This window comes from Passer domesticus, chromosome 3, assembly GCF_036417665.1.
Source record: "Passer domesticus isolate bPasDom1 chromosome 3, bPasDom1.hap1, whole genome shotgun sequence".
In the NCBI taxonomy this organism is placed as follows: Eukaryota; Metazoa; Chordata; class Aves; order Passeriformes; family Passeridae; genus Passer; species Passer domesticus.
The window spans coordinates 70298666-70546844 of NC_087476.1; the positions used below are offsets into that span (position 1 = coordinate 70298666).

At 40.7% G+C, this 248179-nt stretch overlaps 3 protein-coding genes and 2 long non-coding RNA genes across 9 annotated transcripts; 2 read left to right on the top strand and 3 right to left on the bottom strand.

The window, feature by feature from the left end:
• The first annotated feature begins 5097 nt into the window (after positions 1–5097).
• TARBP1 (TAR (HIV-1) RNA binding protein 1) lies at positions 5098–37369 on the top strand. 3 transcript variants are annotated; one of them, XM_064413818.1, is made up of 30 exons: positions 5098–5952; positions 6039–6136; positions 6930–6999; positions 7810–7958; positions 8686–8738; positions 9657–9754; positions 10869–11004; positions 12011–12107; positions 12992–13081; positions 13799–13937; positions 15465–15561; positions 15853–16028; positions 19044–19141; positions 19802–19963; positions 21584–21777; positions 22465–22720; positions 22805–22993; positions 26249–26448; positions 26595–26666; positions 27831–27951; positions 28790–28900; positions 29467–29616; positions 30758–30844; positions 31400–31596; positions 32107–32188; positions 33562–33733; positions 33991–34182; positions 35127–35251; positions 35713–35849; positions 36993–37369. In XM_064413818.1, exons 1-30 carry the CDS (start codon positions 5124–5126, stop codon positions 37156–37158), a joined length of 4743 nt encoding a protein of 1580 aa, XP_064269888.1. In that variant the 5' UTR covers positions 5098–5123; the 3' UTR covers positions 37159–37369. The 3 variants fall into 3 exon arrangements, with proteins under 3 accessions (XP_064269888.1, XP_064269886.1, XP_064269887.1); XM_064413816.1 differs by lacking the exons at positions 32107–32188; positions 33562–33733; positions 33991–34182; ... (1 more) ...; positions 35713–35849; positions 36993–37369 and having other exon boundaries at positions 30758–30960; positions 31380–31590; XM_064413817.1 differs by lacking the exons at positions 32107–32188; positions 33562–33733; positions 33991–34182; ... (1 more) ...; positions 35713–35849; positions 36993–37369 and having other exon boundaries at positions 30758–30960; positions 31383–31590.
• Positions 37370–37898: 529 nt separating this feature from the next.
• Positions 37899–40332, bottom strand: LOC135296887 (cytochrome c oxidase assembly factor 6 homolog). 2 transcript variants are annotated; one of them, XM_064413820.1, is made up of 3 exons: positions 39856–40332; positions 39478–39634; positions 37899–38419 (listed from the first exon to the last, which is right to left on the bottom strand). In XM_064413820.1, the coding sequence occupies exons 2-3, from the start codon at positions 39619–39621 to the stop codon at positions 38324–38326; spliced, it is 240 nt and encodes a 79-aa protein (XP_064269890.1). In that variant the 5' UTR covers positions 39622–39634; positions 39856–40332; the 3' UTR covers positions 37899–38323. The 2 variants fall into 2 exon arrangements, with proteins under 2 accessions (XP_064269890.1, XP_064269889.1); XM_064413819.1 differs by lacking the exon at positions 39856–40332 and having other exon boundaries at positions 39478–39763.
• Positions 40333–48981: 8649 nt separating this feature from the next.
• SLC35F3 (solute carrier family 35 member F3) lies at positions 48982–219341 on the bottom strand. 2 transcript variants are annotated; one of them, XM_064413821.1, is made up of 8 exons: positions 219045–219341; positions 218539–218768; positions 94328–94652; positions 61424–61643; positions 55637–55762; positions 53358–53550; positions 51707–51796; positions 48982–50661 (listed from the first exon to the last, which is right to left on the bottom strand). In XM_064413821.1, exons 1-8 carry the CDS (start codon positions 219095–219097, stop codon positions 50417–50419), a joined length of 1482 nt encoding a protein of 493 aa, XP_064269891.1. In that variant the 5' UTR covers positions 219098–219341; the 3' UTR covers positions 48982–50416. The 2 variants fall into 2 exon arrangements, with proteins under 2 accessions (XP_064269891.1, XP_064269892.1); XM_064413822.1 differs by lacking the exons at positions 218539–218768; positions 219045–219341 and adding an exon at positions 109729–110220.
• Positions 79442–90072, top strand: LOC135296889 (uncharacterized). The gene is made up of 3 exons (XR_010358911.1): positions 79442–79801; positions 81351–81649; positions 88389–90072. It is a non-coding gene; the product is annotated as an uncharacterized LOC135296889 (long non-coding RNA).
• LOC135296890 (uncharacterized) lies at positions 212046–214611 on the bottom strand. Its single transcript, XR_010358912.1, has 3 exons — positions 214232–214611; positions 214052–214144; positions 212046–213086 (listed from the first exon to the last, which is right to left on the bottom strand). It is a non-coding gene; the product is annotated as an uncharacterized LOC135296890 (long non-coding RNA).
• Positions 219342–248179: the final 28838 nt, after the last annotated feature.

Consider the following 248179-nt stretch of genomic DNA (forward strand, 5'->3'; position numbering starts at 1 on the left):
TGCTATCACTTGCTTTCTTTTCACCAGACAAACCCGAGAGGCACATGTCAGTGACAACAGCACCATCTTCTGTTCTGCAGAGATCATGAAGCCTTCACTCTTGTCTGAGTGCTTCAGACATGAGTCTGATTGAAAAATCTTGAGCTACTGCTGGATCTGAACTAACTCTTCACAAGTTTTAATGTCTGAACAACTCTGAATGTATATGGGGCATCATGCATAAAAGGCAACAAGGAGTTCCCATAGCATTTCTCTCTGTGAGACACCTTTACATTTGTGTTTTATTCCTCTCTTCACAAAAGTCCAGTTGCAAACATTAGGCTCCTTCCCTGCAGCTTGACACATTGACGGTTTCTGGGTTTGTTAATTTATTTATCTATCACAATTAGTGTTACCCTTACTCTCTACCAATAGTACTGTACTAATTGTCACCAGGGAAAATATGCAGCACCAATAAATGACATGATGCACACAGAGAGGGGTTCAGCTTATCAGTCCACATAGAAGGCCACAGATCACAGAAGGTCACAGAACATGTGCTGCCTCAAATTTGTGTCACTGTGACAACAAAAGGTTGGTTGGGGTTTAATAAAGGAAAACGAGGTGGGAGTTAGCACAAGATAAACACTAAGTCTTACTTGAAAGACTAATACATGGACAACTCAGACTGGCAGCCTGGGTAGGTCAGTGTGAAGTCAGTGTCTTGGAATTAGATGAGAGGATGAGGAAGGATAGACTAATGGGTCTGGAAATGGAAAGGGAAAAGAAACAACTTGTGTTTGATGTAGCACAGGAGAGGGAAGCAGCAGAGGGACATAAAGGGAGAGGTGGCAAGGTCAAAACGGCAGGTTAAGAAACAGATCTTCACAACTGCAAGATCTAATTAGGGTAGGACTGCTTTTGTTAAGCCAGGAAAGGGGATGTGGATGTGATATACCAACAGATCAGATAGTAATTTTGAAGTATGTGAGTAGATAGGAATGTGCCTGTTTTGGGGAAATTCTGCATACAGACTTTGCAATATAAAGGGTTTATTCATCTTTCATAAAGCAGTTTGGGAATAGGAATGTGGAGCTAATAACTCAACAGGTATGTTGCTTGTGAGCAATCATAGCTGATACACTGCAATAACAGCAGACAGGATAGGCAGATTGGGATATACGAATCAGACTGGGATGCCACAGAAGATAAACTCCAGACTCACTGGATGTGGGTAGTAAGTTCAGAAATGAAAGGGAGGAGGGAGAGAAGGTGATGGCTGAAGGGACTAGCTGGAGAGACAAGCTGAATGTCGTTTTGAAATGATGCAGATTAATACATGTTTGCATTGTGATGTGAAAGAGCTGGAAGAATCATTTGTGGGGCTGGGGAGGCAAATGAAACAAGAGGATGAGAAGATAACAGCACAACCACCTTGTGGAAATTATTGTGACCAGCTTTCCTGCTGCCTATCAATGGTTTCCTCTTTCAGTTAAAACACTTCTGCCTATGTCTTTGCAAAAAGACTTTCCCTAAAGTCCTTGAACTTTAGGGAAAACTTACAAAAATTAGGCAATTTTCTTCTTTCCCTTTCTCACCTCCTGCAAATTTCTTTTTTTCTTTCCTCCTAGCAGAGAGGGGAAGTGCTGTCTCAGAGTGAGGGTCATATAAAAGCTATGTATGCTGCTGTTTTTTGCACAACAGCACTGAGGAAATCTAGAAGAGAACATGAATATATGTAACCATAATAACTGGTAGGATTTATTGCATGGAGCACATCTGGGCTTTTAATGCCATTATTGTGTGGGAGAGATGTGGTGGGAAATTTTCTGCATAACTTTCAGAAATTTCCCATTTCCTTCTGCAGGCAGTGGGAGAGGGAAGAAAAGGCTGTGTTACATACCTGGTCCCCGTAGAGACCTTACATTGTGCAAACACACTCCCACAGAGTCCTGTAAGTAAAAAAATAATTAATGGTGCAGGATTAGCTGAGCCCTCCTCCTTATGAACTGTGCAGAATTACCTGTAAATGTGCAGGTGGTAGTATGGGAGTTTCATGGGAACAAGCGTATGCGGCATGATCTAAAACCATCATTGAAACAAAACTTTTTAAAGACATAGGCTTGGCCTGGGTTCTAATAATCTGTGATGCCTCAGCACCTTAGCAGTGGCTTTATGGCAACAGCATCACATATCCTTCCAAAACTGTAAGTGGGGATTTCCAAGACTTGCAATTTTCTGTAGTTTCTACTGTGGTTTTGTCCATAATGTTTTTCTAAGGTAACCAACCACTAGAATGATAATCTAGAAGTTTTTCCTAGCACAGAATTGCTTCTTTGTGTGATCACAGGGGAAAGCAATTACATAAGAAGAAGTATACATTTGTCCAAAATAATATGCAGGTAACTAAGGGCACTGAGTTTTTAACTATGAGTCTAAGGAAGGAACCTCAGTCCTCTTGTATTGCTAAATTGGTGTAGAATTATGGGTCCTGATGAAAACCAATAAACTACTACTGTAAAGCCTTTAAATTATAAAATCAACCCAAATGTGGTCAACTTGTTATCATGTGCTGGAAACCCACACCATCAGCAAAGGTACTGTTACAAAGTTCAGATAAAAATCAACAATAATATATTTCCCATCATTGTCCTGCCTCTCATTGGCTCAGTAAATGACAGAGGGAGACCCCGGTTAAGGAAGCAGAGTGTGAAGTGAGCTCTACATCTTACAAGGAGCTGAGAAGTATTTTGTGGCCTATAGATAGGAGTGGCCCATGAAAGGGACATGTTCAGACCAGCCATTTATTTCAGGGCTGCCTGCAATTGTAGTGGACTGCTTTTGAGGTTTCAGGCAATTCCTCTTTTTAAGATAGACTAATCTGATTGAGGGAAAATACCTGGCAGGACAGAAATAAATAAATAAAGCATCTACAAGGTGTCCTCAAAAAAAAAAAAAAAAAAAAAATCAAGGTATTTCAGCCTTTGGTCTAGGCCATGTGCTGAGTTTGGAGGGGGCCTGGTCAGGGAATACAGGATACCTTATAAATAGGAATGCAGAGTACATTGGCAGGTGTGGGGTGCTCTGAGTGCTGAGGCACTCTGGTGCAGCAAACCTAGGCTGAAAGGGCTTTGGGTCCCTAGAGGTGCCTGCAGCTGGCAGGCTGGGGGCCCGAGAGCAGGGCTGGCTCAGGAAGAAGGCAGGAAGTGGTTGGGATTAGAGCAGGACACGGTCTTGGGTGATGCAGGGGTATGTGTTGGAACTGTAGAGTTGGAAAGCACAAATTTAGGGTGCTACCATCAAGGTGGCAATTAACAACTATGGTATGAGGTGTGGTTCTTGACACCTGAAAATTATAAAACGCTGCTGAAAATTACAATATGCTTGCTCATTTTCTCTCTCTTGACTCCATATCCATATTTCTGACTTGTTTTTGTTGTTTGTTTTGTTTTGTTGTCACTCAGAAGCTCCCCAAGCCCAACCTCCCTTCTTGTCTGATAAGACAATCTACAGTGGAACAGTCCAAATTTAAATGCTCAAATTTAAATTATGTTTAAATTGGTGTAATAAGATTTCAGCATTCCGCTGTGATAAAACTAAAGGCAGAGAAGAATTCAGACAATAATGAAGAAACAGCACAACACATGGTATATTTGATTCTGTTTTGATTACTTAATTTTTGTGCAGACCATTAACTCTTTATTTAGAAACAGATGCCAGGAAGTGAAGAGTAAACCCATAGTAAGAAGGGCTCCCCTGCTTAGGACTGTTTCCAGCCTGGTAAAAGAAACTCCCATGATTCATCAGACTGCATGCTACAAGTGGAAATTAAAAAATTACTAGAGAGCAAATAGAAAAACAAAATATATTATGGGATGTAAGAGATTTCAACTGCAAGCATCCTATTTACTAAACCACATTGTAACAATTCCTCCTATGAAACATGTTTCTGTGTGTGTGAAACAAAGTACCAAGTTTTACTTTACATTTGAGTAAAATGTATAATTTGAAGTGTTTTCTTGAGCTTTTACTAGATTCTATAATTTATGTGTAACAGAACACACACAGAGTGGTAAGGCACATGGAAACCATTTTAGCCGGAGGGTTTAAAGGAATTAATTTCCGCCTTCTCTTTCCAGAATATATTGCATATATAGTCACACTACAGGCTCAAATCTAGTAAGAAAATTCAGTGACTTTGCAATCAGTAGAATCTCAAAGATAAAAAAAAAAATTTAAAAATGTTTGGAGAAAATGGATAGCCAGGAAAAGGAGAGACTACTCATGTCATTTGGAGAGGAGTGATTAAGTGGAACCTCACTTGGAAAACTTGCAATAAGCCTTTCTTGTTCATTAGGCTCTAAGCAGCTACATCTTGGCCAAAGTAATGCCCACACCCATTAGAAAGCACATTGTGCTGTGCCAGGAATTTGCTATCCATTGCTTTCACAGAAGGTTCCAGGTTTGCCTTTTTCTGTGACCACATCTTCTAGGAGAGTGGTCCAGCACCATTTTTGACGTGCAGATCTCTAAGTTTCTTTTTCACGGGAATTGTAATCTGCCGTGCTGAATTTACACTTACTGGAAATCAGCTTGATTTTCTGAGTTAGGCTTTGGCAACACCAGTGCACTGAACTGCACAGGAGTTGTTCTCTGGCCTCAGTGCTGGTGACTTGTCCCCTTCCAGCATCCAGGAATGCCTCTGACCTGAGGCAGACACAAGGCACTCAGGCAAAGCTATGGTACGCTCTGATGAGAACAGTGAACTGTTCAGCAACTTATTTTGGCATAAATGGTTAGAACAAATATGACAGGTGGGAAAACTGGGCATTTTGTGTACCACTGCTGCCTGATCTTGCGTTGTAATGCGTATGAAGAGTAGAGAGAGAGGAACTTCTCCCCCTCAAGCACCTGGGATATATCTATTATGCCTCCCGTGCTGGGCCAGGATGTGCTTAGCAGCCACCCCGGCTGGGAACGCTCAGGAAGGCGGGTTATGACCTAAAGATGTAGAATATGTGAAAGGCACACGCACACAGCCAAAGCAGTCAATCACACGGTGTTTTCGCCTCCCGCCGCCCCTCGAGGGCCCCGCCCGCCCCCGCCTGCGCAGCCGCCGCTCCTCCTGCGCCTGTCCCCGCGCGATGGAGGTGGTGCTGGCGGACACGCTGCTGTCCCGCTGCGGGGACCGCGCCGCGCTGCTGCGGGCGCTCAGCGCGCCGCTCTCCGCCGAGCGGGCGGAGGCGCTGCGCCTGCTGCTGCAGCGCCTGGCGGCGGGCGGCCCGGCGGCGGCGGCCGAGGCGGAGGCGCTGCGGCGGGCGGCCTGGGAGGTGGCGCTGGAGCGGTGCCGGCCGCTGCTGCGGGGCGGGGAGGGCGCGGCGGGGAGCGGGGAGCGGGCGCGGGCGGCGCGGGGCGCGCTGCGGCACTGCGTGCAGCTCTGCGGGGCGCCGCTGGCAGCGCGCCTCGCCCGCGACGCGCTGGCCGAGCTGGCGGCGGGCGGCGGGGCGGCCGCGGAGGAGGCGGCGGTGGAGGCGCTGGTGGCGGCGGCGCCGCGGCTGGAGGAGCCGGAGCTGCTGTCGCGCTGCGCGGCGGCGGCGCTGGCGCTGCTGCGGGAGGAGGGCGAGGGCGAGGCGGCGGCGGCGCTGGTGGCCGGGCGGCTGCTGCCGGCGCTGGGCGCGAACGGCGCGGCGCTGCCGCGCGTCTGGGAGGGGCTGCTGGGCGCGGGCGCGGCGCCGCGGGCCGGGCGGGCGCTGCTGGCGCTGAGCGCCTTGGCGGACGCGCTGCTGCCGCGGGGCCCCGCGGCGCCGGGGCTGGACGCGCGGCTGTGCCCGCGGTTCTGGCGGCTGGTGCAGGAGGGCCTGACGGAGCGGGACGGGCTGTGCCGCAAGCGGGCCCGCTACCTGCTGAAGCGAGCGCTGGACCTGAGCGGCGCGCAGCGCGCCGAGCTGCGCTGCCCCCCGGACGGCGCGCACGGTACGGCGGGGCCGGGCGGGAGGGAGGCGGGAGAGGCACGGCGTGCGGGGCCGCGAGAAACCCGTGTGCTTGTCTTTTTTCCTCAGAATCGAGTCTGTTTTGGTGGTCTGCTGAGAAGAACGAGCAACTCCTGCAGTTTTGGGAAACTTACATTTTGATAATGGAAACTTTGGAAGGAAACCAGGTAGGAGCGCTGTAAAATCTGTACCCACTCTAGGCAGACGTGCTGCCTCTCTTGTGGCATGTGTGAAGGTTTGTGTAGGGCACAGCATTTCTAGTTTTGATGATTGAGAATGTCTAAGTTAGCATTAGCTGGACTACTTCTGTTTCAACTCTTAAATACTTAAAGGACAGTATGTGTCGTTCATTGGGAGTAAATTCAGAGCTGTTCTCTGTCATTGGAATGCATCTGGATAATGCAGTGACAGAAACCTGGAGTGCAGGTAATTGCAAGACCAGGGTAACCAGCTTAGTGAAAAATCTGGTGACTGCACTTAGTTAGTACCTCTTTGGCAGAGCAGACTCTGTATGGTAAAGTACCTTGGGTTAAAAACGTTCTGTGAGTCCAGTGTACTTGGCAGAAAGATTCCTGATGACTTGAGGCTTCCATAATTGTACAGTATTGTGGTGTTAACTGTTAGTAGTGTGCCCAACTCCATGTAGTTATTTTATGTTGTTTGTACATGATTATGTCCTGTAACTGAGATACTGTTAAATTAAATGTTTAATTTTAGATGTGCTGTTTTAATTCTGAGGAATAAAGTGGTTATTAGTAAGTATTTTTTTAAAAAATATGGTATCATTGAAGTTTTTCTCAGTGCTAAACTGTGACTGCGTACCATAGGCTTTGCAGGTTTTTTTAATGTACTTTTATTGTCAATTGCTATTTTAATACTATTGATTGTAAATTCTAGTCCGAGTAACTGACAGCTCCTGGGTTTGAGATAAAAACTATTTATACCTTATTTGCATTTCAGATCCACGTCATAAAGCCAGTATTACCAAAACTAAACAGTTTATATGAGCTTGCCATATCAGTGGATAAAGGTAAGATGGAACTTTTTCTACTTAACTTCTTAAATATTAGTCAGTTAAGTTATCACACTTCTCTGTTTTCTTCTTCTGTTTCAGTAGCAGCTTTCTGTAATGTTTTGTTTCTCAAATTAGGTGTTTTCTGGGTGGCTGTTCCAGTTTTTGTGGGTTTACTTTATATACAGGTTGATTGGCAAACATGCATAGGCAGTGGCCACTCTGCTCTGAGAAGAAATCCTAGCATATATTTATTGCTTTCTATATTGTCTTGAAATACTATTTTTCTGTCAGGAAATCCAAATAAATGGTCATTTCCCACTGACTTAAGATAATGTGAAAATAAAGCCAGGGATTTTTGGGGTTGTAGGAGACAATTCACCTGCACAACTTTTTAAAATGGGAAAAATCCCCCAACTTAATTTGTTAGAAGTGGGGAGAGGATAAATTAAGTGAGTGCTGAGACAGTGTGTCTAGGGCATATGAGCACATGTAATTAGGTAGTGCAAGGTGTTAGAGATTTGTAAAGTGGAAATTAATGTGATATTTTTTGTGGGTAAATACATTGGTATAAATAGAGTTGCAGGAAGAAGGATGTGGCACTTTTTAGTAATTTAATTTGTAACAGATAAAGTAGAGAGTAACTTTGGAAAACTGTGATAATTTGTAAGTTAGATTTAGCAGGGTGTTTTTATAAAACTAATAGCTGTAGTCACTTTTCTGAAATGTGAATAGACTATAACATTGTCCAGAATGTCAGTATGTTATGTGTTAGTGTGTCACTGTCATTTTTGTGTCAGTTTAGAAGAATTTCTTTTTTGTGAACAGGTTGTTGGCTGTTTCACCCCTCGTGGCATGTGTGCATTTACAGACGAATGTTTGAGAGTGAGAATAAAACATTGACAAAAGAAGGAATTCTTCATTTTCTGGAGCTTTATGAAACAAAGCGTCTTCCGAATTCGCTTGGTTTCTCAGAGGTAAGGGTGTTACTGTTACTTGCCACAGGAAACAAATGTTCTGATTTGTAACAGTCTTGACTCTAATTGCTTCAGTAGTTGGAAATTGACAAATTCTGGCTCTGTAGCATAATCAGTGTATTACTGTATCCATAAATATAAATAAATACCCACACTTTAAAATATTATCTGTGTGGGAAGAAATGTTAAAGCTTAAAGGTTTTTTTTTTGGTTACTGTTATATGTGTATTGTCTGTCCAACCAGCCTACACTTTAGTAAGGGATGATGTACATTATACTATTTAAACTTCATAGGAGCATTCCCCTCAGAGGTTAATATTCCTGATTTATTCAAATTAAGTCAGCCTCTTGATGGGTAACTTGAAATAGTCAAACTTACTATGCACCCTAAGTCTTTTTAGCTGTGCTGGCTCTTTGTCATTCTTCTATTTCATGTTTAAATCTATTTTCTCTGTCTGTTTCCCAAAAGGATTTCTTATTTGCCTGCATCTTTCACAATACTCTGTAAAATGTATTTAGTGGAAAAATCTCTTTTCTTGTTTACTCTCCTGGTCCCCCTTCTCTTTAGTTTCTTCCTCTTTTTGTTTCTACTATTTGCCACTAACAAGACTATTCTTGAATTTCTGGCTCTGTGCTGTAAAATGTGGTGAAATAAGTCTGGTTAACTTCTATGTAACAGTGCCTTGGAACTGTACATTTCACCGTTGTTCTTGTTTCTTTTTTTCAGTTTGTTATTGGACCACTGATGGATGCCCTCTCAGAAAGTTCCCTCTACAGCAGGTAAACCACTGGCTTAATTAATCAGTTATTTATTTAATTTATTGATTGCTGCAAATGTGTTCTAATAATGCTGGCTTAAGTATGTTGGTGAAATCCTAGCCAAAGGAAAACACATTAATAAAAAATGGTGCTGCTAAACTTAGTGGCAGGGAGAGTTTTTCAGGAAAGATGGGTGGCTGTGAACAAATGAAGTATGGATCTAGTGACAAGACTTGATTTTTGCAATTTTCAATGCTCCTTGGTCAAATTGATGGTCGCAGTCTTGATCTGGTGGGGGAAGCCCATGAAACAAAGAGTTCAGTGGATTAATAAGTTCATTGTTGGGGGGATAAAACTGACTCTCACTGGTGATAGTTTGGATTAGGTGATTATGGATAAAGTGTAGTCAAAATAGGCTGTTTCAACTAAACATGGCAGGACAAATGTGAGCTTTGCAGCTTAAGCATTTCTCTTCTCAGTCTGCAGTACTTTTCCATGGACATGTACAGATGGGAATTCAGAAGGTGAAGCAAATGCCAGATGTTTCAGTATGTTAGAGCTGTGTTGAATCAATACTTCATAATCTTAGTCTTCTCTCTTAGCTCTGTATTTCTGGTGGAATATGTTGGCATGTGTAGAGGAGGATGCATGTTTGAGTATACCAAGAATATACAAAGTTGCTGCAGTTAATATCAAGCTGAGGGAAAGCCACAGAATCTCTTGACTGATGCTCATCCTTAATAGCCAGGATCCTGAGACTTCTCATGAGGCATAGGTTGTCTCTTGTGGTCTCATGAAGTGTCACTGAATGACATTTGTTTTTGTTTAGAGGCAATTCTAAACATTTGAAATCTGTTAGATTTTAGATTAAATCTGTTACATCTAATCCTGAAGCTGTTAACATGCCAGTTGTGTAATTAATGTTTTAAAACCCAACAGGACACCGGGTCAATCAATAGGAGCCTGTCCTCCTTTGGGAATGAGGTTACAGAAGTTTTTGGCTACTTATCTCACACTTCTTCCAGAAGAAGAAAAAGGTATGTTTCACCTTTATCTTTTTTAAATAAGGACACCAAATAAAAACTATGGAGCTGCTTTTGGCATGTTATGTGAGTGTTTACTCACATAAGAGTAAAGGAATTAAGGGAAAGTAATTAAAGTAAAGGTCTTAAAAGAAAAAATGAATAATTGTCTTAACAGTGGAGTTTTCAGAGAAAAGGTCCTCAGGAACTTTAAGGTATCTTGCAGTACAAAGCTACAGAATTGTTCTAGTGGCAAAATGAAACAGATTTGTTTTTTGTTAATGGAAAAATAAAAAGTCCAAACAAGCTCCTAAGATCTGAAGTGAACAGTACAGTACTTGGAGATTCTTTTTTCTTTATCTGCCAGACTTTTTTAGTCATGACTTGTGTAGTGACACATCCAAAAGGGCTAGAGCAAGAGCTAAAACACAGTAAGGATTCTTTCATTATGAGGTTGGGCGGAGGAAGATTTCTGGGGCTGTTCCAAATTTTGATGCTAGTGTATGCTAAAATGAAGGTGACCAGAAGTTAATACCTGGTCTAGTTGGGTCAAATCAGGGTGGAATCAGCTCTCTGCAGCACCCTATGTGTACAGAGATATCCTGGTGTATATTTGTGATGCCATAGATGCCCTGTTTCTCTGCCCTGTCCCAAGGCATGTATTTTTCACTAAACAGGGGGCTATGGTGGGGAATCCTAAAATGGGTAGCCTGCTTCCATAAACTGTGAATGTGGTGGCTTGTTGAGATTGCTCTGCCCATCCAGCATCCATTTAACTGGTTGAATCACTATGGTCAGTCATATCACAAACTCAATAGCAACTTAAAAAAGGTATTGTTTATTACTCAGAACAATAGAGTTAAAATTCCATTCCTGAACATGGTGATCAGTGCAGATGAGCAAAGTCAAAATTAGGTTTATTTCTGTTTGTCTCTGAATCTTGTCACCTTACTGACAGACTTCTTTGGAATGTAATTTTTTAAAATTGAAATAATTAGGAAATTACTCTGTTACCTTTCATTTAATTGTCAGAAATTACAATAACACTCTTCTGCTGCAGTTCATGTTATTTAAAAGCATTGGAGAGCACAAAATCACTCAGGGTTCTTTTCTTTACTTTTATTTTAAGGTAGCTTCCTGTTAAAATTTATTCAGAAGATGACAAGTAGGCATTGGTGTGCTGTTCCTATTTTGTTTCTTTCTATGGCTTTGGCATCTATCCCCGCATGTAAAGTACTTGGTGCTGAAGGACTTCATGCTTTAAGGTAAAATATATGCTGCATTGTGTTCTTACAGCCTTCTTCCAAGGAAATGTGCTGACAGTCTGGAGAGCCAGAATTAGATTCATGTTTGTTACTTCTGAAGGGATGGTTATGCCTGGGAATATAAGGTTCTGTCTCCTTCATGTCTGATTTGCAGAGGAAAGCAATTCAAGAACCAGTGTATTTGTATCTCTGTATGAAGTTAAATAACCCTGAGATTTTGTAGTTTAGATCTTCATAGTTTCTCCTTTCTTAGAATAATTTTTCCCTGGTCTCCCTGGTTGATATATATCAGAATTTTTTTCTAGTTACATTACAGCCTGGTTTAATAGCAATTGAGGCTATATCAGGGGACAGCCCACAATGCTGGAAAGGGAAAGATTTTTAAATAAAAGTCTAGGTAAAAGTTCTTGGCCTCACTATGGACCTTAATCACACTGATATTTCCTAAGTGTCTGCTTTCACCTCCTAGAGCCACTAAAAATCAGTTGTCATTCCAATTTAATCCAATTGGAGCATTTAAATAAAATCTTACTGGTGGTTGAAGGAATATTGAATAGAAGCAGTTCACAGAGAGAAAAAAAAGATGTTGGGCATGCCTTTGATGATGAAGAGATCAGTGAAAGTTTCTTTCAGTTTTTTGAGTGAGATTTTGATGGCAAACATTGTAACTTGTTACAGATAGAAATGCTGATATTAAATTACCAGTCTGAACTGGTGTGATCATGGGGATTGTTCCTTTAGTTTTTGTTTTCTCCTCCCCCTTTTTGGTTTTTTTAGCTTTATGCTTATCCAATTTTTATTATCAGTTTTTGAAAGTACATTTGACAGTAATCTTGGTTCTGGATTGTTTGTGGTCTGATCAGGCAGTATTTGTGCCACACTTAATAGAATATGTCCGTTACATGCAATCTAATGTTTTTAAAATGGTTAATAATTAGAAAATACATGAAAACATTTACAATTTTAAGTGTGTGATTTACACAGTGTGTATTTTTCCTCTTTGCAGAGATGTCCTCCAGTGCACTATGATTACACATCAGATTTTGTTGCGTGGAGCTGCTCAGTGCTATCTTCTTCAAACAACTATGCATTTGACAGATGTGGTCAGTTTGGGGCTTTGTGTTTTATTTTTTGCTTTTTCTTTTTCCTTGATGTTCTAGAAACACAGCGACACTTTTCCAGGGCCAACAGTATTCAAAAATTGCTAAATACAGTATTTATACTGATATTGCTGGATTTGGAAATTTTTTTAGTGACTGTTTAAATTGTGCTATATAAGTATGGTATGCTTCTGTTACCTTTGTTTTTCCATCAGAAATATTCTTTTTCATTAGTTTTTATTAGTTGATGTTTTATTGTAGGGTTTTCACGTGGTAGTTAGTGTAACAGGATATTATTCCATATCCACTTATCCAGTTTATCCATATATAAACTCAGGTTTTAACAGATAGAAACTAAATAGACTTTCCTGTGGTTCCTAATAATAAAAGTATTCGTGATACCAGAATGATAAAACAACTGTTAGTGCTGAAATAGCAGGGCTGTACTTATTCAGTAGTCAAAGTATTCATGTTTTGTTTGGTTTGTAGCTAGCTTTGTAAATAAGTAGTCTTCCATCTTCCATGTTGTCTGCTATGGCTATAAACCTGTCTGAATTTCTCTCTAGAAATGCAGAAGTAGTACTTATGAGTGACTCTTAATCATTTACCTACATTTATTTAAAAAGTGTCATCAGTGAATAGCACTGTTCTTACAGTCATTCATTTATTTTCAGATAGACTTTAATACTTGGGAAAATTAAGTTTTGTTCCTTGGTACTGATAAGTTGGTCCCAAAGAGGCAGAAATGAGTCTGAATCACGAAAAGGAAAAAGTAAATTTCTTCTACTGAAACTTGCCAGATAAAAGCAAACTTCTTGAGTTGTCATATAGGTATTATATGTTGTATATCTTGTTGGCAGCTATTGTGTCTTGATTAATTTCTTCAGGAGAAGGTGTCCTTCCCAGAAGTTTCAAGCTTTCTTCTGTCCCTTAGACCAGAGGAGTCCCTAAGGAGAGATACTTTGTTATGGACAGAGGTGAGAACTGAAAGTGGTTTTCTGTTCATCAAAGCCATCAATGGTAGAAATAATAATATCACTGGCAGGATAATCTCAAAGGAAAAAATGTGCATACCATGTAGAGTGATATTGTAAATTGTAAATATTCACAGGATATGTATTTTGTGTCTTTGCAAGATGTAAAATACTGTGAATGAAAGTTCAAAGATGAAATAATTTTTTATGTAGTATATACTAGAGCCAGCTGATCATGTAGCCACAACTTTTGGTTACTTGTACAGCCATATATAATGATAAAGTGATTTTTGCATGGTGACTTCTTGTCATGTATATTGTACATTTCATCTGCTCCATTCATTTTTGGCATACAAGTTAAAAAAAAGAGTTGGTCTCGCTAGATAACACTTGGTTGGAAGAAACCCTTTTGACATAGGGGAATTTTTACCAGTGTTACCTAATTTTAAGAGTTGTTGTTTTTCCTATATTGGTATCACTGACTTTTGGGGGGTGCTCTGAGCTAGCCTCTGGAAGAGCACTTTTCTGTGTGTAGTGAGAAGGGAATAGTCTGCTAAGGCTCGAGGTAGCTCTGGTGGGCGCCTCTTGCAGTGTGTGGGTTTGCTGATGTGAGAGTTTGTGTTTAGCAGTGCTCTGGTGTGCTGCTGTTAAATCAGTGGTGTCAGTGCACAAGGACATCAGCAGATATGCTCAAGGAGTAACACACTGTTCTTCATTCAGCTTTGCAGTTGGTTGCAAGTGAATGACAGGTGCTTCAGGAAGTCTGTAACCTCTGATTTTGAACGTCAGGAGACATCATCATTATGTCAATATGTGCACAGTCTTGTGGGAGAGTACCTTAAGACACCTGCATCTGAAAGTAAGTTAAATGTGTATTAATAAAAACCACTATTTTAAAGAGAATTTTGAAAAAATTTACAACATTCCCTTGGATTTTAGAAAAAAATATTTTTTTAATATTGCACCTGTTCAAGTTCTACCCTACCTGTGTATTCACAATTCTTAAGTTTGAACCTTATTTTTTAATTCCATAAATAAAATTTATATTTGTTTCCTTTTCTCCATAAGTTAAAGTCCTGCAGTATTAACTGAACATTAAGTCTTAATATTCAGTTTTAATGCTGCCCTGATGCTTATCCATTAGATTTATTTTGTCACTCTTTTGATGGTGTCTGAAAATTCTTGAATGCAGGGGGCAGAGCAAAGCACAAGGGAGTGTGAGCCCACACAGATTCTGTCACCTTTCTTAGCAGAGCTTTGTAAAATGATCAGGAATTTTATAGAGGGAAAAGGGCCTTCCTTGTTCACTGCTCCATTTTGAATTATTTACAGTGTCAGCTTAGTGTCTTTCAGACACATTGAAAAGAATGGCAAATTGATTTTTCAAAACACTTTTTGTGTGGCATTCACGGTCACGGTGAATTTTATATAGCTTTATATTGTCAAGAAGCCAAAACTAAACACTTTTAAGTACTATACATGGAGGAGATAAGAAAGCTAGGTCAGAATTTGCTGATCATAAATAGCTTCAGAAACTTCCTGCAAACCAGGAAACTTGACTGGATTGTCTTAGTCTTAGAGAAGTAATAAGCAAATTCTCTCGATGCTTCAGGGTAAATTTGCTAAAAATTTTGGCAGACCTCCTTCCTGACATGTTTGTTTAGTCCTTGGTCTGTATTATCTGCAATTCCATGGCACGCATCTGCGTTTCACTTGTAAAAAGTGATGTTTGTAATTTGGGTTTTATATGAATCTTAACTAATAGGAAGCTCTTTAGAGGGGGCGAAAAAAAAAGAATCACATCCAGCTGCTTGGATTGGACCTCCCAAGTGTGTTTTGTTTTCTAAATTCCCAAAATCAGAAACATACCAGTTAAAAAACCCTGAAACCAACTTACATACTGCTATTTAAGAATCATTGTATAAGTATGATGATGTTCAGTATAAAAGATTGATAAAAAGATAAACTTAGTTTTTTTATTATTTCCTCTTTACTGAATGGTTCTGGTTCTTTATGTGGTTAGTTCTGTGGTCAAAATCACAGCTGATGTTTCAGATGAAGTATAGTGGAATTATTTTCTTCATTAAATTAATTTGAATATGCTAATATATTTTTAAAGTAACAGAAAAGTCTTCTGTGAACTGCTACATAATATATCATACTACATAACATATTGCCTAAAATTTATTTGGGCATAAAGGTCAATAGTGTTAGAGTTTAATTTATATCTAGATAAAGAATACAAAAAAATTGTAGTAATATTAAGTTAGCATTATTTGTTTTTGTGCTATTAATTTATTTTTATAAGTTACAAACCCAGAATTTTAGAAATTAAAGCAAAGGTATTTTTTAGTTACTGTGGAAACCTTAAAATATCTTTAATCAGGAGAAAATTGCTTTATGCCTGACTGGTTTGAAGCTAAGCTTGTCTCAACAATGATTCTGTTGGCTGCTGACGTGGAGCAGATGAAGAATAAATACAGGTAAGTATGAAATACCTTATTTTACATTTCTGTCTTTTTCAACCCCCTCACTCCTGAAGGATCCAGTGAAGCCTGATGAAGCTGGGAAGCTGTCCTCTTTTCTCTGTAGACTTTCCATCAGCCTGATCATTCCTTAGGCCTTGTCCAGCTGTTGCTGCAGACATACTGGGTAACATTCTAAAGATACTTAAGTGTCTTGGAAACGTGTCCTATTTATTTCCATAAGTAACTTCAGCACTTAAGGCAGATACTCAGAAGAAGACTTTCTTTTTAATTTTTGTTTTTGTGTAGTGGAAAAAGCAACATAGAGTGGATTGAACTAGAGGCTTTCTTGAACCCTCTTCTGGATGTCTTGATGAAACTTGGCAGTAATGCTTACATACCAACACTGAAAACAGATAAAAGCCTTCAGCTTCTCTTGAAGTTATTGCAGACCCGTTGGTTAAAATGTTCCAATACGCAAGATGGTTAGTGACATCTTCAGTCTACTGTGTCTTCTGTTCATTACAGTCTGAACTGCAGCTAAGCTACTTCACTGTTTCATGCCTATAGTGTCAAGATAATACTAGCCTAGAAGTGGTAAATGTAAATGTTGGCAATCTGGCATGTCTGTTATAAAACTTGAGCTATGGGTCCAATCTTACAGGTATCCTAAGGCCTGGGAATTGAGAATGTGAAAGCCTTCTGAGAAAGCAATTGTCCATATCAGTTATAATTTGAAGAGTGGGACTGTATTGCAAATATTTATAGGCCTATTCTTTGCAAATGAATGGATTCCGTAAATCATTTAGACACTTCAGAAGGAAGTAACTACAGAAACCCAGCCTAACCTGCTCAGATGCCACAGGTTCAGCCAGAGTCTTCCCTGAGTGCATAAAGTGATCCTGCTGGACATCCTGGTTTCTGAGTTGACTTAGCCAAGAGGTGCTTCCTGAAATACAAGCCTGGTGATCTGTCTCTCTGGGAGTGTTGTCCCCCACAGATGGAGCGCTTTAACTTTTAGACCTTTCAGGGGATTTTGAACAAAAACTATGGAATCCTTACTACTCCTTTTGAGAGAAGTTGGTCAGTTTGTAACCAGAATAGACCTGAATGCTTTTCCTGAGAGCAAATGAAAAATTGCAGTATTATTTTCATTGAGTTTGGATGCTGAATGGGAATAGGAGGGATCTTGGTGTTTGGTTTCTGCTCCCCCAGATTATTTTTGGATTTTTTTTCAGGGTGTTTATAACATGGAATAGAAGAGTAGTTTTGGAGTCAGGAGGTTCCATATCTAGACTCTTATTTGTAACAAAAATAGTTTCAGGTTGTATGTTCAGGTTTCATATACATGTCTAAGTGCAGTCCCAAAATAAATGCCCACCCTCATTTTAACAAGTGCTGGATGCAGCCCCTGCCCCCTTAAATTTTAGCTGTTTGTGTGAAATACTGAGCACTAATGATGCAGGCTGTTAAAGCTCATGTTGGGGCATGGTCTCTGACTGGTGAAGTGGGTTCCTTGAAATGAACTAAACTGGAAGAGGTGTCCACTGAGCTACCAGTGTGCATTTAGCCTACAGCATAAGGATAGAACAAGCCTGAAACAGAACCCTACAAAACATGTGCAAGCACATGCTTGTTTTTTAGTATCAATAATAAATTTCGTGTGCCTCGTTTCTTGTGCTTGCTAATGTGCCTGCAATGGATTGCTCCTGCTGTGGGAATTTTGAGACCTGACATGGCATGTTGAGCTCTGCTAACAGAGTTCCAAAGGTATGGCAAGGCTGGGCACTGAAGTGTCCCCATCCTTTTGAAGGTCCCTAGAAGTGCTCCAGTACAGCTCACCATCAGTCTTTTGAGAGGCTTTCTGCATTGCATTGTAGTTTTATGTTAAACAAGGATTACGTTTCTTAAAATTATTTTCTACAGTGTTTTTGTGCTTCTTCCTTCTGCACAGGAGAATCAAGTAATAAATATTTTTTTCTGCAGCTGTGAATTGACTGAGGTGTGGGGTGGGAAGATTTGCTGTGTAATACTGGAGTTATGTTTCTATGTTGATTAAATGGGAGGTGAAAAGTCCTGTTTGTCAAATGGAAAGCAGTAAAATGGTAGGGAGTAATAAAGGAATTTAACCTTGTAAAACAGAAATAATAACAAGTGGGAAGTGTTTTATTTAGGAATATTTTGATGGAGATAGACATGCCTGAAAGGCATGCTGAAATCATCAGCATTCTTCTACAGTCCTTGCTGTCTAAACTGTTGTTAGAGTTCATTATTTTAAACAGTAAGATTTTGGTAATTATTATCTTTTGCTAGTGTCACAGAGACTCTGGTAATGAATTGGGTTTTATGTCCAACATGCTTATCTTAAGTTTTTGTGTATATAAATTGCAGAAGATGTTGTAGTGATTTGAGACTCATGATGAAACATGATGATAATCTGACATAATTGAACTGTTGTTTCTAAATAATTTAAGCATTAGAAGTGTAGTCCAATGAGCCATTTTAGTAGGGAATGTTGAAAGTAAGTACAATATGGATTTGGAACTTCTGGGAATATTTCCCTTTATATTTTTAATTTCTGAAGGCCTTCCATTTAATAATAGTTTTGCTACATGAAGTGTTAGGGTCAACTCCAGAAAGAAACAGCAGCTGTAGCTGCTGGGTAATTCTCCTGAACACTGAAACTAATGACTGGTATTTTTAAAACAAGGTGGCTATGCAGAATATTTTACTCTGTTTTCATACTGAGATGTTATTTCCTTGGCTTTCAGCTAGTCCTTACCCTTGAAACACAGACTGCAGTGTTTGTGGTTAAATATGTTTTAAAGGGTGACCTACCTCCCTTGTGTATAAGCTTGTGTCTTTGTTTGTGAAATGCTATGTACATGTGGTATACTTGGTAGCCTAGCCTTTTCTTGTGGACAATATCACATTTTGTCATGATTTTGTATTTTCACTTACAATGTTAAGCCTGGAAGCTACTGGGCTAAAATCTTGTAAGATTACAGTATTTCCAAAGTTGATTTTTTCCTAACCATCAGAAAACCAGACCAACAATCAACAAGCCCCCAAAACCAGTTTTCAAGTCTATAAATATTAGGAATGAAAAAGTATATTTTTCTCACATAAAGTTAATTGCTGGATATGAAAGCTTTTGGTATTTATTAAAGACTAAGTTAAATAATAAGCTGTTTGTGCAGAGGGTTAGGAGTAGGACAAAAGCGTGTATTAAAAATTGGAAAGTTGGACTGTGGTTTTCTGGTCTTGTGTGGGTTTTGGATCATTAATACATTGTGAATATCAGGAAATAATATAATCTGGTTTGATTCTTTCAGCCTTATGGCTTACAATGTGAAAGAGTACAGAGGTGTTTCAAGTTATTTTTAGGTATTTGAGTACTGTTACTGTATAACTGTGTAACATTAGTAAATCTGCATGATAGAATAAAATTCTTAAGGGAATTGTATTTCTGTATATATACTTTTTTTTCCTCCACACAGATGAAGTACTGTTCTTTATCTGGAAATCACTTGTGACACCTGTGGAGAGTATTCTTGAATTTGTTCTGCGACGGCTTACTGCCAATGAGTTAAGCACTGTAAGTAATGATTATGAGGCTTATTTTGGTGTGGTTTTGCTTGTTAGTTTGATTTACCAGTGTTCCTAAAGTTCTTGTAAAATCTTTGAACACCTAGAAAGTCAATTTGCATAGAAACACTTGTTAACTTTTTTGAACGGGCACAGTAAGAAGGAAAAAAGAAGTGTCTTCAGAAGTAGTGTTTAGTGTCTGTAGCCTGTGTTTCTTGTTTCTTATTAAATCTAAAGAAATCATATAGTAAGAAATCCTGAGTATCATATACTGCTTAATACATGACTAGTTTAGCTGTGGAGGTAAGTTGTTAGTTTTTTGGGGGGCTTTTAGTACTCAGCCTGATTATCATCTTACTTGACTATCTTACACTGTTTGCTCATTGCTGTGCCCAGTGCTTTCTAAGTTTCTACCCCAAAGAAACCTGTGACTTTTTAAGCAAAGCAAAAGTTAGAGTTGCATCAGGAGAATGGCATCTGAAAGTCAGTTTTAAAGATTTAGAAGTTAATAACCTCCCCCAAACAAACCCCAAAATTAAAAGTTGTTCAATTGCAATGACAGTTGTAGTTTTCCTTCTGCTATCATTGTTACCAGTAGTTTTCTTTCTGATTTTGAGTTTAACTTTCCTCCTCTCACTGATTGGGATTGTGGTTGTTTCCTCACTTTTAGGTTGGCGACTTGGATCGTTGTGATCTGTACTTGGCTTTAATTCCAGAGACAGTGAATTTGTGCTTGAAAGTCAACTGGAAGAAAATGTCATCTGTCAAGAATTTCCTTTCATCCCTGATAAATGCATCTATTCGTAATCTTCAGGAGAGAAATTCTGAAAAGGTAATTTAGCATTATTTACAACAATAAATATTAACATAAAACAAGCCAATAAGTAGTAATTAAAACATACGCTAATAATTCCACTAATATGCAGAATTTTCATTCTGCATTAATAATTGTATAGACCTACTATAAAAATAAATTAACATACAGTTACTTATTTCTATTGTGATGTTTATAACGCATAATATATATAATGTGAAATTAAATAATAGTTTGGGTGAATGAGTATGTGCATATATATTTCCTAACACACATTTGGCAGTGTAATATGAATGTATAATATTTATAGCTAAGGTTTTTAGTACTTTGGGTTTTTTTATATTGCATTATTTGGAAGTCTGTATAGCTAAAGTAAAATTTTTACTCTAATCTTGAACCATGTACTCAAAGACTTTTTTCCTCAAATATGAACGAATCTTACTGATTGAGTAACTATTAAATGAAAATATATTTTGTGTTTGTTGACTTCAAACCTGGAACATAGAAGGAAAAAGAAACTCCAAAACCCAGCATTGCTTTGGCATTTTCATACAGTTATGTTGATTGTCCCATAGTCCTATGTGGTAGGCTATCTATAGCCTATATCTGAAATAAATTTTCAAAAAAAATTTCAGTTTTTAATAACTTCCATGAAAATGGAGATTTAAATTAAGATTTGTTGGGCAATATAAAGTTTGGTCTTATTATTTGGTACAGTTTTGTTCAAGAACAGTTAACAGCTTAAAAGAGAGTAAGTATTTGATTAAGTAGGTTTGTGTTTTAAGGGAACAGTACTAAAGAACAATACTTAATTTTATTTCTTTCCATCATTTATGTCAATTATATACATTTTCCAGTAGTTTAAAAGTAAACATTTTCTGGTTCTAGCATTTACTGTGTGCACTTACCAACTTATTTGGAATTTGGGGGAGTTATATTTTCATGGTGGTTTCCTCAGCTGCACATAAAGTACCTCTTCAGTTTCAGAAGAAAGAAGAAAATGCTGAGTAACTGCAGATGAGAAAAGTCTTCCCTGTGCTCTAGATAGCCAAATGTAACTTGGAGATATTTAAATAACATCAAGGTTTTCTTACTATACAGGCATTATATGCTTCTTGGCTTTTTTTTTTTAATGAGACTTTTAATTTCATGCTTGTTATGAATATATGTGTTTATCACACAAAATAACCATGGCATGGTTGTGATCTTTTGGGTGCTTGGAGCAGCTAGTGTGTGGTATTCCAAATTTCAGCCACTGTGTTGGGTTTCTGATTAACTGGACCCACATCTTTTCTTCTACTTTCTCTCCAGCAGTGTGTGTGAATGTTACCTGGCAAGACAGGAGAGTTCCATCACAGCCATGCTGCCTGCACTTAATGGACAAGGGACTGTAATTTGGAATGTTTATGTTTCTGTCAGTGCTTGTAACTGGTGAGCGTTTGTGCTGGCCCAGCCCAAGCCAAGCTGAGTTAGGCTCAGGGGAAGAAAACGCAGAAGTAGAAGGATGCAGAATTGCTACCTTATGGTGCCTGTGGTGATGCCAAGAGGAGGGTTATTAGAAGCACGTTATTAGTAGGTTATTTATATTGCATGAGAAGTTGGTGTGTGTTTGTTCACGTATGGTTTGGTTTTGCTTAGGAGCCGAAGGTTAAGGAACAAATTAGAAGAGTAGCTAGCATGGCTTCACTGGCAGCTGTGTGTGAGGTAATGGATGGAGAGCTAAAAGCACACCTGGAATCTCTGCCTGCTGTGGATGCTCTGAAGAAATTTGTTTCCTTTTCTCAATTCAATGAAGTATTAAAGAAGCCATCTTATATTGAAGAAAAAAATAGGTATGTCTGCTAAAGCCTCAGAAATTCTCTAGAACAAACTTGATTAATGTGAAGCAGTGGTTAAGATGTTGGCTTTTCCGGTTCTTTGACAACTTCTTGCTAAGATAAAGAGGAAGAATTCTGTACACAAACTGTTCACTGAGTTGCTTTTTTGTCTTAACATCCAGGTTTTGGAACATTAAAGCAGCCGTAATTGATCAGATCAAAGGTTCTTTTGTTAAGCTCTCTAGTTCTGTGAAGCCAGAGCTATCTGTGAACACTGCTTACCCTTAGGCCAGATTAAATAGATACATACACTGCAGAAAGCCATGACATGTACACAAGCAAGTTTAAATGTAAATTATTTACTGTTTGGAAGGGAAACCCAGAGAAAGCCAGAGAGCCAAAACCCAGATACTTGGGTAACAAAAAAACCACAGCCAGCACATAGTGATGTTTCCACTGAATATTCTCACAGGGATTTGACTGATGAGACTGACTAAGCCAATAATTGATTTTTCTCTTTTAAAAAACATAATTTTTAGATTTCTTTTCTATGTACTTGTCCCCTCTTGCCTTGAATTGTATAAATCTTAGCATCTTAAAGCAGTGCAGTGAGTTTGTACAGTTAAGCACTCCCTGGTGGAGTAGGAATGTGCAGGATAAACTTAGCACGATATTTATTTAAGAAAAGTATTTTTTTCTCAGCTTATGTGAAGAAACAACATCTCAAGGATGGGGGAAGATTGTTGCACGCTACGTTCGTGACCAGTGGATTTGCCTCCGTTTTGTTTTACATTCATTTGCAACACTGGCTCCAGGAAATGAAGAAACTTCAGTAATGTCACTGTCTACAGCTGAAAGGTCAAAAGAAATTCTACAGTCTGCATTAGAAGCCCTATCTATTCTTCCTTCAGACCAAGTTTCACCTGTGTTTGACTGCATGAAAATCCTTGTTCCCAAGGTAAACTATTGACCTGCACAGTGTTAAATGTTTTTGGTTGGTTTTTTTGTTAAATGTAACCCTTCCTTATATCTTTATTTACAGCTTCTGGACTCATCAGAGGCTCTCTGCATAGAAGCATTTGATTTGGCTTGGAAAATTATATCCTCTTTGAGCAACACACAGCTAATATTTTGGGCCAATCTAAAAGCTTTTGTTCAGTTCATCTTTGATACTGAGGTTCTAGCTGTTGCTGCAAGTGCAAAAGGTCAAGCATATACCAAAATAAAAGAGGTCAGTTTCAAGAATTCTTCTCTTTTTTTTTTTTTTTTTTTTTTTTTGAGAAGGGAACATAAATTTTGTTTGGATGTGGAAATGTATTTTATGGTTTATTTTCCCTTCAGCTATTGTTGTGAATTTTTCATTTCTGCAAAGGCCCAGGTTTGAGAGTGTTAAGATAAAAGACCTGAGCATAAGATTGAAGATAAACAAATACACTGTTTCATCTTGTGGCACAGAAAATGAAAAGTACTGCATCTTTGTTCTTTTAGACTGTTCAGGATCTTCTGCATGCAGTAAAATTAGGTTTTTTTCATTTATTTTATTTTTACATAAAAATAGAACTCCTCTTCCTCTTGACTATTTTGTTTAGGATTTGACACCTGAACTCTGATAAGCTTTTAATAGTCTGGAAAAATTATGCCTTTTTCTAATAGTTTACTCTTTATGAAAACACTGTCTTAGATGAAAAGTTAGAACAGTTGAAAATTTTGTAGATGCTATTGAATAAAGCATTTTTACTGCTTCTTTAAAGGCTTCTTTTCCTCTGATGGTCCAGGTGTAGAAAACAAAAAACACACAGTCACCCTAGAGTTCAGTTTAATACTGCATGGTAGGCCTGCTTCATGATTTAAGAAGAAAAATGCAATTTTTATTCTTCTTTTGTAAGATTTATGCAGCTGCCAGAACTGCAAGAGTTGTTGCCTGTGTCGTGGTGTTCTTTTTTTGGTTAAGTCCAGAAAACTGTGTGCAGTACTGGAATGTTGGTTCCTATTGGTTTTATACACTGCAAAGTTGTTAGCTGTTTCTTTTTACATAATCTTTCTTGGGGATTTTTTTCTTTTTATTCCCCTCTAAGCATTAATTAAATATTTGTGCAGAACAGTCCACAGTGAATGCAGGACTTGAACTAGGGCAGTAATACATTGTGAATTTTCTACCAGTATATTTGTCTGCTTAGATTCAGTACCACATGTGCTGCTTTCCCCTTAGCACAAAAATCACACTAGGAGGGGTTGCACTTTTCCTTTGAAGTCACCATAAGTAGCTCTGTCCTGGTGTCACACTCATAATTGTAAGTAATAGCAAATGTCTCAAATTTATTTTCAGCTCAGACACACCAAAATGGTTTTTAATAAAATACAGAAAAATAGACACTTCCTATCTATTTAAAACTGCTGTGATATGTCCATATTAGCCTTAATTACCTTGAAATGTAGCCCCATTTATTTTCTCTTTGTTTTTTTTTTTTTAAACTTGCTTCAAATGGATGTTGCCATTCTCTATTTTAAACACTTTGCATTTGTAGTCTCCCTGTGGACCCAAGTCAAAATAAGATATGTATGTAAAGATGGTAAATTCTCTTCTGTTGTAGAAGTTGGTTCGCTTTTACTTTTAATGAGTATCTGTAACAGCTAATTGTATGCTCAGTGTTGCAATAACTAATGAGCTATAGTTAATATTTTATTTTTCTTGATCTTAAAACTTGGTTAAATTCCTATAATTACTACCTTAACTTCAGCATTAGTAGTTCAAGCATTATGTAAGGTTTGTTTTGCCAATGTTGAGAGTGTTGAGTCTGTGTGACAGCTATCCCATTGTCTGCAGTGGGACATACCATGACAGCAGGCATCAAGGAGCTAATGAAGGTCTCCTATACTCAACAAAGGGCATCTGGTCGAGCCACCTTCTGCCCCTTCATAAGAAAATGAAGATAAAGTTCCCAAGCAAGTGCCTACTTATGTATATTCTTATTCCAGTCCTCAGCAGTCCCTGTTGCCATTGCCCCGCTGTGCAATGGCTGTGTAGTTGTAGCTAAAGAGAACAAAATATGGACCTGCCTGATGCTCATTTGTCACAGAAGCACAATTTAAATTTTGTCTACCACAGTGCACTCGGTCTTTTTGATAGTTGGAAGGGGTGGAACAAAGGGGTATTTTTGAGTCAAAAAAGGGCTAGTGCTATGGTAATACTGAGAAGGGCTTCCACAGAAGGTGCCCAGAGCACTGTGTTCTTTAGCTTAATTTCTTCTGCTGCACTCTTCTTTTTTCTTTGTGATTATTCTTATGTTAATTATGCCAGAACTTAAATATCTTGAATTTCTTTTGTGTGTGCTGAACTTTTACTGTATTAGTGAAACAGTTGAAAAAAATTTCAGGATTGAGAAATGCATAGTAAACGCTGTGCTGCTTCCCTACAGGTGAAACAATAACTTAATTTTGGAATTACTAGGAAAGTTACAATGCCTATCACTGGAAAATAGGTTTGAATTCTTGGTAAAGACCCCACATGCTTCTAGTGTAGAGCTTTCTTTCCAGCAAGTGTTTCTTCAGACTGCATTGCAGTATTTCAGTTTTAAGTTCTTCATGAGCTTCTTGGTGCTTTAATGCTTAGCAATTCAGAACAACTTTCTCTGAAAAACCAGCATAACTGTCAAAGAATTGTCACATTATCAAAACTGTCATTTCAATGCAGGGAAGCAAAGCAGCTTTGTCTATTAGGAGCTATTACACCTTCTGAAAAACAATTTTCATGGACAGCTCTAACTGATGTCTGAAAAGGAATTCTTAGAAAGCCTTACCTGTTCATTCTGCATCTCCACCCTCTCCCAGATGCTTGTAATTTCTTAGGAAAAATAAATTACTTTGTAAATGAAATTTACTCTTGCACTTACCCTAGGAAGGGAAAGAAATATTTTGGAGTAATTTTTCTTGTTTTGTTTTGTTTCTCTTTTTGCAGAAGCTTTAGATAGCAGTTTCAAATATGGTAAATGTCCCCTCCTTTAAAATAAAAAATAAATGGTACAAAGACACTTTTGCACTTTAACTTAAATATGAACTTTGACATGAATGTAATCCTCCTTAAAGAACAGAACTAGTGATATGGCAACTTATGTAAGAAATTTTGCTTCATGTTTAATTTTTTTTTCTTAAATTGGTAAGGATTGATTAAAACACTAGGTTTGTGCTCATGAAGTAAACCCTGGCTCATTTATTCCACTTACTAGGGGATTTGTTTAAAGCATCTGGCATTTTATCTGTTTAAACGAAGATCAGTTCTGGTTTACAAGTATATACTGGGCCAATTGTTGCCCATTCACCTGCTATTATATCAGGGAATTATAAATAGATTGAAGACAGCATTAACCTGGGCAGAGATAGGATGCAAAAGACCGTGAGACCTATTAAAACAGATATCACTGCAATTTTATTCTAATGGATCTGGCGCTTCTGAAAACTAGATTTTGAATCTTTTATTTCTTATTTTCAGATAATTTTCAAGCTCATAGATCTGTCCACTACAAAGACTGGAGTCTTCAATGTAGTCCTTAGTCATTGTTGTCAGTCTTGGATATTTTCCACTGTTGATGAGAGAAGTGCCTTGACAAATGCTTTCTTAAATGCTGGAAATTACAGTGAACTTATCACTGAGGCTTGTGTCTTTGGAACTGTATTTAGGAAAGATCAAAGGTATATAAAAAATATTTGTGATTTCTATTTTAAAATTTTGTGGGTTTTTTTTCTTTTAAACTTTAAGATGACTAGTGAAAAACTGAAAACTGATTTTGTATGTTACTCTGCTAATTTTGTTGCTTTGTCTTCTTTCATCTCTGAAGACACATACAGGATGTGCATGCCTTCATAGAAAATCTTGGAGAAAAATGTGCAGCAAATGTTGTTACAGAAAGGTAATGCTTTTAAGTATACATCTTACAGAATTTGGTGTGAATTGTGTCTTTGTCCTGGTTGATGCTCTGAGAGGAAAGATGCTGATTTTGAAGTCAGCTGCTTATCATACCATCATAGGATATCATGAGTTGGAAGGGACCCACAAGGAATATATTCATAACCTTTTAAAATACTGGTAAAAGGGTTGTACATCACATTATATTCGTAATTCAAATACAAACTGTAGAAAAGTGGATTTTCAGGAAAATACATCTCACTTGTTAATCTGACCGTGGCTGAAATAACTACTTCCTCATTGTCTCACCTCAATAAAGTAATGCTGTTTAGGATGCTGAGCTAATACATACCTTGTCATTGTGAGAAAGACAATTAAGAAACTCAGGTTTTAATGCAGCCAGATTTTGAGCTTGGCTTGTTAACATTGGTTGCAAGCCCTTCTCTTGTGTCTACTACCCAAAGGCTCTACCTCCTGCCTTTGAAATGAGGATGTTTGCTACTGGATTGTTGAATTTTCTTATAGTTTCACTCCCATTTTTATTCAGTGGAAGAAAGTCAGAGAAAAAGTTCTGTCACCTTGTATTCAGAAATGTTAGTAGTTTATAAAACCTGAACTTCTAAAAAAAATCTACTGCAAAAGTTCACTACTCCTGTATTCAAGAGCTGTTTGGTAATCATATATTTTTTTTTTGTGATGCTCTGCAGCTGTCACAGCCTATAATGTCATGACTTTTACACTTGCCATTAATTATGCTGGATGTCTGTACTTAACTAACAGGAATGACGTGTTGTTTGGGATTAGATACTTGACCAAATCATAAGCATAGATTAGTTGTTAAAAAGTTTACAGTTTACAGGCACAAAATTTCAAAAATTTTCTGATGCAGCTTTTTCTATAGAAAAGTTTTTTAAACACCTAGATGTTACTGAAGAACTCTAGATACATGTTATAAAGAATTCTAGATAGACTCAGGGTCAGGTTGTGAACTCATTTTTTTCATCACCAATGACAAACAGTTTTTAAAATTCCAGTTCTGGGTATTTGCATATTGTCTCAACTTGATGGCTGTATGTTCCAGATTATATCTGGTGCTTTTTTATAATTTAGGAATTATCTTTGTCTAAACAAGTAGAGTTTGATTTTTATTTTTATTAATATTTTACAGCACAAATCGAGATGATCACTACGTTCGCATTTGTGCTGTTAAATTTCTGTGCTGGTTGGATGGATCAAATACCTTGCATAAGACGTTTATGGAAGACATTTTCATCAAATTACTTGATAAGGTAAAATTAATTTCTCTTGGTATATAAATGCACTGTTAGTACAATTAGTAACATGCAAAATATTTACAGCTAACAGGATGCATTTATGTTTGTGTAGCCTCTCTAGATTTGCTGAGTAATACGGCTTTCTTCATTGTGAGACAGAAGTTAATTCAACCAGAATAGTAAAAATTGCCTTTTGGATTTATTTATCTCTTTTTAGTGGATATTTTGGCTTCCTGGAACATTATCCAGATTGTAACCATTGTTCCATTAAGAATATTCCTTTAGGCTGCATTCTGAAGCACTGCATTTCACTTCAGCTCTTGCAGACTACCTCTTATATTGAGAGGGCTGTTGTCTCCTCAGAATACCTTTACAGATAGAAATAATGGTGAAGGTTGGGGTCCAATTTTTGTTTATATCATAGCTGTTTATGCATTGTCAGGAGTCTAAAGTCAGTGGTAAATGACTGCAGCTGCTATTACAACATCACCCATACGTTCTGGCACTGTTGAATCCTTCTTTTCTGAAGAACTAGGAATGGGTGGGCCCCTCATTCCTCTCAATTAAGTACTGCAGAGAAGTGATTAATATTTGTGTTGTGAGATCGACCAAGAAGGGAAATGTAGCTTTAGTAGATATTAGTTACTTTATTATTTAATTATATTATATTATTATTATTATAAGCTTCAAAATTTAATTCTAAATAAATTAAGTAAATATATTTTCCTAAGCTTATGTTCAATGCTGATCCTAGCTGTGTAGTAGATGCTGCTTTCTTAGTACAGAAAAGTGTATTTACATGTATTCAAATTTAAAGGAAGAATACACAGTAAACCTTTTAATTTTCTTTCAGGATGAACTGGTATCCAGATCTAGAACACGCTATTATGCAAACTCTTTGCAGCATAGAATTAAAAACCGGGTATGGCAGACACTCTTAGTTCTTCTCCCAAAGCTTAACCAGGTATTGCTCTTTACTATTAATTTTTAAATAAATAAATAAGTACCTACTTTCAAGACCTAATTTGGTGTCATGCAAGCTGCATATATTAGATTACAGCAGGGTATAGAAGGCATGTAACCTGTGGCTGATGTGGAAGTTCCATGTGTAGAAGTTTTGTGTCGTTTAATTCTTTGTCTGAAGTCATGGATTTATCATGCATTTCTAGAGGACACTGCAAACTGATTCTTAGATTTGTGAATTTTAGGAGGCCACATTGTTCCTGTTAAAGCTAACTAAAAGTTTGTGCTGACTGTCTGATTGAAAGCTTTTCATTTAGTAAAAACGTTGCTAGTTTATGAACAGTCAAGAAATTGACAAGTGTTACTTTCATCAAATGCTGCTTCATAAGAAAATATTTGAGAAGTATAATGAAGAAATTAGATGGTTTTAAAATGTTTTCATTTGCATCTTGAAAAATATATCTAATCCTATGATAAAGGTGAGAATGTTATTTTATTTAATTTTTTTTGCTTCATGAAAATAACTCTAATGATATACTAAAGGATTGCCTGATTTTGTTTTCTCAGAATTTTTTGCATGGAACTCTTGACAGAGTTTTTCAGGCTGGATTCAGTAATAATCAGGCATCTGTGAAGTACTTCATAGAATGGATTGTTATCTTGACTCTACATAAGTATCCCCAATTCCTTGATAAATTTTGGGATTGCTTTTGCTATGTAAGTAAGACCTTTGGCATTCATTTGAAGAGTAATTTGAACAAAGAGGGTACAGTTTGTCACCCCATACCTTATTTTTTGTGTGTTCCAGTCTTCCTTTGAAAGCAGTGGGCTGCTGAGCAGTTTAGCTTGTGAGTCTGAGCAATAATCTGAGACACTTAGAAATTTGCGACCGAAAAATGGCCAGAAAAGTCAATTCCTGCTGTTAAGAGATTTCCTTTTATGATGTTTTATTCTGGGCAGAGTGGAGCTGGCAAAGTGAGTTCAAGAGTAGTCCAATATAAGAGCCTTCAGGACCACATGGATGCCCTAGATCCTGGTCTGAAGGTCCAAGTTACTTGTGGTTTCCACAGCTCACCTTTGTCTTTTTTGTCCCATCCTCTTTGTCAGCGAGAACATGACTGGCATAATACGTATTCAATTTGCAGCTTTTAGTACAGGCTTCTCTCACGCTGGAGTCCTGTAATGAGATTTTAGAACTGAAGCAGGGTTTGAGTGATGATACCCTAAAGTTGTGAAAGGGTTGACTGAGGAGAGCTCGAGCTGTTGGAATTTACTGTCCTTTTAGCAGATGATAATTTGTTGGATCAAAGTGATTTCATGCTGATAACAAATGTACTAAATCACAGTGAGCCCATTCAAACCATCAGAGCAAGCAGCAAACACGTAGATTTATGAGAAAGGAATACAGATTGCATTTTCAGAGGCTCTCCTGGTGTTGAGGAATACATTTAGTGCAGGTGGCTCAGTGTGCAACTGCAGTGTGAGCTGCAGATTGAGCTCTGGGAAGCAGGAGCCCCAGGCAAGAGGCTGTGGAGTGGTGCTGACCTTTTGCATTCCTGGGGGAATACAGTGAACTTGGCTGAATTTTAGCTGACTTATACCACTATATACTTCATACTGATTGATGTGTTAGTAAAAAGCAAACAACGTGTTAGGAAGAATGAAATCCTAATAATATCAACCTTGTATTTTCAGAAACTTGGCTGTGGAAACACATAGATTTTAATAGTGTTATTATTATTGCATGTACAGAACATGGCATGAAAATGCATAAAGTATAAAATCATTTTATATATGCATATTTCTTGTTATATTCTTTTTTACTTACTACATACTTTTACTACTGTTTTTACTTTAGGATGAAGAAAAGCTTAAAAAAAGCATCTGCACATTTTTATCAGTGTTGGCCCACTTTGACATCATTCTTCAAAATACCTCAGAGAAGGTACATCTCTCAAGAATGTTCATTCTTTATTCACTTCCAGTGCATATACAGAGTTCTGAATTGAAAACACTGCCAAAATGGTTTAATTATCTCTTTAATACCTACTTCCTACTAAGGTATCCTTTGTTATGCAAAACACTAATTCTTCCTGTCACCTCTGTAAAATATTTGACTTAGGAAAATTAGCTAACTTAGCAGGTGTTCTGGATACATAGAGCCTGATTACCTGTGAAATTTTCTAGAATAGCTACCTTGGTTTTAAGTAAACATGTGGATGCACCTGGGTTTGTTTTTCTTGCTGCTCTTTTAATCAGAAATAAGTAGACGTTTCCTTATAGGCAGAATAATGATTTCTGAAACAAATAAATACATTTTCAAAGAGCAAGTGAGGCTGCAGGTTTTGTCCTCAGTAGATGGAAAGAAGGAAATTATTATCATTTTAAAGCTTCGTGATTTCCAAAGGGGTATCTTTTGAGGAGCTTGTTCTTGGTCCACTCATAACTTCTGAATTGTACATTAAAACTTAACATGAAAGAAGCTTCTTTGTTTCTTTAGAAGCCAGCTTTGAAGAAAGCCCTCATAGTTGTTCTACAGTGGTGTTTCAGCCATAATTTCAGCGTTCGGCTTTATGCATTAATTGCCCTTAAAAAAATCTGGGGCATGTGCAGAATGCTGCATGTGGAAGAATTTGAAGCTCTGACACCAGTTATTGAATCTAGCCTGCAACAGGTGGAAAACATGCACGGCACAGGGTTAGTAACATTCTTTACAGCTTAACATTGTTCTTCTGAGCCTTTTGCAGCAAGTTATATTTTCTAAAATGGCACTTGATAATTTTTATGGGGTTTTATGGGGGTTTTTATCTCTATTTAAAAAGAAGTTGGTGTGGGGAGACAGGGTACAGAAAAAAAGCAGCAAAGGGAAGTCTTGACTTAGTTTTTTTTTTTTTATTTTAACAACTAAAAGCTGACATTGAATCATAGGCTAGTATCCTGTTTCCATAGGATACTTCCTGCCAAACTCACTCCTTTTGATAATAGAATTTGGAGTTGTTTGTTTCTTTTGGGTCTTTCTTGAAACATAAGTAAAACTTACTTTCTGAATGCTGTTAATTTTTTAAAAATACTTGTTGAAGTATTTTCTTTCCTATACAAGATACAGTAAGTAAATTAGGTTGCCTTATTCCAATCTTACAATTGAATTTTAAAATTTAATTTATGTTGCTTTTTAAATTTATCTTACATTACTTTCTGCACTTGCAGGAATGCCAAAAGGAACTGGCAGCGAATCCAGGATCACTTCTTCTTTGCAACATTTCATCCAGTTGAGGATTATAGCCTAGAGGCAAGACCATGCTATTTGTCTAGTTTTGCAATTTTATTTTTATCGTTTTTGGTATCTTCTAATGTGGGATGACATTATCAACTATTACTCATTTAAACCCCCCAAAAATTACTTCACCCAGATTGTGATGGGCTTTAGACTGAGATTGCATCTTAGTTTTTCTACTTGATACTGTGTTAAAAACCCAGGTCAGTTAGGAAGAGCTATGTGTATAAATGTGCCTATCTGTGGGAATTAATCAGGTTTTACATTTGTGATTGGAAAGGCTCATTCTAGTAACTGAAGAGCATCTACTTAGTTGAGGTAGTTTATTAGGATAATAAAGGCATTTGTTTTTTAAGGCATCTGTTCCCAGAAGTAAGTTGAGGTTGCTTAGTTGGACTGTTTGATGTGAATGGGATAGAGATACATCACTTCCAGAGCACCTTTTTCAGCCACCTTTTTTGATACATCTCAACTAACAGCTGAATAAACATTTTCAACATTGAAAGTGGAAGGAAGGCAAAAATAAGGGTGCAGATAAATAGAAGAGACAGAAGAACTAAGTTCAAAATACAGGATATTCATGGATATGAATGGGATGTATGTTTTTACACAAACAGTGCCATCTTTGACAGAAGAATTTTTTTCTTCTTTTAACTGTTGTTCTGTGAAATATTTTTGTGAACACAAATATGCTAAACAGTGGAAAGTACAAGTCCTTAACAGGAGGAAAAAACCCAACAAAGCAAGACTAATATTTGTGAAGCATTTAAATGTATTCAGGGTGCATCTTCACCTTTGTCTTGAAGGGTGGATTGGGATAAACAAAAAGTCTGAGTTTTAAACTCTTTGACTTACTTAGCCTTTCCCTTGGGATGTGTGTTTTTTCCTCCTTGGTAAATCATGGTTAGCTAGGTGTATTGGTTGTGCTGAGCTACATTTTACCACTAGATCTTAATGCTTTCAGCAGTTTTTCTTTTGACTTTTCTTTTGATTAAATCAAGCCACATCCATTATTAGAAAGTTCTAAGAGTATTTGACAACTCTTCAGTGTTACACATAGAAGATTTTCTCTAGACCCTTGTGCTGAGAAGCATAGTGTTAATTCTTTGGTATTCTAGAATTTCAGTACAGTAATCAGTGCAGATCCTCAGGAAAAGTTTAATTAGAGAATAAGTCTCAATTTATGGAAGTTTTGGATAGCACTATAAAGTTATGAATATTGAGAGACATACTGGTAAGCTGTGTTAAGTACCAAGAAAAAACAAGTATTAAAAGCATAGGAGGCTAGATAGTAGACATGTTCCATTTAATTACCAGGGATTAAAAATACATTATCTATTTTTGCTTGCTTTGTGACTCTCTGCTGACAACACTGTGTTCCATTGCAGACGATATTTTACATCCTTCCCCGCCTTTCAGAACTGGCCGAGGATGAATGGATCTCCCTCTCTAAATTTGACAGATTCACTGACATTCCTTTGCCAGCAGCATTTCAGCAGTGCCATTCCCGGAGGGAGCTTCATGATCTGAAACCAAGTGACTGGTCTCAGCAAGACATGGGTAAAATATAACCAATCTGTAGTAATTATTTGTGTAGTAATTATTTGTGTGGGGTAGCTGTGTACATCTGTATTCAGTCTGACCTCTGGTTTTCAGCTGAAGTAAACTTGCATCTATGTGAGCAGAACATGTCCCATAAAATAACAGATGATGATGAATGGTATCTCCAGTATTACCATTTGGATTATCTTCTTTATTGAAGCCCTAGTTTCACTCCCACTTGCATGTCCATATGAGCATACAATTTGTTGTGACAGGTTCACATTTGGCTGAAGCAGACAGCCAGACAGAGTGGACTGATGTTCAGAAGAAGATTATACCCTGGAAGAACAGTACTCCTGGTTTAGACTTGGAAATGGCATTTCAGGATCGTGCTGCTAAACTTGGCAAATCAAACAGCAGATTGATTGTGGTGGCTTCACTTATTGATAAACCTACCAATTTAGGAGGTAAGGTTGATTGCACATAGTCAAACTTTTATTTTAGACCTTGGAGCACACTTAGAGAAGAGAAGTTAATTTCATTTTATGTTGATAATTAGAAAATTATTTAAGTACTGCTCAGAAGAATAGATCATTATCCTGAAAGAAACTGGTAGCCAAAGAAAATCCTACCCACTTCAGAGAAAGGGGTCTTCTGCAGTTACATTTCAGGGAAAAAAAAAAAGAAGTGCTTACATATAGCTTGCATTAACTAAGTAGAATTTTGCTGTAAATCAAGCTCAGTTTCTTGCTAATTCTGCATTTGCTACAGTAGTTTTTCAACTGTGTAAGCAATTAAAGGAAATTACTTGGGTTTTCATTTTTCTCTGTAACAATTAAACCAAATCTTGTAAACCTACAAGATTCTCATGTCTGTTGGACAGCAGAGTCCCATTTCCCCATTAAGACTGCCTTCACGATGTGTCAGCTGTGAATAACAAATCCTGCAAATACTTTACTGCCATTTGTGTTTGATGTTAGCTGTTTCAGTAACTGCAATGAGTAATGAAAAGCCCACAAGCTAGTGCTGTCTGCACTGTAATGCTGTTATGTGTCATCCTCTGTCATTTAACAGGTCCTGGATTTAAAGCTTAAGCTTGTGTGTGGATGTGTCAAACCACCCATCCCTGCTAAGGCTTGGACATTTAACTCCTTACTTTTTCTAATTAGTATTGTAAAAGCATGTTGTCAAGACACAGTGCTTTTCTAATTTTTATCTTTCTGCTAAATTACAAAACACTTTTTTCCTGTAATTTGTATGGAACAAGGTGTGGCTTGGAAGACCTGAAACTAATTAAAAATACATAACTAAAGTAGCCATTTCTCTTTTGCATTCTTTGTCATTTTCCCTTGGTGTTCTGGCTCGGTGTTTATTTTCTACACAAAAATCACTTTATTTCTTGTTTTTGTAGGTTTATGTCGTACTAGTGAAATATTTGGGGCATCTGCACTAGTTGTTGGCAGTCTTCATTATATACAGGATAAGCAGTTTCAGCATCTGAGTGTTTCTGCAGAGCAGTGGCTCCCCCTTGTTGAGGTGAATGGAAACATTTTAATAGCTAAAAATATACTCAGAATCTTCAGTTTGTCAGATGCATAGTTCAGAGCCTTACATTTTTTATCTTGAAAAAATTATCTTTTTGTTTAATGGAAGCTCCTGCTGTTACCTCTGACACGTCAATCTTATAAAAAATAATTCAGAAAATACTTGCAATTTTTTATTGCTGTGATAAATTGATTATGTCAGCTGTCATTGTTACATCTTTCTTCATGGTAGTGGTGGGGATATTTTGTGCCACTAACTTTTTGTGCTACAGCTGAAGAGCTTTTAAAATGTTAAGCTCTATATGTGGACAGAGTCTTTGGGGATGAAAGTCATTCATCTTAACAAATGTCCAAGTAAATTGTTTGGTTTATTCTTTTTTTACAGTAATTTCAGAAGTTTACAAAAGGTGATATTTATATATTTCCATATTTCTCTCTACTTTTAATGCACAGGTGAAACCATCTCAGCTTGTTGATTATTTAGAGCAGAAGAAAACAGAAGGCTACACTATTATTGGTGTGGAGCAAACAGCTAAAAGCTTTGATCTTACAGAATATTGCTTCCCAGAGAAATCACTATTATTGCTGGGGTAAGAGCACACACAGTTTTGTAAACCTACATCTTGCAGTCCATCCCTTTCTCTAGTCAGAGTATGGTCACATGAAAACCAAGTGACGTCGGTAAAGATGATTCTGGAATGGGAAAGGATCATGGCAGCCCTTGGCTTTGTGGGCTAAAGACCACGAAGTATCTACTGAATGACCCTTCTCACATTTAATAACCTATCCATACACTGTAACACCTTTTAATAAGGGGTGAAGGCAGCAATAGCACGGGCTGTATTTTTCTGGGAGTGCTGAAGACACCATTTGTTCAGCTCAGTTGTTGGGGCCCTGTCTGTGGGGAGCTCAGCCAGGAGGAGGCTGCGTTTGCCCTGCTGAGCTTGGTGAGGAGGGCTGGAGCAGATTGAGTTTGCACGGCTGGGAGGTGATTTAAAGGTTCAGGATGAGAGGCACAAGATGAAGTAGCAAGTTTTGGCAGTACAAGCAGAGCACAGGACAACTTCAGAGAAGAGCAGTTATCAGTTTCTGTAAGCAGACAAGCCTCAGGTGTGATACAAAGGGAGGGAGGCTACTTAAAGAAATCTGCAGTAAAGCACATAAGAGTGAGAAAGCTCCTTGGCATTGCAGGGCTACTGAGTGAGACCAGGAAGAAGGGCCTGGCTATCCTCTTAGGACAAAGATTTTTTTTTTTCCATCTTTTTTACACGTAGCTTGTCACCAGAACTGAGTGCTCATAATCACTTTGTTCCCTTCTAATTAAAAACAATAGTTTTGATTGACAGTAAACATCAATATCCTTTGGTATACTCAGTTTTTGACATTCCTTGCCAAGATCCGAATGTGAAGTGGGCATTTGAGCTTTCCTGCTGTGCCATGTGATTTCACCATGAGTCTCTATGCTGGATGCTCAGCTACTGCTGGACCAGTGAACTGAAAACTTGACTCTTCCAGCAGGTTTTTTACATCAAAACTTAAGTCAGCTTTCTCCATGTTTTCTTTGCAATGTATTACTGTTTTTAAACAATTTATTTCTTGTCATCAGTTATCCCATAGGCAGACGTGCCATTTGTCAAGAGGTGCTTGGATGCTGTTTTGACATTTTGTATTTCTTGCTTTCTGGAACACACATGCCCTCTCTCAGATACAAGTTACTGTTTCTTCTTTACTAGAAATGAACATGAAGGAATCCCAGCCAACCTGATTCACCACCTGGATGTCTGTGTGGAAATTCCTCAGCAGGGCATTATTCGGTCACTCAATGTTCATGTGAGTGGAGCTCTGCTCATCTGGGAGTACACAAGACAACAAGTGATCAAGCAAAAACAGCAGCAATAACTGCCCAGAGTCTCGTGCCTTACTGTACAGCTGGACGGCTTCCTACGGTGCTACGATGTGAAGTTCTGGAGATGAGATACAAACTCAGGGTGAACGAGGATTCTTAACTTTGCATGTTCTGTTCTCTGTAGTGTTCAGAGTGACTTTTAAATGCCTTAATATTTTACCTCCTTAAATTGTTGCATTGGAAATAAATACTATTTATATTGCAGATTGTGTGTGTTTTTTCTGCTGAATGTCAGCACAGTACTGTGAACAATCTCAAATTTAAAAACTGGGATTTTTACTGCTGGAACTTCAGTTGTGGTGACTGTGCTTGAAATCGAAGTTGTGCCTTCAACCACACTATTAAATGATTCCAGCACCTAAATATACTAGGTTATATGATTTTTGGAAGGTAACTCCACTTACATAATTACATTCAATGCTGCTCCTTGTTTAAATGCCTTCTACAGCCACATTTATTAATCCTGCTGTAAACAGTCTATACCTTTAAATAAAGCTGCATCACTAAGGTAATCCAATCATACAGAAGGCCATAATTTGTCATAAATAACTGGACATACTACTAGGAGAGATACTGACTGAAAACCTATCACCAATTTAAAATTCCTGTTGCTTAAAAAAAATGAGCACACTCCAAACCCAGACTTACATATCATACGCAGCGGATGCTTTAGCTCTTCTAATGACCACTGTTGTATAAGTTAATATCTGACTTCAACTTTTGAAATACCTGGTAAATGACAAATATAAATTTTATTATACAACCCACTACTTTCAACAAGAAAGGCAAGTTGGAATGGACTTTTTTAATTTAGGAAAAAGGTGGTTCACTTACTGAAAAACAGTTTCATTTTCTCTTTAGAATATGTACATAGCAGTATTAAATAATCATTTATTCCTGTGAAACAATTTTACTAATTACACATTCAAACCCTTAAATTTGTGAACAGCCCTGCACCATATTTCTTTGACTTAAACTCATCAAAAAGCTGCCCATGACTCCTTTTTTTTAGCAGACATGTGAGACCTGGCAACAAGAAGAGCAGTCTGCATTTCAGGGAGACTGCTACATTACCAGCTCTTGCACTCAAGCAGCTTTGTTGCTTTCTCTGGCTTCTTCCTTCTGTAGTTACTCTGACTTGATTTGAGAGCAGATGTCCTAAGACTTTCCAGCAGTTTCTGGCGGATGATACCCTTCTGTTTCAAGCTTCTTTTTATATTTTAAAAAGTCTCTTCGTTTGTCAAAGTGTTTAACCTGTTTAAAAAGAGAAACTGTGTTCACTATAAGAAATTAGCAAGAGGAAGGCGCTTTATGTAAACAGTCTTTGCTCACTGCAGTGAAGGAGTATTTAATGCACTAGTTACGAGTTTCTTCTGTTGAAGACTAAAGAGTGGCCTGTTTAGTTTTTGGGGGTTCTTTACCATTTTGAAATTGAACTTAAAACTAAAGTTCACCACACTGTTATTTCATGAAGATTTTATATGCTTTTCTCTTTTCACTGCTCTGAACAAAAATTATTTGTCATGCAAAGGTAAGTCCAGCAGCTTTTCTATGGTACCACAGCCTACATAACCTCTGTGTTCAGAGTCTAGAACTGCTGATGTGCACGGTGCAAAGCCCTGCAGATGAGACCATCATCCCTAGAGATAACAAACAGCAGAACTGCACTGTTCAAAGTGCCAGTCAGTGCAGCAGCTGTGAGGATATTCAGGCTTTTCAACTGACTTCAGTCTACTACCTGCAGCAGGAACTCTTCAGACCCTCCAATACCACTGCTACCAAAGGGCAGTGCCTATTAAAAAAGAATTACAGCTTGAGCTCAGGCAACTAAAAAACACAACATGAATGGATTACATTGCAGGCAGGTGCCTTACTGTGAAATTACACTGCAGGAAAAAAAGGTATTTTTATGCACAAGGCATCAGATGCCAGTCTTAAAATGCCAGGCACTGCACGGCCTGTATGGCAGTTCCCTTCTGTTCTGGCCTTTAAATAGGAATTTCTGGGTACTTCTACAAGCTTCTCAAACGTTTTGGTTTAATTACAACAATAACCCTGTGTGTTCATCTGGAAGTTTGAGACACGATTTTCCCCCTTTGGACTATACGCTTAACACTGCTTTTCCTAGCTCCCGGGCCATCAGGGGTGCGCTCAGGAGCCGTCCTTTCCCAGGCAGCAGAAGTGTGCGAACCAGGCTACCCCTGGCAGTAGGGCGAGCTCCAGGCTGCCCAGGCAGGCAAATACCGGGGGAGCGGAGCAGCCGTGCCCAGGCTGGAGCCGCATCCCGCCGGCGCTGCGCGCTCGGTGCTCACCCACTGCTGCGGGCAGCGCGACTCGAAGGCCCGGCGCAGCTTCTCGCACTTGGCGGCGTCATCCCCGTGGCTGTCCAGGCACTGCCAGAACTCGTCCCGGGCCCCCCAGCACGCCTTCCTCTCCTCCATCGTCGGCGCGGCCATCCCGGCTGCCGCCCTGGACACAAGGAGGCCGCAGTCGGAGCGCTCCCGGCCTGCCCGCCGTGCCGGGAGCTGACTGACAGGCTGGCCGCCCCTCACGGCGCCGCTGTCGCGCACCCACCGCCCTCCCGCCCGCCAAGGTCGCGCTCCGGAAGCGATCCCGGCCCTTTCCCGGGGCGGGCCGCCCCGCCGCGTCCCGCCCCGCCGCCTGTCCCGCCCCGCGGTGCCGGCACGGACCTGCCCGCGTCCTTCTGTCCGCGGGGATCCCGCGATCCCGTCAGGGCTGCCGCAGCCTCTCGGTGCAGAAGGTGTTTGGAAGTGTCGGTTGCCTGATGTGCTTTTCTGTACTTAATTTCTTTCCCGTGTCGTCCTCTGTTGTCCGGCGCACGGTGAAGAGCTGTTCTTCTCGTGAGTTCCGTGCAGTGCCGTAGTGGATTGTCTGCTCAAAGAAACGAAGTGTCTCTGCTTTCCTTTTTGGGGCGTCGGAAAAACAGCTGGATAAAATCACGGTGTAAAATGTCTGGGGCCAGGACCACTTTCCGTGTGGTGTTCGTAAAGCCAGCTCATAGGAGCTGGAAGCCAGGTTCAGTAATGCTGAGCAATGGCACGTGCTCTGAGCTGCTTCAGGCTTTGTTAATTTAATGAATTAGGGGGGAAAAAATCTGAGAGCACTTACAGCGCTGGAGATTTGCCGCGCTTTAAATAGCATGACAGTAAGGTAGTGACTGGGTGGAAGGCTGATAAAGATAGCGTATACATGTAATGCATTTTTGACAGTTTTCCTTGCAGCAGGGTTCCTCCTGAGAGCTGGTCCATTGATTTCATTTAGTATGCACAAACCACTCTAGAAAGGTTTCTTGGAAGGGACTCTCTCACGGAAGCAAGTGAAAGAAAGTGAAAGAAAAACATACCCGTAGTCAAGGTGGTAAAAGAGCAGGAGAAGCCTGGGGGCAGCCAGGTGGTGACCGAAGTCTGCAGCGCTGGTAGAGAGCATCCAGAGGCACGCTCTGTTTCATTATTTCATTTGGGACTCGGTGGCATTTCCTGCACGCCAAAGAATTGGCTGTGTCCTTTCACGCATCAATTCCACCGGTAATGTGGACCAGTTTTGCAGTTTTGAAAGCTACGGCGCATGTTCCCATAGTAACACACTGCAGTTTTGGGAAAGGTGACATTTTTGCAGCTCGGAAGAGCCTAACTCTGCCAGCTGCTGAGCCCTTGGCAGCTCCCAGAATGTCCGGCAGCTTTCCTGGGAGTTTGCTGTAGCCGGTGCTCTGCCTGGTGCGTGAGGCTGCCCAGCAGCCTGTTCAGGGGTGGCTGTGGCTGTCAGCCCACCTTGAGCTGCCTTTTTTCCTCAGCCCGTGGTAATGATTCTGGCTGGCAGTGCTGAGCATCCTCGCCTGGTTCTTGCAGGTGTCTCGCTCATCGTGGTACCTGAAAGCTATTTTAGGAGAGGGCTAAAGATTTGCACTTCTTCAGCAGAGCCCCCTCGTAATCCAGCCAGATCTGGAGGGGATTTTGTTTGTTGGAATGCCCAACCCTCCCTTTGGAAGGGACACTCTTTCGGAGCAACGTGAATGTGACTGCTGCTGTACACTTTGGGGTGTATAACACTTGTCCATGCTCTCTGCCCTGCCTATTTGTCTTCTGTTTGCTACACTAAGATAGGTAAGAGATAGAAATATATCAGTCATATAGTTTTTCTAATAATAGAACAAGGGGTTTAAGGTGAGTTAAAGTTACTGCAAAAATAGAATTTCAGTTGTTTTTATGTTGCAAAGAATGAACGTAGATTATTGTAGCTCACTTAGGACCCTTTTGCACTCAGGCTTTTGCAAAGCAAGGTTTCACAGGCATGAATATTGAAAAGAAAATTAATGTTAAGTCTCAAGACCAGAACACGTGATAATGGAATGTAATAATAGAAAATGCCAGTTGTGTTTTAGATTTCAAAATTTATGATGTGTGTAAAGTTGTTTAGTTACTGCATTTATGAAACAGAGGGGATAATGTGATTATATATAATTAATCACAAAGCCCAGATAGCACATCTGGGATATTTGTTATAAATAGTTTATTCTTTAATGACCTGTAACCTGAAAAGTAGTCACTGGAGACAATTGTAAATAACTCTGTGTAATGGATATTAAGGAAATTTAGTGATATGGTTTTAGAAAGTGCATGGAAAAAAAATACACAGATTCAGATAATAAATTTTTAATGGCAATATTTCCATTTGGTTAAACTGCTGTCTATAAGCGGGTGGAGGTTTTTTGTTGTTAGTTGGCCGATTCTAAGTATTTATCTTTAGTATTTTATTTTGGGAAATGTGCCCAGGGAGTAATGAATGAGATATTTATGGTAATCGGCGGAGGCTAATGTTCTAAAAAGATGGGAGGAAAAATTCCAGATTTGTTAGGTGTGCTGGTTTGCCACAGTTGAAGCCTTTGAGTTACATTTCCATTTAGCAGTTAGTGAGATAGATGTTAAAGAAGTAGGTGCCAGTTTCCCACTGAAACTCTTGCCAGCAGTGTGTTAGAGTGAATCCTGTGGTGTTTATGCAGTGGTCCAGCTCTCAAGCTCTTTTGTGCCTGTTCTTGCTAATTGGGATAGGGCATTGTGTGTGCTTTGCCTTCCAGTTAATGCCCAACTGCTCACTCCTCACCTACAGCCTTACTAACCCCGCATTTAATTGAAATTTGCCCAGCAGATTCTTCATTTGTGACGATAATGATTTCTCCTTTTACTTTGGAAGCAATTAGCATGTTATTGGTGTCCCTACAGCCAATAATAGAAGCAATCCTTGATGTTCTGTAGCTGTGTGCTTATACAAGGAGTTCAGTTAATTTGTTTTTCTTTCATTGAAATATTCCGATGTATGATCCTTATCCATGACAGATTTTCAGGGAACTGAATTTAAAAATGACTTCTTTAAGCAATATAGCCCTTTGTCTAACTAATTATTTTGCTGGAAATGATAAAGAAATCTTACCGGAGGTAGCCTGGGGCATTTTCTTCTATTGTGGAATAACAATAAATTTTTTTATAAAATAAAAAAAAATGTAGTTCAGTCTTAATATAAAATTCTTTCTCTCCATCCCACCTTCCTTCTTAAATGTCAGTTAAAGATGTAACTCTGACTTCTTTGGCTATACAGTGTTCTTTGCTATGCTTGGTGAAAGAAAATAATTATAAAAAAGCAAAGTTGTTACAATGATTTGCTGGTACTGTACCAGCTTTTATTATTAATAAAATCTACCTGGTTTTATTATTAAAAGGAGTAAATTAAGCAAAGAAGCCTTATGAACTGCATACACTAATCTTAGATTGGAAACATTTAAGAGGTGTATACTGTACTTTCTATGGCCTTATGCAAAGCACTTCTCTTCATTATTTCATAAAGACTTCACTCTGTGTTTTACTTTTGTGAGTTTCTTTTTAACAATAGCATGCCTAAACTTCAGACGAGTTAGCAAAAATTTAGGCTTATGTATGACTAAAGAAGGAGGAGTGTATGAGGAGAAGGAAAACAGTAGGTTTTGTTGGGTAATCTTAGCAGATCAGTTCTCCAGATCCCTAAGAAGATGTGAATTAGCATGTGGGTTGGTTGGTTGGTTGGTTTTGTAGCTGTGTGTTGGGATTCTTAACTCCATTTCTTCAGAAGACTCTCTTTGCTGGGTGTTGTGGTGGGTATCCCTGCACTAGGGAGTGCCAGTGTGATGTGAACCTGGAGGATGCAGCACACCAGGGGTTGGGACACCATGAGGGACAGAGGCAGAGACAGTGCCCCAGCTTTCTGTGCAGCTCCCTGTGTACCAGAGGCTGGCTGCGTGCATTCATCAGGTAGCGCTGGAGGGGATTTGGCTGGGAAAGATGAGCCATCTGTGCAGGCTGATATGGAGACAGAGGGGAAAGAATAGACAGAATGGTTGTTCTTCACCTTCTCCAGGCCTGTGTTTAGTGATTTGAAGCCTGCTGAGCAAAGGCTTGTCTTATCTTCGTGGCCTCTCATGGACATCAGTGGGGTTCCTTGTGGAGTATGGTCTGAAAATAACTAGGTACCTTGTGGCGTGGTGATTGTGGTGAAGAAAAAGCCCAAAAACTGCAGGTTTTGGATTCTTTTAGGTGATGAAGTAATTTACATTATTTGTAGGCACTTGTTTTTAATGCCAGAATTCCATTTTTCTTCAGTTGTTAGAAAGGAAGAAAACAGAAAAAGGAGTATTTTGGGAAAAGCAGGCAATGGTGGGAAGACTGACTAATTCTCACTCTTCTGTTGGCTGCTGCTTAGCTCCTGCTTAGCTCCTGGTTAGCAAGCCAACCAAGGATAAGTTTGCTTTGCAGCAATGTTGATGCTCAGCTTTTTTCAAGAAAGTTAGATAGGAAATTGGAAATCTGCGTGTTCTACAAGCAGACTTCAGTTTTCAAAGCCATGTAGCTAGAAGAGGAAAACTTATCTTTTGAGTTTAACTGGATGTCTTCAAATTTCTGAGACATGTTATGTGCTAGAGAAAGGAAGTGGTTCGTAGTTCTCTCTAAGACTGAAACACATCCTAACATTTTTTATAAAATACCCATTTGCATTCTTGCATTCAGGTATTGTATTTATTAACTCATCAGCTGCACCAATTACCTTATGTGCACTATAGACATTGTCTGCAGTGTAGGTGTACTGTACCAGATGGGATTGCTTACACATGCACAAAGGCAGCATCGTTCTCAAACATGGTATTTGCTGCCAAGATCAATATCAATTTTCTTAGTAGCCAAGGTAGCAAGTGAGATGCCTTTGACCAAATCCAAAATCACACAATGAAAGAGTGATGCTTGTTGTACAAGTCAGGAAGGCATTTTAAATGTATAATTGGCCAAAAATCACCTGGAGACCATTATGCAGCTTGCTCTGCCTTCTATGCTGCAGTCATTAAAAACTTGGCAGCTTCAGAAGCCAAAGGGGCAGTGAGACCTATTGCTGGGAGCCTGGAAAGCTACATCCACTGCTACATCCATAATATATGCTTATAGCCAGGAAAGACAAGTTCACATTTTTGAAGTATTTACAAATCCTGCTGCTTGGATCTCACAGGAATCCAGGTCTTCATTCAAGAATCTTCTAAGTGTCTGGGTCAGTCGTGGGCATGTGCAAAAGCTGCTGTTTGGTGTAAATATTCTGTGGAATGTAGGCAAGAAACCCCTTCCTTAAGGAAAGGCAAAATGTTGCTGAAGTCTCAGTCTCTCAGTTGTCTTGTCCCTTCATGTTAAAAAGAGTCTGAAGAATGGATGACTTTCTGCAGACTTATTTTGGCTCCCTTTTTTTGAGATAATCGGAAACACTACGCTTAGATTTTTGAAGTGTTTTTAATGATGCTTCTTAAAAAAGAAATGAAACTACTGTGGATAAAAGGACATTTTCTTGTGGCTTAATAACTGAGTAGTGAGGCAGGAAATAGCAGGAAAAAATTGCTGTTCAAAAGGAGAGAGATTACCAAAGGAGCTGTGCTGAGGTCAGTCTTCTTGGTCACTGATTGGTCAAATGATTGGTCAAAAATCCCTTTACTGATAATCTTTTTTACTGATTCAAGAGACTAACACTGAAAGGGAATCTGTCACTGTCATGTAGCCAAACAGCAAAATAGCTCTTTGCTGTTGTTCCCAATCAATGTACTGATGGCTATTGTGAGGTGTTAGGGGGACTGAATCTAGAAGAGGAGGGAAGCCTGTGATAAAGAGCTGGAAAATTCTCTTCTGAAGGGATCATCTGCTTCAGCAGTAGGATTAAAGAACTGTCTCTAGGTCGTTGTAGAAAAACTGCATATGACAGGCTCCTAAGTACATTGCTAATGTGACCCCCACAACCTCCCTTGTTTAAGCCTTTTCCAGAATTGTAACTCTGCTTAAAAGTTCCACTCTTCTCTCTGAGAGGTTGTTTGCTTCCTAGTATATCTGTAAAGTACATGGATAAATACTAATTGCCACCTTCTTTAAAATGATCTTGTGCATATCTGAAGACCCTCCTAACAGAGTTTCAGGTAGAAAAGAAAAGTATAAGGTTTATTATTTTCAGAAACAATAGTTTGATACTGGTCCTGTCCTTAAGACTTTGATTTCCCCTTAGAAGATTTTTAGGCTACAGTTCATAAGATCTTTATGCTCTTTCTTTTTCTTGCTTCCTTTTTAATGTTCAGGACTCTGCATAAGGTTCAGATTATTATGGAAATGCCCTAGAACATGTCAGCTAAAGAAGGGAATCTGATTGTTTCTCTTTTAGTAATTATGAGGTAATTAAATTCATCCAATCAAACTCCATTTCTACAGGCAGAGTTTCTGCAGAGAGAGTTTGCATGAGGACTGGATTGTGAAATAAGCTTGGCCTTCACCAAGGAATAGCTCAGGTTTGGAGGCCTTGAAGGCTCAATCCTTTCTGCAGTACAAGCAGGGGACCTGGAGCTGAACTCGCTGTAGTTTGTGGCTGTACAGCATGAACACAGACTCTCATTTCTTCAAACTGGAGTCATTGCAATGGACAGGGGGGCATTTTGCCCAGGAAGGTGTTTCACAAAAGGCATTTATTTCTGATTCTATCATCAGCTCTCCTGTGCTTCTGCTTCACATGAGCTGCATTGTTTCTGGCTGCTTTCTTTCCCTCTTCCTTGAAGAGATGCCCAGTCCCAGGCTGCTGCCTGAGCCCACACAGCCAAGGCAAGGTGGCTGGTGCTATTCCTAGGGCTTGTGAAGGGCTGGAGAATCGATACCCTTTTCAGTGAAGAGGAGGGTTGTTTCCATTTATTTCAGTTGTGCCCATTTGTGAGTTTATTTGGAATATGATCCAGAGCTATGCAAATCCATCTAGGCTTTCATGTTCACTCACTGCACAGGGAAACCTTCACTTCTCTGTTTGTTTTTGGGCCTGCAGACACCATAGCAGGCAGCTTTTTGACCAGAAATGGTGTCAGCCTGGTCATGTTGCCTTCTCTGTAAGTTGAAGATACAGTGTCCTTAGCAACTCTGACCAGCTCAATATTGCACTCTTTGACCACTATGGAGAGCTGGGGATGGGAGATTTGTTCCCAAGCTCATAGTTCCAAAGGGAGATTTGTTCCCAAGCTCACAGGAAACATCAAGCCCCAGAACCTGGTGATCTACAGGTCCTGCTAGTCTAGCCTCAGCTCCCAAAACAGTTAAGCTACATACTGGTTTCAGTGTCTTTTGTTCATCTGTTGCTTACTGTGGTTGGATTTCTGCTCTTCATGGCTGTTTTCTGAAGACTGCTGATATGAATACAGCCATTCTAGACAGAGGAAAAGCTTTTTGAAATAAGCCCGTCTCTGACCCATATGCTGATAAATGACTCATGCAGTGTCTGTGGAGAGTTGCAATAAAAAATTGTTATAAAGATAGCAGCAGGAGACAGCTGGACAAGAACAAAGGCACACAAGGCAGGAGGAGGACTGCTGTGCCTCTTCACTGCTGTATTCTGCAGCAGTGAAAGCCAGCAGCTGCAATGAGGTCTGGTGATGCTATTTGCTTTTCTGAGATTTTTTTTCTCAGTTTGCTGTTATAACAAGCCCACTGGACACTTGTTACTGGACACTTAGAGCCCTAAATTGGGCCAGACAATTGCCAGTCCAGGTCAGCCCTTGAACAAGGGTGCACACTTGTGGCTGGCAGTGCTCTGTCAGGGCAGGAGATGCACAATGATGATGCAGGAGACCAGCTTCAGAGACACCTGAAGAAGCCTCATGATGGAAGGACCTGCAGTTCTGCCGAAGGAGGAGGCTCAAGGTGGCCAATGGTGGGCTAAAAGTGCTAATTCCAGGCTTGTGTGGCTCTGCTGCACAGCAGGTATGGCCCTGCAGGGCAGTGTGGGGGCTGACCCACAGACTGCTGCAGAGATTGCACACACTGCTTTGGCCTCTGAGGGCAAGCAGGAGAGTCTGCCACAGCTCAGCCCTCCTCTCCAGGGCACTGAATTTGTCCTGGGCATCCTTTCACAGTCTGAGATCAGGAGTTCACCTGAAGGGTGGCCCAGTTACATCTAATGCCTTCTCAGAGGGGTTTGCTCTGGCTTGTCCTTCTGTGCCAACAACTCCAGTTTTTTCATTCCTCACCTTCAGACCTGTGATGCTTTGGCACTTAGAGATGTGCACACATACCATGTGGACATACTGTGGTTTTGTTCTCCTAATCACATCCTGGACTTCACTGTCTGGAAGGCTTTTCTACGCAGTGGCTTACTGTCAAGTCAAGGTGTTTATGCTTAGGGCAAGGTGTTGCCTGAAGAAATGTAGGTCCTTTCATCTGGTTAACATGGCTAGCTCAGAATTGTTTCACATGGGGAAATCTAGTTTGCACAGTTCCCACTCAGAAGGGAGATGGTTCTTGAAGTGGTGTTTGAAGTCCCAGCCCTTGCATGTGTTTAGCCTGTTCTCAGGAAGGACAAGCCAACAGAAGCAATTACTTAGTTGCAGACTGTGGTAAATCAGTTTTACTAATGCTGCTGTCCATTCTGGTGCATAAATTCCCTCACAATCCATACTGAAGGCAAAAAAACCTGCTTTCCTTTTGTTTTAAACCACACGTATTAGTTGCAGTTTTTAAAAGGGCATTTGGAGCCTTTGAATACTTAGAGACTGCATCAAACATACAACAAAATGAAGTGTGGAGATCACAGTAGATGCCACTTTCTGGGACTATGGAAATGGAAGGACTGTTTATATATTCTTCTCTGGCCTTGCTCAGAGAGGAGGCCTGGGGACAATGACATCCTCAAGGATGACAAAATTATTTGTCTGAAGATGGAATAAACTTAAATCTGGGAGTTTTGAGGTCAAGTCTCTATGTGTGCCCTTCAATGCAGTTATTGGAGTTGTACCTGGGCTCCTGTCTTGTGCCTTTACCCTCCTCTTCCCAAAGAAATAGATATAAAAATTCAGGGGTGTAATCTCTGCTAGCAAGTCTTTAATGTCTGGTCATCAAGCAAAATGGTGGGGACAAGCATACAGCCTGGACTAGGGCCTGGTTATTAATGTACAAATTCATGTCCCACACACTGCCCTAAGCACCTGTTAGCCTATGCACGTATGGCTGCTCACTGATGCATTCAAAGATCAGTTTTTCCTTTGGTCTACTTCTGCTGGATGTCTGTTTCCTCACTGATGCCTACAGCATCCCTCTGGATGGCTTTGTCCAGGTAGTGTAGAGCAGACTGTGCTGTCTTGGACAGACGGGCTGGCAGTGCTGTGAGATGCAGCCTCTGTTGCTTTGATGATCGTGTCTCTCCCTTTTGGTCTCTTTGGCCAAATACTACCCACAGGAGAACTTCAACAAAGTTTCAATCAAGAGAAGGAAAAGGATAGCATTGACTGAGGCTGAGTTTAAAATCTTTTATTATTTAGCTTTGCCAAACAGATAATGGAATCTGAAGTTGATTTGCTAAAATGTTTTGAAGTGGAAGCCACCCCTGCCTGAGACAAAGAGGACCTCAGTGGCAGCAGGGACCTTAGGCTATGGCAGCAGTTCAAAAGAACACTTTTAATTTTGTATGCAACAATGTAAACTTCAAAAATAGTAAACTATAACCTTTTTCCCCCCCTTTTTTACATAGCATGTGATCTATCACAGATAGAAATTTAATGGCGAACCAAAATCGCATAAGTAAACATCCTGGTGCTTACAAGTTTCATAAAAAGTGTTACATTTGATGTAAATATCTTACATTTTTAACTCTTAACACTCACAATTATGGAGTAAAAGCAACTGGCGATTCACCCCCTTAGTCCATGCTCTCAGACTGTACATCAGCAACCACGCTCTTGCCAGCCCCTTTGATCATTTCCGTCGGATTGTCCCACGCACGGCCAAGATTTCCCCTTCCTCACATTGGCATTAATCAAGCGCAGCTCCCACAGGGGTAAAACCTGTGAAGTGAGAAGAGAACCAGGTCTCCTGCGCTTGACCTTGCAGTCCCCCGGGCCCCACGCTCCCACAGAACCACGGCGTGCGTGGGAGGCACGTCCTGATGTCGGTGGGAATTTGGGGTCCTTTGGGGCCACAAACCTGAGCCCTGCCTTTGCAAGTGCCTCGCAGCAGGACCTGGTTCTGCGTGGATAAAGAGAAGAGTTCTGTAGAAGGCACTGGATTTCTCTTGCATGATTTTAAACGTGGACTACAGTCATTTGCAGAATAAGGAGATTTGGGCTGTAGACTGCTTTCTCTCTATGCTTTAGTGCAAGCATTTTTTGCGCTTGAATTTTCCCTGTTTGCAGCGCAACACGCGCTCATCTATGTAGAGTGATTTCTAAATCTTCCTTCCACTCTTCTCCCCCATCTTCCCGCCCCCAAAAAGATTCCCTTTTTTTTTTGCTCCTTGAAAACTTTCAAAGTACAGCTCTGGTCAAAAATAAACATGTGATGTAGCATAGCATTTGTTTCTTTTAAATCACAGTGTGCAATGCATCATTCAGTACCTAATGTTCAAAATGTCTGCCCTGCTTTTCATGAAAGTCATTCTTTAAAATAACCTATGCAAATATATTTTGACTATATATTACATTCATTTAAAAAGAGAAGAGAGGTTCTTGGTTTGCAGTTTTTTTTCAGTGTACTACTTAAGTGAAAGGTCAGATGTGAAAAAAGTACAAGCAAACTGGACATGCCAAGACTTGATGCTTTAGATGGTGATCATATCAAAACTGTACAGGTATGTACACCATGTTGGACAGGTGTGCTTCTTCCCAAGAAAAAGACCTTTGCATCATCATATATAACGTTAACCACAAAGTTTTGGTAAAAAGACCATTTAATGAGCAAAGGATGACATGGAAGGGCGAGTTCTCCGGCTTTTATTAGGCAGTCCTGAAGCAATGTCTCCATTCCCTTCAGGAATTTCTTCCTTCTTCCGGACTTTGAGACGTGTGAGGAGCTTTATTACCCAGACATCCCATTCCTCTGGCAAGAGCAACAGGAGGAAGCCCAGGCCAATAATGATGATGGCGATTACTCGGACACTATTGAAGACAATTTCACTCGTGTAGTGATCAACAACTGTGTGGGACATTGAACGGGTGTTATTACCTGGGAAAAGGCATTAGGACAGTATCCCCTTCCCTCCCGCACACCTCCCCAGCTCTGAGGGCTGTCTGTGGCAGGAGAACATGGCCATGGAGGCAGTGATGGCAAGGGCACTATTTCCTGCAGGTTGAGCACAGCAGGGTATGTCCACCAACAGCACAGGAACTCCTGCTGAGGCACAGGGACACAGAGAAAGGGGCATTTCCCTTCCCTGCACAGCAGCTCCTGATTGCAAATATTTCTTGTCACCCTGAGTGCCCTGTGAAGTAAGAAACCCTGCCCAAGCTGAGCCATCCACACACTCTGGAGGGACCGCACCTTTTGGTAGCCAGATCTGCCAGAGCAGTGCCCAGCTCTGTGTGCACTTAGTCAGCATGAAGCTGGGAGCTGCCACCTGCACCGTGGCACCAGCTGAGCATGCTGGGTTTTAGGAGCTGCTTTAGGTTGGGATTGTGTCTGCACTCCCCTGCCCAGACCTCTCAGACTCTGCAGTCTCTTGGCTTTCAATAAATTTCAGAAAAACTGTCAGAGAAATGTACCAGGCCATGTCCAGAATTGAACTGGCCAGTGTTCTTGATAAACACCCACAGTGCTGTTTACCAAGGCAAGCAGAGTTACTATTTACATATCTGCTCTGAAATGTAAGCAATTATATTTGTTTGAATTTAGTGTTAAGGCGGCCTTGAAGACATCATTAAGAACTGATTTCTGCTTTATCCATGGGTTTTTATTTCAGCCCAGAGATGAATGTCTTCAAATCTACTTTGTTTTTCAGTATGCAGGCTTCTTCGGACAGTAATTTAAAAGCCAGTTTCAGGGATTGTGAATATTCATGGAATATTACACAACACGTATTTAACGCATAAAGAATGAATTTTTAATCAGTGTCATCTCTGTAAGTCTTCAAGAGAAGGTGCAAAACATGTTTAATAAATCTATTTTCTTTCATCCCTGCTGTGTATTTGAAAGGCCACAGATTTAATATATTAATTAAGATGCAAAAGACAGAAAATCTTACCTGCGTTCACTGGGACACTCAGTACAATTCCAAGAGAAATCAAGGTGGGGTAGGTAATAGCAATCCCAAAATTTAGTAGAATATTGAATGCTGATGAAGGAAAGAAAAATGGCTTTTAGTACAGTGAAATTAGGCAGAAGGAATGTCACTTGAAACACTTATGCTTTATTATTCCATTTGTTCTTAAAATAAAGGGTACATCAGCTTCTCTTGTTTTTCCTGAAGATACCAGAGGACAAAGCTCTGTCTGCTGCAAGGCCACCTGCCTGAGACATTGCTGTTTCTGGGGAGCTCTGTGTCCCTCTGGAGTCCAGTGGCAGGACCAGGGTGGGTTTTGGGTACAGCCTGTCTCTCAGCATCATGTGCAGTAATTCCCACTCTTTATACTGATCCAGTGATCCCCTTGGCCCTGCTGAAAGACAACACTCTTCATCTGGGAGATTTCAGCTGAACAGGAGCTTCTGTCTGGGTACTTTTTGGTAGAAAAGCTGCCTCCAGTTGCAGGTGGAAGATGCTGTAAATCTAACCCTCTTCCAGGCAGGAACTTGCTAAATATAATGTCATACAATGAAATTATACTATCACTACTATGGAATGATTATAATAGCACTCCATTGTAATACCATACACAGTTTGTGGGGTGTTTCATGACAAATTAATAATTGCCTTGGATCAAATTCACCCTTGTTTTAAGGTGATCGCTTTAGCAGAGTCAGGAGAGCCTTGCCAATACTGAGCTTGTTGGGAGCTGGAGCTTTGACTGTCTTCCAGTAGTACCCATGTACTGCACATGCCAGGGATTGCTTGCCAAGTTCTGCACCACTTTCTTACAGACAACTTCCTCTGAGTCCACTGATAAGTAACCTGGAGGTACGTCTGGAGTTGTGATTGTTCAAGGTAAAAGGAGCTGGGACTCAAGACAGGGGTAGAGAAGAGCTATTTCCAGTGGAAATTAATGTTTTAGGAGAGGGGATTCCATCATCCAGTGTAGGGACCAACTGTGGCAGCAAGTCAACACATCTAATTTAACAATGGACAGCATCATGTTTCTGGTAACCTTTAAAATTTAGATTGGCATCCCTCCCCTCTGGGCTCCTTTGGTGACACAGCAGTGGCAGCAGAAGAGAGGATTTCCACCTATCAAAATTTCCATCACTGTGCAACACTACATTTTCAAAAGTTGACTCCTCTTTAGGAGTAGCAATTACCTCTCTTTAGGAGTAGCAAGTAGCTACTACTGCAGGCAGCAGAGGATTGGAGTCTGGCCTTGACAGCCCTGGCCTAACCTTGCTGTGGGGATGCTGATGAACCCCAGACAATGCCCTCCCAGCAAGGCTGCTTCCATCACAGCCTGGGCAAGTGTTACCTGTCTCTGTCACACAGAGTTCATGAGTAGGAGTTAGGACAAGTTTACAGTTTAGTTACACAGTCTCTTCTAAGGAGAGCCACTGTGTTTTGGTGTGGTAATAATAGCAGAAGCGAGGTCTACATTGGCCCTAGGAATGGACCCTCTCATAATATCTCAAGTTACTAATTAAGTTGAGAAGGGAAAACAGCTCCAGTATGGGAGAGGCTTGCAGTTTCCACCAGTGGCCAGTTTCTGGCACCCTCCTCCAACCCGAGCAGTATGAGAGTTCCCCCATCTACTCACTCAATAAGAGAATTGAAAATCCGCAGAGGTTCCCCCAAGGAATGATGTCAAAAGAGCTCCAGTACTCCACTTTGGTAAAATAAAGGATGACAGGAATACAGGTAACGAAGAGGACATTGAAGACAGCTAACACAGACAGGAATAAGGCAGCTTCTCCAAATTTAGCACTGCCCAAAAGAAGTTTGAATAAAACCTAAAAGAGGAAAATACATGGGTTTAACTCTCTTGCACCACCATCCCTGGAAGGCTGGCATTCTATTCTGGCACGTGTGCAGTGATGCTTGCCGGACACTTGGGATGGCTGCTCATGGAACTGTGGTGAGCAGCTTGTGTGGCCCAGCCTTCACCCTTCTGGCACCCCCTGGAACACAGGCAGGGGCAGCTGCCGAGTCCACGCAGAAAGGGCATTCAGCACCTTTGTCTGTACCTGTCCTGAACAGAAAGGTCGCTAACCCTAACTTAGACCTTTCAACTCTTGGTTAGACCCTTCAGTCTTTTTTCTGCACCTCCAGATAATTTGACATTAAGAAGACTGTGGAGCATGGCAGGGGGAGGAGACGAAGTAATCTAGATGAAGAATGCCCCTGCATGAGACATCACTGGTCCAGGCCTTTGGCTGCCACTTGAGCAGTGCTGTGGGGGTGGGCAAGCACAGTCCATGCTGACTGGCTGTCCTTCCACCTTCTTCCTGGGAACTCATCTCCAGGAGGCAGAGCAGAGCAGCAGCCCCACAGCCCAGAGCACAGATGCAGCCTGGGCAATGAGACTACAGGGAGGGATTTAAAACTTTGGCTTGTTAGTGGGAAAAGAAAAAAAAAAAAGTAGAAATAAAGGCTGTGAGCAGGCCATCTGTGGCTGGGGACTGCCTGTGGACAGGTCTTGTCTGAAGTCTGCATTGGTTTTCACCACAGAGCTGCAGAGATTCTGTTGGATACCATGGTCTGGGAACAGTTTTCCTCTGCCACTGGCTGCAGACCAGGCCAGCCAATGGACTGTGACTTAGTGGTTTGTGCTGTGCTGGCAGTCCCCCTCACCAGTGTCACTTCTCTCCTTTGCCTACACAGAGCCGGCAAGTCTGCAGGGCTGCCGTGCTAGCAGGGCTCTGCCCACTCCCACCATCCCATCACTGGCCAGTGCAGCTGTGGTGCTGCTCTGCAATATGGAGCAAAATGTCCCAAAAACCACTTACATTTGCCTCCTGAGGACAGCGTGTTGTGTTGCCCCCAGCAGGGCCTGTCCTCCTACCCCAGATAGGCAGTGGCTCTGCTGCACTTGGTGAGATCTGCCTGGCCCTAGATCTGCCTGCCCCTTTGGCACACACAGCTCATGGGAACTGAGCCAGAGAGAGCAAGAGCAGGGTGGCAGCAGCAGTGGCAGCAGCATGTGTTGCACAACAGCTGCAGGGCTTCATCTGTCCTGGCATGCAGAGCACACTGCAGAGTAACACCCTGCTGGCACTGCCACCACCACCCTCCTGTGCACGGGCTCTGGGGGAGCAGCCCTGAGACTCCCATTCCCAGAAAGAGTGGCAGTGTCATGGGAAAGGGAACATAGCTAGGCTCTAGCCTTTAATTTTCTCTGGTTTGGTGGGCCATGTCTCTGGTCCTGCAAGGAAATGCTCTCTTAGAGGAATGAGCTGTATGAAACTTCCTGACCTTCCTAGTGTAAGAGATTGTCTGATCTGAATAAGTGAGCAAAAAGCATCGCAGCACTGTGCTGAGAGGCACAGGCAGATGCTTCTCAGTTTGGCAAGTTTCCCTGGACTGCAGGGCTCTCCTGGCCAGTTCCTCTTGGATGACTGGTACAGTGCAATTCATTAGACCAGATGAAGTTGTCTACACCTCCTGATCTACGCATCTGAGTCAGGGTGGGCAAACCACACTCTACAAATGCTTATTCCTCACTGTGGACTGTGACTCTGAGCACTGTGAGCAGCACAGAGGCAAGTGCCCAGAAATGTCCCAGGCTGAGTGAAATAGCTCTGCTCAGCAGAGAAGGCTGCATCCTACACATAGTGCAGCTTATCCAGCTGCTCAGGATGAGGTCTTGATTCATAGGCACGTGCTCTGCATTTTAAGGATATGATTGCTTCCATGATAAGCAGTGCTTTAAGCCCCACACAAGCTACATATGTTACTGAAGGAGGACTGGCAAGTGGAGCTAGCCAAGTGACTTAAGCTAAATCTCTGCAGGGTGCTTCCTGAACTGCACAGAGGTTTTAAAGTGAGTGATGAGGGTGACAGGCATCTCTGTGGGGGAAAAGAGCCAGGTGTGCTTACCTTGTAGAGAGCAGACATTGAGGCAGAGCCCACCACCAGGGCTATCCCAATAACGGAGTGGCTGTGAAACCCATCGGCATACGTCATCATAACTATCCCTGCAATAGCAAATATAGCAGCCACAATCTGGTTGGAGACAAAGAAAGCAAGAGAGTGTTACTAGACAGCCCTCACGATGGAGAAACAGGCAATGCAGATTTACATTCGAGTGCAGTACTTCTGCATCATCTGCCTATGTAGAAAATAGTAGGAAGCCTGGGCCAATACCCAGGGAGCAGATGCTGCCTGCCCTCGTGGATTCCCTGGCTGCAGGGGAGCTGCAGGCAGAGCTGCAAAGGAGTGGCTGCTCCGGGCGTGTGTGACAGGCCAGACTGCAGGGCTCAGTGCCTCCGACTGAGCTGAAGTGGGGATTTAATCTCTGCCACTGAGCTTCCCCATCAGTGGGTCCCTGCAGCCTGTGCATGACAAAAATACACAAGTAATAATTCCCTGCAGCTTGCAGAAAAGGCTTCGAGTCCTGTTGAAGTTTTGGAGGAAAAAGGTTATAGAACTAAACAGGGGAATAAAATTCACACAACTACTTCCCAGTCTAGACGAGTCATTTCAGAGAGTAGGAGGAGGTTTTCTCCAGCCAGCTATGCACACTGCAATGCCGGAGGGGTGCCTCCCAAACAGAAGAAACATTCACAAAGGCTGGGGACACGCTGTCCCGATTTACCAGGCTGTGCAAGAAATCCCTGGCTTCTCTGGGATTGTCCTGCCAGATGCCTTCAGCCTCTCAGGGTGTTAATTCTGGGGTTAATGGGGCTTTCTCTATGCTCATGCTTCCTGGCTCTGCAGGGCTGTGAGGGATGCCCTGCTTACAACACATGACTTTTGGCTGCACACTCAAGGTGATGCCTCCAAGATGACTGAGGTATTAATTTATTTTGATCCACAGATGGGTAAGTGCCAGCCAGCTCTCCCCTCTTGCAGGACCAGACTAGGATTTTAAGCCCCATCCACAGGCTGCAGCTGCCTACACATCCATGAACCTCCTCTCATCTTTCCTGCTTCCCACCAGAAATACTGGGGCTGCTGTGAAGATGCAGGGGGAAAGTCTGTGTGCCAGGCTCTGCTGCTGCCTGATCAACAAGATGTGCTGAGGTAGCCTCTTTACTAGCTGCAGGTCCCAACCCCAGCAGCACCAGCTCTTCCCTGGGCTGAGCTGGGGCTGGTGCCAGGGGACACCCATACACCAGACAATCATCCAGCAGATCCTTCCTGCACACTCACATCAACACCTTCAATTTCCCCTAACACAAAAATGCCCCTTTTTGCAAACCAAACTCAATTTCTCCACAGGGGTTGCTGTATAATGGTAGGGTGGCACAAGGCAGAATTCTGATTTATGACTTGATCAGGGTGGAGCCCAAGTACCAACTGCAAAGGCTGGGTATACACGCTGCAGATTTGGAGAGGTTCAGGTACAGCATCTTGGCTTGCAGCCCTGTTGGCATCTGGTCTCTCCATGCACAGGTGTGGGACATAATTTCTGAAGTGAAGTTTTGTGGTGGTGTGACTGGGCCCTATGGTCCAGCACAGCCTTTTTTTTAAGGCAAGGAGAGACCCTCCCCTGCATAGCTCTATAGCAGTGTGGGGCAATTCTCTCACCAGTGCACTGGTGCTTGTCAAATAAAAATTCAGACACTCTCTGTGGCTTCAGAAGCACAAGAAAAAAGGTAAGTGCATGAGACTAGCATGAGGCAGGTGCAGAACAAGGAAAAAGAGATTTGCCTTCACCCAACACATAATTAAGTGAAGGAAAGCTTTGCTGTTGCACCTTGTGGATGTGAAAAGTTTAGAAGAATAAACTCATGGAAGGAAAAAATCCCATCAACGACTGTTAGCTATAGAAACACTGCTTCCATCTCAGGAAGTCCTTGAGCCTCAAATTGTTGGAGGATGGAAAGTCTCATGAGGAAATATCATTACAGGCTTTTCCTATTTAGACAGATTTTTCTTTCTTCTACTAAGGCAGCTGCTGCAGGCAGGCTTCTGAGGCAGAGGCACCTTTGCTCTGACTCACTGTGGCTCTGGGGAGAGCTGCAAGGTACATGGCTCAGGCTCAGCTGAAAGATGGCAACTCTGTACATTCCTTCAACATCAGCTGAGCTACAGATGAGTTGACAAAGGGCGGAAGATGCAGCATTTCTTGCAGCATCTGCTCACGGCATGGCTGTCCTCCTCTGAGCTGTATGGGGCTTGTCCAGCCTTCACTGGAGGGCTGAGGAGAACCACAACCACACTGCAGGCTGTGGCACCCAGCTGGGTGGAGGTCCCTAAGGGAGCTGTAATGCCTCTGCACTGGAAACTTGGGGGGTGCATGCATGAACTGCAGAATGAAAAGTCTCCAGCATTGCTTTTAACATCAGGAGCTGATCAGCTTCAGAGCACCTTCCAAGAGAGCGTGTCTCTACAGTTTGAGATTTGCTAGGATATGTATTTCCAAGTCCCACAGACAGATGTGCTTGTCTATATGTTATGTACACAGGAGGCACTTGCAGGTGATGGCTGTCTCGGATCCTCAGCTGTTTTATTCACCATAGCATGGAGGGAAACACCAAAGATCAAAGCAAATGAATGCAGTCTGCAAAGAGTTGTGCTGAGGCAGAGGTCCTTGCCTCTTCCATCAAGCATGTCACAGGTGTCAGATGAGCCTTGGCCTCACTTTTCAGTGTCCTGTTGAGCTGCCAGGGGTGCCACAGACACCTTCTCTGAAAGCCTTTCAGCCTTTCTATCCAGCCCATTGTTAGTGGCAGGGACAGGCTGCTCACACACCACAGTGCCACAGGTGTCACAGCACTGCAGGGTTTGCAGAGGCACTGCTCCAGGCACTCACAGCTTCATTATCTGTGTGGCTTTGACAGCTTTCAGCCCAGCCAGTTGTTCTCTGGGCACAGTGAAGGGCAAGGGGGAAAAGCTCAACTTAATTAGGGAGATGAAGGCACTTAAAAGTACCTGAATGGCAAGGATGGGAACTTGCAATTGCTCTTACACTTATATTCCAGCTAAATTGTGATTTATGTGCTTAGAGAGCTAGTAGTTGCACTTCTGAGGGCCAAGTAGGATAATTGTACTTGCTTTAACCCCACTGAGCAGCTGCCTTTCTCACCTTGCCTCTGTCAGTGGGCATGAACAGGGACACCCAAATGTGCAGTCAGAGCTTTGCTGTGGCACATCCATCCTGCTGCACTGGTGTGGGGATGGAGCAGGAGCGTGGGAAGGCACTCTCACCCTTGCAGCCTTGTCTGCCAAATACCCTCTCAATGGGTGCTTCTAAGAGGGTCAGCAGCTCTGACACCGTTTGGCCCCGAGGCACCATGTGCTTTGGGGCCGGGCTGTGTGGTGCCTGCAGCCCCTAAGTCACTCCCAGGGAAGCCCTAGCAGCTGTCTTTGCTCCTGGTTGCCAGTCCCAGGAAGAAGGCAGTGTATTGGGGTCATCCTGAGGCTATCCCCCAGCAGTGACACTCTTTCTGCCTGTTGCTTTTCACATGGGCTGTACAGAAAAGGAGAGGAATGAGGGAAGAAAATTATTCTCTGCAAAGACATTATGCTATGTCCCTCTGCAGTGCCCCAGCACTCCCACTGTGCCACAAAAAGCTGGGGTGTAGAACTGCTGTGCTGCCACATGGCCTTCCAATCTCCAAGGACAAGTGCCTCCTCACTCTCATATTGCCACAGGTCAGGATGCCACAACTGCTTAAGAGCAAATAGCCCAGTTTGTCTGCAAACCCCTTCTCCCTGCAGCCAGGTTGCTTGCTGGCCTGTCACCTGGGAAGGAGACAGCTTGTTCCCTCTTAGACTCAGGAGACAGCTGGGTTCCTTCTCAGGAAGCTCCCCTGCCACAATCTCACCAACGCCAGGTTGCATAGGGAGGGGCTGGAACACATGGCAGGAGTATCACACAGCCACCACTGCTCTGTCCCCTGCTTTGCTTCTCTGCTCCATTGCTGCTTTCCCAAAGTAGTGCAGATAGGAAACAAAAGGCAGCTGGACACGGCTGGGACCAGCACTTGGCTCTGCTTCTCTGCTCCTTCCACTCCTTCTGCCCCTTTGAGAAGGGAGGCATACAGAGCAGGATTCATCCCCCAGAGCGTGTCCCCTGCCATGGCACAAGACAACCTTCCCAAGAAGCTGCTGGGAAATCCCTGACCATCCTGGCTTTTCCATCATGCCAGAAACTCAGGCAAGCCCAAGAAGCACCTCTGTTCCAGCATGTATGTGCCCATGTGGGTATCCCAGCACACACAGGTTCTTTCCCTCCACACCACAGCCATACCCCACGGTGGGAGATGGCACATTCAGAGTGAGGATCAAGCTGCAGGTGCAGATTGCAGCGGTCACCCCTGCATACACCATCTCTCCTGGTGTCCCACCAGTGCTACAGCTGATAGTGCCACAAGAGAGGAAGGCACAAAAATACCTTTTAAAATTATCATTTATCAAAATGGCCAGCACATCCAGCTTTGATAACAATGAGACTTCCCTAGCTCCAGGATAATTTCAGGATACCATTGCTTCTGCACTCAAAACTCACAGTTAATTTGTTTTTAGGGTAGGGCAACTTGGGCAGAGGGGTGGGCAGACACCAGCTGGCCACACTGAGCTTTTGGCAGGTACATTTTGCAACCATCCCCTGAGCAGCCTCTTGGCTGCCACCACTGAAAGGCTGGCCAAGGTCTCCTGCCAAATTCTCCTGAAAAGTTAACTCTCAGCTACTCCATGCAACAACCTCTTCTTAGCACCACCAGCCTAGGTGGGTGAGAAGGGAGTTCCTCGAGTAGTGGGCAGGAGACAGGAATAATTACAATTATTGCTGTTGATCTTGATTATTAATTACGATTAATTGGTGAAGCAAGGAAACAGGGACCCACTGGTGCCTTTTCCTTGCAGTTGCTCCTGGCCCTGGCAGGAGCTCCTTGGCCCCAGGGTGGTGGGTTACCCACCCACCCACTCTGCTGCCAAAGGACGTGATGTGCTGAGGGCTGCTAGGATGGCAGCAGGGTCAGCAGGGAGCTGAGGGGTTCCTGATAAACCCTCTGCACGTGGCTCTGCTGCTGCTGCTGCAGAGGCATTTGGTGGGGTGCAGAACTAAAGGTGCATGCAAACATTTGGGGTGCCATCAGAAGAGCAGCCTACAGCTGCTGGCCAAATGCAAATCCCTGTGGACACCAGTCTTCCATCAGTGACACGAGCAGACCTTTAGGCCACAGGTGGGTGAGGGCAGCCCAGCTCTCCTTTCCTGTCTGCAGTTGCTGCTACCTGACACAGAAGATGCAGAAGAGAACTATCCCACCATGCAAGCCTGCTGTCACACACACACAGGAAGGTGAGGGACCAGAAGTGCCTTGTGTGTAGCCAGGGCTTGTGAGAACGTGCAGTTAGAAACAACCAAGTCTGGTGGCAGCCTGGGGATGGTCATTTGGAAGGCACTGGCAAGGGCTGGCACACATCCACAGCAGCATGGAGACAGCACATGTCCTTTGCGACCCACTCTGGAGCAAGTCACCTCTTTCCTGAAGAAATACGCACAAAGGCATTGGGCTGGGGGAGCCAGGGGCTCCAGGAGCTCACAGGCACCTGGGAGGGCTGCAGGGAAGGATGCATCCCTGCTCCACAAGGACTTCTGTGCCCACAGAGCTGAATGCATGGGTGCTGCTTGACTCAGCTGGCAGGAGGCAAGGAGTAAAGGAAAGACACAAGGGTGAGGGGGAAGAGGGGAGACAGAGATAAGGAGTCACTTACCCTCACTCCCATGAACCTGTCCCTCAGAACGATCCATGAAAGCAAGAACACAAAAGCTTTGTTGCAGCAGAACAACACGGAGACATCCGTAGTGTTTATTTTCTTTATTGCATGTAAGTAAAGGTAGTTTGTGAGTGTCCAAAGAACACCAAAAGGTGCTGCCTTGGTAAAAAACACCTTCAAAGTCAAGCCATTGTCTCCAAAAAATCGGCAGCACTCCCTAAAACAAGGAGAGAAAGGCAGTGTTATTACATAAGCCAGTCACAGTCTGCAGCAAATATATGGCTTTTTTTGCTCCTCTTCTTTTCCTTTGGGGAAAGAGAGACACACACCTTAAAGAGGAGAAAAAAAAGTTTCAGCTTCTGCTGCAACAGCCAGCACCTGCACAGGATACAAACAGGCAAGGGCTGCAAACAAGGGAGGGGGCTGCAAAGAAAGCAAAGGGAGAGGTGACGACAGGAGGTGAAATCTCACTCTTCCCACCAGCCCCTTCACAGTGAACATCTTGAAGCAGTGTGGGGCCATCCTCCTCCCTCCAGCCCTGTGGGCACCAGGATGCTGAGGGCCCAGGGTTGGCAGCAAAGCCCCCAGCTCCCCGCTCCTGCTGAAGCCATGGGAAGCTGGTGCCCATCTGATCTGCTATGTGGGGCTTGGAAGAAGCCTTGCAGGAGCCCGGGCTGGGGTTTTTCCACCCCAGGGGAAGGACCTGGCTCAAATCTCCAGCAGCATCAGGGCAGGAGCAGGAGGGGCCAGCAGGCAGCTGCCTGCTCCCCCTGAGGTGAGAACATGGCATGGTAGCACCTGGGGACACGCTGGAGCAGCAGTGGGGAGTCAGGAGCTCATGTGTGCAGTCCAGGCTGGGGATGCTGTGAATCCCTGAGCGGGTTCAGCCCTGGCACAAAGAGCAGAAGCACCAGCAGTCTGTCTGTGTCCCGAATGTAGCAACGGGACACAGGAGGTGATGGGGTGCAGCTTGGCCCTGCTGGCAGGGCTGGCATGGGGCTGCAGGGCTGGGGGGAAACCTGCCTGCAGCCTGTGCCCGCCTGGCAGCAGAGCTGCACGGAAATTCAGTACCACAGAGAAGGAATGAATCAGCCTTCTGGGGCTGGGGCTGGGGCTGTGGCCAGCAGCCTGCAAGGTGTGTGTGGGGCAGCCAGCACAGTGCCCTGGCCTTCACTGCCATTGCTCACTTTCAAACCTGCAAACTCCCCGGGGCCCTGAAGTTCTTTAGTGGGGTGTTCTGACAAAACCTGACCAGAATTAAATTTCCTGCTGACAATGATGGACGAATAGTTTTTCACTGCTGTCATGAATTTCAAGCTGTTTGTTTCCTGAGACTGGGCATGTAAAGATCATTATTTGGATACTGATGAAAGCATTGTTTTGATCTACTTTCCCAGAAGACAGGGCTGTACCAGATGAATACCTAAAAAACCCCCATCCATTCTTTCAGCCTCATCAGATCTCTGCATCCACAAGTCATCCACATCATCAGCCTACAGTCCCTCTGCTACAGCAGGTACAAGACTGCAAGGTAGAGGAGACACATTTTTTGTGTTTATTGGGTTTGTTGCCTGCCAGTCCTTTGTATCAAATCATAGCTACGAACTTGCCTATCTCTGGATGTGATGACCCTGTACTTTGGCTGCTGTACATGGACTCTTTCATTTGAGCTGCTGGTTCTGCATTGTGTCCCTCAGTGTCCCTTGTCCTCTGCAAGTCTGCCTGCTGGCAGCAGCCTATTCCCTGCCAAACCTGTTAACTGCCTCTCAGAATCAGTAGAAGAGTTGCCCATCTGCGCTGCAAACCACAGCCCGACTTCCCACCTGCTGGAGCTGTGCTGGGCTGTTCAGGGATGCTCACGACCCTGACAGATGCTGCCTGTGCTCAGCAGGATCCATTCTCCCCTTCCACAAACACTACACCCACTTCAGGTCTGGCCTCAGTCCTGCACAGCACTGACTGTACCAGACACCTGCCACAGGGGACACAGGACATGCAAAAGGAAGCAGAGACACACTGAAAAACTGGTCCCAAACTTCATTAGAGGCCTTAACCTGCTTCCTAAGACACCATGTAGGGTTTCACTGCCAGGGTGTCATAGGCAGCCAGCCTCATGCTCTGAAAACAAAAAACCACAGGCACAGTTACAATTAAATGACATGAAGCAAGATTAGTATGAGAGGAATAGGAAGGCTGTACTCAAATGAAAGGACAAAAATGGAATTTATGTTGGGATTCATCCTGGGGGAAAAAAGTTCCTCCTGCCAAAAATCTGTTCCCCACATATAGAATTGGCTATCACTATTTCATATACAGTAGAAGCATGTGCTTTTACTGTCTTGTGGGCTGAGTCTTGTTTAGTGAATACCACTGGATTCCTATGGTATCACAGCCTGGATTCCTGAAGCACTCAGTGTAGTGCCATGCTGCCCCAAAGGACAGCCTTGCCCTGACATGGACCATGACCCTGAGCTGCAGTGCCCACTTCAGGAGGCTCTCTTTGCCCTATACAATAATAATGTACAGCTTCCTTTTAGCTGTTCTGGCTGGCTTCACCAAGCATGAATTACTTTCCACAGACTGGTTCCAGCTTTCAAAGGAGACCTCCTTATGGCAGAGATTTCCTCACCCAGCACAAAGCTGTAGGGAAGCTTCTCCCTGAGGACTCCTAGGGCTGTGGAGAGTGCTGCCAGCCATGCACCCACATCCACAGTGAGCCCTGTTGTTCCAAACAGGGCACTCCTGCACTTAGATGGGTTAGATGGCTGCCTTGGACCTGGCATCTTCAGTGAAGTATGAGGAGCATCAGGAAGAATGTGGCATATTTTGTGCACCAGAATGACTATGTGCCATACAATAAACATCTCAGAATTAATTGTCTCCCCAGGTTTGCCAGTGCTTACTGGGAAAACTGATTTTTCCTTGGTGCTATAGCACAGCTTGTGAAGCCATACCAGGAAGCATTTGATGAAGAGAGTTTTCAGTGAGTAGTGGTAGATAAATGGTTATGGGAAGCAAGGCAGGACTGTGGTATAACCTATGCTGTAAGCTCAAAACAGTCAGGGATGACTCCAGAAAAAGCAACCTTCAGCTTAAATATTTGGACAGACCATTTGAACACAGCTGTTCCTGCTGTCCACTGATTTCTGGGCCCAGCACAGACACAGGCACATCCACCCTGTTAACCCCCACATTGTGTTAAAAGAGAAATTGTCATCTTAGACTGACCAAACCTATTCCTGATCACATTACCTAAAATCCTATTCCTGCTGCTCTCTCTTCCTCCTCAACCCAAAAGCTGCTTTGGCACTCTCTTGATGATACAGTTTTGCTTGCTGGGAACACCCGACTTTGCCCATGGAACAGTGGGACTTGGGGTGTGAACAACTGCCAGAAAGGCTAAAGGTGTGCCCTGGCCCTCTGAATCCCCAGGTCATGCTGAGCAGAGAAGCTGCCCCTCTGCTGAGATGATCTCCCCTCTAATCTTTAATCCTCTGTGTGAGGAGTAAATTCCTGCAAGTGCTGGGCTGTGTGCAGGTAAGGTGGCAGCACACAGCAAGGAGCTGTGGCATTGCAGGGTGTAATGCTGCGTTTTTGAGATAAATTATCTTCCTGCATTATTTTCCTCAATTCTGCCATCATGAGCTGGCACTCCATTGTAATCACAGCAATTGGTTTACAATATAAATGCAAGGCATTAACAAAGGCAACAGCCTTTGCTAAGGTCTGTGTAAGACTGGAATGGAATGTCAGAGGAAGGAGACTGGAAGGGAAATGTGCTGGCTTAATTGCCACAGCAGCAATACAGAAAAGTTTGCTTCCACCTAGAAGTGTCACATCCGTGTTCAGACAACCTGAAGGCTGCTAGAGTACTACAGGAACTGGGGTAAAAGATACTACAGAGAAGCCTAAGGCACAGCAATCTTTTGTTTGTGTCTTAACTCTAAATTGTTTGTTGGTTTCTTTAGCTTTCATGTACTAGGTCTTGTTTTTCACACTCTTTTTAGTGTGTATCTTCATTAACCCAGCAAATGGCAAATTAGCTCTACTCCATTAGGCAAGTCTCCAGCACAATATCTCCGTCACTGGAATCAAGCATCCCCAGTGAAGTAAATCAGAAGTCATCAGTGCCAAAATTCTATGCTAAGTAAGAGTTAATTATATTGAAAGCAGGTGTTGCATTGAAATAAAACTTGCAAATGAAATATGACAGTAAAGCTCCACTTTTTCCCCACTGAGTTAACAATTATGTATTTAACACTATTCACCTTCCACTGCCTGTTTTGTCTTTAACCATTGCTAGGCAGTCGTTATGTTTCCCCACTTCTCTGCACCTCGTGCAAATGAATTGATAAAATCTTGCCAACACTGAGACAAATGCTTTTTCCCCTATTCTGAAAAAAGAAAATTCTACCTATGAGGAGAAAAGGTAGACAAGAACGAGAAAAAGTACAACACAGTGTGTTGCCCTAGGGCAGGGGTTTGGTCTCCTGATACTCCCTGCAGAACAAACCTATGCCAAAAAGGTTTGTAAGCCATTGAAACTGCCATTACATCTTTGGAAAATCTGCAGTAAAGTAGAAAATTTCTGGGAGTAATACACATCCTAAGGGCATACTTTGCACAAGCCAGTTATTTCTCCTTTCCAGACTGTTAACTTTTGCTAGAATTTTTTCATTTTCTCAGTGCTTATACTGAAGCCTCTTCCTCCAAACCAGATTTGGATCTGCTGTTGCTCTTAGAAGGTAATATTATTTCTTTGTAGACTGTGCTTCTCACTTTGACCTTGCAAGGTCTGTACCTGCAAATTGAATTTGGCTAAATTGATTCTGATTTTCAGCAGAGTGAGCATCACCTCCCTGGAGCACAGCAGAGCCACCACTGTGCCAGTGAATCTGTCTTCTTGATTAGAGATTGGCAGGCAAAACATGTTTTGCTAATCCCTGCACCAATTAGGCCTGCATGGATAAATAATCTGCAGATGTGCAACAGTCCTACATTTTCTGCTCAATGTACAAAAAAAAAAGACAGGGACTAAAATGTCATGCCATGTCTTCTGGGAAGACTTGCAAGCCACTTGTAGGAAGCAAAAGAAAAGCAGACAGACAAGACGTTTTGACAGTAATAGGAAAGAAGGAAACTAGACTCAAGTTTAATTTCTCCCAGTGAAAAAACCCCACAAGGATGTTTTTTGTAATTCATCCTGTTAGGACCACAACATCTCTCATGCATTAAGCTCACAAGTGGAGGTAAGTATGACTGCTGTACAGATGAAATGCAAGTTATCTCAATATATTCTTCCACAAAGAAAGTTGTGTTCTTTTCTCTCCAAGAAAGTAAAGATGTGTTTTGCAGAAAAAAAGATCATGCCTCCAGCTTTGCTTCTTTCCCCTTTGAGCCAGCAGTGACCCAAAGGGTAGCCATGACAAAATAAGCCTCTGAGGTGGGTGGATTTCAAAGCAGTGTACGAAAAGGGTGAGCTATGAAACCCATTTTACAGATGTGCAAGCTGGGGCACAGAGAAACAAAGTCCCTGGGTGCTTTAAAGTGGCAGGATGAGTGCTGCCTGTTGATTGCACCTTCAGAGAGATGGGGATTTTCTTTTCCTGCATGTTTCTTTTATAGCCAGCTCCTGTTTCTTATCAAGACAGTCCCTGAGCGCCTTTTTCCTGAGTCACTACAGGTTCACATGCCAGCAGAACAGTTGCACGGAGGCTCCTGTGGTGTGTCCCAGATCATAAATGCTGTGAATAAACCTGCTAGCCTCAGCACTTTGCGCAGAGATGCCCGGGACTCCTGCCATGGCTTTTCTTGCCCCGCTGCTCTGCGGCTCCTGCAACAAAACCTGTGTACCCCTGCCTGCAGCTTTGCTCAGGAAAACTGCTTCCAGGTGCTGGGAGGGCACAAGTTTCTCCTGAGCTTCCCTGTGGCAGAGAGAGACCGGTCCTGGGTGTGCTGGTGTGCCTTGCCTGCTGTGCTGCCTGCAGCGCCCACTGAGGAATGCTGCAGCCAATGACCTGTTGCTCCTCAGAGATGTCTGTACTTTTCCAGTCTGTCTGTCCATGCTGGGGACTGAACTAGGGCTGCAAACCCTGGCTCTTCAGTCTTGTTATACTCCTCCTAATGGGAATGGCAGCACTGCAGCCCTGGAGGTAACATCAGCCCCCAAGACAGCACTGGTTTCTGGAGACGGATACAAAGGGTGGCTTATCTAAAATACTCTAATGGCTTTTTAATGCCCATCATCCCATGCATATTTTTCTGTAAGCACATTATTAAATGCAAGATATTACCACAGAAGCAAATCAAGCATCCAGCTGCCACTTTTAAATGTCTGTGCCTGTGACTGACTTGATTACTTGTTTCTACACTCAGTTTAGGGCTGGTGTTTTGCCTTTAAAGTTTTATCTGTTCTGGGAGTTTCCAGCTCATTTGCAGAAAATATATTCTGATAGGCAATGGAATGAGAAAATTGTCTTCTCTTAAATTAAAGAAAAAATAAATGAAATAAAAAATCCACAGACTGACCTCTGAACTAGAGAGACAGAAGCAATTGGCTTTGCCCAGCACTGCACACATGCCATACTAGACATTTGTACAATAAATGGTCCCAGGAAATGCTTAGCTATGGATTTACATAATAGACCAGAATGGCTCCAAAAGAAGCAAATAATACAAATCTTACAAACCACCTGAATACACATTTTGAAGACAAGTCTTAGAACAGACTCAGAAACCTTAATGAAAGACTGTTTAAACTAACATTTAAATAAAAAGCTTTAAAAGAACAAGACCAAACCACATTTCAGAAAATGCAGCAAGTATTCCTTGCAAGAAGAAGCTTTTAATGTGACAAGATACCTTCAGCAGTCAGGCAGCTGAAATTATCATGAATTATCCAACATTTTCTGCCTTTAGACCCCAGAGATACCCAGAGCCTGAAGTACTTTATGCTCGTCTAGACAACCAGCATTATACAAATAAAATGTAAGACTGTTGCTATGTGCAAGCTCCAAACACCCACAGACCAGGCAGGCATCACACTTGAACATAGAAATGAGCTTTTTAGTCACATTCAAAGATTGATTTTTTTTTCTGAGCCCATGAGAATTGCAACACTTGACTTGATCTGGTGAAGCACTCAGTTGGCCTCAAATCTTTGTTAGAGCCCACCAGAGCAGTGGCCAGGAGGTACTCACACTGCACCTTCCCCTCCACAGCAGCAGTGCCTGAAGCTGAAAGGGGCAGGAGGGGAATGAAAGCCTCAAAGGTTCCTGGAGGTTGCTGGCATGCCCACAGTGCAAGCAGAGGGATAGCTCCTGCTGGTGTTTGAGACGGGGCTGGAAGATGAGCTGGAGGGAACTGACCCATTTGCACAGTGGGGTGTGATGAAGAGTATGCAGGGACCCAAACAGACCACCACTCCCAAATGGAGTACAGGAAAAGGACTGTCTGCTCCAGCAGCACCACGTACAGCCAGGCACAGGCAGCCAGGGCAGGGTGTGAGGAGCAGTTAATGATCTGTATGGAAGCTAATGACAATCCTTAGGGAGCTGCAGAGCAAGCTGAGAAAATGAGCAGCACCACATCATCACACAGCATTTACTCAGGAGTTCAAAAAACTCAAGAATGAAACAGGGAATTCATAACAGGGCTCTGTAATTCCCTTAAAACAGCCTTCTTGCCCAAAGCAAATCCCACATTGATCCTTTAAATCCAATTTGTGCAGTGACTATGGTTGGCCATAAAATTTGAAGATGGCCATTGATTGCTAGGTAAATTCTGCACCTCTTTCCCCTCCTGGGTTCATCAAGGAGCAACAAGGACATGGAATGCCCAGTTCAAGGAGCATGCTGGCACAGCCAGATGTTGCAGGCACTTGCAGGTATTTTCATCCCAGGAGATTGGTGAGCAGATGTCCTTAATGCCTAAGCCCAGCAGGAATGCTCCTGCTGGTACCATGCACCTAATGACTGCTGCCATCCTCCAAAGCAGGATGCTGACTGCTTGCAGCAACTGAGTGCTGATGAATTCAGACCATCCTGAGGATCACCTGCTGCACCAGTCACATGGAAGTGGTCTGGGGCTGCTGGGTCTCCAGAGGGACATTCCCCTAAAGGCTCTTGCTCCTCACTTTTATCCTCTGCAGCTGCAACGAGAAAAACCCCTGGGGCTCTGCCTGCTTGAAGGGAAGGCCTCTCACCCCTGCAGGTGCAGCTTCTGGACAGGGAGCAGCCCAGCACCACAGCTCCTCAGCATCACCAGCCTCCTCAGCTGCCTGGGCCCAGCTGGGGGAGCACACCCCAGCCCTGGGGAAGGGCATCCCAGCTGCCAGAAGATCTGCTTCAGGGCCTTTTTCCTTGCCCACTGCGGGTGGCTGTTGCACTAAGGAGCAGGGGCTGTGTTTTGGGTGGCATGGGAGGTGCACTGGCACCAAAGCCACAACTAAACTGTGTCCTGCATGGCCCACTATGGGTTTGCTAATGTTCGCCTTTAAAAGGTTAGTTAATCCAACTGGTTTTTGGAAGGAAATCTGAACCACAAACCCACATTATTTTTAATGTAACCCAAGTGGTTTAGGCAATTCCCTGCAGATCCCAGCAGTTTGGAGAGGCACTCTATGCAATGCTCCAGTATTTCATTTACTGAAAAGATGAAAAGCATGGAAAGCCTTCCATGGAAAGCTCTTGGAAAGGGTACCAGGAGGCTGAATTTGTGGTCCATAGTGATGGTTTATCACAAATTTTCAGCGAGAGCTTGGACAGTCCCCCAGCCAGCCTGTCCCCCCTTGGCAGTGGGGTATGAGGGTACAGGCCCGCTGTTATTTCCCAGGGTTGTGTTGAGGTAAATGCAGCCAAGCATTTGTGCTGCATTCAGCGGGTGGTGAGGGACAGCATACACAAACTGAGGCAGAGAAAACCTAAACATTAGACTCTCAAGGCTTTGACTGCCGGAGTCAACATCATCACTGCTCTCCATCATCATCCAAAATTTCCATTGACGTCAGTGGATGTTCTGGGTGTGAAAGGCCTGCAGACTCTGAAACTGTGCAGCAATTGCTTGTGGATATCTTAAGCATGGCCTGATGTGATTTAAATCCAGCTTGTCCTCTTCAGCTGTGACCTGAACCACTTAGTACTTTTTGGAACAGTCAGAATGAAACTTTTAGGAGAAACTGGCCATCTGGCCTTCTGAAAATTAGCTTTTTGTAGTGGTTGGCATAGACAGACAAAAAAAGTATGCAAGAACAAAATGCTTTTCTAGTATTTGCTGTCTTGGCTTCTGTGCTCTGCTGATACAGAAGTACGGTGCCGATAGGAGTGGGAGCAGTGCTGCTGTGTCTTGGGAGAAGGAACAAGAAGCAAAACAAGAGGAGAGAAATACCTCAGTGATAAAATTGGCTATGCAAGCACCCTGAGACAGCTGTTACTGAGATACATATATATATACCCTTAAAATTTCAGAATGCATCCTAGAAAGCAAAGTCTAATAATGACCTTAAAAACTCTTCTATGTGACTGCATTTAATTTGCACCTTTATGCCTGTGGATTGTAAGAGAGACTTTGTGTGGAGATAAGGCTCCAGCTGGGCAAAGCCCTGTTAGCCCTTGCTGCTGGCACTGTCAGCCTTGGGCCAAGGGCATAAACTAATCAACTTCATAGCCTATGCAGCAATTGTTCAGCACCATGATTGGATACTGGGGATACAGGAAAGCACGTGACTCAGGAGATACCAAAAGACACACCATTAATTAGGCAGCTAGTCTATGAAAATAAAGAAAGTTACACAAAGAAGAAAGCTGAGAGTTTGCTGGCATAACAGAGAAGCTGACACTTACAATGTACAATCTGCCCCTAGATGCATTAAGTAAACGGGATATAGAAAGGAAATAATCTTTCCTAAATACTTGTATTTGTGGTCATTTTTAGAGTACCTCCTCTCAAGAACAGGTGAATCTTTTCTGTTTGAAGTTTGTTTGCCTTTTTAGTTGCACTGCTGATGTCCATTTAACGCAAACCCTGAGCACTCTCTGCCCTGTACTCCCTTACTTTTTGTCCTTCAGCAAAGTCATCCCAATCTTGCACGCAGCAGCAGAGCAAGGAGGAGACCATGGAAGTGGAGTGAGGAGGTCTCAAGACTCTGTGATGGTATCTACCCTCATCTGAGAGCCTGACTGAACAGCACCTTTCAGAGCACAGCAATCTTTGAAAAGCAGCCTCTGAAAGATTGAGAATTTCGGCAGTCACATGAGGTGAATGAGTGCAGATAATGAGTTTGGAGCCAAAAGGGAGGGGTGTTAGAAAATATGATGTCCATTACTTCTGAGATTGAGATTTCTAAGCAGCTTTACTTGTTTTGACCTTTCTCCCAATAGGCTAATCCTTAAAAAACATTGATGTTGCTAGTTGCATTAAATTTGTGTGACGCCTTAGTATAAGTGGCAAAACCAGAGCAATATGTAACAGAAATTGAATGGCTTTCATCTCTGCTACTGGAACATTAAGGTCTCTCAAGTGGCATACAATAACTGAGAATTGCTTGAAATCAATTTCCTGCTGTCCAAGGGAAACATGAAATTTTCCACTCCCCATATAAGCACTTTGTTGCTTGAAAGTAAACATGCAAATTAAAAAATACTGAAACTGACTGTATTTTTAAAGGACCAGAAAGCACAGAAATGGAGCCATAGTAGCTGAAATGCCAAGAGAATGTACTCATGAAGGATTAGTCAGCGATAACTCCAGTGAAGACCTGCAGGAAGTTGTGTGGTTTGTATTTTTGAGGGTAACATTTCCTCTACAATATTGTTCTACAAATGTTGGTTGACAAGTTGTACATGTTTATTTTCATTCAATTTACAGTGAAATAAAATGCCCATTCACTGAATCAGAAGCTTCTGAAGAAGGGTACAAGCTAACAAAAAAACTTACAAAAATTCTAAAATAAGTTTGGAAATTTTTTGATTTAAGCGATTTAGGTGAAATTTGGTTTTTTAATTCCTAATGAATATCAACTAAGTCTATAGTGGAAAATAATGGAAGTGAACAAAATCAGCAGAAAATTGTAGCAAAAATTATCCCAGATTGTATTGTACTTGAAAGGTGGTTTTATTTTCATTTCTCACCTCTGTGTGCTCTTGGATTTTGCCTGTCATCCATTTAGAACAAGATTTCTTTTAAAATTTCAGAATGTATCCTAGAAAGCAAAGTCTAATAATGACCCTGTATATTATCCCTTAACAGCTCTTCTCTGTGACTGTATAAAAGGCACGGCTGACCCAAGCTTCACAGCCAAGAAGGTACTTTCTTGAAGAGAGGGAGGGGAATTTTACCCTCCACAGACTTACAATATAGTTTATAGTTATCTTCATAATAAGACCTGAGGAGGAAATATTAAAAATAAATTATAAACCTGATGATGCTCATGCCAGTTCAGAAGCCTTTTCTCCAAGGAATTTTCTTCCCCCTACTTTTCAGAGTTATAAAGGAATCTGTAAAATTACATGCAGTATTACATGAGGATCCTATACAAAAGCAAAATGTTCTCTGAAGACTCTTCTCAAGACACAAGTGTACAGAGCATCAACTTCATTTTCTTTCTGAGCATGAGAGGCAGGTCTTAAGGATAAATACAAGATACAGTTGTCTTTCAATCTTCTTGCACTCTTAGGTGTCAGCGTCTTCATAATCCTCTCAAGCTCTTTTTATGCTTATGGATTGATGGGACACTCATTCTTACATGGTTCAGAAGCTGAATCAGTTTCCTGATCCATAAATCTGCAGGTTGTGAACTTTTTTCCTTTGTACACTCCAAAAAAGTGAGCAGGGTACTGAGTTTTGTGATAGATCCTCCCTCTAGAGAGGAAACGGAGCTACTGCAGAACAGTTCTAAGAACATGATTTGCGCCTACTTTTGCATCTCAGAAAATTTCCAGCTCCTTCCATCAGCTCTTTGAAACTCCTCAGACACCCCAGATGAAAAGCCCTTGATGTTTCAGAGTTGTGGAAGGAGGTAACCCTCCTCTGCTCAAGCCAGCAGCCTCCAATTCCAAAGAAACTACAACTGGTTCTCTCCTTGAGAAATGTGGCATTTGCATGGGAGAAAGGGCTACCTGTGGGCTGGGAAAACACAGGGTAGAAAAGGAATCTCCCGACGTCTGCCATGAGCAGCCACATGCCAATCCGCATCTTCTCGGCACGTGGCCACTGACACAGGAGAACTATGAAGCACTCCACAGGCAGCGACAGATGCAGATGTCCTCCAGCAGTGTCAGCAATGACAAACTCCATCAGAGCTTTGCCTGATGATGCTGGTGTGAACTTGGGGTCCAGAAGCAGGAGAAACAGTAAACACACACCACAGATCCAAAGAGCTGCAATGCCCCTGTTGCACGTGTTGCTGCACCGGTCGGGTCAGGACGTTAAAGCAGATTTCAGCTGCTATGGCTATTTAGTCTCAAGCTCATTTGAATTCCTGAATGGTGTAGCTTTATTTACCTCCCTGGTTTCTACTGGATGTGTGGAGTGGCACATGTGTGGGTCACCCTTGTGCCTCAGCTGTGGGCTATTAGAGCAGCCACCTTAGGTGCTGACTTTTCTTCCAGTTGCTGTCAATGTCCCACTCTGGAGTTTACAGCCAACATCCTCCTTAGACCGAAAATAGTAACATAAATACCTAATGGGGTTATTAGCCTTCAATTGCTTCATTCAGAATGGAGGAAAGCAAGGATGATATTAAAAAGAACAGAGAAGAAATATAGGAAAAGAGAGAGATCAGATAGAAATGAATTCATTCTACAAGTAAGCAAAAGGATTATGGCACTGAGGCCATTACACTGCTTAGAGGTTATAAGAAAATGAGATCTATTTGAAGTCACTGAAAAAACAGAAATGAGAACTGTGGTTGGGGATACTTAAGGTAGTTTCAGATTTGCCATATTTAAAAAAATAGACTTGAATTTGTGACTAAAAATTGCTGGAAGCCAGGAGAGTCCCTCTGAATAGGATGCTAACCATTATTATTTATGTGTTTGGATGGAATACACAGCTGTTCTTCAGAGGCCACGCAGAAATTTGTTTAGAGTCTGAGCCCCTCAACAAACACAATGCTTCAGAGTGCTCATCTGTGTGTTTTAAAATGTTATATTATTTATATGAAATATTTTATATATTAAAGGTTTTCCTCTTACGTGATAAGAGGTTATGAAGCACCTCTTTGGCCAGAGTCTGGTTCCACAGAATTAGGAAAACACAAAGCAGTTGCATCTTGTCATTGCTCTGCATGTGTGGGGGGAATGTCAGTGTGGTTTGGATAAGGCTGTTACAGCACACACTGCTCTCCTTCCTAGTGACATTTTTTATGTACTTGTTCTTTTTATTTTATATTTTTATTGCCTACTAAATGGTTTCTTTTGGCTCTGCTTTGTGTGAACCTCAGCGCAAAGAAAACAGTTCTGTTCAGAGAAGCACTTTGCAAACTGCCCTGAGGAGGAGTGAGCTCATGCCTTGCTAGCATATAATGGCTAGTACCATCCTGATCTTGGCTGTGGATCCACAAACGAGGATTTCAACCCTGTAACTGCTGAACACACCCATTTACTTCGTGAAAGGCTGAAAACCAGAAAGGCTGAAAACCATTGTCATGGCAATAACATAGGAACTTTTTGGCACACGACGCAGAACTGCTGAGGTAATAAACTGGAAAACCCATCTGCTGGTCCAAATGACATACTTGTCTTTTTGGGAACAAAATTACTGAAAGACTAATACAGCATCAACTGTCCCTTCCTTCCCTGCCCAATCTGTGTCAGTGAGGCATTCACTCAGAGGTGCCTCTGATGAAATGGACCTGGACCCCACAAGAATTACCAGCCTGTGTCCAGCTGTTGATGGCAGAGGCACCAGGGACATGGCACACGTGAAGAAACCTGTCCCCCAGGACAAGCTGCCACTTTCTTGTCTTGCTCTTCCTGCTCTCCTGCTTAACCCACCTTGGATGCATTAGCCATGTACCTTCTCTCAGCCTGTAACACAAGTGCAGCTCCCAGCAGTTCAGGAGCAGTGAAAATTAATTAAAGTTTCATTAGTTAAAGCAGTCTGGACCACTCAGGTATAAGTACAAAGTGCTTCTCTATTGCCTTTATGAATCATTGTCGTAAGCTCCTGATTATCTGCACAGATCAGCCAGGACTTTGCCACCCTCTAGGCATACACTGCATGTGCTTGGTCTAAAAAATATGGGACTTCTTCCTGTGACAAGAAACGATCCATACTGCGTGTTGGTGCAGGGTGATTGGGATTCACTAAGACTCTATCTCTGGAGAGAAAACAGTATCATCACCTGTTGGGAATTACCAGAGCAGATAGAGGAAGAATGCAGATTATTCAGGGTGAAGGTACACTGTCTAGCAAGAGCTCCTGGAAGACTTGCAAAGACAGCCCTTGCTTTCAAGTGGCAGAGACTGACTGATGACAGTAAACTTGAGGTGACTCAGAAACATGGTATCTGGATTTGTCTCAGAAATATGACTGTGACATTTGAAAGTGTCAAATGGAAATGACAACTTTTAACATGGATTTCCCTTAATCGGAATAGATCATGCATTTCATGCTGGAAATGTTCTGGCTGTTATCTGCTTCTGTGCTATTACATTTTGATGTGCCTCTGGTAATGGCTTTAATAAAATGTCTGGAATAGAGCCTGTTGAAGAGTTTCCTTAGATTTAGATGCTCTGATACCATGGGATTGACTGTAGCACAGATTAACATATTCATTTTATTACAGAAGATTTCTAAAATAAGACATAAGAATATTAGGGAAAACCCCCATGTACTACAACCTGATTTAAAGTCACAAAAGTAATTTCTGTTTTTGACTATTTATAACTAGAGGAGTAAAGCTCCTTCTAGTCTACATCAGTTAAGCATGCAGCATATCCATTCTTAGAGCACTCACTTTTGGCTACAATGAAATACCTTTGTGGCACACAGCTGCAGTTTATGGCATCTTCTTGGATTTCATGGGTAGAGAACAGGGACTGTGATTTTCTGAGCGAGTCTGGAAGGGCTGTGCAAGTGGCCTCCCTCCTGCTTGTTGGTTCTGAGAGCTGAGCTGCAGTGAGGAAAGCCAAGTAATTGCCAAATATGAAATTACCGGGCTCATTTGTCTTCTACCTTCTACTCCTGTGACATGCTTATTCCTTCCTTCATTTTGGAAAATGACCTTGTGATCCTTGCTTCCAGCATCACACTATTTCCAGAGCAGCTGCACAGAGAGCAGTGAAAAATCTGCTCCCTGCTATTACAGAGTAAAAGCACTATGAGGGAAGGAAGCACAGGGTGTCCTTGCAGCAGGAGCCAGCTCCTGCTGAAACATTGCAGCTTGCCACCTAGGAGAGAACTGGACCTTATCTAGCCATGATTAATGCCTGCCCTGTGGGTGTGCCTGCTCTGTCTTCATTTTAATAACAAATTGTTAAGGTCTGTGACACACTATAATTATAAAATGGCTTTTCTGGCCCTCTCCCAGATCTGTGGCTCCAGAGGCCAACATCAGAACGTGCTACATAATTTGGATCAGATACCCTTTGGTTGCAGTTATGGTTAGTGCAATTGCAGCCATGTGCAGTGGATTGCCAGGGAAATGAAAATGGTTGGGTTTATAGCAGAGAGCATGAGAGGAGGAGGCACAGGGCTGTTCTGAGAGTGGTTAAAAACAGGGGAGACAAGCACAGTTAGCCAGCCTGTTTCAGTGTGCCTGTGAATCCTTACACATGCATAGCAGGGGGTGTTGAAAAATTTAACAGAATTACTGCTGGGGATTTATCACAGCCTACATACCCTGTAAGCACTTACCTCAGTTTAAGTTCAGACACAGATTAATTTAACCAAATAACTTGTTGGCTTTATCTGGAAAAACACGTTTACATCTTTATAAGACTCTGAGATTTCTTTCAACCTTTTATTTCATAAACTACTTTTGGTTAAGCCAGCCCAGCCAGTCTGAGCTCAGTGTTGTAAGCTTTCTGGGGGAGCTTTGCAGTGAGACTTGTCATTTGCCTGTTTCTCACATTGGGCTTCCTCTGTCACTGTCATTAGTAAGATCTGGACGCCTTATGTCACATTCTGACACAAAATGGGGGAGATTGAGGCATTATGTTGGCAGAAAGCAGATCTCAGGCAGAAGAAGAACTGGGCCTTTTGAAAATCCTGAGGTTATTTGCATCTACAAGGATGTTTGTAATTATTTCCCTTCCTGTTCACCTGCCAGGTTCTGCTACTGCATCACATGTTATGTTACGTAGGTTCATGGTGAGCTCCATGAAGAGATGAGAAAAGCATCTCTCTGATGTCCCCATCCTTCTGTCCAGCCTTAGAGTCAAAGAATCATAGAATCACCAAGGTCAAAAAAGGCCTCTAAGATTACCAAGTCCAACCATCAACTTAGCACCATTGCCATGTTCACAAATAAACCACGTTCTCAAGTGCCACAGCCACATATTTTTTGAATATATCCAGGAATGGTGACTCCACCACTTCTCTGGGCATCCTGTTCCAATGTTTGACAACCCTTTCCGTGAAAAAATTTTTCCTAATACCTGATCTAAACCTCCCTTGGCACAACTTGAGGCCATTCATTTCCTTCTATCACTTGTTAGCTGGGAGAAGGGTCTGACATCACCTCACTACCACCTTTCACGTACTTTTAGAGAGTGATAAGGTCTTCCCCCAAACATCCTTTTCTCCAGGCTAAATGACCCCAGCTCCCTCAGGTGCTCCTTATGAGACCTGTGCTCCAGACTCTTCCCCAGCTTTGCTGCTCTTCCCTGGACATGGCCTTCCCTTGGCAAGTACTGTGGGACCAAAGCCCCTCCACAGGTTGCTGAGCAGCAACTGAAGAAGTCAGCCCTCACCAGTTCAATGAAAAATGGCAGGTTTCAGCAGGTATGTGCCTCAGCCTTGATGGCAAACTCTGTGGCACAGGTGCTGTGGTTTTTTCCCTGCTGAAAAAGCACCTAGCACAAGCTGGTCCAGATCAGGATTTCCTGAATGCTAATTTCATACAAATGTTAAACAATAGTAATACTTGCATGACTGTGTGAGCTAGAAAAAGCAGACACGGGCTTAGATAATGGAGATTTAATATAGCATGTTTCTAGGAGAGGAAGGGAATTAGAAGTCAATAAATAGAGAACAAAAATACATGAATGAACTGTTCAGCAGGGAAAATGTGTATGGCTTGAGTTAAGCCATAGAGCCCTGAGCCTGGGAGAAAAAGTGAAACATCAAAGATTAAGGCTAAGTCTCCTTATGGCTCGTGGCATCTGAAGGACATGTAAGATGACGGATGCGTTAATTAGCTCACTGCATCTCAGGAGCTGAAATAGTTGGTAGGTGGGCTGAGCCATAAACTAAAATAATCCCAGCATGTGAGAGAGGATGAGCAGGCAGCTTCAAGATTATAGAGGAGATGGAAGCAAACAATGTCAACTGTCCAAAAAGAAAACATGGAATAATGTCTTCAAAATACATAGTAAAACACTAATCTATCTACTAATGGTTGCTCTTTGATTTGAATATTATTGCTATGCTTGGTCAGTAAAAATATATTTAGCCTTTTCTCTTCATTATCAATAGCATATGTAACAGGGATGAATGTACCACTTTAGGTACATTCATAAGTAAGTTTAGGGTATGTGGTCTATGCATTCTTAGAAGGCAGTTTTCATAAATGTGATTTGTGAAATAACAAATAAACTATGATTTTAGTAACTCCCCATATCCATTTTTACTCATGTTCACTGCCAGAGTGAGGTAATTGTATTTTATATGAGGCTGATATTGAAACTTAGAGCATCCCCAGAGATCTTTGACAATTGAGGTTTGCATGTGTTAGGAAATGGCTCGCAATCACAGTTAAGGTATGCATAAATCATCCTAAAAAGTACACCAACAGACACAAATGATTTGGTGTTGGTGAGGTTGATTAAATTTCTCATAAAGATAATACAAAAAGAATTTGACAAATAATCCATAGAAAGCACAAATGAGCAAACAGCAAGAAATGACTAGATTATGCCACCTTCACACTGAAATCCTAGGAGGATCATACCAAATTAAAAACATCAATTCATATTCAGGTACTAATGCACTGACTTTTCCAGTGGGCTGAAGATTGTCACTACCCATAGACTTCAAAAGGAATTATGGATGATCAATTTGGATCTTAAAATAGATGTAGGAAGGTTAAGTACAGTGTCTCTCACACAGGGCATCAGCCATGGTGGGATTTCAGTCCTGGAGAAAGTCAAAAATAGAAGGAGAAGGAGAAGGAGAAGGAGAAGGAGGAGTTTTCTCTGGAAGGTTTGTAGGCAGGTGAGTGCTGGGGGTGCCTTGTCCTCTTCCTGGGGCTTCAGCTCTGCCTGCAGGCAGGGAGGAAGGGGCTTTGGGTGCAGCACCAGGCAGTGCTTTGCAGACAGATGCTTGAGAATGAGAAGCTTTCTTCCTGCTGCAGGAAGGCAGGTGCCAGCTCCCTCAGCAAACAAACTCCAGCCTGATCCTGGAGACTGTGCTTTTCTATCCAGACCCCCAGGGCAAGGTACTTGATGCACAAGGGAATTTTTCCACCCCATTCAACAGCATGACTCCGCATTGATCCTAGAGTTAGAAAGCACAAAATCTGTGGCTTCACTTTCCTTTCAACACTTTGCAGTTTACAGGAGAGCTCCTGATCTGCAGGATGTTCTATGAAGACTGTCAAAAGTAAAACAGCCTGTTACCTCCACAGGAATCCCTGTTCTTGCAGGATAAGGGGGCTCAGGGTGTAGCTGATACCAAATGGTGCCTGTATACACATGTATATAACACACACGTGTGTACAACACCACAAGGAGACATTTCCAACAGCTTTTACTACTGGTTCACCACTCCTTCCAAATGAATCTTTACAGTTCTACCACATCCTTCAGCAGGAATGGAAAACCCAGCAGCAGAACCTCAAAAATGCTACCCAAAATATCCTGACGCCTCACTAAATCTCAGCAACAGAGTCATTCAGAGTCACAGTGCCCTGTGATATCCTTATCTGTCATTCCCTCTCCCCCCAAGGTACCTAACACAAAATCTGGCTCATTTTACTGTAAATGTGCACTAGGGAATCTGCTAAATTTGGCTCTATCAATACTGCACCTACACAACTTGAATAAAGAGCTTCAGTGTTTGAACTCAGCCCTTTCTCAAAACTTAATGCGCTGTGATGAAACTGAAAGGGAGGTTACTCAATAAGCCTAAGCCCTTGAGAGACAGAAAAATGTACTGAACAGTAGTTCATATTGTTACTAATTTTAGCCTGACTTTCTTTACAGATTGTTTCCCAGCAAGAGTGACAAAAGTAGCAATGTGGTTTCAGCTATCTGTTCAGAAACCTGGTGGAGGCAATGTCTGTTTTGCTACCCTAGTCTCTGCTGGATCCCTAGGAGCGAGGGTGCTGCTCCTCTGGCAGGCCCCTGCTACTGCAGGGAAGGGATCCAAAGCACTTCATTATGGCAGCTGGGTAAAGCACTCTGAGAGGCACAGGGCTCCAAGTTGCTGGGAACACCAGCTTAGTTATCTCCTAGGGTAGCTGGCTACCTTCCCAGGGCTGGAGAGCTGGTCAGCTTTGCCATAGCCATGTCGGGGTTACCCAGGAGGTACAGCCTGCTGAAATCTCACTGCGACACTACGGATGAGCTGAAGAGCTGCACAGCTGCCTGGTCATGGGGGAGGCAGGTGGCTGTTTTATTGAAGGGATCCCCAGCAGGAATGACAGCTCCTGTTCAAGCAGAAAGACCAGTGGCATGCAGTGGCAGAAACCAGGGGAACCTGGCATTCAGCTGGACACATTTTCCATCTCACTGCAAATCACCTGCTCTTGTTTGTTGTGCAGTGGTGGTCTGGAATGAACAGCTCAGTGTGAGCAGGGGAGAGGCACGAGATGTGTTGTGAAGACTGTGACACAGCTATCGGGAATCACTCAGGCACACCGAGGACTACGGGGACACCAGCGTGATTTGTACCAAGTCTAATGGAAAAATCAATTCATTCATTCTTGAAGAAGAAACAAAACTGCATTAACAAACCTTCTCTGGTCAGTGCTATTTAAATCTTTAATTAGCAGAAAAGGGGAGAACATCAGAACAAGGAGGCGGCTATAAAATGATTCCCTGTGGAGGAGGGATTGACCAGGTAAGCATGCACTTAAACCAGGACATGTCTTTCAGCTGTCTGCACTTTGTCAAGCATGGAGGGACAGTGTTCAAAGGCTTGGGTGAGTTGAGTGTGTGCTAAGGTGCTTATCTGCTGGAGTAGGTTAGATCAGCCATGAGAAGCCAAATTAGATGGCTTGCATCTCACCTGCCAGTGCCACTGTATCTTCAGCCTGTCTGTGCTTGTGGGGATGGATCTGCTTACTTCTTACCTCTGGCAGAGAAGAGAGGATCCTGAGGAGGGGGAAATGTCTGCTGGAAGCCACACATAGATGTTTAGGGCTGTTTGCAGGATGGGACACATGTCTTACCCTTTTTGTGGCTCTGACCCTCTAACAAACTTTGCTCCTCAGGAAGGAGTGCCATTCAGCATCTCTGAAAATCAGCACTGGCACTCCTAAATTTTAGTAATTAGTCAAATTAATTATTAAAGATACAGAAAATAACACTAGCAAGGAATCACCAGGGTTTGCTGATTATTCTCTTTCCATTTGGTTCCTAAATGTTGCTGGGGAGCTGGAAGTCAGTTTCAGGTAACTTACACTAGTCCAGATTCTCATCTTCACCAGAGCTGTGCCAACGTGAGATATTTTTGGTTTGAAAAGAGTATAAATGAACTGAGAGTTTGGCTCACGGGTGAGGATTGGATAACATGATGACAGAAGGGCTTTATAAACATTTATTATTCACAATCTCTTCTGCAAATGTGAACACGCCTAGGCAATTATCTTGCTTTAGCTGCAGATGGGCAATTTTGATGCAATTATTATGCACCTTCAGTACTACAAAGCTTTCAGTGCCATTCCTTTTGAAAATGTCTGAATTAAAGGGAATGAAAAAACTAATGAACTATTGCATCTTTTTCCTGTCAGCTGCACAACATCTACTAGATGCCATTAGCATGCTTCATGTGGAAGAACTGCATGGTCATGGCTGTTAGCCCAAAGGCTTGTAGAAGCTGAAGACAAACCCATCTGTAGCCTTCAGTAGCTGAGTTGCTTGAGGAAGGATAATTTGTTGTTGCACACTCAGATCACGATGTGAGATTGACTTTGTCATGTCTCAGATATCCCTAATGAGATGTTTCTACATGTCCCCAAAACCTGTGGTTATTTACTGTTCTGAGCTAGACAAAAGCTTTTTGAGACTCCAGATACCAGCAGCATAATAGTGGAAAGTGTCTGAGGCCACACTGACAAAGAGAACAGTTTGTTTTTAGCACAATTGCTATGGAGGAAACACACTTGTCTCCAGTTTCTCAAAACCACTTGTGTCTGGTTTCTTGCAGCAAACACATCCGGAAAGCCAGCTGTTTTTTGTTTTGTTTTGTTTTAATCCTTAAAACAAAGCAAAGCTCAAGAAAATAAAGCAGCAGACAAGTTAGTTTGCAACTTGCCAGCCCAAAGTAAAGTCCTCAATTAACTATACATATAACTGGTGCAATTTTCAAGAGCAATTTCCTCATTATGACTCCTGTTCACCTCAAAATAAAGCCAATTCACTGCTTACTTTTGAAAAGACTGCAAGAAGATATCTTTAGCAGTTTGGCAAACTTTAGCTGCGCATTCATTCTTTTTAAGAAACAAATCTGTTAACACATGAAGTAACTCTTGGTGGTATGATTATATCTTCCCTAGGTGGTTCTGAGTGACTTACTTGGACCCCTGTACCTTAGATGGCTGCTGAGCCCAACCAAGCCTAACCTGGTATATCCCAGGCTAAGAGCCAGCAGCCAGCCACAGGACCCTCTACATGAGCAATGCTACCAGAAGCAAACTGAAATGACACAGGATTTACTGAGCCCTCTTAGCTCATAGAGCAGCTATAAGTACTACCACTCATGCAAATGTTACGCTTTAGCAGAGCTCATGCACTCTGCTTCCCCAACACAGAACATGTGGCCCACCATCTCTGATTCCTAAGCACGCACTCACCACTCTTTGAGGTTCTTCTTGTTTTTCAGACTCCTGACAGCTCACTAGCATACTGAGAGAAACCACTTTCCTTGTTTCAAATACCCCCTTATTGAGCTTGATGTCACTTAGCTCTTACCTCACATTCCTCAATCCATGGTTTAGCTCATCTTTATCATACACTCATACAGTTATCTGTCTTACATGATCAAGAGTACAACTCTGCTAAAAGAATAGATATAGAACTTGGTAAAGCAGAAAATAATGGGAGAGGATCTATCTGGAACTACAGAAGAGCATTGTTTTGCAAATTGACTGGAAAACCTATGAAATCAATAGAGTTCTTTGATAAATGCTGTAAGACTTTCAGATGGTTGGCCTTAATTGTTAAAAATTCCATGAGCAAGGGCAGGTCTGCATACATATGAACAGAAAGCAGCTGATCATGGGTCAGTGTGTCACTATATCCTCTTCTGGCACACTGTTTTTTAACACTAAGTTTTTCTATTTCACTTCTCCAGAATCAAAAGACATTTAAAAAAAAAATAATGTGGAGGTGAATTTCAGGGTGAATTTCAGGCTGGTCAAAACCTGAGCTCCCCTCTGCAAGACAAAATACGTCTAAATAGTTATTAACTTGATATTTTTAATATTCACTGAGCCAGACACTTTCTGATAGAAATTAGGAAGAAGTTAGTTGCTGTGAGGGTGGTTAGGCACTAGAACAGGGTGTCCAGAGAAGCTGTGATGCCACATCCCTGCAAGTGTTTAGGGTCAGGCTGGATGGGGCTTTGAGCAATCTGGTCTAGTAGGAGGTGTCCCTGCCCAAGGTGGGAGAGTTGGAACTAGATGATCTTTAAGATCTCTGCCACTCTGTGACAAAATCAGCATTCTGTCATGGGGCTCAGTAGAATTATTCTAGATAGGGCAAGTGCTGCATGTACCCATCACATTTAATATAGAGAACTTCATTAAAAACTGAAAATGCTAGATGAAAATTTATTTGATTATTAAAAATAAGTTAAGCTCTTATTTTAGTGGCTTAATACAATTTCTTTTGAAATTTCATGGTTAATAAAAAATAAATCAAATGCTCATTTGAGTCAACATCTCCTTGCCTGAGGATAGAAAAACCTTTAAGAAGCCTCTGGTAAAAAGGGGCAAGCAGAAGCAGAATGGGTATATTCATGGCAATATGTTCTGGTATGTGTAATTTTGGGATATCCTAGAGACAGCACAATAAAAGATGCAATAAAGCATACCTAAATTTAATAACAGTTATGCCTCTATGTCTGCAGACCACTAATCATTACCAAAATTAAAAGGTAGATCTGATGTGGCTCTGCACTGAGCAGGTTGGACTAGAGCTGCCTCCCTAGGTACCCAGCAGCTGGAATTACACCATGATTCTATGACCTGATATTCAGGGATCATGGTGAGATGGTCTAACAAGAACACCACTTGTTAGATAGAAAAAATATTACAGACAACATTACAGAGCTGTGGTTTCATTTTTCCTCCAGTCACTCTTCAGAGGTACTGAAAGTAGAGGTGAGATTCCTGCTATTTTCTAGTGTCCTATTGAATACGAGGTTTTCATATTGGAAGAATTGTCCTTCTGTACTTGGAAATCTATATGTACTCCAGACTAGTGAAGAAAGCTGCAGTTCCAGTGCAGAAAAGGAAAAATAAAATTTTCAGTTGGCCTTGGCTAGCCTCTGTAGTAGATACAGTGAAGAGAATAACATTTAAAAATGCAGTATTTTGGTGAAGCAAAACATTTTTTCAGATGCAATGCAAGGCCAAATGCCAGATGATGTAGAGGAAAAATACATAGAGTCCTCCTCTAGCAAATGGACCTGGATTAATACCATCCAAGGTGCCTCATCTTAGCAATGTAAACATGAGGGTTAATAATACTGTGTCACTGAAGGGGCACTCGGGTGCTTGAAGGGACTTGAGATCCCTGAGGCTTAACAGTTGAGGAGGCTGAAAGAGATGGGGGATGTCATCCTTCACATAAGGCTTCCAGTGGCCCACTCCCCCATTGGGAATCTAGATGTTTCACTCAGGCAGTGGAAGGTTTTTGAAGATATGAAGGGAACACTGCAGCAGTCTCCAACTGCTTGTGAAACAAACAGCTTCAGTAAATGAGTAAGCAGCTCCCAGCTCCAAAGAGAAGGGACACAATTAATAAATTAAAAAAACAAAAGCAACCAACATGAGCTCTAGGTGGGGAAGAGCTCAGTTGGAGATATGAGGAACAGGGAACAGATGAGGCAGCCACAGAAGACTTAGTGTAGGCTTGCTTAGCCAAGAAACTCAAATTATATGGCAATGACCATGAAGCCATAAAGTAAATGAGGCTCTTTTCTTTAAACTCACTGAGGTGCACCCCTGACCCCAAGGACTGGCAAACAAAGCAACAGGAGGGTTTTTTCCTTTTCTACAGCCAGGATGAAGAGAATCAGTCTTCACTAACTGTAACCCAAAGCAGGTGAACAAGGTAACAAAACCATATCTTGTTTGCCTTCCCCATTTTTAAATAGGATTCTTGGGCAAAAAGCTATTATTTGGAAAGGTGTTTTAGCACTGGAAAACACAAAATGGTTGTATATGAGTGTGTGAACACATATATGAACCTGTGTGCCCATCAGCTCATACCTTAACATTATTTCCCTCAAAAAGCCCTCATGGAGGTTCACAGACAACACTATGTAGCTGTAGGGTTTTTCAGTTTATGACACCCTGTTCATATACCCCTGTTGCCAGCCTCCTTTGGCTATTTGTCCCTTTTTACCACTTACAGCTTTGTCTAGCAAGCAAGGGTGGCCAGCTCTGGAGACCTGGACTGAACAGGATCCTCAGCCAGGTACATGTGCATTTATATGAGGCTGCCTTTTCATACAAACACAAACTATCCTGGGAAATCTGGACACAGTCCATAACCACTAGGCAGCTGGACAAATAGGTTTTTTCCACTTCTGTAGTACTGTCAGCCTCCAACACTTCTCACTGTATCATCCGTCTTTATTGAGAGCTGTTAATTATAGCTACAAAGTCTGCTGCCATACATGCACTTTCCTTTTTTAAAGCAGCTTTAAAGGTAGATGCCTTCAAGGTATTTTGACACAGAACTGGGCTGGAAAAAAACAAAAGCAGAATTCCTTATCACTCCTTCTTGGGTTTTGTAGTTATTTTGGTTGCTTTTGTAAACATCACGGAGAATCTATCTAGGACAGTCCCCATTTAATGAGTTTGTGCGCTGGGGGTCAAGGTACTTGGTGTGGTGACCAAGGTAAACAACATTCTGCAAAAAGGCCACCTGTGAAACCTTCTTCCATGTTATGACGATTGGAAAAACAGCAAATCCATGCTCACATCAGCTTTCTGCTTCTTCCTCCATGCAGTAAACACAATCTCATGCTCTTTTCCCAGTCCTTTTTTTTTCCTTTGCCAGCCAAAAAATACAGCTACTTTTCTGTCTGTGTGTGCAGGTCATGCCTGAAGGCAGGAAAGGGAAGAGGTGACCTGAGGTCCCTTCAGCCTGACTTGCTTTTGTCCCACGGTCTTAGTGAGTGCAAAGAGGTCAGATCATCTTGGGTGGGACCAGCAGAGACAGATTTTCTCTTGAGGTCTCCTGAGAAAAGCCCTAGCAGTGTGGGAGCTTAGCAGCTTGCTTAACTAACCAGAGGCAGTGTTAATTAAATGCAGTTTAACTACTGACCAGAGAGATCATTCGGTGCTGCAAGACACAACATTTTTTTCTAAGCAAAAGCCATTACATAAATACATTGTTTCATAGCACATGCCCTGTCTGCAGGCAACAAGAACAATTATTTCTCCTTCTAGTCCTTGCCTCAAGCAGTGTTACCTCATAGGAGGCAGATAATATAATTATTTTGAAGCATCTGTTCAAGCCACAGCAGAGGAGACAAAAGTAATGGAACTACAACACAAAATTACAGGACATTACTTAATTCAATCATCCTTGGAATGATTTTGCAAACCAGGCTCAACATTAAAGAATGTAGGTCTGTCCTGATCAGACAGTAGCCAATTTTTATTCTCAATTAGCATTCACTGAAGTCCAAAAACCCAGAAGAGGTGATTTGCAAGAGATGAAGGCTCTTCAGATTAAGCGAAAGCTTTTCACAGAACACAAATGTTTAGCTCTTTTTAGAACATCACAGTCTGAAAAACAAATGCAAACTCCAAGTATAATCTGTGAGGTTAAATTAGAAAGGACTGATGTCCTAAAGAAGGACCCATGACCATTTTCTCACAAAAGTTAAAACATGAGTTCTCAGAGACAGTGTTAGCTACCTGAATAGAAGGAATTAGCAAATTAGTCAAACAGAATTTTAAAATAAATCTCTCAAAGGTATTTCCAGGAGGTTTAGAAAGGGAGGTAAGCATATAAATGCCACCTTACATTCCTGTAAGCCTGCCCACTGTGCAGGCTTACCAATGTGAGAGTTACCTCCAGAGAAGATAGGACTGGGCCATTAATTTTGTGGCTTTCTGCCAGCCACTCACATCAAGAGTCTGATGCAGGTACCAAGCTCCATACCATGCACTTGAGGGAGAAAAAAACTATCACATTCACCATGCTCCAGGAGCAGTTTTTTAAGCTTTTCAATGGAAGGCATCAAGAGGAGCAGCATCTCAACTCTAGTTAGGTGCCTAAATCTGGGATGGTGGAAGGCTCCCACTAGCAGCCAGTTTGACCACAGCCTTTTCTCTTTCTCCTCACCCTTTTCTGCTGTTTACCTTACATGCCTCACATTTGTGTTTCTGCTGTAGGTTTTGCTCTCCCTCTGAGTTCTGTGGGGAAACCAGACATTCAGCTCCAAGCTGGCAGTGCTGGAATATGCAGTGTGACACTGAGAAGCCAGCTGTGGCACATTTCTTCCCTAATCCAGCCCCTGGCACTGTCTTCAGAAGAGACTGATGTGAACAGGAGGCTCCTCTACAAAAACTCTGGAGCTCTTATTTTCTCAGGAACAGGCAGCCTGTAGAGCATATTTTTGAGAGATGGCTGAGAAAATTTTGTTTCAGAAGGCATAAAGACCATGACACCATGACATAATCACCTAAGAACACAAATCTCCCCAAAGAAGCAGCTGAAACCACGACTCATGCAATCATCTGGCCATAGTGCAGCATAGCTGTATTATGTCAAGGCAGCAGCGAGAAGCCACCTCCAGAACCCCTGTGGGGTGACATCACACCAACCCCACCGCCCGTGGGGACACACTTTTCTCTTCAAAAGGCAAGAAGCAGCAGCTACTGCAGGTTTCACCAGGAAGTGGTGACTACTTGACTTGACAAACAGAAGTTAACAACAGCATCACCCTGAGCTCTGTGGCTTGGGCTTCAGCTGAGCGAAGCCCTAAGGGATGCTCCACGACCAAGCTTGATGCCACAAGGACAGCAGGGTGGACACTGGATACACGGCCACCAGCACCACCACTACCACAAACGCCATGCTGCTCCAGCAGAAGGCTTCACTACTACTGCTGCTTGCTCTTTGTACAATTTGGCCTTGTCTTCAGCCAGGACCTCAGGCAGAAAAGTGCATATTCACTGGAAACAGTCAGAGAAGTGATACAGTGGTCCATCAATAACACAACACCTCCAGCACCTCTCAGATATCTGCAGGAGAGATAAAGATAACTACAAGTATCATAAACCTCTTGTACAATATCCACATCTTCTTTTAATTAATTATTCTGATACCAAGCACAAAGGTGACAGACAACTGTAGAGATCAAACTGATCTCTTGGTGTAGACATCAAACTGATTTAATCTGGAGTTACTCCAGTCTCTGTCAAACTCGGCTAAGAATCAGACGCTTTATCTTTTAATTTCAATGGTTTATTTTGTTTCTTGGTTGTTTTTTAATTTTTATTTTCCCCAAGAAGCTAATGTGAACTTGAAATGTAAAGTGATTTTATTTTGAGGAGCACAAAGTAAATAGGTATTATTTTAAGGATAATGTTCTGAATTAGACAAATAGCATTTATAAACTGAAGTTTTTTGAAAGAAAGCATGCTTCATTGGATGACATTTGCTAAAAACACTTCCATTTGTCATGTCTTGATGCCTCCACAGCTTATTTATGACACTCTTAATGCTGTCTGCTCTGGTGGTGAAGCTCCCATCTAAGTAGTAATATAAATCAGCAGGATGCCAAAAGTTAACCACACTGCAACATTTTAATGTTGCTGGGTAAGAGAGACTCACGAACACAAACCACTGAAAAATCGATACTAAAACAGCATCCAGTCATGCCAAATGGCTCTGACCTTCTTTCCCCTTAGAGCTTCATCATGGCCAGGGGTTTGGTTAGCAGTGGGGTCCTGTGCCTGCTGCAGAAAAGGAGGGCAGTACCCATGGTGCAGTGAATTGCACTTCATACGAGTCAGGATCAGATAATGGACTCAGCTCCTTGTACTACTGGGGGTGATGGCTGGAGTCCCATCCTTTCCATCATAGCAGAAATACCTGTGAAACACATTTAGAAACTGGCCTGCGTTCTCCTGGACCTCAAGTGAAGCTATGGCACTGAAACTTTGTGGCCCCTGAAGAACCAAATCTCGATTCTGAGCCCATGGGCATATAGATCAAAAGTGATTTTTGTGAACTCTGTATGTTGGTATGGTATATAAGAGTAAGTGAGATCTACTATGCTTGTCCTCTATTGTTGTTGCACCAGTATTTTGATTCAGTTTCAAATACACCACAATACTTAAGTGTTACCTGTAACCTTTTCTGTATTTTCAAAGAAAAATCTTCAAATTCTGGAAGACTAGTGGCAGATAATTTGGGGGCAATATAGAGACAAAACTCTGAATCAGTGAAAAAGAGCATTCTAAAACATGTTAAAATATGGTTTGCAGATCAGTGCAGGGACTGCACTGTGATGATTCTTTCATTCACCCAACACATCAGGTGCATTCAAGGTTTCAGAAGAGATTTAGTTCTAGCTTCTGGTGTTTTCTTTAGTCCTAAATGTTTATGAAATAAAAAATCAAGACCTAAGTTTAAAATAAATAAATAATCCTGCAAATCATTCCTGAAAGTCCCTTCCTTCTCAAAAAAATCATTAGATAAGACTATACCATGAAAATAAACAAGCTTTCTGTGGTATTTTTCTAAAATGTGAACAAAGCCCTCTATTATTCCTCGCAGCTGGAACACAGAGGGTGAATCTTTATAAAAGGTGTGTTTTCTGCCCAGAGATACACAAAGCTAAGCAATATCTTGCAGAGATTTTAATTTAATCTTTCATGTAGCCAGGGAGTTTTAAGCCCTAGTGCTTTTAATTTATGTTACCTCATAAATTAATAATATAGGTATGATGGAGGATAGCTCATCAGATTAAATGTGTCATTTTATAAAGCAGTTTGGGGAATCAAAAAGTATGAAGTACTCTTAAATGATGCATTAGGTGCACAAATCATTATATCTGTTATTTCTGGACTGGACAATGGTTGAGATGAATAATAATTTAGTTACAGTAATTTTATTTTAAGCTAGTGAGCACTTGCACAAGAAGTAGGAGAGTGATGCTGGCATGCTCTTCCGTGGTTTTCCAGAGCTCTCTGTATCACTTCCACGCAGGCAGTCCTGCGCCATGACATCCTTGGTGGCAACCATGGGAGAAGTTCTCCCTGAGCAGTCTACACTTGGGCACAACCCTGGCAGCATGTGATGGAGCTGATCAGGGAGTATAGAGCAGCTGGAAGTGAATGCATGAGTTCTGGTTTGCTGTGAAGAGTGACTATCTCCCCATGGTGTGGACATGCTGATGGTCTACTTCAGCTAAAACAGCAAGTTCCTTACCATGCAATATGGTTCAATCATAAGTCCTTAATACTTCACATTGGGGCCTAATACTCAAAATCTGATAAAGAAACTGAATAAACCTGCTCTAATACTCAATGTGTCACTAGCAAATTTACTACTATTATACATGGTATAAAAAGGGAAAAAAAAAATCTGTTTTTCTGTCATAAACCAGCCAAAACCGGTTTATGTCCATGAAGGTATGTTCTTCTTGTGAGACTACAAAACATAAAAACTCAGGTATTTACAGCATAGCATACATACTGGTGCAATGCAACAGGAATAAAAAAACTGTAATAAACCATATAATCTGTGCAGGAGGGACTGCACTCTATTCCCTTTTGTGTATTTTTCCTGGTGGTTGCTGTTTTTACATGCCCTCTGACTGTACCGGGAGGTACCCAAAGCACACGTGCTGGATCCATTGCCCTCAGGAAGGGGCAGTGTGAAAGCTCTGCCTGTGCCAGGGGGAGGGGAGGCTGAGCAGCCCAATCCTGCTGAGGTGGATGGGCAGGTATCCTGGGGGAGCTTTGCTGCCAAAAAACATTAGGTACCTCATGTTGGATGGATTTTAGCAGCCTGTGTAGGCAAGATCTGAGAACCCCTTCCTTTTCTACTTCACTGCTAAGGTGACTTAGACATCATATTTCCACCTTTTCCCACTATTGCCTTTTAATTTATCTTGTTCCAAATTCCTGCCAGAGGGCTCAGATAAGATGTAAAATATAGATGAAAGTGAAGGATAAAAGAAGTAGAAAGTGACTATGCCAGTTTCTTTACAGTTCTAGGTCAGAATTATCTTATTTTAACTACCCAGAAATCTGTGAATCCCTAATGTGTCCAACCACGCCTGGACTGCAAGCTTTCCTGAGGATGGTGATGCCTCATATAGAGCTGCAAAGTCTCTGTGTATCTCTTTATATATCTGCACACATATGTAACATGGAAAAAAAAGGAATAATTAGGAGAGGAGGCTGGACTGTAATGCCTGGGTTTACTGATGTATAAAGGTGACATCTCAGCTGTAATAGAGCAAGCAGGTGAACAGTGGATAATTTCACAGTAACTCTTGGTGCAGCACCACCAAAAGGCCTCAGTGTAGATAGGTGACATGCTGAGGCAGACAATTTGTAAACACGTGGCAAGGGGGAGTTCTCCCTCCTTCCTGAAGGACTGGCTTCTCCAAAAGAATAGGAAGTACAAGGAAATCAGAGGTCTTCAGCGACTTGCTCCAAACCACAGAACAAATCTGCAGCAAAGCTGGGAGGCTTTGCTCATTCATCCTCCCTGACACGCAGAAAAACCTCTCTAAGTTAACTCTATTCAGTCTGCTTGTCAGACACACAAATGCACTCTTTATGAAGCCTGGGCAAGCCTACTGCTAATGATGTCCCCTTGCATCCCAAACAGGCTGCAGGGCTTGCACCTACTCTTCAATTCAGCCCTCATTTAATTAATGAAAGACATGAAACTACCAACTGTATCAATTTACTGCAGCAATGTGTACAGTGCTCTGGGTTTTTAACCCCAGGGATCTGGCAAACCACAACGGCTCATCCTGGAATTCAGCACTATTTAAAACATTATCTGAGAGCAGCTGGGAAGAAAAGTACTTAAAACCAAAGAAACAAAAAGCTATTTGCTTTTAGGCTGGAATTTGTTGCTGGTTTTAGATTAAGCTGTAGCTTTCTGTAACCTCCATACTCCTCTTATTTCTGTATTTGCTGTGAACAAATACAACCTGAAGACTGAAGCTCAGGAAACATGGCACTTATGAAAATGCCTTTAGAACTTCTAGATCCTGCTCTAGAACCTGCAGTGAATGGTCATATCCATTATCTGCAGCCCCCACACTATTTAAAAGATGAAGAAGCTGTAATGACAGCTAATCAGTAACATTTCTTAGCCCTAATCATTTGAGGTAGAGCATTTCCTGCGTAACCTGGTTTCTTAGATTTTTCTTGTAGTAAGTTTCCACCTTGCTGCTGTGCAGCTGGGAGCTGAGAAATGTGTACTTCTTACTGTTTACTTTTCTGAGCTACTTCATTAAAAGTCTATGAGCCCCACTGTGTAACAGAAGGGGAAAAGGTTGTTCACATCCTTCCACGTATCAGGGAAGCTCTCTGACATGGGACATCTTGATGGCTGAGTCATCCCATCTGTCCCAGACACCTCTCAGGCCAAAATGAGCAGAGCAGAGCTGAGGGAGTGCTCAGGGAGAGGCAGTCTTCAAGCAGGCAGAGCATCCTCAGCCTCTCCCGGAGGACGAGCACTCAGGGCTTGCCACGAGCGGCTCAGCTTTGCGGGTTTGGCTTGCTCTGAAGACAAGGTGTGCTGAAGACAAAGTGCTGCCTTTGGTTATGACTGCGCTTCCTCCCGGAAATAAACATAGCAGCTCAAGTTTAACTGGGATCAGAGCTTGGCCTTTGATGTCAAGGGCGTAGTGCCAGGAAAATACTGCAGCACTTTTTACTCAGCTATTCAAGGCTCTGCTCTAGTCCTGAGCTTGGAAAAGCTTACTTAGAGAGCTTACTTAGCTTGCTCAGAGACTGACACAGAAGTCAGTCATGGGTAGAGGAGAGAGATATTAATTAAAAAAAAACATATATGCAGAAAACTCTGGATAAATAATTGCAGAAAATGCAGACTTTCCTTACATGACTTGCATGTGTTGGAAATAAATCTGGATTTCTTACTGCTGGAGTAAAATTATATTAGGAATAATAACAGCACCTAGCACAGGACACGCAATGAACTCAGACCATCCTTTAACAAACCTGGAGAGAAAAGCAAACACAAGTTTGATGTAACGGACTGATTTGAACAAAATGTCTGTGAAACACAGAGCAGCATGCAAGAGCTCCAGGATTAAAAACCAAAAGCTCCATACCTGTATCTTTGCTTTGGAGACTGCTTTTCAGCTGACTTAAAAACATGTCCAAGATAATACAAAGGAAAGAATAAAAAGTTCCAGTTTGTTGCAAACCACGTTAGAGTGAAGGGTGCATCGAATTTCTTAAAGGTCAGTTTTGCTAGCTGGGTTGAACCCGACCAAGAGGAGCAGACACCCAGGACCACGGCCACACCCCAGAAGATCTTCTTGAGTTGCGTCACGGAACATTTCCAGCAGCAGCGGTTCACCCTTCCACTGCCTTCCGCCCCAGCTTGCATCTGTGCTTCGGCTGGGGCTGGAGACTCCCGGGAGCGCTCATCCCCTGAGGAGAAGAAAACACATGGCTTACTAAGGAAATCCATCCTGTATTTTACTTTTCAAATCTTAGGCCCGTCTGAAGTCACGTGCAAAGGAACCCACCGGATCTTGCCACAAAATGTCCTTTGTTTTTAGATCATTGCAAAGCCTCTGGTTGAACTGAGGCATAATTAGAATGCAAATAACAATTATCGCCTCTAGATTTAGAAGCCCTTGGGTAAAATGGAAGTGAAAATTACATGTTGCTTTGATGTACATAGAAAGGCTTAACACACCACTTAAACTCGTGCTGTTAGGATGTGTAAATGAATGAAAAATGTGGTATTGAGTTTGATAAAGCAGCAAAAGGAATTATAACAACACTTGAAATTGTTATTGTCTCGGAAAATGCAGAAATGGCCAGTTTACGGAACATGGTGTTTCTTAAAAGAGAAGGAGGGCAACATATTTCATCCTGAAGTTAAGCAAAATCACTGCAACTTAAATAGCATGATTAATACTGAATTGGATCACCAGGCACTTCAGTGATCCCCAAAAAAACAAGTCCCCTGTGGCTGTAGCCAGATAGCAAAAAGTAGATCAAACCACATGCTTCCCTGAAGTCCATCTCTGACCAGGCAAGCCTAACTTTTTTTAGTTCAAGTCCTGCACAAAGACTGGACTGGAGCTTTGCCCCATGATAACTAAACCTAGCATGCTGCTGGATATTTGTCACCAAAAAACCTTGCCCCTTCACCCCTCAAACGTGAATTGTTACATCCCTGCTATCCTACAGCTGTCAGTCGACAATGTATGCAGCTTGTGAATGAATGAGCAAAGAAAGGTTAGCTGGTTGAGTTCTCAGAGAGATCAAAACGTGCTGGCAGACCTCAGCAGCAGGCCACTGCCTTCAGGGCCTTCTACCTGCCTTCCTTAAGTTCACGCCATTCAACATCTGCTGAAGTTGCCAGTCACCCACACACAACACTCAGCAGTGATTTCTCTAAGAGGCTGACTGCAGTTTAGTTGGCCCATTCACCTAAAGCAGGAAGTAACAGTAGTTCACATTGAAATCCAGGGATCTACAACTTCAAAACTGTCCAGAATTTACTGCTTGCATTGAAAGGTGAAAACACATAAGTCAAGCCAGGACAATGAGAGACTGTATAATTGCCAAACGTTTATAAATATTCAAGGCAGACTAAGAAAGGTCCACATTAAAAAAAAAAAAAAAATCCTTCCTTATCCTGGTGTGAATTCCTATGCGGAATGGAAAATCTCTTATTTCAAGCTAACCTATATTTGTATAGGTGACCTAATACATTATGAAAGAAAATGTTTCTTTCTAAACAACTATTTAGTTATTTTCCTACAGATAAGAAATGCATGATCTGAGCTAAAAGTACCATTAGGTTGCCTGGTAAAGCTGTATTTTATAATAAGAAGGATTGTGGCCTCTGTTTGATGGCCTGATATCTGACAAGAATGTACATCAGTAAAGATATAAACATCTAGCCTTTTTGTGTAGCTTCCAAAGACCTGATCTCTCCACTTATTTCAGTTTTCAATAGAAGATTGTGTGGGCAGCCTCCTACATAACAAGAGATGCACCAGCAAGCAAATGAATTGTCCAAAGTTAATGTGACCTTGTATTAAACACATAATGGAAAGGTTTCAAGCCACCTGCCAAATGTTTGAATTGAAAAACACATTGCCTGTGAACACTCAGCTCATTCAAAATAATTCTGACATATTTTCTTAGTAATACTTTGCTTGTAACTAATGCTTCTTGCCTCACTTGCTGCACAGACCAGTGTCAGGGTTCAGTTTACACCAAACAAGGGCAGACTCATTTCTTTTAACTTCACCATGTAATGGGCAGTTGCTGGCGCCCTCTTTGCTATCCACCACACAGGTCCTAGAATGATTACTAAATTTTTCCTTTCCACTCAAGATTTTCTTCTGGGCATTGTCACTGCAACACCAAACAATTCACACATCATAACAAACTTCACCATCCTTCTTCCCTTGGACCACTGGGTTTCTGCACACAGCAAAAAACAAATTCAGGAAGCCAGCATGCCAAATGAGAGCTTAAGAGGAGTTTGTGTCTCTGTGTCAATGCAACTTCACTCAGAGTTTATGTAGTTTTACAGAGAGGTGGGCAAAAATAGTCCTCCTTCTTGAGACAGCCTGTGGGGTAGCTGCCATTTGCACCATTCTGCAGTTACTCGCCAGGGAAACAGGAAATCAGGATTTAAACCACTCCTGCTGAAGATATTTAACATTAGGGAATGTGCCTAAAGCCACTAGGATATATGAGATTTTAAGATGAGTAGGTGCTCTGAATCACAACACTGAAGCAGTGTTATTTTTTCCTAAAATGAGAATCAATCACAACTGTCTGATGCACCAGACACTCAACATCTGGCAGCGCAGTGCTGACAGACAGCCCAGTACAGACACTGCAGTGAAGATCTTCCCCCCACGAAGGGCTGCAGCCACCTGCCCAGGTCCCCATTGTACTGTGCACGTACACAAGAGTCAGCAGTTCATCTGGACAGCTTGCATGAATATCACTGCCTTCTACTCTGTTCCATGGCCATTGCTCCCGAAAGCTGAAGTTGCTGATGTTTTCTCTGCTACATAGGCAGAATTACTTGTCCAGGTATGTCTAATTTTGTGTGAAACCCACCAACAGAAACATTTGCTTTCAGCAATAGACAATACCGCGTGTATAACTTCTAAAATGAACTTGCACCTGAAAGGTTAACTTTCTAGGGATGTTCATTCTTTTGATGCATTTACAGACTGGAGGGACTAAAAACTTGCCCAGGCACAATGGATTTCACAACGATAGGGGTAACAATCACTGCCTGATGACTAACAGCTACAAGCTGAGATTTATAATATCTGTTAGTATCTGAAGGATCTGTCAGTGAAACTTTATTGTGTCCTCATGATTGTTTGTGCTGCTGGAGAGTTAGATGCCAAACAGGCACAGACTCTTCCAGTGGATGCACCACTGACCTGAAGGATACCTGTGACTTAATCTGCCCCCAAAAACCAGATTTTCTTTGGAGAGGGTGGACCCTACAGATGATTGAAACTCATGTGGTCTCATCCTCTCATTTACTGTGGAGGGCACTTGCCTGCCAGCTGGAAAACACAAAATCCAGAGCTGTAGTTTGCCTTGTCTTGTCCCTGTGTCTCTGCTGGGGACATTTTCCTCACCCAAATCACAAGTGCACAGATGGGGTGACGCTAAATCCACACATGGCTGAAAAGCTTCTCTCTCTCTCTAACACTGCAAAAGAGTCAGCTGGCAACAGAATGCACATGAATTTAAAGATAGGAAATTGTCTTTTTAGAATCGATGAGGCAGGACATTGAAGAATTTTAGTTCTGCAGACTTTTAATGGGTTTCTTCCATTGCTTCCTGCAGCAAACTGCTCTGTATGCTACTGTATCCCCCCAAAGAGCAAATTAAGATACTGAGGTAGAGGAAAAATGCCTATCTTGCTTTTACTAATTTTGGTTTTTCATTGTCCCTCTTGCTCATGCGTTTTCCTTTTTCATAAATCCCAAATGGAACCATTCCTCCTCCTTCCCTTTTTAGTCCAACCTCTGCATTCAGAAACAAAGGAAGGAAATAATCCCCAAAGCTACTGCCAATGCCATTAGCCTCAGAAAACAGCTGTTTCCTTCTGTTTCTTCTATTATGGCTAAGACCCCTATCAGGTGACTTTGGATACCTGTAGAAAGGGCCAACTATACCCAAACTATTTACTCCACAGACCCAGCTAAAGGCCATGAAGCAAGAGAGGTGTGGGAAAGCACTACACTTTAAACCATTAAAGGTAACACCTTTAAATAGGCTGTCCAGGCCTCTTCTAAAGTCTGTACAAGAGTCTTAAGACTCCTGTGCACAGCTAGACAGCTAAAGGGCTTACTGAAGGACCACACTGTACCTGAATGTGTGTATTAAAAATATGATACTGATAAAAACCAAGGGTGGCATTCATCTTCTTAGTTTGAGACATCTGCCATGCAGACTTGTGCATCTGAGACAGTGATTTACACTTTCTGCATAGTTAGTAGACAGAAAAAAGACATTTCCATAGCACGATTTATCTCCTCCTAAAGTGGATGATTAAAACGAGCCAGATGAATCACTCCCTCTGAGTGCTTGTTTCTCTCCACCAGCTCCAAACAGTCTGGGGCGACGAGCTGGAAGTAGGTGTCTCTGGTGTGGGTGTCTGAAGCAGGGTGAGATGAGTCCCACCCCTCCACCACTGCTGTCAGGAGCAGAGGGTAAAGCCACCACAGACAGCGCTGGTGGACTCAGAGCTGTGCAGTGCCACATGAACATATTTAGCTGTCATCAATGACCTGCTTTAGCAGCTGTCAGCTAGTCAGCAAATCAGGGAAGGAAGCATTACACAAGTGCTGGGTGCCCTTTCCAACCCTTCAGAGTGAGAAAGTGACCCTTACAAATGAAGGTCCTGCCTACTAGGGACCAAAACATGTACCTAATGATAATGCACAGCTCTTCCAGGTTCCCCAGGCTAGGAATGTGCTTCAAAGTAAGCATATTCTCAAACAGTTCTTTAAATCAGGCTTCTAGAAAAAGTTCAGATAAAAAAAACCAACCCTTACACATTTCTCTGACAATTACAAATGAGACATCCTGAAGGTATTTCCATTTTGCCAGCCTGTCAAATGTTTTGTAACTGCTTGAGCATTGCGCAGAACCAGTTTGTAAAGCTTGCAAAAATATACGCTTATCATAAAGGGGGGAGAAAGAGCTGAGGGAAGTCCTGTGAGACTGTGCCTCATCCTCAGCGTAGTTAGAGCTCTAGAAATCTGTGACATGGAGAGGGATCATGGCCAGATACTACCAAGGCATGTTCTCACAGCCTTGAATGCTGTGCGACTTCTTCACCCAGTATTTACTACATGGAGAGATCAGTGGGAGACAATTAGAGCCAACATACCTGAGAACACACACATGGCTTCTGATGGTGGTCTTCTGGATACCCAGTATTATTTGCCTCAGTATCAGACTCACAAACTCCTCAAATTTTGTTTTTATCCCATTCCTGCCTATCACAGTTTTTACCCTGTTCCTACCACACTAACCATGCATTATTTAGATGTTCAAGATTTTTGAACTAAGCTGTTAAAAACCAGCTGAGGCATCATCCTGTGAAGAGAGGATGAAATACCAAACTCACAAAGTGATTTACATCTCTAATTACCACTGTAGCTGTCTAAACCTGAAATGTTGATATTTGTTCAGATTTGTTGCCCAGGCATTTTCTTTGCAGTCAGTCAGGTTAAAGAGTGAGGTCTCAGGGACACACTTGTTGCCTGGCAGACCACCCAGCGCAGCTTTCTTGTGCCATTGTCAGTGATGGCCTCTCCTTTCACAGGTCATCCTGGTGTCTGGTTTTGAGAAACTGTTAATGTTTCATTTCTGAAGCCAGTAATCTCCATGTATCAACCTTCCTGCACAGTTGTAATGAGAGCATACACAGACCAACTTCTGCATCAAGGGACATTCCCTCATTTTCCAAATTAGCTCTAGCTTTGCCAAAGCTGCTTGTAGCAGCTGTAACCTCCTCACAATCCCACTAGAGCTCATCAGATGCCAAAGAATCTGGTCCTGGGCATGCCAAAGGACCATGACTCCTAACACCCATGTGCCTCTCTTACACCCAGACTCAGGATTCAAAGACACATTTGGGATTTCCCATCTCTCATTTTGGGAGTCATCTCCAAGAAAAATCTCTATTCTGTATTTGAAGAAGTCACTGGAACAAGGCTAGGTCCTCACCTTTTATCCTCGGGGCAAGTGACCTCCTGAATTTATGTTTTCCTAATAATTAAGGATATTTTCTATTCTGAGCCAACCAGTTTTGCAGCTATTTGGGCTCCCCTGGCCTTGGAGGGGACAGTTTTTTTGGCAGATGGATTTCCTGCTCCTAGCAGAGGGGTGGAAGGCTGCTCTATGCACTGATCTACTGAAGAGGGGCACACACTCCACCTCCAGTTTTTGAAGGAAAGGTTTCAGCCACTTATGCACCAACTCAGCTTTGAAACAGAGTGGCAAGTACTAAAGACAATGAGCAATAGTTAGGACGGACATCTTAGCATAAAGGACAGCATTATGTAGTGGGCAAACCAGATGATTCATCCTGCAGCCTCACCAGTGCTCTCTGGCAGTGGTCAACAGGCACATTGATAAAGGAGATGCTGCTATCCTTTCCAGGTTTTGAAGAGGATCCTGAAAAAAATCCCACTCCAAAGAGCCCTACGGAAAATAGGCAGACAGGGAAAGTGCTGGCATGGATGGAAGGCTCAGTACAGGATAGGAAACCAATGAGGAGCATGCACAGCAATGGGGGAAGCGGCCAAAGCTCTGCAGAGGTTTGTGGTGGGAACTGCACTCTTCACCATTTACCACAGCTACCTCACCATGGGACTGAGACACAAGGTGACAAAGCTTCCTAATGATGTGAAGCTAGGCAGGTCAGCAAGGGCAGTGGCCAGCTGCAGGGGATGAGGAATGATGTGACTGGGTCATACACTGGCAGATGGAGACGTGTGCTGATAAAGAGGTGCAGTAAACAAACCCACATGCTGCGCGCTTGGTGATGGCCTCTGGCCACCAGGGATTATGAGCTCTTCACAGGACGCTCCATAGGAAAGTGCAACTCAGTGTTCAAGAGAAGTGAAAAAAAAAATAACTGCCAAAAATTACTAGGAACAAAGCAGAAAAAAAATATTTTTCTACATCTGGGCAAGCTGCAGCTCTCAGCACGCCCACACTGTGAGAGACGAATGGCTAGAAAATACATGTTCCTGTTCAATTCCACCAAGCTGGAGGCAGGACCCGATGGACTTTTGGTCAGGCCCATATGGCAGCTGCATGAGATTTTTGAGGAAGCTGCTCCTGGATTCCTACAGGAAAGCTGTGAGTCCCTGTGGGTGGCTGGTGTGTGGGACTGTAACACAGCACTGGAATGACTTTGGGTTTGCTCACAGTTCCCCAGTTTTTCAACCATGGTTGGGGCTGAAGGTCTAAAAGATCAGTACTCTATCTTTTACTGAATATCAATAATGTATCACAATGGAAAAATTACAAAACCCCATAAAACCTTATTAAATAAGGTTTTAAATTACAATATTTGGTGAATACAGCATTGCACAAATGGATTTTTAGATGCTATTTGAGAAAAGTTTAAAGTGCTTTCTTTAAATACTTTGCTTTTAGGGTATGAGATAAAAATAATTTTACTTAATTTGATCATGAAATAGAATTACTAAATTAAGAATAAATAAATACAGAAAATAGTTTTAAAGTTCACAATAGAATTATTTTAAAGAACAAACACAGGGTATTAACCTATTAGGTCAGAAGGTTTGAATTTGCTTGAGGCTGCAGAATAAGGGATGTAGGTATATGAAAATAAGGAAAATTGCATGAACAAAAACTCAAAACAAAAAAAAAGCCTCCTGAGCTCAGACCCTCTTCTGCTATTGAAATTCTCAGTATAAATTAACTAATTATTAAAGTGTTACAATAATCTGTGCAGGCTATTCAAACTTGTGTGATTCTCTCACTTTAATTTCAGCAGGGTAGAAAATAGGACTTTTGGTTCATTGACAATCAAGGTGATTCTCATCTGTGGAAATCTGTCCTATATTACTGATATCACCAGATCATCCATATAGCTTGATTTGTTTTAAATAGGCCTAAATTTCTTGCAGGAGGTACTCTCATATCCTGAAGTATAATTCACAGATATAGTGGGGTTTATCACTGATGGTTAATATATAATAATTCCTGTTTTATCCTGTGCTAAATATTATATCTAAACTTACTAAGAGGTGGAATTAAATAATCTCCACATATTTTTGAAGATATGCCAAATTCTCCTCCCTAGCATACATATGCCCTTCTGCCTCTGTCAAATGTGCCAGCAAGGCTTTCTGCAAAATACATATTTTAATTCCTGTTAGTGATATATAAAAAGTTATCAACTTCATACTGCAGCAATTTGGACCTTAATCCATTTAATTAATCTTCAGAGGCAACTGCCTTGAAATTCCATTAAAAGTGCTGCATTCAAAGGGGCCTGAATATGATATTCTACTTTGAATTTTATGAGGTGAGGAGTTCCCCTGAATACTGTCCTTATTATTAATCAGAATTCATGACCAGAATCCACAGTGAAAATGGAAGATGCTGGGTGCTTTTTACAGTAGCACCATTTGGGACTGGAAAGTAACCACATGCAAGGAGTAACCCTGATTATAAGTTACGTGTTCTTGATATTATTCTGCATTCCATTCTTCAATAAAAATTGGATTGAATCTTACAGTGAGTTACCTGGTGAGGTCACTGGGAGTTTAACCACTTACTTTGAGGAGTTCAGATATAAGCAAAACTGTATTCTGGGCAAATTTTGATCAGTCTGTTCAAATTTCAGACTGAATAAAGGGTTGAGAGATGGTAAAAAAACAGTCTGGATTCTCTGCAGGAAGCTACTGTAATAATTATCCAGGCATTTGAGTGCTACATGTCTTTCTTGAGTAATAGTTTTATCTCCAAGGGAATTCAATTACTTATATACTAATATAAAAAGCACATTTATATCAGCACATATATACAGGGTGATAAGTGAATTCATGCTAACTGTGGAGGCTTTGATGACTGCACTTTATCCAAAACAAGATAATGTTCTTTCATTCTTGAGGAGCTTTCAAAAACCCAGAGCTGCCTGGCTTTCAAGTAAGCACAGTTTTAGACAGAAGACTCTGCTATGGCCCATTGGTTTCTTCCACAGTGAATTCCAACTCCACCTGATTTTTCTCTTAGAAGCTAACAGCTTAACATGATATTGAACCTCAAACACAATGCTTTTCTTAGGTCCTAAGTTCAGATCAAGTAGTCTGTTCTCTGTCAACCAATAACTAGATACTAGTGAGGACTTGACATGGACTTGAGCGTGCTCACAGTGGTTAGAGTAATGCACGTATATCCACAGAAGTCCCCACATGATTTACTCAATGATCTCCTGGAAGGAAGAAGAGATGCCTCCTCACCTCTCAGCAGCAAACTCATCAAAAGCTGAGTCTCCTTTAAAAAAATACAGGTTTGGCTAGGCCCATGTGGGCACTGAGGTACTCACTGTAACTCCATGCAAAAATACATTGCGTGCAAAAATTCTAGTTTCTATTTTCTCTCTGATACTTGCCTCATCCTCTTTGCAGTGAGAAAGGCTTTTGCAACCCACCATTCCTCACTTGTTTCAGTCAGCTACAGAAGACAGACTCATGCCTTTTTCAGTCACAAATTAAATATTACCCTTACTGAGAGTTGTGCTAGGGAATTTGAGGTGATTGTGGAAAAGGCATTTCGAGCTCTTACCTCCTCACTTCTTACTTTTCATGACTGAATGACAAGGCTTACAGAGCTCACACTTGTTTGGATTTATTCAGTTGAGGAGGCTTAGGGTCAGAAGTAGTGAAACTGAACTAAATGTATACCTAACACTTCCAGAAGAGCCAACATACAACTTTTGTATAACCAAAGGGTGCTTGATCTCCTGTCAAAATTCATGCCTTGAGTAAGGCTCACAAAATTTCCAGGCTGGGTACCCCTGCATTATGTCCAGATAGAGGAGATCCATGTGTTTGGAACCAGGCAGCTAACATGGGAAATTGGGTACCTGATTTCTCCAATAGATGATGGGCAGCCCTGCCTAGAGGCAAGCCAGCCCTGCACTGCTGGAAACACCTTGTTTCCCGTTGCCTTTGATCTTATGCCGCAGTGGCTGTCAGCAAAGCTCAGCGAAGACTACAAAGTGAACCTACTCTTTCATTGGCCAAATTCCTCCTTCTGCAGGATGCTATCCAGGTCTGCAGTGGCATCTCACAGTTTATAATTAACAAAGATTAACTGAGCTGTGGACTAAAGGTTGGCAGTGGTGCTCCAGCCAAGCGGAGAGAGTTGCTTCCTACATAAGTGAATATGCTGTACTGAGTATAATGTGCTAGGAAAGCAACAACATAAATAATCCTATGTATGAGCCTTGTTGTTGGGAAATTGCTGGGGAATACATGTGGAGCTAACTTAGACTTTTATGTTGAACTAGGGGTCTTTTTGGAACTCTCCTTACACCAAGCTACAAATCCTACTGTTTACAATTGTCAGCCATCAGGAAAGAAGTACAAGATTTCTTTTACAAGATTTATAAAATTAAAATACAGGAGACAGTGAATAATATCTTCTGGTGACTTCAGATTTATTTTTTACTGGTTCTTGTTCCAATTTCTCATGGGAGAAGCCTATAATTAAATAGGTGGATTAGTAATCTGCTTATTTTTTGAAAGCAAATGCCTAAATTGATTCAAGATGACTACAAAATGCACCTTACTTCATTTAGGGGAAAGTGGGTGAAATGTAATGGTCTGTGATCTACAGAAGGACTGAGAAGATGATCCAATGGATGCTGTCATTCTTAAGTTCCATGAAACTAATGAAACTACCAAAATGAAACTACTGTTTGTCCATTGTGTGTACACACTGTCTCATTTCAGCTACTAAAGTAAGGAATCTTAGATAAATCTTTAATAACTTCTCTTTCTGCTTTGTGATGCATTAAAACTGCCTTGGCATTAGTTTAGTAACATCAAAATGGTCTTATTTTATTTTTGTATTATTTGAGGAGGGGACACAATGCAGAAGTAATGAGTCACCTCCAAACCTATAACTCATGAGTTTGCACAGGCGAGACAGCAGACAAAACAACCAGGGGGACATGATCAAAGATAAGCTAGAGGGACTCCCCAGTGAGTAAGCTAGCACAGCTAAGAGCAGTTCATTTTGAGGCTGCTTAAAGCCTAAGAAAGCATGGTGCCATTTGGGAAGTGAGCCAGGTGTTATGCAACAAGAAACTCCTCACGCCTTTGGAACAAGATCTTGGCTATCTGCTCAAATGTGCTGTTGTACTAAGTGAAAATATTGCAAGGAATACAAAAATTGGGCAAAAGCTGCCTTGGGCTAAAGCCAGAGTGTAATTACTGTCCATGTGTACTTAACACTCCGTACCCACGGAAGAAGGCACTGCTTTTCTGTCAGCTGAGTAAGTGACATTATCCTGTGGTAATGGGGTGCATGCTGGTAGGTCCAAAGGAGAAGCAGACACACAGCAAACCTAAACCCCCATTCATGTGAATTTGTCACCAGCACCTTCACCAGTTCTGGTCAGGAGAAGGAGAAAACTGCTACCATAGCTAAGGAGCAAGAACCAGGTGGGTTAAGGTACCCTGACCGCTCACACTGAACACTGTCCCCTGTGCAGAGAGGCAGCCTGAACACAAGTGAACACTTTCAAAAATAAGTTCTCCATGCAGAAGCCAACACAAATTCCTTAGCCACTAAAACACCAGCCTCTCCTGGTCACCAGCTGCTTCTGTCTTCTAGGATGCATGAGCACTGCATAGGTCTGTCATGTATGGCTTTCATGGGAAAAAGATCAGTGGCCACCAAATCTTGCTTCTACAGTTGTGAAGTCCTGGGTGAGATGTTCACACAGCCTGCCCTAGTGCTCAGTCGTACAAGCATTGCATAACTAGCAAAACCTTTGGATGCCACCAGCAGAATGCTGCTAATAGTTACTCAGTATTTATTCAGAAATGTATTTGTGCATCATTTGAGCTTATTTCCCTAAAAGGAAGCTTTAGTCACTGATTTCAATAGACTAAGGCTTCTCTGACCCTTGTTGTATCTATCCATGGCCCTCATGACCACAAAGATAGGTGTAGGAAGTTTGGCAGTCTATTCCTATCTACTGTAGGTCTTTTCTCGCCTGCTCTGTCAAAAGATGTGCTGTTGTTTTTAGGCAAGTTGCTTCATTCTGCAGTTTCTCAGCTGCTGCATCTGCAAAATGAGGATAATAAGAATCTCCTCTCTTAAAGAAGCCGACTGCTACTCATGGAAGTTTTTGCTGTGCTTGGGATCTTTAGTTTGTGCTTGCTAAAGAAGTGAAAAAGATTGATTATTAAAGTGATTACAGTGTTGATATGCTCGTGATGAATTCCCTGCAGGCATGCCAATATACTAAAGTCCAAATTTATTTCTCGTTCATACTTATACAAGTCCCTGCAACTCCAGCAATACAGGCAGGGTTACTCCAGCTGAACATGTGGTTCATCTGGTTCCACATCAATCAGTTTAGATGTTTATGTGCAATAACTGATAGCAGAGAGGTGTCTTTTTTATAAGAAACTTGGAATATCACCAGCCAGTCATTCCTGACAGAACAGTGCAGAGGAAATGTGCTATAGGGGAGGCTGCAATAGCAATTCTTTGGTGCTGAAAGCCTAGGAATAAGCAGCTCCTACTAGGGGCTAATTAAGTGGAGGATGTGTTTTCTCAGGTGTGGTGATTGTTCTGCAGTTCTTTGTCAAAGCTGATGTTACCTGTCTCTGGAAGATCTTAAGATGCAGAACAAAAATGGAGATATTTACCTTCCTGGGGAAGAGAAATCAGTCCTCAAAACACACTGTGCTTTCATGTACAAATAGGGTGAAACCAGTCAATTGGCTGGTCTGAGAGGAAAGGCCACTGCAGTGTGGACAGAAATTGGTGAGAAAAATAACAGAAGAAAGAACAAGAACAAATCAGGCACCAAGCATACAGTTCTCAAAATACGAAGGGTGTACAATGGTATCAGGCACAGAAAACACATGGTATGGTTACTGCCTGCCTGAGCAATGGATGTAGACAGAGTTGTCTTTAAGAGTGCTGGTACAGCAGGCTCCGAGCATACTGATGATTCAATCTCCGAAATAATTTGAAATGGCAGTCACGCTTCTGAACGCACAAAGTCCTTATCTTCCTTTTAAAGCAAAGAAGTCACTGCACTGGCAGGAAAATACAAGGAATGCTGGAGGGCTTTACAGCAATGCATATCAATGAAAGGCTCCTCTTGGCTAACCATCCCAGAATGAAACATATTCCTAGTGGTTCTGCCAAAGATCCTTGAAACACTTTGATGGCGGTTGATAGGGGAGAAAATAATCATAACTATGAAGCAGATGAAAGTTTCTGTTGTCTTGCTCTTAGCATTGTCTGTGCCTTTGCAATGGACTTGGACTACCAGAGGAAGGCAAATCTTTGCCAGAGGTACGGCAGCCAGGACAAAGGAAGTCAGCAGTCCACAGCTGCCAGCTGTCTCACTTTATTTTTGCCTATAGCTACACATATTTTTTATATGGCTTTAACACCAGCTGGCAAAATTAGTCAATGTTAGTCTGAAAAGAAATGTTGTCAACTGGTTTGGAAAAGGAAGCTCTCAAAAGGAGCCAGTCTGTTTCATTAAAGAGAGGGAAAGAAACTCCAGACCCTATCCTACACCATCAAGGCAATTTAGATTTTTGCCACTGATGATAAAGGAAGAAGGAATCTGAAGTAAAGAAGGAAAAGTCCAACTAGGTCAACAAAGTCCCTGGTGGGCAGAAATAGGGTATCTGAGAGCTGGTATGCAGAGCAGACATGGTAACGCTTGAAAGGATTCAATTTTATGGCAAAGTGAAAGATTGCTCTGCTTCTGTTTCTATATAAGGTAGGTAATAAACTGTATTTGAACTGGTAAAAGAGGAATGAGATGACCCACATTTCAAAGCTGGAACCTGGTAGGTTATTATTATTTATGATTCATAAAGCTTGTGCAGTGCACCAAAAGAAAGGGAGACGAGCTCCTAGCCCAGAGGAGCCTCCAATGCGAACCTCAAGAGAAACACTCCACCATGCATGGGGTCAACTCCAAGGGCTTTAAAAAATCTAATTATAGTGTAATGAAGATCAGGCGTGCTCTTTCCATCAGAAAACTGGGATCCCTTTTCCTATCTCTGCCATAGGTAGTTTTTATGTTATGGGAATGCAACAGCTGAATATTCCATGAACTGAAAGAACCTTCAGGTACTCTTTACTTTCCACTGTTACTTGGTGCTTTTAGTTCCTTTTCTCCTCTTGCACACTTCTGCATTCTGCTCAAAAGAGCTTTTGCTACCATTTTTTCTTTTCCTTTATTAATTTCTCAGTTTTTCAGTACTAGTTTTTTCCTTTTCATGAGCTTTCTCTGCAGTCTCACATTCACATTTTATGTCTTACATTCAATCATTCCCTTTTTTAAGCTGTTCTTTCTATTTGCCTCACTCTGCTCATCCCTTTTCTGCCTCTCCTCCCATTCCCCCATGCCAACCTTTTGCTTTCACCAACACCATTTTCTCAACCAATGACATAGCCCAGTGGCATCCCCCAAACCAGCAGCTTTCCCTGTGCTCTTCCTTCAGGAACAGAGCTCTGTATCCATCCTTCAGACAGGCTCCTCTCCCTGACCCACACCCTGCCTTCGCATCACCCCTGCATCTCTAGGACATGGCTTACAGGTTTCTACCCAAGCAAACAACTCTTCACCCTCAGATTTCTCCAGGGAACCCTTCTGAGCACATCAGTGCCCTTTTCAAGGTCCCTGGCCACGATCACTGGATGTCTTCAAAGGTCCCTGTGGTCCCTAAAGGTCTGCCAGCCCCCATTGCTCTTCGGCTCTTATGTCCCTCCTGGCCATAAGACTCCAACTCCACGGCTACCATGCAGCTGGATTGGCAAACAGAGGTGAGGACAGATGGTTGGAACACGGGGCTGTGTTCCTTACATCGGGAGAACAAATCTGCCGAGCATCTTCCTTCCCTCCTGCCAAGGGTCCTGCATGGCAGATACTTGCCCACGGCTTCGGGGGCTGCTCCCGCGTCCCGAGGGGAGGTCCGGAGAGGCGCTCTGCCTCTGGAGTAAGGGCGAGGAAAGAGCGGGGGCTGAGCAGGGCGGCGGACGGGGCTGAGCGCGGCGGTGCCCGGCGGCGGGGAAGCTGCGCGCCCCGTGGGCTCGCACCGCCCGCGCAGGAGTCGCGCAGTCCCCGCCGCCGGGCATCGCCCCAGCACCGCGCTCGGTCCCCCCGGAGCATCCCCGCTCGCCGTGCCCCGTCTCCCCGGGATACCCTCGTCCCGCTCGCAGCGACGTGGTTTACCTTCCACTTTGGTGAGGGTGAGGACGGGGCTGTTGCAGGCGCTGAGCGGGGCCACCCTGGCCGAATGCTTCTTCATGGCGAGCCCGTCGCCGGCGGCAGCTCCCCGCCGCCCCGCGCCTACATCCTGGCGCCGCCGGAGCCCTCCTCGGCGGCGCTGCCCGGCTCGGCTCCCGGCCCGCCGCCCTCTGCCGCAGCACCGGGCGGCGGGGGCTGGGGCTCGCCGCCCGCCCGCTGCCGCTCGGGGCTGCTGCAAACCCGACGTCAGCGGCGCGGCCCCCCCGCCCGCCCCCAGGGCTCCCGGGGCCGCCCCCCGGGTCGCGGCGGGGGAGGCGCTGCGCAGCCCCCGGACGGCGCCGGACCCCGGCCGGCTCCCGCGGAGGTCGCAGCGAGCCGGGACCGTAATGCGGCTGCGGACAGCCAGGGATCCCCGGAGCGAGCCGCGATCCCCGGCCGTGGCTGCTGGCGCTGGGCTCCTGCACCGCACGGAAAGGGCTCCTGGCTCATCACGCTCTGCTTAGTTCTCTTCGCACTGTCTGAGGGGAAGGGAGAATTTACTCTCATCATTTACTCAGTATTACCCCTGCTTTGTTTTCCTTCAATCCAGACAGTATTCTGGGTCAATTTTCATCCGTGCCTTTAGTAATTTCTGCCATCCTCGCCACAGCCTTTTTCTGTTCCTCCTGTATCCTTTTGGGGGGAGACCAAAAGTCGACCCAGCAGCCAAGATGAGATGTTCCATGGTTTTACCAATAATACTCCAACACCTGCTGTCCCATACTCTTCAGCTTTCTTACCACAATTTAACAACTTCTTTTGAGGCACAAAAAGAAGTATGTCCATACCCACACACATTAAATAAAATGTCATATGTCACAACTGGATGCTTGTATGTAGCAACATTTTATGGTGTTTTTGGTTTTTTCGCCAATAATTTTAAGATCCCCAATCATGATATACCAACAACATGTGATAGAGCTACCCTTCTGTCAGAGCACAAAAATCTATCTGGCATTAATAAATGAGACTTAATGCAAGTGGGTTCAGGAGAGAACTCACCACAAGGAATGAGTACGAAAGATGTAAAATAAATTTATATCACTGTAAGCAGAGCACCAGAATTCACAAGATGCTGAGCACAGTGACCTCAGCACCCATTAATCCTTGTGATTTTTTTTCTGTGGATATGAAAATACTCTGCAGATTTACCAGGTTCCAAACTGAGATGCGTCAGCAGACAGGGCGCAAATACTCAACATTTCTTAAGATCTGGTCAAATTAAAATGAGTGTACTTTGCAAACAAGACTGGGCAGCCATCAATACTCCACAAACATTCCAAAGTATTCTTTAATTATATAAATAGTAGCTATTGAAAATCAGTCCTGACAGACTTTATAGGAAACCGTGGGAAAACACCACCTTACTTGTGCTGGCTAGAAAGTTCTTTATGTTTAAAGGCGAGCTTTCTCAAGGGGTCAGACCCACACTATTAGTTTGCATGGGTCTCATCGGTTGATCTGCAGTCTGACAAAGCTCCAGGGTGTTTAGCACTTCCTATGCCTCTTCTGTGCAACCTTTGGGATAAAGCTCATACAAAAATCATTAGGCTACCTTCAAAGTGATTCTTCTGAACAAAATAATCATGTACTTACTCCTAAGACTACAAAATATCAGCTTGGTCAAATGATGGTTGGTGGTTTTCATGGTTATTTCCAAGATTTTTAGTAGAATTGTCTGACCAATTCAGCTTCCTGGGATCTTACAGATCATAAGCATTTGAGAACCATGGGTCCATCTTGTTTCATTGCACTATTTATTCTCAGAGTTTTTGGTTATTGAAAGAAGTTACATAAAGAGAGGCAGATTTCACCTCAGATGTTTCTGTCCATGAAATATTTTGCGATCTTGCAGTGCCTGTAATCTGAGGATTTCAAAACACATTATAAAATATTAACTCATTTTACACTTCCTTTGGGAAGAAACTTCAGGCTCACTGGTAGTTAAAATACAGCCACATAATTTAAGAGACTCCCTTAAGATTCAGGGGACAAGTAACACCAGAACCTGGAGAACTCTGGCTTTTGTTCTGAGCAGATCTTCCAGGATCATCTCAGCTCTGCTATATAAGGAGGACAACACTAAATCAGCATTTTACATCCAAAAGTTATTAGTTTTTCCCAGAAGTAAATGGCTGCATAAGGATAATCAGACTTCTCTTCTGGTTATACGTGTAATCAATGGGATGGTCATAAGAATTAAAAGTATATATGTTAAAAAGTCTTTGTTGCTAGGCACTTATATTCTTTCCTTCTAAAGGGCTTATGCTCTCTTCTTTGTTAAAGGAAAGACACATTAAGTACATTCTTTTACTTGGAGGGTGGTGCTGCTCACACAGAAAGTCACAGAGCAAAAATGGGGCTTTGGATGACACGTTCCTTTAACCATGTGTAATACTGCAGGGTTTGCAGAGTTGTTAACACATTTCAGGCTCCCACTGTTTTATTTAAGCCCGGAACTCCAAACATCAAAGATGTGTATGGCAGTAAGTCTCTCCTGTGGCTGGTTGGCCCCTCTGCAGCTGGTGCTGCAGGAGAGCTAAGAGGCATCTTGTCCTCCCTCCTCTCAGGATGCCTTGCACGGCCACAGCGCTCAAGCTTCCACTCCTCAGTGTTCAGTTTAGTCACCCAGAGATTTCAAAGCAATTGAGGACATTCAGTATCCAACCAAGGCATGGGAGAGGACATCCAACTGCTTGTGGGCTCTTTTGCCCAATGTATGTGTGAAGTACAGCTGATTGATATACAGCTCTGCTCAACTCCAACTCCTGAGCATTTCAACAGTCTGGTTTCTCTTGCTACCCTTACAGGCACACACACTTATACCAGAGATCCACACTAGGCCTCTGTTTTACACTGTGCATAAAAATACCAGCCACATATCACAATAAAAAAAATGTTGTGTTTATTTAATGAAGACTAGGGTGCCTGAGGACTGTGTTCCAGGGACTCTTCTGTGAAAGCTGCATTTGGCAGCAGGCTTGTTACTCTCTGTAGCTGCAGCATCCCCACCTCCCCCAGCTTTAACACATTTACTGCTGGATTACATTTAATTTCATTTACTGTAAGCATCTTACAGTATTAGCAATGCAAAATTGATTCACACGGGATAAATTTTCAAGTCAAATTTATGAGTTTTAACCTTTAAAACACCACTCCTGTATTCAGGAGGCAATGGAGGAGAAACTGGTGGATGTCTGGGCTGTGGACACTTTACAAATGTGGAAAGAAATTCTCAAACCTTGGAAACTAGAGAAGGCAGACTTTCATTAGAAATCAAGAGCAAGGATGTGAAAAAGGGAAGGTCAGATTAAAAATTCAGGATAAGGCAGTCGGAATTTGCCCAGGTTGAAGAATTTGTAGACTTTGTAGTTTGATGGAACTAGTTTTGTTAGAGTCGACTACGCTTCTTCATTTTAGATTAAAAAATTATAGTAATTGGGTTGGTTTTGTACATATAAACCTTTACACAATGTGCTAACACTCAGCATCACACTGCTTTTAAACCTATGGATGACAACCCCTTTCCTGAAAGATTGTTTATTTACACAGGAAGGTAGATTCAAGACAAAACTAAATTCTCAGTTATGTGTGCTACAGCCTTTGATTTTTATCCTGTTAGCTAGTTTGTTTAACCAACATGAAACACAATGCCCTGTTGCTAACAGGCACATTGGTATTTCCCCAGTTCAGACATTTTCATGTTTAGTGTACTCATTAATAGGACATTTATTAATTTATGTGCTTGCCTTACCACTGAGGGCAATAATTGCTGTGCTTAGCAACCTTAAAGGAAATGGAGTGTGGACTTTTACTCATGTAGCCAATTTCCTAACAGGCTCCATCTCATACCAGAATGAATTCACGTGCTAGGAGTCAAACACATACATAATACCAACACCGGCCACAACCTTCCAGGAAACAAATTATCCTTTCCTCTAGTATATTTGAAGTAATTTGTGAATATTGTCCACAAATAATTATCAGTCTCTTTATGAGGAGCTTGTTCTACTTGACTGCTGTGTTACTTTTGGCTGGCTACAATAACTGATAACTTTATAATCTGTTTCTATTTCAAAGCTCAAAAAACACAGATGTCAAAAGCACATTTCCAACACAAATATTACCTATTTTTGAAGTAATGGTTTCTGTCCTGCAATCATTCTGAAATCTGCATTGAGATGCTCTGTCTGGTGACCATCCACCACTATTCTGTTTGCAGGCTCCTACATTCACAACCTCCACTCAGAAAAAAATCACATTTTTGTCAAATTTACATACAGTTTTTCTCTGCAATATTAATGTAGCCATAAGAACAATGTCTTTCCAATTTTCCCTCTTCCAAAATAGTTCAGTTACTTTCAGTGTTGTGTCTTTAATTCACAGAACAAGGCTGTGAAAGGAAGGAGGAAGGAAGTGGAGGGATTCAAACCTCCCTGGCCCAAGGTGCTCAGTAGAGTGCACCACGTGGACTCTGCTGTAGAGTCACTGCTATCCATACCTGAATGCTTTCTCTTCCAATCTGATCAGAAGAGAGTGCTACAGATAACAGTGGCATGTGAGGTGCCCATGGGCTGCAGACTGTCTACATGACAATATCTATCCAACAGTTCCTAGACATAGATGCAAAGTCCTGGTGAGAATATCTTCCTCTCATTTTTTTTTAACTTTCTGTTTATAACTGCTGTAAGCATTACTGGAGGAGACAGCACTGCTGGATTTTATTTCCAAGTCTCATAAAATATTAACTATTTCCAATATTTTATGAGAAGCTCTCCTGGTTTTGTGCATAAAGAACAGCTGCATTTCAAATAATACTGGTGAATTCCACAAAATGTAAGAAAAAAGCTAGATTTAATCTCAGAGTTTTAACACCCTCCTGGGTTTATCTGGCAATTGCTTTTCCTTGCATATTTGTATATGGGACATTGTCTGATTACAAGACCTAAATCATCTCAAATCATAAAAAAGTACATTGTTTTAATAAAAAATACATTGCATCAACATCAACAATGCAGCAACAATTACTTCTTAACCCTTCAATAACTTAGGATACATACAGTATTAAAAATAACTGAGCATCACCTCTACATTCTTCACCACCAACCCACTCCTGGCCAGTTGTTTTTGTAAAGCACTGGATGTGAAATGCATTTCAATGTAGTTGTGCACATTTTCTGCCCTCATAGACGTTGTGTAAGCTGAGTCAAACCTCCACTCCTGAAACACCCCAGTTCAGGAGGACTTCTAACAAAGACACAAAGGCCAGGAGACCATGTTTGTCAGTAGCTCACACTTTGAGCAGTGAAGGAAAAGTAGGTGAAAAACATCTGAAGCTGGAATATATGAAAACAGAATAAAAATACCTAAAACCTAAAAACACGATTAAAAAAACATATTTGACTCAGAAAGAAAATAAATAAATTCAGTCTGTGAGGGGATCTTGTGCCCTCAAAAAAATGGTTCTTTCAGAATTGTCTGAACAAATAAGCACATGTTCCTGGCCTCAAACATCCAAAAACAAACCACAGGAACTGAAGACAGAATCACATTTCTTTTCATCTTCTCACCTGAATATTTACAGAACTATGCACTGCCCACCCAGTTTGTATTAGGCAGAACAGGAATAAGAGATGAAAAAGGAGCATCCAAAAATATTTCAGAAAATAACAGTAAAGATACTTCTGAGGAGACGTATTCCATATTTCAAGTCACTGTTTTTACAGAGAGTGTTCTAGAATGAAAATCACAAAATCTGTCCAATTTAAGTTTTATTGCCAGCTGTTCGAACCAAAGATTAGGTAGGACTTAAGCACTCCCAATGGCCTGTGAAATGGAGAAGGTTTCAACCTACATAAATAACTCACCAGATATTTGCCAGGAAGAAAATTGCTGCCTATTTAAAATACAAGGATGTGTAAGAGCAAGAAGATCCAAACTGATTCCTGTGTTCTCCTTTTACCAGGAAGACTGATTTTAAACACTTTAAATAACTACGTTCTTTCCTGTTCCCCTGTGTATACTCTGCACTTTGTCTTTCTTCTTATTTTTTATTGTCAGTATTTCCTTGGTTCTTTTTTTTCCTTTGCATTTTCTTTTCTTTATCAGGTCTTTCCTTTGTCAAATTCCTCCCAGTGCCAATACTAAAGAGCTTGCAATATGAACTGGATGCCACATCCATTTATAAAATTACACAAACAGAAAGATCTATTCCATTGTGCCTTCTTTTTTAACTGTTCATGTCCATCACAACCCTTAACAGTTAGTACTGGGACTTTTGGAAGTGTCTTAGATGTCACAATTTACAGCCTCACAATAAATTTGCTGTCGCTGTCCAGAAGCTGTGCACCTCTCAAGCTCTCAGACCCTTTGCTCTATGATTTAATTTCTGACTGCACAATAATGGTGCTATGTCCAGAAGAATTCAAATTAGATGAGGATTAAAAATAATGACCTAAGCACAGCCTCTCCCCAGTTTTTCCAAGTTTGCCCTGCTTCCTCATAGGAGCTCCAAGTGAGCTTCAGCAGAGTGCGATTCTGGGTTAATTCTCAGGAAGCAGCAAGTCAGATCTCTGGAAGCAAAGAGGTTAATTTTCCTGGGAACGCTCACTGAAATGCTTAAAGCAAGTAGCTGTGCTGATTGCCCTCAAAGAGACCAATCACTTTGGCACACTGAGTTCTCCCTTCAAGCATAGATATTATTTAAAAGAAATTATATAGGATGAGCCTTTTGGCACCACGTGCTTTGTAATTATATCCTCTCTATTCTGCTATCCTAATCACTCCAGTCTCCCACTCTTACTGAGGCCAATTGTTTTTCTTGAGCCCACTGGCTATTTCTCTTTTTTGGGAGGAGCTTTTCCTTTTACCCCTTTCAGCTGCCATTAGGGCACATACTAATATAGTTGGGTCCCAGCTATCTTATTATGAGACAGTAATATAAGCCTGTTTCCTAGATGAGTATCTGCCTTCAGACACTGGGAAAAGGGAGAAAATGCTGGGGTGGAAATGCCTACTGTAAAATCTAAAAGCACACTAGTGTGTGCAGTGAGCAGTGGCAGTGCAATCCTCCCACTCCATTTCAGGCTCTGCCTTCTTCGTGGCACCAGGCCTGAGTTAAGCTGCTGTCACCCATTACTCACAAGTATCTTGGGACAAAGCTTGGCTACTACTTTCTCCATGTGCTTTTGAGATCCTATGCTGAAAAGCCCTGAGAACACTCAAACATTATTGTTATTCATCATTAGAGTATATCTAACAGGCTTAATATTTATAATCTATTACCCTTTCTTAATGAAGAGGAGATGAATATATTATTACTGCTGTTTATCACTAGTGCAAGAATAATTAAAATCTTTGGGTCACATGTTAAATATGAATTTTTGAAATGACAGTGAAACAGTGTTTTGTAGACTAAGAAGTATCTCTCTTAATACTCTAGATGTTCATAAATTGACTCACAATCTTGTACATCTTTACAAAGTGAATTATTTTAACCTCACAAGTGCATTGCTGAACAATGCAATGTCAGATGAATGCCTGCAGCAAAGGTATAGTGACTGATATTCACGGGCAGCACCACAAAGAAAGAGTAAGTCCTTTGTGCTGGTTCAAGGCCATGGGAGTTTTGATTAAAAGAGCAGGCTTAAAGACAGGAAACTAGCTTGAGGTTGTGGCTGGAAAGTTAGGATGGCTGCTTTGTCCCTTCAGAAAGGTACTTTATATAAAGGACCATGGATATAGTCAGGAGATTCAGAACCATGCAAAACTAGAATAATTCCACAGATTTTAAGTGTAGCCATACCAGATGAATGCATGGGCAGCAAAGAGTATCATCTATCCCCAATATCTTGCATTAAATTCAGTCTTATACTTAGACTGTAATATAATATGTATACTTAGGCTTCAACAACTGTGCTTGTTGAAGCCTTCAAGAGAGGGCTGAGACGGAGGAAAATGGGAGGCTTTTTTCCAACAGTTTACTTTGGATAAACAAGGCAGGATTGTAACATTATATTTTCTATTTGATGAATTTAATCTAAAATAAGCAAAAACTCTGCATTTTTAATTATTCAGATAGGAAATTCAGCTTAGCTCTAAAATATTTTTTACATACTGGTCAGATATTGGTGAGAAGGTTTTACACATTGCCTTAGGTTTCAGCAGATACAGAGGAACCACAGCCTTAGGATCTGTGAAGGAGTCAGGAAAGAAACAGGAAGAAAATGATGGTTTCTCTTAGTCGCTCTCGTGCTTCTCTCTATTTTCAGCTGGTACTGTACTATGGCACATAAATTTACTACAATAATTAACTACATTTACTACCCTATTTTTTCCCCACCCACCTGGACACAATATATATGTGCTGTTTGTGGAGGTTCTTTATGATACACAGCTTTTATCCTTTGTCAGCTTGATCCCTGCCAACATTTAGGAGTTTGAAATTTACATAGTGTTTCAAAAAAGCAACAGTTTCTACAACCTTCCTTGGAATGTGATTATTCATTGGTGGATCTTGTCTTTCTTTTCTTGCAGTAAGAGATGAAAGAAGTTATAGTGGGCTCATGCTGTCTCTTGCTAGCAGAAACTGCAAAATCTTTATAGATCTTGTTAAAATAGTCATGGTGATTTTTAAAAATGCTGGAGTAGAAACTCCCGGTTCCATGCTTATGTGACAATAGCTGTGAGCACCAAAGATGTGTCATTCTAAGCTATAAGCCCTGACTTTCACACAATAATAGGACAACCCTTTATAAAGCCTTCTTGCTGCTTATCCTTAATCCCCCAACTCCTAGACTGGATTTGGTTAATGCTTTTGGGGAATGAATCTGGATGATTAATTAACAGTACCAGGGATATCTGTAATGAGATTATGCACATGGTTTTACATTCCCATGACTCACTTGATTTTCTTTTGAACTAATGGGAACTTTGTTATTGCATTCAATGCACTCTCTGTTGGAACTGTCATTGCTGATAAAACTGTAATAATAAAACAGCTAAAAAGAAACCAAATTTAAAATGTAGACAAACAAAAAATATTAGCTTATAGAGTAGTTGGAGTGAGGGTCATGTTAAGCTAGGAATCTGCAGAAAAACTAAAAGAAGGCAAAACATTAGGTAGAAAAATCCAAGGTAAAGAAGGAAAGTGAGGACTGCCAGGTAGGATAAGCCAAACATCAGAACACAAACACAAAACATAATGGGAATAAGAAATAATGAAGTTAATCCAGAAGAACAGAAGCAGCTGCCTATTGTGAGAAAAGTCCATGTGTGCTTTGGATAGAGCAGTGGAAGTCATCAGATCCTGCTCCTTTCAGACAGAGTAAAAAACACACTACTAAAAATGCAGTTCTCAGTTAAAAGGAGGCTTCTTGTCCTATAATGTATTGTTAGGGGTTAATGTGTCCTTCTGCAAAGAGACTTCTTTAGCTGCAGTTTGACCCCTTCACTGTGGTCACCAGGACAAATCCTTTGGATATTTCCATAGGAACACCCACTGTATGGCACAGAGATATGAAGCGGGAGTAATGGGGAGACAACTGCCCTCCATCAGAGGCTCTCTTGGTTGGTACCCAGTGGTCTTAGCATAACCCTGGGGCAGCATCAGCTTCTGGTGTCACTTACAGTAGGATGAGAGGATGAGGTGTGCTCTGATCCTTGCTAGGAACTGGACAGATGCCTGGATGATCACAGGGGCCAGAGACAGCCTATCCATCTCCCTCTGAATTGCACTGAGCCTCCATCAGACAGGCTCCAGCCTCTGCACCTATAGCAGAAACTTTCTCCTGAGATCTGGAACAAGGACACTCCCCCTGAGTTGACTGTTCATGCTCCTCTTCTCTCTCCCACTCCTAGCAGATGAAGGTCTGGATCTCAGGTTAAATTTTCACTGAAAAGCAGCAGGAGAGCAGATTTATACCTTGCATGTTATTTCCAACAGCATCCCCCCAAGTGTATATAAAACATTACTATAATTCTGTCCTAGGGTTATGTTGGTATTAATAAACCACTTGAATTTGCTTTAAGTAATTAAAATCACAAGTACTTTTTGTTGCAGTTACAGGCAGGAGGCAAACACGGCTGGGGCTTTATTATTTAGATATGTGTAATAATTCAGGCAGCAGCAAGTATTTTTTCAACTGCTTTTCTTTCACATAACTGCCTAAAGCCTTCACCAAGGCAATACAGTCCCTCAATGCTTCAAAACATAAATCTAGATCCCATACCACCTGATGGAAATAAATAGCACAAAAGCCAAGCAATTTATTCCTGATTAACTAAGTACAAAACACCTTGCAAATAACTTATACTTGTTTCATGTAGTAACTCACTGGAAAGAAATAACTCTTCAGTGTCAAATTACACCCAGCTTGGATAATGGCATTTCTAATGCAAAACGTAATTACAAATTGAGTATTGCTCACTGAGATCTAAAAAAAATAAAGCTTTAGACTCCTCCCAGGCTCTCTGGCTCTTTCAGACACCACTAGGAACTAGCTAGCACTTCATCAGAAATGAGCATAAGACTTGCTGTTAGCTCAGTCTTTCCCCCACTAATGGCATTTCTCTAGGACTGACTTTCTAGAGTGCATTAAAATGACAGCAACAACAGACACATAAAGAAAATAAGGAAATATCAGTAAGCAAATGCATTTATAGGAGACTGGAAGGTTATAAGGCCTCTCAGGCCCTATTTGCTGAAGTCCTTAATCACTGTATAGGACATAGCTAGTGCATTTAAAGGAACTTAGAAACCCTAATCGAAAAAACATGTGTACTCCCCTGACACAAGTTTATTGTATGGGAATTGACAAGCCTTTTCTTGGTTTCTTTTTACCCATCAGAAAAGCTTATCTTGTGTTCTTTTCCTGATTGTTTGGATGAACAAGGGAGGTTGCAGAACTATGCCTGGAAGGCTTGTGTGAGATAGATGAAAGAATAAAAACAGAGCTTTAAATCTACAAGGAGTTAAGACCATTGCATGACTAAGCTTGAGATAACTTCTTGCCCGTCAAACAGGAGAAAAGACTTTTGGGCTTGTTAACCAGGATCTCAGAACAGTTTTTTCATTCTTATATTTAAGAGCTACTCTTATAATCAAAATAATGTCTAGCTTTTAGAAGAATATATTTAAATGAAAACTGGCCCTTAATTTCTATGCTTCAGTCTGTGTCATATAGTAATAATAATAACAATAATGCTTCATCTAGGTTAATGCTATATACTTGGAAGTGTTTTGACCCTGCTCTTCCTCCCCTGTCAGTGTATAATGTAGACAAAGATAAGAAAATAAGCTGTTTGCATTTTAGTCAATCCATACCACCCACATCAAGCTTCACCCAATTTAACTGCCAGTTGATGCCTGACTGCAAACTGTCTAAATCCCTAAGGACCAAGACTGGTTTAAGTCCTTTTACTTAAAGTCTTCTTTAACTTGTATATAACCAACCATACAGCTCCTCCAACAGATGTTATTTTTCAATGCAGCCAACACCTAGACATTGGCACTCTATCTGATCATTTTAAGTACTTTAGCATTGAGCCAAGCTATTTGTTTTTATCTTGCTACATCCCTATCTCCCCACTATCTTATCAAACGTAACTTTGTCATATGTAATTACTAATCCTAAACAATTCACCCTTACTGGTAGAATCATGTTTATCATGTGCTGTAATCATTGAGTACCACCAGAAGTAGCGATGAGCATCTTACATTCATTGGAAAAGCCTTTAATCTCTGGTGTGGATATCCTGTTTCTTCCCATCATTCACTTCCTGTGTCACTGCAGTGAGAAAAAAAACCCCAAACACCCAAACCCTTGTACATTTTAATTCACGTGATCTTTACTCCTCCTACTATTAATTGGGTTTTTTGGCGCTGTTTTTTTTTTTTTTTTAACAGAAAAGTCTGTAACTGAAGAGACACCACATCCTATTGCATTACCAGTAAAATGACTACATTTCAGTGTGCAGAGATGTACAACAAGTTCAGCCAGATAGGTCTCACTTCCAGACAGTTTGTAGTTTCAAAATTGCTTTATCTGCTTCAAGGGAAGTCACTGAAACTCACTGAAAACCTTGCTACAAATGGTAGTGTGATGTCACTATGTACTGGCAATAGGGCCATGACGTTCTACCTTTAACCCCATCAACAGGAGCTTTGGGAAAGTTCTTTAATCTGCTGCATTTTTTCTGTGTTTCACCTAGAGAAATTTTGCTTCCTTTTCATTTCCAACTCAAAACAAGTACAATGTATTCAGTGTGATCAAATTGCTGCACAAAGGGACTGCCAATGATTGCCTGATCAGTGCTGAGCGTTGTGGTGTTCAGGTATTCAGCTATTGTTTTGGGAGGTTTTTTGTTTGTTTGTTGAGTTTTTTTGGGGTTTTTTTTTTGGCGGGGGGGGAGAGGGGGAGTGTTCTTTGTTTTGTTTTTTGTTTCATTTTGGTCTTGTTTGGTTGGGGTTTTTTTTAATAGTTGCACAACTTTGAGGTGAAGGGTACTGAAGAGCAAACAGAAGTCATTAATGCTTCCCTTTTCACTTATCTGCTAAGATTCTGATATTCTCCTGCCTGCTTATATGCTGCACATAAGCATTAACAAACCTCATTTTAAAAAGAGATTAACAGAAAATGGTACCCCTGAATGTAGCAAATGGGGGAAGGGAGCTTATTTGCAGGTTGAAGAATGCCAAATCCTCAACAATTTGCTAGTAACAGAGGATATGAGCAGAATATGAGCAGAATATCTGCTGCTGGAATAGGACCATCTCAAAGAAGAAACAGATTATTTATAAAGTGTTAATGATTACAGAATTTCCATAATTAGAATCACTGCTACTTCTGTTGCACATAATACAGATGGATGAAAGGGAATAGAGAAGGTCCTCCAGGCTTGCAGGAAATTTTTTTGCTGTTCAGCACTGAGGATGATTATGAGACTCCAAAGCCTAAGTAAGGGAGAAGTTGAATAAGAAGGAGTAGGTTAATATGTCTGGAGGAGAAAGGCAAAGCAACTGTGGGTAATACATAAGAGAAAAGAGTGTGTCAGAATGGTTTAATATAAATCTCAACCAAGAGCTTATTTTAATTTGTTCTCATTTTTCTTTTCAGACATTCCTTCTTCAGTACATATTTTAATGTGAAGGAGCCTTAGGAATTTGCCATGGATCCCAAGAATGACTTGAACTGAGTCTCAGATTCACAAGAACAAAGGAAAGTGAGCACAGAACAAAATAATTTCTATTATAGTCATATAAAATAGCATATTGTAAGTCATACACTTTTATCTGTCACGTCAGTAACATGCCATGATTCCTGACAAAAGTCATGTATATTAAGCAGGCTCTATGTCTCATCAGCTGAAGATAGAGCAATGGCAATAGGAGGGCTGCTTTCAAATATTACACCTTTGCATACATTTGCATTCTGTGTTTTTCTGCTGTATTCCATGGTTCATAATTTCATGCTTATTATGCTTGATGTTGACATTACCCCTCAGCACTTTTCAATTTCAAGCTCCATACTGTGGAAAAGTGCCCAGGCATATAATCAAAATACCAAATAATGAAGCTTGAACATAACCAACTTGAGCAGATCTTCAGAGCTTTGTAGCTGCTTACAAAGTGATTTGCTGAGTGGCTTTAAGTAGATATTTAAAGCTAAAAATGTGCATCAGTGCTTTGCTGATGCAGATTCTCCTCCTTCCCTCCATGTCATATATTTAACCCACGACACTTTCATTTGATGTTGCTGGGACTATATTGAACTCCACCCAAAAAGCCCCATCCTCTCCTGAGTCCTGCTGAACTCACAGTCTCAGTATATTTTTCATTGCAGAAGTCCTGCAAGTCAGTTTTTCCCCATGTGAAAAACACTACTCTCAGTTTCACAGCTGCTGCCTATCTGCTTTACTGGCTAAGTAAACCAAAACAATTCTTTTTTTTTTCTGGTTTTATGAGAAAATTCAAACAGGACAGGACTGAAACATGATCCCTCAACCATTTTCTGGTTTTCTCTGCACTCACTTTGCTCTCTCCTAATTAACCCTTCTCTAAATGAAATAATTCTGTCTTTCCATCCTCTCTTCATTCTGGACATTATCTGTGATTCTGGTCTTTTCCCCTCCTCATGTTTTCTCCTATTCCAGCTGAAGTTGGTCCATGAACAGTTGGTCAAAACAGAGGACAAGAGATAAATTTAATGTAATAAATAAGGAATTCATACTTATGGGGAATTATGCCACTTCAGTGTGGAACCCAGAAAAACTGGGAGGGTAGTGTTTCTTTACATTTAGTGGTCTGATTTAATGTGATTAATGTTACCAACAACTTTGACAGAAGTCAGAGGAAGAAAAGAAGGAACTGAAAATACAGAGTCACATTTTAATGTTTTGAATGTTAAGGGACACAGAGAACTGGCTACATGTCTGTCTTTCCTGTAAGTGAATTTGTGAGACCAAAATGCTGTACAGGTATTGCCTTCCTTAATACATAAATCACATTTACCTACAGAAAGGAGGAATGTTTACATTACAGTCATTCTGTCTGGGACAGAAAGAGACTGCAATGTAATTAGCAGGAAGATATGTCAGTTGTAAAAGGTCACCTCTCCTATGAAGAGAGGCTTTGCACAGTCCAACCTAGACAGCCTTGAACAATAGTACAGGAACATTCATTATATCCATTATAATGTTCAAGCACATTTGCAGCCAACCCAGGCTGCAACCACAATACATTTCCTTAAGTGGATTAATAGGAAAGCAGAGGTCCTAGAATTGCTCTGACATATCATTTATACACATTGTAATCCTGACAACTGTTAAGCATTAGAGAAAATCCAAGCAGAGACTGTGCAAGGAGAGCCCACAATTTATTATACACTACAATGCAGCATGCTGATCTCTTGATTAGCCCTCAGCTTTAACAGCTAAGAAATCTCTCAGAAAAAGTTTAGAAGACAGTTAGAATATTTCATATATTCTCATCTTCCTTTTTCAACATTCTTATTTATCACTATGTTGTCATATTTATGATCAAGAATGGAGACTATTGCTTTGCTAGACAACACTTGTTTTCATTCACTTTATGCCTGCCCATCATTTAAATCTCCTGAGACAGATAAATTACTTCCTCAGAAGCAAAAGGATAAAATAAAGCAGTACTACAGTCAGGCTGTGGATGCCAGCAGACTAAGTCACACCTTGGACTTCCAAGCAGCAGCAGCTGAGGGAAGTGTGCAGTGCTGCATGTGGAAACCCATTTGTGACAGAGCACAGGTGCCCCCAGCTCCCCAGGCCAAGCACGAGTGTTCTGCACAGGCACAGCCTCCTGCAAGGCAACTGGGGAGAGGAGATGTGTGCACCCAGACACCCAGGAGCTCTGCAAGTACAAGATCTTGCTCAGCCATCCTGGGTGAAGATCTCAAGACTCCTGCAGCATTCGACAGCACTTTTAGGCAAAATTTGTGATAGCACTTCCCTCCCTGCTACTTCTGTGGATGTATACTCTGGTTTCTCTTCAGAGCATCTAAAGATAAAGATGTGTTTAAAGAGCTTCAGTGAACTGTTTTCCCTTTTGGGAGCTCAGTTTGCTACTTGTGTGAGGAGATGTCCTGACTTTCCTGAGCATGTGTGTACAAGCCTAGAAGCTGACTGTGTGAACTATGTCTATTGACCCTCCAGGAGAAGGGTATCTGTATCCTGGTCTTGAAGAAAAGATCCAAATTCCACAGGAGTCAATGGAGAAGCTACTGCTGCTCTCTCTGGAAACTTACTCCTGGGCAACTCTGGTAACTCACCAAGTGCACATTTGGTCTATTCTGCTGAAGTCCATGGAATTGTAGAAGAAAAGAAGTCCCACTGAAGGAATAATTCAGTTAATCACTACATTTTCTGCAGTGAACTGGACCATCGGGACTGCTGGAAAGTGTAGAAGGTTTTCAGTGGAGACTGAAAGAACCGGAGCAAAGGATTTACACCAGGCATGCCTCATCTGTGATCAACTACCAAACACAGAGTTTCCAGATAAAAGAACATTATGAGAAGTATAGAAAAATTGTGTAGGTATTCAAAACATCGTATTTACAACCTGTACATATGATATCTTAAAGTGCATATTTTCATGTAGACACACTATTTATAGAAAACTCACTGTCATTTTGAACTAGAAGGCAAGAGAGAAAAAAATCCTGAAAAATTTATTTAAGTAACTCTAGTGATATAACATCAAGTTTTATTTGCTTCCTCAAAATGTCCTTGCATTCACACATAACTGGTGCATGATAATAAACAAGTAACAGAAGATTATTATTAGAACACATGGTGTACTGTTTAGTGATTTATTTTGCAATTAAGATATGGCCTATGTCAAATACTTCTCTTCAGTTTGAGCCTCCCTATAAAGGCAGCAGAAAATGCTTCTCGGCTTTTTTATAAAACATCTTTGTCAAAGCACTACAATTGGACTCTAAGTCACCAAAAAGCTTTAGACTTCCACACAAAGCGTGATAGGGCTTTTCCTCCTCACTCAGCCATTTTGGCTGGTTGTTACAATCACCTTGAGATTGTTCTGATTTGCCTTTGTTATGTGTTTCAGAGCTGAGACGAGACATCCTGCTTGCAGTGTTACCGGGTGTATTTGGCATTTGCCGCAGTCGTGTGCGGCTGTTGTTAGTGCGGAGCCGCACAAGCAGCGGCAGCGCTGCGATGGGAACAAACCCCCATGGAAAGTGGGGGGAGGATGGTGCATGGAGAGAGTACTGGTAAGAGCACCATCTGAACTGCTGTACATTGTGTGTGCTCTCTTTGCATAACTCAAAGCAAACAGAAAGCTGAGAGTCTGTTAGTACAAGCATAGCGAATATTTTAGATACATGATTTATAAATATGATACAGTCCTGGAAATGTAGTTACCATGAGTAACTAGCACAGTTATTATTTCACAAAATGCAGCAACCATTCAAACTTGAAAGAATGTGCTAATTAAGCAACACAGTGGAGAGAAAGAAAGGCCCCACTTGCTATATTAGCATCATTTTATTTCAGGGCTTGGTGCCAAATAGGAAGGTAAAAGGCTGCTACATCATAGTCGCTTGCTTATAAGCACAAAATCTACCTGATGGTGGGTGGCAAGACTGAGATGACAGAAGATGGGAATCCATCCTAAAAAGAGGAACTGGGTAGATTCAAAAAAGTAGGAGAGCTCCCAAAGCAAATCAAAGTGGCAAACTAAGTTGCCGGTTGTGCTAGGTAGTTTTGGAGACTCCCTCCATGGCAGGGGATTGCTGCCAAAAGGACACCTGGTTCCCACTGCCAAGTCCACACTCAGAGCCCTGGCTGCCATGCAGATGGGGTACTCTGACAGTGCAGGCTGCTGTTTTTCACTGCTCATTTTAGTTTTGTTTTACATTATTGGAGCACCACTCTTCACCAGAATAAACTTGGGGGGGTTATATTTTAGGTTAATATTGAAAACATTTGAGACAACCTAATGCTCCTGGGATTCTTACTTCCTGGGTAGGCAAGAATCCAGGCCAAAAGCAGTGTGCAGAAACCCACTGTGTCTGCAGCTTGGTATCTATGAAGAGACCCAAAAGCCCTGGAGGTGCTTATGACCAAGTGTTAGGGAGAAATCAGCCCTGTCTCACAGTCAAAGGTACGTAAGAAATTGTTCATTTGGCACCTTGGGTGACCCTCAGGTTAACAAAAATATCTTTTCATGGAAAGATACGTGTATTCCAGAAGCCTGAAAAAGGGGAGAAACTTGTAAGGCTGGAAGATAAATGAGTAATCTCTCCTCAGAAGAGGAAAGAGAAGCAGAGTTCAGTTATTCTGAACTGTACAGGGTGCATCAATTAGTTTGAAAGTAGGGTACGTGGCAGCAAAGTGTAGAAGCACTTCCATTGCTGACAATATTAAAAATACCAAAAGACAAACACGGTAAATTGGGATTTGAGTTTTAGTTGTTCTGAAGAGCTGTTAGCAGTGGAAATTACCTTGCTACTGACTCCCCAGACAATCTTTTCATGCAGAGAGAATGATCCAAAGGTAATTAGCATCAGTGGAAAAAGCTCCTGGGTAAAATTTGTGTCTGCACTGAAGTGAAGATGAAATACTTTAGTTGTGGGGGAAGGATTTCATCCTGTGAAAGGGTTACACCCAGCAAGGATTTCAGACAAGAGTAACACATCTCCTTTCTGCTCCCCATGCATGCCTCTTTGTTTCTCTCAGACATCATCAGGAGCTTCCCTTGAACATCTTGTAAATAAGGACTTAGGAGTGACAGGATGTGCACACCTATAGTGTGGTTACATTAAGTGATAAAACAGTCTGAAATGTGCAGCCTCTCCTTGCACTCCTTGAAATAAGGACTACTCACCCATCTTCGTATATTTAAAAAGAAAACATTTTTAGAAGCATGAAGTAAAAGTAATTTTAGTAGCCCCATTCATAAGTTTGTCAGCTTTGATAAGGTAGGAAGAATATTTAACATGAAAAAAAATGTGTGTGGGATAGGAGTAAACCCCCCAAACTGCCTAATGACCAGCTAATAATATATTTTGCCTCATATTATTCTATGCCTAAGCAAATAAGAAAGATTTCAAGAAGAAGCTGTTTCAACTGGGCTATGAAGCCTGTAGGATAAAAGCTATCAAATACTGTCCTGGGTTACATTTGTGATATTTTAAATGCACTATGGTATCCTTTTCTGTCATCATTTTCTTAATCCTACATCCCCCAAAATGCATGTGTTCCTGAACCAAGTTCTCTTTTAGGAATGAGTGCCCTTGACTCTTAATTTCTATGGCACTTGAGTGCAACTATGTCAAACCCTCAATGTTTTCTAAGTGTCCTTCATCTTGTTCCACATCTCCAGGCCATGGTACACTGCCAAGTCTGGAATTCACGTGCATCTCTAACTTTCCTTATCCAGTGCTACTGAGTCATAGCAAAGTGATTATTAAAATACATGTTTGTGCCCTATTATTTATTAATTTCAGGTGAAAACCACAATCCAAAATTTTATTTGTCTTAGCTCTACAGAACTAGCATAGTTTTAAGGGCAGACATTTGAGATTGTCTTCTGCCTTGCACATTATCAACAATCTTTTCCAGGTAATTTCCACATTAAAATCTTTAGTATGAATAATTATATTACATGTGTTAAAATCTTTCCTGCCCAAGGTCCCAAGTGACTTTATATTTCAGGAAGTAAGCAACAACATGTTTTTCCTGCAAATTTACTGAGTATTCATACATATGTGTTTTGAGCTGAAACCTCTGCAGACCTTGTGGGGAAGACACATGGACAGACTAATGGAACCTTTTTAGGCTTTCTGTATTTTGGAGAGGAGGGGGAAGAGGAAACTTCAGTTGTGCAAGTGAATAATTTGTCCTGACATGTTGAAGTTCATGGAAACCCTAAAACCCAATTATGTTATGTTAAAGCTTTGCCCAGCAGTGTCAAGACTGGTTTTATTTTAAAGTTTCCTTGAACAACTAACTTACACCAACCTAGATTTTTAAACATTGCCAACAAATTATCAGGCAGGCATGGAATGTATCTTGGACATGCGATCTGAAGTCACCCTGCACAGGAGCTGAACCATTAAGTCTCCCTCTCTCATCCTGCAAGAATGATGCAAAAGATGCCTTACTACAAAAGGAAGGAGTTTCTTTTCCAGATGAAAAACATCACACATCAGAAATGCTGCCACACATATCAGTCTTCTGCAAAAGGATCCAACTTACTGAAATGCCACAAGTCTTCCTGTCAAAAACACAAAGCTTATTTGCCAGTGATACCCTCCTACTCTGCTGCAGCCCACAAGTTGCTTAAAATAACTAGCCAAAGGTAAGCTTCAAAGCCTTCTGCCTTGAGCTTCAGTTTCAAACAAAGCAACTGAAATTTAAACAGAGGAAGTAACTGTTGTTCTGTTCATGATTTCACCCTTCAACCAGAGATAAATATAAATCCCTTATTCCTTAACTATTTTGTGGAACTTTGAATCAGGTGAGTGTTCATGAAAGTGCAAAGCATTGTTAAAAGTTACAGCAGTGGGGTAATTTCCAGTATGAAAACACAGAGTGCTTGGGGTGGCCCTGCCATCTCTGGTCACCTTGCCAGTATGAGAAAGATGCCAAAAAATTCTCTAATGCATCTCTATATTTTCTCTGGAATACTGCTACACAAGTACTAAACACTGGAGGCTGTAAATCTTGAACAATCTTCTGGCATTAGCTGCTGCCTTCAGTTACAGTCAGCCTAGCAGGCTTTACCTTCCAGTAACCAGAATGAGCCGTAAGACAGACAAGGAAGCATCTCCCTGACTGCCCATAACATGTAACTGTGTCACACTGGTGGATTTATGCATTACAGTTCCTTATATCCTGTATTTTGCCTGCCCTTTCTGGCCTTCATCCCTGATTTTTGACCCAGTCAACAAGTCAAGCAGGCTCCTGCTTGCCTTTCCTTGGAAAGTTTCTTTTGTCCCCTAGCAAATCATGGTCTGTGTTATGTGTTTGCTGGGTGACCCCTTTCTGCCTCAGACTCCCCATCATTCCTGTCCCATTCTTCTACCACATTTCTGTCACTTAATTTCACATCCATGCTTTTGCTGCTTGACCCTCTCTTCCTCCAATCCTTCTGAGGTTGTAAAGGGCAGAAAAACCCCATTTCCTTAGACTTGAGCCATATAGAGGCACTGCTGACTGTGCTGGAAACCACCCTGGGGTAGCAGATGTTAAAACTTAGATTATTAAATATTCTGGTTATGAAGCAGCATGAGTGAATTTGAGGAGATAAGCTTCTAGCTCTTCTGTAAGTGACTTGAGAAGAGTTAACTGCAGTTTGGGTAGGACAGACGAACATTTTCAAAGATAGAAACCCTGAAATGTCAAAGAACAGAGTTATCAAAACAGATCATTGTTAACAAATGGCTGTTTATTGCTAACACAAAGCAAGTGTACAATTTGAAGCTGGATTCCTTCTGTAAGTGTTTACTGGAGGAAGAGACAAAATTAGACATTTGTATCCTATCAGTTGTTCATAACACTCACAACTGCTTCCATATGGCCCACTACTCTACTGTTTTACTTCCAAATACTTTCAATTCCAATTGCTTTCAATATGAATTCCAACTTTTGGTCTTTTACAATGATCCATTGAGTACAACACTCTCAATATTACTGTAGGTACATCCTATTCCCAGTCTAATTGTTTAGAGGAAAATTAATTTGAAATAGTGACCAGAATAATCTTCATGCAATTGAAGCTCTCAAAATATCATTCATGTCAGGACAAGATTTGCCACGTCACAGTTGATTTTTTAATCTATTGGTAACTACATTGCTTAGTTTGGGTTTGTCATCTCAGTTTTCCTGTCTAAATTCCTGCCAGTATCTGTGCATATTTGGAAATGAATTGGCACCTCTTTTGTGATAGGAATTAAATCAGTAATGCATAATGCACAGTAGCAAAACCACACTGCAGAACATGATCTGATGAAACCACCACAGAGAGGAGGAACTGAAATTATTCACACAGTTCAGAATACTGTTTTCAAAAAATACTCACCAGGACATTTCATCCATAACTAGTTTCTGTTACCATGGTTTTTCTTCCTGCACATGTTCAAGTAGATAAAAAATGGGCATCAAGTGCACATGCCAGCTGAAAGTCTCATTCCCTGCTTCTGTGCAACACAAAAATAGTATTTCTGAGAGCTAGGCTGTCTGCAGTCCTCTGCCAAACAGTGGGAGAGTCAAAGGTAGGAAAGAAACCTTTGCTACTCTCTTTGGCATTCACTGTCACTCATGCAGATATGACATTACAAAGACACATATGCCAGCATCCATTAAGTGTCTTTACTGTAAATCACACTTTATTTCTGGGGCAGGCAGTCTCGTCCCACTGGAAGTGCCACGAATGCAATAGTGTGTAATTGAAATAATATTTGCAATGCCATCTGAGAAAAGGCTTCAGCTTGGAACTTATTAACAACCTAAGGATGAAAAAACCCCACTTGAACTACAATTTGAGGGGTAGGTAAATATCTAGCAGACTTTGATGGCAAGGCAGAGGAGAAGGAGCTTATCACCATTTGGCCTTCTGTATGAGAAAGAAAGAGAACTTAAACAACACTGCCTGGCTACAATGAAATGCAAGGTAATGTAAGGAAAAGATCAGCGATCCAGGGGCACAGTGTGAGTTCTCAAATCTTTCAAACACTCAGACCCAGAAGTAAAAAATCACAGCACTGCACAGGTGAAACAAAAGGCTGTTTTCCCTTTGTGCAGGATACTGAGGGCTTGCTGGCACCTCAGAGCAAGGGCAGGCTTGGTCAGTGCCAGGGCCAGGTCAGCCACGCTAACTGGGGGAACCATGACAGGGGAGGGATGGCAGCAGTGAGTGCTTCTGCATGAGCTAAAGATGGGAGCAGGGGCCTCTGGGGATCTTGGTGGGAAGGTTGTTTGCTAAAATCCATGTCCTCAGAGCTAGCTGGAGCAAGCTGGCGAGAGGGAGCTAGTATCACACTTTTGTTTTATGCGCGGAGATGTCCCCTCTTTATTAAGCGTGGGCTCTAGTATCAGAAAAATTTGGAACTTGCTCTTTCCCCTGACTTCCAAAAGGAATGCCAGGAACCACCTGTCTCTCCTTTCCAGGCCCCAGTCAAGCTACCACTCAGTACAGTCCCTGGCATCAGCGAGACCTCACCTACACCAGAGGCTTCACCAGAATGTTTGCACCAGTCCAGACAGCCAAACAATATCTAGTCCATAAAGCATGCAACTTTCCCAGAAAATGGCCCCACGTGGCTGTCATACTGGCAGGAAACACTTCTGCTGACCTACCCGATCTCGTTTCTATATTAAGCTGCTCAGGCAAAAAAATCACTTCTGGAAAGAAGTACATTTAAGAGGGTTGTACTCTGCTATGCAGCCACATCTGTCAAAGCTTATTTAGTAGAGGCAAAGGATGAGTTTGTCAACACTTTCACAACAAATAATGATTGAGACCTACTTTTAAATTCCAAGTAAAACAAGCCCATTCAGCCCACTGGTCACAGACTGTGAACTGCCAAAATTTTAAATCTCCTAAAACAGAGACAGTAGCAGGCATGGTTGCTGGGAGGCAGGATTTAGTCTTTGGATTATAGCAACAGCTGAGAACTCCAGCTAAGATCAGTCTGTCATGACTGTGACGTGGAGACAAATATATTGATGGTGATACCAAGACAACCAGACAAAAGCTTTCTGAGGTGAAGTGTTTTCTGTTTCTCAGTACAGGTGTTTCATGCATTCATAAACTAAATGTTCTCAAAATTTGTGACTCATATAGCAATTCCAGAACTCGCTTCAGGTTTAATAATCAGTGTTTGCAATAAGCTCAGGCATTAGGGCCTCTTCTCAGCTGTTCTTTGAAAACCATGAGCACCAGTGAGAGCCAAACCCCATTACACAGCATCTGACATCAAATGTGTGTGTTCTTATGCAGTTTTCTACATTATTAATTTTCTACCTGATGGCAGTATGCTCCTATTATTTTTGCCTCCCACTCGTGTTCTGTGATGAAAAGCCTGCAGTAAAAATTCAGACTAATTCCTTTTATTTTACTCTCTCCTGCTGCTGCTCTATCTGTCAGAACTGCTGCAGGAAAGAAAAACTGAAGCAGAACAGGCAAATGAAAATATTGCTCTACCTTTTGAGATATTAATACTGACACAGTTTCATAGCTCCCTGTCTCAGACAGTAAAGAAAACAAAAGAAAACAGCTCTTATTTTTCACATCCCAACTATTATTTTCCCATTGTCACAGGGTAGCACAAAATCAGAACCACCCACCACCTTCTGCACAGAAGCCAACCCCCAGAGCTGCACACAGAACACTGTCATCTTCCAGTGGCTTTAGTGATCCAGCCTTCCTGACTTCTTTTGTTCGATTTTTTTGTTTGTCTTGGGTTTTTGATTATTTGTTTGTTTTCTACATCACTATTAGTATCCAGTGCATGGCTAGAATCAAAGCAAAATATCATCTTCTGTGTCCAGAAGGGAAAGATGCAGTCACTTTTGTGCAAATTATCCTCCACCACCTGATCTGGAAGCATAGTGCAGAAGCAGTTGGGACTATGATCAGCCACAATATAAACAACCAAATTCGTAATCCCCTCTCTTTTTGCCTTTTTCAGCCACAATTATGTTACTTAGTCCCATGTCTTAGAACCTAGAGTGTTTTTTGTGACTGATATGTTATGTTTGATTAGCAATGTTGTATGAATACTAATGGATGGATTGCTAACAATTCGGGTAAGCACCTAAAAATGTCAGTTCCTGGTACAATCCTACAGCTGCAAGTGTTACTAGTGATACTACTGAGATTTAGGGAACTATTTTGCCCTCTATTTTTTTAAGCATATATGTATTAGTAAACTATTCCTCTAATGCCCTCTAGCGTCCACAAATAAGAGGGATTTTTACTACTGCTTTGTCTTGGCATTCCTTTGGCAGGGAAGTTTATAGCCTTACATGCTGCTGAAGAGCACGCAAGGAGTTCAGATTATTAAATACGAGACATGCAGTACTTATTCCCATCTGTTTCACTGCATGGGGAGAACAGCCAAGTCCCACCGAAGATGACTGGGGCATGCAGGGTGGCACTTAACTCTTGGAGGAAGGACACATAAAACACTGAAGTTAATCACATGTAAACTTGGAGAAGTTACTGACTCAATCTGGAAAAAACCCAAACTTTCTCCTGCTCCTCCCCTACCTTTCCCATTGCCTCGAAGGAAAAGATGCCCTCAGAAGAGAAGTGTAGTGGCCACAATAGAAACACTTTGCAATGTGTTTGTCTAAGCACAGATATAATACCGGATGTGCAGGAGCCCAGAAAGGATAACCTGACTTATCCAAGGACACAGCACATGGCCACGAATAGATCCAGACCTCCTGGCTCCCAGACCTGTGCCTAAACCACAACAGTGTGCTCCTACCTCTCTGCAAATGTGCTGAGAAGTTGCACAACCTGAACCTACTGGTCACATTTCTTTCTGAAGTTCCTGACAGCAATCCATAACCAGATACTTCAAACTCAGCACTATGACTGTGATCTGCTGGTGGTCACACACATGCTCTTTGTGTCTGATGTTGTATCAAGTCACTTCTAGATGAAAATCTGGTCCATGATTAACAGCTGAGGTGCAATCTATCTGCAGAGATCTTAAAATCTATACAGTGAATTCCAGTGCTCTCCATGAGACTTAAAATATGTTGGTTTAGGATCATTCTATTGCCACAAATAGTTTAGTTATTACTATTTATTGCAACTTCTGAGTTGACAGAATCCTATTCACTTAACTAGTTTTGGTTTTAATCTTAAAAGGCAACTGCAAAAGTATCCTGATTTTTCAAATGGGGTCCTCCCTTTAACCCAGTTTGCTGAAGGAACATTTCTCCCTCTCCTTACTGATTTTAAATTCACTGGAATTTTACAGACACGCAAGAACTGAGCTGCAGCAGCACTTCCTAGATGTTATGAGAAGACTATTTTGAGCCTGGAAATCTATTATTTAAAATTGTTCTTGTGCCAAGTTACTTTTTCTGATTTCACAGACTTGTGTGAAAGGAAAAAATCAAATACCTTTTTTCTTTTCTTTTCTTTTCTTTTCTTTTCTTTTCTTTTCTTTTCTTTTCTTTTCTTTTCTTTTCTTTTCTTTTCTTTTCTTTTCTTTTCTTTTCTTTTCTTTTCTTTTCTTTTCTTTTCTTTTCTTTTCTTTTCTTTTTTTTCTTTTCTTTTTTTTTGAGCTGGGGGAGACCACATATGACTTGGGTTCTGCTCTATGAACTACTGAAAGTGGCTTTCTGTTTAGTTAGCAATAGGAAAAGGCCAAATGCCCAGCCTACAGATGCAAGGTCAAACCAAGGCATCTCTAGATTTGTCTTCCAAAGTGATAGCAGGGCAATTTTGGGGGACAATTCAACAGAAACAAGTCACTGAATGAAATTCTGTTTTACAGTAGCAAACATAAAAAATACATTTTACTTCTCAGCATATGAGTGTGCCACAGGGCTGCTCTGCAGCTGCAGTGAAGAAGAGGTGGAAGGTGCATATTGAAATTGCCACCGGTGGTAGCAGTGGGCTGAGGCATGCCAGTATGTGCTCTGTGTAGAATGCAAATACCCTTTAGGCAGAAAGTGTATTTCACCCTTTTTTGTTAATTTCTACACCACTCAGGCTGTCTTCTTTTCCTCTCTCTTCTGGGGCTGTAAACTGTGATCCCCAGCCACGCACCCTTCCCTCCCCTGAGTGGTGCAGGCTGCTTCCCAAGGGCAGGAGCTGCTCCCAGTGCTTGGTGAACTCTGCTCCTGCAAACCCTTTACACCCCCCAAGCGTGCACTGTCCAGGGCACAGCATCCTCGTGGGACACAAGTCAGCACTGTGCCACATGGGACTGAGAAGGACATGCAGAAGAAAATCCTAGTTTTCTTAGTTAGTATTTTATCTCCCCATTGGGCTTAGGTCCCCAAAACTCCATCTGTAACAATAGGTGTCTCTCTGCAGCTTTAGGTGTTTCACTAACTTTAAATGCCAGGCCAAAAATCCATCTTTCAGCTGTTAGTGTAAGAGGAAAACAAAAGCTTTTAAAGAAATCTTACCAAAATAATTCAAAAATTACAAAGAAACACATTGTGAAATGTTCCTTGACTAATTCAGGAACCAAAGATTCTTTTATAGTTACAATAACTGAAGGGCAAGGTTTTCAAGGGTACATAAGGAATAGGCAGGTGCTTATTGAAGAATTATTAAAACTGGTTTAAAAAATATTAAAATGGGAAAGATTGATTAATTTCATATAAACACACACACTCCTGAAGCAGAAGGTACTGCTATAGGGCTATTTATTCTAACAGTGTTTGCCAGCAATATTATTATTTCCAGTGTTTTGAAGACAAATAGGCCCTTCCTTCTATACACTCCATAAACCCAGTGAATGTGTTCAAGAATCAGCTTTATTAGACACTGGTAATAGTCTAAATATTGACTTTTGTAATCCCCTTTAACAGCTGCTGCTTTCTGCACTTGAATTGACATTTAGCTCAGAACTGAGTACACCAATGTCACCCTGTTTAGAAATTACTTGGGTTATTTAAATCCTAGGATGTGTTACAACAGATGTAAAAACTGAAATAAATATAAAAGAGGAAACATTAAGCTTGCTGGCAATATTTAGCTATGGAAAACATCCATAATTCATAAACATCCACATAGTTTCATTCTCAATAAACATTTCAAATCAATAGTTTTACTTTTAAGCTTCACATGTATCATCTTAACTGACTATAGATCTGATGCACATTTCCATAGACCTAATATGCTTATTGCAAAATCGAACTTTACTCATGAAAAAGGTTCCAAACACAGAAACTTTAAAAGAAATACAGAATTACTGAAGTAAAAGGGCTGGGAGGGGATGTTTCTGCCCCCTCTTCTCTGAACTGTGAGGCTTCTGGACAGGCAGCAGCACATTTCTGGCCCCTATCAGCCCCTGCTGATCTATGCAACTCAGTCAAGTACTTTCTCCTTTCAGTCCGAAGGCATTAAGGAAGAGACAGAAGCAAGCTCCCAGTGCTGAACCAATCAACCCTTGCTCTCTTCCCAGGAAACAACCAAAGTAGCTCACACAGTCTACAGTGACAGCAGCCAGCTGGCCATGGCCAGGGAGGGTGTCTGTCCTTTACAAGGGGCTTTGCTGGTGTGGCACTGGCCACAGCACTGCCTTCCATCTTCTGCTGTGCTCATGGACTTCTATATAATGACAGCTTTTTTAAAAATTTAGAACTACTCTAGAAAAATTATATATCAAAACCTGTTCAAAGTAACAGGAACACATCAGTCAAATCCTGATCACGACTATTCTTCTATTATTTATTTTAAAACTCAAGTTTGTTCTTTGGACTCAACCTTTTCCACAACACTTCAGTTTGAAGCCAATAATGCTAGCCCATGTCAAAATGAAACCTATTCAAAATAACTGTCTTAGGAAGCCAGGCTGTCCACTCCCTTTGGAAAAACAGGTCTGCCTCATACAACCACAATGTGAAATTCTACTAAAATTCATGTTTTTAAAGTTTATCTACGTTTTTCCTTGTTACTTGTTGATGACTCTCATATCTCTTATTGGAAAATATTGCTGAAAGGTTACTTTTAAATTACAAGGTTATATCACAAACAAGAAACTGATTGCTGACAGTGTTGCATTTGGACCATTACAAAAAACTTCCACATCTTTAAGGTGAAAGTCATATGCATAGGTATTGCTGCTGAACTAGCCCATAGTTCAACTGTTATAAATAATACTTTAAAAAGATATCCTATAAAGGTATCTTTGAAGTGAGGCAAATATGTTTTCTAAGAAGAAATTACCCTGGTTTATGTAGTTTCCAGCTAAAGCAAGTTTTCACAAATAACCATTTTTGAACTTGTGCTGAAAAAGGCACAGATAAAATGCCCTTGGTAGTGTTTCTAGGTAGAATTATGAGCAGATTAAATAATATCTTCTCTTCTATACATGCCAGTGGTGAGACTGTTGCATAAGCAGATCTTTACTTGCTCATTTCACTTTTGCACCTGGTGAGAGATTACCTATTGAGTTACTAAAGCAAAATTTACCTTTTCAATTTCACCACCGAGCTGAGAGATAAATACCTACTTAGATGCCTGAATTCAAGCAGACAGGTCTCTGGAGCACTTTAGAGATTTCCATTCATTTGACATGGAAGGCAGGTGCTTATTTTAGGAGGCTTTCTCCACTAGACATCTAAAATTCAGATCCAAGCTAGACAGTCAGGTGCAGAGTTGCAATATGTAGATGCAAGCTGGGTCTTACCCCATATGATTAACATTTTATGAAAGTCAGATGGTCTTAAGTGAAATGTCTCTCCCAGTGTTCTTTCTGCCTTCAAATGGCCATTAAGATTCGGAACTATTTTTAGCATTTCAATATGATTTATTAAATATTAAAAATTTAAGTAGGTAAGGAAAATTACTGTGTATTGCTGTCAACTTGATAAACAGCTTGATATGAAAAGTTTTGGAGTCTATAACTCAGACTGTATTTGGGTCAGCATAAGACAAGTAATGAGGCAACTTCATCCTGCAACTACAGACAGTGAAAGGAGGTCAAAGAAGTATGAATGCCCAAATGAAGGATCATACACTCTGGAGCTTGGAGAAAGAAAATTAAACAATTCCAAACCAACAATTCTGAACTCAAGTTGGAAAGTAATTAAATGATACAAATTTGGATTAAATAGTCTCATCACCCAAGACAATAACTGTAGTAAAAATGACACTACATTTAAGAGCAAAATCAAAGGAAACATTTCCCTGTTAATCAAACAATATTTTTATTCTAGATAGAAGTACATATATTCTGGAAGTACATACTTTCAGTTCTATATACATTCCATAAAATGCTTTGGTTTTGTGACAAGAAATGATTTTATCAGATGTTCTCAGCTGACCAGTCCTATTCAGGTGGTAGCAGATGTCCAGAACACTGTCCAGAACCCTGCTACACCCCAGCTAATCCTTGTTCTGCAAAGGCTCCTCACAGCACTGTTCTAACACACCCCACAAATCACAGCAGGCTGCACTTCCCACACATTCCCATTTCTTGTAGGTGTTATGCTAAACACTTGCTCTGAATTCATTCTTATGGGGTCAAAGAACATCTATACATCTTCAGAAGAACTACTAAATGGTAGCACTGTTATCTGTGTTTTATATTGCTAAAAAGTCCTTAAGATTTTGAATAAAGTGAAGCAATGGAATGCTGAAATGTATTCCAAACCAATGGAAAGAATTATCTGAAAATCTCATTAATAGATTAGAGTCAATCAAAGGTGTACAGCTCTGTCAAACACAAGCTGCTGTAATATGAATACATTGGCACATGGTGGTGATTTTAAAAATGATAAATTGTGGGGCATATAAAAATAGGACTAATCACTCTGTATGAAACATTACTCACCATAAATTAATGTGCATTCCGGAAAATAAATTAATTCTGGCTGTCCTTTCTGAAATATATATTAATAAACTTAGTAATTTTGTCAGTGACTTTTCCAAGGTACAGTATTCAAACACAAAGCATTTGCTTATTTTCTCTCATAAAAACAGATGAAACATTTAAATACGGCATAAATTGTTTCACTGAAATGATCTCCTATTGTTGGTAAACTTCTAAAACTTAAACTACAAGGGTTTTCTATAAAGCAATTAGATTTTTGGAAGCAAGCAATCACAATCTAAATTTGAAAGAGTTACTCTACATTTATATGTAATTTTATATGTAATTTTATTTTAAAATCAGTCATCCTGTAGTTTGAGTGAAACCCTCCACCCCAACTGTGCTTTTCAAGGATAGCACTCGATCTGGAAGCTTCCACAGCTGCGTAACAATTCATGCACATCTGCCAGCCCTTCACGTGCCTGGAGAGTGCAGAAAAGAGCACAGATGTTGTTTTGTTTTCTGAGATGCTTCAGAGGCCCTTCACTTCTGTATCTCCTTTTGACTTTTTGGCTGCCACCATCACAAACTCATCACAAAAGCTGCAACAGGACATAAAACCTGCAAACCCACGAACACACCCAGCTGTGGGAAGAACAGCGGAGGTGCACAAGGTGCCAGCTCTCAGGGGGGAAATGCTTGGCTACTAATGTTTACCTGCTGAGTTTCTTTTGTGAATACATCCAGGTGGCTCGTCCCTCAGACACCATGATCCCTGGAGAATGAGCTCCTTAAAAGTGAGAGACAGCTCCACTGGAGTCAGAGGTAAAAGTTCTAATGAGAACAGCTGGACCTAAGACAAGCCTTTTAAAACTGATGTTATGTGGGGAAAGGACTATTACATATTTGCAAGAATCAATACTAAAAAGAAATTTAAATAGTGTAAATTAAATGATATGGAAAGAGTAATGACCCCTAAGAACAAGAGCAGTACAGCATTAAAAAGGGTAACATTTTACCTAATTAACAGAATAGCTTCTAAGGCTGACTGTGAGAGAAAAGAAAGTAAGACACTCAAAGATAAAGTTCTAGGGCAGGGAAATTCAAATATATCTTGTAAACGTCTCTAACAGGCTTCTTAAGAGTTTCTAATTCAAATTCTTTAATCCTGCCACACCTCTTCTCAACTCAGTACTTTGAAGATTAAAGCAAATATACTGGAACAAGTGCAAACTTGCCCTTTAAAATGATCAACCCAAAGTAAATATTGCACACTAGCTCCTGAAGCTGTTGAGTTTTGGACCACTCTCTAAATTTTTCTTTTCTCACTTTTCTTTGTTATTTTCCCTTCTCCGTTGCCTGCTACAGGCCAATTTCTCAAATCAAATCTTTATTTCCATGTCAATATCAGAAAATATACTGCTCTCTTTATACTTTGGAAAATCTGAATGGACTTTCATGACAATCAGATTTTAATAACTACTCCTCTTCCCTGCCAACTGAAATGGAATATTCAGATCCATGTATCTGCTCTTCTTTCATTACAATTCCATTGGGCCTAGACAGCTAGCATACAAATACATCAATCTGTGTGCTTGGGCCAGTGTAAGTGGTGGAAAAACATTTATACTTTAAATTGAAAATAAAGTAGGATGTCAATGTCTTGGGAACAAAGGAGTTTGATGATTACAATATAATCTTACAACACAGGCATGCTAGAATGTTCTGAATTTGCAAAATCTAACTCCTTAATAATGAAAGATTTTGCATATTAAACTACTACATTGGGACCACCAACATCAAGAAAATGAAAAGGTTTCCAACTGTATCCACAGAGCTTTCTTTCAGCTACAAAAAAGAAGGCATTGCCAGCATCAGCAAATAGCTGTCAGACCTTTACAAAGGAACTTTTACCATAGTTATTAAAGAAAAATAGGTGTTTATAATGGAACTTTGCCTTGCTCTGGTTCACCCTTGCTCATCCACCACTCCCATTTGTGACCCTATGATAAGATGTTGCCATTTGTAGGTTTTGCTAGATAGACAATAGATACATGTAGGACACATACACTTTAGCTGCCATTTTAATAATAAGGCAAGCATTTCCTTTTTGCAAACAGAACGTGTTTAAAATCACAGTTTTGGTTTTGATAATCAATATATGAATAATGTGAGTTGCTACCGAACCCTGCTTCATAACTCTATCACCATCTGTGTCCTAGGTGTTCTGTGATTCTATAATATAGATCTAAGATGCCAGCTACAGCCAACAAAGTCTGAAAGGTTTTGTTTCAATACAGGAATAGGGTGGTATAGTGGCTGCAAAGGGTACTGCCTTGGAGCTGGCCTCATTGCTTGAAACTGGTGCTGTTAAGAAATACTTGTAGACCTTACTAATCCAAAACTTTCAAAGTCTCTGGCAGCAATTTACCTGAAAAAGGGTAAGCTCAGGCCCTTAGAATGATCTTGTCCTCTATCTCCTCTGTCCCAATGCACGCACATGATGCCCAGATGAGGCTGATGTGGCAAAAGGTTTGGAGTGTCTAGACTCTCACCTTTGTAAATTCCTATTTGCTTTCTCTTTGGTTTGCAAGGGATGATAGAAGCCAACAGTGCCAATGAAGACAATCAAAAAGAGATTCTACTACTGTGAATCAGTTTTTCAGGCAATGGCAAATTGCTCACAAAATCGCCCTGTATTAGCTTCCTGGAAGATGATCTCCTATGAGACTTTATAGAAATATCTTGATTGTTCCATCTCTTTTCTTACGGAAAAGTAAGATTGCAAGTGCCCAGAGACTTCAACTAATGAGAGTTCAATAAATGGTGGGAACACAGTAACAGGTTGTGATCCTTTGTGTCATTCCAGTGAATACAAATTCCTTCAAAAGGAAAAACACCCCAGAGTATTTTCTTTATTGGGAAATACAAAGTATCAAGACCTTCTGTTTCACAGTAGAAGAGAGAAACATCATCACCCTGTATCACTCACCACAGGCACAGTGCTAATGAGAAATCACAAATGCAGTGCTATTACTGTGAAACAATTGGGTTTTTAAAAAAAAAATCTCTCCAGGAAATTTTGCAATAATTTAACTATTTAACGTAGGAATCTCATTCATTTTCATTTTAGATACCATTTCAGGGCTCTACACTTCAAATTCAGAATATGAATGCACCATGAGTTTAGGAAGCCACTTTACAAAACCTTACACATATTATTACTATTTGTACAATTAAAACATTGACATTGCTGTCAGGCAGAGGAGCTTGTAGGGAAATGGGTGCCTGTGGCTGTGTTACACACATGAAAAACAGAAACAAGAACCCTAATGAAACTGTTCAGTACGTATAGTATCTATGAGTGTCCCCACCTGTGGGTGTGTTTGGGCACAGTGTGCAGGAGCTTGGAGGAGTAAAGGAGAGAGGGAATATACAGTGGTTTCTCTGGTTGTATCCTTCTGCCTTCCAGCAGTTTGCAGCCAGAGATCTTTGTGAAAGAGAAACTGTCTTCTCTTCGTTTAGCAGTTCCTTTCCAGCTGTAAATTCATTAGGTTTCCTGCTACATATAGAACCATGGAATATCTCAAGTTGGAAGTGATTAATAAGGATCATAGACTCCAACACCCTGCTCCTTGCAGGACTACTTAAAACTAAAAAAATATTAACAATAGCATGTCAGATGATAGAGCTTTTTTGAAATTATGTATGTGATACAAGATAGGTATTTTAACTTCTATACTAGCTACAATAAGCACTTTTTAAGGGAAATGTTTGGTGCCAACCATGACCATGTTACCTTGAATGTGAACTTCCCAGTCTTTCTGGACAAAGCTTCCTATTGTTTTAAGAAATTTGTAAATTTCACAGGGTTTTTTCCCCCTGATTTCCCTTTGGTTTGTTTTTTGGATTTTTTTGATTTTTTTTAAGCTGCAGTGTGCCCAAATGAGAAACAAACCTTCCTTCATCCTCCTAGGATACAGAAACCTCTGGAAAAGACACCACGGCAGAAATGCCCAAAAGAAAGAGGGCAGGAAACAGTCTTCTTGAAGCATAGAGATGGAACTGATATACTTCAATTTAAATACTGATGTCAAGATCCTGAAAAGCATCACCTGCTTTACTTAAACACAGCACGGACACATATGTTCAGGTGCAAGGGAGGACTTGGGGGAAGTCAGCACCCCTTGGCTCCAACTCCAAGTCCTGTGGTGAGGAGCACTCCACAGTGGCTGACATTTTAGCCATCACTGCCTCCCAGAAAGGAGCCCAGGTGTTGTATAGTGGCAGTGCAACAGGTTACAGAGGGATGTCTCACCAAGGTAATTTAGGACATCTGCAGAAATTCCTGACTAAAAGAGAATTTTTTTCTCATCAAAAAGTGACTGGCTTATTTATTGCAATATGGAAATTTTTCTAACCTGCACTTCAGCCTTCATCTTTTGAAGTAATGTACCATGAACAGATAACTACTATAGATCAATTGAAATTATTATTTATAGGATAGAGTTCTACTTCTTCTAAATCAAATCTCAAACCTTCCTGCTTTCAAATGTCTTTTTAATTTGCTATGAACAAAGGAGAGAAAATCTATCATTGAGGAATGAGACTTGGGATTACATTTGATCATTTTCCTTTAACATTGTAGACTAACACAAAGAAATCTTTATATCACTGAGCATTTCAGATAACAGCAGACAGTATCTACTTGTGTACATCAACAGAGACATCAGTAGACTTTATTCTGTCTACAAAAAAAAAATCAGGCTGATCCTTCTCCTTCAGCTACGTAATACAAGCTCAAGAAGTAACTGTAAATATTTACTTTTGAAAGCCTTTGTTCCTGTGAAATGAATCCATGCCATTTACACTACTGGTCTTGTATCTCGAAAAAGCTGATATCCACTGAATTATCATCAACAAACTTCTCATTTTCATTACCTTTTTCTGTTACTGGTAACAGCATGCTCCAGGCCAGAGTCCCTCCAGTGCAATCACAGGTACAAGGCCTGGGTACCACCTAAGTGTGAGGGACATTTGCTCCCAGTGCTCACCAGCTGTGCCCATGGAGGTGCTGTGCCTCCCCAGCACACAGTCACAGCACTGTGCCTTCCGGGTGCTCACCACCCACTCCAAAAGGGTGACAAAATGCCAAATGCTTGGACCTCTGTCCAACTGCTTTATTAACCAGCTGTGCACGTGGTACTCAGTGCAGCTTGGCTGACTGGCACTGATTCATTAAGCCACAATAATATACTTCTCTTGTTGCCCACCCCCTACCACACCTGCTAGCCCAAACCAGGGAAAATCGGAATTCAGCCCTTTGTACAGACAATCTTTTCTGTTGTTTTTCACTCTGGTACTCTCACTTTTTGAGAGGTTCTGATTGCTGACATTTTATTTAGGATTTTAAAAAAAATCTGAAAATTAAGCCTACCACACTACTTTTTCAGTTTTATTATTTAATAACCAGGGTTCTTCTTGTAGAGCAGAGGCTGCAGATTGAAATGAATGCCACATGAAATTTGTACCTGCTGTAGGTATTATCAAAGAGTAAATATCACCAAAACTGTCTTACACTGATCATTCCTGTGATTAGCATATAAAAACATATTAATTTAACTACTGCTGGTTAGTACAACCAACAGTAAAATTAGACAAGTTATTAACAGCATAAAGTGCAAATAATTTGAATACTTCCCTAATTTGTTAGGTAAATAAGAAAAACAACTTGTGAATATGTATTTTCGTTCTACACTCAACTTGATACTGTCAAAGACACTTTCAACTATTGATACTAGAAAATCATACAATGGTTTCAGTTGAAAGAGACCTTCAAGATTACCTAGTTATACAATTGCCCCTGCCCAGAGAGAAGATTATTAATTTCACCAGGAATTTCCTAGTTAAGTGTTTTAATAAACACACATATATGCACCCAGGCTTCATTTTCACATATTTAGAAATAGTAAAATGAATTTTTAAAAAAAAATTTGAGAAACGGAGAAACAGGTTTTCTATTTATTTTTAGTTCTGCCACTGTCACATTTCAAAGTAGTTTGAGAATAAAGACTTGCAACTATTCAGTTATGAATCACTGCCAAACCCATATCCTCCTTATAAAGTAGAGCTAAGCCAAGCCTTCCAGCATGTGTCACTGAGCTGACATCTGCAGGACAATTTTGTAGGATCATAGAACTAAAAGGAACACAGAAGGTGCTTATACACCAATAGGTACCACTACCACCCTCAAAACTGCTGCTTCCCTGTCACAGGACCTTCAGCTGAGCACAAGGCATCCCCAGGACCGGTGCCACCTGACAGCAAATTGGCTGCTCAGAGATCCAACATGGGCCAAACTTTACAGCTTCCCAGGACCCAAGATTATTTCTTGGCACAAGTCTCTCCACTTTCCAGCTGTGAGACATTCTCAGAGTGCTGGTGGATTTATGGGTGGAGACATGGAGACACCCACAGGTTTTGACTTTGGGAATACCACAGCTGGGAAATGGTTTTGAGTGTCTTGGAGATTGCCTGTGTGGTGGCCCTGACAGAAAATTGGTTAAGCAATGCACTAGCACTGAGTTGGGAGGTTTCAGCAGCTCCTTACATCATTTCTCTCTTTCAGATATAATTTCTCTCTTTCCAGATTATGAAGTATTGTGCAAACTAGAGATGTTTTAAAGGAAGAGCAGGGAATATCAGATGACTCTAAGCCTTCTGCATCAGTGGTCAGCCTTCAAACTTCCTTGCAGGGTACCATACATCATTTATATGCAAGCTTTTATCTGAAAATCATATAAAACTTGACTGATACAATTAACTGACATGCAATCATTGACATATGATGAAACCACAAACTAAAAGTAGAGACCAAAATTTTTACTTTAGCTTAGCAGCTGGACCCTGATCTTTCCCAGTAGTAAGTTGGAGGTGTTATTCCTTGGCAGCCATTGATATCACATGACAAAGGGTGTTGCTTTTAACCATTGTGATACCAGCATTGTGTGATACCATGGCAGGCAGTGCAGGAAGTTCTGGGACTAAAAAACTACAGACAAATAAAGTACCCTCTAATCACACAAAGGCAATCTTCCATAGCTAAATAATCTTGTTAAAAAGATTCAGAGAAACTCACAGCTCCACACTTTAGTGCCAGGGCAGTTGTGTGAAAAAAATTTTGTTTTGTTATTGTTTTATCACATATTTTCTTCTGCTAAAGTTCTAGCTCTTGGATAATTGATCACACGAGCATTTTAAGGTTTTTCAATAAAATGCTCATAGATCATAACACTGTGAAAAGAAGGTCTGAACATCTAAGTAAAATTTTGTGTCCTTAGAAACCAGGCTTGAAAAACAGTGAGAACATTTATGTTTGGGACCATAAGAAGAAACAAGCATATTGTGTTTTGTGAAATAATGCCTTGGCTGTGAAGAGCAGTTCACAGCTTTTGAGTGCTTGTGGTTGATGATAGGATTCCAAGTTCTAATAACTGGAGCAGCATTTGTGAACACATTGAAAAAAATACTGGACACCTCCTCAGCCCAAATGCTGTATGTGCATGGTATTTTTTATGACATCCAAGAAGGCAAACAGTGCCAAGATGTGCTTTTATAAATGTTTTCATGCCTATGAAAATGAAAGAGCAATGAAAGAATGAGAAACACTTCAGAAAACCTTCTGTAAATTCAATAGAACATCTTGTTCCACTACATTTCTAACCAATGAGATGTGAAATCACCAGACCCGAGTCAGCAATGAAGTAAGTTGGACTTCAACTTACAGATTTTTTAAGTGACTATCACAACTTGAAGATATTGAGATAAAGAGTCCTTGAGATAAACTTCTTGAGATTGGCAATAGCTAAAAGCATGGCTTTTAACTTGAAACTGATGTATATTTTAATAGATGCTAGAAATCTGATCACATACTGCGCAGCCCCAGAGGCAGCATGCAAAGTAGAATGAAGGTAATGCCACTGACCCAATGATCAAACATTTTACACACAGGGCAAAGCAACCAAGAGAGGAACAGGAGATGGATGATGCAGATCAAGCCCATCTCAGCAAGTCAGTAAGTCAATCAACACCACAGATGCTCCTCAGACTCTATATTTTCACATTTTTGTAAACAGGGTGGGGAAGGGGTTACTATTTGCATGGTGTTTGTTCAGTTTTTCAGAGCAAAAATTGCAGAGCCTATGATCAGCTAAGCTGCACTGCTGAGGTTGATTCATATTAATATTACAGTAAATATGCCCTTACAAATTCCTGAAAACATAGATGTGGAAACAAGAATACTCTCTGTGGGCCTATTAAGAGCACCACAAAAAACCCCATTAACTCAGAAAATGAATTAAACATTGTAAAATTAATTCCTACAGTGCCACCTTGTGTTCAGATCCATTTTCTAATCCTTTCAACCCCTCAACCATTTATTTGTGCCACTGAAGCCTTCCAGCCCTGGGAACTGATTCACCCCAAGACTTGTTTAACATCTCCTTGGACATTGGAGAAGCTGCTTCTCACACGTTTTATCATTAAACTCTTTCCAGAGACCTCAGTTCAGAACCCAGATTCTTCTAGAGCTAAGATATTCCTGAAGCTGCTGCAGTACCTGGCAGTTAGGACTTTCCCTTATAAACTAGGAAACAGGAAAACTCCCTGGAGAATGAATGAACTTGCTGCATTTTGGAACTTTCAAGTAAAAGTTTTTGCAAAAAAACATTCAAGCAAATGACACTGACCTGACTACAATGAGCCAGAAAGACCTATATACAAGTATAGGTCCATATTTCAGCTCTCTCCACATTTTAAAATTTACCAGCAACTCACTTCTAACAGCAAAAAACTGGTGAAAAAACACAAGCAGTCATTCTATATGCAGTATATCACTAAAGTAGGTCACTTTTATTCTGTAAGAGAAAACTTGCAGAATTCCAGGGTAGTACAGTGAGGAAATGTAGGTAACAATTATCAAATCCCCCTGAAATTTCTCCCAAAACTAACAGCACAGGTGAAGGAATTCTCTGATGTTCAGCATATTATGGCCATTTCAATAACATCACAAGAAACCAGATGCCATTCTCAGACCCCCAAAGCAGCAGATTTATTTGTTTATAAAGGTATGTTATTTACAACTAGACATACTTTTAAAGAAGTTTAATGACTGCAGTTCAAGGATTTCCTGGTTATAGAAGGTTGCCAGATACAGCAGAGACACCAATGGGGCATGTAAACCAGAATTTATGGATAGGAGATACATCTATACCTACTGTGCAGATTTGAGGAATTTAGGGTGCACACAGGAGTTTAGCAGGACATGGGGCTCTGTTTCATCCCTTGTGCTATGAATATCAAACATGCAGCACCACTTGGTGCTAGCCTAGGATCAGAAAAGCTTAACTGCTTCAGATGACTGCACTGCTGCACTCCTCCTACAGCGCGCCGGCAGGCAGAGCTCACTCCTGCACAGCTTTGTGAGGCTGCTCCAGAGAAGGGAAATAAACAAGAGCAATCCCTTCCAGGGTGCTAAAGCCATACAGGCATTGTCCTGGGGAATGAATCACGGAACATGAGGCAGATGAGATTTCTAAACCTCGTATTTTACCCAACTCACAAGCACCTTCCCTGCCACTGACCTTCCGAAACAGCAAACCCTGAAACACCTCCCCATGGCTGGTAGCATCCTCCGTGACACTGCTGATCTCACTGAGGCACGCTGTGGTTTAGTGAGAATGAGGAAGGACAGGAGAGCGACCTTGAGGTTCCATGTAGCTTGAGGCAGGAGGAGCTATGGAGGGGCTATCCCAGGAGATGGCAGCATGACGCAGGACCACGAGCACAACCACCACCAGACACACTTTGCCTGCAACCAGGCACATGAACAATGTTGCTGGACACTGCTAAGTGCTGACCTGCTGCTGTGTGTCAGCACTTCTGGGCCCACACACTGTCCTCACTTCAGCGACAAGCCTGTTGAGTGCCCTTTCAAGCCAGGAAGACTTAAGTCACTAATTCCAAGATATGAAAAGCCACTTTCAATAAAGACTGACAGAAGGGCGGAGGTAGGATGGGAGCTCTAGAAATCATCTAGTCCAACCCCTGCTCAAGCAGGGTCAGCCAGAGCCAGCTTCCTAGGGCAATATCCATGTATCTTGACTATCTCCAGGGATGGAGGCTTCACAACCTCTCTGGGCAACTTGTGCCAGTGTTCACCATAAAGCCCCAGTGTGGTTCTCCAGGACTTTTACCACTTCTGCCAGAGTGGAGGGAACATTCCCAGACCAAGCAGTTGAGATAATACTTGACACTCCCAGCTCCCCTCCACTCTAGAGTGCAACTTACTTTTTTGAGTTTTGAGAGGACTTCAAATATCTGACGGGTGAATATGTGACCCTTTCCTTCACCAAATACCACAGCTTTAAAGAACTGTGAGATTCAATAAAACACAGTTCAAAAAGTAAGATGGGAAAGGGAGCAGATGTAAGACAAAAGACTTTGACATTTCAGCTAATTTGAGCCTGTGTTTTTCAGACTCCCACTGCAACTGGTAGAATTCCATTAATATGTGCTTATCTGGATTTGTTAACTAAACATTTGTACACAGTGACTGCTCCTTAGGCAGAGAAATCCAAAAGCTTGCAAACTCCTTGCAAGATAGCTGCCTCCTTGTCTCTCCTTATCTTCAGGCTGTGGCTGTGAAACAGCTTCATTACTGATGTATGAAAAGTCTCTTGACATATGTGTCCTCTCCACATTCTGTCATGCCAAAGATCTTGCTGTCCCAAGCTTTAGGATGTTCTGACCAGGCCATGGTCAAAAGAGGGAGCACAAGCCCCTCTGCTTTTATTCTCAGGGCTCCATCACCAGCAAAGATGCTCAGTTTATTTACTTCTACTTCTACTTTTTTTTTTTTTAACATGGCATTTTCAGTTCTAAATAATTTATGGAAGCTGTTTGGAAATTCAGAACACTCCTCATCACACAATGCATGAAATCTGAAGATAAATGGATGGTGATTTAGGGCCTGAGAAATGAGAGTTCAAAATCAGGCAGGATTTATGGTTACTTCAGAAATACAAAAAAAAAAAATTCCCCAGACCTGAAGTTATGGCTTTCAATCCTTGATCAAAACAAATCCTGGTTCACTAGGGAGTTTATGTGCGTTTATATGTATATACATGTACTGCATCTATATGTATGCATGCATGTGTTTCACCACATCTTAAATGAGAGTGAACATTTATATCCCTTTACAAAGAAGGAAGGAAATCTCCCTTTAGCAGGTGGGGACAATAAAACACCAAAGACACTGCAGGCATCTTGGCCAGACTACATCAGTGACAGGCTGGCAGGACAAACTTGGGGCTTTAAGCTCATGGCTGGGTGCAGACCCCTGTGCCTCTGCTGAAGGGCTCAGCTCAGCTGAATGTGGTCACAGTTTACAGACTGAGCCATCTCCCATTTGCTGCCTTCTGACCCCAGGCAGAGCAACTACACAGCTTGAATTTCTCTGGGCTGCTATAATCTGGAAGACTTGACTCCCCCTCCGTTGTCATAAGCTCAAAACCACATTGTGTCAGTGATGTGAAGGCGTTCAATTCTCATGTCTGGTAAGAAAGGAGACATGCAGGGTACAGCAGAGCAAGAAGAGCATCCTATGGGAATGCTCTTGCTTACAGCATGTGGGGGTCTGTGAGTTGTACCTTTGGAAATTGCAGATTTTTAAGACAAAAAGGAAACAACTACCCACCAGCTAGTTACACAGGAGAGGGAAGTATTGCTGTATCTATGGGTATTGTGACACTACTAAAAAGAAGCATATGCTTTTGGCTGCAAAAAGTCCCAGTGGAGCAATAACCACAATGAAATCTTTGTGCAAAGAATCATATCAGTTTCATTAAGGTCAGACTTTGAGGGAAATCTATAGCATTGTCAACTCTCCCAATTTCAGGAAGATTTTCAAGACACCTGCTATTCTGTGTCTACCACAACTGTGAGAATCTGAAATACCTTTAAAAACATTCCTAGTTCTGCTGGCTAGGGAAATATGGTCAAAACATGATGCACATGCACTCTGGGATTCAGTCACAAGGTGACAAAATGAATAGGTAAGAGCAATAAAATGTTACATCATTATTATTATTATTATTAATATTAATATTAATATTAATATTAATATTAATATTAATATTATTAGAATATTATCTGCTGCTTTTAAAACCTTCCCTTGTGGATTTCTGATTGGCAGTTCTGGAAAGCTTTGTTATTAAAATACTGAACATCCAAAAAAACCATCAGATGCAGCTACTGAATTTACTAGTGCAGTATAAACTAAAAAGAAGTTCTGGGTATACAATTGCAAAAATTTCTGGGCTCGAACCAACAAGTGACCAGAAGGGCTTCTGCCTTTCAACAGAGAGAATGAGTAAAGAAAACAAAATTCACATCTCCTGTTTCATCACAAATCAAAAGATGTGAGAGTTTCAAGTTCCTCAGAGAACCAGTTAGTCAGAAAATGAAATGAAACTTGGGCCCTCCAGGCAGTGCACAGACTCCCTCATTAGTGGCATTCCAGGCATTCAAGCTAGTAAGTCCCAAGAAATGCCAACAGCAGGATAAGAACAAGGTTCTCACTAGGTCTCAGGCTTCTTTCTCAGCAACACTAACAAATCCCACTTCTTCTCAGTCCCTCATTAATATTTCATCTTTTAGCTCACTCAGTTGTACAGCTATGAGCTGTTGGAAAATAATAGCAAATTATGCATCACCAGGTGTGTAAGTCTTATAATACATGCACTAGCTCCTTTCTTCACTTACTTTGACTGGGAAGGTGATTATTTACAGAAACCATGCAACAATCCCATTGCAAGGATTGTTGGGGACATAGTGAGCATCTTGTAATGAAACAGCACTCAAAGCTGGTTCTTTTCAGAATGAAAGAAGGGATTTGAACTTTGAAAGTTTTGATAATATTTTGATCCTGATTTGCACAGTAACGTTTGCCAATATTCAGTGCTGCTGTCCTCAGAAGAGAGAAAAGTCTGCTTCTTCCCCAGCTGGTGCCCAGGAATAGAAACAGGAACCTGCACAGTCAGTGCCAGCTTACACATGACCCATTTGGCTGCCAGCTCTGGATATGGAGCAACATACTTGCTCCTGAGTCACACTGAGTTCATTTCCCAGTGCCCTGGTAGGGTGAAAAAGTATAATGATTAACAAGAGTGATGTTTCCATCAATTTTAAGGAGCTTCTGAAACCATAAGGACGCTAAGAAGTCATCTCAGTATAAATCTCAATGGGCTATATCAAACTACTTTTCCTGGGACTGTAAATCTTCTATTTATCCACCTTTCAATATTAAAGCCACAAACCCAATATTGAGCAAAAGCAATATTCTAAAAATGTATTGTTAATTCCTCTTAACCACAGTCTTCAAGCCTCTTCTTGCTGGCTTCTCCTACTTATCCTCTCCTGTCCTAGGGTGACTTTTTTTCTCCCAAATTTGCCCTAAACCAGGATACCTCCTCACTGGTGCTCCTTCTCCATCCTTCCTGCCATCACCTCTCACACCTTTGCCCAAGCAGTCTGACACACCGGCCTGCAGCAGTGGCCTTCTTCCAGCCCCAGCAGCTGTCTTATCTGCTTTCAAAATCCTGACAGGAAACATGCAAGCAAAAGGCTTGGAAACAGAAGAAAGATTTTGCTTAACACTGCTGCTATTACCCCTCTGGAGCAGACAGCTTGAGCTCCCAACTCATCTTTACAGTGGGAGAATTTAGTAAGTTGGTACCAGTGCTCTACATTGGTCTATGAAGCCTTCTGCTCATTAGAGCTTAAAACATTCCTCCACTGAAAGTCTGAATTATTTCCATGACAGCTGCCTTCACCCCTTTATATTTCTCTGGGTATAAACTACATGCAAATATATATTCTAATGTTAATGGTTCTTCACATCACTAGAATTACTCAAAGAGGTTTCAAAGCAAATGAGAACACCATTCAAGCTGCCTAAAATAAGTTATATGTGCCTTTTGGTAGGACATAATATGCTTAGTTCTCCATTCTGATTTTTCATGCCCCTATCACCACTCACTTTGAGCGCACTACTGTGAAAGTACACAGTAAAAGGAAATTAAAGATCAAAGAGATATGATACAAATCAGCATAATCTTTAAAGTATTGCAACCCTGTACTTTTCACACCTGTCCTCTACTCACTTCACGAGTCATCTGCAAGTAGACTGTGTGCTACTTCCCTGCAAACACCGCATGGAAAGCCGAAGGAGGGACTTGGGTGAACTTAATGCATGACACCACGTACGTAAGAGACCACAAAGTCATGCACTGCTTTGCTGTGTAGGTAGCAAAGGACTAACTTGAAAGCTCTTTGTGGGTATATCCCAACAGCTTGGTGAGCACTGCTTTGGGAAGTTGGTTTATTTGCAGATTGAATGTAGTATTCCCAAATTTACGAGCAGGCCAAGTCTGCTTGGTAAGCATCAAATGGCAAAAGAAAAAGGGACTAAAATTAAAGCCAGACTTCTAGGAAAACTCCCAGTGTCAGAGATTTCTGTGAAGGCAGCAGGGAAAGAAATTCAGAATTGGGTTGTAGTTGAAAAATGGTTACTATTTAGCTGACATCAAAAGGAAGGTTTGAGAGATTTAATACAGTGCGAAAACCCCAGAGCAATGTCATTAATAGAACTGCTAAGAGAAAAAGTAATGCTTTTCACCTGCAAAACATTTGCATTTAGTAGGAAAATCTCTACTATTAATTTGGACAGTGACAATGTTTCTCAGAAGTAATCTGGAAGTACAAAATATTAATCTCCAGATAAATGTGCCTCCTTGTGAGAGAATGTTATTTCCTTTCAGATCTGACCCATGTGTATTACCTCCTATATGTTATGGCTATGAAGTTGTGCTTGAAACGTGAATGCAGGACTCCACAGTGGGCCAATACTTCATGATCACTGACCCTGCTGTGTATCTGTAATTGAAATCTCCAGGCAGGAAGGGACAGTGGTAGTTAATACAAAACCTACTGGCCTCAGAAAGCAGAAATTTCTAACAAATCTGAACAACTTCCTTCTCATGTAAGTGCTGTTACTAAATCCATTCACTGTCAGGAAAGAACAGAAAAGTCAAAACTATCCAATACTCTCGAGTGAAAGGAAAGATATGAACAAAATATATAACTTAGCAACTTGTGACAATTCATGATGAGAGAAAACTACCAGTTAAGAAGAACCCATTGGCTTGCTGATGCATGCCCACATCAAGCATTCAAGAAAAGAACATTCCTATTCATTTTAATAAGAAATACAAAATAAGCAATTCTGTCTCACAAAACCTATACAGGAGTCAAGTTAATTTCTACCTTGCATGATGGGAGTTTAGTGGAGACATCCAAACTAATTCTTAATTAGCTAAACTGTGTCCTGAACATGGCATTGGGTTTAATGGCATTTCTTATGGCATCTAAGCCTAGCAGTCTGTCTGAGAGGCAGGGTAAACTAGCCTAGATGGGGCACTCTGTAAACATTACTGTAGGTCTGTGAGAGCCTGCACTAAACTGTAGAGCTCATAGATAATTTGGTTTAAGTCACAAAGATATACTGTGACCCACGTATACCAGGAAATCTGATGTGTGCGCCAGTGTGCCAACAGCAGTTGCCTGAGACCCTGGGAAAACAAATATGTCAGCTGATGACAGGGTTAAACTTACATCAGATAATCCTTCTGCTTGAAAATAAGCAGTGAAGAAAACACAGCTAAAAGTTGTAATTGCTGTAGCTCACTGAGTGTTCCCTTGGGCACTGTATTCTGAAGCCTGGAATAAAAGTTATCTGCACCCTGAATGGAGCTGTCAAGTCACACTTGTTAGCAAAATTGGTTGGTAAGATGAAAAATCCGCTTTTAGTTGCAATTGATAGAGGCAATAACTCAGGCTTGCCAGAAGAAGCCTCTAACAATGATGACATCTGAGGCAATTTGAAACCATCCAGAACTCCTTGATGGGCTTCTCTGAATTGGGCTCTCAAGGGATCCTCTGAAATAAGCAGAGTCTTGTATAAAAATCTTTCCACGGTTGAATGTTTATATAGCAGAGAACTCTGAATTTTGTTCATGGTAGGTATTCTTTAGAAATCCTAAGAAGCTGGATATGGAAGACCTTGATGGTCAACACTCACGTTTGTCTAAAGTCACAAGTTAAAATTGGGCTTTTTCAGTGTGTTATGGGATGATTCTTAAGGAAGTATTCGAGAGGGCCCGCAATGGCTTGCGCAAAACCAGGGAACTCAGGGTATATGCTATTACAAAGAGCTTCTTGTCCCCCAAAGCAAGGCAGCAAAGAAAATCCCTAAGGCTTTGCCCTGTTAGGAAGAGGTTTTCCTGCTGTTCTTTCTAACTAGATGTTAAAAGGTCAGAGCAAAGGCATTTTTATCCACTGAATGCATGTGAGATTTCTAAAGACAGAGAAAGGTATTTTTACCTGTTCATGTTACAAAAGTAAAAGTCCATAAGAAATCACCTAAAGGAACTTGGGGAACTTCCACTGATTTTTCAGTTAACCACAGATAGGAAAAATCTTGTCTGATTTCTAAGCAGTGAAGAATATCTTCCTGATAACAGTATACTCACAGTATGTATCACCATCACAGGAGGAAGATGTCACTTGCAAAAATTTACATTTTTTCCAATGGTGTTACTGCTTTTCTTGTAGAAGCTGACGGTTCTGCTTGTGAGCTGTCACTGCTACAGAACACAGCTCTACACCACTTAGTCTACAGATAGGGCTTGAAGACCAGGAAACATTCAAACCACATAAATACTGTTCTCAATGGACTAATTTACAGCTTTTCTCAAAGGATGGAGACTCAAGATAGTCTTAAGAGAAGCCAAAGTAGCTGAAATGCTCAAGGGAAGAAGAACTGCAGGTTTCATGTTAGGCATTTATTTTTTTCAAAGCTTGCTGATCCATGCATTGGACACAATCTATTTGTCTCAAAGCTGATAATGGCTAAAAGGCTTATTCATACATAATCCCTCTGCAACATAAGCAGAGAGACAATTTTTGTTAGAACTGTTTAAAGAAACACAGAAAATTGATGAATCATACTAGGAAAGTGAATGTACTCTCTCCTCCTCACGAGAACAACCACAAACAACATTACTGGGAATCTCTCCTCAAGTCAGCTCAAAAAGAGTCCACAGAATCCAAAAGCTGAGCAGAATCTCCACTTGTTCAGCACAATCTGCATCTCTAGAGCATGGGAAGAAAAATGTGCTTGTCTGAACAATGAAAGCAGTGGGTGGATGGCTGGCATCTGCAGCTGACTTGGGGTAGAAACAGCCACTCAATACCAAGAAGCACTTGGGATTCTGTTTCATCACTATTACTGTTCTCACCTAATACAAAACCTTATAGAGATGCCCCATTATCAAGAGAGCCATGCTATCCACATTTTGACTCTGGATATTACACTAAATACATCTGAATTTTTACTTGCATTCATTAACACTGTGGGGTTTATATTTTCACAACATAAAGCAATGCTGAGCTAATAAATAGCTCAAATCTCCAGACAAGTGCTAAGCAAATCTCCCACAAGCCTCGGGCTGAAACTGGTCAGCTCTGCAGTAAGTGGTTTTACAGAAATTCTTGGGAGAGGCATTTGCTAAACATAGCCAGTACCCAGCTTTTTTTCCTTTAAGCAAAACTGGCATCTGGAAGAGTCATATTTTAAGGAAGATAGCCTAAGGCAATTCATTTTCTTAAAAGAAGCCCAATCCAACACAAGAAGCAGCTGGGTTTCAGTGCAAAATTAGATCTCAAATGTCACAACTGAGCCCTTCAGGCTTAAGAAGAGATATATTCCAGACAGTGAAGTTCCCTGTCTAGAGAGGCCCTTCACCTCCTTGAGACCCTTGAAATCTGCTAAGCTTGAGAGATAATAAATCTTTTTAAGCCTTCTCCTCTTGGGTGAGCTTCAGCATCAGAGTCATCGAGGAGGTTCCTAAGTGACATAATCTGAAATGTGGTTTCTAGAAAAAAACTGTCCATGACTTCATCTCCAGAGGAGCTGTTCTGAAATCTAGCTGATAAACTTGTAGCTATTATGGCCAAACTAGGACTATGAATAGAAGATACAAATTTATTTTCACAATAGACTTTTCATATCAGATTCAGCACAGAGTTTCCTTTCTAATGATGATAAACTAATCTCCATTTTCAGAAAGATCAACTCTTTACTTGGAGAATTTACATGAACCTGGCTATTTTCTCCACCACCAGCTCTACCTGGGAACTGAGTGCAATTTGTGAAAAGTGCAGACAAGCAAGTAAATTCTAAGGGTAAAAAAAATGTCTATTCAGTGCTCTGAAGCACTGACTATAATTCTTAATGCATTTTGCCTTAGCAACACTTCTTGTGTCTCAGAAGCATCTCCATGTAATCTGAAAAGACAGATTCTAGCAAGTCAAACCAGCCTAATTTGATGTCTACAGCAGGATGTTTTCTCAGTGGAACCCTGCTAAAATCAAGACCATGTACAATTAGATTCCTCTTTTCACTTTAAGTTATTGCATTAAAAAATAAAGATGTACAGTGCAGCCTTGAAGTTCATAACCTCCTTGAAGCTACCTGCAGCCATTTGACTCCTGCTCTGTTGTGATTTGATGGCACTTTATCCACTTTTGTTACCCCATTGACTGCCTGATGTGAAGTCCAGCATATGATTTAAAAATATTCCTTCTGTACTCAAAAGGTAACAAGACAACTCATATCTGGTCCACTTAGGTGCTTCTAACACATAAAATGATCAAGGAAAAATTACTCTTAATTCCTCCTTAAGGCAATTTTTAGCATTTCTTCTTAGTGCTTCCTCTCCAGGTTATTCATATCTTGGTACTAAGATGTCATTCAGGTATCCAAAGAAACCTCCCCAGGGACGTGGTGAGAGGAGTCCTCATCACTGGAGGCATTCGAGATGCAATGGAACAGGGTGCTAGGTAATCCCAGAAGATTGTTTGAGGTCCTTTCCATCCTGGGCTGTTGTACGATTCTGTCTCACATACAGTGGTTTCATGAATCTGAAGCGTGTGAAATTTCTTAGCTTTAACTGAGTACACTCCTTCTGTACTTTTTAGTCCCTTTTTTCTGGCAAAATTGGTACATGTGATGGAATACGCAAAAGGTATGTGTGCCCAAATGCAAAAGCACACAGGTTCTTCAGCTAAGTATGCACGAACTACATACATCAGGATATTCATTTAATGTAGATCACATTAGTAATATATTGCCCAATTTTACATAATAATTTTTCACTGCTTGAGCACTCTGAAGCTCAAATAACAAAACCATTTTTTCTATTTTATAAGTTACTGACACTGAAAGCTCCAGATGAAGACTGATAGTTCTGCCCACCATATAACAATGCCATTTTTCCAACAGGGGCCTGCAAGTGAGGCAACCTGCTGTTTTTACTACTCCCATAGTAGACTCAAACTCTCAGAGAGCACAGAAGACCTTGTAAAGGACTGTGATTTACTGATACATAGTCTTTTGAGGGAAGTGTAAGATGAGACCTGCAGAAGGAACTGGCACATGAAAAAAAAACAAGGACTTCAAACAGAGGTAGTGCTTTCTTTCCTTAAATATTTTCAAATCCCAATGGTGTCTCTGTGGCCCTAAATGTGTTTCAGCACCTGAAAAGGTGCTGAACATACAGCCAAACTTTCATAAAACGTTGAAATTATAAAATATAATTGTTGAAATATATACGGTTGAAAATATACATGGTTAGCTAAAAAACTGTTTTGGCATTAGGTGACAGAAATGGCCAGGATCCTTTTATCTGACAGTTTTAGCAAGCTACATGTTTTAAAAATCCAGCAGAGCTCATATGAAACACTATTGTGGAAGTGGCACTGACCATGTCCTTGGGTTTGCAGTCACATCTCTGTTGTCTGATCTGCTGCTCATATGCAACCTTCAATTCTGCTTTAGCAGAACTGAAGCCCTCAGAATTTAGCCGAATTTGGCCCTCAAAGGGCTTTGTAATGCCAAAGAGCTTACTTCTTGCTCACACCCAGAGTTTTTTATATACATGTATATGTGTGTGTGTTTGTGATAAAACATATTGCACATTATGCAACGTTTATCCTCATTCTTTTAGACAGTCATCTTCAGACAATTAAAAAGAAATAAATAAATGGCATGTAGTTATAAAAAGAGAGAAAATAAACTCACAAATCAGGGTGATGTCAGGAAGGAAACAAGCTATCACTATGCCTTTTTTAAAAAAAAACCAAACCAAACCAATCACCCACCCAAACTATTTTCAAATGTATGACTCTGGACACTGTTCTTTAAAATTCACTCACCACTCCCATTTCACATCTTAGACTTTAATCACTGAAGCCTGTATGAAAAATCCCATAGCTCTGTGAGTAATTACTACTTGTGCTAGCTCTCCTGTCAACTGATCTTTTTGTTTCCCCATGTAAGCAACAACTGCTTTCCTGTTTCTCTCCCTCCTCTTTCTGTTCCTCCTCCTGAATGCTCTTTATCATGACAGAAAAGCTGCTTTATTTTCTTTTAAAATTACTGCTGGAATGACCCTGTAAGAAACACTGCCTTGAAGGTTTCCTGTCAATCTATTAAGTTGTTATGCTTTAGATACTGCAGAGACAAGCACCAAAAATGCTAGGGGAGGTGGAAATCAATAAAATAATGTACTGTATAGGTGAGACATCGTGAGCATGATTTGCTTGAGCGGTAAGTCACAGCATGCATGACCTTTTGATCAAAATAATGTAAAACGGTAAAAAACCAGTGACTTGCCAGACCCTGATTAGCAAGAAATGAATGTACAGGGTAAGGGTTAGGATTCAAGTAAACCCTTGAAAAGAAAGAAATGTCACATACATTAAGTGAATGCAGCATGGCTACATTTAGAGAAGACTTTCTGTTTTTTAAAGATGTTTCTGGCTCCATCCTTACTTCTGAGAGGGAGACTTTCAACACGGAAGCACCTATACGTACATGCAAACTTGGAAAATTATTTCTGGTATAGTTTTCACATTTTTAAGTTCTGATTTTTGATACCATTGTGCTTATACCACTGAAAACAGTTTATAACCATCCTGAAAATGGAATGTAACATTAATGTCATATTCTGAGCACTCTTTTATACAGATATGTAAAGAATCTAAGATCAAGTTTCTTTCTGTGCGCACACAGCATATAAAGATGGTAAAATCCTTTATGTTTAAGAGAGCGAAAGTACAACTAGAGAAAAACCAGGGCAGAGTCTTCCTATTTACATTCCCTATTAAACTCAAAATATGTTCCCCACCAATTCAGAGAGCACAAAATGAACTTCAGACATGCAGGTGACAAAAAGGAAAGCAAGATCAATAGTTCCCAGGTATCTCAGAGATAAAAGTAATAAATACCAAAAAAAGTTATTACAGTTGTAGTTGTTGTTGTTTACATTGAAAAGCCTAAAGTAAATTCTCCCCCTTGCACAGCGTCCCTGCTAGGGAAGGAGAAAGCCAGCTGTGAACTCGTCTACTCATGTGGGTTGCCCTTGCAAGCAGTGCACATGCAGTAGCTAACATGAATTCACCAATACTACAGGCATGACGCCGTGGCCTGGATCCCGGGAGAAAGGGTGAGCCTTGTAACCGGCTAGCTGCCCAGCCCTTTTCCTCCAAGCAGTGACACCGAGTGGCTGCTCCCTGCCTTGAGCTCCTTTAGCTGGGGCCAAGGGTAGCGGTTCGGCCTTTCGGCTGGATCCAGGCCGCAGCATCAGCTTGGCACCCAACATGGGGTGTGGTGCTGGTCAGTTTCGACAGCGGACATCTGTTCCTGGAACAGCTGGTCAGCCTGACCCCACGCAGAAACTGCTGCGGAGACTCTTTTGTGTGGAGTACCTCATCAGTGCAGTTTGGCATGTCACACATCCTCAGTAGAGCCTGTGCCCGTTTTACAGTGCGGCTCCTGAGGGATTGGGACGCCAACCTTCATCGCTCATCAGCAGCGCTCCCGAGCATGTGGAGAAGCTTTCCACTGCTGAGTGGACCTTTATGGAGTTCTTCTTTTCTTTGGTCATCTGGTCCTGTAAGTTATCCCGGCGTGGGGAGGGAGCTCATTCGGGAAAAACTTCGGGTGCTGCAAGGGAGGCAGTAGGTTAAGAGGTGGACTTCCGAGTCAAGGGGAGGCGTGGGGCCTCGCATACGGACGTTTTGGTCAAGTAACCTTATTATTAAGTTCTCCAATTTACTCCATAAGTAGGAAAAAGTGTCTTAGTAGTTAGCTTCTTTAACAGAATGGCAATGAAACTTTCTATTAAGCAGAGAGATGTTTACCTCCAAGTTGTGGATTCCTTCGTGGGAGGGGGAACAATGTCAGCTAAAAAATCAGTAATTAAAAGGTTTGTGCATTGGATTTTCTTTCACTTTCCGAATACCTCTCCTGAGGATGTAAAATCAGTAAAATTTTGGATAGCAGTGGGCAATAAACTCACTGAAAAATCGGTATGTGGTGAAAAAAGAGAGTAAAAAATTTCTTCACTTGTTTGTCAAAATGAGAACATTAACAGCAAATGCAAGTGAAAAAGTGGGAGAGAAACCAGCACAACCTTCCCCAGTTTCCCCGGGGTCACTGCTCCTGATCCCTGTGTTCCTAGTTCCTCTTCTTCCGAACTGAGTGAATCGGGGGGAGCAAACCATCCCCAGTTGATGCAGGGCAGCCCTGTCTTGGCAGAACGTCTCCCTGGCTCCCCACGATCCATTCAGTCCCCTGATTGTCCTGGCAGGACTGATCATCCTGTCAGGACTCCTTCCCTAAACCTTAACCCATTTACTCCTCGTCCTGTAGAAAAATCTGTAGATAAGTTACAAGATAGTTGTTCTTTTCCAGTTCTTAGTTCACAAAATGGCGGATGCCACGTGGCGTGACCATCTCGTGAACCTCTCCCACCTTCTTCTTCCCAGAATCCTTTTCTTTTCCCATCATTTCCTCAGACCAGCCCCTGTCTGGGTCCTGACTTCTCCTCTTCCCTTTCCCTGCAAAATTCAGCTCCGCCCCTGACTCCTCCCTCAGCTCCTTCAGCCCCTCCTTGTCCATGTCGTCATCAAGTTCCTGCCCCTTTGGGTGTCCCCTCCTCTTCTGCTTCTGGCTCTGCCCCTCAGCCCTCCAAGCAGCCCCTCCCACATTTGGTCTCCCACGGTCCTCCTTCCGGTTCTCATGGTCCTGTAGGAACAGGAAGTGAGGGAGTGCAAGACCAGATGTCAGAAACTGAAATCCTAATCCCATTTGCCACTCCAGTTTCTTATGATGATAGGGGAAAGAAACCTAATTGGTCACCTTTTCCTTACCAGAATATCAAAGAGCTTTTTAAAACTCAGAAGGAGCTCAACCAGTCCAGTGAATGTTTCAAAGGTCTTTCAAGAACGACCATTTTAGCCAATGTTCTTGTCCCTGGAGATTTAAAAGAAATATTCACCAGCTTACGCAGCCCAACAGAGTATAAACTGTGGCTCAAAGCCTGGCAGGGACAACTAACCGATCTCCTTCTGACACTTTGGGCAGATGCAGACCATGCAAATGATGAAGATGGGAATCCCCTCACCTCACCTTTGACCACCTAACAGGTGTAGATGACTGGGAGTTGCCTTGGAAACAAGCAAAAAAGATCCATCAAGTCGTGTTGAATCTTATTAAAGCTGAGGCAGAAAAGGCTTTTCATCAACTGCCAACTAAAGATCCTCTTCCGAGTTTTGTTTCTCTAAACCAAAGAGTAGATGAGTCATTCCTGGACTTCGTGGATCGAGTTCAAGTAGTGGTGGAAAAGAAAATCCCAGATTCTGGGTCCAGTGAAAAACTCATCAAAGAAATAGTGACAGAAAACACAAATGAAGAGTGCCGTCATCATCAACCTTCCATCAGTACTGGCACCTTCACTGGAAACTATCATAGAAGAGTGTGCTCGCAAAGCGAGGATCAGAACACCAACAACTCTGAAAAGCCCACCAGCCACAGAAAGACCAACAGCAGCTGCAGCTGAGACAATGCAATCACCATTCCACAGAACACCCAGACCCATCTTTTGTTATCACTGCAAGCAATCGGAGCATTGGATCCAAAGATATCCCTACTTGAAACAAGGTCCGCCAGTGCCACCCAGAAAACAAGGAGCAGAAGTAGGGGCAGAAAAAGAAGGAGGGATGATAAAAAACTAGAAAATGAGTGCGACCCTGCCTCGTGCAATGATAAAAATGGGTCAGAGTGCAGAGTAGTGAAGGACAAAAAAGAACATCTTACTAATCGCCCCTCTGGATTTTTCTTTACACAGGATGTGAAAGGACCTTTTAGACTTCGACTGTCTCAGGCTTTGACATTCCAAAATACTCACTGGAAAGAAATTCATGTCGACCCAGAACACGCTGACCAGATCATCAGACAGGTCCAATCGTGCTATCGGTGGGGTTTTAAGTATCTTGTCATCGGGGACACCAGGCACACACCTGCTGAGACCATAATTGCCCCGGGGACTTTACCACCTATCCCAGAGATTTCATTCTCCTGATACGCTGTGTTCACCCCCCCCTCTTCTTACCAAAGGGCCAGGTCATCGCCCAAGCCATACCAATGCCACAAGATCTGTGGGATTACCTGGACCTCTCCATTTATTACAGCAGTGTAGTAGGTGAGGAAAAACCTCTGATTTGGCGTGGACTTTACAGCCAGGGGCACAAAATACAATTACAAGGGCGGACACAGGGGCAGATGCGACGGTCGTTCCGCCACACAAATGGCCGTCACAATGGGAGCTTGAAAACGTGGATTGCAAAGTCCAAGGTGTAGGGGGCACTCAACTAGCTCAAAGATCAAAGAGCATCGTTCAAATTACAGGACCTGACGGAAAATTGGCAAATATACGCCCATTCATTTTAAATAGCAGGTTTACCTTGCGGGGAAGAGACTGCATGTCCCAATGGGCAGACAAATTAGACCTACCAACCCCCCAGGATTTTCAGTAGCGGTCACTGAAACAGAGTGCCCTACCCAAAAATTAAATTGGCTCACTGAAACACCAGTTTGGGTAGATCGGTGGCCTCTGAACAAACAAAAATTAAGTGCGCTCACTCAACTCGTGGAGAAGCAGTTAGCTAAAGGTCACATTGTAGAGTTCAACAGCCCTTGGAACTCTCCGGTTTTCATTATCAAGAAGACAGGGAGGGACAAATAGCGGCTCCTCCATGATTTGAGAAAAATTAATGAAATAATTGAGGACACAGGGTCTCTTCACCCAGGTATGCCATCCCCATCAATGCTCCCTCAAGACTGGAATTTGGCTGTTATTGACAATAAAGATAATAAAGATTGTTACTTTCCAAATTACCTCACATCCAGATGATGCGCCACGTTTTGCCTTTTTAGTTCCCTCCATCGACCAACAGGCTCCCACACGGCGTTACCACTGGAGAGTTCTTCCTCAGGGTATGAAAAACTCACGTTCCACCTGCCAGTGGTACATCATAAGAATCCTATCCCCAGTGCGTACCAGGGCAGCGGAGTGCATTATCCGCCACTATATGGATGATGTACTAGTGTGTGCTCCTGATGACAACATACTTACCCAAGCTCTTGATGATGTTATTACGGCCCTGTCAGCTGTAGCATTTGAGCTAAATTATGATAAAGTACAGAGGCTGCCGCCCTGGTGGTATCTAGGCTTGGAAGTCACTAACTGCACAGTATCACCACAACGGTTAGTCACCAAAGATGAACCAAAAACTTTAAGGGACCTCCACCAACTGTGTGGATCTTTAAACTGGCTGAGGCCTTGACTGGGCCTCTCCACTGAGGATCTGTCTCCACTTTTCAATGTATTAAAAGGTGAGGAGGAGATAGATGCCCCGAGGGAATTAACCCAGGAGGTGCGGATGGCACTAGAAAAAGTCCAAAAAGCTATTGAGACCACGCAAGCACATCGCTGCTGGCCAGAGCTCCCATTTAATTTTATTGTTCTAGGAAAGCTTCCTCATGTTTATGGGCTGGTATTTCAATGGGACAAAGGTCAGAGGGACCCCCTCTTACTCACAGAATGGGTGTTCCTTGGCCACGCTTTGTCCAAAAGTATCACCAGGCCACAAGAGCTGATGGCCCAGTTGGTATGCAAGGTCAGGACAAGGGTGCGGTTGCTAGCTGGTTGTGACTTTGAATGCATTCACTTGCCAATCCACCTCTCGACTGGAAAATTAACTAAAGAGACCTTTGAACATCTATACAGAGAAAATGAGAACCTCCAGTTTGCCCTGCAGTCATTCACAGGGAAAAGTATCTGTCCACCACCCAGGACAGATTGTTTAATTCAAACTTCCATTTGGTCCCCCATGACCTCCAAAGTTGTAAGCCATTGAAGGCTCTGACTGTGTTTACAGACGCATCTGGGAGTTCCCACAAGTCCGCAGTAACTTGGAAGGACCCCCCAAACTCATCGGTGGCAGGCCAACATTAAGATCGCTGAGAGCTCCCCTCAAGTAGCTGAGCTGGATGCCGTTGTCAGAGCCTTCGAAAGGCTCCAGGAACTTGTCAATCTGGTCACTGATTTGGCCAATATCGCTGGGGTGGTGCTAGAGGACAGAGCACGCAATGGTAGGTCTCAAACCTAGTCATCTTTGAGTTGCTGTCAAACTTAGTACATCTCGTCTCCCACCAAGAGCAATCATTTTATGTGATGCATGTAAGGTCACACATCGAACTTCCTGGTTTCATTGCAGATGGCAACCGCAAAGCCGATGCTCTGGCTGCTCCTCTACAACTGGAGGGCACACTTAACACCTTCCAATGGGCAAAATCAAGCCATCAGCAATTTCATCAAAATGTGCCAGGCCTGGTCCGTCAGTTCCACCTGCGACATGATCAGGCTAAGGCCATTGTAGTTATATGCCCCCACTCCCAAGGGTCTGCATTGCCATCATTAAGTGCAGGAGTAAACCCACACGGACTCCTTGGTGGTGAAATATGGCAAACTGATATCACCCATGTGTCAGAATTTGGAAGGCTGAAGTATGTTCTTGTGAGTGTAGACACTTTTTCTGGTGCGGTCTATGCCTTGGCCCACCCAGGGGAGAAGGCAAAAGATGTACTACACCATGTAGTGCAAGCCTTCTCTGTGTTGGGAGTCCCAAAGATGATAAAAACCGATAATGGTCCAGCTTCTACCTCTAGGAGGGTAGCTGATTTCCTGCAAGACTGGGGAAACAAACATCAAACTGGAATACCACACTCCCCAACTGGCCAGGCCATAATTGAGCGCACTCATGAGAGTTTGAAAAAAACTTTACACCATCACAGGTAGATCAGAACTTATTATCTCCACATATGAGGCTCTCAAAGGTGCTTTTCACTATGAATTTCCTGAACTGCTCCTTTGAGACCCTTAACCCCCCAGCAGTACGTAATTTCAACCAAAACAGTGAGTTGAAGTGGGAGGAGAAATGTCCAGTGTCAGTGAAAGATCCGTAGTCGGGGCAGACCCATGGGCCTTTTGATCTTGTCATCTGGGGGTGTGGTTACGCTTGCATATCCACGCCTTCTGGCTCGAAATGGGTCCCAAGGAAAAATAGAAAACCTTATTCACCACCCAAGAAAATGAATTGGCCTACCACTACCCTGGGATCGCCAAGTGATGACCCATCCAATATAGTGATTGCCTCCAATCACAAGTGAGTGCAGTAGAAAGATCAGGAAGACTCAGACCGTAATAACCCTGAAAAGCCAAACCTTTGTACTTGCTTTTATCTTTAAAACTCAATATTAATGTCATTCATAATCCTTTCTTTTCTGTTTTGTATTTTGTGAGGCGCTCAGCCAAAGACATGGCTTGGAAATGCCATGTGGATCCTGTGGATCCAGTTCTTGACCAGCGAGGCATGGATTGTGCCCCAGCCAAAGCAAAATGTTTGGGTCATCCTAGCCCGTGTGCTCCAAAGAGACCATCTGTGTTTGTCTATGGCCTCCACGGATGACCCTATGTCAACTTGCAGGGTGGGGATCCCATTCACATTTGATCAGTATCCAGCAAAAATCTGGGCCCTCCTAGATCAGATTAACAAAAACCTCTCTATGATTTATCATCTTTATGTTCCGTTTACCAACCCCTGGTTGTGTGGAAAAAGTGGTCAGCCGAGTTGTCCACACTCCAGAATGATCCTCCTCAATCTGAATTACTAGGATTCTGCCAAAGTCTCATTCTGTACTCAGTTTAATTTTAAGCCCCATTACTATCCTGAGAGTTATACTTCAGTAAAGGGGTACCGGAAGGAGTTTCAAGTGGCATTGTGGTGCAAAGAAATCACTCACCAAAATCGTCTGTCCAGTGAGTGTCAGGTGCCCTTGAAACTCCCGAAGGGAACATTTTTGATTTATGGGCAGAGGACCTGGGCAGGGATTCCCTCTCACCTTCTACAAGGTCCACGTACCATCGGGAAGCTGTCCCTGTTTTCACCCAACACTACCCAAATTTTAATTTGGCAGACTAAATTAAATTATTTGGTTCCTCAAAGAGTAAAACATGACACGATGCAATTGGACAAGCATTGCGATTCAGAGGCAGTAACTTGGTCCAAACCTGTGAAGGCTGCAGTGTCGGCATTTTTACCTTGGGTTGCCGCAGCCAAGGCACTCGGGGATTTAGGCCACCTCAAGTGCTGGGTTGCAAAACAAGCGAATTTAACTTCCAGCACACTCCGTGACCTCCTAGAGGATGAGCAAGCGACCAGGAAGGCGACGCTGCAAAATCAAGCGGCCACAGACTTTCTACTTCTCGCGCACGGGCATGGGTGCCAAGAAATTTGACGGCCTGTGTTGTTTCAACACCTCCAACAAGAGCCAAAACATCCACGCCTCGATCAACCAAATAAGAGATCTAATAAAGCAAGTCAAAGAAGAAACTCGGGACTGGTTTTCCAACTTGTTCAGTGGCTGGGGACTGTCAGAATGGATAACCTCTCTTACCAAGGACATTGACTTAGTACTTTTGGTTATATTCCTAATTTCCATCGCTGTTAGAATTATTAAAAATTGTCTTATTAAGGTGACCACAACCACGAGACCTACCCCGCCAGCTGACGCCACGGCCTGTATCCTGGGCGAAAGGACAGGAATCATAACTGGCTAGCGGCTTAGCCCTTTTCCTCCAAGCGGCACCACTGAGCGGCCGCTCCCCACCTCGAGCTGCTTTAGCTGGGGCCGAGGGGAGCGGTTCGGCCTTTCGGCTGGAACCTCCCCTTCCACCTGGCCTGGCCAAAGGTGGGCACCCAGAGAGGTTCCGCATGGATGACGAGTGACACACCCCCCGAGGGAGAAGTGGCAGGATGATACAACAAAACAGCCTTGGAGGAGGCAGGAGAGAGCACAGAAACCGGGATAACAACAGCTTATCAAAGAGGGCAGTCTTCAGGGAGGAGACTGCCTACAACCAACCAGAGGTTAACAAAGAGGAGCATAGGGTGGGTTCACATTAATCTAACACCAATGAGGAAGAAGGAGGGAGGGGTGAATACATAATACACAAATGGGTGAAAGGAAACAGCATAACTGACACAGAACTTTCTGGTAAAAGGGGTACAGCAAACCATAATTGACAGGCTGCAGGGGCTGGGTTTAGAGGACTGACAAGGGAGGATTTACAAGCACGGGAGGGGTGAAGGGGATTGACATGAGGATTGACATAAGAAAGGGCGGGAAAATATGGGGATAACAACTCTGGGAGGAACCCTTTTTTGAAAATGAACAGGGGGGTGTGGAAGAAACCATTTCATAACATAGGAAAATCTAACATATTACAGATCAAACCGTTAAAAAACCCAAAACACACCACAACACAGGCATTTCCAATCAGCCAGCTGGCTCTCACCCTGTTATGACTCAGCTTCCACAGGGATTTCCTTTTCACTAAGCTTGTAGCAAGTTATGGGACCAAGCGTCCCACAGTGCTTTGTCCCACTGCTGGGTCCAATACTGAAGACAATGAGCTGAAGACAATGAGCCATTCTGGAGGCACTGAAAGTTCAAGCAACCAGAATCTAATAAAGTAGGTAAGGTCCAGGATTCAAGTCCTGGAAACAAAGCTGTGACATCTATGCATACAATTTTATCCTTTTATTTTTCTTCTTCTTTCTTTTTTTTTCTTTTTTTTTTTTTAACTTCTAGTTTTTCTTATAAATCTTAAAAATTCAGCAATGAGCATGAATTGTCAAATAAACCCTGCAGTGCCCAGGCATGCAGACCCCATGGTGGTTGGCTAGGCTCAGTGACCTGCTGCCTCCTAACCCCTTGCAGGGCACACCGGGCTGAGTAACCAGCTCTGTCCTGATACACGTGCAAGCTTCCTTGCAGGGCAAATGCCCAGGCAGCACTTAGTGACACATTTACACTGCCTACCAAAGGCAACCAATGACAATGACACTCAAAATTCCCTAAGCCACAAACCATAGGAGCTGGGGAGAATACTCTGGGGAGCTACAGCTGCATTCCTGCCCTGTCTGCGACTCTGCCCTCAAAGCCTGCTGCTGGCACTGAGATAAGAAACCATGCTGGACAGATCTCTGCTCTGGACTGTCACAGCTATTCTTGAGTCCTAACACCGTGGTGACAGCTTGATATATTCCGTGCTCACTAATCCATTGTGACAAGGACTTGTTCTAACACTTCAAACTTCAAAGCAGACATTTTTCAAAAGACATTTTAAGTCAGAAAAATATTCCTCTTCAGCTCTGTTTGGCTTTAGCACTGCATATGTTGGAAAAGGTAGCACATTTTAAAATTTCATTTCCAACTACGGACCACTGAACCAGTTTGATGCAGTGGACAACCAGTTAAAAACCAAAAACAGATTAAAAAAATCAGAAATGGGGTTTTGGAAGTTTAGTCCTAACCCCCAAACTTTTCAGGAAGTTCCCTAGGAGTTTATAAGGCTACTGCCCACGTAAGCTGAACCACCAAGGTGTCAGCAACATGCCATCCATAGCAGGAGAGTTCAAGAAGATTGACTGAGCTCTCCCCTTCTCTGTCCTAACTTCAAAACAGCACCTGCACACATACACACAACCTCACCTCCAAGGCAAAGTATACAGCTGAAATTTAAACAAGAGACACAGACTCGTACACCATGAACACTGCAAAGACCAGATGCTCCTGCACCACATGGCACCTACAGAAATCATATTTATGAGCTCACGGAGATTAGAAACTGCCTAAATCATCAGCCTGAGAAAAAATATTACTTCAGTTTTTCATTCAAAAGGTATTCATTCACCACAATTTCTACTGCTTTTTGCATGGCCTAGAAGCAAGGTTAGGAGGTAGCCAGGTTAGGAGGTAGCCAGCTCCTCCTCAACAAAACTCCAGTTGAAAAACTACCCAAACCTGCGTAGTTAAGCAACATGTAGTTGTGCTGTGCATTAGAAAGATACCTTTCTCTGATCCATTATTAACAACTGGATAAAGGCTGGGACATCCGTAGGAACATGTATCTAGGTTCATCAGACTCTCAGCTTCCTCATACTGCAGAATGCACAACCATTACAAAATGCATGAACACATTCTGACAAGCTTTTGAAATAAAAAATATACAAGAAGAAAACTCTTTTGGAAAAACAGATAAAAATGTTGAAATATAGACTAGTTTTAAAGGAAAGAGGATTTTGAAATCTTACTGATATTTCTACAAAGAAAGAGAAACACAAAATAACCCGCTAGCTACAATATAAGTCTAATTCCTCTGGGTAGTATCTACAGTTGTACTATTTATTTTCTCTTTTTCTCCCTCTTCCCCATTTATTTTGTAAAAATATACCATAAATCAGAATGGAAAATGATCAAATGCACACAGTAATCTTCTTATAAATCACATATGTAAAGGAGGCACATTCTGAATAAAAGAGAAGTAACTTTTCTCCTTCATTACCTTTGATTACAAGTGACCTTCATTGTTAGTTGAACTTATGACATTAGCAAATTGAGAAAAACATGACAGACTGCAAAGTTGTATATAATATACTTCTAAGATAAAAAATATTTAGGAAATCCCTACTTGTAGGAAAATATTTTTGCAAAAAATACAGCTTTTAAGTTTATATAATTTTTCCAAAGTAGAGCCACATGAAAGTAAAAAATTATCAAGAGAAGTGTTTTTTTACTTCTGTTTTTTAAATTTAACCTAGGACAAGCCAAATTAATAGAAGAACTTAAAAAGTACACAGATATTAAAAAAAATTATCTTGAATTACTTTTTTTTCTTTAATTCAGTCACTTGAGAGAAATAAACTTATATTATGCAGTTAAGTAGAAAACCTTCAGACATTTCAATGGCTTATTTTCTAAATATTAGGCAGTAGTCTAAGATAAACCACGATCAGAAATTAACTTTCACCATTACAAAGTTGTCTCATAAAGTAAATTGGAAAAATGACATTGCCCTTCAAGTAAAATTACTAATCACGATATTGGCAACTATTATCAACAATTCAATGATTTCCCCTAAAACAAATTAGTATTTTTAAGTTGCTTTTCAAATATTTTGTATTGATGCAATGATGTCTGTATGCAAAAAGAAAATATTTTAAGAAAAGGTTTAAAGTACTGTAAAGTATTAAGCATTTTCTTATAGCTTTGAGCAGCTGAAGGTTCTGATACTACATTGTGACACCGAATAACTTTTCTGATGTCCCAAGAAAAACTCAAATTATCAAAATGAAGGGTATTTCCTACAAGTACTGGTGTTTCCATTTTCCAGTAAAAATTAAAAATCCAGTTACACAACTGCTTTTTCTAAGAGAGATGTTTTCTGTACACACACCTTTCTCACAGTTCGAAGTGGATAACTGCATACATTGGTTTGGATTCTGACAGCTTAACTACTTATACAGCTTAAAGAAATTACTCTGCTTGATATCAAGCCAACTCACTTGAAGGTTGTACCTCCTGGACTCACATTTCAGAACACTAATTTCACTAATAAATTCATTTTAATGTAATCTGGAAGTGAATATGTGTTGAATAACAGTATAAATCAAGAGACAGCTCTACGCTACTTCAGTGTTTAATGAAATAAGGGTTTTTGAGGCTGTTTGACAGAGAAGTTTATTAAATAGACCCTTAATTGACACAGATGTGTTGAGGAAAAGAGTGAAGGGGGGACAGAGTTGCTATTTCTTCCACTCTGAACTTCATTTCTGCACTATGATCTTCAGCTGTTAATGTTATTGGGTATCCCAGTGCAGCTCATAAGGATTCTCCTAACATGGGAGGCACTCACTGGTAAACCATGCATCAATATATTAAGCAAGCTTATACATACAATCACAAATTTAAAGAATAAGTAATACAAGTTTCAGGAGATTGGTGATGAAGTAGCCATCATGCAGAATGGGTAGAGAAGTGTTACTTCATGGTTATCACACTAATGGGTGGAATAACTTTGGCCATCTGGCTGAAAATTAAATTCTTGGACCAAATTAACTTTAGCAAGAGACTTCCCACATCATTTTTCAGGTAAACAATTGACACAGAATAAATCTCATGATCCCAACCACTCCAGTAAAGATTTCCCTTTTCTATAACTTCAAAGATGAAAATTTAGCCAGCAATAGCTCAAGCAAATTTCTCTTGACCTGAAGAGTGCACTTCTGAGTAGAAGATTAAAGGGTGCTCAACTCTTGTGCTGAGGACACTTGGTCACTTCTCCTACACAAATAAAAACTACTGATTTCTTCCAAGGGTGAAAGGAGTGAGCAGATTTTTTTGTTAAAAATCCTGCTGTGAAGAGTCAGTTCACCAAGCGCCAGATGTTTCCCCTCTCAGTATCTTTACATCAACATTTAAAATGCCAATACAGGACAAAGACAAAAAAAAATTACCCTAATGCATTTACAATAATAATGGGATATAAAATAAAATTAAGAACAGGCACTTAGATTAGCAAAGAATTACAAACTTGGGCCTTCTTGCTCTGCTAAGAAACAGGCATGTATTAATATTAGTGTGTCCTCAGAGACACAAAGGAACTTCACAGAGCAGGAAAGGAAATTATCTTAGACAATATCTTATACAATAGTGTACATACATGGAGAGGAAGGAAAGATCAATACTTTTTTTTTTTAAACTTCTATAATTTCCAGTCATGTTTCACTCTCATCTAAGGAGTTGAGAAAAAAGAGGAAGGTCAATGGATTATTCTATCACTGGCAACTGGAACAGCAGCAGAAACATGAAGATACATTCCAGATCCCTGGTAAGAAAGTATGATAACTCAAGATGGATGTCACTGAGAGATGGACTCCAGCAACTTCTAGCTGAGTCTTCTTGGGGTTTGTTATGCTTTTTATCCCCATGTTATTTTTAAAATTTAATAAAAATTCCAGCAATTACATGAAGGTCGATATTGAGAGAATATACACAGCCTACACCAATTTTTACATACTTGTTACAACTGCTGCAATTTGAAAGAAGACCATACTCAAGAGGAAACCCATGAGATGATTTTTGTGCTTCTCTACAGCATTGCAGGAAAAACACAGATGATAATCCAGTGCAAAAGCTTCTCTGTGAAAATGATCTGAACAATTAGGAATTAACTATTAGGAACATGCTTAGGAATAGTTTTATAAACAGCACAGTAGGATCTTCTGAAGTATACTGCCATGAATGACTTCCTTTAAAAATGGGAATGAGCCCACTGCAGTAAAATGTACACCATGATTTAACTTCTGTGCTTAATGAGAGATACCCCATAGTTATGATTTATACCTCTTTGGAAAAATCATAATTATTCAGACAAGTCTAACCAAAGATACAGTTTTAAAATTAATATTTTTAGTGATTAAAATTCAGCTGTCTGTAGTAACAGCTTTCCATAGTAAAATGAAATTTACAGTAATATATGATTACATAGCTTTGAGTGAAGTGATGCTATTGAATATGAAACCTCTGAATTCATAGTGGCATTGAGAATTAAGAGGATTATGCAGATATTGTACAGTCTTGGCTGTGCTTTCACAAAATACAAATAGATCAAAAAAAGTAAATTGATCCATATATAACATTTAGAAGCAGATTTTAGTGAATCCTGAGTTATAAACCTAAAAACATGAAGTAAATCAGATATTCTCTGTATATAGAACATTTGTTTCAATTTTATGGCACTGTCAAAGTGAGTCATGATTCTCTGCCCTCTTTCCCTGAGCACAACTGCCCAGGGAGGTGCAAGCCAGACTGCTCTGTGGACATAAATGGAGGAAGCAACAAACCTGGGCTTAACAGGAACTTGACTGCATCAGCTGGGAAGGAGCAGTTACTTGATATATAAAGTTATACATGGAACAGCTTCTTGCTTTTTTATTCTGACATAGTTGTGCATTTTGTGTGGAAATGACGGTAAAAAGGATTTTATATAGAAACCGAAATAGCATCTCCCAGGGCTTTCACTTCTTGGGAGGGAATTTTGTGGCTGGGGTGGGCACTAGAAAGTGGTCTGTAACTGCACAGTACAGTTCCTCCTGTTTTGACTAAACTCTCCAACACAATAAAAAAAATACTGCTCAGATATTATTTGCTTGCTTTTTGGGTTTGGTTTTTTGTTGTTTTTTTTTGTTTTGTTTTGGTTTGGTTTTTTTGGGGGGTTGGTTTTGTTTTTTTAAATTTTGTTTGTTTGTTTGTTTGTTTGTTTTTGTTTTGTTTTGTTTGGGGTTTTTTGTTTTGTTTTGTTTTGTTTGGTTTCATTTTGGCTGCCTAGGAAGTGTACAATTTAGTAACAATCTCTCTTGTCCAGCTCAGGAGGGGTAGTAATTGAGGGGCTTTGGTGGATTCCTGGTGTGCAGCCAAGGTCAACCCACCACAAAATCAGTTCAGCAGAAAAGACAAGTCGGCTGGATGAGAGATGGATGCTTACTACATTTTCTTCATGCATAATGAAAAGGCTTCACCTTATTTTTGATTCCTGGAAATTTAAATTAATAAGATGTCTGATTTTTTTTAGCTCCTTTATTATCGACAAGGATGAGACACAGTCTGTACCAGCAGAGTTCACATTTCATCCCTAAGAATTGCAAAAAAATAAGTCTGTGATCAAACTACAGAATACAGATTGTCCATTATCAGCTATTTGAATGATTCATGAGATACCATACGTTCGCACAAATACTTCGCTTAATCACAGCAACACGTTTGACATTGCAAAAAGGCTTTAAAATGTCTTTACTTGCACTTCTCTGCTTTAAGAGTTGAAATAGAGTTGATAAAGTAAGGGCTTGCTTCACCAAAAGATGCTAGATAGGATGATGCTGGGCTTCCAGAGCAGAATCCAGCCCCTGTCCATAGAGAGGGAGAGCAGTAACAGAATGGGGCACAGAGGTTAGCACAGTCCCTGAAATGAGGCAGTTCAGCAACTGCAAGGGAGGAGAGGACACATCAGGAGCTGGCATTGGCTCCCTGTGGCTCCTGTTACTGCACTTAGCACTGCCAGGGTGAGATGACTTCCCAGGACACAGCCCAGTGGAGTGCCCTGACCTTGACTTACAGACAGATCTGGAGTCAATGTGTGGATTTGCCATTCCTACTTGTAAAAAGGTAACATGCTGTGGGAAACAGAGCTGTGTATCCTTGAAACAGAAGAAAGATGGCCAGAGAAGCCAGTGCACAGGAGGACAGATATTAGGATTCCAGAGATTATTGAAATTCACTTTTTTCTTCTTCTTCCCAAACATACAAAATGTTCCAACCTACACTGGGGAGTTTAATACTAAAAAACAAGTGGTCCTAGAAGCAGAGGTGAGTTGCTTTGATGTTGAGTCCTATGGAAGCAAGGAGGATGCCAGGGCATATTCATGTGCCTAGATACTTGGGCATAAGAGGGGAAATATTGTATGGTCTCTATTGCTTTTCATCAGGAAGGGTTAATATATGTTTTTCATCCTTTCCTTTCAAGGCAAACTTCATAACAAAAGACAACCTAGCAGTTCATCAAAGAACATCAAGGGTTTGTTTGGGGTTTTTTAAAGATGCCGTGCACCAGTTTACAAAAATAAAATCAGTATGGCAAATCTGAATGCAACTAATACATGAAGAGGTCTGAGAGAGTTCAAAAGCTTGAAAACTACTTGCAGATGTGGTGAGATTCTTCACAATAATGGACACTTCTATAGATACAGCAAAACAAAGAGTGGGAATGTGAAATGGTCTGTGCTGAAATATATTCTAAGGGGAAGAAGATTTTTATGTTCAGTTTGCCCAACTTCCAATGACACATGCAACAAAAGAGTATACTCTAGACAAAGGAATAGCAGTACTTCTTTTACGGTAATGCAGTCTTCATTTTGAAATGGCCTGATATTGTGCTTAATAACACAATTATAGTTTACACTTTTGTTTTTCAGCCACAGATAAAATAAAAATATTTATGTTCAAAATAAGGATGCTGATTATCCCTTATATTAAAAGCATTTTAAACAATAATGGTAAAAAAAAATGGGCTTCAAATTACATCTATGTTTATTTTAAGCCTTCGTTATACTGAGTGGAGCAACATCTTGTCCAGGAAGTCCCTGAGCTGCAGATATTGGATGCAGTATTAGAAATGGGTGTCAGGATGGGCTTGTCCTGATCTTAGACCTCCTTAGAAAACACTTCACAGTCACTGATGGAGCAAAGGTGCTGAAGCACCTGGGGCTTTGATATGACCTAGTACAGCTCTTCTTGTACTCAACACACTTCCTCAAGGATCATTATACTCTGCATTGCATGCACATGCCTTCACTCCCTCAAATCTGGGCTAACACAGAACTACTGAACATAATTAAAAAAAAAAGAGAAAGCACAAGTCAACATTTAAAGAAGTAAGACATCAAACACATCCAGACATATCCTATACAATAAAATTAATGTTTTTATGTTTTTCCCAGAAGCTAAATTCTGAGTTACATTGGTTATTCCTTTATATACCTTTACTATCCAGGAGCATTTACATTTAATATCTAAATATTAAATGAGATGACTATTTCCTGATAAGATGTAGTTAATCCAGAGAGCAGCAATTATTTATTTTCAAGACATCAGTTAGGCTTTTGCCTTTGGCTAAAGATATGGAAGCTACATCACAGAAGAAGTACTCTAGATGAGAAGTTACAGAAGAAAGAGAACAAATTAATTAAAAATTGTAATGTTCTAAAAAGAATGTATAGGCATTTTTTGCACTAACGTTCTTCTGTTTACTTTCTCCCAAAACTTAGTACCTACTAAAGAGAGATGAAGGCAAAAAAACAGTCTGTTGCCAGGAAACAGTAAAATAAAATCTGAAGAAAACAGCCTTTAAGTTATAGCAAAAATATGTGAACTTCCATTTCTGAAAATCTTTGCAGTCATGCAACTTAAACCATACTCTCAGAGCTGTGTGGACATTGTTTGCTACATCAGTTATTATATGGAAGGAAAAAACGACAAAATTGGTTGAAATTTTGCCTATGCTGGAAGCAAGAGAATAAGTCAATGGCAAGAGAAATGTGACAGGGAGAAGAATGCCACTTGGAAGTCTCTAAGGAGTCATTTTAAGTAGAGAGAAAAAAAGCCTGACAAAATGAACAAAATTCCCACAATGAGTTAGATAATAAAAAATACAGTCTTATATCATGTAGGTGGGGAACTGGTGTACTCTTCTTCACTATGAAATCCTAAGACCCTAAGCAAATGAATTCCAAGAACAGAGAAGTAATTCCTTACCAGGAAACCCCTATTTTATGTGTGTCGTGTTCTTACCTTGTTCTCAAAATATCTGATAATAGCTACTCCAAGAAATAACACACGTTAGAATTAGATCGACCTAGGATTTTCTACAATAGCCTTACAGTGAGTCAGAAAAAAGTTGACAGGTTTGCACAACCTACAACCTCTCTCCCTCTGTATTGCTACAGCAATATAATTTTAGAGTTATAGCAAACAGACAAACAGACGAACAAAGATTGCCAAAGCAGTCAAAGACATCAGTTTTCAAAAAAAAAAAAAAAGAAGAAGAAGAAGAAGAAATAAAGCACTCAAAGGACACCATATACACAAGATGATTTTAAAAAGGTTAAGGACGACTGAAAATCTTGGATAGTTAGGTACATGAGAAATACTCTCAGGAAGAAGACAGATCCCTATTGAAAAAATAGTTTGTTCTTAATACATTTATCATTTGTCTATGTTCACATTTACAATATATCTATCACTGTCAAGTCTTGAAAGAAACTCATTTAGTAAGACTTATCCAGAAACTGAACAAATATAAACAGTATTATGCAAAAAGACTGAAGTAATCCATAATTGTATGTTAGAAATCTTCAGCTATTCAAACAAATAGTATTTTTCATTCTAGCACCTTAAGATTTTAGCAAAATTTAAAAGTAATTATCATATAAAAAATGATTCTGACACAATCTGGATAGCTTCTCTGTATGAGAACATATGGATAAAGAGAGATAGTAAACCTGTCCTAGTGGTGCTTACCACTGCAGTGCCCATCAAAAGGAAGAGTAATAAACCAACCTGATGTCTGCCAATGACAGCCAAGTGAACTATAATGCTTAAAATCACTGATCTAATAATGAATAAACTTTGATGTGTCTTCCCTTCCTGTGAACTTCCCCCAAATCTGTAATTCAGCCCTTAATCTGCAAGTGCCCCATCTTTGGGCTAACAATTTACAAAGCTTCTTCATTTCTGGTGCTAAGTCAAGCTCTCACTTTGAAGATCCTCTTCCTGCTGTTTCCTCACAGATTTCAAACTATCATCCAAAACTGAAGCATGGCTAGATTAATGCATGACTTGCCTACAAATAACTTTTCTCATCTACTTCTCTCTTAATTTCCAATTAATTCCTCCACTGATTCTACAGCTTCCACTGAACTGAACACTTTCAGTTTTCTGTTTTCTTAATCTCAAAGCTCTCTAGAAATTATACCTAAGTGGTCAGGGTTGGAGCTGCATTTCCAATATATTTTCTGGGCTCAGCTCCCGCCATGCTTTCACAGTGTCATACAGACACTAATGGTATCACAGAGACTGAGAGAAAGAGGAGACAACATGGGCATAGGAACCAGAATATTTTCTTCCATAAATTGGAAGAAATTGTTTTCATTCTCAGCCTCACTGCTATCCAACAAGAATTACAGTAATCAAGACCCCTTTACTGCATTTTCACCTCAACAGTTTTCCTGTTGTACTGCTATGCATCTATCTAGTTCTTATCCTCTCACTTCCCTTTAGTGTTCACTTCCAACCACAAATCTCCATTCATACATACTTTTACCTATTGAAACTCTCTCCTTGCTTATGCTTTCACTCAATTCTTTCTACTGTCACACAAGTTCAACCTGTAACAAGCACAGCAAACATATATGGAAATCCACTGTGTACACTTTTCAAAAATTTGACAGTAAGACTGCCATGGCTGGTAGTTCAATGGACTGGTTTGAAAGAGGAGAAGATGGGGAGATTTGGAAATAATATACCCAAGGCAGAAAGTGTTTCAAGTAAGGGCAAAGTTATGTCTAAAGGTGTCTTTAGGCCTCTTTCTCTCAAACTTCTCTAAAGCACCTTTTCTCCCCAGACTCAGTTTAGAAAAACAGGATTCTTTATTCTATTTGCAATATTTCAACATCCTAAGCAATCATTTGCTGCCATATTCTTCCCCGCCCTTAATTGATATTTGGTCTCTCCAGACTTTCTAGCAGAGGTCACAATGATATCCAGTATTTAAATGGTCCTTCCTTATATGCTCCAATTGTTGAAAAAATTAAGTTATAAATGCAAGTCAGAGGCAAATGGACCACACCAAGATGGGACAAAGATTTGGGATTTTCCTTACTTGTTTTGTGTGGGTTTTGTTTATGTTTGGGATTTGCTTGTTGCATGGAGGGTTTCTGTTAGTTTGTTTTTTTATCAAGTTATGATTCCAAATTTGGGATGGTAATTTGAGAAAACATTGATAAACAAAACATAATCCATGGCTTTCTAGGGTTGCAAGTCAAGAGACTTACATCATTGAAGCCAACCACGACTGAATGGGAATTTCTTCATCTATTTGCAATCTTCAAAAAAATACACTCTCTGAAGGAAAAAAAAAATCTTAATTTATTCTTACCTATATTCAAGTAGTCAGAATAAAATGGGTTCTTTGCAAGCATCTCTAATGGCATTTAAAGATGACAGTCTTGTCAGTCACATTCCTGTATAGGTTGCTATTAAAATCTTTTTATGAAAATCATTTAGCAAAAATGTTTAAGGTAATTGTTAAAAGTGAAAGGTAACAAGCTGTGTTCTGTACAGATGGAATGAAGGCTATCTGGCTTGCTAATGAAAAATAATTTCCAGCTGCTACCAAAACTCAACCTGGAACAAAGGAACTGTGTGTCTCATTTCACATGGTATGTTTAGTGCCCTAAGTTTCTGAACTCCTGCGGTCAAAGTGAAGTCTCCAGTTCTCCTTTCAAAGTCTGTTTCCAGCCCCCTGATTACATGCATGGCATGGCTTGCTCTGAGCCATATGCAGACACAGAGTGCAAGAAACAAGAGTTCCAAAGTACATACATGACCTCCTCAAGTGCCAGCTCAGACACACTTGCTTCTGCAGTCCTGAAGTGAAGACAGTGGTGGCGGGGAGCATCCCATGTCTGTCTCCCTTCCAAGGTTCTGCTGGCAAAGTCTGAGCCACACTGACATAGTGTAATGTCCTTGTCATTACCTCATCCAGTTTAAAGGTGCTTGTGAACCATCAACTGAAGTTCTGAGGGAGATTTTACAGAAGAGGAAAAGGAAGATGTTGATGACAGCAACAGAGTGAAGGATGCATACCTGCTCTATTGTTAATACACTTTGCAAGGCAAGTAGAAGGAAGAAAAATTAAGAACATGCTTTAACTGCTAAAATAAACACCCGTGGCTGTACCAATATGAACCACATACTCATTTTTCAATGTAGGTATGACTACACTGAAAGTCTTGAGATTTTCCAAGCATGAATGTGGCAGCAATTCAAGTTCCTGAGCTGAAAAAAAACACAGAGAGCTTTAAGGAGCTGACAGAAAATTATCTGAGGAACAACTGCAAAGTATAAACACATGGATTTCCAGGCTTTACTCTGTCCTTAGTTAGTTAGAGATGTGATGAACACCGAGGGCCAAATAGTAGTTCCGCTCAAGTCAGTTGGAGTTTTGCCATTGACTATAACTGAGCTGTATTTGCCCCTGAAGTCAGAATTTATCATCATCTTCACAGGAAGAAGGCTGTCATACTTGGCTGATGTTTACACTAAATGGAAGTTTCACTGGAGGTTGAGATGAGATGCACAATATAAGTCTGCTACTCTTTAAAATATTTTGTTGGAGAATCTTGTAAGCAGGGATGTTTATGAACACTAGTACAAGAGAAGAGTCAGACCCAGTGTGGGTGGGGTGCTGCATAAACAGAGGTTTCATACTGGAGCCACTACCCCCAGCTTCTTCACAACACTGTCTGGAATGGCCAAACAGTGGATCTAAAGTCTGGTTTTGTTCTTGGAGCTTTCCAGATGATGACTGCAAACACAGCATAAACATATTGCAGTCTATATTGCTTTTGCAACATATGCAGTGGTTTAGGGAATGCTAATATGAGAGCCCCAAAATCTCTCCAGTTGTAATTTATTCCAGACTGAATCCCAGACAAGGAAAACTGAGATAATCTGGAGCATAAACTCTGCTATTTACCAGTGTGTCTGCACTCATATTATCATTCACACACATTTAAGAAAACATGGTGGAAATAATTTCCTCATAAAACATCAAAATACCGGTAATCTAGAAAAATATTCTTAATACTTTCCTTGTCTTAAGAGGTCATAAAAGCTTCAGGCATGTTCTGACTAATGCAACATATTCACAAATGTGCTCATGAGTAAACACCTTAATCTCATCTGATAAATTACAGCTTCTGCCTCATTCATCTTGAAATTCCTCATTGTATTACCCTGCATTTTTCAAGGAGGAATTTGTTTTTTCACTCCTATCCTATTCTCTCTCCCCATAATAAGTCATAACTCTACATCATCTGTAAATTTCATAGACACAGTACTCACCGTCCTCTTATTCAACAAGATAATAAAGTTTTACCTCTTAAAAAAACCTTCAATTTCTGTATTATCTTTGTTTACATTTCTTCTGTGACAAGAAAATCTAAGAAATTTGTCTGCAAAGTGAAATTAATAAGTTGCAAGAGAGGGATAAGCATTTAAGAGGTTGTCTTATTCTCCTTTCTATCCATATATACACATGAAAAAATAATTATTCAGCATAAGGTAAGAAGTTCATAGATTCTTTTATTTAAATACAAAAACACACCATTGTGTATTCAGTTACTTCTTTAGTGACAACCTCAAACTTCAGAAATGTAAAATTGTTCCAAATCTTACTCAACTATTACACTTATAGAATAATTACTACATTGACAACCATAAGGCAGGAAGAAACCTCAGTTTAAAAAATCTTCTGAGGAACTGCACTTTCAAGTCTGCATTTATGACTGTTCACATACATTGCTTGACTTCTACACAATACATTTCTTTTCCTAAGAGGGTCACATGGAGTATCAGAAGGATTTTTGAATTTGTTGTGGTCTGAAACAAATAAGTTGCATTTAAAACCATCTCTAACCACAAAACCACTTCCTACAACTTGTATCAAACCTAGTTAGACTTAGAAAATCTCTAGCTTGACTTTGGAAAAGAGAACAAAGCAACATGGAAAATTCTAAAATTGCCTTCCAAAGAGCAAGTAAAAATCTGAATGATCAACATTTGGTTCACATGCAAGGTAACAGTATTACAGTATGAACACATTAGGTTGAAGAATAATTGTAAGGCTGAAAACTGGCTTTATTCACAAAGATAATGTAAATAAGAAAGCATGTTCTTCTGTCTATTCATAAAAAAATCATGTAATCATGGATAAAAATAATAAAAATAATAAAACAATGCAGCAGTCAGTACAGAGATGTAAGCAAGCTTCAAGCAGTGCCACATAAGAGAAACTCCATTTTGATAAAACAATGCAGCAATCAGTACAGAGATGTAAGCAAGCTTCAAGCAGTGCCACATAAGAGAAACTCCCATTTTGTTACAGTGACCCTGCAACAACAGCTCTATCTGTACCAGATAAACCACAAAGGAATATAAAGCAGAAGGTACAAGGAGGCTGCTGGAAGCCTGCTGCAATGTCAGCTCCTCCCAGAGCTCACAGTTGTAGCGGCACTTCGGGATAGAGATATGAATTTATATCCATTGCTGTATAAATGCCATGAGTCATCTTCTTCTGAATGCAGGCCTGCAGGCCCCACAGAGCTGCTAGCTTTTCATCCTGCAGGTGGCCAGGTGGGTGGTGAGAAAGTCAGGCACCTCTTCAGTAGGTATAATGACACTGTTAAACCTCCTACCTGGAGCATTTGCAATGGTGGCTGCAGTTTATTCCTGTCCTGGAGCAACAGGCAGATGTGACAAAGAGCTGTGTGGTGGGCGCTGGCAGAGCCCTGCTCCGAGTCTCTCCTAGTTTAGCTGATTGTTCTCCTCCTGGCAAGTCTAACAGGGTTCTGCCCCATTTCCTTGGAGAATGGTTACAGACCAAACCTTCTGCATATCTGGATGGAGCATGGGCATTCCCAGCAACCCTTGACTCTCACAGGGCTGAGTGCTGTGTCTTCTGACATGCCGCACTCTGTGTCCAGAATAACAACACAGTTTTGTCCCTCCTTTGTGAAATGGTTTAGGGAAGATGTAGCTAAAAAGTTTTAGCAACTGCAGAACCCAAAACATGAGCAGCGTCCTTTTCAATCTAATTTTTTTGGAGGGTCAATACAGGATCAAAAGTTTTCTTATGGCCAATGGAGAGTAAAAGCAAGTGGCGAAGATTGACCTAACCAGCTACTGACTGGCTACAGAGGCTGCAGTGGCCTGGATTCAGAAACTCTGATGGCTCCACCTACACAAACTGGGTCACATCCAGGTTCTACAGGCAACTTAAATTCTACCATTTGCAAATTACTCCACTTTTCTGTCTTTGTAATTTTATTTGAAATTATAATTTCTCTAGATTTTGCTACTTCTAAAGTGAGACCAAGGAGAAAAAATAATCTTACAGCATCCTACTGAAACTTTACTCACACCAGGTAAAACTTGAACTAGAGGAAGAATCAACATCAGACATGTGGTTAGCATAGGCTAATAAGCATGAAGCACAGGTTTTGATAGTTATTTTTTAACTTTAAGAAATACCGAGATTCATAAATCCCAGACCACATTTCCAGCTCTAAAAGGGAGAATATTTTAGCAGAACCAGATTTTTCTGCTGGCTTGTTTTGGTTTTTTTCCCCCAAGAAGATCCTTGATGTCTGACCTTCCACAGTCTGGGCCATTCATAACTGTCTTTAGATACCAGATTCATTCTTGGCTGTGCTATCTCAGTCACAGTTCCATTAAATAATTTTCTGAATCTGAGTCTTTCCTTTTCCTTCTAAAAACAATAACGGAAATAATTAGAAATCAAGCTTCTAAGTCTATCTCCCACCAAAATCTATAGAACTACTATGAATCAAGGGATTTTTTAAATGGATTATTTAAAAGTTAAATTCAGCTGGCAAATAGAAACAAACATTTAAAAGTACATTCAATTTTAAACATTTAGCTCCTGAGAATAGTCAAGTATTTTAGTAATAAAAAGATAAAAGTGAATGGCAGAATCAGATAAAATGGAATAAGACAATACTGAGATAATAATTCTGGCCTTATCATCTGAGGTTTTGTAATGATTGTTGCTAAGAAAAACTGTTAAGGACAAATGGAAAGCATTTCAGAAAAACTTCCCCCCAACTCATGTAGATCAATGCCAGTTTCAACAAAGAGTCTGTATTACTGATGAATCCTAACAAATCCAGCAGGAGATCAATTTGACCCAGATACCTATAAACCTGGTATTTGTCAGAATTCACATGAACATTATGTTTTTCCAGCTGTATAACTAACATTATTTAGAATCCAAACCTTAGAAAAATTTACAGTGTATCACAGATACAGTGCAAGGTTCCTGAGACACTTTCTTTTCCAACAGACTTGGTTACTAAATGCTTCTATATGCCAGATACTGTTTTGCTATTAATATTAATCATGCTTTTGCTGTGCATGAAGAGGAATAAAACTGGATTACTTATTTTGGCTGCTTGGCCACATGCAGTTATTTTTGTATTCCCCCATTATCTACTCCACCTCGGCTTTTTCTTTCAAACAAGTATGGTCGATTCAGATTATAAACACTAACAATTTAAGATGACAGAGTTCACTCTGGATAAAAGAATTACCGGTTGCAAACTGTTGCTAATTTTCTGCTTTGGCATATGTTCTGCAAGCTTTCATAGAGGTTTTAAGCTTAAATCTCTTCTATAAGCTCTGTAAAGCTTTAATTGGCTTTTTGACCATAAAATCCCCACCATTTTTTTTCTTCTTGCTTGATGGATTTGGTGGCTTTTAAGTCTAATTCAGGCTGCATTCTGCATTTTGCCTGACTGGTGCTTTTATACACAGATTAGTCCAAAGTTATCTTCATATGCAAACATATAAACCAGTACTGCTTCTCTGTGTCATCTAAAGAATTGCTAAAACTTCCTTGTATTAGGTTTTGCAAGGTGACTACCTCTGCAAAGCACCCTGATCCCCAAATGGCCATTGTTCAGTATTTCCTGCAGCAAAGGTCAGGTCTGCAGGAGCCATCAAGCCACGCTTGCTGCTGACAAACTGGATGTCAATTCCACTAGAGTCAGCTTGCCAGTGGCACTGCCTGCCCAATTTTGTTGAATCAAATTGTTCTAAGACACTGGGACTGTGTACATCCCCCACTGCCAGACAACACCAATATTACTGCCACTGTTAATACTAAATCTGTAAGCAAAGGCACAGCAAGAGGGAGGCAACCAGAATAAGTATCTACAGGATGCTAGAAAAATATTTTCACTTCATCTCACAGTCCCTCCTGATGGATCATCTCCTGCGGAGAGACCCTTCAACCTTTTGGCAGAAAGACAGTAGACACCACACCTTGTCTCACAACACAGACGAGCACCTCACACAGATCCTGGGGCTCTTGGATCTCTTGGCTGAGGTCCCCAGCTCCACTGTTTTGCTCAGCTTTCCTCTTCCTCACACGTGCACAAACCCACTCTGGCCTGGCTGGCAGCAGCAGGTCCTGGGCAACATCTGGTCTCTGACAGGTAATAGATTACTCTGGCCTGTGTCACCTGCTTGCTTTCAGAGCCAAGGCAAAGGGGCTGTGCTGGGATATGCTGCAGCTTCTGCCATGTGCAGATCTGCTTGTTCACCTTGAATTCCCCACGAGCTCTCTGGCAATGTTATTAAAATTACCAGGGAAACTGCTCTGATTGAAAATTAGCAGCAGCACCCCAAATATGTCTGCACTCATGTGGATGTGAATAGGTTATTTCTGCTGCTGAAATACTTCCACTGTTAGGAAAAGCACAATTAATTACATCTGCTATTCGACATACAAGGTCATTTATTAAACCCACCTATGAATAATCTCATTTACCAGAGCCAGTTTTGCTTATCCCTGAATCACCTTCCTGCAAGCAGATGCCAGACACTTTATAAAAGAGTTTATGAACCTACAGATTCAAGTCTAGAGGGAAAATCCTGCTGACCAGTCATAAGAGAAAAAGCTACAGCTGCTGAGCAGCATGTCCTTAAAATATTTGCTGTTCTCGATGCTGAAGGACAATGGGGTCTCAGAGAGGTCTTAGACTTCAAATCAAATCTGCAGCACATAGGTACTGTTTTTGCAGTGCAGTTTGTTTAAGAAAATCAAAGGAGCTGGAAATGCTGCACCAGACTGCAACAGAACAGTAAAACAAAGATAAAAAGAATACAGCAACAGGGAATGTGTGGATGAGGAAAAAGATGCCCTGGAGGTAGCTGAACAGCAAAGAAGAAAAGCAGGAGAGGAGGGAAATGGCTGAAAAAAGCCCCAAAGAACAGTAATTGTACCTGCCTTTTGAAATTATTTTGGTTTTAAAAAATAATTTATCAATTTTTTTTCATAGCCTTAAATTACATGAACAATTGTACTGCTCCAATTCTAGATAAATTTCTATGATAAAGCAAATTGAAAATGCTCCTCCAATTGAAATAAAGGAAAATGAAAATGGTTTTCCAATTTACAAAAAAACCCACAGTCTCTGCAGGCAAAACACACACTGCACATTGTTATTCCTAAAATCTTTCACAAAATGTTTTTGTACTTGAAATTAAGCATGTGTATAATTACTGCAGAATCAGGAGCTAAGCTTTATATTTTTTAATTTCACAAGATTTAGTTCCATCAAAACAAAACAGCACAGCCTTAAGAAAGGAAAGTAATTTTGATTTTCAGACTTTCAGCACAGTTATAGTGAACTTCTTAAATACAGACAGATTTAAGAACCTTTGAGTGACTTCTGAATTCATGCTCAAATACATTGAGGAAAATTTCCACAAGCATTTCAGTGACACAGAAGCACAAGTGACATAGAAGCACAAGCCCCAGAACCCTCACCCAGACATGCAGAAGGGCAGGATACTACATAGCAATAGTGGCTAAAAATATCACCCACAACATTTACTTCCCAGCTTTGCATATAATGCATACTGATACTTGTGAAACCTTGTAACTGCATTTTGTGGCTTAAACAAGCATTTAAAACCAAACATTAGTAAGAAAAAGTATTCTGACAATCTGAACTTTAGAAAAACCTGTATAATCTGAGGCTTTCACAATTCAAAAAGTTAATCTATAGACATTCCACATTTTAGTTTACAAAATACAGAAAATAACATGCAATATTCTATTTTTTTAATCACAGTTTTATCCCAGCTGTAAAAGTGTGTGGAAGGAATTCACTGAGAAAATACAAAGGCCAGTTACAAAACACAGACTGTTTCGTGGGGCCAGAAACAAATTACTGTTTTGTGGTGCCAGGGATGAGTACCCATTTGAGAAGCTGGTTGTTAAGCACCAGACAGATTATGAGGTAAATTACACTGCCCTGTATACTTCTTCTTCTTACCAGCAGAACTCTCACAAAGGAAAAAAAACAACCAGTGGTATGGTTTTTGTCTTACTCTGCCACAAAGAAAAGTAAAACCAATCTTAATATATTTTCAAAAGGGAAGAAGGAGGGGTTGATGGTAGCATCACATAGCAAGTATACCAAAGCTTTTCTGCACACACTACAGAACTATAGCAAAATGTATTTTCAATATTGAATTTTACTACATTATGAAACTATAATTTCCATTTCCTTTGTAAGAGAATAATTTCATGATTTTTCAATTTTTTTTTCACCATCTCATCACTCAAATTTCTCCTTGGGATTAAATCCAAAGCAGAGGAATCAGGCACTACTCCTGTGAATCACTGCGCACCTGCTAAAGTTCATTCTCAATCCACCCCTATACATTGCCATAATTTCCCTATGTGATTATGTACTTCTCTTTCCTGGTTCATTTGGCATCCAATACATGATTTGCTACACCAGGGAAAGTACAAACAGCTGTCCAAACACCACCTGAGTTTGTGCTGTCTCACCAACCCTTTGATGGGAAGGCTGGATGCTGTCCAACAAGCATAACTGCAAGGTTCTGAGTGCTGGTGGGAAAACCCAGTAACACTAACATGGAATAAGCAGTATTTCTGCAGAAATGAAGGCTGCTGTGGATCATCAGTTGAACAGAAGTTACTGAGACCATACTACTGTCTGGATGCCTGAAGAGGAAAAGCTTGGATACTCATGGGGTACATCTAATCTGATGCACTCCAAGTGCTTTCCCTTTTGGTGAGGCTATGGCCAGGAGGGTGCCCCAGGCATGGGGAGGGATCCCCTTGCAGCCTCCTCTAGCAAGTGGACCCCCATACAAGGTGTGAGCTAAGCACAGCAACCAGCATACACTACACTGCTGCTTGAAGTGCCATATGGGCGTGCAGTACTGCAGCCTGAGCAGCACCTGGGAAAGGAGCTCCAAACACTGAGCACAGGTAAGGCCACAGCTGGAGGAGCTGCCAACTACAATGCAGGCACCTGGACAGAATCAGACCATCAGAAGTCAGGCAACAGTGGCCCAGAAACAGAAGTCAAAGGGATGCAAAAAAACCAGAAGAGACAAGGGTATTAACAGCCTAACAAAACATGAAAAGGTGTTGCAAGGGGGAAGGGAATAATGGTCTGCAATCCATGGAGGGAAGAATAAAAAGTGAGCTTCAGCCACAGCCAGATGAATCCAGGCTTGATGTTTGTGATGAACTATTCATCACGCTGACAGGTGTCTAATGACACAATAGCAAGCACAGGCATAGCTGAGTTAAATGCTCAGAGGCATTGACTCGAAGTCCAATGAAGTTCCTACAGAGGTGACTCCCCTTCCACACATTCCTTAGCAAGGCTGGCTACACAACCAGCAATTTGCACAAGTGCTTCCACAGCTGATTGATCTTCTAGCTAATGACCTTCTGCGAAGGTCAAGAAGTCCAGAAGGAGGTGGAGGTGTTCATCTGAGCAGAAACCTACATTAGTAGGAGGTGGTCTTCTATTTCAGACAAGTGTCAAGAAAGCATCAGTGCTCGCCATCACTACTGAAGAAAAGTGTTCTCTGTTTGCTTTTTCTTCCCTGGTTGCTCAGCAACCACAGAATCTTTTACATCTGTAAATGCTGCAAATATCTTATTTTGAGTCATTTTAATATTCAGCCTGGTAAAGAGCTGATTCATCATCACTTTTCTTCAGATGGCTATAATTAAGCTTTGAACTGTAGTGTATGTCTCTGGAGTTGGTAGTAGGTTGAAATTACAGTAGATGAAACAACAGTAGGAAAAACCCCACAGGCTGGACATCATTTGAAAGGGAACTGACATGCTGTTCACTCTTCATCCTCATGTGGATCAAGCCCTATCACAATGGCACTTCCCAGAATGGGAATTCTTATATAAATACATGGGATTCTTCTGCATGTTTCTATTGGGAAAACATGTACAAGAGATTAATAAACATCAAGGGTATCTTAGTGATGTAACAGTTATTATTAAAATTATTGGCACTGTATGGCATGCATAATTTCCATCGTGTTTAGTATCTCCCAGCCTCTCTTGGAAGAAACAACAGACAAGCCCAATTAATAACCATGTGGATGGATACTTCTACCATTACAGGGCATCTATTATCAGTTGCAGTGTTACACACTATCAATAACCTCAACAAAAATTTAGTAAATGATCCAGCACCTCCACAATTTGTCAAAGTACTAACAGAAGTTTTGTGGCAATCTTGCTGTGGGAGTGCATGATTTCACTATTTCCAGCTCTTTTTTCCACTGTGCTTCCTGCCCTACCTGCTACACAGCAGCAGAAGGGAATAGGCAACTATTGCTCACTCGTTCCTATGCAAAGCTTTGGTTTTAACCATCTGAGCTGAAACAGCTGAAAGCCGAGGTGACACTGGGTTTGAGCAAAGAACATGCACTGCAAATGGGACTGTGCTATGGGGCTTTCATACTAGCAACTACTGCCAAGTCTGTCACAGGGTACGAGGCTATGGGTGACAGCACCTAAATCTTGTGCACATAATATGCCTGAGATATGCCTCTCACAAGTGCTTAGCAATGTTACAACAGTCACTGGTTTGAAGAAGTGAGTGGAAGGTAAGGAAGTACAGGTTTTGTTTGGTTGCTTCCCTCAGGGTTACTGGGCACTTAGCTAATAAAAATGTGTTTCTTTGGTGCTTTTGAACGCCCCTTTCTGCACATTCATAGTTGTTGATGTTGGCTGCTCTGAAATCAGGAGAATTCTACCACTGACGTTTATGGGAACAAAAGTAGATCAAAGTAAGAAACTATAAGAACCATCATCTTCCCTATTAAGTTTTCCAAGATGATGCAGGACACCAAAGCTTCCTGACTACCTCTGAAGGGCAGTTGTAGTCAGGCGGGGGTTGGTCTCTTTCTCCAGTCAGCAACTGACAGAATGAGAGGTCACAAGCTGTGTCAAGAGAAATATAGGTTGGATATTAGGAAAATGTTTTTCACACAAAGGGTGATAAAGTACTAGAATCGTCTGCCCAGGGAGGTGGTCGAGTCACCATCCCTGGATGTGTTTAAAAAAAGACTGGATGTGGCACTCAGTGCTGTGGTTTAGTTGAGGTATCAGGGAACGGGTTGGACTCGATGGTCCTGAAGGTCTCTTCCAACCTTGAGATTCTGTGATTCTGTGACATTTTCCCTGCCATGTTGTGTAGTACATGACAGGTCTTCTTCCTACTAGCCCACTGTAGTGCACAATAAGTCATATTCAGACAATGCACAAAAGATAATGACAAAGCAAAATGTTTCAAAAACATCTCACATAGGAAATAAGAGAAAAAAAGGATGTGACCTCATTGACCTACATGAAACATCAGTATACCAAAACCTTACCAAAGGAAGATATTTTGACCTTAAGAGAAACGGAAACAAATGGAGTAAGATTTAAGCAAAATATTTCTTAAAATAATTTCCAAATAATTTTAAAAATAGAAAACCCAATTTCCCCAAAGAACAACAGGATAAAAAGTAGCATATGAAATGACTGCATAAAAAAGTGAGCTTTAAGTGATCTCATGTGATTGACCTTAGAATTCTCCACTATTGTATTTCTTTCTAATTACAATAATGCACAACAGATTCCCTTTTAGAGCAAAGCTGACATTTTAAAACATAACTATATGTTCAGCTTTGATATCACATTAAAAATTATAGCCGTAGATAAGAAATATATTTTAGCTAAAACGAAGCATTTTATTTTAAAAATTCTTCTTCAGAAAGGAGAAAATCTGCTAGACACAGAGATTACCACAAAAAACCTCATGAATGTTTTTGACTGTGTCCTTAATTTTTCCAAGCCAGTATTTCTGATGCAACTCACAAAATTAGAGATTATGACATCTTTGATAGAATACTTGAATATCTTAAGTAACTGGACTGCTTAGTAAAAATAGCAATACCTTTCTATTAGAAAGTGAGCTAAAGTGGTTGGGAGTCTCTGCAATGTTGTAGTGAGAATAGTATCTGGTGTCAACCTCAGGACAAAGAGGTATGCCATCAGTCATGATTATGGGTAAAAATTCATTATTAATTAACCTAAATGATCTGGAAAACAAAGTAAGCTTAGCTATTTGCAGCAAGTGTGTAGGGAGACACTCATTTCTTGAGCTGCTCAGGCTTTCAATGTCCTTGATTCATTTTCTTTGTCTCAGCTCATGACACCTGGATATAAATCTCTTCTAGCTTCTAGTCCTTACAGTGCCTTTTAATAACTTACAAGATCCTGCAGAAAGGTATAACTTATTTATGTGCCTGCAAATGGAGCAGGACCTATTTTTCAAACGTGCCATTGGTAGTACCCATGAACTCCTTAAGGTAGTTTCCCGCCCAATGAAAGTTCCATAGATGCATTACAAGTAACGCGGTGACCGCTAACAAGCCAAAGATGTACAACTCCAGTAAGACCTCCTCAAACATTTTCTTCCAGAAGGTCTGATGCTTCATAGCCAGAAAAGCACTTCAAATCCACACCTGAGTGTGTTTGTCACAGGCAATGCTGATTCTGACAATCTATGCAGAAAACAGCAGAATCATTGTCCCTTTACTATTTCCAGAGACCTAAAAGCTAAATTCAGCATGTGTTGTGTTTCTGTTTCTTTTATTTCTTAAGCAAGCTAAATACTGTATTAATTTCTACAATTCTTCTCTTACAACACGGCCCCCTCCAGCCACCTAATACAAAATACGTTATTACCTTTGGGTTCATTCAAGTTTGACAATATACCAAGGAGATGGAGCTCAGAACCAAACTAAGTATATATGCAGTTCAATTCCCTCATTGCTTCAATTGCCTTGTTGCCAGGATGGGATGATGATGCATGAAAAGACACACTTTTCTTCCATATATATCCCATTATAAATTCATGTCTATGGTATTTTTCCTACTGTCAGACAGCCCTCAGTACTGCTGTGTTGCAGGCATTGTCTCTTTCTAGCAAATATTTACATTGAAAAATTTTTTTGAAACTGCATAAGGTAAAACTCTCACAAGTGTGGATGTGACTTAGCAATTTTTAAAATTCAGCTTTTGCATCTGTCTGTATTTCTAAACTGTTTTGGTATTTTTACTAACTGTCCCTACCGATATTCTGTAGACTTAGTGTTAAAAGTGTAGCTGCATTAGTAGTATATTTCTTTCTCCAATAATTCTTCCCATTCAAGCAGAGATTCTGGGGTAATTTTCAGAATAATGAAAAGATACTATACATTCTTAAAACAGAATATCCCATCTTTAAGTAACATGTCAACCAGAGAACAACTAACACTTTTGCTCTTTTAAAATCATGGCTGTTACAGCATTAATTGTATTGTTTACTAATTAGGATATCACCTTCACAGGTACCAATGACTGTGTAATAAGAATGAAAAGGAAAACTAATCACAAACCACAAACAAATAACAAAATGCTGAATAAACAAACCACCATTAAAAATCCAGCAAAACCCAATTTGTCAATAATGTAACCTGGCTGTGCCACAGAACTATATCCTCCACATTCCCTTGGCCTAATCATATTAAAAGCACGTTAAGTTAGGAAAAAGTAAACAATTCCTTTACCTATTGAAGCAGATGATTTAATCAGTTCTAAAACTTAATTACAGAAGTTCTACATAATAGTTTGCATGGGCATCTGATAAATATTCAATTAAGCAATGTTATTAAAACCCAAAATTACTTGTGAGGAATAGCAGTGCTGGGAAAGCACAGCGGTACCAGCACTGCTATGCAGCAAATGTCATTTAAAATCCAACACTTGACATGCCAGTCAGAGTTTCTGGTTGCATCAACAGCAGAGATGTGTCAAGACTACAAGTTACAACACCCTCAAGCCAGATGCAGATTCTGAAGGAAAGGCAAGCAAGAAGACTGCAAAAGAAGAGTGGACATAATACATACAATCCACTAGATCAAGAGCACTAATTTAGGCACATACCTAACAGCTTCCACAAGAAAATTGCTTTATGGATACAACATTGACTGTGGAATAAAACCCCCCCGCACAACAACAACATCAACACACCTATCTAGTAAGTTTTAAGACATTAAAGAAAAAACATGAGGAAGAAGTGAGGTTATTCTAAGAGAAAAGTAAGAAAAAGCAATAGATAGGACCTTCTAGGTAAAAGTCTAAAAGAAAGTCTATTTTTGTTTCAGTGATTAAAAAGGTCACCTAAAAATTCTGTCAGAATTAAAGATGATTATGTCTTCCCCTGTTAATTAAAAAGAGACCTTGTATCCTAGGTCTAATGAAAATGAAATTACAGGTACTTTACATAAGATGGAAACATGCAGAGGCAGTCAAACAGGAGGTGCTAGGAAAAATACCAACTATACCAACACAGCAGAAATATTAAAAAAGGAAGAAAGAAAAAAAACTGTTTCAGATAAACCTACTTACAGTTAATTTATTGTAGCAACCAAGGCAACAAATGACAATTTAATGAGAAACTCTAGAAGTTAACTAGATACAACTGTTCTGTGGCATTTTTCCTTTTCCAATAAATACAATAATGTAATCATTTATACCTAAGCAGTGTAGAAAAACTGAAGACAAGCCACATGGTTAAATATACTTAAGCAATCACCAGAAATACTGATAACTTCATCCAAACTGTAACATCCCTTTCAACAGAATCCAAACTTTTCTCACTGTCCACAAAGCATTGCAGTGATGTGTCCAAATAAGGGCAATCTCTCCGTTTGCTGCTGTGGCCAACGAAGAAATTTAGTAGGGGAAGAAATTCCAGACAAAGCCAGAATGAAATAAGGTATTTGACCTGAAAAACAGCATTGAATTCTATCCACACTTACCTATAGAACCACTCTTACCAAAGGAAGGAAAAAAAATAAAAATACCAACATAAAATAAATCAGCTGCAGAAGCTGGAATGAAAGGAAAACATTTTCAGATACTGACAAGAACCTAAAAAGATGGCTAACACGGCAAAAAGCAAACAAATTTTTAAAAAGCTGGTATCTTTTATTCTCACTGTACAAAGAATGAAGGATGCTTAGAAGGAGGTGCTAAATAAAATATATGAACATTGTTTCTCCTCATGTTAAATAACTGTAGATTCCTCAGGTTTTGATGGATAACTGAAAAATAATGAACATGTGGAATCATGACAGAATAAAGCAGAGTGGCTTCTGACTTGGGGTGTTCTCAGTAAAGAGAAAGGATGCCAAGTCAGGTTATTTTAAATTCTTTATTTATTTCTCATTTCTGCTTAAACTTGTTTAATCTAAACTCATGAGAATGGATGGAATAAGCTCATACTATGAACAAATTCTTGTAGTACTTCAGAGGATTCTCAGCTGGTGAAGGATCTAGAGAAGAAGCCTTATGAGAAGAGGATGAGGGAACTGGGATTCTTTAGACTGAAGAAAGGAGGCTCAAGAGGAATCTATAGAGCTATTATATCCTTTAAAAATAAAAAAAAAAAACAAACAACAAAATCAAAATCACATACTGCATCTTCATTCACAGAGCAGAAAAGAAGCTTCTTGTTTTAATATGATCTTCAGCTTCCAAGCTTACTCGTTTGATTTATTCAATCAAAATAAAATTCTTTCCACTTCTCCAGAATAGATTACAAATACCAAAAGTGGGCTCAGCCATTCAAAAAATGCAGTCCTGGTTAAACAGCCAGGGACTGCTACGTCTTTTGCTTTTGGCATTTCTTAACACCTCAGCAGCAAACAAAGCTGTTATACTGATCACTTTTAGAAACGCACTTGGAATTATCTGAATAGATTATAATGTATTTACTTAGGCATAAAGTCCCCTAAATTTTCAAAATTAGGCTTTTATTTATGAGACTTTTTTGTAGCCCTTTAAATAATGTTATATATTTATTTATCTATATAAAGAAAATATACTGCAGTTTACCATGTCTACCAGTAACAAATGTAAGATTGAAACAAAAGCCCACTCTGATGGAGTTGAGTGGTTTAACTTCATTTAAGAATGTGAGGCAATTCAGTAAACTTCCAAAGAGACGCAAGTGAGATGCATATTACACAGCCTACAAAAAAATCCAAAAATCAATAGGAAATGCTAGCCTTCAGAATTCAGGCTTTTGCAAATCTCATTCTTGTTTTAAAAGGAGAAAAATGCCATACAATGCTACTAATCAAACAAGTCTGCTCACTTTATCCAGACCACTGGACTCTCCTATGTAGTACAAGCAGGGCAACCCTGATGCAGGGAGAAAAATGATGCATCTGACTCCATTGATATCAGAAGGCTAATTAATTATTTTATCATACTATATTATTCTATACTGTGTTACACTGTATTACATGATATCTAAACTGAATCTGCACAAGCACTCAACTCCACTCAACTGCACAGAATCTCATGACTGCCAGCTGACAGTCCCAACACACACAGATGCAATTGGTCAGTGAATCAAAACACTCACACCAGAATCCAATTACCAATTCCCTTCAGGTAAACAATCTTCCACACAATGCCACTTGTTCCAAAACACAGTGCAGTAAGTGAGATAAGAATTGTTTGTTCTTTCTGTGAGGTTCAGAGAATGTGATTCCCAGGAAATCCTTGGGAAGTTGTGCCTTGCTTTTCTCTATGAAGAGAAATGCAGCTACACTCCTATCCTCTGTTGCTACACCAAAATACTTCTCAACTGAAACATAATTTCATCACTTTATAAATTGTGATAGACATATATAATAGACATATCCCTCCTCAAAAAAGACCACCATGCAGTGACAAATATCTTGTTCAACTGCATCATCGAGAGTATAGTTAAGCCTGACAGAACAAGAGAGACCACCTTCCTTGCAGATGCCATCACATTGAAGAAGCATCAACATCAAAACCAGAAATTTTCTCAGAGGTTCATTCCTGGTGCAGTATGCTCTCTTTCCTATGCAACGCATAAAATAATTAAATAATGGGGAAAGCCATCCAGGAGGGAGCTATCAGCCACAGTAACCAGAGAGGGAAGAGGCCATCACTCAAGCTGTTCACTTCCCTCGCTGGGTTGTCACCGTTTCCTGCACACAACTGTTGACAGGTCAACTTACCAGGTGTTGAGAAAAGTCACCGCCAAGAATAGCGCTGAATGTCATTCTGCTCTTCTTGAACTTACATTCAGAGATGACTTCAGTTTGCTTATAACAAAGTAAGACTATTGCCTATCCCATCTCTAGTCACTTCCTATCTCAGCCTGTTCTGCACAAGGCTTGATTTATGTTCCTGCACTTCACACTTCCACCCTGGGAAAGAACATGTCAAATACTTCTTGGTAATTAACATGATGTAATCTTTCTGAATGCATTAGTCACCTTGGAATTGGTGAAAAAGAAATTTTTTAAAAATTATAAAAAATCCAAATTGTGAAGCAGCATGCACCTGAAAGATCCAGGCTGCCCTCAGTCTGAAGTCACTCACCTCCCAGTGTGATTATTACAGGTCACCCAAGAAGACATGTAAAGGTCCAAAACTATCCTGCAGGACAGTTGTGAAAATGTCCTGCAGACATGCAAAAAGAGAATAGCATTCCTCTTTGAGTCATTTTCTAACAAACTTCTACAGCAAATCCAAACACCCCATCTCATATTTATAGATGTTATAAACAGGAAAGTTCTCTCAATTACCTTTTTCTATTAAAGAAAAGAAAAACATTTATGCAACTAATACAGATGTCTTTTTTCCAGCAAAACCGGAGAACCCAAATGCTTTGTCTGACTCCATGAGCTAGTTCCCACTAAATAATAAATCACACACAATCACTCCTTCCCAGCCATGTCACAACGTGTGTCATTTGACAGGTTTGCAGGGTTGCACCCTCCCCATGTCAGACAAGAAACTCACCAACCCTTGGCATTGCAATCAGTGAGCATAACTTATTAATATTTATATTATGGTAACATGCAGAATCCAGCTAAACTGGGACCATCAGTATCAGTAACAGAATTACTGTATAGAGCACTTTCCTCCCAATACTACAAAATAAACAGGATCAAATGAGGGTACAACAAGGTCTGGGGAGGAAACACAAAGGCAAAGATCACAAAATATACCTCATGCCTGTACAAGCTGGGAGCAATATTCAAAACTAATACCTTTTACCAGCTTACAGGTCTTTCTGGATACCATGTAGGAGAAACTTTCAAGAGGTGGTTCCAGTATGTGAAAAAACCTAGCATGAGAGACAGGGTTTAGATATAACTTGCTAAATACGTTGGAAAACATAACAATAACTGAAAATGTGAACTCCATTAAAGGCAAAGTCAAACTCTCACAAGATATTGTGAAACAGAATAAGTGAATTTTTACTTACACTTTACGTTTAAAGATCTTTTGCATTTTTCAGCAGTTTTAGTATGTGACCAGCTTGCTTTTTACTTAATGGGGATGAATGCCCCTGTAATTGATCTGTACTTACACTTTTGTAAAGGCTTCCTGGTTTCAGAAAAAAATACACATAATTTAATTTGAGAAACAGACCAAGAAGAAAATAAGTCTATCTTCTGATGATACTTTTGAAAATTAAAATTGACTTTTTTCATTTTCCTCTTCTTTACCAAAACTGTGTGGAATATCTAGGCATCAGTGCAGCTACTTTTTATACTTTTTAAGACACAGAAATATTTTAGGTTACACTCTTTTATCTGGTTCACCTGCTTGTGTTCCCATTTCAGACAAGTTTGTTTCCTAAGACACATAGCATAAGGGGGGGATGACATCATGTTCTGATATTTTTTCACTGTTACTTTGGTAGCTAGGCTTTTTATACTGCTTAGCAAAGCATGATTTCATGATCAGCTTGTTGTTATCTTTAAATCCTGTTCCACCCTGTCAGGTATTTGAGAATTATGCAGTAAATCAGTGACAATCAAATCAATAAATCCACTGCTATTTGCATGGCCAAAGATAATTATTCCATATAATTATTCCATACCGTTTATCATAACTGGCACAATATATTCTATTTTGCAATTTAAATATACATAGGGAAGCTGTTAGATTATTTTAAGGTGTTATCTGAACCTGTAAGACACCACCTGCCAAAACATTCAAAACCTGAATTTAAATATGTGAACTCCTATTTTTACCAGCTAACTCAAAGGGATCAGGAAAAAAACCCAAAAAACCTGAAAAGAAAACCCTACCAAAACCACACCAACAAACTAACAGCAACTTTCTGGACAGTTTCTCTCATAATACCTTCTCAGACCTGCCTAACCTTGCTTTCTAAAGCTAAATAACATTTAGATGGAACTTAGAGCAACCATGGCAATTCCTGTTTTTCTATCCTCAAGTAATAGGAGTTACTGCAAAGAAGTGCTGTAAGAGCTAATGGGCTATATCTAGGTGTTAGAAAGTCTAAATTAAAAGGACTGTACCAGCCCTGAATAAACACATCTGATTTGGGGCTTGGCAATGTAATTGTGGTGTTTTCTGGTTACAGTACTCTGTCTGTGGATCCTAAACCTTACTGAATAAGAAGCCATTAAAAAAATTTCAAACTTTCTCATTATAACTGTATTGTCATATTATTATTTCAAATTATACTTTTATCCATCACCTGCTCAACATTATGTACCATGGACAACACAGAAACTTCCAGTATTCTGAAATAAATTTTCAATGCTCATTCCAATTTCTAAGTTAAAAAAAAAAAGAATTCTGCCTCTGAATTCCACTGAGCACCCAAAACAGGGATCTTAGTACACTGTGAGTGCTTACAGACTTCTTAGCAGAACAGCTTAGTCATAGGAAAATGACACAAATTTCTTTCCTAATGCCTTCCCTCTGTTTTTCTGTAAAGAGGTTTGCCCTGTTTCTCCTAGCCAGGAAAAAAGCATAGTGCATAGAGTTTTTTCCGAACTCCCTTACTAATTTTTCTACTTCTCCATGAACACCACTCAAGGAGTGTTCTATGCAGGTTGAAATAACTGGTTGTCAAACTACAATATTCATTGCTGCAACAGTAGAAAAGGCTAAATTAAGACTTTTGCAAAATGCCTTAGGTGAACAAATCCATAACTGGATAGAGACAATAAATTCAGTGCAAAACTAATGGGCAAGTGAACAAATGAAATTATTAGAAATGGAGGGGGGAAATTAATTGCAAGAACAATCTGTCAACATAAAAAAAAAAAACTGTCCAAACATGTCAGTGGGGATCACTACATAATGTTCTCTTGTGGCACTTGTTCTGATAAAACTTAGCTGTTTCTGTTCAGGGACACATTTCACCAAGGTCACACTAAAAGCCCAACAGCACTGGCTGCTAACATTGCACACACATGCATTTGGTTTGCATGTACGAAAATCATATTTGTATTAAAATTAATGAAAAGCACAGAGCACTGTAACAGCGGGATTAAAATCTTCATTTGAATATCTGGAATATTGCACGTGGACAGACTTAGGCACCAAGGAAAGAATGGAGAGAGGACTGTGGATTCCAGTGCTACTTTGCCAAGAACAATTTATCTGGGGAGGAAGGGTACCTTTCTCAGACAACTTCCCAGTACAAACCACTTCTAGAGCACAGACCACGTCAATATGTTACTCCATTCCCTGCATCCCTGTTTTCCTGGACTGATACAAGCCTAAACAATGTCTGTAGAAAATAACAGGCAAGACTCTGCTGCTTGCTCTGAGATCACTGCCCCCAAAATTTCCTTTCCATGGAAGATGTCTCTCTTATCTGTCCCTTATCAGGAAAAATTGAGTTTGCTGGCCAAAAAATTTCTAAGTCAGGAAACTAAGTGAGAAAAAATACTAGATGAGAAAAAGCATAACCAAGATCTGAGTTCTGATCACTATTTTTATTATGGATGCTTAGGATACAGTAGAGAGAAGAAAATGTTTAAATTGAAGTAATCTTCTTAACATTTTTAAAGTATTTATATGGCTATATGCAAAGGTAATTTTGGATTGATACTAGACTGTGTGGGTTTTTTCATTTGGTTATTTCAGATAAAGTTGCTTTTTTCTTTTTGCCTACATACAAAACAAAAGAGTACAATTGCAACATAGCCCTGCTAGTACTCACCTTTTAACAAAACTTGTTTGGGATGCAATCAGTTAATGTGTTAATGTTTGAGCTTATTATGTATTTAAATAAGAGTATAAATTTATGAAGATACCAGAAACCTTGACACTTCTGAGATTTTCAACAGAAGAGAAGCCTAATTTTCTTCCCAGTTCTAGTTCTTCAGACCTGTTTGAAACTTTCATGACCTCTCCTATGCCTTTGCTATTCTTCAATGTTTTTCTTATCCTATTTATTTCCTTACGAGTTTTCACAGAGCTCACATAAGATGCAAATTTGGCTGCCCGCAACCCAATGTTCCATATGGCATCTCACCCACGTACTTTTACACTTCCATAAAAATCTCTTTCACTTTGTGTTTTATTTTGCTTTTAATCTTTTACTTAGTGAATTGATTCAGAGTGTTTTCCTCAGATTTCCATATTTTATCCCTGTTGCTCTGTTACTGCCAAAATAATTTTTGTTAACTGCCATATATATGAATATGGATAGTCCAGCACATCATGACTATCAAAACCAGAACTCAGGTGAGTTATGTGACATTTGCTGAACTGACATTTCTCATTTGGCCTGCAGGAGCTGTGAGGGAAGGTTTGTCCAGCTCGTCAGAAAACACTGGTTTAAAGGAGGCAGAGAGCTTCAATACAATTTACTAACATTTCATTGTTAGAGCTGACTGGCTACATATAAACAGATAGGGAAATATATTCCTCTGCAGGACAGATACTACTTTACATTCATAATATTTGTACTGGTGCCAGGATCCTATCATAAAGGATTGTACAGATCCTATCATAAAGCAATTTGAAACACCATCTCTATTTAGAAACCTAAGTTCACTCATTTTAAATGTTAAAATTGACTGTATAAGTCATTATTTACCAGCCTTCCCCTTTGCCATTTTTCCCCAACTGCTTTGAGAGTTACCTTTCTAGCGCTGGACACCTTATCACTTTGGGTTTCCCAAAGAAAATTCAGAACATATTAGCAAGGGGTTTTTTTTAAGCACATCAGTGTCCAGAATGTTGTTAAGGTTTCTGAATTTCCTTTTCTTTTAGGTCTGGTGTTTATCTGTACATGACCAATTCTCCAGCTGGAAATGCAGCTGGCTGTTAGAAAATGAAAGAGATCTCACCGTGACAGATAAGAAACCTAAACAGGAGAGGAAAAAAAAAATCATCAGTAGTTGAGAGAAAAAACAATTAAAGTGGTAAATGGGGTAGAGAGTGCAGAAAGGAAGAAGTTGAGGGCTCTGAGTAAGAGAGTGACTTGGCTGGAGAACAAAAAGCAACAGTACATCTTCCCACAGGACACCTCCCAGCAGGTAAGATTAATTTCTCTCCCTCTCCCCACACTCTCTTTGTTCAAATTGCAGCTAATCACTTGCAAATAAAGTGTGGTTAATAGTGGCTACTCCCTTAAGTGATGTTTATATAGAACAAGAGTTGTGCTCTACATAAGAGACTGTAAATCTTGTACAGTCTAGAAGTCTATAAGACTTAAGTGTAACAAAATCTCTTTCAAAAAACCTGACCCAGAGTTAAACCTGAACACATAGCAAAGCCCCAAACAAACAGAAAAGCTCAAAAGAAAACAAACAAAAAAAGCAACCAAACAGTACAAAAACACCAGGAAAATGTAGCTATAGTTTCTTGTCACAGGCTGCATTTGGGATCCAAGGCATTTGAACTGTAGTTTCATTTCAGAGAGAAACCTGAAAATTTAATGTTGTTTTCCTCAAACCCTACACCCGATAATTGCCTTTACTTGTCTTTTCCAAACTTATTTTAAGCTGTATTCTACAAGCTTGTACTGCTTAATTAGTGCTTTATTTCATTAAAGTCAACAGAGAATCAATTTAAATAAAATGAATGATGTATTTGGTTTGAAAAGGATTTTATGCTTACGGAAATGGTGCTTCTTGCAAACAAGGTATCAAAGACTTAAGTTCTCGACGTGTTGCAACAATGCCTAATTGCTCACTCAGATTTATTACCTTGAAGAAACAAATTTTTCTGAAATAAGTCAAACATCCATCAAAATACTAATTTATACAGGCTTTAATTTGTATTAAAAAACCACAAAGAAACCCTGTCACAAGGATTTTTCCATATAGACGGACCTTTGTGTCAAGCTAAATTGCTCAGTACATGCAAATTACTTTGGATTATATTACATTCTGAAAAAATGACAAGATCAGACTGTCAAAAAAAATTAAGCATAGATCAGTGATTACGTTGAAAAGGACAAAATGACTAAGAGAACTCAAGTATTTTGACAGTGCATGGAATTATTTATGTTTGCACCAAAAAAAAATTGGTCTATTCACACACAAATTGACTTAGAATTTATATATGAGAGCAAAGATGCAATCTTCTAGATAGCTACACTTAGCATAGACAAATAAAAATTATATTTTATGATGTGAAGAATATTAAATTAGTATTTTCAAAACAATTTTACATTCACTGTTGGCTAAAACCAACTGCCTAGGGCAATATAAATAATTAACATTCTCAAAGCTAATATAGACAAATAATTGTAGCCACACAGCTTCGGCACAGCTTAAGTCATTCATTGTAATTTTGTAGGCTTGAAACTTAAGTATCAAATAGTTGCAGTGACATTTCCTCACAACTCAGTAACTTCAACGAAATACAGCTTCCTCATTATTTAACTAAATAAAACCACTAAAGATCTATTTTTCAATTGCAAAGCAGATGCATGATTCTGTAATTACACTCATGGGTGTTTTCAGCTATTATTTTGGTTACTGGATAAGGCCTTTAATATTTTAATGGTGTAACATTAGCATTAAAAAATCATGAGAGATGAAGAGTAGGAAAAAATGGAACAAATTCAGCTGGACAGGACCTACCATGATCATCTCATCCAACTGCCAGCTTAAGGGCTGACCAAAAGTTGATGCATATTATTACTGGCTTTGTCCAAATGCTTCTTAAACACTGACATGCCTGAAATGTTACCTTATAATAACTACTATAATGTTTAAATTTAAATAATTAGTTAATTCCAAAAGCTTATTAATGCAAAGTTATTTGAGCTATATTATTTTTATTATGTTATGGTTGAGAATTGCTCAATTTTAACACTAAAAAAAAAATCTAATGAAATCATCTTTATGAGATGACAATAATTCAGCCTATTGGGAAATAAATCAACAGTAACAAAACACCCAAGAAAGATCAGACTTGCAAGGTTGATTATTGAAATCCATCAGTGAAATTCATCAGCTTCAACACTGAGCTGAGATTTATATAACCACTTATCTTTTAGTAAAATCAGCTGCTGTTACACAAAACAGATTAGAGTGCAACTATTTCAACCTTGAACCAAGAGCTATACATCTCAAGTAGAAGAAGCCTTTCTGCAAGGTGCTGGTTTTGTTGTACCACCCAATTATTCTACAATGCAAGTAATTCAGCTAGAGCAGTTGATATCCAGGGCACGCTATGCCTCTTGATCTCTTATTTTGCTGGTGCAATTGCTACAACTGGGCACACAACTTTCGTAGGTTTTGCAAACCTCCCTCCAAAAAAGTGTTCAAGATCCCAATTACCTCTACATTTGAGATTGTTTTACCTCTTCGTGCTTTGAACTGCTTCAGAGAGTAAGGCAGTTTCATTGCCTTATTCCCATGCTGTTCTCACCTAGCATAAATAAGGAGGATCACTTTGTTATAGATAATTGGGGGATCAAAAATAACAACTGTCTAATTGCCTTCTGCATGAGAAAAAAGTGAAGGAAACAAAAATTCACTAGACATTCATTAGGGGAATGCTCTTGGCTGGAAGGGAATTTTGTATACATGTTTACATCAATAGATAGCTGCAACACAAACGCTCTTGGCTGGAAGATGGGACCAGATTCAGTCACTCTGCACTTCCAATTGAAAAGTGTAGAACAAGTTCTAATAGCAAAGGAAACTCTAGCCTTGTGATATAGCATATTTTGTTTGTAAAAATACTTTGGTGAGCATACTCTGGGACTCTCTGGAGGTTTAAGAGTATCCAAGCTTGCCAAACTGCACAGCTTTCACAAACCTATTATGGGGTCAGACCAGAATGCTCAATTCCCTTCAGGACTGCAGTATTCCTTTGTGCCATTAGTTACTGGTGTCAGTTAGGCAAAATTCCTCTTAGATTCTATCAGTTTTACCAACAGGAAGATGGAACAATTCTTGCCTTTGAAAATAAAGAGATAAGAGGTTAATGCACTAACTCAGACAGCTTCATTAGGTAGATTTTAAACTTCACCAGGGAGTTTGTCCAAGCCACATGCTGCCCATCACACGTATAGCTTTGTGGTGGGATAATTTAACAAAAACAGCAGCAAAACAAAAAACCTAAGATTTTTTTGTACAACATTCTGTGATCTGTAGCATTTCAAATTTCTCCAAGAACACTGTAATGCCATCCCAATGCACACTGTTCTTTGTTTACATTTGCAAGAAGTTCTGGGTGTATATGTTCTTATTCCTTACCTGACTGAGCAAGGGCTGTCAAAAACAAACTGGCTTCCAAACTGTTGCTTATAGAAATGATGAACTAGAATGCCTTTCTTTTACTGTTTTAAAAGGCTTCTGCCTCAAACTCATTAAGTGACACCCACTCTAGTACAGGCAGATTGTTTGTCTACATCTAAAGTGGGAAGACATGAACTATGTTTTATTATTTAGTAAAAATGTAAGTTTGAGCTTAGGGCAATACAAAATTTTCTACTGGTAACAGACCTGTTGGAGGATTTTTTTTCCTATACTGCTGCTTCTACAGCATACCCTGTTAGAAGCCTCAATCCTTTACTCCTAACCTAAAGCCGTAAACAATTGTATATATATTCATTTTCCTTTCAGCACCAGGGCTCTGGTAGTCACTTTTCTAAGCAATGGGAAGAAAGAGTGGCCTCTTCTCAATTCCTGTAGATCCTTTCTACTTATGTTGGGACAATCTATTAAGTATTAACTAAACACCAAGTTTAAAGAAATTTTAAATTGCACATCTATTAAAAGAAATAATTATTCTATAATTTAAATTGATCTCCTCAGTAGTGCTCAGGAACATATAATAAAGACCATGTATGGGTAGGTGTAATTGGATGCAGTTGCCTTAGGAACAAATGTTCAGCACACAGAGCAGGAAGCCCTGCTTAAAAGGCAAACTCAGAGACTTAAGCCTGTTAGCTGAAACCTGGCTTCACTGAAGTTACTAAGAAATCCGGTACTTTTGGTACTTGGCTGGAGTCAGAGGTTCATCCCAAAAGCTTTTTTAATTCTCTCATTATCATCAGTACAGGACTAAATAATACATTAAAAAGTCCTGTACTGGAGATGCATTTCCTTGTTTCCCTTGTTCAGTAAGCTTATCACGAAGCAAAAACTACCTAGAGAGTCATAAGAGAGTTTAGGCTTATACTCTCAAGATTCTAATTTCAGTACCAATTCCAGTGTATTTTCATTATATAGACATGAGATATTGTGCCTTTAGAGAAATGTTATTGTAGGGTGCAAAAGAATTTAACATGCAGAGATAAGACACTGCCTGGTATATGAGTATCATTTCAAAGCAATATTAATCACAAAGATTCCTATAAAGATGCTATGCAAAAATCTTTTCATTTCATAGAAGTGAATACAGAATGCCTAATAATGTTTGCCAGAATGATTTCTAGTGAGATGCAGTTTTTACTATGCATATAGCAGCCACAGAAGGCACGAAGTATTGTTCCCAGTACAAGATGTGTTTCTTGTCCATGCATTTCTCTACAAAGAAATTACTCATCCATGTTTCTATGACTTACTCTCATTTCGGTTTCCATTTGGAGAAATGACACAATAAGACACAAAACCACTTCTCACCCTGGGTGAAGTCAGAACACATATACAGCCCTCTACTTCTTGAAATCACTATTTGCAAAAGACAAAGAATTTCCTACAGATATTAAACTACACATTACTAAGCTGTAAAGTTTGAAAGCAAGTTGTCTTTGAAACAAGAAAATCAAATACAGAAGTTGTTTACTAAATAAGTTGTTTATCAAATAATACCTCCCAAAGACTGTGAAGTAATTTTATGAATGCAACCAGAGATTCAATTCCATGCTGCACCCTCTAAGATTATCTTCCTAAGTATTACAAACCAACAACCATGGGAAGGCAGTCACTTAAGGTGTCTTTGTGCATTCTTCATATATTCTCTCAAGACAACCTGGCAAGCTGGAGAAACCAGGCAAGAGTCATATATACTTTTGAAATCCCTGAAGCCATGCACATGGTAGCTCTATTCCTTCATGTTAACCCAGTTTTCATTCCAACTCATATAATTTCCCAGACTGATAAAGAGGACTTTACTTCCCATATATTGGAAGAAAGTTCATGTGGCTGTACATACGAGTCCCACTCTATACATACAATAATAAACGAATGTGAGCTTATGTTCATTTCCAAGTCAAGACCCATCTGTCATTCTCATGTCTATTGAAAAATTTAAATAATTTTTGAACTCCTGAATGCACCAGAATTCACCTTGTCTGGGCATAATCTCTGACTTATATGAAACCCGAGCTCCCAAATTCAGGCCCATGGAATACACTTGCAATGTATGTAAGAAATAGCTGAAATACAAGCTATCCTGAAAAACAGAGGCCTCTAGTCACAACATATGATGTGAAGTGTCAGGAAGCCAAATCTGTAAAAAAAAAAAAAAGCCTTTCTGCTCTTCTCTCACTCATTTTGCTCAGCTTGAAAGTAATGAAATCTCCTGATTTAATTAAAGACATTTTCCATGGCTCCACTGACTTTAAGGGGTTTGTTTCTTGACTTCCTTTTCCTGCCTTTACATTATTTTGTAATTTCTTCTCTTTAACTAGCCTCTCGTAACTTCTAAACATATTTCTTTTCATTATAAATGTCTTGTTTCTGAAGCGAAGAAAGACCCAGAACTGAGAAGTTACCAGGCCAGTAGACCACTAAATGCTATGCAGCAAAAAGTCATTTCAGCAGAAGCACAAGGAAGAATGGTTTCTGTCAGTAATTTCTGTTCCATGGAAAGTGCTAACCAAAACCATAAGCAGTAGCTAGCATCTAACCTTAAAAAGTAAACATGATTACCATCTTCACTTGTTCAAAATAAATGGCTGCATGTCAATTAAATCAGTTTTAAAGTTTCAAAAAACATTGCATAAGGTGAGCAGGAGGCACAACAGAATCATAAAGCCATGAAGTTGCATGTCCTGTTTCACGGTGCAAACACTGCACCACTGATATTAATCCTGGCACTGCATATTTCAACTAGGGCAAAATTTTGCAAGCAGAAAATTTCTACTGAACACCCAAGGAACTAGATTGTCTGGAAAGCAGTCAACGTTTGAAAATGGTAAGAGAACTCCAGGCTTTCAGGACAGGACCATGAATACACCATCAGCATCCTCACCCAAGCTCATCAGCTCTGAAGGAACAGGCCCTTGCTTCACTTCCCACCTGAGCACAGACCTATGCTCTGTTCACACAGCTGCACAGATCTGGCAAAGCCAAAGCAAGATGTCCTGGAGGAGGCAGAGCCCCCAGGCTGCCACAGGACTACAAACAGCACAACAGTGAGCTTAAGGATGGAATGACTTGGCCTGCTCAACTTGGAGAGTGGACAAGCAGGTCAATTTCCACTACTTTTGTACCTTAGCTGGTGTGAAGAGATCGCAAGGAAAAGGACAAAATTTGTGGGGTTTCTGATGTAAGAGTCAAGGAAAAAAAACCAACCCTTTGGGGTTGTCACTACTGGATCAGCTCTGCCACAATATTTATATTGCAATGGGATCAATAGGAATCTGCACCAGTGTTCAGAAATGAAAACTGTTTTCTTCCTTTAGACATAAAAGGCACTTTTCATGAATTATCTGACAGAGGCCAGTTACAGCAAAGCAAAAAGAAACTTTAATTGCAAGATTAAGACCTTATAATTTCACTAGAAGCCAGTTTCATTCCCTTATCCTGGAGAGACTCAAATATTCAAATTTCCTTGCCTCAGATGATTGGCTTGCTGAGTTAACAGAGCCTATCGGCTACGTGATGTCACTGTTATTTTCCTAAATGTGAGGCTACCTAAATTCCAACACTGCTGGAAGAGCCTTTCTCAGAAAACAACCCAATTCCTATATTGGCCAGATACACTCATGGAAACAAAATGACAGAAAACAAAATAAGACACATTTGGTTAAAAAAATGAACCTTATTAGCTCTCAAGTTCCTGAGAAAAATGGAGGTGTCTGGAACCATTTAGATGTATTTTTTAATAAGGGGAGATGACTGAGTGGAGAACAAGCTTCCCAAATTCTGAAGAAAATGAAACCTGGGATATCTCTGCTGCATCCCTTCTGTCTAAGGACTACTTCAAGTAGTGGTTCATAAAGAAAATATTTCCCTATGGTCTTCCACACACAATCATAGCATCTTTTTTTCTTCCAAGGATACACTGAGGGATGAAAGAACATGTGCCTAGTCAAGACAAAGAGGGAATCATAAATACTGAGGGAAGTGGTTTCTACAACAAGATGTACCACATGAAGGCAAGCTATTGCCTAGGTAGGAACCATGATCTGCAGATAAATTACTAAGAACAGAAGTGCTCATTTTATCACTGTTCACAGAGTAGTCATCATTCACAAGCAAAAGTGGAAAGTCTATGGCTTCAGCTTCCAAAACAGCAAGAGGGACTGAACTACACCCTCGTGTTCCAAAGGACGGCACTTACCAAAGGGCCAAAGTGACTTTTACATAACTTTTCTGTAGAATCATAGAACAATGATTGGAATCATAGAACAAGGTTGGAAAGGACCTTAAGGATCACCTGATTCAACTATACCTCGTTGCCATCTCTCTCTTTCTCTTGAGGCTTATTTTATCTAAAGTAAATGGCAGAAATTATCAGCAATTTACACAAGGAATATGAAACACAAACATTTAATTATATGGAAGAGAGGTTATGGCACAAAAATTCACCTTGAAGAAAGCACTGACATGAGCTAGAATCTAGTAAAATTAGCTTTTAAGCTAATGAGCATTGCTGGTCATTGTCCTTTTGTGGCTTTATGTTTCAGTAACACTCCAGTGTCTGATATCATGGTAGGATATCAACAACACAAGCTTTGTAGTCTGATTTCAATACTATTATCTTGGGCAATTAATTGTTTCTATTAAAAAAAAATTAAAGTTGCAAAGATCCATCACACAGTGCACTTCAGAACTATTACGGAAATTTACCCCTAGGAAGAGTCTGCAATAAAAATAGTTCCAAAAATAAGCATTCATTCATAATTCTTGATAGTTTCCAAACTATTTTTTCAAAATTAACTTGCTCCCTCATTATTCCATATCAATTCAGAGTAGTATCTATTTTTAACAACAATCTATTATTATTGATTAGTGAACATGTTCACATTTCTATTTTAAAAAAATACATAAATGCAGTCTTCCAGTAGAAGGATTCTCAAATGCCAGGTATCACTCTTCAAAACTGTTAACATGGGCCCTGACATTGCAAAGATGTACTGTTAGGTTTAGCAGTAGCTTTTCATGGTGGAGTCTTCAGTGGCATTTTTCTAACACAGCAGCATTCAATGATAACATTCATTAAGGGCATAAAATGAATGCTGGAAATCAACAGATTCTTAATTGCTGTCCCATGAACTGTTTTGCATAAATGGCTGAAGATGACATGTAATTAAAGCTGCACTGAAAAAAAGCTGAAAGCAATGAATTAATTTGTTTAAACAGCAAACAAACAAAAAAAAGATGGTCTATTTTGCAGGCCGTACTTTTAATTTTTCTCACTATGAAAACAAGATACAAAACACAAAATATTTATTCATCTGCCTAGTTAAAAGTGGTGGTTGCTTAACACTACACAATTAAAACTGTTAAGTAAACAAGTTACTAAATATTCACTAAACATTTATAATTTACTAAATATTTATTAAACAATCAAAAATGTTTAAAAAACCAGTTTAAATGAGAACTTGCTTGGCTTGCCAGCAAGAAATTTAAGACTTAAAGTTTGTGATTAATTGAGCTCTATATTGTAACAGGAACTAGTTTTCTACTATGTACTAGTCAAAAAAGTTTTACCAATTTTCAAAAGCCTAAGAACCCCCATGGTCCTTCTCCATTGGAATTGTCTTGAAAAAGAAGATTCTGAATGGGTTTTTTAAAAAAATATTCACCTGGTGTCTTCGCAGTTGCTCAGTACTCAGCACCTGTACTGCTCTGGCCTGCCTCAGGTGCCAAATTGTGCTCATTCTCACTTGCAAGACCACCCAGAGACCTAAACCCCAGGAGAGCCAATGGCTTCTCTTTCAAACGAGAAATATATCCTGTAGTATTTGGGATGCAAACAGACTTGTGATGAGGTCTCTGAAATACTTAAAGAGACTGTTTCTGGGGACAACTCTTCTCAGCCACAGTTACTACTACGTAATGAGGGAACTGCCTAAGAAGTTTCTGTGTGAGCAGTCGTGGATATAAGTCAGGAATATCCCTGGTCCATGTATCACCACGGAGGTTTTGGAGGTTTCGCTTGCAGCAGAGAACTGCAACATTTGAAACAACATTTGAAACACCACCACCACAGTGCTTTTACATCTGCAATACCATTCATCACCATCGCTTTATTCCGCCTGTAGGTTCTCCTGTGTTTTCTTAGGTGTTCTTGGTAACATAACAATTACTGATGTTAGTACTGACAATGAGGAGTTGAAGAGCATTGACTAGAAATAAATCAGGCCTCAGACACCATAAGCCTATATTTAAAAAAAAATAAATATATATATACATATATATAAAGCACATATTTTTATTCATGTTCTAAGCTTCAGTGCTGACCTACAGATTGGGTACTGTAGAAGGACTGTTGAACTATAGATTGACCCTGGGAAGAGAAACTTGGATAGCTGCACCAAGCAACTGGTTACCAGCACCTAGAGTTGACTCCATGTTTTCACCTGAAAAGCAAGATTCTCACATAATCATTTGACCTCAGAAACAGCAACATGAATGATACCACCAAGGCTTGCATTAGTTATAAACTTATTACTTTCAGTATTTATGCACTGGAAAGCAAGCAAGCAGTTTAAATTAATTGCTTATAGTTGGCCTGAAAATGGCTTTCCCCAGAGAAAATTATAGTCTTCAACTTATGTCTTTGAACTTCTGGAGTACATCACCTCAAAAAGTAAGTTAAATTCTCCCTCAGATGCAAATACATGAAAATGGTATTTGCACAAATTTCTCTTGATTCATATCCTCACTGGATTTGCTTTTAGCAACTGTGAAATTTCAGCATTCAATGGAGCATGAAAAAAAAAAAATCACAAGGAGGAACACTGGGGATCAGTTGGAAACACTGGTCTTTAGCTGTATAACTGATACTCTAATATTTAAAAGTGCTCATACATGTAATTAGCTAAAACCAACAACAAACTCTCACCTTGAAAGGCTCTCAAAACCTATAACTGGGAACACTCTGCCCAGAGGAGTTAGAAGTACCCCATCTCTGGAAGTGTTCAAGGCAAATCTGGATTAGGATTTCACCCAGCTGGTCCAGTGAATGTGTTCCTGGCTATGGCAGGGGGGTTTGAAACTAGATGACTTGAAATGTCCCTTCTTACCCAAATCATTCTATGGTATAATTCTGTGATTGGCATACTCAGACAATTATGCTTTCTGAGCAATCTTCAGGCTATTCAGCCAATATGTTCCAGTGTGTTTCTGATATTGGTGACAGCACTTAAATTCCACATTCAGGTCAAGACCTAATGTGCTACACACTGGATGAGTACTATATTGAAATTTGTGCATTAAAATTATATGGTTTATTTTGTTGCTGCTGAAATAACTACAAAGAAACATGAAAAATATGAAAATTAATATTTAAAGTAGCAGGGAGAAGCAAAGCCAGAGAACTTACTTTAGTGGACACAATCTTTCCCTTTCACCTGAACATCATGTCTCTTAAAAGTTATCACTGGGACAACCTGGAATTATTCACAAGGTGGAAGTCCTAGAGAAATGTATGTTCACAAGCTGTGATCCACAGACAGTGGTCAATTCCTAATAAACAGAACTGAGAAGAGTTAAAACTACATACCATTCTCTTCTTCCTGCAGGTATGGAAACATCTGTAAGCACACAAAAAATGTAAGCAAATAAATGAAGAAGGCCAAGGACCATACAATCCTTATTTGTCCATAATAAGTCTGTATTTATGAACATATGCTAAGGATATACAAAAGTCCCTGCTTTGAAAGAAAGACCCTAATCTTAAACAAGGAGTAGAAGCAGGTGATCTGTAGGAAGAAGATTGCAAAATAGGGATAGCTGGCTCAAGCCCACGTGAATGTATTTAAAATACTAATCACATAATGACACCCTGTGATATTGAATCACCAGAAAATAGACCTAGTTAAGGAAAAATTAATGCTTCGCAAAGGTGATAGTTGTGAACATTTCCTATGGAAACAAGCACCCTGCCAATTGCTACAATCATTAAAATAGACAAGTCTTCCATAGTGACCAGGAGGGCAGTCCAAGAGTTTTGTGACACCTGTATTTCTCAAGTACAGAAAAGCTCCAAGGGAACTATACTTTGAAAAATATTTAGAAAACTAATTCCAACTGACAATACTGTGAAATGGAAACTTTAAATATGGCAGTTCACCTCCAAACTTGCCTCTGTTCTTCAACTGAGGTCCCAGGCTTCCAGAGGCAGAAATCATGAGAATTCACATAACCTTCATGGAAGAGAACAGCAGTGCTAATACAGCTCTAACAACAGCTTCATCTCCATGCAACAAAAAGACTGTCAGTGGGATCTGCAAATCTCATGGCATTGTTTTGGGGGCTTTTTTATTAAAGCCTTTGATCCCTATGTTCTAACTAAAGACAAAAAATGAAAGTCAACATACCTGTTACTGATAATGAGAATTTCACAAATATTGAGCTCTGTTACATCTGTAGCTACATAAGGGTATGATTCTGCAATCTGACTGCATCTTATCTGTTTCTTCCCCTCTGCCTTTATATTTGAAAAATCAAATCACATTCTGCAAAATATTCCCCATGGGACACATATGAATATTTGATTTAGACTGTAGAGCAGTTAACCACATAATTAGTTACCCTGGAAATCAAAGAATTCAGAAAAATAAGAACTACCAGATTAGACCACATTAGAACACTGCTCTTTCTAAAGGCTGGCAGATGCTACGGAGGGAAGAACAAGAAACCCTCAAGAAAAGTCTCCTCACAGCCTAAGGAGGGGCTAAGTCAAATTTTGGATAATGAAGTTTAATATTACCTCCAGCATGTTTCCCATTTTATCACAATTCTAGATCTTATTACTGCCATTATAATTCCTTAAAGTCTTAATCTCAAAAATAAATTACATGTTTTCTTCAATATTATTTCTTTTTCTATCAGTCTTTAGTTGATGTCTTTTCAGCTCCTTTTCCTGTCTTTTTTCTCTTATGACCACAATAAGAACAAAACCTGTCTACCTGCCTAAGCACCATGTGCCAGTACTTTCCAATACTTTTGTTTCAACCTCTTTTAAGTTAAACAGCAAAAACTCTTGAGGCTCTTTACAGATTGCCTGTACTCTTTCTCCTTGCTCATCTCAGAGCCTCCAGAAATATTTTTTTGAGAACAGATAACCATAATTACCCTAAATTTGCTGAAGGCATCCTAACACACAGGAACTACACTATATTATTCCAGTTCCTAAAATCTGGCTTGCAAGTGCAATCAAACAGCAGAGGTCTTCCCTGAGCTGTGTACAGTCCCAAAATCACCAGCCAATATAATGTGAAAGTTGGCAGGTAATTTTAGCATTTTCAGGAAACGTGAGGCTTCTGTTTTGTGATAACTGAATGACATTTATTGACATTTCAGCGAGTCACCTGCCTAGGACAGATCTCCCTAGAGTAATGTTACAAGTCCTTTTTCATTCTGTCCAATCCAGACCAGTTTGTGCCTTAAGTACATTTTCACTTCTTCCTCCTATCTTTCCAACCAATTTATAAGAATAGTAAATATTGGAGTTGCTACATAACCTTGAGGCATCCTGGTATGTTTCAAATTGTTCTCGAAGCAAGTTTTGGGGTCGTGGTAACACTATCTCAGTTTATCAGTGGTAGTTTTCCTAATGGAGTTTTGCTAAAACAAAAACAACGAAATAAGCAAAAGCCTTCTGAATCTCTCAAACAATTTTATACATCCATCCATACAGCTATATATATATAAAGAGTCTAAATGAAGTACAAAAGGAATACACTGCAGTGCAAAAGAGGTAGATCTGACCCTACAGGCAACTCAGGCAATTTAGTTACAATAAAAAGAATGTCACCAAGAGAGATAGACTACATAAATCTAAATCAGACCATATTATGGACTTCTTTACTGCAAAGCAGGTCCATTATTAATGCAGTCCATAATTATAATCATAGTGCATCCAATTGTCTACAGGGATGCAAAAGAAGATGACAAAAAGTACCCAGGTTGCAATTCGAGCTTAGCGAAAATAATTTGTTCGCAGTACTTCAGCCAAATAAAATTCTATTTACAAATAAATGAATTTATTTGTAATTTTTTTTTTTATTTACAAATAAATAGAAACTTTGCCGTTTTCTAACTGCAAAGTCACAAGAAAAGTCCAATCACAAAATTAGACATCAGGCCAACTTTGAAAACAAAGATGTTTCAAAGAGGCTGTGATAAAGTTGTCTTCCCACTTTAGACGATATACCCTATTCAGTCAGCTATTCAGCTGATTCAGAACAACATGGCTCTCCTTAAACCATGCTGTAGAGATGTATCTTTTCTTCTACGTGTCCTTCTACGCTCCTAGTAACTCAGATTTTAAACTGGAAACACATTCACATAACCTATTATTTTTAGACATACATTTATGAAACTCAGACACTTTGTATATTTATCCCCCACCACTATAACTCAAGTATGTAATTTTGTTATTCAGATCGAATTAGGAGAAAAAATGTAACCAGAATAGCAGGCTTAGGCTTGCTATTAACTTTTTCAGACAGAGTTATAAATTTCAACAAATAGGTTATAATTGAGGAGCCAGCATGACCTTTATTATTTCAGAAGGTTCAGCCATAGCAGCTCAGTGTGACTTCAGCTAGACTATTAGTCACTCTGTCAGATAGAACCATTAACATCCAACTCAGTCTGGCATCCACATATGATCTGATCCTTAAAACTGGCCTGAATAAGCTTTACTCTCAAGAACAGCCCAAATCCAGGCACTGGAATTGCTCTTATAGAAATACCATACTCCTAGTGAGTAAAGTAGAAAATATCTGATATTTCTGTCATAATTGCAATCAAAGAAAAAAAAAAGGCTCTCACAGAAGAGTATTAGAATATTTATTAGTAAAGTCCTATTTTCAGGCAATCAGGACCAGCTCTCCCTCAGAGAAAAACTGAACAAGTACTGTGTGCTATGCATTCTTATATCATCCTATTCCATTATTAATCACACTGCCAAACGGATAATCCAGTAGTAAATATTTCAGAACATTTGCACTTAATACGTAGGGAAGTACAATATAAAAACAACCACTTTATCAGAGGTAGTGTTTCCAGCAAAGCAATGATTTCTGTTACAGAAGAATCCTTTTATCAACAAAAACCCCTGTGATATTTCAAACGACCTTAAAACAACCAAAATAATGTTATAACTTCAATTAATTGGTAAACTATTCTAGAACTTTTTAATGCATACAATTGACATAAACATGATGAAAGATGGACAAAAAATACACAAAAAGTACTAGTTGATATATTACAATGACTTGAGGCAATGCTTCCTTTGTAAATCATGTATGTGATGGAATACAGCTACACTTCTCTTCATATCGTTATCATTTGAAGTTTCTTTCTCAAGTGTATGCATACGGAAGAAACAGCTCCACTCGACATAGGAAAGGACAGATCATTCAGCTCAAGTGCTGTGAAAATTTGACAGAAATTTTCTCCTAAAACAACAGAAACACACACTGATAATGCTTTACTTGTGGAAATGATATGTTCATGATCGTGCAGGGGCTTTTACAGAGCTGTCAACCCACGGTAATCACCGTCGCTAAGTGTGCCTGCAACATGAAGACAAATATTTGACCTATTTTCTTAGCAGGATTTAGCTGTCATCATTCTTAGCACCACTCTCTCGTGAACGAGCCACCGCCAAAGGACTAAGGCTACACGGGCAGAGAAATCTTCGCCGAGAGTGAGAGCGCTTCCTTCCCTCCACGGAGCGAGGTTTGTTCCACGGTAAAGCGATCGGCCCCTCGAACCCACATCCCTCTGCCGGCTCCGGGCTGCGCCCGCTCGCCCCGCTCCGGCAACCCCCCGCGCCCGTCCGTGCCGGGGACTCACGTTTGTAGCTGGCGGCCCAGGGCTGGTAGCCGTAGTAGCCGGTGATGCGGAGGATGCGCTCCTCGATGGAGGTGAGCCCCACGGACGCGCTGGTGAGGTCTTCCACGGAGCGGGACCACTTCAAGTCCTCTTTAATGGCCTCGTCCACCACCAGGTACTTGAGCTGCCGCAGCTGCGGGCTGATGTCGGACAGCCGCCGGGGGCTGACATCGGGGGAGCGCCGCATGCCGCTGCGGGTCGGGAGAGGAGCGTCAGCCGGGGCCGCGCCGCCAGCGCCGCCGCCCTCCGCCGGCCCCGGGCGAAGTTGGCGGCGGGCGGCGGGACCCCCGCGGGCAGGGGAGCCGGCCCGGGCCCGCGGCGCCCACAACTTTCCCCGCCGCCCTCCACCGGAGCGACCCCCGGGAGCGGGCGGCGCCGCGGGCCGGGGTGAGGTGGGGTGAGGTGGGGTGGGGCGGTGTGGGGTGCCCCGTCCCCCCGGCCGCCCGCCCGGCCCCGCGGGTACTCACAGCGTGGCGGCTTTGCCCCGCGCGGAGCCGTTGGGGAACTCCCGGATCCCCATGGGGAGCAGCAGCGATGGCTGGGGGGCGCCCAGGCTTCCCGGCGGGGCGAGCCGGCGGCTCTCACCGGCCGGGTAAGAAGCGGAAAGGAAGGAAAGGAGCGAGCGGGGGAAGGCGGCGCCCCCGTGGCAGAGGGTCCCCGGGCTGGCGCTGGCCCCGGCGGGAGAGGCGGGCAGGGAGAGAGGCGGGCAGGGATGCAGGGACGGAGACGGGCGGGCCAGCTGCCGCCTGCGAGCCGCTGCCGCCTGCGGAGCGCCGAGCGCCGGCGGCGGGGGCCGGGCAGGGCAGGGCGCGCTCCGCGCCCCCCACCCCGCGCGCTCCCGCCGGCCGCCGGCAGGGGGAGCCCCCGGGCCCGCCGCCGCCACAAGCGGCCCTCGGCGGGGCGGGGCGGGGCGGCCTCACCCTCACGGGCGGCCTCACCCCCCTGGGCGGCCTCAGCCTCCCGGCGTGCCCGCCCGGCCCCGCGGCGAAGCCGCTCCTGCCGCTCTTCGGTGGGGACAAGCTCGGAGCGGTGCGGAGGGGCGGACAGCCCGAGCAGGGCCGGCTCTGAAGTGGCCGTGAAGCCCATCTGACGAGGGGACCCACCTGGCTACCCCGCTACGGCTGCCGAACCAGCACCGGCGTCACGCAGCCTTCTACCAACTCACCTTTTTTTTTTTTTTTTTTTTTTTTTTTTTAGCTCACCACCTAACTTAAGTGGCAAATATGCAGTTAAGTTTAAATGAACATGTGAGCATAGATGTTATCTTATGCAAAGAATTCCTTCACGGACAAATAAGATTAAAATCTGATAATGAATTCTTGGGCAAAACTTGGTCACCTAGAAGAATAGACAGTTGAAGTCAAAGTGAGTTTTGTATATATGTATCCATATATATTTGGAAGGGGGTAAAAATCAAGTCCAAGGAGAAAAGGTTGTTACCTTTCACCACTTCACTAGCTCAGTTTACTGGGAACATTAAACCACCAAGGTATCAAATGTGGAAGTGAGCTGGATCAGTGAAATGCAGCCTTTCACTGTCACTGAAGAGAACATTACAGCATCACTGCACCATTATGAGAAAGGGAAAGTAAAAAAAATATCCAGTAGATGAAAATCAAACTAATTATCATCTTAAATATACATGTATTGAATAAAGCACTAACTTTATTTCCTCTCCAACCCTTATTTTGAGCCTGTGAAGGGGAAAAATTTTTGCTGTTGAGGAAGCCGGTTCCAAAATCCACTACAGATGAACAGCAGTGGTCCAATACTGCAAACAGAGAGTAATAGTGCAGGTGCTTGATTCTGCCTACCAGTAATGACAGAAACCCTTGCAGAGTGCACAAATCAGTGCAGAAGGGTGATTTTGGTTAAGATGAGGAGATAAAAACACAGTGCTCACTAAATCTAAGGATACTGATCACTGTCTTGATTTAAGTCTCTTTAGGGCATTTAGGGCAGGAATGGTGATAACAGGCAGGAATAGGATTAATCATTTCAGTCAGGCCTCCCAAGGCCATCACTGGACCAGCATCATTCGGTATGCACGGTTCATGCTCTCTCTGGCTTTAAGTAGTGGACAAGGATAGGATTTATTCTGAGATTTTCCCATAATACTGCATCTATCTAGTGTAAAATTCCTCTATGTTATAGGTCCAGAAATAAAACAGTCTCAGAGCCAGCAAAGACTCCAATAATGAAGGAAGCCAAATGTTGTTGACCAGCCAATAGTGACTGACACCTGCTGAGCACCCACCTGCCTCTTGGCATAGGCTGCTGCAAACTAGCACAGGCTGGTTCAGCTCTGCTAGAAATTTTGCCTTCATCACTGATGTGTTTAGCTGCCCATCTTCTCTAGCACCAGAAAGTGGCTGTGGAAGTCAGAGACCCTATTACACACGTATCTACTTTGATATGCCAGAACCATCTTATTCTTCTATCCAATAAAAATTTTTCAGCTGTTTTATTCCTCCCCAGCTGCTGTCATCCCAAGGTGTAAATGAAATGACGGATGGGTGTTTCTCCTCTCACACACACAAATGACTTTGAACAGCTTGGGTGGCAGCACTGACAAACTTGAAGTGAGCATGCATCTTGCAAGAGAGGGAAAAAATGCATGGGAGTGAACATCTTAAAGTTCATTGAAACATTTAATAAAGATGACATTTCAAAATTTTGTAAGACGCAACAGCAACATCTAGCAACAGCTACATCTTAGGATCTTACCAAACCTTGCTGTAAGTGATGTTTGTTCTTTAAAAACAGCAGTTGCTGGAGACATGCAAGTAAAATTCTCATGTATATAATTTTAATTATGTTCAAGCATTGTAGCTAAAACTGAAATGTTACAATATGGTATTGGACAATAAAGCATAAAGTATGGGATTCCACATGACTTGGAATTTGTAGATTTATGGAGCTGTTTAAGACTTTTAATAAAAGGAGAAGGAAGTCTTGTAGTAGTCTAGCAATTCCACAAAGTGTAAAGAAAAAAATTTGCTAAGCAGAATATACGTACTCTGGGAACAGTGGGCAAAATGGTATGCAGCACCAAGCTAGAGCCACTATGAACAGCTTTCTGCACCTCTCACTAGTGAGAGTTTATTACTTTAGTAAAACACCTGCAATCATTCAAACACAGAAGGGTTAGGAAACTGTATTTTTTTTAAAGATAGAGCTCTATAGCAAGGGAACAATAAGTAATTATTCTAGAGTGTGGTTCCTTATTCTGTCCTGTTAGATACTCCTTTTTATGTTTTTCCAGACAACATGAAATTATACGCTTGACTGATATTCAGCTCTTAAAAGGCACAGCCATTAAGATATATTAGCATTGTTGTCTACAGTGTGATGCCATATCAAAGGAAAATATAATTTAAACTGTATTTATTTTCACCTCCCATCAATACTAGCTTGCCAGAAGATTCTCTGGGATGAAAGTTTACGTTTATCAAAATACTACTCATTTCATGAGAATGGTACATGCATTTTTTTATTTCTCCCAACTCCCACCCCAAGATAAGAGTTTTATATTTAAAAGATTCTCTGACATACTAGACTAAGGTAGCAACAATGTTTTATCAGGCAACAAAACAATCACTACTGCATAAACACCAGCATGAAGTTGATGTGGTCTTTCTTTCCCAGTTCATAAAAATCAGCCTTAGAACCCGAGTCTTTAGAAGACAAATTAGCTCCCTCCTTAAGCAAGGAAAGACCTAAGTGCCCTTCTCTCCAATTATTCTGCATTTGATGCATAGTCCTGCTTCTTAGTATTTTTATATTTAGCACTGAAGGTATAAGCCCAAGCCATTAATAAGGTGTTCCTGCCTCAGGATATTTGGGTGTTGGACAGAAATACAATATATATGATAAAAGTCCTATATAGTATATGGAAATGCTGAATGGCAAAGCTATTCATTTTCTTCAGCTGGGGTCAAATTTGACATCCACATGAATATACTGCAGCTGCATAATCCAAATGACTCCAGCTCTATCCGTGGGACTAATTGTAGCATGTTCAGATTGAACAGGAATGCAACTTTGAGCATAATGCATTTCACGTACAAAATATTTTCAATCAGCAGCAACAACAAAAAAAGCAGAACCTGTTTAGTCCATCCTAGTTATTTGCTTGCATTCATGTTTTTAAAATATTTAATACCATCTTGAAATGGTTGAAATAAATCCAGAGAACCAAGAAAAACTGATTCAGCAGGCAGAGAATGGTCAAATGAAGACTGAATGAGAAGCAAAAGTCAGCCTGACCACCTCTGACAGAATCACCCTTGCTCTCTCAAGTAGAGAAACCAACACTGTGCTTGAGAAAGCAGTCAGATGAATTTAAGACAAGTGGGAGCAAATTTTTTTACATGAGCTCTCACATTGCTCTGATCCCCCTGCAATGCATGGCAAAAGCAAATAAGCATCAGAATTTTTGTCATGACACCTTGCTGAAAGCAACTGGAAAGCTCTGGAAATCACAATCTAGCTGTTATAGTTAGGAAGGGCCATACACAGTTAGTGTCCCAGTTCCTGGGAGGTATGCTGCTTTAATAGAAAGCTGATTTTAATCTGCTACTTTGAAGTGGTTGAATATAAACTGTTCACTTTCTTTCTTTGACAGGCACAGTGGAAAATAGAAGTCCTTTATATTTGGAATAGAAAATAGACCTATTTTTTGTTTTGACATCCATTGTTAGATGAGAAGTGCATAAAAAAATTAGGACAACTCATCATGTCTTAGTGGCATACGAGCCCTGCCAGTGCCTCTCTTCCAAGTTCCAATCAAAAACTGAAAAGCAAGAGCAGAAAAATAGTAACATTTCCTTTTTCCAGCAAGAGCCCCAAAAGGACTGTAGGAAGCATTAATGAGAGAATACAGTATACAGTACAGACCTCTTCAATGTCCCATATCTTGAGAAATGCCAGAAGCGTCAAACTCAAAGTCCATTGGTATGCTATACAGCCTTGATATCCCTTCATGTTCTGCCATTTCATGTTATTTGTGCTAGAAATAGCAGGCTACAAAACCCAGGTTAAGGAAAGGCTAGATACTGGTACTGCAAGTTTTCTGTATTTAGCTGTGCATGACTCCTAGTCACTTGTGCCACAGGTTTGCTGAGAGGCGAGTCAAACAAGCAGGGAGTGAGGAAGACGGGGGAAGATATAGGAAAGAGAATTAATGACTCCAGAAAGAACATGAAAGAAAAATTTTATAGGATTTGTGCTCAGAGAAGGAAGTTGCTTTAGCAAACTAGAGCACAATATTCATGTTATATTCAAAGTTGCTTATCTGGAAGTTGTGCTAGCCTCAAGAAAAACTGAATAATTCTCACCCTTCAGATAAACTTATGAGTTGTTTTCTAGTTTTGAAGGTGTTTTTTAAAGTTGGATTTTTTCAATGCAAAAAAATGTGTCACTAGCCTTGGACTGCACAGATTTCTCAGCAGGAGAGATTTCTGAAGAGAAAGAAACACTTGGAAACTGATTTGACAGGCAATTTTTACTGTATAAAATTAATGGTAGCTGTTTGAAGCTTCACATGTGTCTGAAACATTAAAAAACCCACAGCTGAATTTTTGATCTGGAAGCATAGAAGATCAAAAAAGCATTATACTTTTGCCAAATGGTTCCAAAGCGTGGGGCAAAGCTGCTTACTTCTATGTATGCATTTTAAGTCCTATTTGTAAGTTAACCATACTTATTTTTCCAGACTTGGAATTAATTTTGGAAGCTACTGTAACTATTCTCTTGCACCAACTCAGACCTCACTTCTCCCCATAATATACAAAAAAGTGTCTGTTCTTCACCTTTTGTCTCCTACAATGGATAGATTTCATCATGTCATGGATAAAGACTGTATCTCACTACACTCTTTTCCTGGATGTTCTTTGAAATCAAAAGACTTCATTACAAAAAGTAAATCTCTTAAGAGTATAAATTGTTAGTGAGAGCCACAATAAGAACCAGGGACAGACAATTTGCTGTGCAGGTCTGTCCTGCAGATTGCAACACCCCTACACACTGCATATCCATAGAGAGACAAACATTAGCACTGCTGTGAGCCTCAAGGCTGCACTGCTTCTTAGTGGAAAATGATATAGCATTAAAAATGAGTTCTTTCATTTTGTATTTCCTTAGTAGATTCTTTTATTGTGGTGATAAATTTGGAACAATGAGATTATTTGATTAAACTTTCTCAGTCACTGCTGAATGGACTGCCCTGCTTGTAGAATTAATAAAAAGGCCAAGACACCTCATTAACATGCTTGGTATTGAGCTGGATTGGCAGCAGCACAGCTTAATCCTGCCAAAGGCCATTTGCTGAAGAAAGTCAGAAAGCTTTTAAATCATATTCTTAAAGGTTGAGTCAGGAGAAGATGACCTTGCAAAAGCTGTAGTCCTACCTGTCCAGACTTCCATTCTGCCCATTCATGCTAGAGCTGCTTACTGCACAGAACAATATGTTAAATATTGTGCTGTCTCCACATGCAATTCAATGCATCAGGCTTTATTTTGCTGTGCATGCTGATTGGAAAGCTAGATACAAAAGCTTAGTTTTGAAAAAGCCACATATGCCAATGTCCTCTAGCGGGGTTTTTGTGTTTTAGTTGTTCTTTCTCTCTTTTTTGGTAGCTGGAAGTATGCTAGCATCACTTGATGGTCTAAAGGTACGTTTTCATTTACAAGAATTGATACAGACATACCATACCACTTTAACTGTTGCCTCACAGTCTGTATAAGCAAATGCAGCTCAGAAAGATATGGACAAAGTGGATGAAAAGCATGTGTACATAATCATGCTTATCAAAACATCACAAGATCAAGATTAATGAGATCATTGTTGTTAAGAATCATTAATCTGTGACACAATAACTATAGCAAGATTTATTGTCAAGTAAATTGCATTATTGTCCTAATACACAACAGCCTATAAAACAGATCTCAACCTTCTGTTTTGGAAACAGTGCTTAGATTATTTACTTAAATATGTAAAGTGAATGTCCCAGGTAGTTAAAATATTTTTTGTATCTGGTCACCTAGGTGGAAATAGTTTTTTTCTATATAGACACAAGCAACTGCATTTCTCAACAGAAGCACACTAGTTTCAAGTCATTAAAATTTATGGCAAAGTTATCCTCAAAGCTCAATTAACCTACTTCATACCAGTGAAACTTCACCAGCTTAGTAGACTTGCTTCCAGTGTCTAGTCTCTGAGCTCACAGGTAGGCTCTCATTGTGAAGGGTGACATGATTTTTTATGATCAATTGCTTTAATGTATTCTCAAAAGAAATGTGACCACAAGAGAATTTTATTGCAAATATCTTCTTCTATTTTTGCTTACGTGAAACACATAAGAGTGTCTTAAAAGTTCATAGAACCTTGTGTTCCTCTCTTGGTAATGTTTCTTCTAAAGTGCATTTTCTATTCCTTTTTCTAGGCTACCTTTATTAGTTTTAAACTAAAGGTTTTCCTTGTACAAAGGTTTTCCTTTGCTGGCCCTTGCAAAATTCCTATTAAATAAAAATGGGGAATGTGAGAAAATTAAAAGAAAAATTGAGCCCTATTAACATGATACATATGAGGAGGGCAAACTAACACCATCCATGTAGGTAAGGATGAGATCACATTATGCTTACATATCTTCATTAGAAAAGGGACACTCCCCTTATCTGTCTTGCAATACAAATATTGTCCTTGAAAGAGTAATCCAAAGACAAAAATTGCAAGTTTTCCTAAGACAGAGAACTCCATGGCACTTCAGGAAATGACAGTGCTGTGTGAAACAGAGGATCTGTAAGAATGTTTCTCCCCCAGAGTGTTCTTCAGGTCACTGTGAGGTTTTTTTAAATTTAGTATTTGGCTTTAGAAATAAGTAAAAATGTTAGCCTTGACATTTAGAATCTGTAGTAAATAGAGAAAACAAGATATTGCAAACCTCCCTAACTGGATTTTTTTAATGCCTGACAGAAATAAAAAATTGAGTTCTATCAAGTAGCTAAAAAGAGAAATAAATAGAATAAACAATTTTTCTTTTCTTGTTCTCCTGCAGTTGAGATTTCACACATTAAAAAGTTGAAAACCCGCAACTTTTTTATGCTTTACAGTGCAATGAAGATGTAATTTGCACCTTTTGTATCTCACATGGGATTTTTATATTGCCTTGGATGCACTTTCATAAACATTAAAAAAGGAATAAAGTAGCCCAAATAAAACACAGCCACTGTTACTTCCTAAGCACTGAGCTACAGGCAATCCTTCAGTACTCATACACATTTGTGACAAGGGTTTTAACCCTCAGCTACTACTAAAATGATTGTCTTGTAACCTCAAATATATTTCTCCACTAAACCAAAATAAATTCTCATCACAACATATTTTAGCCTGGCTTTTGACATCTCTTAGGGAGAAAATTTTTATTTATTCCTTTTGTTGTCATATATAAAAGAGCCTTTTTTTGTGGCTTCTCCTCCCACCTGCTCAATTGTGAGTTACTATGATACCATTCAAGACAAAAGCCCACCCACACAATGCAGTTATTGAGGTGGCTGTTCCATGCCTCCAATTCACTTTGGCTGCATTAGTCCATAAAAAACAACCTGGTCCTTGCAAAGCCAAGTCATGCTCCCTTCCCTCCCTCCTCCAGTAGTTGTGGATGTTCTTTGCTCTACCGGGTATAATATTCTTCAATATTATACACAAACAGAGATACTGCAGTATACAGAAGCCATTTTTTAAGCCTAATTTTAACATCCAAATTAAAAAAAACAAAAAACAACCTCAGCAGAAATATTCAGCTCTGCTCATGCCTTTGAAGAGATACACAACCAACATGCACTTTACCAACAGCAGTTTTCCATCCTAAAACAATAAAGTGCTTTGCTTAGGCATGTTTGCTGCAGCCTCCACAAGCATTATGGAAGCAGCAGGACACACACGTCAAAGCAGGGATTCAGTCTTGTCCATCTCTCCTCCACAGCAGAGACATTAATCTCCATTGCTCACTGGCAGCAGCTATTTCATGTGCCAGGCAAAAATCACGCCAGTAAAAACACGGATTCAATATTAGATTTTGAGGGAAGTGTTGCTGCTGTTGCTGCTATTATACCATTTAGTGTTTTGTATTGCATAGTCAATAGCTACCTCTTTATATACGGCCTCCTTGCTTTTTCCATTTTATTACATTTTAGTTGTCAAACAAGATTGAAAGGAAATAAATCCTGGGGCTTTTGTAATGACTTGTTTTCCCTTTTCTGAATGCCCATTCTCTGGTTATGTATGAAGGCTTTTTTCACGCCCCTCCAGAGTTATCATTTCATCTGATGAAATTTAATTACTCTTGATTCTTATGCTTTACTCATGTATGCTCATCAGCTCTCTGGCCTATGAGCCAGCTCAGAGCTGCAGAATGTTATCTGTGTCATACCTTTCAGAAATGCAGTTTGTAGCACTAACTTTCAGGAAGGTTCTTTGGTGACATTTTGTAAAGATAAAAAATGAAGCACAAAAGAGATTTCCATGCAGCCTGAAATGCAGCGGCGTGTTAGGAGGAGCAATGCTTGCCTGCTTCCATGGCTCCAATTTCACCACACGGAATCATAGAATATATTGAGTTGGAAGGGACCCAGAAGGATCGTCAAAGTCCCACTCCTGGCCTTGCACAGCACCATCCTCAGGAGTCTCACCACGTGCCTGAGTGTGTTGCCCCAATGCTTCTTGGACTCAGGCAGGCACATGAGTGAGGCAGTCATCAAAATGACAAAAGACAAGCAGCCAAATCACAAGGGAAAAGTAAACAGCACCAAGGGGAAAAAAATCAAACAAACAAACAAACAAAAAAAACACAAAAAAACAAACAAACAAAACCAAAAACTAAAAAAAACCAGAACCTCCTCCCACTACTCAAAAGCAGAAAAATGAAATTTTGGGATGAAAATTTTGTGAACACCCTTGAGAACTCATTAATATGGAATCTAAGTAGCTGAGCACCATACAAGAGGGCCCATAGTTGTCCACTGCTGATAATAATTATCAGCATGCCATTTTCTACTGAAGTTCAGCCTTCCCTGTCTTACGTTGTTCTAGAATAGGCAGGATGGCTGTGGAGCACCTGCTTATCACCTGAGGTCCATCTTACTGCACCTTGTGCTGTCTGTGTTGTGGTATTGCTCGACACAGACCAACAAGACAAGCAAATATACAGTGGAAAGGTCAGGGAGAGACCAATTAATCTGATTTACAGAAAGTTCCTGAGATATAAAGGAGGTAAGACCTCTCACGGCTGTGGCTGAGGATAAAAAGGAAACTATTATGCTCCTCACTAATCAATTATAGTTTTTACATGAGTTTAAAACCTTTTTTAAACCCACACTTCGTTTCTATACCTTTCCTAAGCATCTGTTGATTTTATTTGGTTTTAAGTTACTCTACCTGCATGGATTCAATTGCCAATGTTAAGCAAAAGGCACGGAGAGCTGAAGGGATGCTAGGAAAACGTCCCCTGAGAACTGTGCAATTCTGTAATATCAAATTGACCAGGTATGTGCCAGCATATACATGTTCTTGCCCTCTGTTAGTGCCTTCCCAGTAAAGTATGTGTGTCTGCACACACACACACACACACACACACACACACACACACACACACACACACACACACACACGCCCCTAGCTCCAGACCATGGCACTGATCAGTTCATTCTCCAAGCTGCTGTGCCAGTTGTGGGCCCCACTGGAGGCTGCTCACATGGGGCATTTTTGCCATCTTCTGCAGGAACATGGTCAGGCTCTAAATAAACAAAGGATTTAGCTGTAGAGGTGTACCAAGAGATTTATCTACCCTCCCTTCCTCTACCTGGGATCCAACTCAAGCATAAATTTTTTAATCGAAGAGCAGTTTTGTAGTCACTGGCCTCTTTGATCATCGAGGCTTTAAAAAACAACCCATTGGTTCTGTTCCTTTTGAAGTTGTACACAGCAGGATCATTAGCAGTAGAGAAGCAGACAGATGCAGTGCTCAGCATTAGGTTCCCACAGTCACCATAACAACATTAAGTAGGGATGCTGAGCTGCACCATCACTTAAAATGAGACTGACATGTGCTGCAGAGTGGTGGGCAGGTGACACAGCTTTTGTTTGGAGGCTGTTCTCTCCAGCAGTGAGCCAGGAACATGGAAAAGGACCAAATAAGAAGTGAGGGCACTCTGTGCTTGACAGAACAACTGGAAACTTTCAGCTCTGTTTGTCTCCTGGGAAGAGATGAAGTTTTCAGGCCTTGGTAATTAATTGCACAGCTTCTAGTTCTGGCTAGTCTGCAGCTTCTGCTCTAATTGTCAAGCTAGAAAAGCTTCTGTAAATGATTGTCTTCTTTCCTCTCTTCCCTCTGCCACCCCAACTCTATGGACCATGATTAGATGCAACTGTAATGAGTGTGGTTCAAAATGTGAGAGTCATTTATGCATAAGCACTTGTGTTAGATCTTCCTTTTCTAAACATATTATTGGTGGAAAGTAGTGGTTGAGGTGTCATATAAGAAAAGTTTCCTATTTCTCCAGAAGCTAGATGTTTAAACTGTGTTTAATAATTTCTAGGCAATTATAAACATTATCAACATGAATTAACAGTCCCAGCTTATCTGCAACAAGATAACCACTTGTGGCACTCAAAGTCATAAATCCTTTCCAGTGACAGCTCCATGACTGTCAAGTGCAATAATCCTTCGCATTGACTGCTTAGTTCTAGACTGTCAGGCAATATAAATGGGTAATCAAGGACCTGGTTAAAACTGCAAAACAATTGTTAGCAATATGTATTTTAAGTTGAACTGAAGTGATTCCTAAATTTCTATCCCACTTGGAGATAAAGAGAGCCCTGAGGTGCAACACTGGGTGCTTTATGGCAGAAGGTGGTAGAACTGGCCTCAACTTGCATGTGACCAGTTCTTCTACGACAGTGTCTAGTCAAGAATCACTTCTATCAAAACAGCGTTTCTCAGTGCTCTAGGTAGCTTTGACTTTCTTTCAGATTATGACAGGAGACCCTAAGATAGAGATTTAGTTAGTATCACCCAAACCTTATGGTTGACATGGAAGTGAAAGCCCAGTTCCTAGTTCTGAGATCAAACCCACAACACCCAGGAAATGATAATGAAGCTTCAAGCATGCACATTTTACAGCAGCTGACAGTAATCCTGTAATACATTTCACTATAGAGTCACCTGGTGTGACTTTTCCAAACCAAAAAAACCCACCCAAAAATCTATAAGTAGCAGTCAAGTAAGATGAGCTCACCTTGGAGATAAGAATAGTTTGACATTCAAACAACAGCACAAGAGTTTGCTGTCAGGAAGAATGGGGTAGGGGAAAATAGAGAAGGACCTTATTTTAAGACTTGTTTACCATCATAGTATTGGCAAATTTATGCTGAGTTACTGTAAAGCATTATTTGTGGTAACAACAGGCACAAGCACCAAAATGGAATTCCCAGTTGAATGAGTTTTGGTGCTATATAGCATCAAGACACTAGGTTGTCTCAGTAGACATAAGTAAAAAATAGCATTTCTTAGGAGTTTAGAGAGGTTAATTTCAGAGAAGCCTACAGCCTCCAGATGGTGCAAAAGCAAGGCTTCGGACAGGTGAATTTAGTGCAAAGCTTCATGTAGAAAGTTCTACTGCTGCCACATTTTGCCACACTCTATTACTCTGCACTTCATGTTCATGCAATGTAATATACTAATTTGTCTAAGATGTGATAATATTAGCTAAGTAAAACATATCTACAAGGTTCAGCATTAGAATGAAAATCAACAATACCACACTGACACAAACCTCTTCATTCCACCAGGTGCATGCTTGTTAGAATAATAGCAGCTCTGTTTTCCATTGTTCATGCATTTGTAGTTTTCCACTGCTTTGAAGATTACAATGAGTGTATTGATTTTCTCATGTCTACACATGCAAAACTACAATATAGCTCTGCTGTGGAAAAGCCCTGCATACTAATATCCTAGCTGATGTGTCAAGGGAGCTGCTTTTGGGCACTGATCTCTACTTCATGCTAAAAGAAACTGAGCCCTCTTTTTAGAGTAAATTAGAAACATGACAGAGTCTACAAAGATGCAGATCAAATAACTCCAGCAATTCTAAAAGCCAGCATTCCATGCTTATGCCAAAGCAAACTCTGAGCTTACTAACTGAGCAATTTTTACCTCTAGTACTATGAAAACTTGCAGGAATCAAAGAGCAAGAACTTTGGAGCAGAACCAAAAAGCAGTGTACTTGTGCATCTCAGTACCCAACATTTTATGAGAATAATCTCCTGAAACAGCAAAATGTTTTGGCCCAGTGGCCTACAAAGTGCAGTAGCATAAGCACTACTGCCCCTAAATATGACAGCTGTTTGTAACTTTAATCACATGGACATCATCTGCTTTCATTGGAGCTTTTGAAAAATAGCATTCTACCATATATTTTGGAAATTTTTGAGAGGAAATAATAGTGCACGCTGGCCTTTGATTTGGTGAACATGAAAGTTGAATGCAGTGCATATTGATTATTAATTGCAGAGTTCATTATAAGCTGCACCATCTTAGAGCAAAACAGTTCAAAGAGGATAAAGGTAAATTCTAAACAGAAAACAAACAAACAAAAAAAACAACAACAACAACAAAAAACCAAAACAAAACAAAACAAAACACCCCAAAACCAAAACAAAAATTGTGGATAAAAGCTTTAAGAAAGGAAGACAAAGATTACAGAATATGAATTGAATCCTAGGATTCCCAGGTTGGCTGGGACTGTCACGTGTCTTTTTCCATGCTGGTGTTGGTGTTCATCTAGTACCTCCAGCACCACTAGGTAAAAGCCCATCAGAGCTTTTTTACTGACATGATGGTGAAAAAAAATTAGATTGGCTTCTTGAGTCCTTGAGCATTTGTGGAAGCACTGAAGTTTTATGTTAACGCTCCACACCAGGAACAATGAAGACACCGTAAAACAGCAGAATACCTCATGCCTTCACTCTGATATGAAGACAATGCTTTTAAAACATGAATGAATATGCCTTTCATCAACACTTCACATTTATTTATTGTTTCAGTCAGTTATATCCAGCCACTTTTCTGATTACTCTGTCTGCAGCTTTCACCAGGACTCTTTAACATTTTTTGCTTAACAGGAACAGGACACAGGTGTGTGTCCACCTGTCCTGTTTCCTGAAGAAATCCTAATCATTTATTAGTGATTAGCCTAATCACTAATGAAACAGTGTGGAACTTCAGGATTATGTTCTTCTCCTTTCACTTCGCTCCCTTAATGGCTCACTGACCATACCTGAATAAAAAACCTAATAAGCTTGATTGAATGAGCTTTGATCTTCCTAAACATCTGAGACATGGCTATAGCACCGACCTAGGGAAAAAAAAGTGAGATTGAACATCCTCCAGCACTCATTTGATGTGGAAATAAGTTTCCAACTTGCACTGGTTTTATATTATCATATCTCCATCCTGACATTTTTAAGTCAGTGGCCAGATTTGCATTTTCTAGAGGGACTAGAGTCTGCTGGCAAGGTTCTTAAAATGTAACTACTGGCCTTGTTAGAAGACAAATATTTCTTCTGGATTCCAAGGAGGTTCTGAGTCAGAGTCATACAGCTGAGATTTCTGACCAAAGGACCACTCACCAGCTTAATAATGGCAGCTTCTAGAATACTGCAGTGTCTCCTTTTTGTGCATATTCAAGACTCTAATCATCATCTTTATCCATCACAGAAATTCAATAAGAGCTTTAGAACTGACCCTTGATCAGATTATAGAGCTAAAGTCAATGTGAGAGATAATCTATTTTCTGTGGCCTGTGAAGATGCACCAGTTTCCCTTGAGGACTGCTATGGGCAGACATATGAAAACACTGTCATGTTAACACCTCTGGGATAACAAAATTAGTTAAAAAGAGGAAAGTTGCTGTGCAAGAACAATTACAGCTGGAGAGAGGAGTGAGAATATGTGGGAGTAACAGCCCTGCAGACACCCAGGTCAGAGAAGGAAGGGAAGGAGGTGCTTCTCATTGAGCAGGTTTGTTGGCAGTCCCCAGGAGGACTCATGCTGGAGAAGTGTGTCAAAAATGCAGCCCATTGGAAAGACTCCCACTGAAGAAATTCACAGACAACTTTCCTCCATGGGAAGGACCCCGTGCTGGATCAGGGGAAGAGTGTGAGGACTGCTTCCCCTGAGGAAGGTGCAGCAGAGAAAACATGATGAAGTCTTCCACAGCCCCATTCCGTGTCCCTCATGAGGAAGGTGCTGCTCATTAGAAAAGAGAGAAAATTAGGAGTAAAATTAAGCCCGGGAAGAAGAGAGGGGTGAGTAGAAGGTGCCTTAAGATTGCAAGGTTTTTTCCTCAGGATCCTACTCTGATGTGATCTGTAATAAATTAAAACTGATTTCCCCAAATCAAATCTGCTTTGCCTCTTGCTGTAATTGTTGAGTGATTCCTCCCTGTCCTGATTGCAACCCAGGAGCCTTTCATTATGCTTTTTTCCTCCCCCTTCCCAGCTGAGGAGGGGAGTGACAGAGCAGCTGTGGTGGTGGGCACCTGGTGTCCTGCCAGTACCCACCCACCACATTTCTCTACTTAGCCATCAACACAAAAGAATTTTGTTACTGAATAATATTGAGCTACTTGAATTCTAAGAACTGTTTTGCTTGCTAGAATGTCAAGGCTGACACTGACACATGCATGCTCTTCATTTACAGGGAGAAAATGCATTTGAACAGAAGGCAAAGCAGATCAGACTTTGCAATACTTTCCAAAATACCAACCATTTGTCTCGACTAGATAAGCTTTTATCAAGATCTTATAAAAAAAATTAACAGCATTTTTCTCCTCTTGCCTGCTTTGATCAATTGAGAGGAAATTAAAAAGGCTGTCACTATTCGGCCTTAGCACCAGAATCCTATTGAGATGAATGGTGCAATTAACACCTCTGAAAGCATTTGCTTGACCATTCAAGAAGTCCAGAACATCATCTTTCTCCATGTAAACTTTTTTATAGTTGGCATTTAGTAATATCAGTAAATGTCAGAGATATTAAGTAGAAAAATTGTTCTAATTTTCAAAACTCAACCTGTAGAGAATTTTTTTACTAACAGGACCACATAACTTTTCACTGTCCTGGCCTGAAATGGAAACTTAAATATCATTAATCTGCAGGTAGAAAGATTGCGTCCAGGTTTTGATTTTTAAAGCACATTAAGCACATTTATTTGATTTTTAAAGCACATTAGCCTAACAAGTTAATAGTGTCCTGTTCTGAGCTCCTCAGTTCAGGAAGCACATTGAGGAGTTGGAGTGTGTCCAGAGAAGGGCAGTGGAGCTGGTGAAGGGTCTGGAGCACAAGTCCTATGAGGAGCAGGTGAGGGAGAGACGTTTAGCCTGGAGAAAAGGAGCACAACTGCTTGAAAGAAGGTTGTACCCAGGTGGGGGCTGGTCTCCCAGGCAATCAGTGACAGGATGAGAGGATTTAGTCTTAAACTGTGCCAGGGGAGGTTTAGGTTGGACATGAAAAAAAAAATCCTCACAGAAGGGTGATTAAATATTGGAATGGACTGCTCAGGGTGGTGGTGGAGCCACCGTCCCTGCAGGTGTTTAAGGAAAGACTGGACATGACAGTGCCATGGTCTAGTTTGCAAGTGGTGCTTGGTTATAGGTTGGACTTAATGATCTCAGAGGTCTTTTCCCACCTAAATGTTGTTTTTTTTTATTATAAAACTCCAAACCAACAAACCCTTGTTTTACCTATTCTTAGCAGCTCAATTGTTAGTTTTAATCAAAAAGCCCTGTTAGAGTACAGTAGAATCAAACTGCATTCTAGTATTAAATTGTTTGTCTACTCTTCATATGAAATAGGAGATCTAAAAATCTGGAGAAGAATTTGGGCAGGTGCTGTGGTTATGCAAATATTAATAGTTGTATTTGTTTAGGTCTTTAGTTTTTGGAAAAGTTTGATCAGTTAGAACATGGGATGTTCACCGAAATATTTTAGAAATTATGTATTTGTGGATATCTAATACACCTTTTCCCAAGACAGGATATTCAGAAAATATAAAGTCATCTCCTTTTTGTGTGTGCATCTATTACTGCCTATTTAGGACTACTTTAGAAGATGAACTATTGAATTTAGCAGTAGCCACTTACTTTCATTCAGAAAAGGATGTAGGGAAGAGCTCAATACTTCATCATCACACTTTTAATGCTATCTGGAGTCCCAAGTGGTCGAGGGTGTTGCCACCCCCTGTAAGCGTTCCCAGTGCCAGACAGAGAGCATTACTGTGATTTGAAGTCAGGCATCCTCTCTGAGATCACTGAGAAGATAATTCAGCTCCAACTCATTCAACAGGATTCACAGGGTTTTCAGAATAATTTCTTATAGATTATCTGTCTTCAGGAGCAAGAAAAATAAAGAACTATTAAATCAATATCAAGGAGATGGAAAATTTCACCTCCTGCTTTTCTTGAAGCATGGAAAGAGAGGGCAATCTGAAAAATCAGTGTGCCCAGGATGAAGATGTTCCCTTTACTGAGCTTTATTTATGGTTTATTTATGGTTTTCATAGCTCCACAAGACAAATATCTTAATTTTGCAGTTCCGTCAGATCAGCATTACCTATTGCAGAGATCTTGTTGACTTTATACTTCAGTCTGTAAGATGCAGCAACAATGCTTATTTTGCAACCAAACTGAAGATCAAACCCAGCTTACCCAAACAGACACTTTGGAACAGTGTGAGGATAGGTTTAAATGGATCTCTCAACAGTGATAATAGAAACCTGCTGAGAACATAGATCATATGCCAGAGCAGGCATTAATACCAGCTTTATTTTAGTCCTTCTTTTCACTCTGGATAGGAGTAAAAATTCAAACAATCACCTGACAATGTTAGTGAGATATACATAATTTCCTCAGTCCCAGTTTTCCTTCATGAATGTCAGTCCTTTCAAGCAAAGAGGAAACAAGGACTTTAGAGTAAGCAAGAGAGCTGTACTCTAATCTCCTATGCAATACAATGTGAAACATCTGGGAGGTTTGTCTTTACTAACACAGATTATGCAATATCTATTTTCCCACATTAAACATCTATACTTCAATGTTCAGTATTCTGATACAAAGATACATATCCTACTTCTTGTTAACACAATAAGTATTTGTATTCCACTAGCAATTTGTGATAGGTCCTATGATCATGAAGAGAAAAAAACAGGTAAAGTATGTATATTTCTTGTTAAGATGGTTAAAAGATTGTTATAATATATTTCTCCAATTAAGTCAAGTAAACCATAACACAGCAGCATACCATAACAGCAGCCTAACACAGAATGTACCTACCAGAGATCACTGATTCAAAAGCTTTTCTAACTCAGTTAATGCATTATGTATGCAATAAGTGGCTCCCCCTTCCAGCTTAATCAAGATTAACTGCTTGGATCACAAATTCTCTCTATTCTCACAGTACTGAAAACAATTATACAAGAACAAAGAAATTTCATATAAGAACTATGTAAATGAAAGTAGGAATCAGTATTGATCTACATTATGTTTAAGTTCTGCAGTTCTGTAAAAAAGTCATTTAATATTCAGTGATCACATAACACATCTTCTGTGGAGTTGGAAGTGTGCCTGAAGTGCATCAGCTTCCGAGGGGGGAGGTCACTAGAAGTACTTCAATAAGAGATACTTTTAAATGAAGACCTAGGTGTTGTGGTTTTCCTAGCAATTAACAAGTGTTTCTCTTCTTTCCTTGAGAAAGCCCAATCCTAGATTCATTATCAGTATTTCTCAGCACATGCCTAACTGATCTTTAGCATAAAATCCCCAGCCACTGCAGAGAAGCAAGTTTTTCAAGGAATAGCTCCTCTGGCAGCACAGCCTGTCCTTCAGCACTCCTCAGGCTGAAGCTCCAGCCTGTCTCAACCCTTACCAGCAAAGATCTTACTCCATTTGTTTTCTTCTGTCTTCCAGGCTCTGCAGTTAGATGATCACAAAAGTAACCACAGATTACTTCAGCTGAAGCAGAATTCCTAACGAGAGTATTCAGACATAGCTCTTCCTATTTTGAGGGTCATACACTGCTGTAGTAAGCATTCATACAGATGGAGTAGGTCCAGACTGTATTTGTGGAAACGTAGAGCTAATTGTAGTTCTTTAATTTCAAGTTTACTTCAGCAAGTATCAGTGTTATGAAGAGCTCATTATACTGTGGGTGCAGTACTTATTCAATGTGTTTTTTCCAAAATAAGAATGAATCCCTTACCCAGAAAGTATCAATTTGGTTTTCTTGTAGCCTTTCTGTCAAATATTTTATAAAAAGCATTACATGACACTGGCATTATCATGTCATCTTGGTATCAGTACTGTATTTTGTAAATCATATTTTCACAATTAAGGAGCATCAGAGGTTCAACATGTTCGTCCTCTGTGACTTATATTTAAAGTCTTGTTCCGTGTGGGACAGGGAGGGTTGTGGAGCTTGTCCTTTTCCCTCAAACAAGTATATCTTATAGCATGACTGAACCTCAAAACAGAGCATGTTCCAAAACCAGCTTTAATTGCTCTGTGTTGAGGGGTGCTTTACTGTGATTAAAATATGTGTTAAATTCTAAAAGACCTTATGTTTGAGTGAGGGAGCTGAGGAGCTGTGGAGCATTGCCCTGTTGCTCACCAGTACTGGAGTAAGATACCCCTGTATGCTTTGGGCAATGACTCAATTCTCAAGTCTCTAAATTACCAGTTTCACACTGGAGTCTCACCAGGAACCTCTTTTGAGCTACATGGAAGGGAGAATGGGTCAAGCTCATGTCTGCTGACAGTAGACCAAGAAAAAGAAAGAACCAGATTCCAATTTCACTGCTCTGATTTTATGTTGTCACATAATTACAGAATTTAATTTCCTGCCTATAAATGGAAAAGCTCATTGCAATATGTTTTTGCAAACATAATCGCATACCCGTGTAATTCAATCCTCACTGTATTTTATACTGTGCATTTTAAAAGTTGCATTAGAAAAAAACTTGATGGTTGTTAGTTGTTAACACATCTAGGGAATTAAATCAAGTTTAAAACCAATGCTGAAATATTTGACACAAACATCAAAGGCAAATCATAATAGAAATATCTACTATGTACCCTGTTCTGCAGTTCCTTATTGCCTCTTTGGGTAGGAGAGGGAGCGTGTACCAATTTACCTATACTAACAACAGCTTCTACAGAGTTGTGCACCTCTGATAAATAATGTTTTGCATGCACCTCATTAAATGTGTGGCAGGTGGAGTGGGTGGTTGGGGAGGCAGACAAAAGTCATACCCTTCTCCATGGTATGACTTGGCTGTAGTTCCAAGGATGTCTTTGTCTTCATTTTGTCCAGAAGAGCACACACTGACTGATGTACTCTGTGTACCCAAACCTTCATCTACAGGGATTCTGGGTCTATGGACTGTGCAACATAAGGCCAAGAAAGTCTAGCCACCTTTAGACTAAATTTCAAAAGACAAATGTGCTGCTTGTGGTCTGAAAGGCTGTTAAAAAAAATAAATTAGCAAAACAGTTTAACGGAATCAAAACATATACTCAAGGCAAGAGTATTTATTCCTTGATGCCCAAGTATATGCAGTTGCCTCCCTCAGACCTTGTGAGACCAATTCTTTTATTCAAACTATTTCAAAATCCCACTTCATTGCTTCCTGGTGTGCAATGGAGGTGCAACCACTACAAGAGGGGCCTGAACCTCTGTCTTACACAGTCCAGTTAGGTAAAACCTAGTTCTTTTCTTTCCAGTTCCCTCACAGTTTTTGGCCTATTGTCTTCTCTTGTTCTATGTGAATTTATAGGTGTATTCTTCAGTGGCAAACACATCTTTTTATTTTTGGTATGACTGAAATAAAAATATAGAGTCCAAACAAACTTCGTTTGAGTGGTTGGCAGTCTTCAAGCAAGCCCATGGGAACACACTTTGCATAAATCTATTCACACAATGCCCATAAAATAGTAGATGGAAAGTGGAGGGAAGTAAGAAAGAGATAATTTATCTTAATACAATTTTCTTCTTCGTAATGAAAATCAATTATGTATTTTTTCCTTGATTTCTGCCATTATTTGTAACCTGGACCATTATTAGAGCTTTATGAAGGACAGAAGAAAAAAGCAAACCATAATGCTTTAAGCAGCATAAGCTCCGTGTGGTGCTACAGATGAGTTTAGGTCTTGGGGATCCATGCAAACACTATCTACAAATTTCACAGCTTAACACTTCCAGAAGAACAATTGTCTTTCTGACAAAACAGAGTCTCCCTGGTGAAAGCAAGATTACACTTAATGATATTTTAAAAAACCCCAAACCTCATTATTAAAAAAAATCTATTAAGCAAGTAATGTAATATTTATTTAAAAGGCAGCTTGAGATAGTGTTTATTCTGATTATTTTAAAATTTGATACTTTCAAGTTGTGATTCCAATTAGTGTAGGAACCTTGCAACAATAAGATTGTGTAGGAAACAGGGATTCATAACAAAGTATTAGTTTCAACTGATAATTGCTGTGAGTAATTTCTTTTCCCATCCAACCTTTCACCAGTGTGTTCCTGATATCCAAAACCCCAAGAAGCAAAGTTTATTTTCTACATTATATACAGGCAAATCAGGGAAAGTCAACCACAGTCCCCCACACACTGAACAGCAATGTGCCAACTACCAAGTTTTGGGGTGAGAGGAAGCAGGGAGTTGTTCTGGACTACTAGACCAAACCAGAGGAAGAGATTGCATGCAGGGGCAGGCTGCAGGACCCACACCCTTAACTATTCATTCTATGCTCACCAGTTGTCAGCAGCTGGCAGCTTCCTGAAGCACAGTTCTGCCAATTACACCGCTCCTGAAGAGAGACTTTGAGCTGACATCTCCGAACTGAGCTCACACTGCACCTCCTGCAATGGCCTTCGCCTGCTGTGCTACCCAGCACTAGCACAGGCAATTCCCTCTTCCCACAGCCACCTGCAGAAGCCCAAGTAAGGGCTTTTTAGGGCTCAGTCTCACCCAGGGTGCCTGTGGCACAGACACCTACCCCACCTAGCCCCAGTTAAGAGACTACAAATTAGCACTACTGATACTACAGCAAGAGTGGGTTGGAGTTCCATACCGGCACATGGACTCTGGACATAATTTTTGTTGATATGAGGGGCATAGGGAGATTTGTTTAAAATAAGATCCCTCACCCTTCCCAAGTGAGCCTGCAAAGGGTTCTTTTATTAATTTCCTACATGTAGATCTCTTATGAACCTTTCTCATTTTCCACCCTTTCCAGGACTGCCTTGAGAAGCTTCCTTCTAGACTAATCCTGCCGAATAGGCAATTTGGGCAAGAGGAGGAAGCAGGCTTCTTTTAACTCTTTCCAGGCTACTACAGTGGAAAGAAAAGGATGCTTGTACCTCCACATGGGTTATGAGGTGTTAAAGTAATTATAATGGAAAGTGGGCTGATCTGTTGTCTAGGGGTAAAGGGTGCAGAAGGCAGGGGGAACCCTTTGTGAGCTGCTGAGGCTGATATTGCAGTAGAGCATTGTGCTTACCTACTCCAATTTTTTTAAGAGACTGTTAGAAAGTCAAATGAGGGCAAAGAATTGTTGTGAAGTGATTAGAAGGCTGAAGCAAATTCCTCACAGGGAAAGATTTTAAAATGTAGTTAATTTATTTTGTCAACAGTGAGCCTAAGACTATTGACTATAGTACATAGCTGTCTGCAAGGAAAAAGAAAACAAACCCCTGTAGTAATTATCGATGTAATCCAAAACTATTAAAATTTTCAAATGAGAAAGCCCATGTTTTAGCTTTGCATGAAATTTAACTTTCAGGAAACCACCCAAGGAGCAAATCAATGTATTCCTCTTTTTGTTTTTTATCTTCATTATTTCAGAGGTTATAATTTGGTATTACTTTTTTTTCTTTCTCTTAATTTAAAAGCCATTATACCTCTGTGTCATCAATAAAAACTGTTATCTGTATTAGAATATCTATTTATTAAACACATAAAAAAATGAGGCAAGTATGTGACCCTGGTTGCTTGACTATTAATTATGACTTTGGCAGAAACCCAACTTTAAGTATTATTTTTTAGAAAGGATCATAAGTTTCTAAAGGTATTTTAGGACTAAGAGGCAAGGGAGGGCTAGTAATAAACTCCTCAGAGGAAATAGAGGCAAAGTCATGTACTTTCTGGTTTGGGTGCTAATCAGTTTATGGGAGATTCCTTGAGAGTCTGATATAAGTTAATGGGTTTTTGCCATGGCAGATCTCCTTATAATGTTCCCTGAATATCCATAGGGAACTTAAATCATCATTCCAATTGCATATTAAATTGATATTCTTAAATATCTCAGTAGAGAAAGTATTCGCTGTTAACTTCTATAGTTGTGACAATAGTTTTTCAAGCAGTCTACTGCTTTAATTTTTATTAAACCCTGTAAAGAGCCTTTCAAGAAAGTTGAAATATGGTTGAAATTGTGTTAGCTTTTGCATAATTTTACATAATTTTACTTTCTTCGTGATGTGTGGAGTGGAGCCAGCAGCTCAACTTGCCTCCCCCTGGAGCAGTGTGTGATACAGGCAACACTGGGGTGGCAATGTGCCTTGGCTGAGCAGGTCCGTGGGAAGCCCTGGCCTCCTGCACCGCCAGGCTGGGGACACACTGGATGGAGTGCCGAGCACATCTCTTCCACAGCACCTGCTGCTGTGTGTCTGTCTTTGGAATGAAGTCATGAGTGTATGGATGTGGCCTGGCTACTTCTGGGAGATCCCTGGGTCAGAAATGGCCATTGCAAGTGCCCTCTCCTTTCTAACTTAGCCCAAAAGATCTCTACATAAAGGTCCTTCCCATGACATTTTCTCTGGTGCTTTGCAGGGAGCATGAGTAATTTAATGGAAAGTTCAATGAGCATGCTTTTGGATGTCTTAACTCCTCCCTGACTTCCAAATCCAACAATCTGCAGCCAAGTGAATGCAGTGGCCAGAGAGCATGGCTGTCATCTCCAGCAAGGAATGCCATGGGTACCAACTCCATCTATGTTCATCTTGGCATCCTGAGCTTCTGGGAACTGCCATAGAGAGACAGAAGTAAAACTACTGGAAGTCTCCATGCCACCCCAGACACGTTCTTCCTTTCTCTGTTCTGTTTGGCCAACAACCTGGCTCATAACCTGTTGTTTTGGATCTAACTCACTGAAATGGTATCTAAGGGAAAGAACAGCCCATCTCTGTCTCCTGGGGGCTGTTTGCCTATGTAGAGGATGGCTTTCAATGACTCTTGAGAAAGTGACAACAGGGAAGGTGGAAATATATGTGCAATGTTGTGAAAACCTAAAAGAGTGGCGGTATGGCAGAGGAGAACATCCATACTCTCGAAAGTCTGGGATTTTGTTACGTTTGTCTGTGTTCCTATATTAGATAAAACTTTAGTAATAATGTTGTCCATTCACTTCAAAAATTCATGCTGCAGTACTTGCCCCAGTGGCTTCCTGCAGCAGTACAACCCACCAGCTAATGAAAGTCTGCTTAAAGAAACATCAAATTAAAAAAAATATGTTTGGAATGAGGATGCAAGAAGGCAGGGGCATGACCACCCTGCAGGTTCACAGGGTTACAGGGCTGACATTTTTGGTCTTGAAGCTATAAATACACAACTGTAGATGTCTTTTAGCAGGGGATGACTAAGACAGTTTTGGCATTGAGTTCTGTAACACACAACCTGGTGCTGAAGGAAAGGCCCTCTCAGTGCCAGTTCTGAACAAAAACTTGCATCTTGCTCAGTCTGTTTTTGCTGAAGAGAGCAGGAGATGCTTTTTCCTCTGTACTTCTCTGCCCTGTGGTTACCATCGTCTCCATCAACCAAGTTGTGACAGGAGAGTAAAATTGATTAATGAAGCAAATGCTCCCTTCTTACCTCACAGTGAAGATCAGGATGTAGGCATGTTTCTATAGTAACAATAATGTCCTCAGAAGAATTTGTTGGTTTATCTCCTGGTAATAATTCTTTGGAGCCTTACAGTGTTTAGAATTCCTTCTCCACAGAAAGCAGATTATTTCTTCATTTATAAACAACAACCAAAATTGAAGAACATAGTGACTGACATTAAATATTACTAAAATAGGATATTTTTACAATTTTATAATGCCAACAAACACCCCAAACCAGCCCTTCTCCACCCCAAAATAACTAAGCATGGGAGGAATATCTGTGAAATATGCTGAAAAGGATGGATGAGGTGGTCTTTTCATTTTGTAGAGCAGGACAACATCTCATGACAAGAAAGAAGGTCAAGGTGTTTTTTCTAAAATACAGTCATTTCAATTCAAAATTAAACCATTCTATACACTCCAGAATACCATGTAGTATCTTTTTCATAGCATGCAGGTTTTGAGAAACACTTTTCTTGTTTGCAGGTGTTTTTGTACAAACACTTTGGAGCATGTATTTTTATGCCAATGCAATAGAAAAACTGTTTGAATTTCCAGAAACACTTGGACTTTTTTTTGCATTTCCCTGACAACATAAAAATGTCACAATACAGCTCCTTCATGCTTGCTCTTTGCAAGGGGTCCTCTACACTTTCAGAAGGATCAGTGTATTTCAGTCAGCCTTTGCATTGTGCTGAAATTAGTTTGTAGAGAATAGGGTCTTTAATTCTTCCCATTATTTTTGCTCCATGAGCAAAAATACGAGCTCCATGCCTTTTCTCCCTGTCTAAACAGATGTTTAGGGCAGAATGCACACTGGACCATCTTATTTTCAGCTGAGTTTATGGGTCAGTACAGGTTACCTGCCCAGAATATAGGAGTTTGATTTATGTGACATTCTGTGTCCTTGCAGAGCATGTTCTGGTACACTCCTGGGGTTCTGTAGACTGTGCCTTCTATTCTAAAAGATGTTGGAGACTACTATTCTGACCTTTATTTGTTTATTTTGAAAGCTGTCCCAAATCTGGACATGATCCTGGGCAAGCTGCTCTAGCAAAAGCCTTGTTGAGCCAGAGGCTCGACTAGACTAGATCATCCCCAGAGGTGCCTTCCAACCTCAACTATTCTGTGATTGGAGGGGGTTCAGTTTTGCCTTGCCTGCAACCTTCTGCAGAAGTACTGCCATGCATCTCAAAGCTGTCAGACCTGGCCAAGGGTTCTTTTTACACACGCTCATTTTGTGCAGTGCTGGCCACGGGGACAGGTAGTGGGAGGCAAGGAGAGGCACACAGGATGTGCAGAAGTCACTAGGGAAAGCACAATTCTCCTCATTACCTGGGAAGAGGTAACAAACACCCAGCAGGCTGCCAAGTGAGCAGCAGAGCTCTGGCAGGTGTGCTGTGTGCTCCTGTGGGACCCCATGACTGCACTCCCAGTGGTCCCAGGGCTGTTGTGCCTTTTTCTGCTCCAACAGGGATCTGGAACAGATAGAGAAAACACTGATGGGGCTCACCAGGAGGGATTAGGAGATCTGCCAGTAGGATAAAGAATCCTCTGGCATCCTATATCCTCCTCAAGCACTACTGATCTGCTCTTAGGCTCCAGTTTTCAGTATCTATAGTTGTTGGTTGACTTACCTACGCAGATAAACACATAGATAAACTTACAGATTTTTACCGACTTGAAAAATGTTGCATAAAACCTGGGAATAAACATTAGTAGTGGAATATTAACCTTTTCACTATTGCTAATCAGTTATTTTAAACATATAATCCTTGAACACAGAGAGAACTTGAACTGTGGCAAAGAAGCAGCTACAATACACTCCATGATTTTTTGTGATTTGTATTCTGTAAACACTTTAGCTTGTGCTCTAACAGTACTATTAATCTGGGCAAGCAAAAATTGTCATAATCACTGTTTAGAGACTTGTAAACTGGGAAGCAAAGCAAAAGAAAGTAGTTCTATTCATGGGAGCAACACCTGTGGATATGACAGATGTCTATGTCATGGCTCCTACACACGGAGCCAAATAGCTCTGCAGAGATGATTTTGCAGCCTAAAAGTCTTAAACTTTAAGAGAATTTGTAACTATTTGTCCTTGCTTTAGGTATTTTTCTCCTCAGAGTTTTCAAGATAATGCTCAGAAACTGATAATCACATTTGCATCACTTCACAGAAACTATAATTTCTGTAATAATTTTGCTTATTACTTTCAAATATGCCAAAACCCCTGCATGCTACTTGTTTCTAAACTGGCAATGTGCAATACTTTAGTCTATTTCAATGCACCTTTTTGGTATTTGAACCCAGGTACATAACAACTAAAAACCCATGAAAACTGAAACCAGTTGAAAACTGGTATGAAGGCTGAATCCTGCAGTGTCCATTTGTTTTTTCACACAGTTTGCTATGTCTAAGACTTCAGATTTTCCATCTTCAACATCTTTTGTGTTGGACTCCATAAAATAAGCTAAATAATTATCTTTTATCTCAGCATTTTTTCTGAACTGGAATACATGTGAAAAATTCTCATCTCCTAAAAAAAAGGCACAATAGAAGATGAGTATTTTTCAGTATGTAAGGAACATCATTATACTTATAGTTCACTTACAATAATAAAATGGATGGATAGGTTCTCAATGACCATTCATAATATGATGTTTACACTGATATGCACAGAAATCCTGGGAAATATACAGATATAAGATTTATTTCTGAGAAAATGGTTTATTTTCATTTGAAGACTCTCACTTGCTTATACTAGGATTCATGAGAGTATTTATTTTTCAATATACATGATCTTTATCTTACCTGACAAGTTCTCCTTACTGCCTGAAATAAAACCAGTGCACTCCTAGTGTATGGACTGTGGGTAGGTCTGCAAACCAGACAAATCCTAATAATACCTGTTAAAATGTCTCTCCACATTTCTGTGGGATGAATCAGAATTGATGTGTGCAGTAAGCATCTTTTTATGCAGTGTCCCTCCTTCTGCCAGGAGAATCCTGCTTTTCAGCACCTCTCTAAAGGTCCATTTGCAATTTCATGAAAAGTTATAGGGTTTTTTCCCTCAAGACTATCCCAGTTGAGTGTTTGGTCATGCAAATTCCTTGGAATGGTATCCAGCTTCTCTCTGAATAGTGAACATGCCAGCCCACTTTCTCCTGAAATTTGTTGGGATAGAGCTTTGAATCTAACTGAATACTCATCAGCCTCTGAGGGAGGCTGATGACTATTGAGTTAGATTCAAATTAAGCTAAATATTCTATTATTCTGTCTAATATTTTGTCTATTTTAAGGTATTAGAAAGCAAAACACTTGGATTTTTAAGCCATGAAACAAACCACTTCCAAAGTACATAACCAGCTCAAAGGTTTTGAACTGCAAACATCCCATGCAAAAGACAGGACTATGCTGCCTTTCTGTCAGTGGTGTCATTTTAATACAACTCTTCCTTGTCACAAGATCTTTCATGAAAACAGCCCTTTACTCAAATAGCATTATCTGAGGGAGGATGAAGTTAAAGAGCTGTGATGGAGTGAAGTAAAGAATTTTAAAAGTTGTATAATCAAAAGGAGTCTTGTGTGACTCATTCAGTTATTTCATGCCAGTATAAACCCATACTTCACCATGTTTTCATTGATTTATACAAATAATACTTAATTTTGAGTTTAATGTGTTCTGTATAAAGACAGAAAGATATTTAAAAATATAATGGTAATCATCTGCCTGTAGCACAGAATATGATACCTGAATGACTTTTATTGACTTTCTTCATGGTACTCCGGAGCAGGAATTTGGAGACCCTGCAGTCTTCCAAGCACGAAATAGAATAGATGGAGCAGATGATGGGCATATCCTGGACAATGAGGTTTTACTTTTTGATTAAGCACAATTTAATTCACTTTTGGGTTACTTGTGTAGCACTGGCTGTTCAGTATGGTGAAGGGAGGTGTTGCACTTAAAATTATTATACACCAGAGTATAATAGGGGGTTCGAAAGAAAAATGTTTGGAAATCAAGAAGGGAGAGAGCTACTATTCCTCTTGCAGCTTTACCATGGTGTGCTTACTGCACTTACTCTCTTGTGGATGTTTATAGGCAGTGTTCTGCACAGGACCTTCCTTCCTCCTTCAGATCATGGGATAAACCTGCTTGCAGAATGAGCCAAGGCTGTGCAAGTTGCTAAACCAACTCCTGTGCCTGTTGTAGGACCTGGAAAGAACTCAACAGATGAGTCAGAAAGGATGAGCTCATGGCTCAAGCAGATGAATGCTGCAGAGGATACAGTTTTCCTGCCACTACCTCAGCCTCAGATGACTGTCAAGTGCTACAAGTCACCTACTGTAATAATTTGCATTAATGAGCTGCATTTGATGAGATCCAGGGTTGGATTTGTCCAAGCACTGGGTGCTTGCACACACAGCAATGACTGCTTTCAAAAACCCAGGCTAGTCCTTGTGACCCAGCTGCTTCTTCCCACTGGAACAGTTAACAGCAGGTAACAGTGAGCAGAGGTCCCCTGTATTCAGGATTGCCCTCCCATGTTTCATCAGGCTAATACTGTGAACATGAAAACCAGAGAGATTAATGGCTTGGAACTGT

Excerpts from the sequence above, each read along its gene's own strand:
- TARBP1 (XM_064413818.1), top strand. The coding sequence starts at position 5,124 with ATGGAGGTGGTGCTGGCGGACACGCTGCTGTCCCGCTGCGGGGACCGC. Across the intron at positions 5,953-6,038 it reads CCCCCCGGACGGCGCGCACG|AATCGAGTCTGTTTTGGTGG; the intron begins GTACGGCGGGGC and ends TTTTTTCCTCAG. Across the intron at positions 34,183-35,126 it reads TAAACCTACCAATTTAGGAG|GTTTATGTCGTACTAGTGAA; the intron begins GTAAGGTTGATT and ends TTGTTTTTGTAG.
- LOC135296887 (XM_064413820.1), bottom strand. The coding sequence starts at position 39,621 with ATGGCCGCGCCGACGATGGAGGAGAGGAAGGCGTGCTGGGGGGCCCGG. Across the intron at positions 38,420-39,477 it reads CGCGCTGCCCGCAGCAGTGG|GTTAAACACTTTGACAAACG; the intron begins GTGAGCACCGAG and ends CTTTTTAAACAG.
- SLC35F3 (XM_064413821.1), bottom strand. The coding sequence starts at position 219,097 with ATGGGGATCCGGGAGTTCCCCAACGGCTCCGCGCGGGGCAAAGCCGCC. Across the intron at positions 218,769-219,044 it reads CGGGGCAAAGCCGCCACGCT|CGGCATGCGGCGCTCCCCCG; the intron begins GTGAGTACCCGC and ends CCCGACCCGCAG. Across the intron at positions 50,662-51,706 it reads GAGTGTCCCAGTGAACGCAG|TTGTTGATCACTACACGAGT; the intron begins GTAAGATTTTCT and ends TGTCCCACACAG.